Below are 286794 nucleotides of genomic sequence, written 5' to 3'. Positions count from 1 at the left end.
AGGCACGATGGCCCACGCCTGTAATCCTAGCACTTTGGGAGGCTGAGGCAGGCAGATTATGAGGTCAAGAGATCAAGACCATCCTGGCCAACATGGTGAAACCATGTCTCTACTACTAAAAATACAAAAATTATCTGGGCGTGGTGGTGCGTGCCTGTAGTCCCAGCTACTTGGGAGGCTGAGGCAGGAAAATCACTTGAACCCAGGAGGCAGAGGTTGCAGTGAGCCAAGATCGTACTGCTGCACTCCAGCCTGGTGACAGAGTGAGACTCCGTCTCAAAAAAAAAAAAAAAAAAAAAAAAATAGAAAAAGAAAACAATCTCTGCAAGGGACCCACCCAATGAGCAGTTCCTCAGGGTGGGGGGTGCTCTCTGGGGGTCTCTCAGACACTGTGTTCCCCAAGGCCAGTCATTCAGACCTGATGGGCAGAAGCCTTCTGCAGCCTCTGCAGTATGACTGGAGGGAAAACTTCCCCATGGCGAGTAGCCTGATTACGGAACATCCTTCCCTGATATCGCTATTCCTTTCATTTGACTTTCCCTGAATAACATTTCTTGCAAGCCCGCTGACTGCCAGGCACTGTGCTAGAAGCTGATCATTTCCCATGGGGTCCTGCACGCTTGCCCAGGGGGCGGGGAGCGGCAAAGGATGAGTGACAGCTGGCATGGAGGCAGGGGAATAGGCACAATGGCCTCCTAAGTTCCCCTGAGGGCCCAGAGGCATCCCTGCCTAGGCCTCCCCGTCCCAGCTCTCAGGACAGGGGTTGGTGCAAGGCAAACTAGCCTGGGCCAGGCTTTGCCCTGCCTCCACTCCACTGCATGGCCCAGTCCAGGTGAGACTGGAATATCCTGACAGTGCCGAGCCTCATGGAGGGGATGGCTTCTAACCCTGCAGTCTGACTTCCTTCTAAAACATATCAGTGGAACGTCAGGAAGCTTTACCAAAGCAGAACTAACTGATGGCTTTGTCATTCATTTACACATTCATTTATTCACCAGGCCCCTCCTCTGTTCCAGACTGGGACTTCAAACACCGAGAAGGTATACTCCGTGCCACCAACAGATGCTCACAGCCTCAAGGAAAAGCCACACATGAAATAGACACTTGCAATTCAGGCATTCAATCATTCGCCCATTCATTCACCAAAGGTATATCAAGCGTCTGACCCTCTCCAATCCACTAGTGGTGTTATCTGAGGCGGATGATGCAGAGGCCAAGGGCTTTGCAGTCAGACAGTCCTGGGTTCAAATCTTGCCTCTGGCTCCTGGTGAAAACCAGGAGGGCTTTGCCTCACGGACCTGGGACTTCCCCTGGCTTGTCACAGAGCCAGGAGCGGTGTCAATTATGGGTAATTGAGGTAATAGGCATCAGACCGTAGTGAGTGAGTTTCTAATCAGCAATTTCTCCTGCTGCTGCTTCCTCAATCAAAGCACTTAACTCATTGTGTGGGCTCAGTCTCTTGTCCGTCCCTAGATGCATACACAACACATTCATGAGATGTGGGTCTTGGGCCTGGGTGTTCAGCAAGGGTTTGCTGTGTAAATGGGCGCTCAGAGTGCAGAGATAAGCAACAGCCTTGGGAAGGAATTGGGTGCTGCCCTGAAGGCTCTGGCTTTGACTAGATCTACTGGCTGGCTTTTGGTTCAGAATGCAGAGCTCTGTGGATCAGGTGAACCCACAAAGGGTTAAAGCTGACTCCTCTGACCCTTTTAGTCTCAATAAAAGTATTCCATAGAGGAGATGAGTGTGGAGCCATACATACACACACACACACACAGAGTGACCACCACACAGTCTTCAAACCTGACCACAGGGGCCGTGAGTGGAACCGACAAGCAACACCAGAGTCAACTAAGGAGGGCCACCTGGGTCCTCTCTGGTCCCTAAGCTCTACCTTCCACTCCCACTCACCCTCCCCCAGGCATTGCGGAAGCCACAGTCCCCTCCTCCCTTCCCAAAGGAAGCCTTTGTATGTATGTGAGAAGTGCTTTGAAATGTCTAGAAATTTCTAGCTGAGAAGGCTTCATGTACTTTCCAGACATGAAGACCTGGGAGGCAGGAAGTGTCCTGGGACCACCACCCCCAACTCTCAGGAAACACTGGTGCTAATTTTCCAGAGCTTCCTTGGTCCTTTCCAGAATTTTCTCTTTTCTGCAGGAAGCTTCCCACAAGGAGAGGAGAAGAATGCTCCCTTCCCTCCAACACACACACACACACACACACACACACACACACACACACACACACACACGATTCTAAGAGAGCAGCTTTTCCCAGACCACCCAGCCGGCTGAGTGCCACCCCAAAGAAGAGGACCCTGCCCAGGGGATTTGGGAAGGGAACAGCTCAGATTCCATCTGAGGCAACTTGGATCAGACTTGAGAAAGGGCTTCCTGAACAGGTGGACGCTGCCCCCAGGATCACATCACCGGGACAGAAGGGAGGACGCCGTCCTGTAAAGGTGGTGGCAAATGCACAACCCACTGAGCAGCAGCTCTCGGGAGGTTTAATGCACACACACGCTGGCGCAGCTGTTCTGTAGGAGCAGTCCTACAGAAGCACGCTCACAGGAGCACAAAGGTGCTCGTACCAGCATCCTTGTCCCAGAGTTATCTATGACGATGAAAAATCAGAGACTGCCCAGATGCCCCTTGATAAGAAAAGTTAAGCAAGTTAGAGTTCAGCCACACAGAAGACAGATGCTCTGCAGCCCCTGAAAATGAGATCACTCTGTGTGTACAGATGGGCATGATGGAAAAACAAGTTGAAAAACTATTTGTAAACTCCCATTTGTATTTTATTAATAAAAAGGTTTTTTTTTAATGCTTAAAAGGTCTGGAAGGAAGCACACCAATCAATTACCTCTAATGGGGGGATGCACTTATGGAACACTTTGTATTCTATAGACTTCTATATTTGAATTTATTTAATGTATTTATTTTTGAGATGGTGTTTCACTTTTGTCACCCAGGCTGGAGTGCAATGGCATGATCTCGGCTCACTCTGCTTCTTGGGTTCAAGCGATTCTCCTACCTCGTCCTCCCGAGTAGCTGGAATTACAGGCACCCGCCACCACGCTAATTTTCATTGTATTTTTAGTAGAGACATAGAGACAGGGTTTCACCATGTTGCCCAGGCTAGTCTGGAACTCCTGACCTCAGGTGATCCCTCCCTCCCACCTCAGTCTCCCAGAGTGCTGGGATTACAGGCGTGAGCCACTGCGCCTGTCTATATTTGAATTTTACAGCAAGTATGTAGCACTTTTATAACTTCTTAAATGAAACTTTTTTTTAATGAATAAAACTTAAGGAATAGAAGGGAGGGGACAGGGCAGGTAAGGAGGCTTTTGCCCTATCCTCTAGGCAATGAATGGAAGTGATGACTCTGGGGACACCCTTCTCGCCCCAAGGAGAGGTCAACCCCCTTCCACCCACACTCCCATCAGTCTCAACTGAATGTTTACAGAGCACCCGCTCCAGCCTAGGCACAGGATTTAGAGAAGGGGCTTGGTCTTTACCTCAGAGGCTCCCAGTCAGTGGGGGAGACCATGTCTCTGTGGTTCCTGTCCAACCTCAAGCACATCCCCCCACACATATGTGCACACGTTCACACACACATGCGCACCCGCACATACAGGGGCTGAGGAGGGGTGACTGGAGACCAGCTGTCTGTCTCTGGGGAGTGTGTGTTGTGGGTAGGGGGCTTCATAGAGTTTTGGGAATCTACAGTAAAGAAGCCTGGAAAGGACTCCAGCTAGGACAGGACACACACACACACACACACACACACACACACACACACACACACAGCCTCTCTCACATGCTGATGCTGATACCATATTGTATACTCTTAGGCCCACCGTCAAAATTGCTGCTGTCCCCCCAGACCCTGCTGGGAGAATGCTGGGCATAGGGCAAGGCGGGGCAGATGATGAGGGAGGGGAGAAGGGAGGGGGAGGAAGAAGCCCTCCTTCATGATGTGGCCCCCTGCAGAGGAGCCCCTCTGTCGGGCTCCCCTCCTCCATTCCCTCCTAAGGGCTGCCAAGACAGAGGCTCCTCCTCCCCTTTCTTCCTCGCAGAGGCCCAGGACAGGGAGGGGCAGAGTCCATGACACTGGGCATGGAAGGGGAATGAGGGGCGCTCACCCACCTTGCCCTGAACTGCCCCAAATGTCCCTGAATTGCTTTTTCTTTTCTCACCTGCTGAAGATTTTCCCGGCACACCTATGAATGGGAAGTTCTTCTGGAAATCTAATTGATATAGAAGGGAGGGGCTTAGAGGGGTCTTTCTAAGGTTTTTGCCAGGATCCCCACCACCCCCTCTTTCTGTGAGACCTAGACAATCCGCTTGGCCTCGGAGCTCCAGTGTCCCCGTGTGTAAATGGGATTCAGCAATACTAACGCCAAGTAGGATCACTTCGGCCCTTTGAGTGGCTGTTTCCCTTTTAGTAAATGAAGGTGGCCCCTTTGCGGGGAGCGGGAGGGAGCCCTAAGGCCCGGGTGAGGACCTGTCAGGTACAGGGCCGCCTGGGGCGGTGAGCGACCGCAGCTGCCGAGCAGCACCCAGAGGCCTGCGCGGGAACTGCAGCTGCCCCGTCCCGGTCCCTCCGCGGAGAGGAGGCCGTAGAATCGGAGACAAGTCCCGCTGCCCTGTCCTACCGGGCTGGGTCCTCGGCAGCATTCCGGGGGCGGGGTGGGCAAAGGAGAGGCCAAGAGAGGCGGAGACTGGGTCTTCCATCGGCAGGGAGCTCCCGTCTCAAAGTGGTGTCTAGGCCTGGGCTGCCATAGCCGGGGACCCCAGGACGGGGGCAGGATGGGGGGAGGTGCCAGGAGAGGGCTAGGTCCCGGCTGAGGGGTGGCAGGGAGAAGGTTAAGGGGCAAGGGCAGCGGTCTCTGAGGAGGAGACAGGCTGAGGGCTGGAGACAGGACGGCGGTTCAAAGGGAGAAAAGAGCCAGGCGCGATGGCTCACGCCTGTAATTCCAACACTTTGGGAGGCCGAGGCGAGCGGATCGCTTGAGGTCAGGAGTTCGAGACCAGCCTGGCCAACATGGTGAAACCCTGTCTGTACTAAAAATACAAAAATTAGCTGGGCGTGGTGGCGCACGTCTGTAATCCCAGCTACTCAGGAGGCTGAGGCAGGAGAGTCGCTTGAACCCGGGAGGTGGAGGTTGCAGTGCGCCGAGATGGTGCCACTGCACTCCAGCCTGGGCAACAGAGCTACGCTCCATCTCAAACAACAACAACAACAACAACAAAAAGAAAAACAAAGGGAGAAAAGAACCGAGATGCTGGGGAGCCATTTTGGCCAGTCCCCTCCCTCCAAGCCCCTCCCAAATGGGATGCATTGTTTTGTTTTTTTGTTCTGTGAAAATCCACCTGGAACAAAGAGTTTCTATTCTCATCCACTCCCCTCACCCTCGCCCCAAGTTAGGATTCCCCAGGTCCAGAACTTCTTGGGAAGTCACTCGTGGAGGGCCAGCGACCTCAGATATACCCCTCCCCCTGCCCAGCCTTGCGGGAGGGAAACCACTGCTTTAGTCACGCCAGATAATCACCTCTGGTCACTCACTGTCTGGCCTCTTCCTCCAAGTAACTCCAACTATCTCTTAGACATTATCTCACCATGCAGGCTTGGTGGGTGGGTGGGAGAGAGGAAGGGAGGGGGAGGCAGAAGTGAGGAGGCGGCATTTAAGGAAGGAGAAACTGAGGCCAGAAAGGACCAACATGCCCACTGCCCTGATTCCCCACATAAGCTAGAAAGATGACATTGTCATGATCACAGGAGGACTGGAGGGCAAACTGCAGAGAGAATTTCCCAGAGAACTGTGAAAATGACCATTTGAAAGGAGTTTCAGGGGAATCACCAGCGCCCCCTGAACACCACTTATGTGCCAAGTACTGCGTTAAGGGCTTTACCGGAATTACCTCATTCATTCCCCCAATGAGATAGACACTGTAATTATTATTCTTGTTTTACAGATGAGCAAACTGAGGCAGCCACTTGTTCAAGGCCACTGGATAAGCCAGTGGAGATGCCAGGATTCAAGCCTAGGGAGCCTGACTCCAGAGACAGTCTCCTGGTGAAGCAATGGAGCAATCTGGAGATGGGGGCCTGCCTGGGATGGCCTCCTCTGCAGGGTTAACAGAGTGACCTGTAGGTTTCCACTAAGACGACAGGTACAGCTCACCCAGGGCTGGACTGTGCCCCTCTCCCAGTCATCGATGAAGGTTCCAGGCCTTAGCAGACCCCATTGTCAGCCTTTTTTCCCAAATTTATATGTGACCTAAGAATTATGCTGGAAGAGGAAAATAAACAAGAAGAGTTTCAATCATTTTCATTTCTCTTGTGTATATGTTACCCTCAGATTTTTTCTAGAGCTAACTTTTTTTTTTTTTGAGACATGGTCTCGCTCTGTCACCCAGGCTAGAGTGTGGTGGCACTATCTCGGCTCACTGCAACCTCTGTCTCTCGGGTTCAAGCAATTCTACTGCCTCAGCCTCCCCAATAGCTGGGATTACAGGCATGCGCCACTACGCCTGGCTAATTTTTTTTTTTTTTTTTTTTTTTTTAGCAGAGACGGGGTTTTGCCATGTTGGCCAGGATGGTCTCAAACTCCTCAGGTGATCCACCCGCCTCAGTCTCCCAAAGTACTGGGATTACAGGTGTGAGCCACCGCGCCCAACCAACTCCTTTTTTTTTTTTTTTTTTTTTTTTTTTTTGAGACAGGGTCTCGCTCTGTTGCTCAGGCTGGAGTGCAGTGGTGCCGTCATGGCTCACTGCGACCTCTGCCTCCTGGGTTCAAGTGATCCTCCAACCTCAGCCTCAGTAGCTAGGATTTCAGGCACGTGTCACCATGCCCAGCTAATTTTTTGTAGAATCAGGGTCTCGTTATGTTGCGCAGGCTGGTCTCAAACTCCTGGGCTCAAGCGATCCACTCACCTCGACCTCCCAAAGTGCTGGGATTATAAGCATGAGCCACTACGCCCAGCCTCTAGTGCTAACTCTTGAACCTCCCTCTTCCCTCTCCTGTCAACTGCACCTGCCCCCATACCTTGCCCAGTGCCACAGCAGCAGGGTGGCCTTCCAAGGCCTGGAGCAGAGGAATTCCCTAATTCTGCCCCACTCTAGGCTGGGATCCAGCACATTTAATGTCATGCACCCCCCTCTGACCTGGAAAGTTCCTCCTGAGGTCTGACCCAAATCCTTCCTTCTTTTTTTTTTTTTTTAGACAAGGTCTTACTCTGTCGCCCAAGCTGGAGTGCAGTGGCGGGATCTCAGCGCACTACAGCCTCCACCTCCTGGGTTCAAGCCATTCTCCTGTCTTAGCCTCCCTAGTAGCTGGGATTACAGGCACTCGCCACTGTGCCTGGCTAAGTTTTGTATTTTTAGTAGAGACGGGGTTTCACCATGTTGGCCAGGCTGGTCTTGAACTCCTGACCTCAGGTGATCTGCCCGCCTCAGCCTCCCAAAGTGTTGGGATTACAGGCATGAGCCACCTCACCCGGCCCCGGTAAATATTTCTAATGTCCCATCTGTGTCAATGTGTCATTAGGAGCAGTGTCATTTTCAACAGAAAACATGCGATGCAGACGGCCCTGACATCTCTCAGCAGAGGAGCTCTGGCACAGCCATGGTGACAGTGAGGCCGATGAGAACACTGCAGTTATACCCACAGGAAGAGGGTGAGGGGATTCAACCACATAAGGACCTACCTGTGTACAGAGACAGCAGCGGATGGTCCCATGGGCAGTATGGAAGATGATTTTAGGCTTGATAATGGTTAATAGTGTTCTATTTTAATGTGAGAAAATATAACTGGTGCACCAAACCATAATTTCACAGATGTTACTGTTCAGCAGTATTTGTTTACTTATTCCATTTAACAAACAGAGCGGTTTCTATGCACCCAGCACCCTCTGGGCACTTTACAAATACTAACTCCGGTAATTCTCTCAATAACCCTCTGAGTTAAGTACTACTCTTATCACCGTTTCACAGATGAGAAAACAGAGGCACAGAGAGCCCAAGGGACTTGCCCAAGTCACACAGCTATTAACAGATGGAGCTAAGTTTGTTTGTTTGTTTGTTTAAGAGTTAGGGTCTTGGCTAGGCACGGTGGCTCACGCCTATAATCCCAGCACTTTGGGAAGCCAAGGTGGGCGGATCACTTGAGACCAGGAGTTTCCGACCAACCTGGGCAACATGATGAAACCCCATCTCTACTAAAAATACAAAAATTAGCCAGGCGTGGTGGTGCGTGCCTATAATTCCAGCTGCTCGAGAGGCTGAACCATGAGAATTGCTTGAACCTGGGAGGCGGAGGTTGCAGTGAGCGGAGAACGCACCACTGCACTGCAGCTTGGGCGACAGAGCAAGACTCCATCTTAAATTAAAAAAAAAAAAAAAGAGGGTCTTGCTCTGTTGCCTAGGCTGGAGTGCAGTGGCGCCATCACAGCTCACTGCAGCCTCCAACTCCTGGTTCAAGTGATCCTCCTGCCTCAGCCGCCTGAGTAGCTGAGAGCACAGGCATGTGCCACCACACCCAGCTGGAACTAAGTTTTAAAAGTTTCAGGCCAGGTGTGGTGGCTCATGCCTGTAATCCAAGCACTTTGGGAGGCCAAGGCAGGAGGATGGCATGAGACCAGCCTGGGCAACATAATGGGACCCTGTCTCTACAAAAAAAATTTAAAATTAGCTGGGCATAGTGGTACTCACCTGTAGTCCCAGCTACTCAGGAGGCTGAGGTGGGAGGATCCCTTGAGCCCAGGAGGTTGAGGCTACAGTGAGCTGTGATCACACCACTGTACTCCAGCCTGGGTGACAGAGCGAGACCCTAGCTCAAAAATATATATACAAATAAAAAATTAAAAAATCAAAGTTTTCAAAAGCATCATCAGGTCATTAGCAGGAACCATAGAAAATGCATCCTTAGCTCTGCTTATAAAGTCAAAAAAGTATTGGGTGCCTACTGTGAGTCAGGCTCTGTACTCAGTGCTGGAATAAAGGGAAAAGGGAGGAAAAAGGTGAGGAATCAGATTGCTCATCTGTGAATTCTAACTGGGAAACATCCCGCTTTGCCTACAGCTGAGGTCCCGTCTCACCTAGGAGGCCAGTGCTTTGATCTGTGGGCTCTGTCTGCCCCAGCCCACAGCTCATCCCTGGCTGTATCAGGGGTGGAAGTGCACACTCCTGAGAGCTGGGCCAGGGCAGGCCGGAGGAGCATGCCGCTCTGGGGAGAATGCCCCAGCCTCTAGGGGAGCAAGCAGGGATTAGGGACATGGCGCAGGAGCCGCTGCAGCTGCTTTCATCTCCCCCACCCGGCGGGGTGTCTCCCACCATCAGTCGGCCTTGCCTCTCCTGCCTGCAGGCCTGCCTTCCACCTGCCCCACCCCCACCCCGTGGATTTCAATCCTCTCCCACCCATCCACCCCTACCATTCCATTGCCTCCTTGGCACCCCGCCCCTGCTCTTCATAGCCAGCCCCTCCCCTCCTCTCAGCCCAGCTCCTTCTGGCCCTCTTGCTGGAAGCTGGTCCCACCTCCTCCTCACCCAGCACCGGAAGACCCTCTTACCGTGACAGCCATCCCCTTCATGCCTAACATGGGTCCCTCTGGCCATACCCTGAGCCACAGCCAGTCATCAGGAGGGCACAGGAGAAAGTACAGGCCATCCACTCTTTCAGATCACTTTTTCAGACTTTTCCATTTTTGCCTCCCCTCCCCTATCTGACTCAAATGCACATACCTCCTGCCCACCAAGCATGTGCCAGTCATAACAAGAGATGGGCAAGGGCTTGGGCAGCTTGCAAGGCACACTGTGTCTCTGCCCCTGGCCGGCCATAGGCCCATTTCCTTCCTCCAAGCAGCATCACCCATTCCTCAAGGAGAGGATGGTGGATGGGGTTGGAAGTTAGTAAGAAAGGAAGAAGGGAGGGGGTCCGGTTAGGAGCCACCAATGCTAATGCAAACATGTGGCACTTTGTTTGTGCCATGTACTGCTCTCTGTCCAAAGTGCCTTAGGCTCCTGAACTCACCTAATCCTTATAACAAGCCTATTAGTTAGACACTCTTTCCATTCCATTTTTACAGATGAGAACATGAGGCACAGAGAGGTTTGGTAACTTGCCCAAGGTCACACAGCTAGGTGTTCAGGGCAAGACTTGGACCCAGACAGTCTTGCTCTCAACTATCACTGTGTAACTGTCCTGCTTGAAAGCTCCTCACTTACAAAATAAACTGAGGCTCACTCCTCTGAAAGGCATTCAAAGCCCTTCCCAAGTTCCAAGCTCTCTCTGCAGCATCCCCTTTGACTATGCCCTTCTCAGAGCCTGACAGCCTGAATCCCACCTCCACCAGCTTCCTAGCAGTGTTACCTTGAGTAAATCACTCTACCTTCCTGGGCCTCAGCTTCTCATCCCTAAAATGGGGGATAATGATACCTACTCTCAGGCTGATTGAGTTCACCCAGGTAAAGTGCCTATAGGGCCCTGGCACCTCAGGAGGAAGACAGAGGGGAGCCCTGAGGTGGTGAGTTGGGGTGTCTGGGTTGTTAGGTGGGCGTGGAGGGGAGGGGGTCTCTTGCCAGGGGCCATGGTGGGAAGGGGGCTGTCACCCAGAGAGGAGTGTGCTCTGGAGTAGCCTGGCCAATAACTAGCATGGGGGCCACAATGACACTCAAGTACCCAGGGTTAGATGGCACCAGATCAAAGGCTCCCATGCCCACCTCCCACCCATCCACAGAGGGGCAGCCCTGGCTGGGGCCTGACCCAGACCCTGTGCCTCCTATCAGCCCCCTGAGCCCGGGTGCAGCCCACAGGTCACTGGTTGGGGCTACCAGGAGAGAGGGCTGCTACCTTGTAGAACTTCCCCCAAAGGAAGCCTGAGCCCCTAGGCTGGGAAGGGGATCTGGACACAGCCTGAAATGGGCCCATCCATCTTTGCTGGCCCTGCCCCCCTGGGCTGACCAGACACAGCCTACCCACGAGGAATCCAAAGGAACCAAATTAAATTGGGTATTTTTTATTTTTTTGTATTTTTTTTTAGACAGGGTCTCAGTGTCACCAAGGCTGGAATGCAGTGGCGCAACCACAGCTCACTGCAGCCTTGGCCTCCAGGGCTCAAGCAATCCATCCACCTCAGCCTCCTGAGTGGCTGGGACTACAAGCATGCACCCCCATGCCTAGCTAATTTTTTAACTTTTTATGGAGATGGAGGTGGGGGGCGTCTCACTATGTTGCCCAGGCTGGTCTCCAACTCCCAGACTCAAGCAATTCTCCCACCTCAGCCTCCCAAAGTCCTGGGATTACAGGTGTGAGCCACTGCCCAGCCAGGAATCAAATTAGTTTGTGAATGTGAAAAATAAGAAGACAGAGAAGTATAGACAGAGCTGGGGTCCCAGAGCCTAGGCTGGGGTCCAGACCCTTGGTACACTTCCTGAACCACAGGTACAGCTCCTCCTCAATTTCCTCACCTGCAAAACAGGGAAAACACAACCCATCCCCCGCCTTGTCTCATGATTGCTGCCAGGGGACTCCATATGGGAACAGGTGTGTGAAGGTGCAACTGTAAAGTACTCGAAATCTCAAGCAGCTCTTATCTGAGATGTGCCTGCATCCATCCATTTTAAGTGCAGCTGTTAGAGCAATCGCTACACAAGACGGTGTGCGTCGGATGGAGCTTTCAACATGGGGCAGAGGGCCAGCCCACTCACAGCCCTCCAGAACCTTGATCTCCTACCAAGAAGGGAATGGGCTGGGGCAGGGGAGGTTCTGCCATCAGGATGTAATTCGAAGTCCATCTATTTTGGTCATGCCTACCACTTCCCTCTTCTTGAACCAGTCAGATGGGGGGATATATATACATATCCCCTGCCCCCAAGAGCCCCTCAGCTGATGGGGGACAACCAGCCTCAGGTCTCAGGACCCTCCCCCCTCAGCATCCCACCCTCTCAGTTCTGGAGACAGACCCCAGGCACAGGGAGACACAGCAGCCCTATGTTGTGGGGTGAGGGCTGATGAGAGCAGGAAGTGGGCTGGAACCTGCTCTCCACCCACCCACTCACCTCTGGGTTTCTTTGAGCCTCATTTTTGAGGCTGCCGCCCTGCAGGCTACCTGGGAATTGGTGGGTCCCTGACACCCCTGGAGGCCCCATCCTCCTGATCTTGCCCACTACAGCCTTTTAGCCCAGCGTCTGGGGCTGAACGCAGGGATGACGTAGTGGTTCTTCCCACTGTAGTCCTCCCCACCCCCACTTTGCACTCCTCCCTGCCACTGAAGAGGCTGGGATGGTGTCAGAGAGGAGACAAGTGTGGCAGGCCAGGCTGTGATTTCCAGAATTTGGCAGGGAGGAAGTGGGGCCACAGGGGAAGTGATCCAGACATTGAAGAGAGTAGGGGCCCAGCTGGTCCATCTCTCCCTGCCCCTGAACAACGAGGACCCTGCTTCCTCCTCCAAGCTGAGTGATCTCCCTAAGGAGGGGCACAGAGGAGGGAAATCCCTGGACATGCTCTCTGGGCTGCTGATGGGGCAGTCTCCCCAGAATGGGAGTGGAAGATGGAGGCAGAAAGAGAGTGAACTAAGCAGGGAATCTCACGAGGCCTTGGTTCCAGAGTCCTGGAGAGGCCTCAAATACTGGTCAAAGCTGGGCATGGTGGCTCACACCTGTAATCCCAGCACTTTGGGAGGCCGAGGCGGGTGGATCACCTGAGGTCAAGAGTTCAAGACCAGCCTGACCAACATGATGAAACCCTGTCTCTACCAAAAATACAAAATTAGCCGGGAGTGGTGGCACATGCCTGTAATCCCAGCTACTTGGGAGGCTGAGGCAGGAGAATGGCTTGAACTCAGGAGATGGAGGTTGCAGTGAGCCGAGATTGCATCATTGCACTCCAGCCTGGGCAATAAAAGCAAAACTCCATCTTGGGGAAAAAAAACACTAGTCAAAATAGATGTTAGAGGCCTCAAATGTCCTGAGCTTCAGGGAAAAGGCTTCATTGTCCCTACATCCTGGAGCCCTCAGGAAGCTGCCCAGGCTCCTCACTCACTCAGCACCACCTGTCTCCTCCCTCCCCTCTGGCCCTGATATCATTCTTCCCTTCCTTCCTTCTTTCCTTTCTTTTCATTCATTCATTCATTCAAAGAATTAGGCCAGGCAAGGTGGCTCACGCCTGTAATTCCAGCACTTTGGGAGGCCAAGGTGGGAGGATCACTTGAGCCCAAGAGTTGGAGACCAGCCTAGGTAACATAGTGAAACCTCATCTCTACAAAAAATACAAAAATTAGCTGGGCATGGTGGTGTGTATCTGTAGTCCCAGCTACTTAGGAGGCTGAAGTGAGAGGATTGCTTGAGCCAGGGAAGTCAAGGTTGCCGTGAGCCGAGATCGTGCCACTGCACTCCAGCCTGGGCGACAGAGCAAGACCTTGTCTCAAACAAATGATTAAAAAAAAAAAAAAAAAAAAGGAATTGAGTGGCCACTTTCTGCCCGGCCCTTGGTTAAACACTCTGGGGGTTCTGTCTGGCCAAGACTTGCGTCCTTATTCCACTGTGTGTATCCGGCTCTCTGGGTATCCAGCGTGTCTTGTCTCTCTCATCAAACAGAAGGGTCCCCCAGGTCAGGGCTGTGCTTCGCCCCTTGGATGGGGGCTCCCCAGAGCAAGTGTCCCCTTCAGACAGCTCCCTCCCACCCAGGCAGTGGCAGGAGAAAGCAGCGCTGAGTGCCCAAGCCCAGCCCTCCCTGCAGCAGAGGTGTGCTCAGACAAGTCTGTCTGGGGTGAGCAAGCCAACCTCAGCCCAAAGCCCTGATTTCTAAAGGCAAAATAAACTCCCTCACTCCTCTAGGCCTTCTCCCCAGCCAAGAACCTCAGACCGCAGGCCCCGCCAAGTTGGCACAGCCAGGAGAAAATGGGCCAAAGTTCTTGAGGTAGGAGAGGGGGTGAGAGCCAGGGAGCCAGGTGTGAGGACCAGAAGGAGAAGACTTCGAAGGTGAGGCATGGTGGCCCAGAGAGGCAGGGACTTGCCAGGCCACAGGGCAGGGAAGGCAGGACCTGGCACCCAGGGCACTGCCTGGAGCTGCCTCCCTCAGCAACACAGTCCCACACTCAGGTCTCAGATGCTGACACTTAACAACCACTCTCTCTCATGCACATTTTCACCTGGGATGGTGCGGGGAGAGGAGCAGGGAGGAGGCCACTTTCCCCAACTCCTCCTCTGTACCCAGCTCCCAGAGATAGGTGCCATTGTGCCCTGGAGCCTTCAATCCCTACAAGCCCCAGGACCATCCTTCCTGAACCAACCATCCACCCCGGGCTCTGAGGACCCCCTTCTTGCCAGCAAAGGGAGAAAAGGGCATCCCCATTGTGCTTCCTGGAACTCGGTCTTCACAGGATGGCTGAGCAGGAAGGGGAGAGGGAAGGAAAAAGGGAAGGAGTAAGGGAGGCTGGGACGGAGGAAGAAAGTGGCCAATGCTACAAGCCCTAAAGATGAGGAGGAAACCCCAGGTGTGCACACACGCTCATGCATCAGCACACACACTCATGCTCATGAGCACACACTCTCATGCCTGCTCACTCCCGCCCCTTCTCTCACCTTTACGTGGATCCTCTCACCAGCAGACCCCAGCCCATTCATATGCACACTCAGGGCGCAGCCACTGACATGGTCATTCCTCCTCATTCCCATTCACTCACATAACCACACCTTCACACACACGTATGTACATAGTCCCAAACCCTCGCTCTCATGCACACGTGTGCACACACACAGCACACCTGCAGTCACTCGTGTGGTGTATACACGTTCACATCTGTACACACAATCCCACACCGCCTCACAATCGTGCACACACATGTACACACACACCCTTGGGTGGCTGGGAGATCCCTCTGCCCCAGGTCTCGCCAACTCAGAGGGCCCCTCCCCCAGCCTGTCCAGCTCCTGATCCCCTCTGCAGCCCCCAGACATGGCTTCTCCTGGGGCCTATCCAGAAATGCTCAGTAAATATTGGATTTCCTGCTGCAGCCCCTCCACTCCTCAGCTCCCACCTACCTGGTGAGCACCCATTTTTGCCACCTAGAACTGGCCAGAACTACCCGCGCCTGAAGGGCAGTGAAGTTCTGGACAGAGGCCTGTGTCCTGCCTGCCACCCACTGTCTGGGGCCTGGAATCCCATGGGGCCCTGAGCCTGCGGCCCAGCCAGCTTGCCCTCCCCCTCCAGGAGGGACCTTAGAGAAGAGCACCTGAGGCACGCCTGATGCCTCAGTGTCCTCATCTGTACAAAGGATATAGACTTCCTGCTCGTGTTGGGTGTCAGGAGGCTCGTGACCAGGAAAGGGCTATGAACTGGAAAGCAGCATGCGCAGCTGAGGGCTGTGTCATGCCTTTCTTACCATCACAGTGCCCTTGGGAAACTGCAGCCCAGGGATGCCAAGGGCCCAGTCCGGGGCTGCAGTGCCAGTGGGGGCTCCCACCCATCTGGCTCTCAGCCTTGGGAGTCTGTGCACAGCCCGGGCTCTCACCACCCTCCAAGGCCCTTGCCCCTTTAAACTAGTCTCTCCAAGAGGCCTGGATCTGCAGCACCAGAAGTCCTGGGCCCGGGGGTGGGGGGCGGTATAAGCCTCTCCTCAGTGGCCATGGGACCCCTGCTCCTGACTGACAGATACTGCCAGAGGTGCCTGGGCCCTGGCAGGGGCTCAAGGTCCAGCCCAAGCTCCAGTGCTCTGTGGAGGGAGGTTTGTGGGGTTCTTGGCTCCCCTATGTCCATCAGGCCACGGAGAGGCTCCTAGGCAAGACCCCTCTTCTCCTGGGAAAGAGAATGGCCATGGTACCGCCTCCCACAGGGCCACGAAGGGGGCACTCTGGGTGGGAGGCCAGGTGAGTCAGAAAATCCAGACCTGCTAAGGGCCTAAAAGACGCCAAAGGAGGGGTGAGAGGGCCCTGAGGCTGCCCCCTCCTCCAGGCCCAGGAGCCCAGAGGGCCCTGACCAGAAAGGAGGCAGAGGGGCCCTGTGCTGGCTTACTTCCTGCCTGCACCAGGACCCAGCTCAATCAGGGAGCAGAGGGGAGCCCAGAGGCCCAGTTTCTGGGAGGGTAAAGGCACAGAAGAGGGCAGCCATCCATGTGTGGGGGTGAAGATCTCCTGAAAAGGGAGAGAGAAGAAAAATAAAAGGAAAGACAGAGATGGATAGAGGAGAGAAGACAGAGAAAAGATGACAGAGTGAGAAAATACACAGAGGTAGACAGAGAAATGGGGAAGAAGGGAGGGGGAAGGGAGAGAGACAGAGAGAGAGAGAGAAAGAGAGAGAGAGAGAGAGAGCGCATCCTTGGGAAACTGCAGCCTGGGAGAGAGGTCCCTGATCTAGACAGAGGATCAGAGACAGAGAACCAAGAACAGAGGGAAGAGATGGAGAAAAAGAGAAGGGGTGAGAAAATGAAAAGAGAATGGAGGATCGGCGCCTAGAGAGCTGGCAGAGCTTCCCTGGAGAGCTGGGAAGAGAGTGAGGGCAAGAGGCAGGGAGTGAGGCTCTAATTATCGCAGGCAGGCAGGGCGGGCGGCGGGCAGAGCAGAGGGCAGCCTGTTTGAAGTCTGTGGTGAGAGGAGCATCAAAGGGCCAGGAGGCGAGGCCAGAGGGAGAGGAGAGACACAGGAGGGGCCACCCTCTGCTAGGGCCACCTGAACCACACAGTCTCAGCCCCCCAGTCCTCCTCCACCCCTGCCCACAGCTGGCCAGAGGTCAGAGCCACCTGCTCACGGGCAGCATCCCCAGGCGAAGGGCAGGCTGCTGACCTCAGGGACTTCTGAGCAAGGCGAGCATCTCTCATGGTTCCTGCAGCCACCACCTCTCTGTCTCCCAGAAAAAGCAACCTGGCCTCTCTCTGCCCCAGGTTCAGTGTTCTGAAGTGGGCTCCAAACTGCTCCAGCTTCAGCATCTTAGGACCAGTCCCCATGATTTGCCTTTCCTTGGGCCGGGAAAACTCCAGCTCTTGAGGTTCGGAACTTCCAGCCAGGCAGGGATGCCAGCCTCTTGGCTGAAAGGGCAGGTCCTGAAATGACCTCTAGCCACCTCCTGCTCTGGTCAGGAAGTTAGCCTCACTGCAGCTCCCAGAAGATGCTTTCTCCAAAGGATGTTTCTCTATGCCTTCCCTCTTCCGCCCATTCCAGAGTTCTATACCCCTCTAGGCCAGAAAGTCCTTCTGGTGGTCTCACCCAAATCCTTCATGCTGCCTCTTATTTCAGACAGAGGCTGACTGGCCCCTGCACCAGCCCTGGAAGCCTTGAGGATCCCCATGTGGGCCCATCTCTGGTCCTCTAGCCTTTGCATCCTCTGGAGCCCTCTCCTTCACCTCTCTGATGTGTCCCTCCAGTTGATGCTCCTTGGACCCATTCTCTCCAGCTGGGCCTGGGACTGCAGGGAGGGGGGGTGTTCAGAAATTAGGGGTGGCATGAGGCAGAGAAGTCAGGCCAATTTGAATAGGAATCCTGATTTTCCAACATCCTACCTGGGTAATACTGAGCATATCCTTTCACCTTTCTGAGCCTCAGTTTCCTCATTTGTAAAATGGGAGAAGTACTCCCTACCTTGAAGGGATGTTGTGAGAATTAAATGTGACGATGTATGTAAGGCACCTGGCATCCAGCATGTTCTCAATGCATGAGGGCTCCTATAATCATGGGAAACCAGGCCATAGAGTCCCATGAGAGAAGATTTTTCCGAAGAGAAGGGCAGAAGAGACCAAGAAATAGGCCAACACCTTCTAGACTTTTCCATAACATGGTTTCTCTCCATCAGTCTAGATGATTGAGAGCTGACCAAAACTAAGGTAGATGTGAAAAACTCATTCACTATGTATAGTCTGTCTTTTAAAGAATCCTCCAGGCTCCCAAATCTCTGCCACGAATCTACTCTCATGCCTATCCACCCACTATCCCATTCGCCTATGCATCCTTCCATCACCTATTCATCCTTCCTTCCTTCCATCCATCTATCCATTCATCCATCCTATTCTTCCTTTCTTTCTTCTACCCATCTATCCATTCAACCATCCATCCATCCATCCAGCCATCCATCATGCACCCACCTAATAATCTATCCATTCAACCATTCACCCTTATATCCATTTACCTAAACACCCACAAATCCATCCAAACATCAGCTGCTCCTCCATCCACAAACCCCACCTGCCCACTCATCCATCCATCCACTTACCCACTAACTCACACATGCATCCTCCATCCACTCACCTGGACATCACCCACTTCTATATATTTATCCACCCACTCACCACTGTGTGTTCCTCTACATTTATAGGTCATCTCTTATTTCAAGACACTGAGCCAGCTCCCTAACCTTCATGGCCTCCCCCAGTCATTGGGAAATCCCAGCATCCTTCTTGGAAGCACACTCCCATAGAAGGGATGGGGCCAGTGCCTCACCACCTCCACTGAAGACCAAACCAAAGGAGACAGTCCTTTTCTGCAGCAGGAGGGGCCTAAACTATGTAATAACTTTTGGATAAAAAAGAATATGGAGGGCTCTTTAAGAACAAAGTAGACCCCAACCCACATAGCAGAAAGAGGAGGATTTCCATAACTCTCTCAAAAGCATGGGATGGACCATAAGAACTGTCCGTGGAATTGGGACCTGATTGCTCAAGGATTGGGTGTGACTCAGGGAGGAGCCAGGTCATCTCATCCAGCTCCCACTGGCCCAGCTCCATTCTGGAGTTTCCCGAGACAGCAGATTCTTCAGGGGTGGAGGGGACAGGTACTGGGGAGGCAGAGGCCTGGTCACAGGAATTATGAAGGATCCAAAGGGTCTCTCTTGACACTTACAGAGCAAGACCCTGGGTTCTCTCTCGGCTTTCTTGCTCACCAGTTGTGTGAGTTTGGATAAATCCCTCAACTTCTCTGAGCCTTGGTTTAAATACCTCTGAAATGAGAAAAGTAGCAATACTCACCCTTTCTGTTGTGAAAATCCAGTGAAAATAAACATGAAAGAATTTTGAAAACCATTTCTGGTTTTGCACAATGTGAAGAAAAGGGCCAAACTTTGGGCCTTGAAGTCATGAGACACTTACTCTAACCATATACTAGTTGCTCTGCTGATGCAGGGGAAGCCACAGGGGACTCTCCTGAAACACAAGTAATAGCCATGCCCAGTGTCATCCCCAAGTCTCCTCCATCCGGCCTTATCCCTCCTGAGCCCATGGTGAAATGGACAGCTTAGCCTTGAGGGGGTATGCCTAGCTCTCACTGGAGGAAGCCTGCCGCCTTCTCTCCCTCCTGCTCTCAGAGCTCACTGGCCTGGTCATGCCCTCCCCCAGGAATGCAGGGGAAAGAATGGAAGGTCTGAGCTGCAGTCAACAGTGGGGGAGGGGTGAGAGGGCAGGGAATGAGGGATTCAAAGACACAGGGGTGACAACAAAGATGTAGGCCTTCCAAGCACAGACTGGAGTGACAGAGAAGCAGAAACCAAGGTGAGAGCCTGCCCAGGCCAGCAATGGAAGGTGGCGTCCCAAGACCCGCTTCTCAGGGGCCTGTACCTCTGCTTCCACACATACCCCTGCTGAGCAAGACATACACACACACACACACACACACACACACACACACACACTCCCAGGCTAGAGAGGCTGCGGTGAGGGCACCGCCCCTGGGCTTGAGGTGTTGGTGCCAGCCGGGTGGGCTGGCACAAGGTGGGGAGAGGGCGGTGCGGGCAGCTAATCCCCCCAGCGTCTCCCAGACGCCCACAGAGACCAGGGTGAGCTCTTTGTCTGAGCGTGGAGACGACAGAGGGGCGGCGGGCAGGCGGGCAGGCTCCTCTTTCTCTCCCCTGCCTCCCGCCTGGGGCAGGTAGAAGCCTGCAGTCTGTGGGGACGGGTCGGAGGGAGTGGGGGTGAAAGGATTCGGAGAGAGACAGGCGCTTACAACTTGTAGGGTTCCCTCCCTCAGGCCCAGAGGGCCTGTGGCTTTGGGGTGGGGGTCCCCGGAAGGGCAAGAGGCCATGAACCTCAGCAGGGAGCAGGCCTCGTTTGCAGTGGCTGATAGGTCTGTGCACGTTTCACACACCCAGCTACACTCAGAATCACAATCACACGTGGGTATGTGCGCACACACACACATACACACACACGCACACACAGAGTCAGAGCCCCAAACTCTCCATCCACACATGTGTTTACTCACAGTCTCACACACAGAGACCAACATCCAGGGGGATAATTACACACCCCACAAGATCACAGTTGTACAGTTTAAACTCTAGTCCCTCGTCTCCGATCATACTCACAGGCTGCCCCCACGGACAGCATGATGGAGCCACACGATGTCCTAGTCACCCGCAGTGGAGCATGCCACGGTCACCCATGGGTCATCTCACACCCACACACCACCAGATCCCAGCAACACAATCCTCCATACCTCATGGGGTCCCAGCCCACCAGCCCCATCACACCATGTTCAGACTACATAGCCCCAGCACATAGTGCTGAATCAAACATGTGCGCCCCTCCTGTAGACCCCAACACACCACGTGGCATGTTGTTGCTGCTCTGTGCCTGCCTCTTTCTCTCCTGCACGTGTATATCTGCCCCCCCAACCCTCCCACCTTCTCCAAATATGAACACCCAAACATGGCAGGCAGTCTAGGGTACCCCCTCCCTACTCCTTGAACTCTGCCCCTGCTCACTTCTCCTAAGGACAGGCCCCCAGATTCCCAGGCCAGAGCTAAGCACCAGAGAATAAACCTGACGCTGTGGACATACTAGGCCTAGGCTGGGTCTGGGCTGGAGGGGTAGGCAGCAGGTTATCCCTCTCCCCCACCACCAGGCCTGCCCTCCACTACCTACAGGAGCCCTCCAGCTTACAGGGACATATTCTGAGCATGGCAGTCAAGCCTTGCTTGCCCTGCCTGGCATCACCACTTGGCCCTCAACTCTGGCCCCTGAAATGGGTAGGATCACATTTGCCCCTTCTTCTCCCTGACCCCACTCTCTGCCCTGAAGCCTGCAGCCCAGGAGCCCAGCATTGGCAAGCTGAGTCCCACTGCGGCCGGCGCCTCCAAGGATGAAAGACCTCTGGCTCCTCCAGAAACCAGGGCTAAATATACCCCTCGCCCGCTTTCTTGTGCCTAACTGGAACCAGCTGGGAAAGACCCACCCTTCCGCCTGCAGGACAGGTCACGGACCATCGCAGTATGGACAGGCAGAGCGTCAGCAGGCAGCTGCCTGGGAGCCATGCCTGATAGTACTGGACCCTCAGATTGGAGCCTGAAAATATCCGGGAAGAAACGCATGTCTCTCAGCATCTCCTTCCTCCAATACCTAACAAAGACAAGAATAAGCCTGACACAGGATACATCAACTATTTCTTTTATTTTGTTTTTTAAAGACATGGGGTCTCAGCTGGGTGTGATGGCTCACGCCTGTACTCCTAGCACTTTGGGAGGCCGAAGCAGGTGGATCACGAGGTCAGGAGTTTGAGACCAGCCTGGCTAACATGGTGAAACCCCGTCTCTACTAAAAATACAAAAATTAGTCAGGCGTGGTGGCACGCACCTGTAATCCCAGCTACTTGGGAGGCTGAGGCAGGAGAATCGCTTGAACCCAGGAGGCAGAGATTGCAGTGAGCCGAGATCGCACCACTGTACTCCAGCCTGGGCGACAGATGACAGAGCAAGATTCCAAGTCAAAAAAAAAGAGATGGGGTCTCATTCTGTTGCCCAGGCCAGAGTGCAGTCCTGCAATCATAGTTTACTGCAGCCTCGAACTCCTGGGCTTAAGCAATCCTCCTGCTTCAGCCTCCCAAAGTGCCGGGATTACAGGCATGAGCCACTGTGCCCAGCTGTCAAATGGACTATTTTTGAGTCTCAATCTTTCTATCTGAGACATTTATAGAGATAAAATAGCACTGATCTCAACGTGTTGTTGTAAGCAGTGAGTTAATACAGGTAAAGCACTGGAACTGTAACTGGCACAAAGTAAGCACTCAATAAATGCTGGTCATTATTATGAACATTCTGGGCATCCCTCCTAGGGCCAACACTGCCTGAAAGTGCTGGCATTGCACAATCTTTGGATACACACAGAGTTGCAGGCCAAGGACTAACTGCTTCACATCAGTAGGGCTGGGGGCACTGGCAGAGGGATGGGCAGAGGGTGGAATCGATCCATAAGGGGCCCAGGGAGGGGTCTGATGAGCCAAGACACGCCCCCACTCCCAGCCCTGCCCCAGGCCTGGCCACGTCCTGGGATCCCCTCCCCCACCAGGACTCCGCCCGGGCTGTGGTCTCTGCTGTGGCTGCAGCTCCCACGCCGCGGCCCAGTTTAGCGGCTCCAGCCCGCGGCCCCAGGACAGCCCACTCTCCGGCCCAGTCCAGAGGCCTGAAATAGGAAGGAAGAGGGGCCTAAAAATAGCCCTAATTACAGAGGGGCCCAAGGGGGTGGGGGGCGGCGGCTCCTCTCTGGCTCCTGGGCACTGCCACAGCCTGCTCAGGATCCTGCTCCGGCCTTGAGGAAGGGACCCCACCCTGGCCCTCCTGGCCCCAGCCCACAGCCAGCCTCCCAGCAGGACAGGGAGTGAGGGGTGGGGCGGCGGGATGGGCCAGAGGGGAGCTTAGCCCAAGTTAGGGCCAACGTGGTCCCCTCCCCTGAATACAGGGCTGTGACAGCCCCACCTCTGCTCCCCACACATGAAGATCATTGGGCAACTCTTAGCCCCATGGCTGTCACAGAGGGCACTACCCTCACTCAGCCTACCTCCCCTAGTCCTGGCCCACCCCCTCCCTGGCTCCTCCAGGAAGCCTGCCTTGAATATCCTCACCTAGCTCAGGCTCAACACTAGCAGGGGCTCCCAGATGGCCGCACCTCTGTCTCCCCCATTCGATTGGCCCCTGGGGCAGAGTTATGTTTTCGAATCAGCCTGGGGGCTCCCAGAGGGCAGGGACCACCTCTTCTACATTTCAACCTCATTAGAAGAGAAAGAGTGCCAGGATACACAGAACAAAGGGGCAAAAAAAGGGAAAAAAAGAAACTGGTTCATGTACAGATGCCTAAATTTTTTTTTTTTTTTTTTTTTGAGACGGAGTTTCATTCTGTTGCCCAGGCTGGAGTGCAATGGCGCGATCTCGGCTCACTGCAACCTCCGCCACCTGGGTTCAAGCGATTCTCCTGCCTTAGCCTCCCGAGTAGCTGGGATTACAGGCGTGCGCCACCATGCCTGGCTGATTTTGTATTTTTAGTAGAGATGGGGTTTCTCCATGTTGGTCAGGCTGGTCTCGAACTCCCAATCTCAGGTGATCCGCCCACCTCGGCCTCCCAAAGTGCTGGGATTACAGGCATGAGCCACCGCGCCCGGCCCAGATGCCTAAATTCTAAGAGGACCCAAGGGCTGAGGTCATCACGAGCACCTCCCTGGGCAGAGGGTTCTGAGTCAGGTCTGAAAGAAGCGGACCAAGGAGACATGAGAGGGACGGAAGTAGGAACAGGGACTTGGTGTGGGAGAGAGCGCTCTGGCTCTGGAGATCCTTGCCCCAGCCCCTTCCTGCCTCACTTGCCCAGGAAGCCCAGGGTTTTGGAACCTGCGAAGCTTGGGTTTGAGTTCCCTTCCGCTACACACGTGCTGTCCTGCCTTCAGCAAGTGGCTTCACTTCTCTGAATTCTGTTCTCTGGAGATGATCACTAGGACCTCACTGGCTTGCCGGGAGTAAAGGCTATCACACCCTCGGTGGGCGTGGGCGGACACCCTGAAGGGAATGGCAGGTAGAGGCTCTCCCCAGGGAGCTGGATGCTCCTGCCCCTACCCTGGCCCTGCTGGTATTTTGCTGCATGTTTTCCTCTGGGTGTAAAGTCCTGGGAAGGCGTTGGACAGGGTGTGGGTGTTGTGAAAGGTTAATCATCTTGGTGGGTGGGTGGGGGGGGGACCCCCAGCAAGGACCGGGGACACATGATGCGCTGGTGCCATCTGGTGGCTACAAGTAGCAATAACAGTTACCTGGGCTGAGAGGAGAAAAGCGATGGAGAAAGATCAGGACAGGGGATGAAAAAGAAAAGGAGGAAGACAGAGAAAGGCAAGAGGGAGGAAGGGAGGGCAGAAGATGACAGGAGAAGCAAGATGCTTAAGAAGATCGGACCTTCTCAGATGCTACCACGGGCCTAGGTAGGCCAAGAATATTTTTCTGTGGCATCTCTAGGGTCCCAGAAGCCATAAGGGACCCCATAGCACATGGGTCTGAGCCGTGAGGCCTGACGACCAGGGAATCAAACCAGGGGTTACTCCATGGGGACCCCCAGTCCTCAGGCCCAGCCTCATGAGCGTTGGGCTGTTGGCCCTGGACATCACGGAGGGGGTAAAATGGTCCCCATGAACCTGGCCAAGTTGGCCCCTGGAAAGGTTGGCCATGGGCACCCCCATGAGTGTGAGTGAAGGGAAGCATGTACCTGTGCATGTCGCCCGCATGCAGGAGCCCAGCACACACCCCACCAGCCCCTGGGACACCCGTGACATGCACCTGCATTATGTAGAAGGCTTGGGCTGAGCTGCCTGAGGGCCCCCACCTCACCCTCTGCTTCCTCTCAGGGGTGGGAGGCCGAGGGTGAACTTGTTTACCACTTCTGCTCCGGGCAGTGGTGATGAGCTCAGACTGGCCCAGTGCCCTTCAAGGGCAGGGCCAGGCCTGAGTCATGGGGGTCAGATGACTGCGGAGGCCAAATGGGTCCCATCCTGCAGCCCCCGGGAACTTTTGGACACCCCGCCCTTCCCCTGATGGTGGGCCACCCTTCCAAATCATTCAGCATCCCCAGGCCAAACACAGGGTGGAGACAGTTCAGGGTTCAGGCCACTATTGGCCCCTCCCCACAATTCCATCTCTGCCCAGCCAGGCCCACTCTCCTGAGCACCTATCCCAGGGCCATTCACTGCCCTCTGGCGGCACCACCCTAATTCAAGCTAACGCCCTCCCAGAATGGCAAACACTCCTCTAGTCACATGCGAGGCCGCAAACACATCCTAGAAATAAATCAAACATTGAGGCTGTTACTTCTCCCGGGACCTCAGGCTGCGGCACTGTCTAACGAGGTGGCGAACTGATGCTCTCCGGGACACTTCCCCAGTGACCTCTGCCCTTGGCCTGCGGTGCACATTCCTGGGGCTGCAGTTGATGAAAGCTAAGAGAAGGCCCTCAACTCTGTCCCCCAGCAGACCTACGGGGTCAGGATTATCTGCTGATTGGAGGCCCACACACTGGCTCCCTTCAGACAGCATGAGGAACCAAGGTTAGCTTTAGACACCCAACAATAATTCCACCTTGGCCAGGCGCGGTGGCTCACGCCTATAATCTCAGCACTTTGTGGAAGGCTGAGGGGGGCAGATCACTTGGGGTCAGGAGTTCAAGACCAGCCTGGCCAGCATGGTGAAACCCCATCTCTACTAAAAATACAAAAATTAGCCAGGTGTGGTGGTGCATGCCTGTAATCCCAGCTACTTGGGAGGCTGGGGCAGGAGAATGGCTTGAACCCAGAAGGCGGAGGTTGCAGTGAGCCAAGATACTGCCACTGCACTCTAGCCTGGGCAACTGAGCAACACTCTGTCTCAAAAATAATAACAATAATAATAATAATTCCACCTTCATGATGGATTTTTGTCTTTCACATCTTTTCTAGTATGCTGGGATATTTGGGTTCCACTGAAAATAAACTCTTAATGGATTTAAAAGCCTCCCCTTTATTTGGAGCACTGCCCAAGCTACAGCTTCCGTGGCACACCTCCCTCAAAGACACTGGCTCCCGGAGGGCCAGTCCACTGTTGCTCCAGAATATTTCCCCGACGGCGCACACAGAACTTCCATCCATGGCTGGGTTTAGATGTGTTTGAGCCTCGTCTCGTCTCCCTCCCCAATAGGACTGCTGCTCCCTGTGGTCAGGACTGGAGCCCTTCACTCTGGGAACCCCCTTCCCCCCCAGGTCCCCACCCTACAGTCCACAGACATTGGCAGAGACCTGGACATGCAGGCAGGTTCAATCCAGGTCCTGTCACTAGACTCACCGGGTGGCCTTGCATAGGCCAACCTCCCCAACTCTGGGCATTTGCTGTCCCCATCTGTACAAAAACAGGATTGGAAAAGACCCCACAAAGGACCCTCTGAACCCTAAAACTCTGTTTACAACTCACCAACAGGGGCATCTGTTTTTGTTGCAAAACTGAAGGAAGTCTGGGGAGGGAATTAGTGCTAGGGCTCCCTCCTGCTGCCCCAGCTCCCCACCCCCGGCCCTGAGCTGGCACTGACTCCTTCCCACTGCTGCTTTGGCAATGCCTGCTTCCTCCCAGCCTCCCCTGGCTTCACTGATTCCCCAACATGCCACCCCCGGCGGCCTCCTGCTTCAAGCCCTGACAGTGCCCCGGCTCCCCAATCCGCTCCTCTGATCTTCAACCCTGGCAGCCCCTCTCCCCAGTTTGGCACTGCATCTTTCAGCCTGCTGTCTGCCAAGCCTGGGCAGCACTCACTCTCCATGCCTGGGCACCAGGGTTTGGCTTTGGCCTCCCCAAATCTTCAAGCCTCAACATCGTCCTCGCCCACCTGCCCCTGGGCGCCGGAGACTCTCCACTGGAGACTCTCCAACTCTTCCTGAAGTCAGCTTGGTCATCCCCCTGTCTCGGGGCCAACCTACACCTCCGGGAGCACTGGCTGGTGGCACTACTATCACCCCCTCAGGTCTTCCAATGAGTCTCAAGGTGATGACTCCATTTACTCTTTGGTGAGAGAGGAGGACAGCTTCACTCTACCATCATTAACAACATCAAAGAACCAAGGCGCTGCCTCTGAGTCCCAGAGGCAAGTCCCAGAGGCTGCAGGGGCTCTAAGCCACAGGGGAAACCCCCCAGGGGACCACTGGCTGATAATGGGATTTTAGGGCCCTCTGGCCAGGAGGATTCTTCACAGGAAAACTGAAAGCAGGCCCAATACACTGGTGGGCGTGCTCCTGCCCCGGGGCACCCCAATGTCTCTGCCTCCAGCCCCTGCTTCCCTGTGGGACCTTCTGCTGCATTTGACACTGGTGACTCTTCCCTGTTTTTGTTTGTTTGTTTGTTTTAGACAGGGTCTCACTCAGTCGCCCAGGCTGCAGTGCAATGGCACAATCTCTGCTCATTGCAACCTCCACCTCCCAGGCTCAAGTGATCCTCCCACATCAGCCTCCTAACACATGCCACCATGTCCGGCTATTTTTAAATTTGTTTTTGTTTTTTTTTTTTTTTGACACAGAGTTTCGCTTTTGTTGCCCAGGCTAGAATGCAATGGAGTAATCTCGGTTCACTGAAACCTCCGCCTCCCAGGTTCAAGCGATTCTCTTGTCTTAGCCTCCTGAGTAGCTGGGATTACAGGTGCCCGCCACTATGCCCAGCTAATTTTTGGTATTTTTAGTACAGACGGGGTTTCTCCATGTTGGCCAGGCTGGTCTCGAACTCCTGATCTCAGGTGATCCGCCTGCCTCGGCCTCCCGAAGTGCTGGGATTACAGGTGTGAGCCACTGTGCCTGGCCTAATTTTTAAATTTTTTTATAGAGACAAGGTTTCACCATGTTGCCCAGGCTGGTCTCAAACTCTTAGCCTCAAGCAATCCACCCACCTCGGCCTCCCAAGTGCTGGGATTACAGGTGAGAGCCACTGCCACCATGCCCAGCCACCGCCACCATGCCCAGCCACCGCCACCATGCCCAGCCACCTTCCATGGTTTTGTTTTGTTCTTTTTTGAGACAGTCTCTTTTTGTTGCCCCGGCTGGAGTGCAAAGGTGCGATCTCGGCTCACTGCAACCTCTGCCTCCCGGGTTCAAGCGATTCTCCTGTCTCAGCCTCCCGAGTAGCTGGGATTACAGGTGTGTGCCACCAAGACTGACTAAGTTTTGTATTTTATTAGAGACGGGGTTTTGCCATGTTGGCCAGGCCCTGGTTCTTAAAACTCCTCTCCCCATGGGCTTTTCATATTTCTCTTCTAGTCTTTTTTTTTCAAAATGGGTGAATTACATAAAGCACATATAACAGTATGGCAAAACCGAATGCTCACTACCCAGCTTAAGGAATAACTCATTTCCAAGAAGAATTAAAACCACCTGTGTCCTCTCCTGACCCCATCCCCCTCCCTCCTTCCCTCCCCATGGGTGAGCTCCCTCCTAAACCCATCAGTTATTCCCATGAGTATTTCACACTTTCACTACATGTGCATGGATCCCTTCATAACATGGAGATGTGTCTTTCATGTTTGTAAATTCTACCTAGATGGGCTGGCCTTATAGGTATTCTGCTGCACTTTGCTCAACATTTTATGAGTTGTTTTTTTGTTTGTTTGTTTGTTTTGAGATGGAGTCTTGCTCTGTCACCCAGGCTGGAGTGCAGTGGCGCCATCTCGGCTCACTGCAACCTCCGCCTCCCAGGTTCAAGTGATTCTCCTACCTCAGCCTCACGAGTAGCTGAGACTACAGGCGAGTGCCACCACGCCCAGCTGATTTTTTGTATTTTTAGTAGAGACGGGGTTTCACCGTGTTAGCCAGGATGGTCTCGATCTCTTGATCTCGTGATCCACCCGCCTCAGCCTCCCACAGTGCTGGGATTACAGGCATGAGCCACTGCACCCGGTCAACATTTTATGAGTTTATATGTTGATACATGCACTCTAACTCATCTATTTTCACTGCTGTGTAATAGTCCACCACCATAAGTGCTTAATCCATTCTCAGGTTAATGGACATTTTGATTACTTTTTATCTGTTTTCAATTGTGGTTTGTTGTTTTCGTTTGTTTGTTTGGAGACAAGGTCTTGCTTTGTCACCCAGACTGAAGTACAGTGGCACAACCACTGCTCACTGCAGCCTTGACCTCCTGGGCTCAAACAATCCTCCCACCTTACCCTCTGAGTGGCTGGGATTACAGGCACACATCACCACACCTAGCTAATTTTTTATTTTTTATTTTTTATTTTTCGTAGAGATAGGGTCTTGATTTGTGCCCAGGCTGGTCTTAAACTCCTGGACTCAGGCAATCCTTCTGCCTTGGCCTCCCAAAATGCTGGGATTACAGGTATGAGCCACCACACTGGGCCTTCAATTGCTTTTTAATGCTGCAAGTAATACATGCACATATTTTCACTGTAAAATATTCAAATAATACAGCATATCAAATGGATGATGTTACTTCAGCTCATCTCAGAAGTGTATGCTTCCTGCCCTTATCAGGTGTGAACATGTACATGTCTGTACATATGCGTCTGTATCTTTGTAAGTGTCACTCTCCTTGGTGTCCACACCTCTTCTCTCTCCTGATGCACCTGCCCTTCTAATTCTCCTTCTCAGTCTCTCCCATCCCACCCCCTTGCCATAGCCTACCTAGGTCTCCATGTCAGCCTGTTATTGTTGATTTTGCAGGGTTTTCCTGGTCTCCTCTAGCTTCACCAGCCCCAAACACTGAGTTCCTTAAAGCTCCATGGCTTTGCCCCTGGAGCTCCAGCATCTCCAGCATCTCCCATCAAATTGTCCAAACGGACACTCACAGCCCACCCGCCCCCACCCCGAGCCCGCTCTCCTTCCTCTTCCTGCTCCCAATCCTCCTTCCCTCCAGGTCTCAGATCTACTGGTGCCTGATGCCTTCTGCAATGTCACTGGCCCCAGCCCTCTTCTCCCCAGCCCCAGGTCTGCCTTCGAGGCCGACCCATTTCTTCCCTGGACTATCACAATGACTTCCTCCTAAAAGGCTTCCCTGCCTCCAGCCCCTCCCCATCTCCATTCCCTCCTCCTCATCACCTCTTTGAGGAGAGGAGAGTTTAAGAGCCCTTAAGAGAAATAAAAATCCCTAGGGATTTTATCCGCCTGGATAAAATCCAAGCTCCCCAGCATTGCATTCGAGGCTCCCCATTTCCCAGACAGCCTGTACAGGCTCTCATTGAACTTAAACCCAGTGAGAACTGTCTTCTTTCAAGCCTCAGTACCTTTTTGTGCTGTTCCCGCTGCCTAGACACCCTTCGCTATCATCACTCGGCAAACTGGCATCCACCATTCAATATCTCCTCTGAGAACTTTTCCTGACTCTCCCAGCAAAATTTCCCCTCGATGCATCCATGCTCTGTACAAAACTCTGCTATAACTCCTCCAGACTCATGCTCAGGTTGACCAGAAAACTCCTAAAGTCAAAAACCCCTTTTTGTGAGCCCTGTATGTGTGCTCATACAATGTACACTATGTCCTGATTTGACACTCAAATAAATATGATTGCCATGCTTAAAGCAATGGTACTATTGTGCTTTGTCTCCAGTCACATGCCTCTCTCCCCCTGCCCTGTGTAAGCTTTCTGGGGCTGTGACATGTCTTGTTCTTATTTCCCCATGCTTGGCACAGGCATTTTAATTAGGGGTCAAAGGATGCCTATTTGGGGACAAGATAAGTTCCATCATCCCCTTTGGATTTCTGCTCTAATATTTCATCATCTGTCCCCCCAGTCTGGCTTTATCAGGGCCTGTGCTAGCCCATAAGGCACATCTGTGTGAAACGGGAAAAGGCAGCCCTTCCTTGAATGGTGCAGGTGAGGCCCAAGCGGTTGGTTTGGTGAAATGAGCAGGGCTGAATTTCAGCCTCCATGATCTGCCTCAGCCAGGCACCTTTGGGCAGTGCTCAACCTGCACAACTGTATAGGGCATCCCTGTCTATGATGGTTTACTTAACCATAAAGGTGGCACTCAGACTATTCCTCTCCTCTGCCCCCTCCCTCTCTCCCTCTCTGCCCGTCCGAGATATATACTTACTCCAAATGATATCTCCAATCCACCTCACTTAGAATCTCAGATCTTCCTATTCAACAAACTTTCCATTTTACAGATGAGTCTCAAAGAGAAGAAAGGTCATGCCTAGTGTCACTCAGAGCTGAAGGCAAAACAAGGAAATAGTGGAGGGAGAAGAGGAGTCTGCAGACAAGTGGAGGGAAAGTACCAAGACATGAAGATCGTACAGCCCCTAAAGGGAAGTTCTTTAAAGGCCCCACATCTAGTGCGAAGCACAGGGCAACTGTGCCCTAAAACTTTCCAGCTGTTTCCATCTGCAGGGGCAGAACTGCAGGAATGGGGAGCCAGCCCAGCCAAGACCACAGAGCCTAGGGTCCCAACTCCAGACCTGGACACTTCCTGGGAAGTCAACCCTAAGGACTTAGAGAATCATTTACTTGCCTTCTCTAGCCATCTCTGCTCCCTGATTGAGTGCTCACACATGAGGCCAGAAAGGGACCAGGGTTCTTCCCTCCCCACCCCAAGACTAACCCCCGCTCTCCCAGACCACAGACACACTGGGCAGCCTCTCATCCCCCACAGCTGCTGCCCCCAGCTCCATCAGCTCAGGGGTTCTGGTCCAGCCACAGAGAGCAGGATGGAGGGTCAATCCCAAAAGGGCAGCTCCGTGCGCCCCTCATACCAAGTCCCTGCCAGCCAAGTCCCCAACCCATGGGTGCTGTCTCCATGTGGCTGGCTCCAGAGTCCTCCCCGATATGAGAAACAAACCGTTCTGCAGACACTGGGGTCTGGAGGCTCCACGTGGTAGACAGAGGACAGTGCATTATAATTACATTTGCAATTAGCTGTTCACTTTTCTCTCGCACTTGCTAACCAAGATCCAGGAAGAAAAGGTTGATGTTAATCATAAGCTTCTCTTCTCTCACTAATGGGGTCAGACGCTGGTGACTTGATAGCACACAGGCTTCCGGGAGGAATACGCACTCTGGAGGGAGACTTCTTCAGGGCCACATTTGAGGCCAGGGTCAGGAGAAGACCCCACATGCCCCAACAGAGGGGCTTCACCAGCCTCCCTCAGCCTGGCTCCCTCTGCTTCTGAAATCTACCTTTAAGGTCCTTGTATGCTCAACCTTGTCTAAGAAATAGGCCGGGCACGGTGGTTCACACCTGTAATCCCAGCACTTTGGGAGGCCAAGGCGGGCAGATCACTTGAGGTCAGGAGTTCCAGACCAGCCTGGCCGACATGGTGAAACCTGTCTCTATTAAAAATACAAAAAAATTGGCGGGCTTGGTGGCTCACGCCTGTTTTCCCAGCTACTCAGGAAGCCAAGGCAGGAGAATTGCTTGAACCTGGGAGACAGAGGTTGCAGTGAGCCAAGATCGCACCACTGCACTCCAGTTTGGGCAACAGAGCAAGACTCAAAACAGCAAAAACAAAACAGAACTCTGTTCCGCTAGTGGTGAGAATTTCTTTCTGAAACTGGGCAATACCTTCAGGCCCTTTCAGAGACACACGGGGCATAACTGAGGGGCTAGAAATGCCAAGACCAAAGCAGGCTTGGGCCAAACCGCCTGCCACAAATATGGGCAAAGGCATCTGCCCACACAACCTCTGGGCACAGAGGGCAAGGGCTCTGTTTGCTCCATCTACACTGTGGACCTAGAGATCCGCTTTTCCAAACCCTAAGTGTTCTGTCTAGGACAAGTGTCTGAGCACACCCGCATTATCAATGAGGTAAAGGGAGTCCTGGGTTCCTCCTTTTCCCCCAAGTGCCCTGCCATGGCACTTTCCACACTGCGGAAATAGCCGCGGTTTCCAGCCCGTGTCCTGCGTCCCTCCCAGCCTTCCAGACCTTTGGAGTTTTCTCTGCCTTCTTCCTGTCACCCTCTCCTTTCTTCCCCGTGTGCCCCACCTCATCCCCGTGTTAAAATTGTGATGCCTGTCTGTTTCTTTTTTCTTTCTCCCTCCCTCCCTCCCTTCCTTCCTCTCTCTCTCTTTCGAAATGGGGTCTCACTCTGTCACCCAGGCTAGAGTGCAGTGGCACAATTTCTGTTCACTGCAACCTCCACCTCCCAGGTTCAAGTGATCCTCCCACCACAGCTGGGATTACAGACAGTGAGCCACTGTGCCCAGCCCTCTGTTTCTTTCAACTGGGTTCGCATGCAACTCTCATTTAAAGGTGTTCAGTAAATCCAGAATCAGTGAGTGAATGCATGAAAGGAACCTCAAAGACTTGGGGCAAGAGTTGTTTTTTCCGAAGTCTTAAACCATCACAGCGGGAGAGGGCCAAGCGCAGGGTGCAAAGTCCCAGTCAAGCACTCCTGGCTACCTTTACCCACCACCCTCCCCGCCACTAGAAGGGCCGCACTACGTGCCCGAGGACACCCAGGCCCCCTGCCCGTGGCAGCCCTGCCCCTGCTTTATCTCCTGTTCCTCTATCCAGGGACAGGCCTTTCCAAGTCCAGGACCCAGCTCCAGCCCAGCCTGGATCTCGCCACGCCGGCGCTCTGGGAGGGGAAACGAGGTGGTCAGAAGTTTCCACGTGGGGGCGCTGGAGGGGCGCGGGAAAGACTGAAGCAGACCTCCCCCCACCCTTCGTGCGTGGTCGGTGAAGGAACCCAGATCGTCAACCTGCGGCTGCCCCTGTCCCCAGGGTCCCCACCAGGCAGTCATGACCCCCCACCGAGCCCTCTCCCTTTCGCCTCGCCTCCCAGCCCCACGCCCCACTCCCTCGGGTTCGCGCTCCTCAGTCAAGATGAAAGAGCCCGCGAGCAGCAGATAGGTCTAGGTTCGAATCCCGCCTCTGCCCCTTAATGGCTGGAGGCCTTCTCCCAGCGCCGGCCTGTAAAATGGGCCCATCACGCACCGACTTTGGCTGGAGGAGGCGTTCAGGAAATGTCAGCTTCCTGCCCGCATCCGCCCTCATCTCACGTTTCCCTCTGCTTCCCCTCCTTTTAGTTTTGTTTTAAATCCCTCCCTCCTGCGCCCTTTCTCTTCTCGGCTCCGCAATCTTAGCCAAACCGCAGCGTTTAGCAATCCTGCGCCCACCCGGCGCCCTGGGAGCCTCGCCGCGGCCGCGACCCGCCCCCGGCCCGGCTCCCGCGGGGGCGCCACCGCCGCGACATACCCCGCCGGGGGTCGCACGCCGCCCCCAGCCCGGCTCACCTGGGGGTCGCACCCCGACTTGCGCACGGCCCTGCCCCAGCCCACCCCGGATCGGCCGGGTCCCTCCTCTGGCGGCAGCGCCGCAGCCCACCCGCCGCCGGGGCCGCGGGGACCGGGCGGAGCTGGACGCACCGGCCAGGGCCGTGCCCAGGTGGCCGAGGGCACCGGGAGGGGCGGCGGGCTCGGCCGCCAGGACTGCCAGCGCCAGCCTGACCGCAGCCCGAGGGCGACGCTGCAAATAGCCGCGGTTTCCAGCCTGTGCCCTGCCTCCCTCCCAGCCTTCCGGACCTTTTGGGTTTTCTCTGCCTTCTTCCCGTCGCCCTCTCCTTTCTGCCCCGTGCCCCCCGCCTCGTCCCTGCTGTGCGCCCACCACATCCTGCCTCATGCAGGACGGCTCTGGCGCTGACGAGGTCGGGATCATGCAGGATGGCTCTGGCACTGGCGAGGTCGGGAGACTGAGAGGGGGCCAGGAGACCAGCGCTCCTTAGAAGGAATAAAATCATCCTCCTCCTCATCATCACAGCAATTAAGTTAGGGTTAACTGAGCGCGTGCTGTGTGTCAGGGACTCTGCTGAACGCTTTACCGGCAGGAATTCATGAAATCTTTACTACACACTAGGAGGGTCAGCGTCAATTTGCAGATGGAGAAAACTAAGGCTCAGACACTCAGTAGAGACTAAGGTCACCCCATCTGCATCGGGAGAATGGAAGGCCATCTCCCCTGTCTAGAGGCCCAGGCTGTGATTCTGCCTGAAACCCTGTGGGTAAGACCCCACTGGAAGGTGGGAAAGAGCTGGCTGGGGGGTCCAAGCCAGTCGGCCAATGAATTCTCGGTGTATCCTACAGCAAGCCCGGCCTGCCTCAGTTTCCACACCTGTGAAACCAAGAGGATGAAAGGCAACATTTTGTTTCCTCTAAGGAAGAACCTGTTAATGACAATGGAAAACCCCAAATGGAGTGTGAGGCTTTAGGTGTCCTGCGCTTGGGGGAGCTCAGTGGGAGGCTGGGGGACTGCCTCCCTGCAGAGTTGGGAGCAACCCACAAGCCAGGACTGGCTGCCTGGGAATTAGGTTAAGCTGGGGAAGCTGCATTTTAGCAAATTTGGGGATTCTGAAGCCTTCCAGTTTAGAACCCACCAAAAAGATTCCCGAAATTGGGTGGGGGGAGGGGGTAGTCCTCCCTCAAACACTCCATACTTACCCTTAATCATCTCTGACTTGGCTGGCCTGGATTCAGGGTGAGTGCAGGTTTCTTAAGGACCTACCGTATGCCACGCACACATCTGTCACAGCCCTACTCTCAGAGAGCTCATGGCAAAGTCAACAACCACATGGCTGACTAGCAGAGATGCCCTCAGCCCAGCTGTCCCTTTTGGGAGAACTGGAGCCAAGCTGCTTCTTCCAGGGGTGAACACCCCGAGCTAGGCTGCACAGATCAGTGAGCAGAGCTGGGGATGCGTTTCACCTCCACTGGCCCCCTCCGCAGCCAGCCTTGTGCAGGACACAACCTGCACAACTTCACATAAAGGCCCGTGGGAAGCCATAGAGATCCAAGTGGCAGATGTTGGCAAAAGGAGCCAATTACTTCTTGCTAGAGACAGGAATAGAGAGAGAAGAATTCTATGGAAGAGGCGAGTATTAAGCTGGATCTTTAAGAATGAATGGGAATTCACCAGGCGGAAAGGGAGGTCCAGCAGAGGCAACAGCCTGTCCTGGAACAGGGGTAGGGGTGGACTGGGAAGGAGCACGCGCCTTTCCCTTGCTCCCACCGCTACGCTGTCACATGTCAAACCAAACGTAGCTTATCTGCCAACCAGAGGTCTCCATGCCTGAACTGTGATATGCTACAGGATCAATGTCTTACTCATCTTCTACTACCCACTGCCTCACCCAATGCCGATAACAGTAACAGTAATAATGGTCAAGCCAGGTGCGGTGGCACATGCCTGTAATCCCAGCACTTTGGGAGGCCGAGGCAGGCAGATCACCTGAGGTTGGCAGTTGAAGACCAGCCTGACCAACATGATGAAACCCTGTCTCTACTAAAATACAGAAATTAACCAGATGTGGTGGTGGGCGCCTGTAATCCCAACTACTCAGGGGCTGAGGCAGGAGGATTGCTTGAACCCAGGAGGCAGAGGCTGCAGTGAGCTGAGATCGCGCCACTGCACTCCAGCCTGGGCAACAGAGCCAGACTCCGTCTCAAAAAAAAAAAAAAAAAAAAAGTCAGCAGGTGGTAAATATTGACCATCACGCTTTATGCTAAGTGCTCCAGGGCATTCTCTCATTTCATCCTCAAACTTTGGTAACAAGTGCTATTATTAATCCTGTTTTACAGACAAGGATTCTCGAGAAGAGTTAAGTAATGTGCCTAAAGTCACACAACTATTTGGAATCCAGGCCTCTGTGACCACAGAGCCCTTGTTCTAGACCGATGAGTGGATAGATGGATGAATGGATCTGGGTGGATAGGCGAGAGGGAAGAACTAAATGAAGGACCATGAACGCCACACTAGGGAGCTTGAATTCACTCAAGGGCAGTGGGAAGACACTGAAAGGTTGTAAGCAGGACAGACAAGTCAGTTTAGGGATTTAGAAACATCACTTTGACAACAGGGGAAAGATCACTTACAGCCAATGACGCTTGAAACCTGCAGCCATTTTTCTGGCAAATCCCAATTCCCACTCGTGAGGAGCCTCATTTCTTTAAGCAATGTGTTATTTCTCTTAGAGGAAGACATGTGTTCTTTTGCACACACAGGGACTATTGATGGAGGAGAATGCTGGAGAGGAGGGGGCTCAAAGACAGGAAGAGGAGACAGAAAGGGAATACTGCTAATTTCCAGGGAGAGGCCTCTCTGTACAGGGGAGCAGAGCACCAGGTAGGGAGAAGGCATATGGCCCCCTCCCTTATTTCTAAGATGAGAAGGTCCCCTCAGGTTTTCCAGCCTGGAAGCTGCAAGCTCCTGGTCCCACACACTGCCCCACTGTGCACCTGCCACCAGGGAAACAGCCAAAGGTGAGGCAGGTGTTGCATCAGAGTGTTAAGCCCTGGGATCAAATGTTAGGGGGCAGCAGTGGAAGACGTCTGATCCCTCCTCCTGAGCAGCTCCTAATATCATTGGCCTGTCCAGCCAGGGAGGGAGGGGAGTCACAGAAACTGGCCTGGGGATCAGTTAAGCTGAAGGAAGGAATCAGGAACAGCTGGAAGGACCAGAAAACAGGGGGAGTTTCCCCTATCTACACTCAAGCAGCCAAAGAGCAAACCAAAGCCTGCAGGAGGCGTCTTCAAGCTGAGAGGGGCTCCCAGAGGTTCCAGGACAGTGCAGGCTCACCATGCTGCCCTGCCTCGCCCTGCTTCTCCTGATGGAGCTGTCCGTGTGCACTGTGGCAGGTGATGGTGGAGAGGAACAGACACTCAGCACTGAAGCAGAGACCTGGGTAATTGTGGCCTTGGAGGTACTTTTGGGGAGAGGCTCTGACGAGGGCAGGGGATAATCGGCAGTGCAGAGGCAGAAGATCCCCTGCATGGCTGCTGGGAGAGCAGGCAGCCTGCAAGGCAAGTTGTCTGACTCTCTACCGTGGGTAAATTCAAGGCTATGAGCCCTGGCCTGGCAGACCTCCGAAGTGTGTGTGTGTGTGTGTGTGTGTGTGTGTGTGTGTGTGTGTGTGTAAGAAATACTTATTTAACACACGGTATATCTCTGGCACTGTCTGAAATGCTTTATAAATATTAACTCAATCCTCCCATCAACCTCATGGGGAAGGTATCATGACTACCCCTCATTTCACAGATAAGGAAACTGAGGCACAGAGAAGTCAAGTAGTTTGTCCAAGGTTGCACAGCTTCAAAAGCACAACTACACACTTTGCCCAAGGTCTGATTCTGTGTATCTGTGCATCTGAGGAGCTTTTCCAGAATTTTCTTTCAAGGGGATCAACTTAAACAGGACCACTATTTGGTCTCACATGTAGAAATGACCCAGCATCTGCACTACCCCCACTCCTGCCTGACAATCTGATTGGGGAGGCAAAGATCCTGACCTCAGGCGTTCCCTAATCAGACAAGGGACAGAGACCAACAAGCCAGAGACAAAGACGGGTAAATAAGAGGCCAGTGCTCAGGGAAGGCTTCCAGGGAGGCAGACAGGACAAGGCTGGGACTGGCTCCTCCCATTCCCAGGATGGTAAGGACACTGGGGTGGCCTTGGCTTGTGGTCTTGGGCCATGGTGAGGTCCTCGGAGGCGCTTAGAAATGGAGCCACGGGAAGAGCCATCACATGGACAGTCCTGCATGGTGGGTTTCCTTTCCGGTTTGTCTGAACCTGGAAGTGTGTGCAGTGAGGAGAGGGCAGCAGGGCTAGGAGTGTCTCCACTGATGCCTGCTTCTTTCTGGACATCAGTTTCCTCACCTGCAAAATGGAGGAGGGAAGTGACCCCCCAAGGCTTTTCTCCAGCTTTGATATGCTTTATAGAGTCAGTGCCAAACATCAGGGTACCTGGTCTAGAGACAGAAGCCTTGCTGGGTGATGGGGCCTCACTACGCAGCCCCATGGGAAACGTTAAAAACTTCAACTAGTGCTGCTGGACTGTTTCCCAAAAGCACCTCATCCTGCAGCTGGGTCTAATCCTTACTCTCCTTTCACTCTCCTTTAATATCACATCCCTCTGCTTCCCAAAATACAGGGCTTGGAATATGGGAGGAGAGACTGGGTTAGAAGTCAGCAAGAACTTACAAATGCTGTGGGATGCTAAGCATAATATAAGTGACGGCCGGCTGTGGAGTCTCATGCCTGTAATCCCAGCACTTTGGGAGGCAGAAGCAGAAGGACTGCTGGAGGCCAGGAGTTCAAGATCAGCCTGGGCAACATAGAAAGACCCCATCTCTACAAAACATAAACAAAATTTGCCAGGCATGATGATGCACATCTGTGGCCCCAGCTACTCAAAAGGCTAAGGCGGGAGGATCACTGGGGCCCAGGAAGTTGAGGCTGCAGTGAGTCATGCTTGTGCTGCTGCACTCCAACCTGGGCAACAGAGCGAGACCCTGTCTCAAAAAAAAAAAAAAAAAAAATGAGGTAACAGGAATGGGGCATGATTGCATCACTTACCTCCCTTGCTCTCGGGGCTCCCCCAACCTGTAGTCATCCCTGGAGTTGGGGATTTGGGTTAAATGGATATGGAGGGCTCTGGCTGGGGGCAGGAGTCCTGTCGGAGTGAATGGGAAACCAATGTCTCCGAATGCCCCCCCACCAGGCACAGAAATCCAGTGGGGGAGAAAGGTCAGTCCTATTGAATTCATAAGTGGCCATTCTCTCCAGCTTGCACCTGAAGGCTGCCTCTTACCAAGGCAAAGTGGTTTTCATGAGCTTTTCAGAAATGGGTCCAAATCTCCAAAGAGACTTTTCCAGTTCTTGGCCAGGCTGGGTGACTCCAGCTCAAGATAGCTGCCCCAGCCACTGACGTCCTGGTGGGGTGGGAGGGAAGCAGATGGGAAGTGAGTGAATTAGTCCAAGGCTTAGAAAACAATCCATTCCTGATCCTGAAAGGTGCCACAACACAAGTTGTGAGAGACAAGAGGGTTTATGTGGTCCCTAGCCAGGTTCCTGCTGGTCCCAGGAGCTCCAGCGCTACCCCTAGGGAAACTGGGGATGGAAGAAAGAGCCTCTGATCCAAGCCCAGCTCCCAGCTCCTGGCAGGTGGCTCGCATTACTCTAGGGCTCTGTTTGTCTATCTTTAGCTTTCCTGGAAAAGGGGACTCCCCAGCCCCCTCCCTATTCCCAGACTCTCAGAGAAAGGACTCCTCATTCGGCATTCTGTGTCCCATGTGTGCTGGGCTCCTATGTGTGCAAGGCTCAGTGCCAGGAGCTGGGGATACAGACATGTGAAGACAGTCTAATGAATGTTACCCACTGTCACTCTCTCAACTAGGGAGCGACTCTCCCTTTCAGCAGAACTGAGCAAGCCCCAGTTCAGAAGTTCAGGTTAAGGTCAGAGAGGGAGAAGGCTTTGGCCAAGGTCACAGAGGGAGAAGGCTTTGGCCAAGGTCACAGAGGCTAATGGAAGAATGAGAATGTCAATCCACAGTCCTTGGTTGAGGATGCCATCAGCACAACGATTAAAATGTCTTTGCCCAGGGTAATAGCCTCCACCCCCAGACCACATGCCACTTCCTTCCGGGAGGCCCAGGCTCTAAGGCAAGGAAAATCTGGGACAATGGGGGAAGTGCCTGGGGAAGAGAGGTGAGTGGGGATAAGGAGGGGAAGCAGTCCTGCCTTGCCTCCTGGGGACCCACCGTGAGTTCACTGGCTGCCCTCTCCTCATCTATGTTGGAGACACTTCCCAAGATAGAGCAGAACCAGTACTGTGAAGTCAGACTTTGAATCTTGGCTCAGCCTCTTCCTGTGTGACCTTGGACAAGTCACTTAACCTCCTTACATCTCAGTTTCTCCATCTGTAAAATGTGGGGGCCGGGGGAAATCATAGTTTCTACTAGTTATGGTGGTTGTGAAGATTAAATGAGATTATGACTGCAGTGTTTCAGACCAGCCTTTGAGCCTGAGTTCAACTTCTGGTTCCACCTCTCACTTCCCAGCTGGGTGACCTTGGACAATTCTTTCTTTTTGAAATGGAGTCTTGCTCTGTCACCTAGGCTGGAGTGCAGGGGCAGGATCTTGGCTCACTGCAGCCTCTGCCTCCCAGGTTCAAGCAATTCTCCTGCCTCAGCCTCCTGAGTAGCTGGGATTACAGGTGTCTACCACCATGCCCAGCTAATTTTTGTATTTTTATTAGAGACAGGGTTTCACCATGTTGGCCAGGCTGGTCTCGAACTCCTGACCTCAAGTGACCCACCCATCTCGGCCTCCCAGAGTGCTGGGATTACAGGTGTGAGCCACTGCGCCCAGCTGAACAATTCTTTAACCTGTGTCTCGGTGTTTTCATGTGTAAAATGACAGTAACAGTACTTAGGGTACTGTTTTCCTGGTGTTTTGGTGAGGTTTAAATTAGTTACTAGATCAACGTGCTCAGAACATAGTAGGTGAAATGTTAGCTATTATTACGAGGATGTGCAGTACTGTGTAAAATATGCAGAAGTGCCCAGTGCCAGTGCACAGCGAGTCTCTGCTGACCACCAGCTGTCACTCCTGAGATTGCCATTGCCCAGGCTGGCCTCCCCGTCTGCTGGACAACCTCCCAACTCTAACACTAACTCTCTGCTTCTTCAGGAAGGCGCTGGCCCCAGCATTCAGCTCCAGCTGCAGGAGGTGAAGATGGGCAAGGCAAGCCAGTTCTTTGGGCTGATGGGGAAGCGAGTGGGACGTGAGTGACAATGACAATGGAGCCCAGCAAGCAGGGGTTCTGAGTGGGTTCTGCAACATAAAGCAGAGGCCCTAAGTCAAAGCCCAGTAACTGGGGTCAGGTACTCCAGTCCAGTAGGGGTCGCTCATGAGATGGGGTGGCACAGACTGTCCATAGGAATTATCATCCAGGCTGGGGGGCAGTGGCTCATGTCTGTAATCCCAGCACTTTGGCAGGCCGAGGTGGGTACATCACTTAAGGTCAGGAGTTTGAGACCAGCCTGACCAACATGGTGAAACCCCATCTCTATTAAAAATACAAAAATTAGACAGACATGGTGGCACGTGCCTGTAATCCCAGCTACTCAGGAGGCTGAGGCAGTAGAATCGCTTGAACCTGGGAGGCAGAGGTTGCAGTGAGCCAAGATCATGCCACTACACTCCAGCCTGGGCGACAAAGTGAGACTCCATCTCAAAAAAAGAAATTAGCATGCAACCAGGACACTTTGGGGAGTGTTAGTAATTACGCCAGGCAACAAGTGTAAACAAGGCTGTTCCCAACAATGGGGAACACGGTCACCTGAAGGGTGGGGGCACAGGCTCTGCACCCTGAGTGGTGCCTTCCATGCTCTGGGTGACTCTGGGGAGTGGCAGTGAAGCTAGAGACCAGTCTGGATGTGGGCAAAGCCACAAGCCAAGCTTTCTAGTCAATTTTCTTTGGCTGAAACAAAATTACTAACTTAAACCTGTGTTCCCTGAAGGCACTTTCAACTCAGGAGTCCTGTCCTCGGGGGACCAAGAGAAAATACTCTGCACACAGAGCAGTTTTCTCTTATTGTCAATATTATATTTTTTAAGTGGTAATGCTCCGTGTTGGCTTGGTGTGAAAAAACTGGCACTTTTACACTGTCTATTTGGAGGACACCTTCGCAATATCCAGGCAAGTTGGAAATGTGCTTACCTTTCTGACCCAGAGTCTCGCTTCTCAAGCAGACATGCTGTTACTACATGAGCCCTGAGGGTATTCACTGCCAACATGCTTGTAATAGCAAGAATTCGGAAATAACATAAACACCATCAATCAGGGAATGGTCAAAATCTATTACGCATATCCTTAACCCTTGTGGCCATTAAAGAGAATGAGGCAGACCCATAGAAAGATGTGGAAAGATCTCCAAGATACATGGTTAAGTGGGAAAAAGCATGTTACAGATCAATATTCAAGAGGAGCCTACTTGTTTTTAAAAAATGACATACACACAGATATGCAAATGCATGGGGAAAGTTCTAGAAGGATAAATATCAAACTGTAAACAGTGGTTACTTCAAGGACAGGAAGTGGAGATGAGGGGGAGAAAGGGAAGAGAGACTTTAAATTTTACTTGTACAAACCTTTTCAAAATAGTGGATGTATTCAAGGACTGCTTTTGTAATAAAAAAAAAAATACACATATAAAAATAGAGAAAACCAACTTGTGACCAAGCACTTTTGGCCTTAGTTTCCTCTTCTACAAAATGAGTTCTGAACTGAGCCATTTCAAACTTCTTCTTTTTTTTGAGACGGAGTCTCACACTGTCACCCGGGCTGGAGTGCAATGGCGCAATCTCAGCTCACTACAACCTCTGCCTCCTGGGTTCAAGCAATTCTCCTGCCTCAGCCTCCCAAGTAGTTGAGATTACAGGCACCAGCCACCATGCCTGGCTAATTTTTTGTGTTTTTAGTAGAGATGGGGTTTCACTATGTTGGCCGGGCTGGTCTCGAATTCCTGACCTCGTGATCCGCCCACCTCGGACTCCCAAAGTGCTGGGATTACAGGTGTGAGCCAACGCGCCCGGCCCATTTCAAACTTCTTTTCCAAATCCAACAACTCATGAAGAATGGGGGGATGGGAACGTCAGAGAAAATACTTCTTGAGCACCTACTATGAGGCTGAGGTGGGCAGATCATGAGGTCAGGAGATCGAGACCATCCTGGCTAATGCGGTGAAACCCCATCTCTACTAAAAATACAAAAAAATTAGCCGGGCGTGGTGGCGGGCGCCTGTAGTCCCAGCTACTCAGGAGGCTGAGGCAGGAGAATGGCGTGAACCTGGGAGGCGGAGCTTGCAGTGAGCCAAGATCGCACCACTGCACTCCAGCCTGGGCAACAGAGGGAGACTCTCAAAAAAAAAAAAAAAAAGATTAAATCTCCACAATAATATCCCCCTTATCACAAGCGGGGAAACTAAGGCTCAGATAGGTTAAGCACTTTTCCCAAGGATGCCCACCCAGCTGGCACCAGGTGCCAGTGACCCCAAAGTCTGTGCACTTCCAGCCACTCCACACTGCCCCCTACCAGCACACTCCTACTGCCACAGAGGATAACTGGGGATGACTAGAATTCTACTGAAGACCCACCAATGCACCAACCCTCAAAGAACTGGAGCCTTTTCCACCTCACCAAGCCCCCAGGGAAGCAGTGCAGTCCGCAGTCCTCATTCCTTCTCCTTCCCCCAGGAAGACCTCTGATCCAGCCAAGGAGAAAAAAAGGTAAGTATTGCCCAAACCTGCCTTCAACATGCGCCCTAGGGAGGGCTGAGTTGTCCTCAGCACAAACAAACCAGGTGGGTGAGGGGAGATGCTCTGGCCAGGGGCAAGCCAGGCTGGCATTGCTGTGCAGAGGTGGGGCCAGTGTGGTTTGGCCATGCTAGGCTTTCTGGTTGTTTCCTTAAGAGGGGTGGTCCTAAGGAGCGGCTGCAGGGATAGGAATAGACAGTGATGGATCTAGTTCGACCAGCGTTTCAAAATTACCTTAGGTCTAAAGCCTGGAATTAGAAAAAAAAAAAAAAAAGTCAACCACTAGAGATAAGAGTGCTTAAAGATCACCAGATGATCTTAAAAGTGCAAATCTGGGCCAGGCAGTGGCTCATGCCTATAATCTCAGCACTTTGGGAGGCCAAGGCAGCCAGATCACTTGAGGTCAGGAGTTCGAGACCAGCCCGGCCAACATGGCGACTAAAAATACAAAATACAACTAAAAATGCAAACATTAGCCCGGTGTAGTGGCAGGTGCCTGTGGTCCCAGCTACTTCAGAAGCTGAGGCTGGAAAATCACTTGAACCCAGGAGGCGGGGGTTGCAGTGAGCCGAGTCCAGCCCGGGTGACAGAGGGAGACTCTGTCTCAAAAAAAAAAAAAAAAGTACAAATCTAAGAAGCCACTACTCTGCTTAAATCTTTCAGTGAAAAGCGAAAAACAAAATCAAAAGAAAATAAACCAACTGGCCAGGTGGGTGTGGTGGCTCACGCCTATAATCCCAGCATTTTGGGAAGCCGAGGCAGGTGGATCACCTGAGGTCAGGAGTTCGAGACCAGCCTGGCCAACGTGGTGAAACCCTGTCTCTACTAAAAATATAAAAAATAGCCCGGTGTGGTGGCGGGTGCCTGTCATCCCAGCTACTCGGGAGGCTGAGGCAGGAGAATCGCTTGAACCCGGGAGGCAGAGGTTGCAGTGAGCCGAGATCACGCCACTGCATTCCAGGCTGGGCGACAAGAGCGAGACTCCATTCAAAAAAAAAGAAAGAAAAGAAAAGAAAAGAAAAGAAACCAACCTGTACCCTCCACTCCCTCAGCGCTCTCAGGACCAAGTCTAGTCCCCTAATGCGACTCACCGCATCCTTCAGGCCTGCCTCACTGACCTGACTCCTAGCCCCATCCTAACCAGCTCTCCTTCCCTGACTGCCTGCCATACACAGACAGAGCTTGTCTCCAAGGCCTAGTGCGACCCTGTTCCTGGCACACTGCACTACACTCTCTTGCTGGGTCACATAGCTGGCTGGTGTCCCCAGACTGGAAGCCCCCCAACAGGCAGGCATCAGGTCTGCTGTCGCCTCTGTATCTCCAGTTCCCAGCAGTTTCTGCCTGTTAGAAGCACCACCAGGCGTTTGTGAAGGGAGAGCAGAGGGAGAATGGAGGAGGGGGAGGAGGGAATCAATGAATGAACTAGTGAATAAATTAATCAGTCCACGGTGTTTCCTCGCCTCTCGGGATGACAGAGAAATGATTCCATTTGCAAGGCCCCAGCCCTGGCCCTGGCCCTCGCCCTGGCCCTGTCCTTTGTCCTTCCCTGGTTCCCAAGACAGCCTACCTCTGCTGCCTCTCTCCTCTACCACTTCTCTCTCCCACCACCAGCATATCAGCTGGAACACACGTTCCAGGGCCTCCTGGGCAAGAGAAGCCTGTCCACAGAAGGTAGGCAAGAGCCGCTGGTGGTTGCAAGGGCATCATGGGAAAATGGCCAGACACTTTGCTGCCAGTCTGCAAGATGGGGGCTGGGCAGCTAGACAGACAGGCTCCCCACAAGCCATCATGGGGAGGTCCCCAGGGGAGGCAGTCGAGTGCAAGGAGGTGGTCCCAAGACTGAAATTGCTATGGCCCAGAAGCTGCACCCTCCCCACCCATGACACACCCAGGTACACTCTGCCCTGCCCCCACCCCTGCCTCTCAGGGCCAGCTGAAACCACAGGGACTGATGCCTAGTTTTCCAGACCTTGGAACATCCCCCATTCCCTCACTGTTTGCAAAGCTCTAATCGTTGATCGTTATACTAATCATTGATCATTAGAGGGTCATGCCTTTAGTCTTCAGAGATTTTCTGCCTTCAACAACTGCAAATAAGTGCAGATCACTCTGGGAGGAATAACACCATAAGCAGTTATCAGTTCACTTTCTAGCAGAGGCCACGTCCCCAAATGGTTTCAGGGGACCAGGCATGAAAGTAGGTAAATCAATCAGGTTGGGGAAAGGTCACAGCTCAAGTGAGCGGGCAGTGGGCGCCCCGGCAGGTCACAGACACTGAGCTCCAGTCTGCCTTCCCTAGTGCCTAACCTCTTCCACCGGAGCTGCAGACTTCTGGACCCCTCGCCTCCCTAGCACCCCTAAAAGAACACCTGCTCGACTCATTCCATTCAATAGCCATGGAAGTCACCTCAATAACAAATAGAGATGAATGTTCCTCCATGCATGGTGTGGGCAGGAATACTAGGAGTCAGTCATCATTTTTCAGAGATGGAAAGCTACTGGCCCAAAGTCACACAGTGAGCCGATAACAGAGCCAGGACTAAACTGTGTCTCCTGCTTCCTAGTCCATGTCACCTGCCATGTTCCCAGGACTCTTGGATAGCCTTCCCCACCTTTAAAGAGGGTAACTGAGGGTGGGCTCCGTCCATGCTCTGGAGGCATTAGCAATTGAATAATGGAAGATATGACAGATGAGCCTGTAATTCCATTGCCCTAGATATCTCCAGAAAGGAGAGAGGGGTTAGGAAGATGAAGGCCTTCAATGCAACTAGGGAAGACTTCTAAGGGTGGAGGAGCCAGACAAGACCCCCCACTAACCATGGTTCATATACCAAACTCTCCCCAGGCAGACAGGATGAGGCCCAAGGTTCAGAGTAAAAGCCCCCACCACAGACTTCCCAGAGGACACGGTGCCGCTTCTTCCTACCTGGATGTCACAGCTGACAAGCCGGCAGGCCAACTCTCTTCTCTGTGTCTCCTGTCCTCATCGCTGGCACTTCACACAAGGCCCACACTGAACCCACTGGGCTTCTTCCTGGACTCTCGGTGTCAAGCAGCAGTCCTGCATAAATGCACAGCTTCGCTGTAGCAAGCTGCACTGACTCTGCCCTCCCTCACACTCAGAGTTGGCATCTCACTGCACAGCAGTGAGGAGACTCGCACACTCTGTATCCTGTGCCTAGCACACAGTAGGCACTCAATAAATGAGTGACCAGTGAACAGCTCCTTCTCTGGTGCACAGCAGAGGGCAGGAATGGCCTGGGCTCTGTAGTCTGTTCAGTGACCTCACTGGTATGTCAACAGGCCAAGAGCCCTTTTGCAGAATCGCAGAGAAATACTGAACAGCCCTGGTCCTAACCCCAGGTGGGAAAACAGGCTTGGGACACAGGTAAGAATGACAGAAACAGGAAAGAGACCACGACGGGATGGGAAGGTATTGCAGGCATTTTGGAAGGGAAGGGATTTGAAAACAAGGGGTCTTTCTTCCCTTTAGGGTCCTCTGAAGCCCCAGCCTGAAAGAAGACACCCTCTCCCTACTCACAGACATGATCTCAAGGGCTCAAATCCATGTGTCTCCTGACTCAGACAACAGGGTCCCAGGTTATTCAGTTGTCTTGTATAAGGTGACCCTTCAACTAACTGCCTTGTGATTAAGACACAGCCCCATTCTTGAGCACCTTAGAAGAGCAAAACAGCTCCCAACCTCAGGGAGCCCCAGACTGAGGAGGCAACTGTCCCTGCACTAGCAGTTTATAGGCAGGTGGGACACAGAGGACCCCTTAGAAAGCAGCACATGAGCCAGCATGAAATCCTGGAGGCAAACCTAGGTCCTAAATGTGGAGGTGCTGAACCAAGGAATGCACTGGGAATTGTGTGTGGGTCCAGCAGTAAAGGAGGCTCATTAATCCACTAGGCTACAAAGCATTTAGCTTCTGTGTCCCTCTCTCTAAAAAAAAAAGAAAACAGGTTAGGAGTTTTTCTGGGTGTTTGATTCTTTGCAGGCAGGTGGAGGGAGCTGGGAGCTGGGCTATGTTTAAAAGGAAGGGGGCCGGGCACGGTGGCTCATGCCTGTAATCCCAGCACTTTGGGAGGCTGAGGCAGGCAGATCACGAGGTCAGGAGTTCGAGACCTGTCTGGCCAACATAGTGAAACCCCATCACTACTAAGTATATAAAAATTAGCTGGGCATGGTGGCGTGCACCTGTAGTCCCAGCTACTTGGGAGGCTGAGGCAGAAGAATCGCTTGAACCTGGGAGGTGGGTGTTGTAAGCCAAGATCGCACCACTGCACTCCAGCCTGGAGGGGGAAGCAGGCGTGCTGGTACAGAGGGCAGGACCCTCCTGTGGGTGCCAGAAAAGGCTTTAGAGACAACAAAGGTGGCTGCAAGGAGGAGGCCAAATGGCACCAGCATAGGCAGGAAGAGTCCTTGCACTTAACCTGTAGTGAGGTAGTCTCTCTCCCAAGACTGACTATTCACTGTGAGCCCCTAATAAACCCCAGGGCCCCGTTTTCTCCATCTTCACACCTTACCATCATGTCCAGCAATGAATATGGGAGTGGGGACCAGTGCAAGCCTCCTCCTTGGAACTCTGACACTGCTGCAGAATTTTCCAGTTAATGTACTTCCCATCTCACCCACTCCTAACCTCCTAACCCACCAGGCATCCCCGGTGCCTGCCCCACCCCACCCAGCCACCGGCGAGGTGCCAAGAGGTGGTTCACTGCAATAACCCAACTCAAAGCACCAGCAAAGAGGGCTGAAGACCTCATTCTTGTGTTTGAAGTCGGGGACATTTAGGAAAAAAGTGAACTCACCAAACAGTTTCATCTATGTGCCAGCATTTCACTAGGAACTCCGATGGGACTGGGGATATGAATGAAGTGTGAGATTGGAATTTGCCCTTGAAGACCTCACAGTATTATAGGAGAGCCAAGATGTACTAACGGATGCAAATTCCGCCTTCTGCTCCCCAGTCCTATCTTTCTCAAGCTCACCACGTTCACTCCTGCTTCTGGCTTCTGCACATGCCATTCTTTCCATCCTGGTGAGTGAATTCTTTGCCAAGATCCATTTCTCTGTAAAGGTTTTCCAGCCCAAGAAACACTCGTCCATTCCCTCCTTGGCATTCCCGAAATGCCTTACAAGTTCTTTCATTCAGCACTTCCTGTATGTTACAATGTTGATGTTATAATTAATGATTTACCTCCCCTGCAAAACAGGGTTTCGGAATAACACAGACCACATCTTATTATATTTGTGCCCTCAGCGCCAACAATAGTGCTTGGCACATGAGAGGTCCCTGGAGAGCATTGTGATGGACTCACATTTCCTGTCCTCAAGGAGTCTCGTTAGAGAGCCAAACTTAATACAAGTAACTGAAATAAATAGTAGCAGCTGCTACTTACTGAACACGTCCCAAAGTTCTCACTCAACCTGTCCATACACTGAACTGTTGATCCACTGCCCCAAAACTACTCCTCACCATCTTCCGCATCTCTACAAACAGCACCTCCACGCACCCAGCTACAAACCTGGGAGTTCCCCTCAATTCCTCACACCTAACTCATTATCCCCTAGCTGATGAACCTTCCACAATCCGTCTTGAGTCCACCTACTACTTGCCATCTTGTCACTGTTGGTAGCAGCCACCCTCCTCCCTTGTCTTGGAGGGCAGTAGCCTCCTGGCAGACCTCCTTGCTTTCCACCCTCCTGCCAGCCAGCCATCCCCAGCGTTTGTCCACCAGAGAGTGACCTTTTAAAATGGGAAATAGGATCGCGTCCATTCTTTGTCGGCCACAGTCCAACGGTGTCCTAGCATACACTTGACATTCTTGCAGAAACCTCCAGGGCCCCGTGCTCTCTAATCCCTCTCCTCTGTGTTGTCACACTCGCCACCAGGCTCTCTGAGACACACACACCAAATGCTGGCCTGCTCTGGGATCTGGACACTGCCCCAGTCCCTCTACTCCATATTGCCCCCATCCTGCTAACTCATCTTTCAGCTCCCATGATAAAGGCCCTTTTTTAGACAGGGCTTACCACTGGTTCCCCAGACTCAACTAATTCCCACCTTAGATGGTGGGCACAGCAGAACTTGTTTACTGACTACATGAATGAATACATGGCAAGCACTGCAAGAGAATTTTCCACAATTTTATCCCCATTCTGCCAATGTGGATAAGCCATTTGCTTGAAGTTACAAAGGAAATGACAGCCAGGATTTAGGCTACGGTGGCTTGACTTCACATGCATCAAGCCCCACACTTGGTCTATGCCATGATAGTTCAGACAAGTCTCAAGCAGAATTAGGGGCCTATTCGGGTGGGAAAGAAACATTTCCAAAAGCCCTACCCAGGACACCAGTCCAAGAGGCTCCTTCCAGATCAAATCATTTTAGGAAATGTTACATCCTGTGTCTTCTTGGAAAACTCCAACACCCATTAGCCTACTGAAGGTTTTGGGAAATCTTCAAGTCAAGAAACATACTGGTATTATCTTTATTTTTTTATTTTTTGAGACAGGGTCTTGCTCTGTCACCCAGGCTGGAGCACACTGGTGGGATCTCAGCTGACCACAGCCTTGACTTCCTGGGCTCAGGTGATCCTCCTACCTCAGCCTCCCGAGTAGCTGGCACTACGGGTGCACACCACCATGCCCAACTAATTTTTTTGTAGAGATTGGGTCTCCCTATGTTGCCCAGGCTGGTCTCGAACTCCTGGGCTCAAGTGATCCTCCCACCATGCCTGGCCTGATACTAACTTTGGAAACACTCTGTGTTGTCCAAATTTATTTGACCACAGAACTTTTTGCCTATACTTTGGTATTTAATGGAACACACTTCATGGAACGTTGAAGTGGAGGCTTTCTCAGTAAACACAAGAAAGGGAATAATAGACTAATCCTGTTGCACGTTGAGGTTATGTGTAAGGGAATGATGAAAGCTATGTAGGTTGAGTCAGCTTACGGAAAGACTTGAAAGCCAGGATAAACATGAACTTAATCCATTGAGCAATGAGAAGCCACATGAATTCTGGAGCAGGCAGGTGATGAGCAGTATCTCGACAGCAGAAGAAGGTTGGGTGCAGCGGCTCATGCCTGTAATCCCAACACTTTGGGAGGCCGAGGCAGGCTGATTGCTTGAGCTCCGCTTGAACCAGCCTGGGCAACACGGCGAAACCTCATCTCTACTGAAAATACAAAAAGGTAGCTGGGCGTGGTAGTGCACGCCTGTGGTCTCAACTACTCTGGAGGTTGAGGTGGGAGGATAGCTGGAGCCTGGGAAGGCGACGCAGCAGTGAGCCGTGATCGTACCACTGCACTCCAGCCTGGGTGACAGAAGGAGACCCTGTCTCATAAATCAATCAATCAATAAATACATACATACATACAGAAGGATATTCTTCAGTTTTCCTGATCCACTTAAGGAGGTGGCTAAGAATTCCAAGGCCAGCCAGTTATCTCAGAAGCAATTTGACTGACAGCGAAGACACGATAAATAACCAAATGAGGTGAACTGAGGCTGCCATTTACACGGAACATAAAGTGTCCCCTGGAATTGCACAAGGTGGTAGCCTTCCTCTAGGCACATCTGGCTTCCAATCAACCTACAAGGCAAACTGAATTCCAGCCCTTTAGTTTCCGAAGTCCCCTTGTTTCACTTCTCGATTGCCATGTATCAAACCATTCCAAAACGTGTGGTTGAAACAGTATTCTCATAATTCTCTGGGTTAACAGGACTCAGCTAGATGTCTTTAGTGTCATGTGGTATCAGCAAGGGCCACTCATGAGGGTGCATTCAGCTGGGAGTCTGGCGGGGTTGAAACCTTCAAGAGACACAAGTCTGGGCTTTTAGTGCTGTGACTAGAGCACCTTGGTTCTCCTATGCATCGTCTCTCACCATTCAGTAATTTAGCCCAAGCTTCTCGTTTGGAAACATGTCAGCTTATTTTCAAGAGCAAAAGTGGAAGCTGCCAAAATATCACTTCCATATCCTATTAGTCAAAACAAGTCACAAGTTCAGCCCTCACTGAAGAAAATTAGACCTTATTGGAAATAGCACGTGCACAGAGGATGAGAGCAACTGTTGGTGGCCATCTTTGGAGATGATCTACCACACCTCTAAATTTGTGAGATAAGAGTGTAGGTTTCTGATAACTTTGGAATTGAATGTATGGTAAGCTGTTTGCAGAAACAAATGCCCAATTAAGAACAAAGACTGGTTTCTTGGAATGAACATGACTTGTCGAGGATAAAGATGTTTATATCTCACATGGAACATTTGTGAGGAGCCATGGAGCCAGAGCTGTACAATAATACAGGTTATTTTCTCCATTCTTGGGCACAAGTAAACAAATCCGCAAACCCCCAAATGGTAACAACATGACCTGGACTTAAAGGTATTGCACAAGAGGTTAGGGGCAAACTGATGTTTTGGCACCAGGGACATTTCTCATCGCTGGGCAATCCTTTGTTTCCTTCTTGGTGACATTCATTGGAATTTTGTTGCAGATACCACACAGGAAGAAGGCTATTAAACTGCCCCTATCAGCAGGAAACAGTCTGGAGGAGGCAGTCACACATAATTTTGTGAAAGAAAGTGCTGAGGCAAAACCAGCTGAGGTCCGATTCCATGATCCCAATGAACAGCAAAGCAAAGGGTGGCTTCTAGAAGTCCTAGCACACATCACATACTATCATTCAGCAAAGTAGTTTTCATATTTTATTCTCATGACATTCAACACTTTGATATGCTGTACATATGTGCACCTGTGAGACAGAAGAGGTAGAGGAAACTAATGCTGAGAGCCTCAGTGAGCCAGGCCTTCTCCCTGCTGCCATTCTTTTCACTTGATGGGATTGGTTATTTGAGCTTGAGCACACTAAACTAGTTGAGGGTTGTGTGGTAAAAGGATTCCTGCTGTCTCACTGGGGCTTTTTCTCAAACCAGGGTTTCTTAACTCCATGTCCAAGAATGGACTTCAACGGCACAATTTCCTCAACTATAGACAAATGTGTGCATATGTACAAGGGTGATTTTTAAAAATCCAGTGCTTTAATTAGAGTCTCAAGGACAGAAGAAAAAAGTGGTAAAAGGATCATGGCTGAGCTGTGCTGCTTGATCCTGGTACAGCTCAAGACTTTGTTTTGACCCACCCCACCCAGAACTATAGGGACAAATCAGTACAAATCAAAGTTGAGGACAAGTCAAAAGCATCACCTTGTCATTTAAAGGTTATACCACACTGTTAAAAGTTACTTGGCTGGGCGCGGTGGCTCCTGCCTGTAATCCCAGCACTTTGGAAGGCTGAGGTGAGTGGATCACCTGAGGTCAGGAGTTCAAGACCAACCTAGCCAACAGGGCAAAACCTCATCTCTACTAAAAATACAAAAATTAGCCAGGCGAGGTGGTGGGCACCTGTAATCCCAGCTACTTGGGAGGCTGAGGCAGGAAAATCGCTTCAACCCGGGAGGCAGAGGTTGCAATGAGCCGAGATCACGCCACTGCACTCCAGCATAGGTGACAGAGTGAGATGTCGTCTTAAAAAAAAAAAAAAAAAAAAAAGGCTGGGTGCAATGGCTCACGCCTGTAATCCCAGCACTTTGGGAGGCTGAGGCGGGTGGATCACGAGGTCAGGAGATCGAGATCATCCTGGCTAACACGGTGAAACCTCATTCTACTAAAAATACAAAAAATTAGCTGGGCGTGGTGGTGGGCACCTGTAGTCCCAGCTACTCGGGAGACTGAAGCAGAAGAATGGCATGAACCCGGGAGGCAGAGCTTGCAGTGAGCCAAGATCGCACCACTGCACTCCAGCCTGGGTGACAGAACGAAACTCCGTCTCAAAAAAAAAAATTACTTAATATGACTCATTATCCCCAGATAAGAAATGGGAAAATAGCATGGAAGCATCAGGTGACCAGACCTCATAACAATGCCAAAAGCATGGGATCTGGACTCAGGGAAGCAAGGCTCTCTCATTCTATTGCTATGACACAGCAGCAAGACCACTATGAGCCTCAATTTTTCATCTAGAAGAAGACTATAATATCCACCTTACTGTGCTGTGGTGAGGAATGAAGAAAACCATGGAAGTAAAGGGACAGTGTTTACTAAACAGTTTATTCCTAAATCAGAAACAATGCCAGAATGAGGCACATCTTTTGCTTCCTGGTTTAGCTCTGTAGCCCGCTAAACTTGCTGCTTCTAAAGCCAACTAACATCAATCAATTCTGTTTTTTGTTTTTGAGACAGGGTCTCACTCTGTCACCCAGGCTGGAGTGCAGTGGCATCATCTCAGCTCATTGCAACTTCTGCCTCCCAGGTTCAGGCGATTCTCGTGCCTCAGCCTCCCAAGTAGCTGAGACTACAGGCATGTGCCCACGTCTGATTTTTCTATTTTTTGTAGAGCTGGGGTTTCATCATGCTGCCCAGGCTAGTCTCGAATTCCTGGACTCAAGCGATCTGCCCGCCTTGGCCTCCCAAAGTGCTGAGATTACAGACTATTACAGAGCTATCACGGCTGGCTTAAAAATCAGTCCTTTTTACTGTAATGAGTTAATTTGGTTAATAATTTAAAAATAATAAGAAAAAATATAAAAAGAAAATCCTTTTGCCTGAAAGTTTTCACCAGTTTCATTATTATCCTTGTAATGGAAGCCATTAGAAACAAATCCAACTAGAAGGGAGAGGATGATTCATCATTAAGGAATCAAAAACAGTGGAAGCAAACGGTAGAGGGGAGGGTGCAGGCTATCAAGGTAGACAGACAAGAATTGAAGTTTCTGGCTTTGCTGCTTACTTCCACCTTGGATTCCAGGTCTCTTTTGGCAAACCAGTGTACCCATCTACTGTACAGGGCTAATATGAGGGTCAAATGAGGCAGTATGAAGGTACAGTGACAACCACATGGGAAGCAACCAGCCCATGCTACAGCTCTCTTCCTCCAGAAATAGAGTAGGTACTTCCATTGAGCAGGTTTCAGGAATAATTTCAGACTTTTGCTCTTCTAATAAAGGATCTTAAGCAGCTAAGCTTCTGTTATGCAGATAAGAGGGAGTTAAAAGCTGGGTGCAGAGGCTCACGGCTGTAATCCCAGCACTTTGGGAGGATGAGGCGGGTGATCACTTGAGGTCAAGAGTTTGAGACTGGCCTGGCCAACATGGCAAAACCCTGTCTCTACTAAACATACAAAAATTAGCCAGGTGGCCTGCACCTGTAATCCCAGCTACTTGAGAGGCTGAGGCAGGAGAATCACTGGAATCCAGGAGGCGGACGTTGCAGTGAGCTGAGATCATGCCACTGCATTCCGGACTGGATGATAGAGTGAGACTGTCTTTTTTTTTTTAAAAAAAAAAAAAAAAAAAAAAAAAAGGTCGGGTGCAGTGGCTCACGCCTGTAATCCCAGCACTTTGGGAGGCCAAGGTGGGCGGATCACCTGAGGTCAGGAGTTCGAGATCAGCCTGACCAACATGACGAAACCCTGTCTCTACTAAAAATACAAAAATTAGCTGGGCATGGTGACAGGCACCTGTAATCCCAGCTATTTGGAAGGCTGAGACAGAAGAATCACTTGAACCCGGGAGGCAGAGGTTGTGAGCCAAGATTGCGCCACTGCACTCCAACCTGGGCAACAGAGCCAGACTCTGACTCAAAAAAAAAAAAAGGGGGGGAATGAAATGGGATAGTCTCACGCAAAGTTGCCAAGGTAAGTGAAACTCTGTTCCCACACCTGTGGGGGTTTAAATGAGATAATAAATCCTTTTATTTTTAGTGAGTAAAGTGGGATGGCAAAGCGAGTGGAGACCTGGGATCAGGACTGTGCAAAAAACTTCAACTGTATGGGTTCTCACCACTACTGGCCACAGTGAGTGAAACCATTCCAGCACATACAATTCCCAGCCTCCTCCTTTCCACCATACGGAGGTTAGTGCTCAGCCACCCTTTTCCTGTGCTGGGTATATCTTACAGGAAAATGCAGCTATTTTCAAAAAGAATCATTTCAACCTGCGAGAGAGTCAATAATTAGAGGTGACACTGCTCAATACTGGTGAATGAGCTTGGAGATGAGAAGGAATGTCTGTTCCCATCTCCTACAGGCATCAACTGTACCCCCATATATCCTAATTTCCTATTGGTTCCTTTGCCCCTAAAATCAGTGGAAAATGGCACTTAGTGAAAGAATGGGTAATACTGACTAATCATTGCTACGTATACTGATTAGCTGGAACCAAAGTGAGGCAGATCAAATTTGTGCCACCATCTAGAGAAGTTCAGAGTGAGCACTCCCTTGATCTTTATAGACAGCCTGTATCACAGGGAAAAACATTCCATAGCCACAAACCACATCCCTCAACAGTTTACTGCTAGGGAAAGCAAATCCCAAGTGCATTTACTATTAGTAGCAGATCGTGTGCATCATTTTCATATATAAATGAGAGCCCCCAGATGAAACAGACTTGAGCAGAGAACATGCTTTATTGAGGAGTAGATATAGAAGAGCACATTCTACCACATGTGGGGAAGGGTTTAGCTTCTGTAAAAGGCCTTTATCCCTTAAGAAAACCCCTAGTGAAGTTGCTTTTTGATAAATTTTAACAGTGACACTGAAACTGGAGGGGAGCTGCCACTGAACATGCTTAAAATTAGCTCCCCCAACCCACAGTGAATATAAGTAGTGTACAGAGATGACAAGAGAAAGGCACAAATGACCGGAGTCAGGGATTGTGGTGAGGGCTCCACATGAAGACAGCATGTTGGAGGAGACCAAGTTGGGAAGGGTGACATGTCATACATCAAAAGTTGCCCCAAGATAGCAGGTTATAATGGGCTAGAGAGAAATTAGAGGGAACATCTCTTCCTTCACTTGAACAACACCAAAAATAGAAGACCAGAGAATAGAAGGATGGTGACAAATCCCAAAAAGGAAATGGAGGAGGAGTTCGTGGAAGGGCAGAAGCACTTTAATCCTAGAGGGAGGGTGAGGCACTGTTGAAAAGAGAAGCAAACTTTGGCAGGGGTGGCCATTCTGCCTTGCTGAGTCATGGGCTGAGATACGGAAGTCACTTTCAATCATTTTCTACTTCTCCCAGGGCATTCAGACAAAATCAGTGCAAGGTATATGGAAGTACAGATGTACTGTATCAGACTAGTGGAGGTGAAAAGGTTTCTGCAGTATAATTAACCAGTTAATATGCAGCATGAAAGGGAAAAGTGGACATTACTTTGGCACCTGCAAACGTAAAAAGTGGGAGTAAAGAGAGAAGGAAATATTTACTAGTGAGTACTTTACAGTGAGGCAAAAAGTAGTATCCGTTCCCTTTCACCAAGACGCTGCCCACTGCCCACTGCCCACAGGTGAACTCAAATCAAACCCAGAACCATCACCCCTTCATTCTTCTCTCCATCTCATTCAGATCAATTATATGCTATTACCATGACTAGTCCCTGGGAAACTCTTCAAAAGTATTTGGCTCTGGTTAGCCCAATACAGATCAAAAAGAGGTCTCTTAATCAAAATGAAGGCAAGAAATTTAAAGCAAGATGGAACCCAAAGTGAATGGACCCCCTGCCAATCCACACACACTCACAAGTGCCACCTTTTCCCTGCCCCTCCATAGAACACACATATAAGGAGTAACTGGAAAGGTCCTGGTGGTGGCAGCCATATTTGGAGGTCTGGTGACCAGGTGGCAAGCACTAGTACCACGCTTAGAAGACACAACACAACCTCATGGGGCGAGAGGACATGAGGAGAGAACCAGTGACTGGACAGGTACAGTACCATAACAGAACTCCTTGGGTCAGTGCTGAGAGACCTGCACTCAAGTCTAATACAGATCCCATCCAGGCAACCTCACTGAGGCCGAAACAACAGTTCCTCAGAACCAGCGTCTGCAGTGTACACAAAGGTCGGAGCCAGGACAGTCCTGAGGGGGATGGCCTTCCCAAAGGATACTGTACTTGCCAATCACAAGAGCAACAGAAATGACAGACAGATCCCTAGGGTACGGATTCCTACTGCTGGGGTTCGCTGGCTCGGAATGACAGGTCACTTTAAGTGCCCTTGGGAGGGGTCCATTTTAAGCAGCTGGGATCCATGGTTTTATTGGAGTTGGACCTTTTGGCCTCTTTGGCTATCCACTCATCAATCAGGTCCTGAGGGAGAACAATGGGAAAAAGGATTACATACTTTCAACTCAAGTGCCTTTACATAGATTCCAAAATAACTAACCACCAAGAAGGAATTGCCAAAGGTTTAACAACATATTAGGGTATCAAAAAAAATACTATATTTTGACTTATAAACTGCTTTCCTATCTAATCCATTCCTCCTACTTTACCCTCAGTGAGAAATGAAAATCATCGCTCACCGACCTTTATTGTATATATGAAATAATTTAAAAAATTAGAAGTGAGTTTGAGTTGAGACAGCATTTGTGAAGATTCCTCTACAGATGGGCAATTTCCTCCCACCTAAGAAAAACATCAAATGACAGAAATGCTGTACAACATAAAGCTGCTTAACTGGAGCTGCTTAACTTGTGTCATCCAAATTTGAGACAGGAGCTTATCAAAACCTTCTGATAAGGATAAGGCAACACAGGCATCACTGCCAGCTACAGAAATGAGACCCAGTAAAAGTGGCGTGTAGCCCAACTCCTTTAAGGGAAGGTTCTCGAGTCTTAAGGCCCGTACTTTGCTCTGCTAAGTCTTGAAGGACATCCAGCAATGAGCAAGCCCCTGATGAGAACCTTACCTGTCTCTTTAAAACTAGGTGTTTTCCCTTCCAGTACTTGAGCATCTGAAGGGCTTGCAGAGTGCTGACAATGTCCACAGGATTCACAGCCGTCTCCTGACTGATTTCTGAAACAGAAGAGGTACTGACAACCTGGCCAAAGTGCAGGTTCCCACCCCTTTGCCCCCAACCAAGGTCTACTTTCCCTTAAAGGAAATCCAAATGGACAGAATCTTCTATACTCAACCCAATCTGTTCAGAAGGAGTTTACAAAGTATTCATTTGACCAGTCCAAATAACTACAAAAGGATATTACAGCAAGAAGCTACTCTTGGCCCCTTAGAAATCAGGATCAAATATAGATCAAACTAAATTGTTCCACCCTTGCATAAATACACAGGGATGTCTTTCTCAGAAAGATGAACCAAACGATCTGAAGTTTTGCTTCTTGACTTTTATAAGAATTAAAGTGTTGGCAACTCTGGATTTGAGAAGCCAATTAATAACCATTCCCAGGGGCCAAATGCTTTGGATTCCTAGGCAACTTTAGTGAGGGTCTCCGCAGTGGTCCATATTCAGTGGGCCTTCCGTTCTCACATTCAGGGGAAACACAACACCCAGTAGAGTTAACTTCCTGGGTAACAATCAACCATTCCAAGGAGTCAAAAACCAACCTTTGATAGAAATCTCTTTGCCTTGGAAATTATGCAGGTAGCGGAGAAGTACTTCTTTCCAGTAACTGCGATAGCTTATAAGCCCCAGATCTGAGAGTGGACGTTCTGGGGAGCCAACTTTTTCTTCGACTTTGGAAAGCAAATAACCTGCCAGGGAACAAATACAGACTTTTTCTAGCAACACTCGATCTTATCCTAATAGCAAAAAACTGTGTGCCAACATGGAAGAAGGTTTAAGAAGCACAGTCCACTCCATTAGGATTTAGTCATTCAATGGAATACTGTGTGGTTAACTATAGTATACTGCCTTTGTATAAACAAAAGGGGAAGAATGTGTATTTGCATTTACATGACACAGGAGTCCCCTCTTATTCACAGGGAATGTGTTCCAAAACTCCCAGTGGAGGCCCAAAACTGTGGGTAGTACCAAATCCTATATATACTATGTATTTTCCTATCAACACATATCTATGCTACAGTTTAACTTATAAATTAAGAACAGGAAGAGAGTAATAGTAAAACAGAACAATTATAACAATATACTGTAATAAAAGTTATGTGAAGGTTGTCTGTCTCTCAAAATATCTTATTGTACTGTACTCACCTATTTTTGGACCGTAGTTGACTACAGGTAATTGAAACTGCAGAAAGTGAAATGGCAGATAAGGAGGGCACTACTGTAATAGGCACTAAAAGAACTCTGGAAGGCTTCACTATTAATCATTTTGATAATGAATCTCTGTAGGTGTGTGTTGGAAACAAGGGAGATGAGAAACAAAAATGTGAAGCCACTTCACTACCTAGTTTTTAAGTATTTTTTAAATCTTTGAATGGTAAGAACAGATTAGCTCAGTACCACCTATGAGATAGTGCAGGGTGTAAAAAACCCAAATGATGAAGCCTCTAGTTGTAAAGTCTAAACACCTAACATTCAATTTATACAAAATATATAAAACAACACTATGGAGATGCAGTCTGCAAAGTTCATAATCTAGGGAACCCTTTTAGACAACTAACCTGCTTTCTTCAACAAAAACACAGCAAGAAAAAAATGATGGGAGTGGAAAGTTTTAGACTAAAAGTGAATTATGAGCCATATTTCTCAATCCCACTATCAATTCTACCTGGATCTGAGTATTAAAAAAATAAAAATAAAAAAAAGAACAAAATCACACCAGGGAAATTTGAATATCACAATTTATGACATGAAGGACTTTTTTTTTTTAAGGTGTAATAGACCTTATCTTTTAGAGATACCAAAATAATGGCAAGTGAAAATGTAGGTAAAACAAGATTAGCCCCCCAAAAAACGGTAATTACTGAAGCTGGGTGATGGGTATAGAAGCGTTTATTATACTTTTGTTAATGCTTAAAAATTTCTATAAAATCAAGTTTATAAGAACAGTGTTACCTATTCAAAGATATATAGTTCCCCTCTTATGTCACTTCCCAGTTCATCTCTTCTCAGGTGACTTAAAAATGAAAGAAGGTGGCCGGGCAAGGTGGCTCACGCCTGTAATTCCAGCACTCTGGGAGGCTGAGGTGGGCGGATCACCTGAGCTCGGGAGTTCGAGACCAGCCTGAACAACATGGAGAAACTCCGTCTCCACTAAAAAAATACAAAATTAGCTGGGCGTGGTGGCACATGCCTGTAATCCCAGCTACTCGGGAGGCTGAGGCAGTAGAATTGCCTGAACCCGGGAGACGGAGGTTGCAGTGAGCCAACATCGGGCCATTGTGCTCCAGCCTGGGCAACAAGAGCAAAATTCCGTCTCAAAAAAAAGAAAGAAAGAAAGAAGGCTTGGAAGGCTAATTCTAGGAATTCCAATTTTGATTACAATATACCCTGTCCTATAACAGTGGACATCAAATATAGAATAACACACAGTAGAGTCTTGTTATTCACAGCAGTTACGTTTTATAAAGTCACTGAGAACCTGAATTAGTGAATATTGAACCACTACTCCTAGGGGAAATACAGGGAGGGTTAGGTTCCTGCAAGCCTCTGGTCACATATTGGTCAACCATCAATACATAAACTTATTTTATGTTTCTGTTTAAAAATGCCTTATTTAATATACACTGTAGATATCATTAACATTGAACTCACTGCCAGCAACTCTCTAATTCACCTGAAGAAAGCTACCTAACCCCTGTAAGGTACCCCAGGTATTCCTGAGATTAGGAACACCAGACACATCAGTACTACTCATAGGGGCCATTTAAAATCAACAGAAGGCCAAAACCGTGTGGTGGCATTCCCAGACTGAAAATGAACTTGTTTACAGTGTAAGAGCTGAAAACTCTGAAGTCAGCTGGGAATGTGTGCATCCATGACTCTTACTTTTTGCTGCTCTGTGCATGTTCACGAATGACCACAAAAATGTTAAGACTGATTTTGGGGTTACAAATAAAATTTAGTGAGTAAGCAAATTCACAAAGACAGAATCCACAATTAATGACGGCAGAGTATATTATGCACAGGGTCCATTGGGTACATGGATTACCTCTAGACAAGTCCCTACAAAAGTGAAATCCCTAGCATCAAGGACCAGATTTTAAGCCTCATGCATGTATGTGCTGTTTAAAAGTCTCAAACTGGGATAATCCTAAAGAGCTTACTTTATCATCCTCTGTACCTCCTACTCATTAAGGAGGAGTCCTGTACTCCTTCAATGTTCAATGTGTATTAGGCAGAATGACAATGTTCAGGTTTTTCCTACTTGTTCATTCATTTACTAAATATCCATGTACCTTCACTATATTCCAGGAATTGCAGAGACCACAGGACAAAAAGACAAACAATATTCACATGGTCCCTGCCTTGTGGAACTAATGACTTAGCAGTTTCACTTACTGAAATCAATAAGCATCTTGCCATAGCCCTGTCTCATGTACTGAGGCATAGTAAGGATACAGGAGACGTTGTAGTTGAGGAATGAATTCTTTTCCTGAAATCAAGAGCAAACAGATGAACACGTCATGAGGATTTGAAACCAAAGGTTTCAGCACTTCCACAGATGCAAAATAAGGCTGCTTGCAAAACATCTGGCTAACCAGTCCCAAGGAGTGGCTGCCAGGCTCACAGCTGTTATAACCACACCCTTTATCATGGCCAAAGCCATTAATCATCCCAGGATTTCCCTAGTTGAGACCTCCAGTGTCATTTTAAGGAGGCTGACTCTGGGCTCCTGACAGCCACAGAGCAGGGCAAGAAGTTTAAGACTGCTGACTCAATATATAGAAGCCCACTTTAAATGCAATTTTTGAAAAGGAGCTGCCTACTGGAAGAGAAGGGAAGGAAACACCACTGTAAGTCCCCATTCTGCAAAGGGATTTAAAAAAAAAATCACATTGAATCAAATCAAAATGTGTGATTCCACTTGTAGGAAACGTCCAAAATAGGGAAATTTATAGAGAAAGAACTGAGAGGGATTGAGTAGAAATAGGAGTGATTGCTATCAATTTCTTTTCAGGATAATGCAAACTGGGTTGATTGCACAACTCTGTGAATACACTATAAACCACTAAATTGTACCCTTTCAGTGCATGAATTTATGGTATATGAATTATATTTCAATAAAGTTGTTATACTAAAAGTCATAAACTTTTATGACTTGGGCTGGGCGCAATGGCTCACACCTGTAATCCCAGCACTTTAGGAGGCTAAGGCGAGTGGATTACTTGAGGTCAGGAGTTCGAGACCAGCCTGGCCAACATGGTAAAACACCATCTCTACTAAAATCACACAAAAAATTAGCTGGGCGTGGTGGCAGGCGCCTGTTATCCCAGCTACTCAGGAGGCTGAGGCAGGAGGGTCACTTGAACCTGGGAGGCAGAGGGTGCAGTGAGTCAAGATCATACCTCTGTACTCCAGCCTGGGCAACAGAGTGAGACTCTGTCAAAAAAAAAAAAAAAATCTGGCCTTGGGTCTTTAAAAGGCGCAGTAGTGTTATCACTGAAGGCACTGTGCTAGAAGGAGCCCAGCTAAACAATCAGGCAAAAAGAGTATATTCCTGGTTTTAAGCTAATAACATAGAGGCAGGCAAAGCCAGCAGAATTGGTTTGACTACAAGATGTGGGCTTGTGGGTTACTAGGGAGGGCTCTGACCAGTTATTAATAGGCAGCTCCAGTCCACAATTCTAGAAATGAATGAACCAGAAGCTTTTAATTAAAACTGCATTTTCATTAAACAATCTTTGATACATGGGTTTGCCTTTATTTTTTTTTTTAATTTAAGGAAGGGGTGTCATCATTGCCCAGAGTACAGCTTCTTCCTGTCAGTGATTTGAGCCCCCAACTGCGAACATGGATCACCCTGCTCTGGCCATTGGCTTCTTAATCTCCAGATCCTGCTTACCTTGGAAAAATATCCAATCAGGTGACAGCCAGTGTTGTCCGCCTCTGTCATAACATAGAACAGGAAGGGCTCCACATCATAATATAATGTCTTGTGGTCCAGAAAAAGTTTGGCCAACAGGCACAGGTTCTGGCAGTAGATCTGGAAGCAGAGAAACAGAGTTCATGTGTGGGCCACTGATTCCTAAACAGATAAAGGCCTAAAATTCACAAACATACCATAATTATTAATGAAACACATTGTGTATTTTGACAAGAGAAGAGTTCTATGTCCTTCACAAGGTGTGATGGAGAAAAAACACATGCCTTCTGAAACCTGGGAATATACAATATTTCAACTCCTTTCTAAAGTCACCACTTTTTACCTTGTTTTTCTTGCCATCCACTTCAAACACAGAGATTGAACCTTTGCGATATATCTCATCACCAGGTGGGTGTTTCCACACACATTTGGCCTGCAAGACAATGAAATTCACATCAGGGAACCAAAGCCTCCCAACAAGACTGCTCCTCAAAAAGGAAAAGGAATGACAGGTCAAATGTGGTTAACTGAGCTACCGGACAGTTGGACAAGCTGAGAACATACAGCAAAACAGAGATTTTTTTCCATAAAACAAAGGCTTCCAAAGTCATTTGAATATATTTATGACACTTTTATAGCAATCTGGAACAAGTATTCTGGATTACATTCTGGCACTACTTTAGCCCAGGAGATTAAAATCACCCACTACATAAAGGCCAAATAAATAACAATATGCTTGCTTATTACCAAATGCCTCAAGCCAACAGGAAATTCTTAAGCAGCTTATTTCCAGCAGCTTAGGGTGGCTAAGTACTTTACTCTCACCTTTACCCATAACTTCTCATTACCACCTAACCATGATGGCCTTCTTTGTTCAGATTAGAAAACCCACTCACAATGATAAAAACCATGTACCACTACCTGTCTGCCCTTCTCCCCTGCAAGTGCATTCCCTTTGTTATATAAGGAAATTAAGAGAAAGTCCTGTGGCAAAAAAAGGAAAAAAAAAAAAAAAAAAAAAAGGCAAGCAGCCTAGCTGAGCAGCAGGAAGCTAGGGTCACTTGGCCACAAGGGAGCACAAAGTACCCCCTTTTCCTCACCCTCAAGTGCTTACTGTTTTAATGCAGCCAGCCAGCCAGCCATCTGCTGTTAGGTGAATTCTTTAAAAGGTTTACATTTTAAAATGTTTAAGGCCTGATGCGGTGGCTCACGCCTGTAATCCCAGCACTTTGGGAGGCTGAGGTGGGCAGATCACCTGAGGTCAGGAGTTTGACAGCAGCCTGGCCAACATGGTGAAACCCCGTCTCTACTAAAAATACAAATATTAGCCAGGTGTGGTGGCGGGGGCCTGTAATCCCAGCTACTCTGGAGGCTGAGGCAGAAGAATCCGGGAGGTGGAGGCTGCAGTGAGCCGACATTGCACCACTGCACTCCAGCCTAAGTGACAGAGCAAGACTCTGTCTCAAAAAAAAAAAAAAAGAAAAAAGTGTTTAAAAAGTATAGACGTATAAAAAAAATTTTTTTTTTTTTGAGATAGGGTGTCACTCTGTCACCCAGGCTGAAATAGCACGATCATAGCTCACTGCAGCCTCGAACTCCTGGGCTCAAAAGATCCTCCCATGTAGCTAAGATTATAGGCGCATGGCGCCATGCCTGGTTAGTTAATTTTTCAAAAGGGTTTTGAAGCAACAGAGTCTTACTATTTTACCCAGGCTGGTCTCAAATTCCTGGCCTCAAGCAATCCTCCCACTTCAGCCTCCCAAAGTGCTGGGATTACAGGTATGAGCCACTGCACCTGGCCCATGAAACACTTTCTATTAAGCAAATTTACTGCAACTCTTTTTGTCAACTCAAGAAGCATGTTCCAATTTGTCATATGTAAATCCAAATATTTATTAACTGGAATCCATCCAAGAAAATTCCATCTGTAGTTTGTTCCTATCTCTACCCCTTTACTCATGCTGGCTCTTCCCAACAATAACCAAACTCATGTAACAATTATTTGTTTAGAAACAGAAGCCAAGCCAAAGGAAGATCATTTCATTTCAGTGATCACACCTGAAGCAACGGGAATAAGAACAGGCATGGAATAAATTAGGTATTTCCTGAAATCTGATTTTTATATCATATAATATGGAAGATTTTCAAATATTCAGAATGTTTATTTGATTCTCAGTTTTATTCAGACTCTTTGTTTTCTCCTTCTATTACTATTTCTTGCCCTTTTGGCTATTTCATTGGTTTGTGTCACTCAACAACCAGAAACGAAAAGGAAAAAAGGCATAAATGGTAAGCAGTTCACATCAATAAAAATACCCGCTTTCACACAGTAAAACCATTTTACTTTATCTCCACGGCCTGCCGTCTGTATCAGTGCCCCACCTTCTGACCCCATTATTTCCTGTGCACTGATATTTCTACCAATCGCCGCCAATCACCTCCCCTCCATGACTCTAGCCCTATGCAGTCAAGTGTGCCAGGGTCTGGAGAACCTGAGTCAAAGCAACAGTTCTGGGCCCTGAACTTACAGACCACATGCTCCTGAACTGGGAACATAAAAAAGCAGTTATCACCAACCAAACTGGGGAGAAGAGTATAATAACAGAAATCACAGGAAACCTGGGTCATAGATGCTCAACATATGGAAATCCTGGGAAATAAAAAAGGAAGGGGAAGGAAAAAGAGACACCCCAGAGGCCTTAGAGCCAAATTATATTGTGATTATGAGAACAAGGGCTTGGCACAGTGGCTCATGCCTGTAATCCCAGCACTTTGGGAAGCTGAGGTGGGTGGATCATGAGGTCAGGAGATCAAGACCATCCTGGTCAACATGGTGAAACCCTGTCTCTACTAAAAATACAAAAATCAGCCAGGTGTGGTGGTGTGCGACTGTAGTCCCAGGTACTCAGGAGGCTGAGGCAGGAGAATCGTTTGAATCTGGGAGGCGGAGGTTGCAGTGAGCCAAGATCGCGCCACTGCACTCCAGCCTGGTCAACAGAGCAAGACTCCCTCTCAAAAAAAAAAACAAGAAAAAGTCTTCTCTGCCTGAAAGGCTAATCTAATCTCTACTCCTTCCCCTGTTCCGCACCCTTGCTCCATGGCAGAAATTCCCCTTAAGACAAAGCTTATTCCATAACAGAGGGGGGGGAAAATGGCTTTTTTTTTTGAAGCTGCAAAAAATCTAGTAAACCTATTTGTCAACAATAACAGATTCAACTCCTTATACCTGTTTTATTAGGAAAAAGAGGGGAAGGCACCAAAGGACCCATTCTGCTACTTTCATAATCTGTCACAGGCTGATCACTATTAAATATTAATAAGTACCCATTCAACATATACTTCTTGGGCATCAGTTGTCCACACTAGTTGCTAGGGATATGAAGGTGAGCCATGCTGTCTCTGCTGTGCCTAATGAAATCTGTATTTTCATCTAGTTTGGGACACACAAAACCTGTGGGCAGAGGTAATTCATATTCCAAGGAGGAAATGAAGAGCAGTAGGCAGCAAGAACAAAAGACAAGAAGATGTACATGACAGGATATGGGTAAGGGCCCTCAGCTGCTTTGGGTGGCACCCAGCACAAGCCATACCTCAGGCTCTACACCCCGCCTTAAGCTGTGGCCTGTCATTTCCTATGCCTTCATCCCACTGCTGAGGACCACTGAGAAGGTGCCTGAACAGATGCCATCGCTATGGCAAAATCTAGAGATCCTACAGCTTATTGCCATCATGGTCAAGGCAGAGGAACCCAAGACAACTCACCATGTGCCGGCGGAGTATCGTTTGGCTCTTCATATATTTTAAACAGAATTCACACATATAGAGACGTCCCAGCCGTGCATATTCTTCAGGATATGGAGAATGGTACCAGGTATCAAGCTCATAGCGGCCAAAAGCAATTGTTTTAATCATGTTGCTTCCCTCTGTGATTTGGCCTTGCAGCCTTAACTTCTCCTATTGCCAAGAAATCAAAAGTCAAAGGAGGATCAGAATTTATTATCTTTGCTTTTAGACAGGGCACAGTGGCTCCTGTAATCCCACCACTTTGGGAGGCTGAGGCAGGCAGGTCACTTAAGGCCAGGAGTTCGAGACCAGCCTGGCCGAAATGGCAAAACCCCATCTCTACTAAAAATACAACAATTAGCAAGGTGTGGTGGCAAACAATTGTAATCCCAGCTACTTGGGAGGCTGAGGCAGAAGAATCGCTTGAACCCAAGAGGCAGAGGCTGCAGTGAACCGAGATCGCACTACTGCACTCCAGCCTGGGAGACAGAGCGAAACTCCTTTTTAAAAAAATAAATATTATCTTTGTTTTTAAAAGTGTGTGTGCATGCCACCACGCTAGGCTATGAAAAAAATCAGACAGATTTGGCTTCTATCCATGAGAATTTACACTAAAGAGAGCTACATGAAAAATCACACAGGTGTACAGAAAACTTACTACCCATACTGCCCAGAGCACAGGTCTCAAAAGAGAGGTTTCTCTGCTACCTCCCACATTCTGGGCCTCACCAGAATGATACCTTGGAAACTTCATTTTTATCAGCCTAGACCAAACTGAATTATAAAGAAAATCATCACAGATACAAACTCCCCACCCTTATAAAGTATTCTAAAACTAAACAAAAAACTTGATTTAGAATCTGCCTTACTTATCTGCAGAAGCTTTTATAAAGCTATATGAATCTCCGTGAAATATATCCACAATGGTCACTTAGAAAAAAAAATAGGCCCTTTAAAAAATATTTTTGAAATGTGCATGATAATTCTAGAATCTAAACTCTAGAAGGCAGAAAATATTTCTGGGATGGGTGTAGTGGCATGCCTGTAGTCCCAGCTACTCAGGAGGCTGACGTGGGAGAATCGCTTGAGCACTGAAGGTCGAGGCTGCAGTGAGTCATGATGGCACCACTGCACTCCAGTTTGGGCAACAGGGCAAAACCCTGTCTCAGAAAAAAAAAAAAAATTCGGATATCCATCTCCATTCAGTGGCTCTGAGTTGGCTACAAAAGTATTATAATTTGTAAGCATAACCAGGTGTAAAGTTGTAAAAGGCTAGCCCAGGAAATGCTCCATGCCAGAATAGGATAGAGAAAACCAGCAGCAGTAACAGCCCATCCCAGCCAAGGGTAGCCAGCAAACCCTGCCTCTGCCAAGTTTTCAACAAGTCTAGTATTTGACACAATTTTTTTTTTAATACAAGGGGGAAGGGGGTGAAGACGAGATTCACTTTAAAACTGAGCTTCCCTGAACACATTTAATCTGTTATATCAGAGGTAAACTCAATCACCAGAATTTTCTTCAAGCAAAGTTGTTAAAAATTCTGCCTAGGACAGCAACTCAGTATAAACTAGCTCTAAATAAATATCAGAATGGAAAACCAATGTATCAAACTTGGCTGTGTCAAAGATTAATTCTAAAACATCTGACAACAGCCTTTTCCATTATTCCTCTTCACTGTTATTTTCATTCTTAGTGCAGAGGAAACCTAGCAAAAGGGGAGTTCCTGTTGGGATTAAGAAAACAACAGAGATGAGTCTCTCCTAGGCTACAGGTTCTCAGAATTGCAAATTGCCCAGCTGAGACAAAGGGGCGCCTATGGTTTTATCCAGCCTCATCAGCTCTAGCCAAACTGGTACTTCCGGGAGCCGAGGTGGAAAGCAGGGAATAAAAAAAGGAAGGGAGGAGGGGTGATTCATTTTAAATCTGAAAGGGAAGGCTAGTTTCCAAAAAGGGACAGCTGGGAGACAGGGAAAGAGATTCCAGAAGCAAGGTACATTTAATTCCCATCAAACTGATTTGCAATCATTTTTCCTGGCAACTCTAAGCACCTTTCACAAGCGGCCTTCAGTTTGGAGGTTTTAATACTCACCAAATCCTCTGAAGCCCGGGCTTGTGCTCTTCGGAAAAGATCCAAGTCATATTCGCTTGTCAGGTTTTCTAAAAGAGGTTCCCGTGTGTTCCCATAGGTCTGTCTGTGTTCCTAGGAAAATAACCAGAGCGTGATACTCTGATACTCTCTGCTTCTAAGAACTTTTTAATCTATTTCATTTCAATCCATGCAAACCACACAACCATAAGCTATTTATTTAGTGCCTACATACTAGGTGCTAGGGATTGAGCGCAAGACATACTACTTATCAGGTTAATGCCACAAGACTCCCACTACCCACCCCGGTGAATCTGGAGAGGAAATGCTCCCACACCTCCAGAAGGGAGCTTCATTCTTCTATCTCTGAAAAGATACACTTTGTGGATCAGAACGCTGTTCCTTCATGTAAAAATTTACATGACAGTACAAATAAATAAAGTACAACAAACCCAGAGACACTACAAATTCCCAGAATCCTGAGATTTGGAAGGAGCTTTGGTAGATACTCCCCGATTTAAGAACAAAACAAACAAAAACCAGATTTTCTAAGCCTTAGTGTCTAAGATTTTAGACTCAAAAGAAAATCTGCAGGAAGGGAGGGGCAGGGGCAGCTGGATGAAGCAGTCCTTTGTAACTTCTTTCACTTGAATTGCTCCAGCCACCATTATGCTGTCTGCAAAAGGCGTGCTACCCTCAAACTCCAGTCCACATACACAGAAAAATAGGCTGGACTCTCTAAAAATGACTTACTAAATATTAAGCAAGAATAAGACAGGTGAAAGCCATAGAAAATTAAAAGCATGAGAATAATCCAGTCTTAAATAATTCCCTAATCTTACCATGGCAGTCACTACAAGAATCCTTTCCAGGAAAGAGATTCTACAAAGGAAACTTCCCTTTTAAGCCTTTGATTTTAGCCCTTCCCACTCAGTTGTAGGCTCCACCTCCCATCCAGAGAATAGGAGATAATGGTAGTTAAGTGGAGTGGATGGCTTATCTCAGGAAAACATTATAGATTTCACACACATATTACCGTATGAAGAGACAATTCATCAGTATCTTTATCCCTATTAAAATTTCTTCCAGTTAATCTGATTCCATCTGCTGTGAATCTTTTTAAATTTGGACTCTATCATCTAAGATTTGGGTTCTACGCGTTAGTTATTTCTTCTATTTTGAGGAACACTGGAAAAAAAAAAAGCTTGAAAAAAGTCCTAGCCAGCATTTTAATCAAGGAGGTTGGGTCCTAATAACCTATCCCAAATTACTAAAAAGCAGAGCAGATGTTTGTTAAGGTTAAAAATTTCAAGAACTTTTACTTCAGACACTCTTTCTGCCTGTATGATTTTAGGTAACTTACCTCTCTCAGTCTTAGTTTTCCTGTATATAAAATATGGGAAATATCACCAATCATACTGGACTGTTAAAAGATCAAAGGAACGTCACAACCACAGTGCCTAGCACTAATCACTCAATATACGGTATCACTGTCTTATTACCCTTCTAACAAGTTTGCAGATAGAAACAGTGAACAAGACTGGGGCAAGCAAACAATCTGGTACCCTATAGCCCACTACTAAAGCCCTCACTGTACAAACCAACACAGTCTGGTGTAAAGGTCTAACTACAAATTCACCCCACAACCCATCTTACATTGGCCTATGTCCACGTATTCATAAAATTAGCATTTAAGACAGTGATGACTGTCAAAAAAGTAAATACAGGCCAGGTGTGGTGGCTCACACCTGTAATCCTAGCACCTTGGGAGGCCGAAGTGGGCAAATCACTTGAGGTCAGGAGTTTGAGACCAGCCTGGGCAACATGGTAAAACCCTGTCTCTACTAAAATTACGAAAATCAGCTGGGTGTGGTGGCCCGCACCTATTATTCCAGCTACTCGGGAGGCTGAGGCAGGAGAATTGCTTGAACCCAGAACCCAGGAGGCAGAGGTTGCAGTGAGCTGTGATTGCACCACTGCTGCACTCCAGCCTGGGTGACAGAGTGAGACTCTGTCTCAAAAACTCCGCCTCAAAAAAAAAAAAAGTAAATACAGTCATCTCTTGATATCCCTGGGGGACCAGTTCCAGGAACGCCCCCACAACCTCCCTGCATATAACAAAATCCATGGATGCTCAAGTCTCGTATGTAAATGATGTCATATTTGCATATAACCTGGGCACATCCAGCAGTATACTTTAAGTCATCTCTAGATTACTTATAATGTGATGTCAATGCCATGTAAATAGCTGTTAACACTACTATTTCAGAAATAATGACAAGAAAAAGTCTGTACACATTCAGTACAAACCACATTTTTTTCCCGGAATATTTCCGATCCGTGGTTGGTTGAATCCACAGGAACAAAATCCATGGATACGAAGGGTCAACTATGCATAGTCTGGCATATTTTTGTCTTAGTGAAGCCATGCTCTGACTAAGTATTCACATGCCCTATGTTTAAGAATCTATCCCAATGGCTAAATAAGAAAACATTCCAATTCTATGAAAAAAACTAAAATGTCAGAAAAAATCTAAAAGAGCAGCCATAAAAAAGAATGAAATCATGTCCTTTGCAGCGACATGGATGCAACTGGAGGCCATTATCTTAAGCAAATTAACAAAAAAACAGAAAACCAAACACAGCATGTTCTCACTTATAAGTGGGAGCTAACCACTGGGTACAGAGGGACACAAAGAAGGGAACAATAAACACTGAGGATTCCAAGAGTGGGGAGGCGGACAAGGGTCGAAAAACTACCTATCACTATGTTCACCACTTGGGTGACAAGATAAGATCATTAGAAGCCTAAATCTGAGCATCACACAATAGATCTATGTAACAAACCTGCACATGTACACCCTTATCTAAAATTTAAAATAAATAAATTAAAAAAAAAAAAAAAAAAAAGGCCGGGTGCAGTGGCTCATGCCTATAATCCCAGCACTTCGGGAGGCCAAGGCGGGTGGATCACGAGGTCAGGAGTTCAAGACCAGCCTGGCCAACATGGTGAAACCCCATCTCTACTAAAAATACAAAAATTAGCCGGGTGTGGTGGTAGGCGCCTGTAATCCCAGCTACTTGGGAGGCTGAGGCAGAGAACTGCTTGAACCCAGGAGGCAGAGGTTACAGTGAGCCAAGATCGCACCACTGCACTCCAGCCTCCAGCCTTCAGCCTTGGGGACAGAGCAAGACTCTGTCTCAAAAAGAAAGAAAAAGAAAAAGACTGTGAAAGAACACACATCAAAATGTTAAGCAGTGGTTTGTATCTTGAAGGACAATTTTTTTTTATTGGAATGTTTCTTCTCTATATTTTTGGTATTTTCAGTAGTAAGCACATATTAATACATTTATAATAAAATCTTTTCCTAAAAAAAGATGTTTAAGGCCGGGCATGGTGGCTCACGCCTGTAATCCCAACACTTTGGGAGGCCGAGGTGGGCAGATTACCTGAGGTCAGGAGTTCGAGACCAGCCTGGCCAACATGGTAAAACCCCATCTCTACCAAAAATACACAAATTAGCTGGGCGTGGTGGCACATGTCTGTAATCCTAGCTACTTGGGAGGCTGAGGCGGGAGAATTACTTGAGCCCAGGAGGCAGAGGTTGTAGTGAGCCGAGATTGTGCCACTGCACTCCAGCCTGGCCGACTGTCTCAAAAAAAAAAAAAAAAAAAAAGATTTTTAAGCAAAAACACAGAATTCAAAGTGCCACATACAGTAAGAAGGTAATTATGTAAATAAGAGATTGTGAAAAAGCTAGGATATATCCAAAAACACTAACTGTGGCTATTTTTAGGTAGTAGGATTTGTTTTCTTCCATATACTTTGCTTAATCACTCTAAATTCTCTTACAAATATACATTACCTCTAAAGTTAGAAAAAAATGTTAAAATACTACAAGAAGGTCTATTACAGAATATTCACCCAATTAATACCTTTTAATCATGGAGGAAATCTATTTTTCCATTAAAATAAGCAGACTACTATTAAGCTTGAATATTTTTCTTCATACAGACATTTCCAGTGCCATGGCATGTGTTCTAGCGGGTAAATTTAACCCTTTAAGATGAAAGTAAAATTTAAGAACAACCAGAGGATCAAATTTTTTAAAATTTAAATTCTAATTGTATTTCATTTTCCCAAGACCTCCTGTTTCCACTCTCAACAATTCAGTTTTGGGGGATGAAATAAACTCTAAGTGCCATAGAAGAGTCAATTGGTATTCACATGTGGAGAATACTAAACGGCAAATCTGAAAGGCAGAAGCTCAGAAAGCAAAAGGAATCAAATGTGATAGCAGGAGTTCATGCTCATTAAATATTTAACTTTCCCTCACCATATATTTCTCTTTCTGTTCTTTGCTCAGTCCAGAATTTCTTTTCTTCCTGAGTTCAGCCACTTTTTCCTTATATCGAAGCTGCCTCTCCGTTGGTGCCTAAAAGGAAAAAGGAGAAAACTGAGAGAAAACTCCTTATAAAGCTAAGCTTCAAAATGAAAGTGCCAAGGCCCGGCACGGTAGCTCACGCCTGTAATCTCAGCACTTTGGGAGGCCAAGGCAGGCAGACCACCTGAGATCAGGAGTTCAAGACCAGCCTGGACAACATGGTGAATCCTCATCTGTATTAAAAATACAAAAATTAGCCAGGCATGGTGGTGCACGCCTGTAATCTCAGCTACTCGGGAGGCTGAGGTGGGAGAATCACCTGAACCTGGGAGGCAGAGGTTGCAGTGAGCCAGTCATGCCACTGCACTCCAGCCTGGGAGACAGAGAGAGACTCTGGCACAAAAACAAACAAAAAAAAGAAGGTACCAAAACATTTAAAAAATTTTAAAGAGAAAAAAATGCCAGAAATTTTCTAGCCACACTGCAAATCATATGGCAATTTTATTTTATTCATTTGTATTATTTTTGAGGCAGGGTCTCGCTCTGTCGCCTAGGCTGAAATGCAGCGGCACGATCGTGGCTCACTGCAACCTCTACCTCCTGTGCTCAAGCCATCCTCCTGCCTCAGTCTTCCATGTAACTGGGACTACAGGTGTACACCACCACGCCCAGCTAATTTTTTCATAAATATGGCAATTTAAAAATTCCAAATCAGGTTCTCATCACCCACCACCTTTACTGCCAGTTAAATATAGGTTCAGGAATACAAACTTATTTTACTATTAACATAAACTAAGGATAGACGTCTCCACCAAAGCAACAAGAATAAAATTAAGATCATTTCAACTAATCATTTATAGAATGCTTACTGTTTTCCAATTAATGCTTATTGATCTGATCAACAGTGGTACAAAAATTCATTTATATGTATTAATTTAAATAGAAAAACTGAATAAGAATAAAACCCAAGGTTGGGCACAGTGGCTCATGCTTATAATCCCAGCACTTTGGGAGGCCAAGGCAGGTGGATTACTGGAGGTCAGGAGTTTAAGACCAGCCTGGCCAACACGGTGAAACCCTGTCTCTACTAAAAATACAAAAATTAGCTGGGTGTGGTGGCGTGCCCCTGTAATCCCAGCTACTTGGGAGACTGAGGCAAGAGAATCACTTGAACCTGGGAGACGGAGGTTGCAGTGAGCTGAGATCACACCATTGCACTCCAGCCGGGGCAAAAAGAGTGAAACTCTGTCTAAAAAATAAATTAATTAAATTAAATTAAATTAAACCTAAGATAGACAACGAAGAAAAGTGTAGTTACCACTTATGGAGTGCTTTTTACCTGCCAAGCACTGGGTATAGGTACTTTACATACATAATTTAGCTGACTCCCCTGCCAGGTAGGCATTATTCACCTCTTCTTATTAACAAAGAAATAGGTTAGTTGACCTGCCCGGGACAACATAGCTAGAGTTAAATAATCAGTATTCAAATTCACATCTGTTTGGCTCCAAAGTCAAACTTCTTCCTCATCACCATATATCTCTGCTATCCACCTATAATCTAACTGCAAAAACAGACACCTAAATGATGAACAAAATATAATACGTCACAAAGGCTAACATTTTGAGAGCACTACAATGGGAATACATAAGGAAGAAATTCCTTAACGGTGGGAGAGAATTTGGGAAAAATTCCTCCAACAGCTGAGAACTGCACGGGCCTTGAAAGAAAATACCATCTGTTCTTGGTACAGGTATAGCGTTCCAGGCAGGAAAACAGGAAGAGTGAAGACCAAAGGCATTTAGGGAAGAACAAGGAAGTAAGTGAACCAATGTGGCAGGAATGTTCAGAGAGGCAGGAGGAGGATTAGGACCAAGCCAGGATGCTCCCTATAAACCAAGGGAAGAGATAAGTAGAAGACAAATAACACAGTCAGCAAGTGTCAAATGCTGGGGAAAAGTCACCGGTGGCCTTGGAAAGGTGCTAGCAGAGTGGAGAGGTTTGAAAGCTACAATAGTCTTAAAGGATGCGAAGTGAGGAAATGAAGCAGCAAGTGTAATCTTTCAAATAAGAATTATCTACTACTACTACTGCTACTACTATTACTACTACTGTAGATAGCATGATTCCTTCATTCATGAGGTAGAAGTGTTTGTTTTATGAAAATTTACTGTTTGAAAAACAAACATGATTCTAAGTTTACATCTGGAAGACATACCACAGGAAATGAGGCATAGACACGCCTGAAGACAATTATAGAGGAGATCCAAGAACCGGACCTCAAACTATGAATGGCCAGTGCTTTAACAAGGCCCATACCTGGTGCCTGGTTGCATGCCTGTTGTTGTCATCTTGCCTGTGAGACAGCATCCTTTCTTCTATCTGCTTATCCCGGCTCTGTGCTCTCACCTGCAACCATCAACAACGTCAATAAATCCACCTGCTTCTAAGACTACGTTTACTTAAAGCATAAGAATACAATGATAATGCCTTGGATTTATGTTGTACTTTACTTTCAAATGGTCTTCACACTTATTGTCACAATCTCTACAAGAAAGAGATAAGGCAAGCTTCACATTCTGCCTTCTCAGCCAATAACAGGATCAGAGAAGTTGAAATGATCCAGCTAAATGATGGGATCACTAAGGTTTTAATCATGTCTGATGACTCTGAGCCTGGACTCTTCCCAAAGTACAATAAATAAATTAAAAAAGCATGAGGAAGTGCAAGAATAGAGTATGGAAGTACAAAGAAAACATTAGAAAACCTGGGTTTGGGCTGGGTGTGGTGCCTCACGCCTGTAATCCCAGCACTTTGGGAGGCTGAGGCGGGCAGATTAGCTAAGGTCAGGAGTTTGAGACCAGCCTGGCCAACACGGTGAAACCCCGTCTCTATTAAAAATACAAAAAATTAGCCAGGCATGGTGGCAGGCGCCTGTGATCCCCGCTACTCGGGAGGCTGAGGCAGGAGAACTGCTTGAACCCGGGAGGTAGAAGTTGCAGTGAGCCGAGATCGTACCACTGCACTCCAGCCTGGACAACAGAGCGAGACTCTGTCTTAAAAAAAAAAAAAAAAAAAAAAAAAAAAACAAAGAAAGAAAACCTGGGCTTGGCCACATGCAGTGCCTTACATCTGTAATCCCAGCACTTTGGAAAGCCAAGGTGGGCAGATCACTTGAGGCCAGGAGTTCAAGACCAGCCTGGGCAACATGGTGAAACCTCGTCTTTACTAAAAATACAAAAACTAGCCAGGCGTGGTGGCGCACACCTGTAATCCCAGCTACTTGAGGCTGAGGCATGAGAATTGCTTGAATCTAGGAGGCTGAGATTGCAGTGAGCTGAGATTGCACCAATGCACTCCAGCCTGGGTGACAGAGCCAGACTGTCTCAAAACAAAAAAAAAAGAAAACCTGGGTTCAAGTCTCCAGGGAAACTTAATTCTGTAGTTACATGACCTCAGACAAATCACATCAGCTCTCAACAGTTTCTGTTTCATAATCTGGGAATTGGGAACTGATATCCAACTGCTTATTCCACTTCACCACTAAAACTCAGAATGGTCAAAACAGAACGACTGGCATTTCTCCACAAATCTGCTCTACCCCAAATCTTCCCGGTATTAATAAATGGCAATACTGTCTAAATAGCTGATCCAGTCAACAACTTGAATGTTATCCTAGATTCTTCTCTTTTCTCACACCTCACATCAAATCAATCAGCAAGCCTAACGGGTTGCTCCCCTCTAAAACGTATCCTGAATCCAACCTAGTCTTAGAATTGCTGCCGATACAAAGCTAGTCCAGTCCACCAACTACTGCCTGAACTTCCATGCAGTCTCCCAAGCACCCTATACCCTGCATCAACTCTTGCCCCCACACTCCATTCTCCACGTTAACAAGTCTTCAGTTTTCAAAAGCGTGCCTGAAATCCTGTCATGCCTTTGTTAAAGCCCCCCAAATGCTTCTCATTCTATCAGAACAAAAATATACTCCTGTGCCAAGGTCCACAAGGTCCTTTATGATCTGGATCCAGCCATACACGGCCTACTTTCATTCAGCCTCTCAAACCCATCAGTTTAGCCGCGCCTCATGGCCTCTGCACTTGCTGTTGCTTCTACTTAAGATATCTTTTCTTCTAGATCTTTACACAACTGCTTCTTTGCCATCATCCACGTCCCAGATCAAATGCCATCTCCTCAGGAATGTCTTCCAGGACCATCCTGGGAAAAGCAGTGCTATCCCTACCCTCACCCCCGAAACAGACTCTCTCTATATCATTCGTCTTTTTTTCCTCACAATATTTATCACTGCACAAAATTATTTACTTATTAATTTGAAGGTTTATGTTGCCTCCCCCTGTGAGAACATGAGCTCCTTAAATGCAGTCTTTTATTCACTGAATCCTCAGATACCTGTATTTGGCACATGCAGCTACAGAAATATATGACTGCATACAAATGTAACATCACTGATCGCAAGGGTGTCCTGGGAAACTCAAGAGCAATCATGTATATGCAGGTTCTTCAAAAACACTAGAGCTGTTAATAAATGTGGGGAATTTGTCTAATCTTTCCACTTAGGGTTCTAAATGTAATAAAAATATATCATCTCAGAAATTCTCCTGATCCTCCATGCACATGTTCCAGCAGTAAAGATGGATTATTCTGCGCCTAATGCCCCTTGCAAAGAAGAGAGAACAAAGAGGATAAATTCAAGATAGAAATGTTTTCCTTTGGTCAGAATTTTCTTCACCAAACTGAAATTTTTCTTTTTCTAAAATAAACTGCTTAACGTTACATGGTCATATTGCTACAAACTAACAATTTCAAAAGCAAAAGACATCTCAGGAAGATTTTTATGTAAAACCATCCATAGTATCAGATCATTATATTTAGAGACAAGTGGTAGAGAACAACTCTCAAAAAGCAGGGATCGCAGTTATTTTCTGAGAAAGAAGTACCTGAAGCCTTTCCTGCTTCTGACATAGATGTGGGCACAGCTTTTTCTGTTTTGATTTAGTCCCAGAATAATGGGAGGACAATGGGAAGATCTACAACTCACTTTTACACAGAGCAGAAGGAATTGCCACTTATAAAATGATTTGGAATGAAGAAAAATAAGAGTAGGGTCATTGACCTTAAAATCCATATAAGCACGGAAAGTACACTACTTTGCTGAAAGACTAACCACACAAAAGAAACTTTCACCCCTGCGGTCTACCTGTAAATAAGAGAACAAATTCTGAATCAAGGAAAATTAATGTTAGCTAGGGAATCTAATTTTCCTCACAATGAAATTGGCTCAGACAGGAATAAACCTGTGACCCTGGTGTCACTAGCAAAGTAACAACAAAAACAACAATAATACTTTGGTCTAACCAGCTTAGATAACCTGTCCAATACTACTCAAGCAATCCATTTAATTAATAACATTTTCCACTCTTGCTTCCCCATAATTAGATCTTCGGTTCCATCCTTGGGAACAGCAACCCACACAAGAACGCACAAATGGGATCTGAGCTTCTACTTAAATACATTATCTCAAAATCCCAAAGGTTATTTAGGAGCTATGTTTCAAGAATTTAAAAGATGAATTAGCCAAGAGTAGGTATGACTGAGAGTAACAAAAAGTATTTCACAGAAATGGACAGAAAAAGGAACAAGAATTATGAAAGGTTTTTAAAAGCAAAATGACTTCATAGATTTATAAGAAGAGAACCGAATGCATAAATATTAAGATCACATATTTATGCAAGTTATTCCTTAGTGGAATAAGTCCCTAGCAGTCTTCGAAGCCAATTTTCAATAGAAAATATCAATGCACTAGTGGCTGATGTTCCAAATGTTTCATAATCTCCTTGTTAATTTCTCTCAAAGCACTCATTACATATTACAATTCTTTAGTCTGTTTAACTAGTTTTTTCTAAAAAAGCACATTGTTTTTTATGTCTCCTCCACTACAATGTTAAGAACAAGGACCCTACCCATCTTGTTGGCCACTGTATCCCCAGTGTTTAGCAAAGTGCCTGGCAAACGGTAAGCACTCAATAAGCATGTGTTGAATAAATGAGAGCACAATTACCTTGCATTCGTCAGCTGAGAGGTTATGATAGAGTGGGCATCCTGAGATGGAGAAATGTCTCTCATGTTTTCCTGTAAGGTGTCCTGTTAAAGGAGGGAAAACTTAATCTCAAGAAAGAAGACAAGCTTAGAAAGTAGTATGTTTCTCTAAGACAAACCTGTTTTTTTGCTACATCATTTTTATCAAATATATGTCTGATCAGACTGAATCCACCAAACATAAGGCTGGTAGGGCTATAACTTGCACTCATTCTTTTCTTCCACAGGATGGATCTGGCAGTCTTTGAACATGCTTATGTATGATCAATATAAACTATAATTCTTTCTGCTCTTAGACTTCTCAAATCTCAAAATGTCACGAAGTCAACATTTGTAATTAAAGCCCAAGACTATGAACAGGAACACTTTCTTTTGGTGGAATGTAACTCTCCTATACTAAATTAATCAGGTTATATGTAGAATAAGTGTACTTTTCTTTCTACTGTGCAATGTTATCCAACCTGAATTTAACCCCTTTCAATACTCAAATTTATGAAAAATGGAGAAGCGGCCTTTTCTATCATATAAGTAAACATACTTACATAACTTTAAACCAGATTAAATACTTATTTTTTGGAGGGAGAACTGAGTTTTGCTTAAAGATTTAGGTTTCTTCTATAATCAGATTTTTTTACTTTAAAAAAATTTTTTATGTCACCTAGGCTGGAATGCAGTGGTGCAACCATGGCTCAAAGCAGCCTTGAACTCCTGGGCTCAAGTGATCCTCCCACTTCAGCCTCCCAAGTAGCTGGGACTACAGGCTCACAACATCACGCTGGGCCCATTTTAAAATTTTTTGTAGAAACGGGTCTCAGTGTTGCCCAGGCTGGTCTTGAACTCCTGGACTCAAGCAATCTTCCCGCCTCCGCCTCCCAAAGTGCTAGGATTACAGGCATGAGCCACGCCTGAAACAGGCAGTAACACAAGGCCTTCTGAAGACGGAAAAATGTTAGGAATAACAAAACACGAAAGCTTGTTTTATTTAAATGGGTATCTCTTCATTCATGTATTTTTCTTTTTTTTTTTTTTTTTTGAGACGGAGTCTCGCTCTGTTGCCCAGACTGGAGTGCAGTGATGCGATCTCGGCTCACTGCAAGCTCCGCCTCCTGGGTTCACGCCATTCTCCCGCCTCAGCCTCCCGAGTAGCTGGGACTACAGGCGCCTGCCGCCACGCCCGGCTAATTTTTTGTATTTTTAGTAGAGATGGGGTTTCACCATGTTAGCCAGGATGGTCTCGATCTCCTGACCTCGTGATCTGCCCACCTCAGCCTCCCAAAGTGCTGGGATTACAGGCGTGAGCCACCGTGCCCGGCCCATTCATCTATTTTTCATTTGGTTTTTTTGAAAACACACAGGGAATTGAACATTATTTCCTTTCTATATATTTCTCTTCAACCAAAAGGTTTATAAAACACCTAAGATTGAAAGGGGTCATAGGACAATGCTAATGAGATAAAAAGTTAGCTAACCTGAATAGCAAGTCTACAAAAATCTTCATCTTTCATTAAAAAAAAAAAAAAAAAGACATTTAATTTGGGGTAAAGAAGAAAGTGGAGTTTAAAGATTACACAACATAATTTATAGAATAAACTTTAAAAGGAAAAAACAGTCCAAGTACTGGTGAATGGGTGATTTTAGGACATTCAGGCCATCATTTCTCCAGGACTGTATTATTAAAAATGCAATTTTAGGCCAGGCGCAGTGGCTCACACTTGTAATCACAGCACTTTGGGAAGGCGAGGCAGGCGGATCACGAGGTCAGGAGATCGAGACCATTCTGGCTAACACGGTGAAACCCCGTCTCTACTAAAAATACAAAAAATTAGCCGGGCGTGGTGGCAGGTGCCTGTAGTCCCAGCTACTCGGGAGGCTGAGGCAGGAGAATGGTGTGAACCTGGGAGGCGGAGCTTGCGGTGAGCCGAGATTGCACCACTGCACTCCTGCCTGGGTGACAAAGCGAGACTCCATCACAAAAAAATAAAATAAAACAAATAAATTTTAAAAATGCAATTTTAGGGCCAGGCACGGTGGCTCACACCTGTAATCCCAGCACTTTGGGAGGCCGAGGCAGGTAGATCACCTGAGGTCAGCCTGGCCAACATGGTGAGACTCCATCTCTACTTAAAAATATATAAAAATCAGACCAGCATGGTGATGCATGCCTGTAATCCCAGCTACTCAGGAGGCTGAGGCAGGCAAATCGCTTGAACCTGGGAGGCAGAGGCTATAGTGAGCCAAAATCACATCATTGCACTCCAGCCTGGGCAACAGAGCAAGATTCCGTCTCAGAAAAAAAAAAAATGCAATTTTAGAGGTCCGCAAAATTATCTTGAACACGAAAAACCATCCTCATTGATCAAATACCATACATACAATGTAGCATCAGCTGGGCTCAGTGGCTCACACCTGTAATCCCAGCACTTTGGGAGGCCAACACAGGAGGACTATGTGATTCCAAGAGCTTGAGGCCAGCCTGGGTGACATACATAGCGAGACTCCATTTCTACAAAAAGAAAAATAATTAGCCAGGCACGGTAGTCCATGCCCGTAGTCCTGGCTACTCAGAAGGCTGAGGTGGCAGGATCACTTAAGCCCAGGAAGTCAAGGCTGCAGTGAGTCATGGTCACACCACCATACTCCAGCCTAGGTGACAGAGAGACCCTGTCTCAAAAAAAGTAATGTCACTAATACTGCAAGACTTGCTTTTCAGATACTATGTATCCATACGTCTTTTTTTTTTTTTTGAGATGGAGTTTCACTCTTGTTGCCCAGGCTGGAGTGCAATGGCCAATCTCAGCTCACTGCAACCACCACCTCCCAAGGTTCAAGCAATTCTCCTGCCTCAGCCTCCCCAGTAGCTGGGATTACAAGCGCCGCCACCACGCCTGGCTAATTTTGTATTTTTAATAGAGATGGGGTTTCACCATGTTGGCCAGGCTGGTCTCGAATTCCTGACCTCAGGTGATCTGCCCACCTCGGCCTCCCAAAGTACTGGGATTACATGCATGAGCCACCGCACCCAGGCATATCCATACTTCTTAGTAATTTATTCAGGGCATGTTTTCTTTTATATGTTAAATAAAACCAATCTATTATCTACAGTAAAAAAGGAACAGCTGATCTATTGACCTAAAAATTCCACTGCTCTGAATTTATCCTACAGATTTGCTAGAAAGACACCAAAATATGTACATACAAGGCTACCCATTACAATATTGTTCAAAAAAGCTAAAAATGAGAAACAATCTAAATGTCAATGAGACAATTTAAATAATTTATAAACTATCAATATAATGAAATTCTCTGCATCTTTTAAAAAGACAAGCCTCTAAATACAAATATCCAAGATGTACAACGAACAAATGTATCCTATTTTCCGTTTTATGAATAATCACAAAAAGGAAATATGTGTACATATACGTGTGCTTATATATGTAGAAAAACTTCTTGGAAGCATTCATAGAAAACTGCAAACAGAAGTTTTGTATCTGTGGCACAGTTCTGCGGGTATGAGTGAAGGGCAATTTTTACTTAATGCACTTCAAACTTTCCTATAGAGTTTTAATTTTTCACAAGTACATAAAACTCTTAAGGAATAGACTAGGGTCAAGAATATTTTGGGGCCTGGTGCAGTGGCTCACGCCTGTAATCCCAACACTTTGGGAGGCTGAGGTGGGAGGGTCACTTGAGCCCAGGAGTTCAAGACCAGCCTGGGCAACATGGTGAAACCCTGTCTCTACAATAAATACAAATATTAGCTGAGCATGGTGGCATGTGCCTGTAGTCCCAGCTACTTGGGAGGCTGAGGTTGGAGGATCAATTAAGCCTGGGAGGCGGAGGTTGCAGTGAGCTGAGATTGCACCACTGCACTCCAGCCTAGGTGACAGAGTGAGACTCTGCCTCAAAAAAAAAGGATACTTTGGAAGCTCAGGTTCATATTTTTCAAAGTTCCAATACATTAAAACCAAAGTCAAAGTAAACTTTTTCACTTGAGCCCAAGAGTTTGAGACCAGCCTAGCCAACATGGCAAAGCCCTGTCTCTACTAAAAAATACAAAAATTAGCCAGGCGTGGTGGCACATGCCTGTAATCCCCAGCTACTCAGGCGGCTGACGCACGAGAATCACTTGAGCCCGGGAGGCGGAAGTTGCAGTGAGTGACCACGCCACTGTACTCCAGCCTGGTAATTATAGAGTGAGACTCTGTCTCCAAAATAAATAAATAAACAAATACAAGTAAACTTTCCTCTAATACAACATATTTTTTATTTACCCTATGGTCTACCCCATTAAGAGGTTAACTCCTGGGCAAAAATAACACAATCAGGCCCCATTCTGACGTATCTCCTCCTCTCCGTTCTGGTCATTCTGCCCCAGGTATATTGGCCTCTAAGTGTTCCTCAAACTGGTTAACTATTCTCTTGCCCAGAGCACTTGCTGTTCTCCTTACCCATAATGCTTATTCTCAAATATTCCAACAGCAAGTCTCCGCTCAAATGTGACCATATCACAGCAGCTTTTCCTAGCCAACTACATATATATGTCACATATACATACACATATGTATGTATATACACACACAATATCCTACCCTCAGTACTCCCAGTTTCATTTTCCTTCACAGCATTTATCTCCAGTTGATATATTACACGTCTATCTATTTGCCTTTCTCAGCTAGACTATAAGCTCCATGAGGGCAGAGACTTTGACTTGTTCATAGCTACATCCTCATAACTTAAAACAGTATCTGGCACATGACCAATATTCAGTAAATATTTGCTGCATGAATGACCAAATATAGTACATAAAATTAACAATTTAGCAATGCATGGTTAGTAACAAGCAGAAGCAGAGGAAAATTCCTTTTCTTGATGCATGGCAAGCAGATCCCCTTAAACTCTTAAAGCACATTAGCCATCTTATCATCTACTAGTGTAATATATTGTCTTTCTTAGTTTTTCTCATTATTTATTCCAAGGAAATCAATGCAGGCCTGAAACAATTATCTTCGAGTGACAACTGGTATGGAGTTCAAGACAACTTTGCTGTATTTATTCCGATGGTTTGAAATTATGGGAGAAACTGCTATAAGACCAGGAAATGGCCAGGCGCGGTGGCTCATGCCTGTAATCCCAGCACTTTGGGAGGCCAAGGCGGGCGGATCACGAGGTCAGGAGATTGAGACCATCCTGGCTAACACGGTGAATCCCCATCTCTACTAAAAATATAAAAAATTAGCCGGGCATGGTGGCAGGCGCCTGTAGTCCCAGCTACTCGAGAGGCTGAGGCAGGAGAATGGTGTGAACCCGGGAGGCGGAGCTTGCAGTGAGCCGAGATCACGCCACTGCACTCCAGCCTGGGGGACAGAGCGAGACTCAGTCTCAAAAAAAAAAAAAAAAAGCCAGGAAACAATCCAAATTAATTAAACACTACAGAAAACCACTGGGCATGGTGGCTCACGCTTGTAGTCCCAGCTACTCAGCAGGCTGAGTGGGGAGGATTGCTTGAGCCCAGGAGTTGAAGACCAACCTGAACAACACAGCAAAAACCTCATTACTAAAAAATAAGGAAAAAAAAAAAAAAAAAAAAAGCCAAGCTTGAAAGCCACGTGCCTGTAGTCCCAGCTACTTGGGAGGCTGAGATGGGAGGATCACTTAAGCCTAGGAGTTAAGGCTGCAGTGAGCTATGATCATGCCACTGCACCTCTGCCTGGGCAATAAAGTGAGACCCCTGTCTCTCTATAAAAACAAACAAAAGGCTCATGCCTGTAATCCCAGCATTCTGGGAGGCCAAGGCGTGCAGATCATGAGGTCAGGAGTTCGAGACCAGCCTGACCAACATGGCGAAACCCCATCTCTACTAAAAATACAAAAGTTAGGTGTGGTTGTGGGCATCTGTAATCCCAACTACTCAGGAGGTTGAAGCAGGAGAATCACTTGAACCTGGGAGGCGGAGGTTGCAGTGAGCCGAGATCACACCACTGCACTCCAGCCTGGGCAACAGAGCAAGACTCCATCTCAAAAACAAACAAACAAACAAACAAAACACACTACAGGAAGTGTACTGTTGGCCTGCCAAGCAGCAATTTACTCTGTTCTATGGTTTTTCAAACTTGATAGCCACATGCAAAGGGTGAATTTGAGAAGTAGACCCAGTAGTGAAAGGCCCCTTACCTCCCAATCAGCATCTTCCAACTCTAGACAAAACCTTAAGCCCAATATTTGCACCTCAGCTCACTGAAGGTGCACAAATAAGGTTCAAACCACAAGAATCTCTAAAGTAATTCACTAAGGGGTAAAACTCATAAGAAAATAATAAGATACTTATTTATCACAGAAGAAATATTTTATCTTGTTTATGCTTACTAAGTACACAAAGCAAGGGACCTAAAGCTACTAAAGTTACAGAAGGCCAGGGTCTCATGTGTACTCCTAATTTCACAGCCTCTTGACAGGAAATGTTTTTCTCATTTCCTTAACAGCTATGGCCGTGCAACCACTATTCTGCACTACCTTATCCTTAACTAGTCCTCACTGAGTACGAGCTATGTGCCATGCAGTAAGATATCTGCAGATAGTCTTTTTTGCTTTTGCTAGGAAAATGAGGGAATTTTTCACTGGGAAAAGCTCTAGATAAACTGAATGGCTCATCATAGTTAATTTCCTTACAACCAGATCTATTATTATGGACCATTGGCCAAGATGATAAATGCTTTTATTCAAGTGAGCAACTCATTATCACTCAGCACATGACCACTGAAGAGCCTAAGAAGCTAAATCCCAACAGAACACAAAACATTTCTGGATGATCCTGGGAGAGAGAACCACAGAACAAAGGATGTCATGAAGCTAGGGCACACTGACCTAGAGAGTTACAGCCTGGTGTAGGACACTTCATATTGAAGTTGTAGCTTTCATGGAAGCGACGGCGCTTGGGGCGATGAGAGAGATCACTGCCTGAGTCCTTCAGGGACATGTCCTTGGCAATGCTCTCGTCGTGAGACACATTGGGGCTGGAGATGTCTATGTCAGACTCAGAAGAAGGTGCATTTCCAGTTGGAGTTCGAGGCGGTGACTCATCATGATCAGCTGTATTTTTAGTTTCTAAAGCAAAAGCAATTGGTAGAAGTTATGAGTGGAGTTCATTTATTTAGAAGTTTACTATTCAGAAGAGTTTATGGGCTTCCCAGATTCTTTTTCTATGATTTAACCAGTAACTTTCAGCTATTCATCTGCTAGACGGCTAAATGGAAAATGAAGAGGCACTTCTACACCATCCATTTTGTGCAACTTTAAATTCTGATTAAAATTAAATTTGTACTTCATCTATTACACCTATCTGTAAATGAGTTGCTAATCATGGATAATCAAAACTAGATGGAAATACGTTTTTAAAACATTACTATCCCACTTCCCTTCCAGGAGATACACAGGACAGAAGATAAGTGACAGTGATTATCTTTCTGGATGACACTGAACAGGCTTGGTGTAAGATGTGAATGGACTTAGAGTCTTGAGTGAGCCTGTTTGTAGTCTAACAATTCAATCTTGAAATTCCAGACTCTAAATCAGGAATTGCAAACCAAATGCCTACAGGGGCTCAGCAAGGCCAAATAGACAGCTCATTGTCCATCTAAAGGGGACAACTACTATTCAACTCCAGCCAATTATTACTATGGGTGATTGGCCACCCAGTGTTCCCAGATCTTTTCATTGTTTAAAATAAACTATTAATCCAGGTTTTTATATGAAATCATTGTGTTTTCAAATACTAGCAACAAATTTAAAAAATTTTAAACACTGTGCAAGCAAACCAACCAACCATGCGGACAGCTAGAAGTAGTTCAGTCTGTGACCTCTGCATTAAGAAATTTGGAGATAAATGGACTGAGAAGTATGGCTATAAGAAAAGTCTGCTTCAAGCCCTTTTCAAATGTGGTTAAGAAGGGCCCAGTCTCTTTTTCCTATTACAGGTATGATTTAATATACTCCAGCTACTCTGGACCTTGAGAATATTCTGATATCAAACTGTCCTCAGCAATGTATAAGAAAGGAGGCTGGGCGTGGTGGCTCATACCTGTAATCCCAGCACTTTGGGAGGCTGAGGCGGGTGGATCACGAGGTCAGGAGATCGAGACCATCCTGACTAACACAGTGAAACCCCGTCTCTACTAAAAATACAAAAAATTAGCCTGGCGTGGTGGCAGGCGCCTGTAGTCCCAGCTACTCAGGAGGCTGAGGCACGAGAATGGCGTGAACCCGGGAGGCAGAGCTTGCAGTGAGCCAAGATTGCACCACTGCACTCCAGCCTGGGCAACAGAGCGAGACTCCGTCTCAAAAAAAAAAAAAAAAAAAAAAAAAAAAAGACATAAGAAAGGAAGCAAGCAAACAGCATTCATCTAGCTGAAGTATTAGGCATCTACCTGCAGTGGCCCCAAGCCCTCCTTAAAAAGAATTTCACCCAGATGCTCTGTAATAGGTCTAAGTCATACCATACCCACTCACCTCTATCTGAAAAATCAACCACTTGCTCAGTTTCTGAACCAGATGAACGAGTCTGCCGAAGAGGGTATTTTTTCGGTGTCACTGGGGTAGGCTGCTGCTGACTACGGGTCACTCTTCTGGTAGAGTAAGCAGGCTCCTCAGTGCCAAAAGACTGCAGATTTCGAACAGGACTGGAATCTGATCCCAATTTTAAAAGAAAATAAAGAAAAAAGATGGAAATCTGTTTTACTTCCTATCCATATAATTTATCAGAATATCGCTCCTCCTCCTCTTCATATTTCACAAAATCCAACAAATCCTTAAAATATCTATTTAATTAAATAAAATATAAGCAAAAGAGCCTAACTCAGGTATACAGATGTAATGTAGTACAGCATTAATAAGTTTAGGTTCTGGAATTAGGACTGAACTTGATTCAACTCCTCTCCAGCATACCAACTAGCTGTGGCATCTTGGGCAAGTTATTTTCTCCAAGCCTGTTTCCTGACCTATTGAAAAGGAAAATACTAGTAGCACATTCCTCATAACACTGTGGTGAGGAATAGGTGAGATAATGCATGTGAAGCACTTAACATGATCCGTGGTACAGAGTGCTTTATAAATATTAACTGCATCCTCTCATTCTTCCCTTTTTCTAACCCACCATAAAACAGATATTCTATTACCAAAGATATAACAACAAACAAAACGATTTCCTTTCTTAAGGGGCCGATTTTTTTTTCTTTCTTATTACCCTCTCTGGCACTATCATAATAGATTCATAAAGGTAAAGCAGGAATGCAGCATTTTAAGTTTTTTGGATAGAAAAACCTATTCTGAGGCACTCAGCAGCCCTTTTATATCTCCAACCTGAGGACAAAGGAAATGAAGGAAATTCAAAGCTGAAATTAAAGCATTTTTTAAAAATATATGTAGATATGTTTTAGTTTTTTGTGTTTTTTTTTTATAAAGAGACATGTTTAATCATAGCTTGCTCTTCACAGAGATGACTACAGAGACTTTTAATCTATAATCCAGGAGTATATAACCATGCAGTACAGACCAATTAGCCAAATGTAAAATAGACTAGATTCTTACCACAACTACCCTATAAACATTGCAACTATTCTTTGCAAAAGGACCCTACATCTTATGTGAAAACACCTAGTGTAGGGGAACCAGAAACCTAGCTATGTGGCAAAAAGTAAAAACCAAAGGAAAAAATAACAATTCCGTGGTTAATTGGTGAAAGCAGGAAATTTGTGCCCTTTACTGTGCTGCTGCTTTGGTCTTCTTACTTTTGTTCTTTTTGTCCCTTTTCTTCAGCCCATCCATGTTAGCACTCAGTAGGTTTGAATAAGCCATCTGAAACTTATTCACTTGCTTGGAGCTCACCACAGTGCTGACCTTCTTTTTCCCATCGATAGCTCTTAACAGACACTTGTCTGAGGGCTCAAAGCCCTCCACAGAACCTTTCTTTGGAACGGGTTTGGTTCCACCACCATACTTCTTCAAGGTGATATAGATGCTGCCCGATGTCCAGCACTTCTGGAAAAGTCTGGTCAGCTCCGTCAGGAACTGCTCACTCTCCAACAACACCATCGTGGTGATGCTGGCTCAATTCCCTCCGTGTAAGCCCCTAGCAGTCTTAGTTTTGTTTTAATTGACATATAAGTGTACATATTTATAGAGTATACTGTGATGTTCTGATAGACGTATACATTGTGTAATGATGAAATCAAAATAATTAGCATATCCATATCTCAAACACTTGTCATTTCTTTGTGGTGAGAACATTCAAAATCCTCTCTAAAGTATATTTTATTTTAATTAATTTTTTTTCAGAGGGCGGGATGCACAGGCCAGGGCGCGGTGTCAGCCTAACTCTCTCATGGCTGCACCCCCCAACATATATTTAAAAAAAAAAAAAATCTGAAGAAATCTTATAGATTCTCTAAAGAAGAAAACTGAAAATTTCCAAACTTTCGGGTGAGAAAAGTTAGCACAGAGCAAGGTTATCCATTTGTACATCTCCAAGGGGCCTCCTTTCACAATATGATCTACATTGTGCTCTAGGGAGGACCACCTTACATTGCTGACATTGTAAATGGTACCCCTGGAGTTGTGCAACTCTGTGGTCATGAGGTATGATAACTAGAAAGAGACTCAGCGCTTATGCATTTCCTAGCTGTTTTGAATATTTAGTTTTCAGGTGTCTAGGGCATGGTCAATTATACTTTCTACAAACATTATGTCTTTTCCTTAGCATATGCTGTTCCATCTGCCGAGAATAACATATTCCCATCTTTCAACTTGTAAATTCCTATCAGAGCCTTTAAGACATCTCAGTGTGCAGCTGGGCACGGCGGCTCAGGCCTGTAATCCCAGCACTTTGGGAGGCCGAGGCGGGCAGATCACTTGAGATCAGGAGTTTAAGACAAGCCTGGACAACACGGTGAAACCCTGTCTCTACTAAAAATACAAAAAATAGCCAGGTATGGTGGTGCTCGCCTGTAATCCCAGCTACTTGGGAGGCTGGGGCAGGAGAATTCCTGGAACCCAGGAGGCGGAAGCTGCAGTGAACCAAGATCATGCCACTGCACTCCAGCCTGGGCGACAGAGCGAGATTCTGTCTCAACAACAACAAAAAAGACTTCATCATTGTGGGAGTGCTGCCCTAAGTTGGCTGTCCCACCTCTGGGCTTATGTAGTACTCTATGCAAACCCCTCTCACAGCCCTTGCCATAATGTATTCCCATGATCAATTTTCATATCTGTATCTTGCACTGAACTGTAAGATCCTTGAGGACAGGAACTATGATTTTTCTATCATGGTTCCTAGTACATAACATACTGCTTGAGTTATAGTAGCTATTTATCCATAGTCTCATTGTGGTAAAAATTTAAAGCTTAAGAAATCAAGAGACAATAGCAATACTTTAGCTGAAATCCTAAATTCAAAAATAAAGTTAGGAACAGTTGTTAAAGAGGATATTCCCACTTTCTTGCTTGAAAAACTGATGGTTTTTCTCTCATTGTGCAACATACTCATATAAAAGTGACCAAAGCAGCAGGGCGAAGTGGCTCATGCCTATAATCCAAGCACTTTGGGAGGCCAAGGCAGGCAGACCATGAGGTCAAGAGATTGAGACTATCCTGGCCAACATGGTGAAACCCCATCTCTACTAAAAATACAAAAATTAGCTGGGCATGGTGGCGTGCACCTGTAGTCCCAGCTACTTGCAGGCTGAGACAGGAGAATTGCTTGAACCCAGAAGGCGGAAGTTGCAGTGAACCAAGATCATGCCACTGCACTCCGCCTGGCAACAGAGCTAGACTCCATCTCAAAAAAAAAAAAAAAAAAAAAAAAAAAATTAACCAAAGCAACACTGTTGAAGTGCTCAAAACATGTTAAAGTTTTTTTCCCTTCATCTATTATCACCTATTGATCATCGGCTTTCTGTATTAGCTGCAATCTTCTTTCCTCCTCAGGGAATACCAGAGCAGAGCCAGGAGGGTCAAGGGTACCCTCCAAATCTAACCCCAGATGCCTAAATGCACTAGAGATAGTTCAAACTACCTTCCAACCCCAAGATTCTCAATTCCTTATTACCAAAGCAAAATTCCATTATTTCCACACTGATATTTTGGTACAACTATTAATATCTATCAAGTGTTTATTGGATTACATTCCAGAGTTAAACATGGTTTTAGAAGTGGGCCTCTGCCAATAGTAAGTCCAAGAGACTACAGATGCTCCTTGACTTGTAATGGGGTTAAGTCTCAATAAAACTATCATAAGTTGAAAGTATTATAAGTTAAAAATGCATTTACAGGCTGAACATGGTGGCTCACATCTATAACCCCAGTACTTTGGGAGGCCAAGGTGGAAGGACTGCTTGAGTCCAGGAGTTTGAGACCAGCCTAGACAACATAATAAGACCTCATCTCTACAAAAAACAAAGAAAACTAGCTAGGCATGGTGGCGTGCACCTGTAGTCCCAGCTACTCAGGAGGCTGAGGTGGGAGGATCACTTGAGCCAAGGAGGTCAAGGCTGCAGTGAGCCAAGATCACACCACTGCACTCCAACCTGTGCAACAGAGCACAAGACCCTGTCTCCAGAAAATAAAAAAAACCGCTATACACCTAACCTACCGAGCATCATAGCTTAGCCTAGCCTACTTTAAATAGGCTCAAACCACTTACATTAGCCTACAACTGTGCACAATCATCTAACACAAAGCCTATTTTTAATAAAGTGTTGAATATTGCATATAATTTATTAAAGACAGTACACTGAAGAGTACTGGTTTACCCTCATGATCAAATGGCTGACTGGGAGTTACGGCTCACTGACTGGAGTTATGGCTCATTGCCACCACTCAGCAACACGAGAAAATATTTGGCCCACATATCACTGGCCCAGGAAAAGACCGAAATTCAAAATTCTAAAAGTTTCCACTGAATGCATATTGTTTTAGCACCACTGTAAAGTTAAAAAAAAAAAATTAAATCAAGCCACCATAAATCAGATACCATCTGGACTTCAAGTCCCTAAGCCTCAAACATTCAAACAGAAAGTGAAGGGATAACATTCCAATTTTACTGATGGAGACACTGCGATCTAAAAAAACAAACAAACAAATAAATGACTCAAGACATACGTGTGTCTCTATCCATTATACCATCCGCAGTTCCTTTGGGTCTACAGATTGGATAGTAGCCCCCCACAGAAGCATTGTTAAAGACCTGACAACTCTGCATTCACTCTACATTTTACCAATCATCTGGTGCACTGTCATCTACACCAAGCCAAGGGACCAGTTTCCACATTAACTAGGAAAATAATGTGATGGGCCGGTCAGCCAGATGTGAGGAGTGGTAAGGAAAAATGAAGGTTTTTTTACCTTGAGAACTCTGGCTTAGCCTGGCTGAGGAGCGGGTGACTCGAGCAGATCGTCGGGATGTGCCATCACTTTCTGAACTGTCTGTGTGCTCGAGATCTGTAGAAAAATCGGAATCTTCGGTTCCATCTGAACTACTGCCTGCATTCCTCTGTAATACCATAGATCCAGATATTAGCACAGAAGCATTTGGTCTGAGAGTTTGCATTAACATTGAAAATAAAACAAGCTGTGACACTGAAAACCCCAAGTTCAAACCTAAATAAGGATTCCACAAGCATTTCTCATCCTTCCACCCCCTCAGGCAACTTCACTTTATTTAGAACACTTAAATGGAACAACCTACAAATAGGGACTTTTGTTAAATAAATGAAGAGCTTCCGTTTCATTCGTTCTCGTTGCCCAGGCTGGAGTGCAAGGGCACAATCGTGGCTCACTGCAACCTCCGCCTCCCGGGTTCAAGTGATTCTCCTGCCTCAGCCTCCCGAGTAGCTGGGACTACAGGCGCCCGCCACCATGCCCAGCTAATTTTTGTATTTTTAGTAGAGACGGGGTTTCACTATGTTGGCCAGGCTGGTCTTGAACACCTGACCTCAGGTGATCCACCCGCCTTGGCCTCCCAAAGTGCTGGGATTACAGACGTGAGCCACCACACCCGGCCATGAAGAGAATTAATTCTTACTGTATTAGCACTAAGTATTAACCAAGACCATTTGGAGATCAATATCACAAAAAAAGGTCCACTGTAGTGAGAAAATTGTTGGTGCTGGACCTCATTTAACTTAGAGTAACTTTCGTTCAATGTCTCCATGAAAAGCTATCACATTTTTTAAAAGCCATACACTATCTCAAAATATCATGGACCACAACTCTAATCCCAAAAGAATTTAAGCAGAAAAAGATGAAAATTGTTAGTGCGTATGCCATCTATCCTTGACGTTTCTCCACATGAAAGCCATCTATCTTCCAAAAAGGCAGCTTGCACATGAAGACTCATGGGTATTCAAAAACAGTTGTTTTCAAAACCATCTTTTCAATGAGCAAGGATTTGTCAATTATTATCCTCCTGAGGAGTTCTTTCTTAGCCATAAAGATAACTTTTATCAATTAAGCACTAACACTATACCCTTTACAAAACCAGAAAGGAAAAAATATTTACTAAAAACAATACAAAGATTCACACTGTAAGTCCCAATTATTTATTCAAAACCCTGAGGGCCAGTTCTGTTTAGAATTTGTAATTGTTTTGGATTTTTAGAAGGGGAGTACTTTGCATGTATCCTGCAAATACCACCCAATAACAAAACATAATAGTATTTCTGCAGCAAAAAATATAAACAGTCACACTAAATGAGACACACAAAAACCATAAGTAGCCTCAGGACAGATTAAGACAGGTTTGCCGCCAAACAGGTTACTAAAAAAATGTACATTTTCAAGTAACTCCCGGTATTTGGGAAATTAAGAAAGAGGATTGTGGCCCTATTTCAAGGCACCAATATTATTCCTGCATTTGGTGAGCCTTTACATACATACCACCGGCCGGGCGTGGTGGCTCATGCCTGTAATCCCAGTACTTTGGGAGGCCGAGGCGGGTGGATCACCTGAGGTCAGGAGTTCGAAACCACCCTGACCAACATGGTGAAACCCCGTCTCTATTAAACATACAAAAATTAGCTGGGCGTCATGGAATCCGCCTGTAATCCCAGCTACTAGAGAGACTGAGGCAGGAGAATCGCTTGAACCCGGGAGGCGGAGGTTGCAGTGAGCCAACATCACGCCATTGCACTCCGACCTGGGCAACAAGAGCAAAACCTCGTCTCAAAAACAAACAAACAAAAAAAACACATACATACCACCCACCAGCTGAGGTCATTTTAGGAGACATTAAAAAGTGTACATTTTCAACCTGAAAAGCCGCTGTGAAGAGAAAGATTTCTATTGATATGAGCAAGAATACCACCCAGTTTTCCAAGTATCTTAAGGGTAACCTGCCAGGAAATGAGCAAGAATCACAGAAAACGGCTGAAATGAAGGGGGAATCTTAAAAGTCACCATTATAGTCTAATTACCGAGATATTTAAAGCCTTGACGTGAGACTTGTTCCTTCCTGGCTTGATCCTGGAACTCAGCTCTTCTCTGTGGCTTTTACCAATATATCTCCCATTGTACTCCAGGGCAGACTTAACTGCTCCTTCACTTCCTTCCAGCAACACTTTGTATACACCTCCAAGCTGAGAACTTACTAGATCCTTCTAAGGTTATTCATGTCTGTTTTCTCCTATCGGGCTGTGACACCCTTAAGCCAGGGATCACATCTAATTAATTTCTGAATCCACAGCAACCACCGCGCAGAAAGTAGTCAATAGACATTTGTTGAATTGAGTTAGATTTGTTCTATATTCTGGATCTGCCACTGCCTGAGTGGCTTGCGGCACTCCATGGACCTCCGTTAGTTCAGCTGTAAGAAGAAACGAGGGGGCCATTCCTGGGTGATCTTCTAAGTGCCTTCTAATTCTAGAAGTTTTTAGTTTTTACCAACTGCATTTTCTAGGCGCTGTCGAACTAGCAAATAAGGAAAGAGGCAACTGCTTGGAGGCAACTGGCCTGAGAGGGATCCCCTGGGAGTGGGCGCTGGCTTCCCACCACCCAGTCTTCTGCTTTGTTGTGCCCCCCACCTGGAAGGTAACGAGGCCTCCAAAACCCCGCCTCTGCACCTATCAGCGTCCCCGCTCGGAAAGGCGGGGATTCGGGCCACCCAATCGAGGTCCGCCTAAGCCGCGCCCCCACAGGACAGACTGCCAACCTCGACCAATCAGGAGAGGAGGGATCGTTCTCTCCAGCCAGTGGGAGAGCGCTGGGGCCGGGGCCAGACACCGCCCCCGCACGCGGGGAGGTGACCGTTGAGCCCAAACAGGCGGCGTCACCAGCCAATCAATATGCTTCCAGACGTTTCAGCGACCAATTAATAAGAACGCCTCCGATCCAGGCAAGCAGAGGGCGGGAATAGTTGCAAGCATAGGCCGAGGCCAGGGTCGGGCCCACATTTTTCTGTTGGGTATGGACAGAAGAGAGGGTGGCTGAACAAGGTTCGGGGGAGCGGAAAGTTGGGACCCAAGCACTGTGAGGCGTGGCCAACTGCGTCACGGTGCTCAATCGACTGTCCTTAGAAACCCGCCATCCCTCCTCTCCCGTTTCTCACCTTCCTTCGCGGCATTGCCGGCGGCTGCGGCCCGACGGTTCCGATTCGGGCAGCGGCAGCAGCAGCAGGAACGGTGGCTCCGGCGGGCTCCGTGGCGGCCTCTGTATCAGTCCCAATCCTGCGGACGATCCCTAGTGCCTCCTGCCTCTCAGCGTCTGGAGCGTTCTGCGCAGGCGCCGCGGGCTGAAGCGCTTTTTCCTTCACTTCCGGCTGGGTCTCGCGTCACCTGACGTTACGGGCCAGAGAGGGTGCTGGGAAGTTCGATCCTTTTGGTGAAGCTAGTGGGCGCCATTTTGAAGTTGGGCAGAAAGTGACTCCAGTGGTGGAACCCGGAGCCAACCATTTTTAGTTACGTGAGTGGCTCTGTTTGTGGGCGTGGGTAGCCATTGTTGTTTGGGGCAGAAGCCTGACAGTTGATGTAAACGGTTCTCATCTTTACCTTGGGCAAAATTTCCCTTCCCGGTCGTTTTAATTTCTAGAGTCGAGGAAGGAAACCCCCCAGAATCCATCAGGTTGCTGAGATTAGATTTAACCCCTTCGTAGCCTGATTGTTTAAAGGACGTTTCCGTTTATTATATAAACTCAAAGTTGCGGAGGGATGTTTTGTAAAAGAAACTTTGTATTTTAAGAAACATCGTGGTCTCGAAGGGGTGGGAATGGGTAATTGAAAAAGGAACTAACGGATAGCGTCCGCCATCAAGTTTCCTGTCTGGTAGAGGAGACATTGTCCTTGCCCTTAGCTAACAGCAAGTGAGTTAGTTGATGTCGCGGGGAGGAGGCAAAACCATTCTCCAGAAGCTGCAGGTCAAAGAATTCCCAATTTAGCTCTGTGGCGAGCGCCCACTTCCTTCCCGCACTATGTTTGGGTTTGAGACCACTGGGGGCCCTGGGGTGAAAAATGTGATTTGAAAGTGGGGAATGCAGTACCAGAGTCAGAAAAGCTTTGAACCCCATTTAGCTCAAATGACCTCTGGCATCCAGATGCTTGAGCAGAGAGTTACGAGGCGGAGGAAGAGGAAGGAATGTTTTTAGTGAAGTCGAAGCCCCCAAAAGAATGGACATTTAAATAATAATGAGAGGGCCTAGGAAGGAGAAGTTGGTCACAGATACTAGGCTGAAAGAAGAGCCTTAAGAAAAGGCTGGAAAGTGGAGAGCAGGCGTTGAGGATTTAACCTCTCCGGAGGAAAGGCCTTGAGAGGACCAAGTCTTGACCAATTGCGACTGGGTGGAACCCGGGCACGCTCAGTCATTAAGTTAGGATCCCGAACCCCAATTTCAAACTGAGGCCCCGTTAAGATGGAGATTTCCCCCAGGAGCAGGGCTAAAGAACAAAGAAGCAGAAGGTAAACATCTGATTGATGTGCTAAGTAAAGAACTCTAAAGAGTTAAAGTTCCAGACCTTTAGCCAGCACTCTCCTTGGGGATGTCCTGGGCCAGTGTTGACACAGGCAGCTTTTAGTATTTAATACTTAGCTTTTAGTGCTTAGTATAAATACCTTTGATAACCTACTTAGGTTGAACTGCACGTAAGAACTTATTTGAAAATGGTTCACATTACTTCTCACCACTTAAGCATTTAATTTCATGTAGCCCCTCACCACTTAAGCATTTAATTTCATACATTACTCTGTTATTTTGCACTCACGGATATGTTCCTGAGGTTACATTTGAATGTTCTGGCTCCCCAACTGGTGGTAAGGATCTCTTGCATTAAGAGCATATCTCAGTTATTTCATACCATCCTTCTTTTTTTCTGTCTCTTCTTTTTTTTTTCTTTCAAGACAGAGTCTTGCTGTGTTGCCCAGGCTGGAGTGCAATGGCTGGATGTCAGTTCACTGCAAGCTCCACCTCGTGGGCTCAAGGGATTCTCTTGCCTCAGCCTCCCGAGTAGCTGGGACTGCAGGCGTGTGCCACCACACCTGGCTAATTTTTGTATTTTTTGTAGAGACAGAGTTTCACCATGTTGCCCAGGCTGGTCTCGACCTACTGAGCTGAAATACTGTCTCGGCCTTCCAGAGTGCTGGGATTAAGGTGTGAGCCACCACTCCCAGCCATACCAGCCTTTTTTTTTTTTTTTTTTTTTTTTTTTTTTCCTGAGGCAGGGTTTTGCTCTTGTTGCCAGGCTGGAGGGCAATGGCACGAGCTCGGCTCACCGCAGCCTCCGCCTCCCGGGTTCAGGCGATTCTCCTGCCTCAACCTCCCGAGTAGGTGAGATTACAGGCGCCCGCCAGCACATGTGGCTACTTTTTGTATTTTTAGTAGAGACAGTGTTTCTCCATGTTGGTCAGGTTGGTCTTGAACTCCCGACCTCAGGTGAGCCACCCGCCTCAGCCTCCCAAAGTGCTGGGATTACAGGTGTGAGCCACTGCGCCTGGCTCATACCATCCTTTCTAATGGTGCTCAAACCTCGTTCTTCCCACAGTAAATGCTTGCTACTCAGTAAGAATATCATTACTGTTTTACAGTCTCTGAATGTATAGCGCTCAGAGATGGTGAAGTTACCCTCCCTGGAAATTAGTGTTTTAGAATAAGATCTTATACTGACTTGCATCCGTCACACAAATACCAGCATTACAGATGTTCGACGTTAGTTAATTTCTTATGCTAGATTCCCTAAGACTGCAGCTGACACTAAAGAGTTTACAGTTTCATTTAGATATGGTTCTTGTCCTTGGAAAGTGTACACTCTGGCAGAAAGATGAAAAAACTAACACCAGTAGGATAGAAACATGATCATAAGGAAAAAAATGTGTATAGTACTTGAAAGTAGACCAGCCAGGTATATTTAGAATGGGGAAGGGGAGGATCTTAAAAGCTTATTTCTTCTTCTTTTTTTAAAAAACCAAATATAATATTTACTTTGAGGGTCATGTTCATCACAACACAATTAGCTTTCCAAGCAGGAACTGATGTTGATTTCAATGCCTCTGACTGGTTGCCCCCTGGCTATCCTCAATCACCAGACTTCACGTTGACACTCTCGACAGTTCTCCTTGCCTTTCTATTTTCTCAGGCTTTTCTTCCTGCCTGGATGCATCTCCTAACCCTCAATAAAATTTTATTTTTTCAGAAAATCTTTTCCAATTCATTCTTTGTAAGGTAGTAGGGCGTAATGATATGTTATTTTGCACTTAACTGCTGGATTTGTTATTTTCCTTGTACAATTTGGTAGATAATTCTGTTCATTTCCCTTCCCAAACAGATAATAGAAACATAGATAAATCATGTTTATTGTATCATCAGCTGTACTAGTGTCCAGTACAGGGCTTTGATGTCAGATCTGAATTTTAATCTCCGCTCTGCTGCTTCCTACCTGCATTACTCTTGGACAAGTTTTTGTTTTTGTTTTTTGTTTTTTAAGAGACAGTGTCTCACTCTTGTCACCCAGTCTGGAGTGCAGTGACACAATCATAGCTCACTGCAACCTTGATCTCCTGGGCCAAGCGATCCTCCCACGTCAGCCTCCTGAGTAGCTAGGACTACAGGTATACACCACCATGCCTGGCTAATTTTTAAATTATTTGTAGAGATGAGGTCTTGCTACATTGCCCAGACTAGTCTCGAACTCCTGGCCTCAAGCCATCCTCCCATCTCAGCCTCCCAGAGCACTGGGATTACAGGCATGAGCCATGCCCGGCCTTGGACAAGTTTTAAATTTGTTTGTGTCTCAGTTTTCTCACCTGTGATGTGGGGACATTAATAGCCACCTCACAAGGTTGTAAGGAATAAAGAAGATGAGTGTTGTAAAGCTCTTTGCACAGTTCCTGACATGGAGTAATTGCTCAATAAATGGCTATTGTTATTTATATTTCCAGTCACTCTAATCATGGCTATAACATTCTAATGTTAGTGACTATATATTTACATGGTCTCAGTGATTGTTTGCTTTTATCTGTTCAACCTCTTTAACTCTGTTCAACCTCTGTTCAACCACTTTAACTGAAGACATACAGAGTGATTACCCAGGCATTAATCACCCAGGTACCAGGCACTGAATTATACCCCATGGACAAAACACCAACTTTCCCCTAAAGGAGCTTAGAATCCAGTAGGGAAGACAAGCCAGTGAGCACACACTTACAAAACACTGTAGAGTATTACATGGGAAAATAGGGAGATAAGCAAGGTTCAGAAGTGCTACAGAGGAGGAGGTAGAGTGTTTCATCTGGAAAGTTTAGGAAAGGATTCATAAAAGACGTGAAGCAAGAGTGGAATTTCACAGGATGAATGTTTGCCAGTAAACAAGGACAATGTAAGGGTTTTCCATGCAAAGAAAACAGAATGTGCAATAGTAGAGAGGTGTGGAGGAGCATTATCTATGGGTGCCGGGGAGGGTACATAAGAGGCATGGTTTTGGGAACCAGTTCATGCAGAGTGTTCAGCACCCTTCTGTGGAGACTGAACTGGAAGTGGTAGGCAATTTCTGAAAGTCCTTAAGCAGAGGAGGCCGCCAGTCAGACATGCATTTTAGCAATCTCTTTCTGGCAGCTGTGAAGGGCACTGATCAGAGTAGGAGGGAGACCCAAGGCAGGAGACCAGTTAGAAGGCTGCTGAAATAGCCTTAGCCAGAGACAAGGAGAGACTGAAATAGGCACTGGGAGTGGGGGCAATCTTTTGTGTGTATGTGCTTGTGTTATTTCCTTACTTGTATCAGTCTCTTGCCTCCTCTGTTTTGTAAGCTGCCTTAAAGATCCCTTGATGTCCTTTAAAATGTTTCCTTGACAGTAAAATTATAGGTACCATATTTCAAATACAAAATGTAGTTGTTCATTGTTTGCTTCTTCCAGAGGTTAGGAGCCTTGCCTGGATGGCCACAGCATCTCCAGCTTCTCCCTTGCTGACTGGCACCCAAAAGGGCTTAGTAATTGGGGTGGCACCAAATTGAATGTTTCTCACCCCACTGCCAGTTGTTGACTCAGCTAGGAAAGGCTTGCACAGAACCAGCCATGCTCTCTCCTCTAAGCCTCTTTCTGACCAGTGAGGTGGCTAGTAGGGGTTAGGGATAGCCATTTCCTCTGTGTGCAGTCTTGTAAGGTGGGGGAAGCATGCCTTGGCCTTTTAAAGACAATGCTAGTGTAGCCAGGTCAATCTCATAACTTCTGAGGCAAAGTATTGGCTTAGTCTCTATCCTTTTGGGAGAATCTCAGAGGTTGCTGATGTGACCGTAATTCCTATTAAAATATTTTCATTTGCAGCTGCCTTAAAAATGGTCAGCACAGTCACTAATAGGCCCTTCTTCCTTACTCTTGCTGGAGATGGCCTGGAGCTTCTCTTACATTCTGGCCACCTAATTTGGATCTTGTAGCACCCTTAGCCCCCACCCGCAGCCCCACCCTGGGAGAAGTTATTGGACAGATCCCAGCAGGCTTAGGCACAGCTCCCCGCCTCTGCAGCTGGGGATATAAATAACCACCAAAGCTAAACAGTCAAATAACCACATTTTGAAAATCGCTAAAAAAAAAAAATCACTCTGATCTTGATTCAATAGCAGTTCTTCTCCCACCTCTGCCCTTCATCTCCCCCCTTCCTCCACTTATCTACCTCCCTTCCCTGATCCAAGCTCCCTAGGGAAGTCAATCTGAGCACAAAGCTGTCTTATGATGAAGACATCCTTTTCCATATTCTATGGGGCCAAAGCCCTCCAGGGCTGTAGTTATAGTTACAAGATGTTGTTATGGCAGCAGAGGCCTCAGGGCAACATATGTTCCACAATGGTAATTGGGTTTTCTTTAACAGACTGTCTCTCCTGGGTTCTCCATGCCCACATTCACTTACCAAGAAGACCAGGGAATTGCCATTATGGATAAACCTTCATTTTTTTATTCCAGCAAAACCAAATTGCTCTATTTCCCGGGGTGGAAAGTACCCGGTCACCATGGGCTGAGACATTTAGACTGCAGGCATTTTCATTTATACATTCAACAAATGTTTATTTAACACCTGATAGGTGCTAGGCATTGGCCGGAAGCTGAATAAGCAGACATGGTCTTTCCTCTCTGTCAATTTAGGACAAGTATGTACAGGAAGGGGCTAGAGGAGCACTTTCACCTGCCCTCAACCCCCTTCCACCATTTCAAAATGATTAACACAGTGTAATAACACTAAATGAAAATTTGAGGAAAATAAAAGACATCCTTAATCTCACTGCCGCCACAAAAGGTTTTTTTTTTTTTTTTTTTTTGAGACAGAGTCTAGCTCTGTCACCCAGACTGGAGTGCAGTGGCATGATCTCAACTCACTGCAACCTGTGCCTCCCGGGTTCAAGCGATTCTCCTGCCTCAGCCTCCCAAGTAGCTGGGACTACAGGTGCGTGCCACCATGCCCGGCTTATTTTTCTATCTTTAGTAGAGACAGCATTTCACCATGTTGCCCAGGCTGGTCTCAAACTCGTGGTCTCAAGTGATCCACCCGCTTTGGCCTCCCAAAATGCTCGGATTACAGGCATAAGCCACCATGCCTGGCACAAAGCTTTTTTTTTTTTTTTTGAGACGGAGTCTCTCTCTGTCACCCAGGCTGGAGTGCAGTGGCGCAGTCTTGGCTCACTGCAAGCTCCGCCTCCCAGGTTCATGCCATTTTCCTGCCTCAGCCTCCCGAGTAGCTGGGACTACAGGCGCCCACCACCACACTGGCTAATTTTTTTTTGTATTTTTAGTAGAGACGGGGTTTCATTGTGTTAGCCAGGATGGTCTCGATCTCCTGACCTCGTGATCCGCCCACCTCGGCCTTCGAAAGTGCTGGGATTACAGGCGTGAGCCACCACGCCTGGCCCAACTATTTTTATTTTTTGTATATTGCCTTCCATTTTTTCTCCTCATGCATACATTTTATGTGCATATTTTAACATAGATAGACTCATTATTTACATGAAATTTTATTTTTATTTTTTTGAGACAGGATCTTGCTCTGTTACCCAGGCTGGAGTGCAGTGGCACAATCACCTCTCACTGCAACCTTAACCTCCTGGTTTCAAGCGATCCTCCTGCTCAGCCTTCCAAGTAGCTGTGACTACAGGCACATGCCACCATACCCCGCTAATTTTTTATTTTCTGTAGAGATGGGGGTCTCACTATGTTACCTAGGCTGGTCTCAAACTCTTGAGCTCAAGGGATCCTCCTGCCCCAGCCTCCCAAAATGCTAGGATTACAAGCCTGAGCCACTGTGCCTGGCTGAAATTTTATATTTTGTACATCTTCTCAGCATCTTCTGTGTTTCCCTAGAGTCCTCATAATTGTAACTATACTCACTGTGTGACATTGCACTGTGGTGCTATGATGTAATGTGCTCTCATTCTCCTGTTGTGGAGTTATTAAAGCTCTTTTATGTCAGATAATGCTGCAGTGAGTGTCTGCATGCATCCATAGCTCTCTCCTGTTTTTATTTCTGCCACTTATATATTGCTTCTTTCCTTTCCTTAAAGACTTTCACAATTTACAGTGTCATCATCAGTGCAAGGGTGCCAATTTAAGTCATTGTTTCCAGGACTAAGTGTTACCACTTTTTAAAAATCTTGTCATTTTAATAAAAATGAAAATGGCACCCCAAATGTGCTTTCGATTTTATTTCTACTGAGGATATACTTCAGTCTTTCATGTGTTTATTTACTAGGTCTGTTTCCTCTTCTGGGAAACCCTATTCATTACTAATTTATCTTGATGATTTTCTTAAGTTTGAGTGAGAGAAAGAGATGCTTTGTCTGAGCTACATTCAGTTATGGGTCAGTGTTACTGTTACTAAGAAGGCAAAACATGGCCAGGCATGGTGGCTCACGCCTGTAATCCCAGCACTTTGGGAGGCCAAGGTTGGGTAGAGTTCGAGACCAGCATGGCCAATATGGTGAAGCCCCGTCTCTACTAAAAGCACAAAAATTAGCCGGGCATGGTGGTGGGCACCTATATTCTCAGCTACCTGGGAGTCTGAGACAGGAGAATCGCTTGAACCCGGGGGGCGGAGGTTGCAGCGAGCCGAGATTGTGCCATTCCACTCCAGCCTGGGTGACAGAGCGAAACTCCATCTCAAAAAGAAAAGGCAGAACGTTTGCTTCAGAATCATGTCTTTAGTATTTTCTCCTCACCCTTTCCCCCTGGCATCCCAATTACATCTAGTGGTGAATGTTGTCAAGATCACATACTACTGAAAAAGGGTGAGATTGTAAACAGAATGTGTACATGGCATGGATGAAAGTGGTGAGGAGAGGCTGGGCGCGGTAGCTCACGCCTGTAGTCCCAGCACTTTCGGAGGCTGAGACAGGCAGATCACTTGAGGCCAGGAGTTCAAGACCAGCCTGCCCAACATGGGAAAACCCCATCTGTACTAAAAATACAAAAAATTACTGGTGGACCTGTAGTCCCAGTTACTTGGGAGGCTGAGGTGGGAGGATTGCTTGAGCCCAGGAGGCGGCGGTTTCAGTTAGCCAAGATCACGCCACTGCCCTTACCCCAGCATGTGTGGAGGGGCCATTATAAAAGCCCTAGTCAGTCTTGCCCACTATAAGAACCATGAAGATGATTCTGTAGACACTACTTTCCTGGTGACCTGGGAGAAACTAAAAAGTTTCCCAAACTAGTCAACCTCAGGAGGATAAAAAAATGACACTGCATTTTGCCATTTGTAAAATGTGGGTCTTTTTATTTGTTGGGAGATGCTTTCCCAGGCATAGGGGCTAGGAACGGGTTCCTCTGAGTCATTTATACATGTTTGCCCAATCTCCCTTGTGATTAACTGTACCCAAATATGAATCAACTGACCAATGGGAGGGGTATAAGCCACAACTAGGAAACACATTTTCTCTATTTAAGGCAAACCAGCCCATACATAGTTCAGACCCACAACCTTGGACATCTTAGTCTTGCTCTTGCCAACTGAGGTTACTGAGCCCAATCCAATCTCAGAAGTTAAGAACGATTTTCTTGCTAGTCTGGAAATTACATGAGGATGAGTGGACATCCAGTCATTGTATTATGTGCCTAGCCTTGCCAGCAGATGTCACTACACCAAACCACATTTTCCAAAGATATGACTGGAAGGAAAGGACTGGCTTTAGAAAGGCTGAGTCCAACAATTGTGACCCTCTTCTCCAATGGCTTCCATTAATACCCCTGGAAAACTATCAAGGATATGTATATATCCATGGTTCCCAACAGTCCTGAGGCCTAAACTTAGCAGGTCAAGACCCAAGGCTCTGGGCAGAGTCAGAGTTCTTATCCAGGGACCTTCTCCAGATTGGGTGGGGAGCACAGCTGCTGTAGGAAGGGCGGCAGGCCATTTAAATGGGGGGTACACATGATAGAGTTATCTAGGAAAAAGAGCCATAGTCTTGGGGCTGTTCCAAATGTCATGCGGAGCTGATACCTCAGGCAAAGCACTCCACCCACCCTCCACCCTGCCCCTTTGTCCACATGGGTGGGGGCTATCCCTTGCCTGAGGGCTGTAGGCTAGGGCTGATCCATGGGTTCTGGGGGCTCCCCAGTGACAGCCAGGCATAGCCACACCATGTCAGGATGCTGGGAAGTTCCTAGCAGCTTAGACCGTCATGACTGTTCTCCTTCCAGACAACTATAAGTAGCATTAGTAATCTGGGAGAAAGAACCATTGGCAGCTCTTCTTTAAAGACCTTCATTCCATGTGCCTATCCATGGAGGGGTAAAGACAGAAATCCTTCCCTGGCCTTCAGTGTCCTGCATGGTCTGTCTTCTGGCTAACTCTTCAGGCCCATCTCACACAAACCTGCTTCCTTCTCAGTGCCGCAGCTTCACTGGCCTTCCTGCAATACCTTAGGAGTGTGCAGGTTTCTTCCTTCTCAGGACCTTTGCACATGCTCTTTACTCTGCCTGGAATGTTCTTCCCCCATATTCTTCTTTGCCTATTTTCACTAATCCTTCAGATCTCAGCTCAAATACCATTTTCTCAGGAAACCTTTTCCTGAACCCTCCAGGCTAGATCAAGGCCCCCACTGCCATGCTCTTATTGCACACTGTGCTTTTCTTCATAGCACTTGTCTCAGTTTGTAATTATACATTTATGTGTGTGTTATTTGGATTCTTTACTTTCTGTCTCCCCAACACACACCCCAGACTGTAAGTTCCATGAGGGCAGTGTCCATTTTACTTACCATTGCATTCTCAGGACCTGGCAGAGTGCATGGCACTTAGTAGGCATTCAATAACTATTGGATGTATGCATGAATGGCAAGTGGGTAAATGAAGGAAGTTAGAAAACATAGTGTTACTCTTGTATACACATTTATATAGTATTTGCATGTGAAATATAGCGCCTAATTCTGGTCACTCTATCTGCAAAGGAAGATATATCAGAGTCGGGGAAAGTAATCTGAATTGATCTAAATGGAGACTACTATACCAGGCAAAATGTTAAAAGATTGTGAAAAGATAGAGGCTGAAATCATGATCCATGTATATGAAAATATAAAGGAGATACATGCAGATTTGTTTTCAAAATCCCAAAAGTCAACACTAAGGGTCATTTTTTAAAAAACAGACTGTGGATTCTCCAGAGGAGGGACCGTGTGTTATTTATCTGCGTATCTCCAGCACCTAGCATGATGCCTGGCACTTAATAGGGACTCAAGAAATGTGTTCTGAACTATTTTTGTTGTTAGCTTAAAAGAGGTAGACTTGGGTGGAAGGATAAATAAGGTAGTATGCAATTATTCACTTGGGAAACCCCAGAGGCAAAAAAAGAAAAGTATGAATAGGGTCAAGAAGGGTTCCTTTACATGTATAGACAATAGCTACACAATGGACTGTTTCAGGGACATTAGGGCTATTCAAGGCCCATCCGTTGACCTTTTGAGATCACCCTCACGAAGGGCAATTACCATGTGCTCCCACAAAGTGCATCTTCTTCCCGCCAGGAAGGACCAAATTCTAAGCTGTATAAGTCATTGGTCTCACCCTACCCCAGTGCCTCCATGTTATCACCTTCAGTGCCCTCCACTCTTGGGCACAGACCCTGTTGGTCCCTTGGCATATTCTACTCTGTTTCCCACCAGAGAAGGGAAAATCCCAGAAGGTGGTGCCCTTCAATCAGAAGTAAAAATGGCTGCATCTCTCAGGGCAACCAGTGCCTGGGCCTGGTATTCCTGAGCCCACAGCAGGGAGGCCATTAGCCCCGGTCCCAAGAATCCCTGCAACCAGCATCCCTGGCATTTAGCCTTCCATCCCTGGCACTTAACCCCCTGGCCCCATAAGAAGGGACATTTCAAATAGTTTTTCTTGGAGCCATGGAGGGTTCAAAAGAATTCTTGAACATTAAAAAAAAAATCCTCCAAAAACAGCTATTAAGCTGCTTGGCCTCACTTATTTCTTCCCTCTCCCAGCAGTGTGGAGCTTAAAGAAAAGGTTGAGGATTTGGATGTGTGTCCATTAACCTCATTCCAGCCAGTTCCATAGGTCTCATACAAGATAACTACCAGAGTCTCAGGCCCCAGGAGGGATGAAGGCTGCATCCTGTCCCAAAGCTGGGTCTGAAGGAATAGGCATCAAGAAAAGAGATACCTTGACTCTTGTCAGTGGTGCACTGGTGCCTCATGGAAACTAGGCTTGGGGCTTCCCTCTTTGCTTCCCACCCCTCCCCTTCCAGCAGCTTATTAATCACTGAGTATAAAACACTGTCTGGAGGACCCTGTTCCCCCACCCCTACCCTGAGGCTCCCTGCCAGGCAGAAGGCTGCAAGCTAAGCAGGGAGAAAAGAGAGAATGGGCGGCAGGCAGGGGTGCCCATCATTTATCAACCAAACACAGCGGCCAGCCACTCTTTCCAGCAGCATTCTGGCAGGCTGGGCAGGCGATGCAGCCAGTGTTTTCTGGCAATGGAGAGCACAGTCCCACAAGAATTCCCCTTATTTGGCTGCCCCACCCAAGAGGTGGGGAGACAGAGTCAAGGAGTGAGTCTTTTTCTCTTCTGAATTTTTGGTGGTTTGAGAATCCACACACGCTTCTGGTCCTGCATGGATTCTTACCTCCTCTTCCACCCTCTTCCGTCAAGTCTCCCCTAGGGCCTCCTCTTGCAGCTTCCCTTTTGACCCCACAAAGAGCTTTCCTACTTTCCCTGGCACACTATTGAAGTGTCTTAGGAATCCCGGTTCCCTAGCTTTGGCAGGCTTTCTGAAAGGGCAGCGCCAGCCTCCTCCTCCTTTAATCTTCTGGTTTCTCCTTCATGGAAACCCCCCAGCTTTCCCCATCTTGCTCTCCTCCCCCAAAGTAGGAAGCTTGGAGAGAGGGAGTGGATTTGGTCCTAGGCTAGTCCACTGGAGGCAGAGACATAATAGTAAATAATAATCCTTTCGCAGAATGGTTCAACTCCTATACCAGGAGCAGCTAGAAACCTCTAGACGCACCTCCATAATTTCTTAGCATTATAAACAAAATCAGAGCTCTAGAGTCTTTAGGGCTGTGGAAGGTGACAGAGAGGCAGGGGAATGACTGGTCTGGCCTGTATTTCTCACTTGTCTAGGTCTGGGTCTCTCTGACCTAGTCCACTGAGCCCCTCAGTAGTGGTTGTGCACAATCTTTGAAAGCAGTTGGATCTTTCCCTTCTAGCTATATAACCATCAATACATTTTTTAACCTCTCTGTGCTTCAACTTCCTCACCTGTGAAATGGGGATGATTATACCAACTGTATAGGGTAGTCATGAGGATCAAATGAGACCATGTGTGTAAATTGCTTAGCCTGTAATCAGCGCCCAGCAAGTGGAAGCGCCATTCTTCTGTGCTGTGAAGCAGGGGCACATGGCCGGTTACATCATGGCTGTTGGCTGTGTTACTTCCTTCCTGGAGCCTTGATGTTACTATCTCCACAGGCGTATGAAGGGAGGGGGGTGGTGCTTTTTTGGCATTCCGAGGAATGCAAACCCACCATTGGTTCAGGAATCCCCATGGTTTCTCATCAGGAGAAGAATTCAGAATTGGGTGTACAGGGCCAAGAAATTGACAGGATTGGTATCTAAACCCTAACTCAACATTCTGGGCAAATACCCAGGAGGCCAGAGAGTTGGACAGAGCTTTTGGGTGGGACTTCCAGGGAAGGTGCCAACTTGTGTGATATTATCAGAGTGGCAAGGAAGAAGCAAGGCCAAGCTGCTTCCTACCCCAGCAGAATACAGGCTACTTTGTAGACTACCAGGCCTTTGCCAAAGTTGAATGGAAGCAGGGGTCACAGAGGCCACTGGTGGAATGTACTGGAACATTCCAGGCCCTTCCGCTGCACAACACAACTCCTCGAGGCATTGAACCATCAGGGGCTTCCAGAATTGGGTACAAGTTCCTCACCTTCAACCATGCACAGCAGGAGAAACCACCTGCCGAAAGGAGCACTGTTCTAAGAGCCACTAAGTTACTAAGTGGGAGGAGTGTCAGTCAGCCCTTTGGGACTTTTTCATCAGCTAGAGAGACTGCCAAGGCCATTTTGTTGAGCCAGGGCCGTCTTGTGGAATAGATGTGTTGGGTACAGGAAATCCACAGTAAAAACCAGGAATAGACACTAAATTCAGTCAGGGTTGAAGTGTTGGGTGGGATGTAACTGGGCTTCATTCCTTCCGTCAGAAGTAGATTTACAGTGCCGGGCGCAGTGGCTCATGCCTGTAATCCCAGCACTTTGGGAGGCCTAGGCAGGCAGATCACTTGAGGCCAGGGGTTTGAGATCAGTCTGGCCAACATGGCAAAACCCCGTCTCTACTAAAAATACAAAAATTAGCCGGGCATGGTGGCACATGTCTGTAATCCCATCTACTCAGGAGCTGAGGCAGGAGAATTTCTTGAAACTGGGAGGCAGAGGTTGCAGTGAGCTGAGATCGCGCCACTGCACTCCACCCTAGGCAACAGAGGGGGGCCAGAGGGTGGGGTGAGAAGTAAATTTACAGTAATGCTAGTGAAACTTAGGGAGTCAGAGCCCATTACTCGCACAGACCCCTTCCAAGGCACTGTACCTAATTCTATGTGTATAATTTTTTAAACTCTTTTACTTAATGAGGAACCCCCAAAGTGATTTTTTTTTAAGAAGAAACATCAGGCCTCACAAAATCTGGAGCCTTTCCCACTATCAGCCTGCAGGACCGTTAGCATCAACTTTCAGGAGTGGATCAGGAATATTAGTTGGAGAAACAGTTAAATACTTAAATAACCAACAGTGACTCAACATTGCTGGATGCACTAGCTTGTGCTAGTTGCTGACAAGAAATACCAGAGTTGACTGAGCACGGTGGCTAACGCCTGTAATCCCAGCACTTTGGGAGGCTGAGGCGGGCAGATCACAAGGTCAGGAGTTTGAGCCCATCCTGGCCAACATGGTGAAACCCCATCTCTACTAAAAATACAAAAATTAGCTGGGCATGATGGTGCGAGCCTGTAGTCCCAGCTACTCGGGAGGCTGAGACAGGAGAATCGCTTGAACCCAGGAGGCAGAGGTTGCAGTGAGCTGAGATCACGCCATTGCGCTCCAGCCTGCATGACAGAGCGAGACTCCGTCTCAAAAAAAAAAAAAAAAAAGACCAGCCTGGGCAGCGTGACAAAACCATGCCTCTACAAAAAATACAAAAATTAGCCAGGTGTGGCGACTGCCTGTAGTCCCAGCTACTCCGGAGGCTGAGGTGGGAGGAGGATTGCTTGAGCCTGGGAAGTCGAGGCTGCAGTGAGCTATGATTGCACCTCTGCACTTAAGCCTGGGTAACAGAGAGAGAGTGAGACTATCTCAAAAAAGAAAAAGAAATACCAGAGTTAATGAGTTCCTTTGCTTTCAGCTGTGGAGAAAAGACAACCATATTTAAAATGACTTGGAGAAATTATAAAGCTACCTTAAGGCTAGGCGCAGTGGCTCACGCCTGTAATCCCAGCACTTTGGGAGGCCAAGGCGGGCAGATTGCCTGAGGTCGGGAATTTGAGACCAACCTGACCAACATGGAAAAATCCCATCTCTACTAAAAATACAAAAATTAGCTGGGCGTGGTGGCGCATGCCTGTAATCCCAGCTATTCGGGAGGCTGAGGCAGGAGAATCGCTTGAACCAGGGTGGCGGAGGTTACAGTGAGCTGAGATCGTGCCATTACACTCCAGCCTGGGCAACAAGAACGAAACTCAGTCGCCAGAAAAAAAAAAAAAAGCTACCTTAAGCTACTACAAAATTATTATGGGCTACAAACTGAACACCTAAGTCCTGAAAGAATTAGTAGCTGATAAGGGTAGATGAGGAACACTTGGAGAAAGCGAGGTCTAATTTGAAGCTAAAGTAAATGATGGTGAAGATGGAGTTGCAGGGCAGGGTGATATCTCATTGACCAAGGCACAGAAAATAAAATTTAATAAGAATCTGTGGTGATATTTTGTAGTTATGTACAACAATTTATATCTACAATATAAATGATATTTTTCTTTCTTTCTTTTTTTTTTTTTTTTGGTTGGAGTCTCGCTCTGCTGCCCAGGCTGGAGTGCAGTGGTGTGATCTCGGCTCACTACAACTTCCGTCTCCCGGGTTCAAGAGATTCTCCTGCCTCAGCCTCCTGAGTAGCTGGGATTACAGGTGTGTGCCACTACGCCTGGCTCATTTTTTGTTTTGTTTTGAGACAGTCTCACTCTGTCGCCCAGGCTGGAGTGCAGTGGTGTGATCTCGGCTCACTACAACCTCCGCCTCCCAGGTTCAAGCAATTCTCTGCCTCAGCCTCCCAAGTAGCTGGGATTACAGGCGCCCACCACCACACCTGGCTAATTTTTTGTATTTTTAGTACAGACGGGGTTTCACCATGTTGGCCAGGCTGGTCTTGAATTCCTGACCTTGTGATCCACTCGCCTCAGCCTCCCAAAGTGCTGGGATTACAGGTGTGAGCCACCACGCCCGGCCAATTTTTGTATTTTTTAGTAGAGACGGGGTTTCACCATGTTGGTCAGGCTGGTCTTGAACTCTTGACCTCGTGATCCTCCTGCCTTGGCTTCCCAAAGTGCTGGGATGACAGGCATGAGCCACCGCGCCTGGCCATAAATGATATTTTTCAACTCTGAAAATAAGCTCTGGGGCCTATGCCCTGGGTCTAAAGGAAATCAGACCATAGACCACTTTTCAAATTACTCATCTCTTCTGTTATATTTTCATATCTTTGAACTGGATTTTTTTTTTGACAGAGTCTCACTGTATTGTCCAGGCTGGAGTGCAGTGGCATGATCTCGGCTCACTGCAGCCTCTCCCTCCCAGGTTCAGGCGATTCTCCTGCCTCAGCCTCCCAACTAGCTGGGACTACAGGTGCCCACCACCACACCCGGCTAATTTTTTTCTATTTTTAGTAGAGACGGGGTTTCACCGTGTTAGCCAGGATGGTCTCGATCTTCTGACCTCGTGATCCGCCCGCCTCAGCCTCCCAAAGTGCTGAGATTACAGGCGTGAGTCACTGCGCCCGGCCAACACCCGGCTAATTTTTGAATTTTTAGTAGAGACAGGGTTTCACTATATTGGCCAGGCTGGTCTTGAACTCCTGACCTTGTGATCCACCCACCTAGACCTCTCAAAGTGCTAGGATTACAGGCATGAGCCACCGCACCCAGCTTGAACTGGATTTTGATGATACTTTTTTTTTTTTTTTTGAGGTGGAGTTTCCCTCAGTTGCCCAGGCTAGAATGTAGTGACACAAAATTAGCCTGCTGCAGCCTTGATCTCCTGGGTTAAGCAATCCTCCCACCTCAGCCTCCCAAATAACTGGGACTACAGGTATGCCCCACCATACCTGGCTAATTTTTTAAATTTTTACTAGAGACCAGGTCTCACTGTATCATCCAGGCTGGTCTCAAACTCCTGAGCTCAAGTACTCCTCCCACCTCAGCTTCCCAAATTGCTGAGATTACAGGTGTGAGCCACCGTACCTGGCCCTTTTGATGATACTTGTTGCCTGATTTGGTGCATGGTGTGAAGGGAAGGGAGTGGGAGTGGATGTAGAATCAGGTGGAGAGTGTCAAAGATATATTGTAGCTTATTTGCCCCCAGGGACAATAGTAGTTTTGAGGCAGACTTGAAGAAGGTAAGTGGGAACAGTGGAGAAGAAAGAAATCTAAAGTGGGGCATGAAACAGATCTTTTGGTTTATACACAGTCTCCTGGGAATGTACTCAACCAGCATCCCCTCTCCAGAGACTTTCCTCTGGGAGGGGGTGCCTAGGAAAGTCAGGTGTGGAGGATGCAGACTGTTCCTGCTAAGGCACTGCTCTAGAAACCAGCTGGTTTCTCAAGGTACCCACTTGACACAGTGGAACTAGAGTAAACTTTAATTCATTTTTCATGAAGCACCATCTGCATGCCGGTTACAGTGCTAGGTGTTATGGAGAGATGACCAAGACATACCTGCTCTCCTTAGGAAGCTTATATATTTTAGTGCAGGAGGACATTTTTTTTTTTAATGAGAAATACCAGCCTGGATATTCCATAGTCCAAAGAGCGGCATCTTCTGTCTGTCACAGTAACTCTTTAGGGATATCATAAGGGCAGGTATATTTGTTTCCTAAGACATTCCCCTGAAAAGATTAGCAGGGTCTCCCACACATCATCAATCTCTCAGAGATAAATGTATCTAAATCCTTTTTGTTTTTCAAAACAGCTTGATTGAGGTATAATTTATAAACCATAAAATTCACCCATTACTCATGTATAATTCTATTATTTATTTATTTATTTATTGAGACAGAGATCTCGCTCTGTTGCCTGGGCCGGAGTGCAGTGGCACAATCTTGGCTCACTGCAACCTCCACCTCCCAGGTTCAAACGATTCTTCTGCCTCAGCCCCCTAGTAGCTGGGATTACAGGCACCTGCCACCACACCCAGCTAATTTTTGTATTTTTAGTAGAGATGGGGGTGTCTCCATGTTGGCCAGGCTCGTCTCGAACTCCTGACCTCAAGTGATTCACCCACCTTGGCCACCCAAAGTGCTGGGATTACAGTCATGAGCCACCATGCCCAGCCTATTTTTATTTTTATTTTTTTGAGACAGGGTCTCACTCTGTCACCCAGGGTGGAGTGCAGTGGTATGATCATGCCTCACTGCAACCTCCACCTCCCAGGCTCAACAGATCTGCCAGCCGCAGCCTTCCGAGGAGTTGGGACTACAGGCGTGCACCACCACACTCGGCTAATTGTTGTATTTTTTGTAGAGACAGGGTTTCACCATGTTAGCCAGGCTGGTCTTGAACTCCTGGATTCAAGTGATCCTCCCACCTTGGCCTCCCAAAGTGGTGTGATTACAGGCGTGAGCCACCACGCCTGGCCGATTCTATTATTTTTAAGTGTATTTATAGAATTGTGCAACCATCACAACATTCTAGCATAGAAACATTCCCATCACCCCAAAGATTTTGAAAAAGTGTCCATTGGCAGGTAATCCCTGCTCCCACCTCCAGTCCTAGGCAATCACAAATCTGCTTGCTCTCTCTATAAATTTGCGTTTCTGGACATTTCATATACATGGAATCATATAATATGTAGTTCTTTGCGCCTGGCTTCTTTCATTTAGCATAATGTTTTCAAGGTCGATTCATGCTATAGCAAATATCAGTAGCTTGTTCCTTTTTGTTGCTGAAAAGTACTCCATCTAAATCCTTTTTTTTTTTTTTTTGATGCAGAGTCTCGCTCTGTCAACCAGGCTGGAGTGCAGTGGCGCGATCTCAGCTCACGGCAACCTCTGCCTCCTGGATTCAAGCAATTCTCCTGCCTCAGCCTCCTGAGTAATTGGGATTATAGGCACGCACCACCACGCCTGGCTAATTTTTGTATTTTTAGTAGAGACAGGGTTTCACCATGTTGGCCAGGCTGGTCTCGAACTCCTGACCTCGTGATCTGCCCACCTTGGCCTCCCAAAGTAGTGGGATTACAGGTGTGAGCCACCATGCCTGGTCCTAAATTCTTTTAGAAGTTATTTATGTTTTGAGGCAGCACTGAACGGGATCCAGAAGTCCTGGTCCTTTGCTTGTCTCTGATTTGCTGAATGGCCTCTGACAAGTCCTCCCCTTGTCTGGGCATCTGTTTCTAGGTCTGTAATGTGAGAGGCTGAATCACATATAGTTTCTACTGTTTCTTCCAATTGTTTGTTTAAAATCTACCTTGTATTTTTCTTAGAGTACCATTAAGTCCAATATTCTAGAGTTTTATTTATTATTTATTTATTTTTTTTTTGAGACGGAGTTTCGCTCTGTCGCCCAGGCTGGAGTGCAGTGGCGCGATCTCGGCTCACTGCAAGCTCTGCCTCCTGGGTTCACGCCATTCTCCTGCCTCAGCCTCCCGAGTAGAGTAGCTGGGACTACAGGCGCCCGCCACCATGCCCGGCTAATTTTTTTTGTATTTTTAGTAGAGATGGGGTTTCACCATGTTAGCCAAGATGGTCTCGATCTCCTGACCTCGTGATTCACCTGCTTCGGCCTCCCAAAGCATTAGGATTACAGGCGTGAGCCACCGCGCGCGGCCTATTCTAAAGTTTTAATGTCTCTGATCCTACATTTACCCTTTACCTGTTTGAAAACTTCCACCATAGCATATATTGTCAAGGATGAGAATCTTCATTTTATTTTATTTATTTATTTATTTTTGAGATGGAGTCTTATTCTGTCACCCAGGCTGGAGTGCAGTGGCACGATCTCGGCTTACTGCAGCCTCCGCCTCCCGGGTTCAAGGGATTCTTCTATCTCAGCCTCCCAAGCAGCTGGGACTACAGGCGCGTGCCACCATGGCCAGCTAATTTTTGTATTTTAGTAGAGACGGGGTTTCACCATGTTGGCCAGGCCGGTCTTGAACTCCTGATCTCAAGTGATCTGCCCGCCTCAGCCTCCCAAAGTGCTGGGATTACAGGCATGAGCCACCACACCCAGCCAAGAATCTTCATTTTAAAAGGGCTGCCATTTAGCAAGGAAAGTAGATGGCCACTGAGAGCAAAAGGAGACTGAAGGGGTGAATGTCAGCCAGTCTGAATGAAGAAGGAACAAGTGAGAGAACTAAGAAGACAGCATGTCGTGGGCCACAGCAAGGGACAAAATGAGTCAGAGAAAGTACTGAAGGTCAAAATCCAGGCCATCTGGCTACCCTGAGAGTAAGAGGGAAGGGACGCAGGGAGAGGGAGGCACCAGAGTGGGAAGAGATGCTGAGGGCTAGGACCCCCCTCCCTACTCTGTTCCCATAACCTCATTCATTCCCTCAACCCTCCTTCCCAATCCCTCTCAGGCTGCTTTGCTCCTTCAGTTCTGACCCCATTTCCTCAGGATCTTGTTCCCTGAGGAGCCAGTCCTGACATTTCAGACAGAGGCTGAGTAAAGGAGGTAGGTCGGAAAGAGACACAGTGTATCTGCGTCATCTTATTTTCTGTTTTATTATTTTGGAACTTGGAGTGGGGAGCAAAGATGTAAGCACTTAGAATTTACTAGGAAGTTCAGAGACCGTCTTCCAGGTACCAAGGAATACCAAGACTTCTCTAGTCCGCTGAATAATTGCTACTGGGTGTCATATTTTGAAGGGTAAAAATGGTGATTTGAAACTCCCATTCTTGTTGGTTCCTGTGGCATAAATGGAGGCACAGGGTGGAATTCAAGGTGCCCTGGATGTAGGCCCAGCGAGGTCCTTCAGGAGTGGAAAGTTCCTCTTGATTCAGTAGCCAGCAGGGTAAGGCTTCCCTGCTGATCCTCTGATCTGCCAGAAGTCCCCACAGCCTTTTGCCCTCGGTAATCTCTTAGACCCTTGCAGCTTTTAAGACTTGAAACCTCACAGGGACTGCTTGGGGAATGGCTATATCTCTGACTTACACCTGTAGGAAAAATAATGCCAATTCTCATTTATTTCTGACATTTAGCTGTGGACATCCCAAGAGCATGCTGCAGTCAAGGGCCTCAGCATTTGCTGTTGGAAACCCATAAAGCAAATAAGTCTCTTATAGATTAAAAAAAATTATTGATACACTTAGTATCTATAATCCTCTACTTTTTTTTTTTTTTTTTTTTTTTTTTTTAGACAGTCTTGCTCTGTCGCCCAGTCTGGAGCGCAGTGGTGCAATCTTGGTTCACTGCAGCCTCCGCCTCCTGGGTTCAAGCAATTCTCTGCCTCAGCCTCCTGAGTAGCTGGGATTACAGGCACCTGCCACCATTCCCGGCTAATTTTTTGTATTTTTAGCAGAGACAGGATTTCACCATCTTGGCCAGGCTGGTCTTGAACTCCTAACCTGGTGATCCACCCACCTCGGCCTCCTAAAGTGCTGGGATTACAGGCGTGAGCCACCACACCCAGCCAATCCTCTACTTTTGATGTTTTTGAATGTCATCCTCTGACCCAAAGTCTCTGAAAGCAGGAACCAGGTCATGTATCCCAAATGAAATAGCATCTAGCCCAGGGCCACTTCTGCATACAGGCTTCAAGGCCTGCTGGCTTGTGAACTTCAGCATAGGGACAATGTCTCTGAACATTATTGTCATTCAGAGCTCAGTGCCTAGCTCAGTGTCTGGCACATAGTGTTCATTTCAATAAATTTGTGATGAGCTAATTAATTAATGGCGATGATGTTGATAAGCATGACAGTAAGGGCAGTGGCAAAGGTTTTGTTGCAAGTTAGATGCTTTGTAATGAATGCAAGTCATCTCCCCTTAGCAGTGCACAGCCTCCCCAAAGCCAAGGCTTCCTTCATTGGAGGAAGCAGACGGATTAATCTTCAGATGTAGTCCTTATCCTCCCATCATGCCCATGCCAGGAGAAGCTATCAGTGATAGAGAAGAGAATAAGAGACAGCTGGTTGGACATGATACCTAGTAAGGAGAGGACCAAATTGTCCTATGCATGCCTCCCTTCTCACTCCTCCAGCTAGGATCAACTTTAGTGTCTTGCCAGCAACTTATCAGGAAAGACCATGACTTTCTGGACTCAGAAGATCCATTTCTTCAGCTATACCACCTCCACTGCCTCTTTTTCTACCGTCCAGGTTCTTAATTTCTGGTACCTTGGCTTTGGAATAAAGTTTAAACACAGTATCCATGGAACCATGCACATTACTCCTCTCTCTGAGGGAAGAAAGCATCTGTACAATAATGTGTCGCCTTATTTTTAGAACAAGTCTGTGAGGTTGATGGAGCAGGGATGATTCTGGCACAGAGAGAGGAAGCCACTTACCCAAAGTGTTTCAAGATTCTCATCCTAGGGCTTTACTTCTAAACACACATTGTCTGGCTCAGCCAATAAAAACCACTCATCATCTCCTAAGATTGAGAATTTACATGTTGAGGGGTCCTAACATAGTATAAGTTGTCAGACAAGAAAAGCTTTCAAAAGACCAACTAGTCTACCTTTTGCCTCTCAGGCAGGACCAATGGTCTAGAAGTTGAGTGTTGGTTGGGAAAGCATTGAATCTGGAGTCAAAAGACCAAGGATGTAAGTCCTAGGTCTGCCATTTACTAAGATGATCTTGGGCAAGTCACCTAGCCTCTGTAGGACTTAACCTCCTGAAGAATGAGGACAATAATATCTACATTTTCTGCCTTACATGCCTATTGTGATAATTAAATGAGATAATGTATGTGAAAGCTATAAAACACTAGACAGATGTTAATTTTAACATCTTAATCAGATTTGCATCTTTGGAGACCCTTTATGTAAGATGTGAACAGTAATCCTGTGTTCTTAAGAAAATTTTACACTCATAGAGATCAGGAGCTCAGCTCTGGAGTCAGGCTACCTGGGTAATCTTGGGCATGTTACTGTATTTCTCCCTGAAGTCTCAATGAAGAGGAAATAATACCCATTTCACAAGTGTGGTCTTGAGCAATAAATAAGATAAAGTATGCATGGTACTTAACATGTACCTAGCATGGAGAAAGGAATTCAATGAATATTCGTTGCTACCATTACTGATTTTATTAATGAAGATGTGAGGCAGGGTGGTTCAATATGATGTCTTAGAGATCTGAGCTAGGAATCAAAAGGACTCACTTCTTTGGACTTCAGTTTCACTACTTGTAACATGGTAAGAATCCATGTTTTTCCTTTTCCAGGTTGTCATGAGGATTTCTTAAAAGTACATGAAGACTTTGAACTACTTGAAATTGAGGAACAATATAAATGCAAGATATCTTTTTTCAACTGAGTTAATTAATCTTATAAAGACTGAGTTTTTAATCAGTTCATCAATTTTTGTTTATTCTTCTCTGTCTTTGATTAGATTGTCCTCTTCATGGAAAAGAGTACGGCATTTCTTCAATCAATTAAAAAAACAGTTCAAATGTCAGATCTTGAAGTAAATCCTTCAAAACTGCAAGAGTACACTCTTTGCAAAGAAAACCTTTCTTCGGTATGTTCCATTGCCTCAATTCATTCAGTGTATGTAGGCTAATTTTAATATTCAACCCACTCTTGAATTTCCACTTTGGGTATTATCTACTTTCAATATTTAATCCCAGAATGACTTCTCTTTGCCTCACAGCAGGCTCCCAGATTACCTCTTTTTCTCTGATTAGTTAGTATGGCTTCAGGGAATATCTTCTTTTTAACATTAAACTGGGCAAAAACAGAAATAGAAAGAAAAATCTGTAGCAAGATCAAAAATAGAATTCACAGCTAAATATAAATCTGGAGGGAATTATTCAATTATTTGAATGGTCCCCAATCACAGACAATCCAGGGTTGATTGACTTTTGCTTTTTCCATATGTAGAACAAAATGGTTAACAAATACCAAGAGTAATTTTTTTTTCTTTTGAAGCATAATACTTTTTAATAATATCTTAAATGTTATTTTCTTTCCCAAATCCCTTTATATTATTATATCATGTGCTTTTCACAACTGCATGCATTCTCTTTGGGGACCTTCCAGTCTCATTCTGACTTGTAAGTCAGAGAGCATTGATCTTGGAAGACCAGGATTTGTTAACGGAGTCGCGGTGCAAACTTGGGCAAGTTTTTCAGTCGCTTTGTTCCTTTCACTCTGCTGAGCTAGACTTGGAGTGGACGACTCTGAAGGGAAATTCCCTGCTTCTTTTCAGAGTCCCAATTTAATTTACAGGCTAGCAATTGTTTTTTTAAGGTTGGATCAACACCAAGTAGGGACTTGGAAACGTGGAGAAAGACAGATGTAAGTGTCACACGAGGCAAGGTCGCCATTAAATACACAAATATAATGCAAATCACATGCAAATGATATGCAAACCTTGCATTAATTTGTAGGATCTTAGTTTGGAGCTTGTAAGTAGCACTGAGATCCTATAAGGATTTAAAACTAATGTTTTTTAGGTTAAATTAAATGTAATACTTTTTGAAGGTATCGCTTTCTCTGTGATTCAGGGACTCAACTGTGTAAAGTTTGACACTGCTCCCTACTCCCGCCCCCAAAAATTATTTCACTAGTGTTTGATTCCAACCTACACCCAGCGCCGCCCCCACTCTCCAGCTCAGCCTGACGTCACGTGACATTATATTTGCATACTACCTGGGACTGGGTGTGACGCTCCCCTATTCTGCGTCTTCTCATTGGTGGCGCTGGAGAACCAGCCCTCTTCTGTACAGGCCAATCAGCAGCCCCTGGGATGTTGGAAAACCGAAGGGGGCGGTGTGAGGGTGGGGTCTTGGCTTGGATCGCTACGCACATCGACCAATCATCCTCGGGAAAGGGAAGGCTAAGCTGTGGATTGGCTGGGGTGGAAGGTCTGGGTTTCCGCAGTCCAATGACAGCTCTAGGATGAGGGGGCCGGTCCCCGCCCCGTACAGCAGATAAGCAGCGGCCTCGGGGGTTGGGGGGCTGTGTGAGTCTCGCAGTGGGGCTGAGGCAGGCAGCCGGGAGAGCCATGGCGGGGGCCGCAGCGGGCGGCAGAGGCGGAGGTGCCTGGGGGCCAGGGCGCGGAGGGGCCGGGGGGCTCCGGCGGGGCTGCTCTCCCCCAGCCCCCGCCGGCTCCCCCCGGGCTGGGCTGCAGCCGCTCAGGGCCACGATCCCCTTCCAGCTGCAGCAGCCTCACCAGCGCCGGGACGGGGGTGGCCGTGCAGGTGAGCCGGGCCTGGAGCGGGTGCCGTGGGAGGAGCCATTGGGGGAGGGGGGGCGCGTGACCGCGGGAGGGGGACGGGGAGAAGTGTGAGGGGAAAGTGGATGGGGGCGAGGGAAGAGAAAGGGGGCGTTCAGAGTCTATGAGGGCGGAGGGAGCAAGAGCGAGGAGCCGTGAAACGTGGGGAGCACCGCTGGGACGGAGTGTGCGGGGAGTCGGGTCCCGGAGGTGAGGGGAGGGACCTGGCAGATGGAGGCTGGCTTTGGGGGCGTAACCGAAAAGTGGGCAGAGGTGTCGTGTGGGGTGAGTGGAAGATGCAGGGGGTGGGAGCGAGGCGTGAGGAGGAGTGGCGCGTGGTGGGGGCGCCCCGTGCGGCTGGCTGGCGCTGGGAGCAGGAGTCGGTGGGCGCTGGACTACTGCACGGGGAGGGGGAGGGGCATGGAGTAGAGCCCCGTGCAGCCGTGTGTTACTTCTCCAGCTTGAGTTTGGCCCCAGCATCCCTCTCAACTGCGCTGGAGTTCCATTCTCCACCACTTCACGTGCGCTTCCCTTTATGCCACCTCCTGGAACTGATTTCATCTCAGCCCGCTGGACTAAGTTTAACGGCTTTTACCGTGGTGCAAATGCCCCGCTCCCTGCATTCTTCTCCCTGTGTCCCAGAAGTTGTACGTTCCCAGATTCTTGACCTGCTTAATATGGCTGTCTCATTCCAACCATCGTTTGTGTACGAGCGTGTGTGTGTGTGTGTGTGTGTGTGTGTGTGTAGCGGGGGGGAGACCTGGGCAGTTTTGCCCCCTACCTTTCTTTCTACTCCCTCCACCCCTCTACCCACCAAGGCTGTTTTGTCCGGGGCATTGCAGCCAACGTGGCAGTGGGGTGAGGGCTACAGTCAAGTGCATGGTGGCAAGTACCCCACTTTCTGAACAGCACTGAAATGGGTTCTTAATAACAGCTTGATGTGGTGGCTGTGGGGAAACTAGGGAGAAGCAAACTTAACCTTGCTTTGATACTCAAATCTGTGAGGATCCCACAAATGCAAGTACTTAGGAAGGGGAAAAGGAACCTACTTGCATGAGGAGGTTGGCAATAAGTTGAAAGTGAGGCTTGCATTTGATTCACACCAGATGTGAAAAGATCATTGCACACTTCCAAAGCCGGAGCCTCTACCAAATGCACAAAAATCATGATTCCTGCCGTCTTAACGGTTAATGACATTCTCTAAACCAGAGTCTCTTGAGCTTCTGATGATTACCAAGCCTAGTTACTGCACATCTCCTTCCTGCTTCTGCAGGGCTATTACAGAAGTAGTAGCTACTACAGGGCTACTCCTTGCTAGGTAGGAATGGGCTTAAGAGGATCTCTGAGATAGAAAGCCACCAAGTCTTTCTGGACTTTTCACTGTATATGTTAGCATCACATCTTGGAATGCAGAAACTTGGTCAAATCTGGTAGCAAGATGGTGACCAAGTGGTAAAAGTATGTTTAGAATCCGGTGGTGTAGAGTAAGGCAATGCCCAGACTAACTCATGCCTATCATGAGTTATAAAGCACACCACAAGACTACAAACCTGTTGGTTTTGTTTGGGCTTCCTTGAAACCCCGGGAAGTTGGTAGAACAAGAACCAGAACCTTAGTCACTTTTAGTGGAAAACAACAGAAAGCGTACCTGTATAGTAGCTGGAAACTGATTAGCAATCATTTTAAGATCAGTTATTTTGTGTCTATTATAGAACTAATATTAAAAGGACAATTGCTGGTGGATGCTGTGGAAGGGGGAAGAATGTAGGTTTGGATGTCTGGGTTCATTACATGGCCTGCTCCTTTTATAGAGCCAGAGGCCCTGGGATACTGGTAGAAATGTAGGAAGCTAGAGCTCTGCATAATTTGTCAGGTGATTTAAGGCAAGTTGGGTGGACTCTTGCTTATAGATTGGTCTGATCAATAATTTGTCCACCTATTAATATCTTAGAAGTGTTAATAAGGCATTCGCCTAGTTGGTAGTTGGGGGGATTATCTGTAGATTTTCAGTATGGCAGGAGAGGGGAAAAAATAGGAGAAGAAAGTGGCCAGGCATTAGGGGAATGTACCTGGCCTCTGTTTTGGAGGCACATCAGGGCTTTTATATGTTAACTTCAGCCCACATACGTGTTCACGTTATTTCCATTCCTTGGCCTTGGAAAGCACCAGAGGTGGTTTTTTCTAGGACAGTAGAGTATATGGGATAAAAGGAAACCCCTTGTAGTCATAAACCTTTAAGAGATTGGCACTGGGAGCTGGAATGCCTGGGTTTTAAATCCAGGTTCTGCCATTTACTAGTTGTGTGGCTTTGAGGAAGTTCTTTCTGTGTCTTAGTTTCCTCATCTGTGGATAATAATATCTATATCATAAGAATTAAATGAGTTAATAGATAGAAAGTGCTTAAAACGTGCCTGGCACATGAGAAGTGCTATAAAAGTGTTTGCTGCTGCTTATATTATTATTCCCTCTGCTCGCCAAGGTGAGAGCACTGTTGGCCAGAGCCCATTGCCTTTTCAGGCTTCAAAGAGCAAACCCAGATTGATCTGAAACCAGTACTGCAGGTTTCAGAATTTCAGGGCCTCCTCTTGCATTTTTATTCCCTCATCTTTTAAAATGAACTTTCTAAACAGAGCTCTGAAACCCAGCTGTTTAAAAAGGCATGTGAGCTGTGACTGGGCTTCAGGAACAATTAAGTGTCGTCACTGTTTCTCTTGCCCATCTCAAAGTGATGTAACGCTCAAGGCTGTGCAGTTATCTCCCCACCACACATCCTGCTGTGTTCTTGACAAGATATATTAGACCTCGTGAAAAGGGTTATGGTGTAAAGAGCAGGATTTGCCTTCTGCAACCATTCATCCGTAAGGTATGTCTTCGTAAAATGAGGAATGGCTTCATTTTTATGAACCTGGGCTAGGAGCGAGGAAGGCTGAAGAGAGTGGAGAGAAAAATGAAAGATAACTCTAAAAAAGCTAAGAGCCATTATTGGGTAGTAGAAACCTAAGATAAACTTCTCACTGCAATTCTCCCTTAAATTAAATTCTCTTTTGTGTCTTAATGTCAGTTAGAGGCTGCTGACTTTTATACTCTTCCAGGACCACGATGAAGGACAAAATAGGACTAGGAGGTGAATTGTTCTGGGTTCCAGTCTTACCTATCTTGTTTAGCGTGTCTGTCTGTATGTCCCTAAAATGAAGATAATGTTTCATCTAGCTTTGCAAATTATTTCTCCAGTGGACCAGCCCCACTGGGACCAGCTGGGTGCTAGGGAAGCTAAATACTGCCTTGGAACCTCCTCTGACCACCAGAACCTTCTTTAACCAGGGATTGGCAGTTATGGTCTACAGGCCATATCTGGCCCTCGGCCTATTTTTGTAAATAAAGTTTTATTGGAACCAGCCACACTGCTTCATTTAAATATTGTCTAGGGCTGCTTTTTTGCTGTCGGTGGTGGAGTGAAGAGTTGTGATAAAGACTGTAGGGCCCACAAAGCCTAAAATATTTACTATATGTCACTTTGCAGAAAAGTTTGCCAACTCTTGTCTCAAACAGTGTACCTGTTTTTCCTATATAAAGATCAGTTTCAAATGTGTGTAATATAAACCTCAGAAAATTCTAAGGGGGTAAAGAAAACGAACAAGCCTGTAGTCCCACTCATATTTTAAAGCAAAAGAAAAGAAGGTCACCTGCTTCCAGTCAGTTCTCAATCTTTGTAGAACATCATCATGTGTGAATCCAGCCTCTCCATCCCCACCATTGTCAGGTGATGTGTTCAGTAGACATAAGCTAATTTGAATTTACATAAAAGCTTAACTGTTAGGCAAATTTGCCCCCTCTCCTCTCTTAACCCATTTCCCCCAACCTGACAACCCACAACTGCGGTGAACACATTTCAAAATCAGATGGAAATTACTTTAGGCTTATCTCTTGTTTTGAATTTTTCTCATTACCTTTTATTTTTGTGAACAGATTATGAAGAGCTGGCAGTAGTCATGGTTGCCCTAAAATATTGGCTTCCCCATGGGGATATAAGAAGGGTAATTTATATCAAATGTCGATTAGGTTCCCCAGGATGGCTGTTTCGTGAATACGAGGCTGCAGTGCTTATATTATTAAATTGTTAAACTCCTTTCTTTGCAATGCTTTGAAAACTTATTTCTTGGGGGATAGGTGTTTAGATAGGTCTGGAACCATAAAAAGGAGGTTGCATATTAGAGACCCTAAGAGAAAGCCCTCAGCAAACTGGTCCGTGTGGCTACTGGTGCCAGAAACAGCCTGGAGATTAGAAGAGATTTCCAACCTTTCTATGCCAAGGCATCATCTTGCTATAATGAGGCCTGGGGGTGCAGTTAAAACCCTTTAAGAGCTACAATTCCCCTTCTAAAACCTGTGATTGAGGTAGCTTCTGTTTGGGAAGCATTAAAACACCAGACACTTCCTAGCCCAACACTGCTAACTGTTGCTTTTGACAGCTTTGCCAGCACCAGGCACATACATGGTCAGCAAAATGCACTGCTGAAGCATCTGGCTCTTAAATGTTATCACCAGTGATGACATCCTTGAATTTGGGGACTAGCTGCTTAACTGCTTTATCTCTTTGGTACCCAAAGGAGTGTGAGTCCATGTGTTCTTCGGTATTTTGGATAGCAAAGGATTATATAGTACGAGAAGGTCTCACTTATATAACATAGAGCTAAGAGATCTTAAACCATTTGAGGTCAGTGTCAGAGGGGTGAGAACAACAGTGGGCTGTGATGGCAAGAGGACTTTGTTCTCTCACATTCTAGACATAGATAGATCTTTAGAAAGTTGGAAGCAGTAATGCAAAACTTTCATAGTGATGGTGCTAATTTGGGTGTTACCACAGTGGTTGGTGGGCTTTAATAGCCAAGAGAACACTATGCCTTTATTTTCTGCTGAATTCAGTTTATTTTGAATGGTGTGATGGGCATCAGGGCCACACTATTCCTTGATCTTAGAAGAACTGTTAGAGCATCTTCCTCCAGATTCTTAGATGACTCACATAGAGCCTTCCTGCTAAAGGATTCAGACTTTTGGGTGTGGCATGTTCTGAGGGGCAGGTCTGGTTATGGAGTTCTTACTGACACTATCACGTTTGACTCTAGCTCAAGTGTTCTGACTAGACCTGCCTGGGCTTACCCTTACTCCACAGACAGTTTGGAGCCCTTTTATTTTATTTATTTATTTATTTATTTATTTATTTATTTATTTATTATTTTTTTTGAGACAGTCTCGCTCTGTCACCCAGGATGGAGTGCAATGGCACGATCTCGGCTCACTGCAACCTCCGCCTCCCAGGTTCAAGCAGTTCTCCTGCCTCAGCCTCCCAAGTAGCTGGGACCACAGGTGCCCACCACCATACCCGGCTAATTTTTGTATTTTTAGTAGAGACGGGGTTTCACCATATTGGCCAGGCTGGTCTCAAACTCCTGACCTTGTGATCCACCCGCCTCAGCCTCCCAAAGTGCTGGGATTACAGGCGTGAGCCACCGCACCCGGCCTATTTATTTTTTGGAGACGGACTCTCACTCTGTCACCCAGGCTGGAGTGCAATGGCATGATCTCGGCTCACGGCAACCTCCACCTTCAGATTCAAGCGCTTCTCCTGCCTCAGCTTCCCAAGTAGCTGGGATTACAGGCACGCACCACCATGCCCAGCTAATTTTTTTGTATTTTTATTAGAGACGGGGGTTTCACCATGTTGGCCAGGCTGGTCTCCAACATCTGACCTCAGGTGATCCACCTGCCTTGGCCACCCAAAGTGCTGGGATTACAGGCGTGAGCCACCACACCTGGCCCTGGAGCCCTTTTAAAGCAGTGGAAAGGAAAACTTTGGGTGTCGCTCCCAGTTCAGAGCAAAGGTAGATGCTCACCAGAGAGTGAGTGAGTGAGAGTGGACAGTCTCTTCTTGGGTTAGTAAGCTCTGCCATCCTTTGAGATGCATGTTACCCTTCTTTGTCACAGAAGTGGGAACAGGGAAGAGTGGAAGCAAAGAAAGGATGGGTGGGAAATCTGGTCAGTTTCCCCCCTTCGTCTAGGTTCAGTCTTCACAGAGGGCTCCATTATTTGGTTTGCAGGGTATGAATTAACCAAACATTAGCCAAATCTACTCACATTATTAGGTCAAAAACAAATCCTGATCTCAGGGAAGAGTTGTGGATGATATTTGAAATTTCTAAGTTATCTGTGCCCCCGTTTTCTCCAGTCGTGTGGAGCTCATGAAGGGGCCATTGTTGTTGGCAACAGCTGGATGGTGGGAGGTTCTCGTAACAGCTGGCTGCTAGTGTTCGGGCTCAGCTTGTGGTCCCCACCAAACCTCCTGGTTTGGAAAACTCTGCCTGGCACTGTGCTTTCCCCTCAGGGTCACTACAAAGCTGAATGCCAAGCCTTGCAGTCATTTAAATGCTTCCCCTCAGGCCCACATATGCCTCGATCGACCCTTACTGTGTGGGAGCACTGCAGCTAATCAAGGGTGGCTTTAATGAACTTAAAAGAATGCTATCGAAGTATTTCATAATAGAAAAACTTCAAGTCCAGGCCCTGGGGGACCTGGAACTGAAGTCCAGGCCATGTACAGACATTTACCCTGCCCTGCTCAGGCATACAGGTTTGTGGATTTGCTCAGGAGCCCCCGAGAGTTGCTGGGGGGGGGTGGAGGACAGATGGAGTGCCTTTAGCTCAGCTCTGCCTATACATTAGCAGTTTGAGCTCCCAGCTCCCCAATAAAAGGGGTGGAGGCTGGGGGAGGCCTGGGAAGACTCGGAGGGTTTTGGTTGCTCTGAAGCAGCTGGCCTGTGATCAAGGGTTGAGGAGTTTTCTCTCAGAGACTGTCTGAATGTGGCTTCTTAGAGGATGGATGGTATTTGACAGAACAAAGCTGTAGGTTTGGGGTGCCTCCTCTCTCTCTCTCTCTCTTTTTTTTTTTTTTGAGGCAGAGTCTCATTCTATAGCTCAAGCTGGAGTGCAGTGGCGTGATCTCAGCTCACTGAAACCTCCACCTCTCTGGGTTCAAGCAATTCTCCTGACTCAGCCTCACAAATAGCTGGGACTACACAAGTGTGCCACCATGCCCAGATAATTGCTGTATTTTTAGTAGAGATAGGGTTTTACCATGTTGGCCAGTCTGGTCTCGAACTCCTGACCTCAAGTGATCCCCCTGCCTTGGCCTCCCAAAGTGCTGCGATTACAGGTGTGAACCACCACGCCTGGCCTTTGTCTCTTTTTTTTTTTTTTTTGAGAGACGGGGTCTTGCATCATCACCCAGGTTGGAATCCAGTAATGCCATCATACCTCACTATAGTATCCTGGGCTCGAGCCATCCACGGGGTGCCTCTTTTCTGACTCCGAACTCTCTATCTTGTAAATGAAGGATGACTTTTCCAGGGAAGCCATGTTTGTTAGGGGGCAGCCTAGTTCACCCCCAGCTCTGCCACTTGAGTCTCTTATTATCTGATCCTAAATGAAGACATGCAGGAGAGCACCAAGGTATTACCTCCTCAAAGGTCAAAGGAAGGATTAATGTGCAACTCTAAAAGTAGATTGCTAACACATCCATAAGTGAATAAAATATAAATTCAAGCTGGAGGAGGCAAAGAATGAAGAAATACTCAGTGTTTGGTGAGGTTAATTAGAGAAAACTACTGGGATGTTTTGAATAGGCTTTTTAAAAAAAGTGTCAATATATTATTCTCCCTAAGGTTAAATTAAGTTTTTACTCTCTCCTTTCCTTTCCCTTTCAAAAGTGACATTGTTTCGCCTTGTCTAGTCAGCTATATTCCTTATTTTTCTCAAACCTCTTGAGTCCCTTCTGCCGTATACTGGAAATTGTGTGCCTGCCTTTTTAAGAGTAGGCACCTCACGTTTCAAGTTCAAGTGCAATGGAACTCACCCTGCAGCTTGAACAGATTTGAGTGTTTTTGCAGAGGGAGGACCAGGGCAGATGGGGAGTGTCATGCTCAATAAATACTTGTTGGATTGAGTTGCTGGGAAGGCAGCAGAGTGGGGAGAGTAAGCCACACCTCCCCCAGGCTCACTCAGAATGGTCTTTCCCACTTCTGGTCCCCACATACTGTTCCCCCTCTATAATACCTCTCTTCAGCTACTTACAAGGCAAAACCCCCCGAAGTGTTAGTATTCTCTCTTTCTTTAAATCACTGGTCTCCTATTCATCCTGGTCATTGGGCTTGAAGCCCAGTTGGTGGCAAAGACGTGGCATTTCCATAGATGTCATTGCTAGGCCTGTAGGTTCTTTTCCCAACACACTTATAGCTAGAGGGTGAGCTTGGGCAGTTACCAGGTCGATCCATGGAAACAGCCAATGTGTAGGATTTTGTTATGATTTTGTTAAAAAGCCAGACTGCCTGGCTTTAGGCTTTGAAGTGGATATGGTGAGAGGCCAAGGAGACCAAGATGAATGCTAACTGTCTTTTCACTCCAGGTAGATTTTTGCCAACTTCCTAGTAGTGTTCTGTGTAGCAAGAAGATGGAGGAAAACAAAATCTGGATCAGTGGCTTTTCTAGGCCAAGGAGGAGAATTATCTGTTGGCCCTAGGATGGCTTCAGAGGTGTGATCAGGCTGAAAGCGCCCCTCTCCCAAGCCAGCCACCATCCTGTGATAGCAGGCACTGCTATTTCTTCTCCCACCAACCACCAGATAGGGAAGTGCAAGAAAGAGATGCTTGTTACCACTTCGCAGGCCCTGGACACTTACACTGTTGTCCACAGAGTCTGTGTTCCTTGCCTTGAAGGCTGCCAACCATGTGTCTGGTGGCTTAGTGAAAATGGCTTTTTTTTTTTTTTTTTTTTTTTTTTTTGAGACGGAGTTTCACTTTTGTTGCCCAGGCTGGAGTGCAATGGTGCGATCTCGGCTCACCACAACCTCCACCTCCCGGGTTCAAGCGATTCTCCTGCCTCAGCCTCTCGAGTAGCTGGGATTACAGGCATGTACCACCATGCCCAGCTATTTTTGTATTTTTAGTAGAGATGGGGTTTCTGCGTGTTGGTCAGGCTGGTCTCGAACTCCCGACCTCAGGTAATCCACCCGCCTTGGCCTCCCAAAGGGCTGGGATTACAGGTGTGAGCCACTGCACCTGGCCGAAAACGGCTGTTTTAACCTGCCCAGCTGGGTGTAAGTTTGAACAGAGTGAAAATGTGATTGGGAGCATAGGCAGCTTCTCTTACCCCCTCTTCCCTCCCCTTCTTCTCCTCTCTACCCCACACTCCCTTCCCTTTAAGAGTTTGCTGTGCTTGGCCGGGCACGGTGGCTCACGCCTGTAATCCTAGCACTTTGGGAGGCTGAGGCGGGTGGATCATGACGTCAGGAGATCGAGACCATCATGGCTAACACAGTGAAACCCTGTCTCTACTAAAAATACAAAAAATTAGCCGGGCGTGGTGGTGGGCTCCTGTAGTCCCAGCTACTTGGGAGGCTGAGGCAGGAGAATGGTGTGAACCCGGGAGACAGAGCTTGCAGTGCGCCGAGATGGCGCCACTACACTCCAGCCTGGGTGACAGAGCGAGACTCCATCTCGAAAAAAAAAAAAAAGAGTTTGCTGTGCTCTGTGCATGTCTGGTCGCCCACGTGGCTTTGGGAAAACCACTCCTGATAACACGTGCACTCCCTGCCCCACAGCTGCAGGCTGGTGGAAAACTTGCCACACAGCCCCTGTTTGGGGATTGTCTTCTTAACTCCTGCCCATCAGATATGACATAAGCCAGGGGTGGGGTTGGGGTGGGAGTGGATAGCATTTGGCATGATAGAGGGGATGCAGCCAGAGGGCTTTCACAATATGACATAGTCTGGATTTAGCAACTGGGGAGAGAAGGGCTATGTGAACCACATCCATGGGGGGTGTGCACATCTTAATGCTGAGAGCAGCATCTGGACTCTTTCTTATTGGAATCTGGAGTAGTTCCGTGTTCACAGAGGAAGACAAAAACAGTTGCTTCTGTAGAAAGAAAGAGTCTCTGAATCTCAACTCTAAGAGGCCCAAAAATTCACCTGTATTTTTCAGGGAAATGGAGAATATAGATAGCATTAGGTTTTTTGTTTGTTTGTTTGTTTGTTTGTTTTTGAGACAGAGTCTCACTCTGTTACCCAGGCTGGAGTGCAGTGGCACAATCTCTGCTGACTGCAACCTCCACCTCCCAGGTTCAAGTGATTCTCCTGCCTCAGCCTCCCAAGTAGCTAATTTTTTTATTTGTGATAGAAACGGGGTTTCACCATGTTGGCCAGGCTGGTCTCGAACTCCTGACCTCAGGTGGTCCAACCACCCCAGCCTCCCAAAGTGCTGGGATTACAGGCGTGAGCCACCGTGCCTGGCCTTCATTGGTTTTGACAATATGTTCCATTTGTTTAGCTCTGTGGTGCTTCTGATGGGAACTCTCAAATGTTTTCGTGCATCTTCACAACAGTCCTGCAGGTGCAGGTGGCATTTCATTGTTTTTGCAGATAAGGAAACTGAGGCCCAGAAAGGAAGTTCTTGTCCAACACCAAATGACTAATAAACCCCTTTTGCTTAATTAGGCAAAGGGCATTTCCCACATATGCAGAAAAAGTCCGTTGTGAATTTTGTCTCAGGCTGGCATCTACTGCCACCTGCCCAGCACACCTCCAGCATTTGTTTCTTCTCTGTTTATATACCTGTATTCCAGGAGCAAAGATTCATTTGTTAAGCTAAGCAAAAGAGAATTGGGGCCGGGTGTGGTGGCTCACACCTGTAATCCCAGCACTTTGGGAGGCCGAGGCGGGCAGATCACTTGAGGTCAGGAGTTTGAGACTAGCCTGGCCAACATGGTGAAACCCCATCTCTACTAAAACTACAAAAATTAGCAGGGTGTGGTGACACCTTCCTCTAGTCCCAGCTACTCGGAAGGCTAAGGTAGGGGAATCGCTTGAGTCCAGAGGCGAAGGTTGCAGTGAGCCAAGACTGCACCACTGCCCTCCAGCCTGGGTGACATAGTGAGACTCTGTCTCAAAAAAAAAAAAAAAAAAAAAAAAGAATTGGAAACTGGGCTGCAAAGAAGTCCGTTTCTTCCTTTAGCACCCCAAGGTGACTATCCACACCATAAATACTCACTTGGTGTGAGTAGTTGGAAGATGATGGTTACTATTAATACATTATTATGTGTGTGATATGGTGGCGGCTTTTGAGTGTTTCCAGCTGGTTTGAGATATGCCATTTCCATGTAGAATGAGTAGCTAACCAGGGACAGATAGGACATAGGAGGCAGACCAGATTTTTCTGCCTCTGTGGGGTGGTCATGGTTACTGAGCTTGGGGCAAGGCCATGTTAGGGAGACATGCGAAGATGGATCTTACAGGAAAAGGATTCTTATGTGTGATGATGTGAAACCCAGAAAAGCACCTGGGAATACATGTGGGTGATGTGTTCCTATGGCAGGGGTGGGGGTAGATGCAAGTGGCATTGTGCCATAATAGCTTAGTCCTCTCTGTAAGGGACCCCTGGTGTAACCATCCCCCTACTTCTAGTGGGAAAGAAGCCTGGGGGGCGCGGGATCTGTCTGAGCATGTCTCCCTCTCCTAGCTTTAGATTAACTGAAAGTGGAGTCATTGTAATGTATGATAGCGCTCTTCTGAGACAGGCATGTGCCCAGTAAGGGAAATAGCAAGGCCTTGAACTCTGGGAGAAAGCTCCATCTAGGGACTACGTATCACGGAGAATTGACTTCTTGGAGGTTATCTAACCCTCCCAAGTAGATTACAAGCCACTCTTACCTGCAAAGCATACTCTGTATAGAATTTTTTTTTTTAATAGAGATGGGATCTCACTATGTTGCTCAGGCTGGTCTCAAACTCCTGGGCTCAAGTGATCCTCCTGCCTCAGCCTCCCAAAGTGCTGGGATTGCAGGCGTGAGCCATTGCATCTGGCCTAGAAGTCTTTTTTTTTTTTTTTTTTTTTTGAGATGGAGTCTCACTCTGTTTCCCAGACTGGAGTGCAGTGGTGCAATCTTGGCTCACTGCAACCTCCATCTCCCGGGTTCAAGCAATTCTCCTGCCTCAGCCTCCTGAGTAGCTGGGATTACAGACACCCGCCACCATGCCGGCTAATTTTTTTGTATTTTTAGTAGAGACAGGGTTTCACCATTATTGGCCAGGCTGGTCTCAAACTCCTGACCTTGTGATCTGCCCACCTCAGCCTCCCCAAGTGCTGGGATTACAGACGTGAGCCACTGTGCGTGGCCCAGAAGTCTTTAATATTCTAATAACCATGTGCTGTGTGAAACCTTTCTTTCTTGTTTGTTTATTTATTTATTTATTTATTTATTTATTTATTTTTGAGACCGAGTCTTGCTCTGTTGCCAGGCTGGAGTACAGTGGTGCAATCTCGTCTCACTGCAACCTCTGCCTCCCTGGTTCAAGCGATTCTCCTGCCTCAGCCTCCCGAGTAACTGGGACCACAGGCGCATGCCACCATGCCCAGCTAATTTTTGTATTTCTTAGTAGAAATGGGGTTTCACCATGTTGACCAGGATGGTCTCAATCTCTTGACCTCGTGATCCACCTGCCTGGGCCTCCCAAAGTGTTGGGATTACAGGTGTGAGCCAGCGCGCCCAGCTTTTTTTTTTTTTTGGAGACAGAGTTTGCTCTTGTTGCCCAGACTGAGTGCAATGGCGTGGTCTCACCTCACTGCAACTTCCGCCTCCTGAGTTCAAGCGATTCTTCTGCCTCAGCCTCCCAAGTAGCTGGGATTACAGGCACACACCACCACCACACCAGGCTAATTTTTGTGTTTTTAGTAGAGACAGGGTTTCGCCATGTTGGCCAGGCTGGTTTTAAACTCCTGACCTCAGGTGATCCGCCTGCCTCGGCCCCCCAAAGTGCTGGGATTATAGGCGTGCGCCATCGTACCCAGCCGAAACCTTTCTTTCCTAGTTATTTCCCAACTTCACAAGGTAAAATCCCATTACAACAAATATTACAAAAATGCTTCTGTATGATAAAGCTGTTTCCATGGTTCATATAAATGCTTTGTTGTTTTTTGTGGGGTTTGTTGTTTTTAAAAAAGTAGTAACTAATAATCTTATATACCAAGCACTTTTTCTGGTACCTGTTCGTGTAATAGCTCATCTTTTTTTGAGATGGAGTTTTGCTCTTGCTGCCCAGGCTGGAGTGCAGTGGCACAATCTTGGCTCACTGCAACCTCTGCCTCCTGGGTTCAAGCGATGCTCCTGTCTCAGCCTCCCAAGTAGCTGAATTACAGGTGCCTGCCACCATGCCGAGCTAATTTTTGTATTTTTAGTAGAGATGGGGGTTTCACCATGTTGGCCAGGCTGGTCTCGAACTCCTGACCTCAGGTGATCCGCCTGCCTTGGCCTCCCAAAGTGCTGGGATTACAGGCGTGAGCCACCATGCCCGGCCAGTAATAGCTCATCTCTAAAGCAGGAACACCTGAGTGCTTGCTGTTTGCATTGTTGGCAAAGAAAAAGGAACTGAGCTGTGGAACCATCACCAAATAGCATGCCTTCTTCGCTTTCTCTTCATCTTGATCCTCCCCTCCTCCAGTAGTTCCCTGTTCTTTTCAAATAGAACACCACACAAGGAAACTCAATGAAGGAAAGTGTGTGTGTGTGTGTGTCTGCATGTGAGTGTCTGTCTTGTGTGTGGACATGTGGGCGTGTTTGAGCATGTGTAAGAAAAAGTGCATGTGAAGAAAGCAAACAGTAAAGCAAATGGGGCAGCTGTTAATAGGCGAATCTGTGTAAAGATTATATGAGTGTTCTATGTACTGTTCTTATTCTTGCATCTATAAATTTGAAGTTATTTCCAAAGAAGATACTTAACACATGGATATATGTGAGACTAATTTGACTGCACTAGGAGTTCTCTGAAATGGAAATTTTCTTCTACATCCTGATAACATATCTTACTCTCCCCATTTAACAGATGGAACAACTGACACCCAGAGAAGTTAAGTGATCAGTCTGAGTTCACATAGCACATTGGGGTGGAAGCAGGATGTGAGCCCAGGTATTGACCGTTATAGTAGGCCACGTCTTAGGAGACCATAGCTGGTCCTTACTACTCTAGCTGGACCAGGTTGGCATCAGATTCTGAGAGCTGATTGGGTGCCCACTGCTGTGTGTCCCAGCCCAGTCCATGCCTCACATTGACCCAGCAGTGGAGTCAGCAGGGTTGCAGCTATATATATGCTGAAGCACACTGAGCATATTCAGGATGGCCAGGAACTTTCTAGAGAAAGTGCTTCCTTAGACTAAGAAACACTCTCACTGTGTTCTGCCCTCAACTCTCTCCATTTCTTTTTTTTTTTTATTTTTTTTTTGAGATGGAGTCTTGCTCTGTCACCAGGCTAGAGTACAGTGGCGCGATCTCGGCTCACTGCAACTTCTGCCTCCCAGATTCAGGCGATTCTCCTGCCTCAGCCTCTCGAGTAGCTGGGACTACAGGCGCGTGCCACCATGCCCGGCTAATTTTTTGTGTATTTTAGTAGAGATGGGGTTTCACCATGTTGGCCAGGATGGTCTTGATCTCCTGACCTTGTGATCCGCCCACCTTGGCCTCCCAAAGTGCTGGGATTACAGGTGTAAGCCACTGCGCCCAGCCTTCATTTCTTAAAATACATGAAAATGGAAGGCCCTGCTGCGCCAGAGCCATGGGGGACTATTACCTCATATATATATAGTCGAGATCTGAGGGAAAAAGGAGTGGGTTTGGTTTACAAAGTGATGCCAGGTATACGCCTAGGCCAGAGAGCTTTCCTCTGCTACGTACCAGTCGATTGTTTGTACCCACCGCCTTGTGAGTGAGCAGGTTGCGTGGTTCAGTGCAGCACATTGTATCAAGTAGGTCAGGAGTTACAACTTCATGCACAAAGAGATGGCTCATTTTTAGTCACTGAAAACCTTTCATTAACCACAGGGCCCAAGGAGGGGTGGATCTGGTAATCATTGCTAAGCAGACAGAGCTAGAGGTTCAGACACTGCCGCTCGTGTGCCAGCCCCTTTCCTCTCACACCAAACCACATGTTATGCATCTGTTTGTACTCCTTGAAGGCCCTTGAATTATTCTTGTCATTTTTGCTTACTGATGTTTTCCCCCAGCTGTCAGAGTTGGGGGTAGGTGAATGAATGTGTCCCACTCGAATTCTTAACATAGAGAAAACATTTTCCTGAAAATCTTTAGTTTTAGAGTGCATCCTTTATCTGAAATGCCTACCTGTAGGTACCTTAGACTTAATTAATCCTGACCATGGTTAAGTTGTCATCAAAAGATTTTTTTTCAGGGGCCCAGCTAGTTGTATGAAATAGATCCATGAGCACTAACTATATTGTTACCCCAGCTTATATACTTAGATTTTTTGTCCTTAGGCAGTGATGAAGTTATACACACTGCCCCCACCATTCTCTTGATTCCTCAGGCTCTTTCCTCCTCTAACGTAAGTGTCCGGTAGTGGCCAACCAGAATCAGGGCAAGATGCAGGAGGATGCGAAGAGGCTGCCCTCAAATTCCTGTTGGGTTGTCTGAAGCTTAGAGGTGTGTGTTGGAGCTGCTGTGCAAATGGCAATGCTGTCTGCTCAGAGAGGACCATCATAACTGAGCCTGGACCTTCTAGTTCTTGGAGGTTTGGTTAGGACTTATTGGTAATTAATGTACCAGTGTTTCCCTGGATCAATTTTTTGCTTCATGAGGTTAAGCCTTTTTACTTAAGTATAAAAGAAGGTGACATTACTGTTAAGCATCCCTGATTTCAGAACAGATTCAAAGCCCATCATATACAGGGGAAGAGGCTATAACTTACCTTCCAGTGGTGTTGCCACCCACTCCTCTGCATCTGGAAGCACAGGAGAGGCGACCTCATAAGCATCCTTCTGATATGAAGCTGTCAGCATATATTGAGGGTAGGAGGAATCTTTCCAATGTGATATCTTCAACACTCTTTCTGGAAGGACCATCTAATCTTGCTTTTCAGACTAGGTTTACCCTGGAGGCACTACATAACCTTTGAGCTTCCCTTAGGAAATCTGAACAACCAGCAAGACCAGGGCTTCAAAACAGGGTCTGCCCTGGAATGTTGCCCAGTGCACTTTGGGGTTCTTTCACAGCTAGAGCTCAGCATGGGAATTTGCCACTGATTTGAGGTTTGTTCCAAAATATCAGGGCCCGGGCAGGGAACCACTAGATGGGATGTTGTGGTCTCTAAGGTATCTCCCCTTTTTGAAGCTGGGGGCATGAAGTAGATAGAGCTTGACTAAGGAGTTGGAGATGATCAGAGAAGACTTTCTGCAAGTGGGTTGAGATGGTTCACACAGATTTTCAAGGATGCGGGGGGTTGAGAAGAATAACTCTGCTAGGATCTTTGATCCTGAAGGCAGAGCAAATTCTATTACTGTGACCTTTCTAGCCCTGAGGAACTTGAATAATTCCTTATAAGTGCCCCCCAACTTCCTCCCCATAGCCCAGAGCAAAATGAATCAGTCAGGGTTAGGAGCAGAGGGTCCTGACAGAGTCCAACCTAGTGAGCTGTAGCGAGAGAGCAAACCTGCCCTCTGAGTGTTCATGTCTACTTGATGGTTACTCCCAGCTTGCCCAGTCATGTGACCAGACTTCTGCTTGTGGCTAGCCACAGGTAAACTGAGTGCTATTTATATTCTCCTGCTTGGTAGAGGAGGTGGGAGAGATCATCTGGGAGCCCACAACACAGCTGTTTGATCAGCCTAGGTAAGGCAAATCTCCCTTTGACTTTGTGCCTTTTTTTTTTTTCTACTTATCTTGCCCCAAGTAATAGCATGGGTTCTGAGCTTTCAATTTAGTTGATTGATCAGTAGCCATCTCTTATTTACCCTTTAATAGTTGGGGAATTCTAGAACTAGAGGAGGCCCAAACTCATCTGCGTACAGTCTCCTGTCTTCAAGGGTAAATAACTGAGACAGCTGGGGACGTGTAATGATCTCTTCCTGGGGCTGTTCAGAGGCGGATTCTAGCCACCCTCATTCAACCTTTTATCTATCTAGCTAGACTCCCTCTTATTCTAACTAAAGCCTTTTTACTGTCCTTCATGTTTGCACCTGCAAGGAAGACTACCGATAAATTCTAATTCATTTTCCTTCCCCCTTGGGATCAAGCTCCCCTCCGTTTAGCTGTTTTTACCTCTGTCTCTGGGATCTCTCTGGTTTCTGCATTCCTTTTGAAGAGCAATCATGACAAATGGATGCCGAGGGGCCACTTGGCTGTGTATATCTGAGGTTATATCCCACTCCAGCCATGTTTCTGGACTTATAGGAAGCTCTTAATTCTGCCTATAGTCTTGGTCTTGCTCCTGGGATGACATGACACTTCTTAATTTAGTTTAGTGTCTCTTTCACTTAGTATCTTGATTCTACCTTGCATTAACTTACATCTTGTGAGTTTCAGTTCCTTGCCTCAGCCTTATCCATGCTTTTATTCCTTGCCTACCTTCAGTCCCCCAAATTAGAAGTCTAGTGACCCAGTTGAATTTGGCTATAACCTGCCAATGTTGAAATGCTAAAGGGTTTAGGTCCTTTCTGAGGAGTGATTTGAATTTGTCTTCCTAAATGAAGCCGGTATTTTTTTTTTCTTACAACTTTATTTTGGAAAATTTCAAACCTACAGAGAAGTTAGAAGCACAATGTCTACCTATTTATCTTTCACCTAGACTCATTGATAACTTCTGCCGCAATGGTCTTATCTCTCTTTTCTCCTTCTGTTTATGTATATGTGTGTCTAGACATACCCACATATGCACATATATACATCCATATGCACTTTTTTGGGTGCACAATTTGACAGTAAGTTGCAAATATCATGACATTTGTCACTTCATAACAGTGGCATCTCCTGAGAATAAAAACATCCTTCTCCATAATCATAATACCATCATTATACCTAATGAAATGACATCATCTATTAGGTTGGTGCAAAAGTAATTGTGGCTTTGCCAAAGGCAAAAATGGACTAGAGATGTCATTTAGTCCATTTTCAAATTTCCCCTTTGATGGCTCTTTTGTTTTTGATCAGAACCCAGCCAAAGTCCCCTTTTGGTTATGTCTGTTTTAAAAGTCTCTCAATCTGGAACTACTTCCCATTCCTGTTTCTTTGTTTTGTTGTATTTGTTTTTTGTGACTAACATTTTGAAAACATGTCAATTGTCTCTGGTTTTCCCACACTGGATTTTTCTGTTTCCTCATGGTGGTATCTAACTTGCTCCTCTATCCCCTGTATTTCCTGTAAATGGGAAGTTAGATCTGGGGCCTGATTAGATTCAGGTTAAACATTTCTGACAAGAACATCTCATGGATAAAGCTATGTACTTCATAAAATGTCACTTTAGGAGATACATAATGCCAGAATGTCCACTGCTAGTCAGGCTCAGTTGGATCACTTGAGGTCGTATGGTAGCCCCCAGGCTATAAAAGTACATTATTCTCTTTGTAAGTGGTTTCTGGGTAATACTTTGGGATTATATAAATCTTCTGTTCCCTATGACCTTTGGCCCAGTGGTGTTGGCATCTGTTGACAACTCTTCCTGATAGAGATATTACTCTGGGAGTTGCATAAAGCCAGTTCTGAATTAACACTAATAGATGTGAGTGTTGACATGAGCAGTTCAAAAGAAGAATAACCAAAAAATTGTCTTTTGGCCTTTGAAATCACTGGAGGGAAGGCAACAAAATGGGGCCATCAAATTCTGTCAACGTTTGTAGGTTTTTAACTTGAGTATCAGTTGCTAAAACATATACCATCAGCCCTCTGTATCTGTGGGTTCTGTATCTGTGAGTTCTACCAACTGAGTATTAAAAATACTTGGAAAAAATTGTACAGACTTATTTTTTCTTGTGTGTGTGTGGTTTTTTTTTTTTTTTTTTTTTTTTTTTTTTTTTTTTTTTGAGACAGAGTCTCGCTCTGTCTCCCAGGCTGGAGTGCAGTGATGCGATCACAGCTCACTGCAGCTTTGACTTCCTTGGCTCAAGCAATCTTCACACCTCAGCCTCCAGAGTAGCTGGGCCTACAGGCATGTACCACCAAATTTTAAAATTGTTTAAATTTTTTGTAGAGATCTGGTCTCTTTATATTGCACAGGCTGGTCTCAAACTCCTGGGCTCAAGTGATCCTCCTGCCCCAGTCTCCCAAAGTGCTGGGATGACAGGTGTGAGCCACCATGCCTGGTTTCTTGTCTTGTCATTATTTCTTAAATAATACAGTACGACAACTATTTATATAGCATTTACATTATATTAGGTATTATAAGTAATCTAGAGAGAAAGTGTGGGATTGCAGGGAGGCCAGGCAAGGTGACTCACACCTATAATCCTAGCACTTTGGGAGGCCAAGGCAGGAGAATCGCTTGAGCCCAGGAGTTCAAGACCAGCCTAGGCAACATAGGGAGATCCTGTCTTTACAAAAAATTTAGAAATTAGCTAGGCAAAGTAGTTCACACCTGTTGTCCCAGCTACCCGGGAGGCTGTGGTGGGTCATGCCTGTAATCCCAGCACTTTGCAAGGCCAAGGATGGAGAATCACTTGAGCCCAGGAGTTTGAGGTTGCAATGAACTATGATCATGCCACTGTACTCCAGCCTGGGCAACAGAGCAAAAACCCGAATCAAAAGAAAAATAAATAAACAAATAATAAAGTATTCGGGAGGATGTGCATAGGTCATATGCAAATACTACACTATTTTATATGAGGGACTTGAGCATCCATAGCTTTTGGTATCTGCAGGAGGTCCTGAAACCAATCCCCCATGTACCGAGTGATGACTGTATGCTGCTGTCTGGCAGTTTGTTTTAAGTTAGGGAGAAGGCAAACTGAATGGAGCCAAAAATAAGTCATGGTTTGTTCATAAAGCAGAAATTATTTTGATTATCCGAAAGTTATCTCTAATCCTGTTCTGATTTCCTTTTCCTTCTTTCACTTGCTTTCTACCTTCCTCACTGGAAAAGGGACCCCCCCCCAACCTTTTTTTTTTAAGACAGGGTCTCACTGTCACCCAGGCTGGAGTGCAGTGGCACAATCATAGCTCACTGCAGCCTCAACCTCTCGGGCTCAAGCAATCCTCTCAACCTCAGCCTCCCAAGTAGCTGGGACTAACAGGCATGTCGTGCCACCATGCTAGCTAATAAAACATTTTTTCTTTTTTGTTTTTATTTTTTATTTTTTTATTTTTTTGAGACAGAGTCTCACTCTGTTGCCCAGGCTGGAGTGCAGTGGCGCGATCTCGGCTCACTGCAAGCTCCACCTCCCGGGTTCATGCCATTCTCCTGCCTCAGCCTCCCAAGTAGCTGGGACTACAGGCACCCGCCACCATGCCCAGCTAATTTTTTTGTATTTTAGTAGAGACGGGGTTTCACTGTGTTAGCCAGGATGGTCTTCATCTCCTGACCTTGTGATCCACCCGCCTCAGCCTCCCAAAGTGCTGGGATTACAGGCGTGAGCCACTGTGCCTGGCCTTTTTTTTCTTTTTTTTGGAGGTGGAGTCTCGCTATGTTGCCCAGGCCGGTCTCAAGCTCCTGGACTCAAGCGATTCTCCTGCCTTGGCCTCCCAAAGTGCTGGACTTACTGGTAGGAGCCACCACTCCTGGCCAATCCCTGATTTTTAAATTGTTCTCTTCCTACCTTGGCCCACCCAACATGCCCAGTGGGTATACTAGTGTTCCTGAGACCCAGGTGTGATCATCCTGGTTTCTAGCAAGGGAAAGGAATAGACCCTTCCAACCCACGGAGTAGTTCCTGAACCAAGGGTGCCAGGAGGTCATGACATAGTTGAGTCTGATAACAAAACACAGGGTAGGAAATGTACTTTCAGAAATCTTCTGTTTGGGTAATAAAAGGTCTCAGTTTTTTCTATGACCTTGGAGAAATCAGTTCACCTGTCTACATGGGGGTGTGTCATAGGCCCTGCATCACCTTGGAAGCTCAGCCCTCTCTTCCATAAGAGAATTCATGAGCTTGTGCGGGTGCACATACCCATAACAGAAATCAGAGGACAGTTTCAATCATGGTTGTCCTCTTGTAGGATTTTTTGTCTTTGAACTTCCCTAATGTTTGTTTTTCCTTCACCTTACTTAAAACACTACCTAAGAGCTGACTGGGCTTCATGATTTCTTTCCTACTTGATGGGAATCAGATTCCTGTGAGAAGTGAAGATTCAAAGGGTTTATGCCTGTCCTTTGAGTTTAAAACAGCCCTCCAGAAACCCATCACTCCCAAATAACCATGGAGTAAGGTTTTTTTTTTTTAGAGATAGGGGCTAGGCTATGTGCTATTTATGCTATTCTTGCAAAGGCCACGTAGATCCCAAAGGAAAGTATGTTCCAATCAGTAACTGCTAGTGTTTTGTTTTAAGGATGTTGAAATCCTACAGAACTCCTCTTCAGAGAATTCAGATAAAAGGTGAAAAGTTCACACCACTTCCTTTTCTTCTAACTGCAGCTTCTTAAGAATTGAACAAATGTCTAAGTAACTGCTGTCTACTCTTTTTATATACACACATAGACTTTGGGTTCACCCTTTTTCTCCTTACTGTTACAAAGAGCCAATGTATTCCTTATTTTTTTCCCACAATGACATCTCCAGAAGGGTTTCTCTTGGCCTGTCTCTCCAGCTGCCTACAGATGTGGTCTGCATCTTGGGAAGTCGCACACACAGCCAGAAATGCTTTCAGTGGCTCTCACTTAAGCTGTACACTTAAATATGGAGTCAGTAATTAATTGAGAGCCTGGCTGAGAAGTTTTTCATGTGTGTACAAATATCGTCACTCTTTTTTTCATTTGGGGTAGTCTTATTGGTAGGGATAACATGGGATATTATCATTTTTCTTCTTTCTTTCTAATGTAGTTTCTTTAGTTTCTTCTACCTGTTAAGGATAGCTATTGAAAGAAGTGTTGTTTAAAGAAGTGTTTGCAGCTCCAGATTTAATTTTTTCAGCTGGGATGGATGGGGTCTCCTTGGGCTTTCCAAGGAGGGCTTCTAACTCTTGTACAGTCATATTGGAAATTTCAGTTTCGCCACAACTTCCCCACAAAACCCACCCATCCCTAGTTAAGCAGTTAAGCAGCACTGGACCACAGGGAGCTCAGAAGACGGCCTGCCCTGTTTAATCCCAACAAATGTGCTGAAATAGAAAAATAATCCCTGTGAAGCTGCTAGGAGGAACTTCCCGTGCTTACTGCAAACCTGTTATTGGGGAAATGTTTAGAAATTCTGAATTTCTGTTTTACTTTGCTCTTCTAACTCCAGATTAACATTTCCCTCTAACAGAAATGCTGTATCACAACTAGGACAGGACAGGACAGGATCTGTTCCTCCTGTGTCTAACCACACTGCTCTGACCCTGCCTGCTTCTCCTCCTTAAGTGAAGATCACTGACTGAAAAAAAACAGGTTGTAGAAAAGCATGTATAATATGACCTCATTTTACTAAAAATACATATGCAGGCTCGTGCATGGAGAGAGATCAGGATTGGTGAGCAAAGTGGCGATCTCTGAGTGCGGGCATGCATAGTTGGTCATTTTCAGTTTTTGTTTATCTGCATTTTCTTCTAGCATGTGCATAGTTTCTGTTATAAGTTATTTTCTCTTTAAGGGGAGAGGTGAGATCAAAAAATAAAAAATAAAAACAAAAAACAGGGGAAATGAGAAGACTAGTGCTAATAATGCTTCAAGTCTTGATGCCATGAGAAAATGACTCATAACTTGTTTGTTGAACCAGCTAGTTGTTGAGTTTTTGCCATGTGTAAGATCTCGTTGGCTGCCTCTCTCATTTTCCTTCTGTAGTCCTTCTTGGGTATTTTGGGATAACTACGGTGGGTGGAGAGTAGCCTTGTCTTTATTTCACAGGCTTTTCTCTCCTATATCACCCCAAAGATAATGAAATAAGTGGAGCACGTCCCCTAGATGCCCAGAACCCACTGGTCAGGGGCTTGTTTCCCCTTGTAAAGTGCTAAGCCTCTACCCCACAGTCTATCTCTGGTCACGCTGAGAAGAGCAGCCACAATGCCTCTCAGTTCCTGCATTATCTACTGTCTTTCCTCTAATGCCATTCCTGCCCTTCTTCTAAGAGCTGTCACCCTTCTCCTTTAGGTACCTGTTGGGGAGATATGCTGGTGTGGCCAGGCCTGAGCTGATTTTCAGCAAGGGATATTGGGAATAGCAGAGACAAATTGGTGGTCCTTCTGAAAAAGCATTTCCTAGGGGAGTATCCCCTGGGGGTCGTGCCTGGTAGCCTGGCACTTAGAGAGAATTTGCATCAGCCTTGCTCACTTCAATCTCATCAGCAGGTTCTTGTCTTACTCCTCCAGTGTTTATCACAGACAGATGGCTCGTAGTGAGTGCTCAAAATCTGCTTACCAGGCTGGGTGCAGTGGCTCACGCCTGTAATCCCAGCACTTTGGGAGGACAAGGTGGGCGGATCACAAGGTCAGAAGATCAAGACCATCCTGGCTAACACGGTGAAACCCCGTCTCTACTAAAAATACAAAAAATTAGCCGGGCGCGGTGGTGGGCGCCTGTAGTCCCAGCTACTCGGGAGGCTGAGGCAGGAGAATGGCGTGAACCCGGGAGGCGGAGCTTGCAATGAGCGCCGAGATCGCGCCACTGCACTCCAGCCTGAGGGACAGAGTGAGACTCCGTCTCAAAAAAAAAAAAAAAATCTGCTTACCAAAGGCATCAGTCTGCTGCAGTGTGCCAGGCCCATCTTTTGCTCTTGGTTCATTGTCTTATCTGCCGTTTGTGTGCCTTCTGCCATGTTGACTTTCCCCCAACAGGCAGATACTTGACCGCTGGCCCTCTCCACTCATAGCTCCCTCTCTCTAAAGCCATACTAGTGTAGCAGTTGTGAGACAGGACCAAGTGGCTCTGGAAGATAGCACCTAAGGCTTCTTATCTCCTGTGTGTGCTGTTTTGTTTTGTTTTTTCCATTTGCCGTTGCCCAAGAACCAAAGCATCCGCCACTGCTCAGCTGCATGGTGAAATGGCCTGGCCTGGTGCCAGGGTGCTTCACCAGGTGGTTGGGCTGTGGAGGCTGCTGCATGTGATGGGCTGATAATACCCCACGGTGCTGTAAACAGGACACTCCACCCTCCTGCAGCCACCCAGCCGGTGCCCCAACAGCCTGCTGCTTTGTCATGGCCTGTCATGATATGGGCTTCTCTTCTCTGATAGGGAAGCCTATTGTCGTATTTCCCTCCCCTATTTCCTAAATCTGAGAGGGGTACTTTCCAGAAATGAAACCAGTTCATCTTCCAACCACAAGCAACCGTTGTGACTTCTCAATGCTGCTTCTCCTTTAACAATAATCACACAAGTGCAGGGCAGAACCCGATGCCCAGATCTTTCCGGTATGCCCATGGAGGATAAACCCAAGAGCCTCTATCTCAACTAGGCTCACCTGGAAGATTTCTTAGGGGACGTTCTCTATTGAGGTCAATCTCACTGGGCAGCAGAACTTAAGTGTTGACCTGAAGCTGCTGATGCTCCGGTCTGCAAGCAGCTTTGTATTCTACCCTGCATCACTTATTCCTGGGTTAGACTGTCACTAGTAAAGGAAAGGGCTTTGACATTAAAAATGGGCATCTTCCCAGGGGCCCAGGAGAGTGTAGGCCTACGGATAGAGGGGCTAGGGCTTACTCTGCACGTCTTTGGGTAGTCTCCTCTTTCCGGACTCCTTCACCTACACCTTCAATCCTAAAGGACATTAATTGATTTGACATAATCTTTCTAACTAAGGCTTTAAAGTGTATTTGCAACTCTTCATTTCTTTATAACATCCCTCAGAGGTAACTTAGGCCAGAGGGAGAGCCAGCCCAGTGAGGCTGGGTGGCGTTGGCTGTAGTCAGACCTACCCTCCCCACCTCTTAGCTCCTACTAGATATCTGGGGTGGCCACGCTGCACCAGCCTGCAGCCCCTTCAAGGGTGGCACGAGACATGTCATTGTCTCATTTTGGCTTTGGTTTATGTTGCATTTGGGGGAAGTTTGACACCTTGGTTTAGCCCTTAACCAATTTTGATGTCCAAAGAAGCAGGTGCTTACCAAACCACTTGCGATGAGGTTTGTGAAATAAGTGGTAGTTTTTTTTAAGCTATTAAAATCTAATTTAAAAAAAAAGTCCCCTCCCTTATTTCCTAGGCTTAAAGGAAATATGGTATTTTCGTCTCCTCAAAAGAGCTGGGACATGCCAAGAATTTGGAGAGTTGGGAGGGTAGTGGAGCCTTGCTAAGGGTTCTGAGACAGAAGGTAATTCTGTCATCTCATGGCCAGCGAGGCGCTGTGCCAGCACCCTGCGCCAGGATGTGGCCTCTGTGGAAATAAGGCTGAGGCCCAGCTGTCTCTTCATTTAAGGAAAAGAAACTGAGGCAAGTCCTCCTGTTTGATTTAGATGTAGTAAGATCCTTGCATATCTGCCAGGGGAGAGGGAGTCAGGGGCTGCAGATTCTGGATTGGGGGTTCCTTGGTTTCTCCTCAATCCTTTCCCCTCCCTCCTTTTTTCCCCTTTTTATTTCTTTTCTGCTATTTGTGTGACATTTTTTTGTATATGGAGGAACAAGTCAGGACCCACCGAGTCCTGAGTCTTAATGGATAACTGGTCAGAGGGAGCCAGAAAGAATGTAGAGTTTACCAAAATGCGTTGGTTGGATTCTCACATCACATTCCAGGAATTTGGGTGCTCCCCAGCCCTGTGAGTACTGGGAGCAAAGTACCACCTATGATTATTGTCCTAGAGATTGGATTCATTGAATAGGGTAGGATATGAAGAGTGATGGAAACTAATATAAAATGGGTTAAAGTTATCCCTAGGAGATAATAGAGTCCATTACTTCAAGTTTCAAAGGCTTCCTCAAGAAACAAACAAAAGCAAAACAAAAAATAGGTCATTGGAGACAATAGGATTGGGCCTGCCATCTCCTCCGTTAGGTGCTAAAAAGAAGCTATTAATACAAAAGCAATTCATCCTCCAGGTGTCTAGGCAGGTGTCCCAGCAGCCTCAGAGGGTGTCCCTGATAGAAGAGGGATGTGAGCCTCAGTGAGTAGTTGGAAGACTGATTTAGGAGGAAGGAGGCTTGGATTTAGATCTGGGACTGCTGCTGACTTACAGAGTGAAGGAGTCTAATCAGAGACGAAGCTTCTTTGTGCCTTAGTCTTCCTTAACAGTCTTTCCCTATCCCCTTTTACAGCTGACAGGAGAGTAAAAGATTACAGCACACCAAAGTACTTTGTGGGGATGGGGCAAAACTTGAAAGCACAACGTAAACACGAGATAGCTTTAGGGTCCCAGTAAGGAAAGAATCTAAAAGAGATTTTTGCAGGGACTTCAGATGAGGGCATGGGAGAAGCAGCTCCAGGAAACCTTTCTCCTGTCACTTATCCCTCAGCCTTGGAGTCCTACTCCTTTTTCTTCGAAACAGTGATGAAGCAGCCTTTAGGATTATGAGATCCTACCCCTTATGCCAATCACTTGCTCGTCCGTGGCCCATCTGCCTCTTTGGTTATCTGTCATGTAATTTTGTAAATCCGCTTTCCAGAGTCCCTGCCTCGTCACTGGACTCTAATAGACAGTTTTGGAGGCCCGTAGGACAGCATTTTGGCCTGAGCTGGCTGCTGATGTGGTTCAGAAGCTCCCAGAAATATCTGGATTGCTATCTTTTGATTTTAAACCCAGGTTAGGAAAATGAGTCGTTGAAATGCTGGTGTAGAGATAAAGTTGTGCCTTGAACCCAGCGTGCCTGTCACCAACTTACTAGGCAACAAGGTTGCAGGAAGGGTAAGAAAGAGGTTGGGCCTTCCTGAGCCTCAGAGAGAGAAAAAAAGACAAGCAGCTATGGGATCTTTACTCCAAGTGGGTGTGTTGAACACGCATGCAAAGTCAGAACCCCTGGTAAAAGTAGAGCCAGTTGACCCTTCTTGTGAAAGTTTTTCAATTTTATTCAAATATTAGATGCCTGCCAATTGCCAGCCCTATGCTTTAGACATTGTGGGGGATACACAGAGCCTGCCCTTGGCCTCAGGCTGTTTATTATCTAGGAGTTACAAATACCCTATTCCTCAAGAGAAGGTGCTCATTACTAGAAGAGTACAAAGTACTGAGGAAACAGAAAATTCTAAGACATTGCTTCCAGGGGATTCCAGTGGATGCAGAAGGCTTGGTGGAGTGGAGGCAGTAAAGCTGGCCCTGACAGATGAACAGATTTTAACCCTGGGCCCATGCAAAATCTCAGAGGAGGGAAGGCTTGGGACATGGGTGGGAAATGGTATGCAGTATAGTTTGTCTGAGATTTAGTGACCTTAAGGAAGAGTGAGGTATAAAGGACAGGTAAGTGGGACCAGAACATGAAGGCTTTACCTCCATCTTTGAAAGAGAGCCTTTGGGCCGGGTGCAGTGGCTCACATCTGTAATCCCAGCACTTTGGGAGGCTGAGGCGGGCAGATCACGAGGTCAGGAGATCGAGACCATGGTGAAACTCTGTCTCTACTAAAAATACAAAAAAATTAGCCGGGCATGGTGGTGGGTGCCTGTAGTCCCAGTTATTTGGGAGGCTGAGGCAGGAGAATGGTGTGAACCTGGGAGGCGGAGCTTGCAGTAAGCCGAGCTTGTGCCACTGCACTCCAGCCTGGGCGACCAAGCACGACTCCGTCTCAAAAAAAAAAAAGAAAGAAAGAGAGCCTTTGAAGAGGTTTAACCTAGGAATGTTAATATCATTTAAAATGATGTGTTTTACGTCAATATATATTGATTTGGAAAGATGTTTATAAGGTAAAAACATATAACAAAACAATACGTACGGTATAATCCCATTTTAAATTGTAAAGTGTATATATACACACACACATACACACACACAGAAGAGGTAAGACCTGTAAGTTTATATTTCTCATAACATTGGCTATCTCTGGGTGTTGAGAGTTGAGGGTTTTTTTCTGTTTGTTTATATTTATATATTTCCTGACTTTTCTACAGTTCACACTTACTACTGTTGTAGTTATAAATTATTCACTTGTTTTAAATAAGCACATATACGATGGCTGAGTGAGAATGATCTAGAACTATGCCAGGGATTAGATAAAAACACAGAGTAAAAGTTGGCCATATAGTAACATTTTTGATGTCCAAATTGGAGAGGAATCCCTCAAATGTTCAAAAATATAGGAATGGGTCGGGTGTGGTGGCTCATGCCTGTAATCCCAGCACTTTGGGAGGCCAAGGCAGGAAGATCACTTGAGCCCAGGAGTTCAAGACCAGCCTGGGCAACACATTGAGGCCCTGACTCAAAAAATAAAAAGAAAAGACAAAAATATGAGAATGGCTAAGCAAACTAGTGTACATCAACCTGGAGGAATATTATACAGTCTTTTAAAATAACAAATATGTAGATTGTTAATACATGGGAAAAGGTATATGAAATAGGTGGAACCAAGCAGAACATAATATAGCATATTTCCTACTGATTACAACTATGGCAAAATGTATGTAAATGCTTCATTGAATTTGGAGAATGGAGGTAGTATTGTTAGTGTCTTTTTTTTTTTGAGACGGAGTCTTGCTCTGTTGCCCAGGCTGGAGTGCAGTGGCGTGATCTCACCTCACTGCAGCCTCCACTTCCCGGGTTCAAGCAATTCTCCTGTCTCAGCCTCCCAAGTAGCTGGGATTACAGGTGTGCACCACCACGCCCAGCTAATTTTTGCATTTTTAGTAGATGAGGTTTCACCATATTGGTCAGTTAGTGTCCTTTTTTTTATTGTAGTAAAATATATACTCACTATTTTAACCATAAAAGCTTATGTTCACTGGCATTACATACATTTACAATGTTGTGCAACCATAACCAGGGTCCATTTCCAGAACCTGAATTTCATCATCTCAAACAGAGACTGTGTATCCATTAAACAATAACTCCTACTCCCTCTCCTCCTCCTAAGCCCTTGGTAAAGTCTATTCTATTTTTTTGTCCCTATGAATTTGCCTATTCTAGATACCTCAAGAAAAACACAATATTTGTCCTTTTGTCTTGCTTACTTAACTCAGCATCACCTGTATTGGAGTGTGTGTCAGAATTGCCTTCCTTTTGAAGACTGAATAGTATTCCACAGTATGGATGTGCTGCATTTGTTTATCCATTTCTCCATTCGTGGATGCTCAGGTTGCTCCCACCTTTGGGCTATTGTGAAAAATGCTTCAAGTCCCTGCTTTCGGTTCTTTGTTGGTATATACCTAGGAGTGGAACTGCTGGGTCATATGGTAATTCTATGTTTCACTTTTTGAGGAACTGCCAACCTTTTAGTGTCTTTTTATTTTTTTTAATTTTTATTTTTATTTATTTATTTTTTGAGACGGAGTCTCACTCTTTCGCCCAGGCTGGACTGCAGTGGCGCTATCTCGGCTCACTGCAAGGTCTGCCTCCCAGGTTCACACCATTCTCCTGCCTCAGCCTCCTGAGTAGCTGGGACTACAGGCGCTCGCCACCAAGCCCGGGTAATTTTTTTTTGTTTTTAGAGACGGGATTTCACCGTGTTAGCCAGGATGGTCTCGATCTCCTGACCTCATGATCCGCCTGCCTCGGCCTCCCAAAGTGCTGGGATTACAGGTGTGAGCCACTGCGCCCGGCCCTAGTGTCTTTTTAATATAAAGTTCTTCAGGTTTATTTATACCTACAGCTCACAGTTCTTTTTGCTGTGCTAAATACACGTGAATTATTAAGGGATTACTACAGATGTGAAAGCGTTTTATTCTGTTTAAATGAAACAGCCTTTATAGATCTTTTTTTTTTTTTTTTTTTTTTTTGAGACAGAGTCTCGCTCTGTTGTCCAGGCTGGAGTGCAGTGGCGCAATCTCGGCTCACTGCAAGCACTGCCTCCTGGGTTCACACCATTCTCCTGCCTCAGCCTCCCGAGTAGCTGGGACTACAGGCGCCTGCCACCACGCCTGGCTAATTTTTTTGTATTTTTAGTAGAGACGGGGCTTCACCGTGTTAGCTAGGATGGTCTCAATCTCCTGATCTCATGATCCACCTGCCTCGACCTCCCAAAGTGCTGAGGTTACAGGCATGAGCCACCACGCCCGGCCATAGATCTTAAGATAGTAGAGTGTTTTGAATGTGGCCATGGAAAACAGGGTCAACTTAGATGATTGCAACTTCCAAATGATTCCAGTACCCTTACATTTTATCCACAGTTTCAACTTTTACCTCCTTCTAGAAAGCTTTAACCAAAGTAAAAATAAATGAATGGATTTATTTATTTAATTTATTTTTTGAGACAGAGTCTTCCTCTGTTACCCAGGCTGGAGTGCAGTGGTGCGATCTTGGCTCACTGCAGCCTCCACCTCCCAGGTTCAACCAATTCTCATGCCTCAGCCTCCTGAGTAGCTGGGATTACAGGCACCCTCCACCACGCCCGGCTAATTTTTGTATTTTTAGTAGAGACGGGGTTTCACCATGTTAGCCAGGCTGGTCTCAAACTCCTGACCTCAAGTGATCTGCCCACCTCCCAAAGTGCTGGGATTACAAGCATGAGCCACCACCACCCGGCCTATGAATGGATTTATAATGGCTTTATTTTTGTCCCATTTAGACAGAAGTCAGAGACAGAGGAGAGAACCAAAAAACTTGGATGTTTCCATAAACTAGATTCCTCAATCCTCGATAATTGAAAGTAGTTCCAGTATGTCAGCCACCGGGGTTCCCTGGGGAGCCAACCAGTCCTGAAAGAAGTATGAAGAGGAAGAGGAGGCCTTCAGTTAAGGGGATGGATTTGTGCAGTGCCTAAGCCCTGCAAAGGTGCTGCAGGGAGGAAGAAGGGCAGGAGATAAAAGATGGAAGAAAATTTGTTTTTTATCCACTTAGAGTTTTATCTTTAATGATGGGAAACAGTGCTGCTCTCAGGAAACTCAGTGTGGAGATCTAGGAGTTCACGGTTCATAGTCCATTAGGAGCAGGAAAAGGATAGAGGACATTTATAAAGTAACATCCAAGTCCAAAGTAAAATGGTATAAATTGTTTCCCATGATAAAGGCTGGCTGAGTAGGTCAGGAAAGGTCTTGTCAGACCATATGTGCTGTTTCAGGCTGCTTCAAATTCTTTTAGGACAGTGGTGGATATGAGTGAAGACGGGGCAGGCAGGCCACATCTCTTAGAAGAGGAAGGTGATTGCCACGTCTCCTTCCTCCATGCTGATGGCAAGGCGTGTGGGCTGTGTTCTCTTGCAGCCAGCGTCCCATGCTCGGTGGCCCCAGAAAAGTCAGTGTGTAGGCCTCAGCCACTTCAGGTCCGGCGTACATTCTCCCTGGACACCATCCTCAGCTCCTACCTTCTGGGCCAGTGGCCACGAGATGCTGATGGGGCCTTCACCTGCTGCACCAATGACAAGGCCACCCAGGTAATGAAGCTCTCTCCTGATGGGATAAGGGATAAGGATGGGGCGGGAGAGCTGGTTGAGGAGGCCTTTGGTCTTCTTCAAGTCATTGCGATGATTTGTCTTGGGTTTTGGTCGTACATATTATCCATGTAATGTTTTATCTTCTTAAGACAGAGTTTCCTTTTGTCACCCAGGCTGGAGTGCAGTGGTGCGATCTTGGCTCACTGCAACCTCTGCCTCCCGGGTTCAAGTGATTCTCGTGCCTCATCCTCCCAAGTGGCTGGGATTACAGGTGCCTGCCACCACGCCCTGCTAATTTACCACCGTTTTTCTTTGTAAACTTATATGGAAATGAGTTTGCATTCCACCTGCCTGGTGGAAGAGAGAAGTCAATCTGGGTTTTTCAGTTTAGCTTTGAGTATTTGTGTCGGGGTAATCAACAGCTGACTTTAGAGTTTATTCTAGCTTTTTAAAAAATGAGATTTAGGCCGGGCGCAGTGGCTCACGCCTATAATCTCAGCACTTTTGGAGGCCTAGGCAGGCGGATCACCTGAGGTCAAGAGTTTGAAACCAGCCTGGCTAACATGGTGAAACCCCGTCTCTACTAAAAATAAAAAAATTAGCTGGGCGTGGTGGTGGGTGCCTGCAGTCCCAGCTACTCGGGAGGCTGAGGCGGGAGAAACGCTTGAACCTTGGAGGGAGAGGTTGCAGTGAGCTGAGATCACGCCATTGCATTCCATCCTGGGTGACAGAGCAAGACTCCATCTCAAAAAAATAAAAAAAATAAAAAATGAGATTTACCTTGCTAAAATTAAACCAAGGCCAACATTCTATTGAGTTTGTATTTCCCAAAGAAGTGGCCAAAAACTACGCTGAGCCAGAATAGATCCCATTGGAGCCATAGGAATGGGAAGTTCTCAGATAATGGAGAATTCTTCCTTGCCAGCAGCCCCGACTGGGATTTCAGTGTACCCATTCAAGGACTGGGGAGCCAGCTTCCTCTCCTTCAGTATTTTCATTAAGACAGTCTTTTCATTAAGAATCCCAAGCTTGGAAAGAATCTCTGCAGATCATCCAGTTCATTTACCAATTTTTGGATAAGCTAGCATCGGCCTGAGCACGAACGTATCTCATATGTGAAATTATACAGACATTTCTTAATCTGATTCAGGACTTCATTCTTAGCAGCTAAGTTGTTAAGAGTCAAATCTCCCTTTTGATGCAGTTTAAACGCACTCTTGTTCATCTTCAGAGCAAATGAGTTATTTCGAGATAGGCAGAAACAGGGTGGCTAGGACATGAGGGTCCGAGTCAGCCCTTCACCCTGGGGGACATTGGGCAAGTCAGCTCTTCCTTTGCAAACTGGGTGGAGAGTGCGTGGTCTGCCTCTGTGTAGGTGGCATGATGGCCAAATGACACGTGAAAGTGCTTGGTACCTCTTTTGACCACATCATGTCAGTTTCTTTCCTTTATTTATTTTGTTAATGCGATCCATTTTCAAATGTTGTTAGTGAATGTTTGAATGCCCAGTACTGTTCTTGGCATGTTGGAATGAAGAATAAGGAAATGAGGACAAGATTTGGCCTCCATGAGTCTGGATTCCAGTTCTATGAGGGCCAGTAAACAGACAGCCAAGGGATGAGATGGAGCCAAATATCTGGCAAAGTTTAAAGAAGGGGAATTCTCATGGGAATACCCCACCTTGAATCAACAAGAATTTGCTGCAGTTAAAATCATGGCCCTCTTTGGATCTACAAATAGACTGTGAAAGGAGAATACCCTCCAGGAAGGAGAGAGAGTAGGCTTCCTTCCTGGGAGCCCTGGGCACTGCCATTCCCTTTATCCTTTGGAAAAGGCAAGTAGGATAAATTATGCTTCCTCCTCACAGGCCTGGGAGCACACATAACTTTGTCTTTTGATAGGAGTGCTTAGTTCAAATATGTTTGTAGTCAAGGAGGGCTTCCTGGAGGAACAGGACTTGAGATTCCTTTGAGTGTGTAAGCTCATTATTGCATCCCTGTTTGTCAGATGGCAGGCTTCTGTGTAGCCCACCTATTTCTGCCTCTGTCATTTCCTGCTTTCAGCCTTCTAGGAAGTCACCTTCCCACTCCTCAGATAGCTTTCTCTTTGTCAACTGAAGGCAGGGTTGGCCTCAGATGTTCCCTGGCTGAGTTTAGAGGCATGGGCCCTAGGCTGTGTGTTTTTGCTCAGGCTCCAGCTGTAGGCCAGATCTTTTATATAACAAGTCTGGGCTTCTTGCCACAGCAAGACAGAGGTCAGCGATGAGCCTCCGTGGGTCTGGCAAGGCCAAGCCATGCAGCTTTCCTCTTTCCCTGGGATGGGCTCCAGCCCTCGAGGAACTCTTAGCAACCTGTCAATATTGTGGCCGCAGTCAGGAGGTGGAGAATGCTGATCAACCTAGGCATCCAAACCAAAATATGCACTCTACCCATCTTTCATTCCTGGTCTTCTGGGAATTTGCTGCTTCTAGGTTTTGGGCTCCATTCAAATTCCTGCTTAAGCCCCCCGGCCTGGTCCAAGCTACCCTCTTCAACACTGGTATTACACTGTAGAGGTCTGAGGCTCACCTGACATATTCCTAAGTAACTGGTGTTCCTTTCCTATTGAGTACTGGGATATCACCCAGAAAGGACTGGAGAGGAAGGAGAGGTTTGACTGGGAAGACATGAAGGTGTCTGGAGAGGGGAAGAGGGAAGGGAGGGTGGCAGGATCTACCAAAGTCCTTGAAAGCTTTTAAGCTGTTAAAAATGGACTAATACGGCCAGGCATGGTGGCTCACGCCTGTAATCCCAGCACTTTGGGAGGCTGAGGTGGGCAGATCACAAGGTCAGGAGATCGAGACCATCCTGGCCAACATGGTGAAACCCCATCTCTACTAAAAATACAAAAATTAGCTGGGCATGGTGGCTCACATCTGTAGTCCCAGCTACTTGGGAGGCTGAGACAGGAGAATCGCTTGAACCCGGGAGGCAGAGGTTGCAGTAAACCAAGATCATGCCACTGCACTCCAGCCTGGCAACAGAGCGAGACTCTGTGTCAAAAAAAAAAAAAAAGACTGATGCCAGAACCTTTTCCCAATTGCCCTAAGCTGGGGGTGGGGCTGTTCCTACCGCTGCCCTTACCTTTTGCCCTTTCTCTTCTAGTCATACCAATATAGTAGTTATTTTCTGCTTCATCCTCCCTCACTGGTGGGCACTCACTACTACTGTCCTACTTGCCTAACCTCCCTCCACCAAGAGCCAGCAGCCCTGGCATTCCCAGGGCATGCCTTGCAATGAGGTCAGCAGCTGCAGTTATGGTTCAGGCTAAGCAGCTCCTTCCTCTGAATCCCTGAGAGGAGACCAGGGCCCTGCCCATTGCAAGCCAGCTTCAGATCTAGGCAGCAAGCCTGGGACACCTGCTGTCTAGATAGCCGGGCATGCTATCTTGAGGCTTCTTCACAGAGTAGAAGATGGAGCGAAAAGCTCTCAGTTCTTGAATATAGCCCAGTAGTGCCAACAATCTCATCCTAGTATCTCCTTCCTCGTTGTGTTTTAAACTCTTAGGTGGTTACAAAGGATTGTCCTCAGGCCATTTACAGTCAGACATGGAGAACTGGGTTACCCAAATATTTGGGGCAAGGAAAGAGGAAGCGTGCGGATATATGTTATTTGTGATATTGGTTGTTTTGGGAGGAGGATGTGTGAACATGGTAATTGGGGAAGAAGTGCTTTGGAGATGCTGCGTGTTTTGAGCAACGGGAGAGATGACCAGGTCAGTTGGTAAACTAGAGCTGGCCACCGATTGCTTTGTGTTGCCCACTTCTAGTAGCTGGGCCCAGGCCAGGGTGGGTGAGGGCAGTACGTGCCGGTGGCTGCAGTTACCCCTCTCCCTTCTTGCTGTGCACACCTTTGAGTCTTCGTGTACTTTTCTGGAGGGAGGAAGTGGTCTCATCACAGCTGGAATGACTGTTTGAGCAAAGTTCCCCTGTTGGTCTCATCCTGCTGACGGACAGGACTCTGGGTACCTGTCCTGCCTAGCCCAGCCCCCCATTCTACTCATCCCCAGCCCCATTCCGTCTGCATTCCCCAGGTAATATGGGGAAGCTTCTATGATAGGATATTTTTTTCTTTAGCCCCAACTTACCCTTTAGAAAAAAAAAAAAAGCTTAAGTCTTGACAAACCACACAGAGTATGAGGAAGGCCAGAGGTGAAGGTGGGCATGCTCACTGGGAAGACTTCTCTTCCTGTGTCTTTCCCCTACCTGTGTACTATCCTCCCTGTTTTCCCAAGCCAGTGCCCCAACAGTGATGACACACAATTCAGTATGACCATCATGGACCTTTTAAAAATGTTTTTCTTTGTGGGTGTGGGGGCCTGGGCACACTGCCTGTTTTCCAGATTGGCGATCAGGACCAGTTGTTCAGCATAGTTTGACAAAAGTACCGAACATTTGAAAATGGGGCCATGATGGAAAATCTGAGGGTTGCATAGTCACTGTAGGGCCAGAGATGGTGGCCTTGGCCACTTGCAGCCAGTTTTCAGTGCTGACCAGCAGACCACCCTCAGAGCCTTTTCCGGCCTTTTTGTTTGGCCGGAGACCTAAGGGACTGATTCCCTGCAGAATTTCAGTTGAACACGTGGTCCTGACGGTCCACACCAGGCCGGGCACCATGCTGCTTGACAGTCCCGTGCAGGGATAGTGGGTTACGTTCCCAGGGCCTAGCCCAGCTCCACACATGGAGCTTACTCAGGTGCCAAGGTCACTGGAGACAGTGAGGGCCAGGACTTTCCTGCCTGTGGTCATGGAGTCTAGGTAGAAACTTTTGGGCTGGAGGCTGAGAGATTCCAGTTTGGAGGGTTTTCAGCTTCATCCCGCCCCTCCTCCTCATTATATTAGATGGCTCTTTGAGAAACTGTCCTCCACCCCCACGCCCAGCTGTCCTTCCACATGTTGCTCTGGGATCTCAATCCCAGGCAAGGCTTCCTTGGTCTGGCCACGTCCAGTTTTGCATAACCTAAGTATCATCTGCACAGCTGGCCCATGCCACTCATGGTCAGAAGCTACCCTACTTGTCCCTCAGCTGCTCACCCTGGGCCAGGGTGTCAAATCTGTTCCAGTGCATGACTCCCCCTGACAAACAACTTTTTGTTCTTTTTCTTTTTGGAGAACAGAGTCTCGCCCTGTCGCCCAAGCTGGAGTGCAGTGGCTCGATTTTGGCTCACTGCAACCTCCGCCTCCCAGCTTCAAGCAATTCTCCTGCCTCAGCCTCCCAAGTAGCTGGGATTACAGGCATGTGCAACCATGCCCAGCCAATTGTTTTGTATTTTTAGTAGAGACGGAGTTTCACCATGTTGACCAGGCTGGTCTTGAACTCCTGACCTCAAGTGATCTGATCTGCCCACTTCAGCCTCCCAAAGTGCTGGGATTACAGGCATGAGTCACCGTGCCTGGAGACAAACATGACTTTTTGGTCTGCTGAGCTCCAGCTCTACCCTGCTTCCAAAGGGTCATCTAGAATGACTGAGCAGCATGGTGTGACCCCTGTTGTGGCCAGAAGGTTAGTTTTTTCTTTTTCTTTTTTCCTTTTTTTTTTTTTTGAGACAGGGTCTCACTCTGTTGCCCAGGCTGGAGTGCAGTGGTATTATCATGACTCACTGCAGCCTCGAACTCTGGGCGCAAGTGGTCCTCCTGCCTCAGCCTCCCTAGTAGCTGGGACTACAGATACGCACCACCATAACTGGCTAATTTAAAATTATTTCTTTTATAGAGATAGGGTCTCGCTAGTTGACCAGGCTGGTTTTGAACTCCTGGCCTCAAGCAATCCTCCTGCCTTGGCTTCCCAAGGTGCTGGGATTACAGGCATGAGCCACCGCACCTGGCCAGGTTAGCTTTTTGAAGGGGAGCTTTTCTTAGCTGTGACTACATGGTGAGACTCAGAAAAGGAGTCCTATCTAACCTTGGGCACTGGAAACTGGGGACACAGTCCCCACTCTGGGCACTCCCAGTTTAGGAGGGGCTATAGTCCACACCTGTGTACACTCCTGCCTTGAGAATACTCGATGTCGGGTGGGCGCAGTGGCTAATGCCTGTAATCCCAGCACTTTAGGAGGCTGAGGCAGGCAGATCACCTTAGGTCAGGAGTTCGAGACCAGCGTGACCAACATGGTGAAACCCCGTCTCTACTACAAATACAAAATTAGCCAGGTGTGGTGGCACATGCCTGTAATCCCAGCTACTTGGGAGGCTGAGGCAGGATAATCGCTTGAACCCGTGAGACGGAGGTTTCAGTGAGCCAAGATTGCGCCATTGCACTCCAGCCTGGGCAACAAGAGTGAAACTCCCATCTCAAAAAAAAAAAGAATACTCGATGTCAGCATGTCAACAACTTCAAACACAGGATAACCTACTGCATTAGGTTTCTGAGGCTGCTTTAACAAATTACCTCAAACTTAGTGGCTTAACACCACAGAAATGTATTATTTCACAGTTCTGGAGACCAGAAGTCCAAGTTCTGTTTCACTGGCCTGAGATCAAGGTGTTGGTAGGGCCATTCTCTCCCAGGAGGCTCCTGGGGAGAGTCTGTTCCTGCACTTCTAGCTTCTGGTGGCCGCTGGCACTCCTTGGCTTGCAGCCACATCACTCGAGTCTCTGCCTCTGTGGTCATATCGCTTTATCCTCTTCAGTGTGCATACATCTAATCTCCCTCTGCCTCTTTCTTATTTAAGGACATTTGTAATGGTATTTAGGGTCCACCCAGATAATCTTGGATAATCTCAAGATCCTTAATACATCTGCAAAAACGTTACTATACAAGGTAACATTTATAGGTTCCTCATCTTTGAGGAGCCGTTTTTTAACCTGTCACTGCATCTCCTGACACACGCTGCTCCAGCCACACTGGCCTCTTTATCATTCTCAAACATGCCAGGCTCATTGCCGCCACAGGGCCTTTGCACTGGCTGTTCCCTCTGTCTGGATTACTCTTACCTCAGATACGCACATGACTCACTCCCTCACTTCCTTCGTGTTTTTATTCAGATGTTACTTTTTCATTGGGGGCCTCCCTGACATTTCCAATTGTATCCCCCACCCAGCATTCCTATCCCTTTTCTTTGCTGTATTTTTCTCCTTGGCACTTATCACTGTTTAAACTGTCTCCCCAATAAGAACATAAACTCAGACGGGACAAGTATTTGTGTTGTTTTGTACATGGTTGTATGGCCAGTGCCTGAAACAGTACCGGGCACACAGTGTACATTCAGCCACTATTTGTTGATTGCACGAATGCTGTACACTCAGAGCCCATCTGCAAGGAGGAGACACAGAGCAGAAGAGCAGTCAGCCTGAGGCAGACAAGTTAGGAAAGGCTCCCTGACAAGAAGAATGGGAATATTTGGCCGGGCAGGCCGTCTTAGATCAGGAGACCAGGCTTGGAGGTTGGGGGTAAGGTAAGAAAAAGGAGAGGGAGATGGGTTTGCTTGGGAGGACAGAGAGCCAAGGATGGAGAGCCCGTGGGATGAAGGGTCAGATGGTGAATTCTATGGCCAGGGGTTGGGTGTTGACACAAAGAAATGGCCTTAGTAGTATAGTTTACACAGAGAAGGCAGTGGAAGGTTGGTGGAAGACGTTGCTGAGCGGAGAGAGGTGGGGTCACTTGGATTGAGAGAGGAGATGACCCTAGCTGCTATGATTTTCACATCCCTTTCTTTTTCTTTTCTTTTTTTCTTTTTTCTTTCTTCTTTTTTTTTTTTTTTTTTTCTTGAGACAGTCTTGCTCTGTCGCCCAGTCTTGGAGTGCAGTGGTGTAATCTCAGCTCACTGCAACCTCTACCTCTTGAGTTCAAGCAATTCTCGTGCCTCAGCTACCTGAATAGCTGGGATTACAGGCGCCCAGTTAATTTTTCTATTTTTAGTAGAGACGGGGTTTCACCATGTTTGCCAGGCTGGTCTTGAACTCTTGACCTCAAGTGATCCACCCGCCTCAGTCTCCCAAAGTGTTGGGATTACAGGCATGAGCCACCACCCCCAGCCTCACATCCTTTTTAAGTCCTGTGCTAGCCTGCATTTCTCTTTCCATCCTCTCGCATATCCCAGAAGAAAGAGGTACTTGAAGAGTTTCCAAGAGATATTAGTAGTACCCGTGGCGGCCTGAATGTGGCTGTTTTTTCCTCTCTGTTACCACCCACCTGTGAGTACAGTATCTTCCCTGAGGAAGGGAAATGGGCAGAACGGTCCCTTTAGCTTTTGTCATCCCTCTATAGCCTCTGCCACCTTCCAGGGACAACAGGTTTGCGTGGGGGGTGCGGGGCCCAGCTTCGATTAGCAGAGGTAGTCATCTTTAGAGTTGGTCCTGGAGCCTTGAGGAGAGGATCCTTTGTGTGTCTGCTGGGTCGAGGTGGCTGGGAGAGATGGGCTTCCTCCTCACTTTTCAGTGCATGCACCAGCCTTTTCTGAGGCTTTGTCTGGTAGAACTCTGGTTTAGAGAGACACGGGCATTTGGAAGTAGCTTTCCATATACTGACAGAGCCAGTATATGGCTTTAGGGTTTGTGCTGAAGATTTGGGCCGTCTGCCCTTTTCCTAAAGGAGGGAATTGTGGGGAAATGGATCTCTGGATGCTTTATTTAGCATTTGTAGATTCCTCTGTTACCTACTTACTCGTGATGCTCATCAGAACAAGAAAGTTAGGGTAGTTGTCTCACCCTGGCTATGTTGCATGGCCCAGTAAAGGTGCTGATCCATGAGCAGCTGGGAGAAGGAAGAGCCAGGGAGCCCCAATCCCCAGTGGCCCCTCTCCACTACAGCTGTCACATACGGCCGTCTGCTCTCACAAGCTTGCTCAGACTCCCCCGCCGAGCTCCTCTTAGCAGCTGTTGGGTGGCAAGTAGTTGGGTTTTTTTCCCCGTCCTCCCCCTTTTCTGTTTGCAACAACCTCTCGGGGGAGGTCAGCAGATCTCTTGGAGGAGACAGTTCCCAGGCCCTCATGTTTTTGGCAGCCTGTGCTTGTGCACAGAAGTTAGAGAGAAACTGGTTCCACTGGAGCGTTCCCCCTTGGGCCCCTCCCTTGGAATGGAAGTAGGGATACTGGTGGTGGGGAGGGATCTGGGCCTCTTTGGCTTCATGCTTAGAGCCAACAGCTTCCTCCCTTGGGTCGGGGCTCAGGAAGTAGTCCTGCAGCTCTCCCTGCCTCCATCTTAGACACTCTGTCTTCGGTGCAGCAAGGGAGAGAAGATGCAGACTGAGGGCCCTGTTTTTATGAGGGCTGGGCAGGCCCGGGAGGAAAAGGAGTGATAAGGCCAAGAGGGATCAGGAATCAGGGCTGGATTCAGAACTGTGGCTCTCTCCTTTCTGAAAATGTCTCCTTCCTGCTTATTTGCAGTGGGGGCAGGGGTTGGGGGAGTAACACTTATTCCATGGGCAGGGAAAAATGAAGTACTGCACCATACAGGAGTCCCCTGCTTTGGTCAGGGGACCTATGTTGACCTTTTTTCCTGTTTTGCCAGTTAATAATCCCTTAATGCACTCCTATATATTAACTTGTTTTTATTAGGCTCCCAGGATCCTGGGCCTGTGCTACACATGTAGAGGGCGAGAGAATAAAGAGTGCCAGTGATTCCCAGAGCCTGAGCCTATATTCTCTTGGAGCTGGTTGGGATAGGAGTGGCAATACTTGTCCTCACCACTGAGGATCAGCTGGAATAACTGGGATATCATACATGTATAGCACTCAGAAAAGAGTAAAGAGGAGGTTGGCCCTGTTGGGTCATCAGGGAATGTTTGCTGGAGGACATGAACTGGGAAGGAGGGAGTGCAGGTGGAGAAGCCTGAAGAAGAACACCGACTGGGAGTGTTCAGAGGTTGATGAGCAGAGAGAAGGGCTCAAAGGGCCATCACCTCTACCCAGAAAACTGTGTGCCTGTTCCCCAGTGCCTGCCAAAGAAGCTGCTGTGTCTCACTGTGTTTCTCTCCCTGCAGACGCCCCTGTCCTGGCAAGAGCTAGAAGGTGAGCGTGCCAGTTCCTGTGCACACAAGCGCTCAGCATCCTGGGGCAGCACAGACCACCGAAAAGAGGTAGCTACCCACTTTGACTCCCTGCCTAGGGTAGCGGCTTCTTCTCAATCCCCTAGTACCATGCAATGCATCTCCTCCATGGTGGCGTCACACTGCTCACCTCTCCTATCTTGACCTGGCCTTTTCCTGATGAGATGGCTCCTTCCTAGCTGACTCCCACTCTCCAAGTGGCCAGGTCTTAGGAGCCCAGACCCTCCTGCTAGGCAGGGGCTTGGCCAGAGGCTGCTAGTGCCTTTCAGCAGCAAGCACAGGGCTGGAGCCACCATTGTTCTTTGGGATTGGATCCAGATAAGCAGCTCAGAGACTGGAGGAAGACAGGGAGGGAGTTCCTGGGAATTAGGAGCTCCCAGCCTCATTTACTTCTTAACTACTCATCTAGTTTTTTGTTTGTTTGTTTGTTTTTGGAAACAGAGTCTCTACTGGCCAGGCTGGAGTACAGTGGCACGATCTCGGCTCACTGCAACTTCTGCCTCCTGGGTTCAAGCGATTCTCCTGCCTCAGCCTCCTAAGTAGCTTAGATTACAGGCACCCACCACCACACCCACCTAATTTTTGTATTTTTTTTTTTTTAGTAGAGATGGGTTTCACCATGTTGGCCAGGGTGGTCCTGAACTCCTGACCTCAGGTGATCTGCAAGCCTCAGCATCCCAAAGTGCTGGGATTACAGGCGTGAGCCACCACGCCCAGCCCTAGCCTTATTTTCAAAAGAAGAGAAAAATAACAAAATGTTCCCAAACACTTTTTCGTGGCCCTCCCTCTCCCTCAGGAGTGCTCAAGTCATTGAGGTTAAGGGGAGAAAGCCGTAGGCTGGAATATTCCAGGGCTCCCCATCAGCTCCTCCTGACATGCTGTGTGGCAGCTTCTGAGAGGGTCAACTCGATAGGACTCACCCTGCACGCCTTTGCAAGAAGAAGTTGCTTCTGCCCTCTATTGCTGAGAACAATGAGAAAATATGAAGTGAATACGTTGAGAGCTTAAGACAAGGGGGAAATAAAAAATATTTAAACTTTTCAATGGTCAGAGTAAGCAAGTTATTCACACTAAGAATGGGGAGATGTGGTACGAGTGACCCACAATAGCAAATCGGAAAGCTCTTTCTTCTTGGCTCTAGTCATAAATCTTATGGCTGTGGGCAGCAGATCTACTCTCTGAATTCCATTTAATTTAGGCTTATATTTAAATAGCTCTTCATCCCCTGAGCATTTTCCAGTTGAGGGCAAGAAGGTCCAGAATTGCACATGTGATGGGATAATATTCAAAATTGTTGATGATAATCTGTAGTAGTCTCAGGATATGAAAGTCAAGATGAAATCCAATATCCCCTTCTTGAGTGTCTATCCCTGTTCCTAGTGTAGTCTACTTTAAACAAGGGAGAATATCCCCATCCTTCCTGGTCTCAGGGCCTCTAAGATCATTGTGAATGTACTCTGAATGTCCTTAGCATTCAGAAACATCATCTTCCATTGCTATTTATAGAGGGTTAGGGCCAGGCGCAATGCCTCATGCCTGTAATCCCAGGACTTTGGGAGGCTGAGGCGGGTGGATCACGAGGTAAGGAGTTCAAGACCAGCCTGGCCAAGATGGTGAAACCCCATCTCTATTAAAAATACAAAAATTAGCTGGGGGTGATGGTGGGTGCCTGTAATCCCAGCTACTCAGGAGGCTGAGGCAGAGAACTGCTTGAACCTGGTGGAGGTTGCAGTGAGCCGAGATCGCACCATTGCACTCCAGCCTGGGTAAGAGAGCAAGACTCAGTCTCAAAAAAAAAAGAGGGGTAGTCCATGCCTTTGGAATCTGTAAAAGACAAAATGGTTTCCATGTTGTATATTTTTAATTATTTGGAATCCAATCCATCTAGTTAAGTGAGGTATCCAACTCGTCTGAGGAACAGATCATCAGTTTTAACACCATTGAGCTATTTTGAGATGGAAGATTAACTTCCATCCTCCTTGTATATATCTTCATGGGCCTCTGCCAGGAGCCACTCCTTGGAAGAGGGACCCAGTGCACTTTGGCTTTCCTTAATCTGCCTCTGTCATCTTCTCTCTGGGCTGCTAGATTTCCAAGTTGAAGCAACAACTGCAGAGGACAAAGCTGAGCCGCAGTGGGAAAGAGAAGGAGCGAGGTTCACCACTCCCAGGGGACCACGCAGTGCGGGGAGCACTGAGGGTATGTTTTCTCCCCCAGCCCTCTCCCCTCTGTTCTCCTCCATGCAGGCCCCCCTATATGGGCAGAGGTTTCCTGGGTCTTGGAACTGCCGAGCCCCCTACCACACTGCATGCTTTGTGAAGTTTTAGTCCAAACTTGGTCTTGCTGTGTGATATTGGAAGGGCTTCTTGCCGTTCTGAATCTCCCTCTCTTCTACCCCCATCCCCATATAATTGAGGCAGTGACTCTACAGCACACAGTAGACTCTGCAAAGCTCAAACTTTTGGAGAAAACTGCCCTGAGTGGACCTATTGCAATCTGTAACTGTCCCCAAATCACCCTTCATTCACTCAGTTCTGCTGTGTGGACATGACCATTACCCCTGGTCAGAATGAATGACTGTCTAGGCCTGGTGGGGCTGTGTGTGATTTTGTCATTTGCCTCTTCCTCAGGCGTCCCCTCCCAGCTTCCCCTCAGGGTCCCCTGTCTTGCGACTCAGCCCCTGCCTGCACAGGAGCCTGGAAGGGCTCAACCAAGAGCTGGAGGAGGTGTTTGTGAAGGAGCAGGGAGAAGAGGAGCTGCTGAGGGTGAGTGGCGGCCGCACCCTGAGTGCACCCACAGTCCGTGCCTCACTTGGCCTGGGCGAGGGGAACTGGGAGTCCTGCTCTCTGTGGCCTCACAGGCTATGGCTACGCAAACAGCAGCATACAAACACCAGCCTGCAAAAGGAATGCAAATGGAGTTTATTAGTCTCAAATGGCCTTAACCCATGTCACTAGGACAGGCTTTGTGGTGGTGAGTACAAAGACAGGGGGCAAGGATTGGCAGAGAGGAGGCCCCCCCGCTGGGAGGAACAGACAGGGGTCATCTTCAGCCAAACTGCCAGTTCTCACTGTTCCCCGTGTGCTTGGCACCGGCATGGGCGCCTCAGTGCCTGCTGCTCCCTGCCCCTTCTCCATCTCTACCTGGTAACACGCATGCCTCCTTCATGCCAAGCTGCTCCTATGCAGCCTTCTCCCCGACTCCACTCCCAGGCAGAATATGTGCTACCTTTGCTGACGTCTCAGGCACTTTTTTTTTTTTTTGAGATGGAGTTTCACTCTTGTTGCCCAGGCTGGGGTCCAGTGGCGCGATCTCAGCTCACCGCAACCTCCACCTCCCGGGTTCAAGCAGTTCTCTGCCTCAGCCTCCCCAGTAGCTGGGATTACAGGCGCTTGCCACCACGCCTGGCTAATTTTTGTATTTTTAATAGAGATGGGGTTTCACCATCTTTGCCAGGCTGGTCTTGAACTCCTGACCTCATGATCCACCCGCCTCGGCCTCCCTAAGTGCTGGGATTACAGGCGTGAGCCACCGGCCTTTTTTTTTTTTTTTTTGGAGATAGAGTCTCGCTCTGGTCGCCAGGCTGGAGTGCAGTGGCGCCATCTTGGCTCACTGCAATCTCCGCCTCCTGGGTTCAAGCAATTCCCCTGCCATAGCCTCCCCAGTAGCTGGGACTACAGGCATGTGCCACCATGCCCAGGTAATTTTTTGTATTTTAGTAGGGGGTTTCACCATGTTGGCCAGGATGGCCTCGATCTCCTGACCTCATGATCCACCCACCTTGGCCTCCCAAAGTGCTGGGATTACAGGCGTGAGCCACCGTGCTGGTCTCAGGCACATTTTTTTTTTCTTTTTTTTTTTTGAGACAGAATCTCGCTCTGTCGCCCAGGCTGGAGTGCAGTGGCGCAATCTGGGCTTACTGTAAGCTCCGCCTCCTGGGTTCACGCCATTCTCCTGCCTCAGCCTCCCGAGTAGCTGGGACTACAGGTGCCCGCCACAATGCCTGGCTAATTTTTTTTGTATCTTTGAGTAGAGACGGGGTTTCACTTTGTTAGCCAGAATGGTCTCTATATCCTGACCTCGTGATCCGCCCGCCTCAGCCTCCCAAAGTGCTGGGATTACAGGCGTGAGCCACTGCGCCCAGCCGGCCTCAGGCACAATTTTATATTGACACAGTTTAATTGGGGAATGCCAGTTGGCCAATATTAATATGATTCTAATGGGCACACTTCTCAGTTTATGATTTACCTACTAGTTGGTTTTGAATGTGCATGTATGCAGGATTTTACATATACCCAAACACGTGCACATAATTTGGTGAGCTACAGGTTCAAGTACCATTGAGTGTTTTTAGAAGGGGGTGAGGAGGTATGTAACACATGCTAATCATCAGCATACTTGTTCTGCAATGGTTACAGCACTTACAGGCTCCTGGTGGTTTGCCGCTATTGTGCCCTCCAGCATACATTATCATCTTTGTATTCCTAGAGCCCAGGGCACAGAAGGTCCCTGCCCTCATGAGGCTTATAGTCTTATGGGGACAACACATTGATCAAGCCCTACAGGTGAATATGTAATTATACATTGGACTGTGAGTGCTATTAGGGATAAGAGCAAAGTGCTATGGAAGAAACAGGAGGGAGTTTCTTCTAGATTGAAGGGTGGCCAGGGAAATAAATGGCTGGAGGAAATGGTGTTCTGTGGTTGTGTGTCATGGATAGAGAATGACAGCAGCAAGGGAAATACCCTCGGGGTCACTGTGCTGCTGCAGGCCTGAAATACTCAGGGCTGACAGTCTTTACCGTCCTTCCCCATTAGATCCTTGATATCCCTGATGGGCACCGGGCCCCAGCTCCTCCCCAGAGTGGCAGCTGTGATCATCCCCTCCTCCTCCTGGAGCCTGGCAACCTTGCCAGCTCTCCTTCCATGTCCTTGGCATCTCCCCAGCCTTGTGGCCTGGCCAGTCATGAGGAACATCGGGGTGCCGCCGAGGAGCTGGCATCCACCCCCAACGACAAAGGTAAGCTGCGAAGGCTGAGGCAGCAGGGCTGACTCTGGGACACATGAGTGGCTCCACTCCCTTTTCCACCTCTAGTCAATTCAGGCCTAGCATTCTCAGTACCCTACTAGAATATGAGTCATCTTTCTTCTGCACATTATACCAGTGATAATAATGGTCCCATACATCCTGTTCTGCTTGATAATTTATGAAGTCACTGCATTTATACTTCTATTTAATCCTCACTGGGATCCAAAGAAGCAATCCCTGCCATCCCCATTTTTGGGCTGAGGTTCAGCAAGCTGTAGGGGAAAGCAGCAAGTCTTCATTCAGGTGTCCACTGTACTCATTCCCAACAATGGTTTCAAAGTGGTTGTGAGTGATACAAAGTAAGAGAATGTGGTTGCTTGCCCAGGGTTGCATAGTTTGACCCAGACCAAAACCCATTTTTTTTTTTTTTTACTCCAAATCTCTATTTTCTACAATGCCCTAGCTACTTCTCTGAGAAAATGAGATGAAATTTCTACCTCTTAATAATAATCCTTACATTATAAAGCACTGTGCCTATGTTGTCTGATTTGATTGTCACAGCAACCCCATGAGGTAGGCTGGTCAAGGGCATGATCTAACAATACACATGGGTAAACAGAGCGTAGAATAAGGAGGAATAAATGTGAGATAAATACAGATAAAGTCAATATTTGCAACCTAGGCAAAGTACATTCACTGTGTGGAAAGGGAGAGGAATTTTATCCTACAAGTGGGGTTGAGTAAAGATTGCTTCTCTGAGTCGGAGAAGAGTTCTTCTTGGAAGAAAGGATAGATTTTCAAGACTGTGGACAGGAAGAAGCTGTGGTATGTTGGCAGGGAGGGTGTGACAGTCTTGGAAGAAGGCAGAGAGAGACACAGTTAGGATTCCTTCAAGTCTGAGATCTGGAGTTCCGGTCCCAGTCTACCTCCTGGGAATATAGAATTGGTATGAGATCTTAACTTTCCATACATTCAACTCCGTTTTTCTGTTCTGTTATACACTGTGTATTTTTGTAAGCTGCCTCAAAGGTTTTTAAGGTAGAGTATAATCACACTGGATAAGCACACCCGCTACCCTCTTCCTTACCATGTGTCCCCAGCCTTGCCACTTTACACCTCAGTCCTGGACCCAGAAAAGTGGAGGCCTTCCCTTCATCTCCACTAGACTCAGCCTTGCTCTGTTCACAGCCTCCTCTCCAGGACACCCAGCCTTTCTTGAAGATGGCAGCCCATCTCCAGTCCTTGCCTTTGCTGCCTCCCCTCGGCCTAATCATAGCTACGTCTTCAAACGGGAGCCCCCAGAAGGCTGTGAGAAAGTGCGTGTGTTTGAAGAAGCCACGTGAGTACACCAAGTGGACAGGGTGTGGGAGGGGAGGGTGGGCCTACATTCTCCCACCTTCTTCAGTCTTGGACTCTCTCTTGTCATAGAGGTGTTGTCAACTTTAGATGATAAGTATTGCCAGCTTTCCATGATCAAACGTGTTGACATTACCTACTCTGAGCACTTAAATCTTTGCTTATCATTATCTCCATAGAAACCTGCTCTCTGCCCACATGCCAGCCACAAGCGCAGCAGGAGCTGGAAAGAAAATATATCTGAAACCTAAGCCCTTTGTTTCTTCTATTTTTTTCCATCTCCGGGGAAGGTGTGAGAATTTGCTAGACCATAATCAGAGAGAGAGAGAGAGAGCAAGAGATGGGGGGTGTGGGGAGAACATACTAGTATTTCTCTTCAGTCAGAGATTAGAAGTGTTTCAGCCCCACTGGAGTAGAATGGGGGGCCTAAACAGCTTAACAGTTTGAGCTTCGGAGTCAAGTCTTCACCCTGTGGCTGTAGTGGTTCAAGTGTCATGAACTCCCAGACAGAAATTTCCAGTCCTTGCAAGTAAGGACTATGGAAAATTTCCAAACCAGATTGGATCGTTCAGAAGCCATTCTTCTGTTGATTCTTTACACTTTCCTCCCATTAGCCAAAAGAATTGAGAGCCAACCTTTCCAAATGCCCCTGTCCCCGTTAGCAGGCACCAAAGAGCTCATTTCATTTCCTGCTGCCAGCTTAATACTCACCAGGGCAGATTCACACCAACTTGGGGATTCAGTGGCAGTCAGGAAGTTTAGTCATGGTGTGTGAGTGAAGATGTAGCTGGGACTGGATTTGGGTCATTGAGAGCACCATTTGTATCTCAAATAAGGGAGCAATAACCCATGGTGGCAGCCGAAGGTACATACAGAAGCCACAGTAGGAGTTACAGAGAAAACCATTGCCACTAGAGGTTTTGTTACTGTTATTATTGTTGCCTGGGATCCCTTCAAGACTCCTAGGTCCTCTGAGAAGCTGTGGAGGGAAGAGGCCAGATCTCTTAGCTTCAGCAGACTCTAGGCTCTTGTACCCTCCCTCAATCCACATTATGGTGGAGTAATTACAACCTGGAAATGTGGGTGGAAATTAAGCTGTAGCTCATCTTGATTTTTTCATAGACTCAATGCCAGAAGAGGCCTTAAAGTCAGCTCATTTATCTTCCTGCCCCTGCATTAACCCTTTAAGAGAGGTGGTGGGCTGGGTACAGTGGCTCATGCCTCTAATCCCAGCACTTTGGGAGGCTGAGGTGGGCGTTTATCACCTGAGGTCAGGAGTTTGAGACCAGCCTGGTCCAACATGGCAAGACCCCGTCTCTACTAAAAATACAAAATTAGACAGGTGTGGTGGCAGGCACCTGTTATCCCAGCTACTCAGGAGGCTGAGGCAGGAGAATCGCTTGAACCTGGGAGGCAGAGGTTGCAGTGAGCCGAGATCACGCCACCGCACTCCAGCCTGGGCAACAGAGTGAGTCTCCATCTCAAAAAAAAAAAAAAAAAAAGGAAGTGGTGATCAGCTGGGTGCAGTGGCTCACGCCTGTAATGACAGCACTTTGGGAGACTGAGGTGGGCAGATCACTTGAGGCCAGGAGTTCGAGACCAGCCTGGGCAACATGGCAAAACCCTCCCTCTACTAAAAATACAAAAATTAGCCGGGTGTGTTAGTGCATGCCTGTAATCCCAGCTCCTCAGGAGGCTGAGGCACGAGAATTGCTTGAACCCAGGAGGTGGAGATTGCAGTGAGCTGAGATTGCACCACTACACTTCAGTCAGGGCAACAGACTGAGACTCTGTCTCCAAAAAAAAAAAAAAAAAAAAGAGTGGTGGTGATCCATCAGTGATTTTCTAAGATATGCCGGGATTTACATTCTGTAGTTCACTGAGGTTTCTTTATTTAATCAACTTTCCTATTGGGAAGTTTGTGTGTTTAGCCATTCTTCTGCCACATTTCCCCCTTCTTAGCTGTTGTCCCCTCCAAGATCATCTGGATTTTCCAGGCAAGGAGTCAAGGTATTCAGGGTCATGCTGGTTGCCATCATATTCTCTGAGTGTTGCTGGGTCTCCCCTTGGTCACCTTCCCAACACGTACATGCACACACCTAGAACGTTCTCTCTCTTGCCCATTCCCCATCCCTCCATAAATTGGGACTCTTTTAAACCCTTCTCCATCAGGGAAGCCCTTGCCACTGTGGAGTCTCTAGGACACCAGGCCTTCCCAAACACACCCACCACGTGGGCCTTTACCCTCCACCTCTCCTGACTCTGTGCCAGGTCTCTGCTCTTCTCTTCACACCTTGCTCTTCCTGGGCTCTAGAATTATTGGAATTCCGGAATTAAGATGGTAATTGGCTGGGTGCAGTGGCTCATACCTATAATTCCAGCACTTTGGGAAGCCAAGGGAGGATTGCTTGAGTCCAGGAGTTCAAGACCAGCCTGGGCAACATAGGGAGACACCCTCTCTACAAAAAATGTTAAAATATTATCCAGGTATGGTGGAGGGTGCCTGTAATCCTAGCTACTGAGGAGGCTTAGGTGGGAGGATTGCTTGAATCCAGGAGTTCAAGACCAGCCTGGGCAACATAGGGAGACACCCTCTCTACAAAAAATGTTAAAATATTATCCAGGTATGGTGGTGGGTGCCTGTAATCCTAGCTACTGAGGAGGCTTAGGTGGGAGAATTGCTTGAGCCCAGGAGGTGGAGGTTGCAGTGAGCCAAGATTGCACCACTGCACTCCAGCGTGGACAACAGAGTGAGACCCTGTCCAAAAAAAAAGATGGTAACCAATTTATCAGTCTGTATACTGAGTGCATTTTTCTCTGAGTGTATATATTATACTTCAATAAAAAGTAAAAAAGAAAAAGGTGATTGGTGAGAACCATTGGTGGCAGAGCTTCACCGTCTTCTCATACCTTTGTCTTCTCACCTGGGATTTTCAAACCGTCAGCTTCTTAGGGCTGTTTCACCCTCTAGGCTTGGCCATACAGTAAGGAATCAGGGCTATCCCTTACTCAGGAACTCTCTGACCTGACCTTTTATCATTCCATCTTCCTAAACAATCAAAAGAGGAAGGATGATTCCTCTCACATTATAAAGGTGAGACAGGCTGGGTGCGGTGGCTCATGCCTGTCATCCCAGTGCTCTGGGAGGCCAAGGCAGGAGGATCACTTGAGCCCAGGAGTTCAAGACCAGCCTGGTCAACATAGTGAGACTCCCATCTCTACCAAAAAAATAATAATAATAAAATTAGCCTAGAATGGTGGCAGGCGTCTGTAATCCCAGCTCCTTGGGAAGCTGAGCAGGAGGATTACTTGCACCTAGGAGTTTGAGGCTGCAGTGAGCTATGATCACACCACTGTATTCCAGCTTGGGTGAGAGAGCAAGACCCTGTCTCTAAAAACAATTAAAAAATTAAAATTAAAAAGGAGGGTGAGACAGATATGACAAGGACCACATGGTGAGTTAGAACCCAGATCTTCCGATAAGGTCTAGCTGCCTTTCTCACAGTTGTTGCCATCCTTTCCTCTCAAAGTTTTGAAAATCACACCTTTCTGGAGGCCAGCCTGGGTAGCATACAGAGACCCCTTCTCTACAAAATAAAAATAAAGCAATTAGCTGGGCATGGTGGTTCATGCCTGTAGTCCCAGCTACTCAGGAGGATGAGGTGGGAGGATTGCTTGGACCGGGGAGGTCGAGGCTGCAGTAAGCCATGATCCTGCCACACTGCACTCCAGCCTGGGCCACAGAGTGAGACTCTGTCTCAAAAACAAAACAACAACAACAAAGAACCCCATACCTTTCAAATGTGCCCAACAATTAGATTCTTTAGGCCAGTAGATTTCAACTAGGGAACATTTGGCAATATCAAGAGACATTTTTAGTTGTCACAGCTAGAGGGGAGGAGTCGTGGTACTACTGGGATCTAGTAAGTAGAGGCCAGGGACACTGTTAAGCATCTTACAATGCACAGGACAATGCCTCCATCCCCACCCCGCAACAAAGAATCATCCAGCCCAAAATGTCAGTGGTGCCAAGGCTGAGAAACCCCACTTTAGTCACTTGGCTTTGATCTCTGCTTTCAGGCATGTGGTCTGTCCCCAAAACACCATTCACTAAGGAAATATTTCTTTTCTTTTCTTTTTGAGATGGAGTCTTGCTCTGTTGCCCAGGCTGGAGTGCAATAGCACGATCTTGGCTTACTGCAACCTCCGCCTCCCAGGTTCAAGTGATTCTCCTGCCTCAGCCTTCTGAATAGCTGGGATTACAGGAGCATGCTGCCACACCCGGCTAATTTTTTGTATTTTTACTGGAGACAGGGTTTCACCATGTCGGCCAGGCTGGTCTCGAACTCCTGACCTCAAGTGATCCATCCACCTTGGCCTTCCAAAGTGCTGGGATTATAGGCGTGAGCCTCTGTGCCCAGCCACTGATGAAATCTTTCGAATGAAAAGATTTCTTGGTCTCCACTTCTTGAATCACATTGTCAGGAAGTTCTCCTTTCTGTCTAGCTTCAATCCCTCCTCTTTTTAGCTGAAGAGCATTTCCCGTTGTTTAGCCATATTTTTTTAAAAATAGAGAGCTGAGGGGCTTGGTTTTCGGTCAAGTTCCAATTCTGTTTGAACAGAGACCCAGCTCTCCTGCTGCCTTGATGCTGTGACATCTCACCCTCTCTCGCTGTCTGTTTCTCTCTGTGTGTACGTATGTGTCTTGTGTGTCTCTCTTCATCCTCCAGGTCCCCAGGTCCTGACCTGGCCTTCCTGACTTCCTGTCCTGACAAGAACAAAGTCCATTTCAACCCGACCGGCTCAGCCTTCTGCCCCGTCAACCTGATGAAGCCCCTCTTCCCCGGCATGGGCTTCATCTTCCGTAACTGCCCCTCAAACCCGGGATCTCCCCTTCCCCCGGCCAGCCCCAGGCCACCACCTCGGAAGGATCCGGAGGCCTCCAAGGCCTCCCCACTGCCATTCGAGCCATGGCAGCGCACCCCACCATCAGAAGAGCCTGTGCTTTTCCAGAGCTCCCTGATGGTCTGAGGGTCCCACCCCTGCCCCACTTTACCATAGAGACCAGTGCCTTGGTGGCAGGTCCCTCCCCAGGTCCCCTGAGATGGGGTATGGAGGGGCCCTTCCCTCTCGGCCTTCGAGCACTTTCTTTCACTTACTGTGTCAAAGCCCTGGGTCCTCTTTTTGATGGGCACCGGCCCCTCTGAACGTGATGGGACCTGCCTTCTCCACTAGTAGCTGGGCAGCTCACAATTCACACCTGTGTACCTGCCACATCCCTCACTTGGTGGAAAACACCCAGAAGGTCTTGAGTCCCCCACCCCCGGGTGTCAGTCCAAATGACTGTATAGGAGGCCCTTATTTTTGTCACAGAGCAAGCTGGCCATGAACGAAGGAGAGAAGACGCCACAGATTTCCTTCCCTCTCCTCCAGGAGACCATAAGATAGATCCCCCATCCTCTCAGCCCTATCCCCACGCCTCCCTCTCATTGGAGGAGCTGACCAAAGCAGCCCTAACGGGCCATGACACTTGACCAATTCAGCTGCTGGCAGAGGGAGGAAACAAGTGTTTTCCCAAGTGGCATTTTCATCTCGCTTTCACCCTGACTAAAGATTGTCTTAAGTAGCAGCCCAGCCCGCCCAGCCCCAGGTGGGTAGTGGGGAGGAGAGCTGGCATTCCTCCAGGTGGCAAATGGCGACTCTATACTCTCCGCCCACCCCAGGGCTGGATGGATTAGAAAAATGCCTATTTTTCTTGTATCGATGTAGAGACTCTATTTTCTCCCAAAGACACTATTTTTGCAGCTGTTTGAAGTTTGTATATTTTCCGTATTGCAGAGCTTACACAAAATTGAAGAATGTTAATGTTCGAGTTTTCTTATCTTGTGTTTAGAGGTTGTTTTTTTGCAGATCTTGGTGTTAATAGACCAAATAAATAAATAAATATTCCCAGCAGCTTGAAGTTCTGTTAAATATTTGGGGAAGGAGGAGTGGGGTAGAGATTAAGGGTATTATACTGATCATTTCATCTTTGTCTTCAAGAGAAGGAGCCTCAATTCCCACATCTGGGTGTTGTTATGGCTGTACACAGAGTTCCTGTCCTCTGGACACCATGCTTGCATACTTTACATGGACATATAAACAACAGACCCATGAAAAGGCTGTCCAGAATGAAGAGGGTGGTTTGTCCTAGAGGTGGGGTGAGGGAGTCACTGGGGAAGTTACCCATTCTTGTATGAGTCTGAAAAAGCTAAGGAGAATGGATTTCAGAAAGGAAAAGCAGGTGACCAAGGGAAGACAGTTTGACATTGTGGGTGTTCTTTGCACTGGTTGGATCTCTTGACAGTTTTGGGGAAGCTTTGGTTCATCTCAGGGAGTACCCACAACATAGTGTGCAGCCTTGAAGGGAACAAAGAAACTATACAAAGACACTACTCTTATCCTTTCGCAGCCTTTATAATGCTGCACCTGTAAGAGCTCTTAGGCTTTTGGGGAAAATGGGAATAACCATCTCAATATTTCAATGATGCTTTGGAATTTCCGAAGCATTTTCACAAAAGACACATCCCCATTGTATGGGTGAACAGTTGACTACCCCAAGGGCAGTCATAATAAGTACAATTGTATCTGCCTCATAAGACCTGACAACAAACTCCTAAACCAGGCTATCCCAACCACCATTCATTGGGCTGGTAAGAACCAGCTACCATGTTAAGTGCTTTACATAAAGTGTTATTGAAATATGACAACCACCCAGTAAGAGAAATATGGTAAGTCCCACTGTATAATCAGGGAAGGACAAATAGATTGAATAACTTTCCCCAAAAGACACAGATATGAAGTGGGAGAGCTAGGATTGGAAACCTGATCATTTGAATCCAGTGCCCATGTTTCTAACCACAGCGCTCTCCTGCTTGTTATTATATTCCCATTAATTTCACGTGAGGAAACTCGACTCAGGACAAGCGAATTGTTTGAGGTCCCAGCTGGTAAAGAAGTAGAGCTGGCAGGTCTCTCTTCCCAGCTATTTGGTGCCCTGGCATCGCGGGCTGAGCCAGTAGAGTAAGCTACTGAGCAACAGAGCAAATGTATGGGGCTTTCCCATGCCACTAATATCGAGGAGACAGTGGGCTGGGGACACCCTATCTTCTATCCCTTACCCCTCCCTCTAAAAGACTTCTGGCTCCCCCGCAAAGCCTTAGTGAGTCAGGCCCGGAGCGATGGGTGTGGTGCTGCCCAGTATTTCCTTCCTTTGCCTGAGGCTGTGCCAAAAGAGCAGGCTGCTAGAAGAGAAGGAGCCTCGACCTAGAGAGCAGCCCAGAGTCCACCAGGTGGCCGGAGATTTGGGCCAATTAAGTAGGGGGTTGGAGGTAGTAGTAGGAAGACCTGAGGTCAGTCTTGCCCTGGCAATTCGTGCCAGCAAGTGAAGACCCAACACTTGCATGAGGAAGGGATCCAACGAGGAGCTCATTAATGGGAAATATTCAGGAGCGCGGCCGAAGGGTTTGCGCCATTGTTGGTGAGTTGTTAGGACTTGGAAGAAAACTGACTTCAGTAAGCCTCCATTTCCACCCCTCGATGTGAGGAAATAAGATCAGGGCTGAGAAACAGTGATGACTAATAATACCTTAAGCTTGCACAGCATACTTTACAGTTTACAAAACACTCTTATTTGATCCTCACAACAGCCAAGAGGCGACAAGGTGGCTATTACTAATTATCCCTAGTTTCCAGACCTGGAAAACTCCGGCTCAGAACTTGGGTGACACGGGTAGGTTACCCCGCCTTTAAGTGACCAAGCCGAGACTTACTGTGCCGCTCTCCCCCTTGGAAGCCTAGTGATGTGCCTAGGTAATGAGCAGGTAAAGTCGCTGACGCTGGGCAGCAGCTAGACGGCGCTGAGGCTCCAGTAAGGGATTTGGCATTAGGACCCAGCAGAAGCCTGGCCGCCCGCCGCGGAAAAGACTATTGGATTTGCTCTGCCGGCCACACCTCCTCCTGCCCCGCCTACCTGTCCGTCTTCGCACAGCGCAGCCAATTGGTGGCCTCCACATCCTTATACGTCATTATTCTACGCCCAGGTGGCTCTAGGACACCCTGTGGTGCTCTGGGTCGCAGTTGTCCTCAGAGTTGCCTGATTGGAAAAATCTCCAGGGCGAGGGATCAGTCTCGAGGCTGCCGGTTCCCCTGGCCCTCAGGGATGGAGCCAAGGTCCCAGGGCGGGTTTTCTTTCCTAGGAAGTGGTTGCTGGGTTCTGAGGAGTTTCCCCCTTGGCAGCCCTGAGCCGGCAGTTCTGGTAGTGACTGCTGGGCCCTGCTGGACAGCGGTCGCATGCAGCTCCTATGAGGCCCCTGCCGCCGGTCGGCGATGTCCGGCTGGAGCTGTCGCCTCCGCCGCCGCTGCTGCCGGTGCCGGTTGTGAGCGGGTCTCCAGTCGGCTCCTCTGGGCGTCTCATGGCCTCTAGCAGCTCCCTGGTGCCCGACCGGCTGCGCCTGCCGCTCTGCTTCCTGGGTGTCTTTGTCTGCTATTTTTACTATGGGATCCTGCAGGAAAAGATGTGAGCGACCCCGGGGGCGGGCCGACATTCTCTCCCCAGCCTGTGACAGGGATCCCGGGCCTTCTGCCTCTGGACCCGGGCTTTCCTCTTGTCCTCCTGCCCGGCTGTCGCCCTCTTAGCACCCCACTACTTTTGCAGCTATGGCTGAGCCAACCCAGAATTCCAGAACTCCAGGATTATTTTCTGGATTCTTCGGACTTGGTTATTTTCTTTTCTTAGCTGTTTTTCCCCGCTTGGTTCTAAGGGCCTGCGTTTTACAGGCTGAGACTTCTATCCCTCAAACAGGACCCGAGTCGGCCCCCTTTTGGTACTCCCAGATGCTTGCAAACAACCTATTCGTCCTCGGCCTTGGTGCCATAGCCGAAATACCGTCTCCTCCTGCCTGGGGTACCTGATTTCACTATCTCGTTCTGCATGTTTCCTCTCCGTCTTTTTCGGGTATTCTTTTCTTAGGCTTTGGAATCAGTAGGCTGGGATGTCTAGTTTCTAGATCCAGTAAAATCAGCCCCTTTTGCAAATGAGCCTAGTGGTCCTTAACAAACTCTGCCTACATCCAGAGAGGCAAGATAATTTTAAAGTTTTCAGTGGCTCGGGATATATTAGATGACAGTGAGTGAAATACACTAATTTCTCCCTCTTTTCTCATGCATTTCATTTCTAGAACAAGAGGAAAGTATGGGGAAGGAGCCAAGCAGGAGACGTTCACCTTTGCCTTAACTTTGGTCTTCATTCAATGTGTGATTAATGCTGTGTTTGCCAAGATCTGTGAGTACCTAGATAGTAATTTGTTGGGTACCCCACCACCCCAAGTTCCCTCAGTATGCTGGGCATTAAGCATTGATTCAACCTTAAAGGCTAACTCATGATCTCCACCCCATTTTGTACTTACACAGCCTCTCTGTGAAGTCTGTAAAACTAATGACTTTGAAGTGGAGTAAAATATTATTTCCCCAATTTTTATCAGCTTCTGAGTTAGAAATGTTCAGAGAATGGGTCTTCTATATTCCAAATCCCCATTGAAAATACTTAAAACATTTTTTTCTTTCCCTTTGAGTTTCTTTTGTGTGTCAGCTTCAAGCATGCTTTGAGCATTCTCTCTTTGTTCCCTAGGGACTAGCAGCAGGGCTGACTGGTCCCTTGAACTGAATGAGGCCCCCACCTCCACCCTGCATGTGGTCTTTTGTTGGGCTTAGGTAGAATTGGAAAGATGAATAATTTTCAGAGATTTCCCAGTGTAACAGGACAGAAATAGCTTGTGTCTTATTTGACAGACAAGTTCCTTTCATGTGGCTTCAGCTTTGCTTAGTGGTCCATCCTAGCCCCACCAGGTTTCTCTTGTTTTTTTTTTTTTTCTTTTCTTTTCTTTTCTTTTTTTTTTTTTTTTTTTGTCTTCTCCCAGTGATCCAGTTTTTTGACACTGCCAGGGTGGATCGTACCCGGAGCTGGCTCTATGCTGCCTGTTCTATCTCCTATCTGGGTGCCATGGTCTCCAGCAATTCAGCACTACAGTTTGTCAACTACCCAACTCAGGTGAAACCTCAGGGTGGGATGACGGTTGGCTCAGATATCATTTGAAAAGGACTAAGAGTTCTTCCCTCAGGTCTGTGAGTTAAAAAAAAAAAAAAAAAAAAAAAAAAGATAACGGTCCTGTAAGACATTAGGAGTGTATAGAACCATAGAACTTAGGTTTAGTGGTGGTGGGTTGGGCCATGATAGGGCTGCTTTCTGAGGCTGAGGTCTCTGGTGCAGGCCCTGTGCTTACTCATCTTAATCAGTGCGGTACCTAGCATAGTACCTGACACATCACAGATGCTCAGAAATTATTTGCTGGATTTAATTTCAGGTCCTTGGTAAATCCTGCAAGCCAATCCCAGGTAAGCAAAGAAGATGGTCTTCCTCTTCTGTCGTCACTCTTCTATAGTAAGCTCTCTCTCTGCTACAACTGTGTCCCTCTCGGCTTCATCATCCCATCATGGCTGTCTCCAGGGAGTTTCCCCCAGCTCTCCCTGCTGCCCATCCTGTCATCTGTGTCACTTCTTGTGATGTTCATAGGCTGGTAATCCTTAATAGGAGCTAAAGGCTGACCTAGCCTGCTTCACTTGGTCAGCCATTTCTGTGTTGCATGTGTTTATATTGTCATTAGACAACTTAATTCCCATTTTGATCATCAGTTTCTTTATCTCAACTTCTTTTCCTTCTCCACTGTTCCCTACCCTTGTCCTGTCCCTTCCTGGACTTTACACCTTTGTTCTCTACCTCCTCCCTGTCTTATACTTAACCCTGTTGCTCAATCCTTATCTAGGTGCCAGCCTGGCACCCTCCTTTTGTCCTCTCTAAGCCTTCCTTCTCAGTCATTCTTTTCTCCCTGAGTCTTTTCTTGGTTCCTGGGAGGGAGGGCATTGGGGTCATCAATACCTTATGGATGCCTGAATTTTCCACTCTGTTTTTTCCCTGTAGTCATGCTCCTTGGGGTGACCCTCTTGAAGAAGAAGTACCCGTTGGCCAAGTACCTGTGTGTGCTGTTAATTGTGGCTGGAGTGGCCCTTTTCATGTACAAACCCAAGAAAGTTGTTGGGATAGAAGAACACACAGTCGGCTATGGAGAGCTACTCTTGGTATGAGATCCTGTTGGGGAAGGCACCCTTTTCCAGCAAACTTAACCAAAGGATAGTCTCACCTAGGCAGGTAGAAGGCCAGTTCTGTGTCAAGGGAGATTGTGGTGCTCCTTGTCCCCATATCTGCCCTTTGCTGCAGGCCCCTGGCTCTATTAATGCCATAGTGGGAAACCTGGAATATTTAACTACAACTCAGCTCTCATTCTGGAGAAGAGATAACTCTGAGGGTTGTGGCTGAATCCTGGTGTGAGGTCACAGAGACCTGAAAGCAAAGAGGGAAGGAATAATGTCTCTCACTGTGGCTTTCCAAGAAACCTGGAAGCCAGAGTTTAAAATAATATGATAGTAGCTGGTATGTATGCATTAGGCACTGTTCCGAGTGTTTTACATATTAATTGACTAATTTTTACAACAGTAATCTCATATGTAGTATTATCTCCATTTTACAGATGAAGAAACTAGGCACAGAGAAGTTAACTCGCTTGCCCATGGTCACTTGGCTATTTGAAGTGGTAGAGTCAGGATTCCAATCCAGGCAGCCTAAGCACAGGATCCGGTCTCTGGAGCACTATACTCCAAGCTAGGAAGCTAACCTGCTGGGACTACCTTTCCCCTCCCAGTATGTTGGGAAGTGAGCTTCCTGCTCTACTCTGATTACAAAATCACTACGTAGCTCAGTTAGCCTGTCAGTCCAGTGCGTGGGCCGGGGGGCGGGGGTGGGGGGTAGTGAGCATGGTCTCTCCCCACCTTCCACCTGTGACCAAATGGCAACGTTTTGTTCTGAGGACTTTAAAGGCATTGGCTTTCCGAGGAGCCTGAGAGTGAGAATCTTGTGTCCTGGGTTTGGAAAGGGCCCTGTTGGCCACTTCACTGCAGGCTGCACCCTTTCTTTCCCAGCTATTATCGCTGACCCTGGATGGACTGACTGGTGTTTCCCAGGACCACATGCGGGCTCATTACCAAACAGGCTCCAACCACATGATGCTGAACATCAACCTTTGGTCGACATTGCTGCTGGGAATGGGTGAGAGCCAGTTCTGCTGTTCTTCCCATGTATCACCAGAGGGCAGGCTGCCCTCATCCTTTTGATCCCTCTAGCTGTTAGTTGCCCAGACCAAGGGCCTGAATTAGTTCCAAGATGCCCTTTTGTTCAAGCCCTTGAGAAACCTTCCTGGAAAAACCTGCACCAGCAGGATTTGTTTGCTACTTGTTACTGGCACAATGAAGGAGAGTCGTGTGTCAGTTGTCATGGGAAAACACTCAGTAGTAAAACACAGGGAGGTACCTGGGAACTTTCCCTTTCATGAGGGAAATGAGACACACGTAGTGCTCACAGGAAACAAAGTTAGCTGTACACTGAAAACAGTTCAAATGTGAATGATTTGCTTTGAAATCAGTGCTTCCTAACTTTTCAAATTTGGGCACATGTAGAAAGTATTTTTTATACAGCACACTGGGGTTAATGGCGGAGGCTGCTGATGGCTGAAGGTGACTAATGCGAGGGGCTTCCTTGAGCTAAGGATGTGTGGATCAGCATCTCTACAGCATCTGAGGATTTCTGCTTGTAATCACTTTGGTAGAAGTAACTCATTAACTTTCAAGCCTTTCTCACAAAATTCTCTTTAGTTTCTCTAATCAGAGAAAAATATGAGAAGAATCAGTGATGAGACGATGCAAACCCACACCATACACTTTCCCGCGTCCCACCTCCCTTGCAGTTCTTTAACAGGCCATGTGCAGGAGTATGTGTGTGTGTGTGTGCACATTTTGTGTGCACAAAATGCGCCGTACATTTGTTGACATGTCTTCTCAGGAATCCTGTTCACTGGGGAGCTCTGGGAGTTCTTGAGCTTTGCTGAAAGGTACCCTGCCATCATCTATAACATCCTGCTCTTTGGGCTGACCAGTGCCCTGGGTCAGGTGAGTGCTTGAAAGGGGATGGCTTGGCTTCCCTACTCTGGCAGCTGGTTCCCTAAGAAAGACTGGCCTGGCTGGAAGAAGAGGGTGGCGAGATTAGCCCTGAGGTCTGTTTATAGACTTTAGACCAATGGCAGATACCCAGAAGCCCACCGGACCTCACCTTTATCTTTCTCTAGAGCTTCATCTTTATGACGGTTGTGTATTTTGGTCCCCTGACCTGCTCCATCATCACTACAACTCGAAAGTTCTTCACAATTTTGGCCTCTGTGATCCTCTTCGCCAATCCCATCAGCCCCATGCAGTGGGTGGGCACTGTGCTTGTGTTCCTGGGTAAGTGGCCACAGAGAGACACAGTGACAGCTGAATTTTTTCTCCTAAAATGTACTTGTATATTTATGAAATTTATTTAAATATTTTAGAGAAAACTTTTCTCTTTTTTTTTGAGACGGAGTTTCGCTCTTGTTGCCCAGGCTGGAGTGAGTGCAGTGGTACGATCTCAGCTCACCAATCGGGTGAGCCTCCTCCTTCTCCTGGATTCAAGCAATTCTCCTGCCTCAGCCTCCGGAGTAGCTGGGATTACAGGCATGCACCACCATGCCCGGATGATTTTGTATTTTTAGTAGAGATGGGGTTTCTCCGTGTTGGTCAGGCTGGTCTCGAACTCCCAACCTCAGGTGATTCCCCCCGCCTCAGCCTCCCAGAGTGCTGGGATTACAGGCATGAGCCACCGCGCTCAGCCCAGAGAAAACTTTTTTAAAAGAGAAAAGAGGCTGAGTGTGGTGGCTCACGCCTGTAATTCTAACACTTTGGGAGGCTGAGGCAGGAGTATCGCTTGAGTTTAGGAGTTCGAGACCAGCCTGGGCAACATGATGAGACCCTTGTCTCTGCAAAAAAATACAAAAATTAGCTGAGCATGGTGGCAGACGCCTCTGGTCCCAGCTACTCGGGGCTGAGGTGGGAGGATCGTTTGAGCCCAGGAGGTGGAGGCTGAGGTGAGCTGTGATCACACCACTGCACTCCCACCTGGGTGACAGAGTGAAAATCTGTATCAAAAGAAAATAAAAAGAGAAAAGGAAGCTTTATTTCTAATCCAGCCTTCCTAGGGTCTCCCTCTGTTGCTCAGGCTGGAGTGTAGTGGCACGATCATAGTCCACTGCAACCTTGTTCTCCTGGACTCAAGTGATCCTCCCACCACAGCCTCCCGAGTAGTTGCGATTATAGGCATGTACCACAATACCTGACTAATTTTTTTTTTTTTTTGTAGCGATGGGGTCTTGCTGTGTTGCCTAGGCTGGCCTTAAACTCCTGGGCTCAAATGATCCTCCTGCCTCAGTCTCCCAAAATGCTGGGATTGCAGGTGTGAGTCACCACATTCAGCCATAGCCTAGAAGTTTTGACTCTTAAATTTCTTTTAGTCTTGCTGTATTATATGTGTATCTATATCTATCTGTATCTCTATATAGATATATTTATATAGATACAGATATCTGTAATAACTAGTATCCTGGTGCCATTCTCTTGTCTCTGAGGAAGTTACATAAAACCAGTGTTCTGACATGTATTTTATTTAAAGCCCCCATTTTGGAGATACAAGGCCGACTACCCCACCGCACCACAATCATTAGTAAGTTTCATTTCCCCCCATAAGGCTAAGCCCATTTTCTTCCTTTTCATAGGTCTTGGTCTTGATGCCAAGTTTGGGAAAGGAGCTAAGAAGACATCCCACTAGGAAGAGAGAGACTACCTCCACATCAAGAATATTTAAGTTATTATCTCAAACAGTGACATCTCTTGGGAAAATTGACTTAATAGGAATATGGGACTGAGTTCCAGTCTTTTTTAATAAAATAAAATCAAGCAAAATCACATATTCTAAAAAATGCACTTGGATTTTAACAAGACAGAGTTGGTGGTTTTTGTTCTTCATGCCCTGGAGCAGTCTATGGTAAATAAAAGAGGGAGGGAAGAGGCAGAGCTGGATGTTTATTACCCAGGCTGCTCCTCTCACGGGTGTGGTTAGCATGGTTGAGTGGGCGATTCCTCCAAGAACCTGAGCATTATAGGGAGGAACTCTGTGAGATCGCAGAATTGTGCTAATGGCTTCTGTTCTGATGGGTGAGGCTTGTCCCGTTAGAGCTGGTCCCATTAGAGGACGGGTGGCTGTCCATTAGAGCCAGAGAATGTAAAAGTCACTTCCTCTCCTAAAGCTCCTGCGGGCAAATATTTCATTAAAAAAACAAAGTTATGTTCCGTCTTTTTCTTAGGCCTGGTGCAGTGGCTCACACCTGTAATCCCAGCACTCTGGGAGGCTAAGGCAGCAGGATCACTTGAGTTCAGGAGTTTGAGACCAGCCTAGACAACATAGTTAGACCTTGTCTCCACTAAAAATCAAAAACAGAAAAGAAATATTCATTGAGGCTGGGGTAAAATGAACCCAGAGTTTCAGAATCTACTGTTTTGCCATTTCCCCACTGCCTCCCCTTCAGCCACAGCTCTATCAAGACCAGAGTGGAGACCCAGTGCATACATCATGATCAGCTTTGGAAGGTCTGTGATGTACTTTTCCTGATATTCCCCCTCCATCTGTCTGTCTGTTCTCAGTCTACCTGGTCCCCTCCAGGGAGGCTGGGTTAATCCCTCCTATTCCCCTGCCTCCTCCAGCTGCTGAAGCATTGCAGTCCTCTGCCATCCTTTGCTGTGCCAAGGTGTCACCATGCCAGCTTCTGCCTGTTGAAAGGGATGCTGGCGGAAGTCATGGTGGCTGAGTCCTGGCACAGCCACTGTCGAGTTGTCTGAGTGGCAGCAGAGGGAAAAGGCGGAGTATGGAGCAGAGCCACCTGCCCACTGCTGCCTTTAGAGTTGGAAATCGCAATCCTCCAAGGACCAAACTTTACACATGAAAGTGCATTTCCACCAGCTGCAACTTTCTCTCCATCTGTTCAGCAGCCCCAGCCCCTTGGCTCTCCAGATGGGAGCCCGGCCTCCTTCCTGAACGGCTGCCTTGCCACCCCCCGCCCAGCCTTTCAAGCCCTGCCTCACTTGTGCTCATCTCACTCTCTGGGGGCCCAGGTGTCGCTGCAGCCCTGCCCCCAAAAGCCCCCTATCATTTTGAGCTGCTGGAGAGAGAAGATGCTTTAAGTACATCTGGCTGAACTTCCTTCCTTCCTTTCTCCACCCTCTTTCCCCTGTCTTTTTTTCCATCCTGAAAGTTGCATCAATTAGCTTCTTCCCTACTAGATTTATAGGTCTTCGAAACTGTCTTCTCCTGTGGATTGGTTAGGTGGTTAGAGCATGTTACTAGGGCCAGGGACCTGCAAGTGCAAGCAGTTGTCATCTGGGCCTGTTTTAAGAGAAATCTTCCCAGCTACCAGACCAATTCCCTCTACCTCTTCCTTCTACCATTTTCAACCGGTTGTCTCAAAAACGCCTAATACTAGTCATGAGCAAGGCAGGGTTTCAGCAGCTCAGCATGGCTCTCACCTGTTATTAGAGAAATGGCTTGTAGAGCAAGCCTGTCCTACCCAGGGTGGGCTAGGGGCCCAGTTCTAGTGTATTTGTTCAGTCCCCTGTCCATCCATCTTACATTTACTTCCTTTTGGGTGCCATGTATTGTGAACATGCTGGGAGTTCAAAGTTAAGTAGGACTAGAACTTACCCTCTAGGGACTTCACAGTCTAATAGGGAGACAGGAAAACACATTATTGCATCTCAGAAATGCAGGGATAACAACGAAGGAAGGTGTCTGGGCAAGGTGAGGCTTGAGCTGGAGAGTGTAGGAAGATGAAAGGAGGAGGAGGAGCTGGAGCTTGGGCTCCACTGCCAAGCAGGAAAAGGGGTGCCTGACTACCTTTCGCCCCTCGCTCCTGCCTAGGTCAGTTCCATAGGGAACATATAGAAGGAGAGCAGATTTTACAGGAGGCATTGTTTCGCTCAACTTGAAGATACCTGAAAAGGTTCTGTGAGCTGCCAGCTTGCTTGGGGTGTCAACTTACCTGCAGGATCACAGGGACTGGGAGAGTCAAAGTTGACTAAAGTCAGTAACACTGTTAACTTGTAATAGGGCTGATAAATGTGAAATACCAGACAAGTTCAAACAAAAGTGATGGTGATGGCTAACCCTGGGCGGCCTGATGCCTCAGGTTTCTACAGATCAAAGGACTTTCATCTGCAGTTAATTCTCAGCTATGTGTCGAAAGGAGGGAACCGGCACACAAATTTCCCGACACTGTTTTTCGTTTGGGGTGTATGGTGCTTACAGCTATTTTGGTCAAAGCATCTGAGCCATCTCCTTTACTGTTCATGCTCAGATGCACGATAAAATGATTTTTCATTCCCTGTTCACCTTTTCATCTGTGGCAAGGGGAGTAACCCCCTGCCCCCCACTGCCCCGCTGCAGTGTGATTTGGGGTACGATCATGGGGAAAGCTATTCTGGAGTTAAACATTAAAAGAAACTGAAGTCCCATATTGTTTTTAAAAAGACTTAAGGTGGCAGGAATTAAACATGAATGGTAGGGAATCTATCAAGTGAGGTATTTAGGAATGGATTATGTGTTTTCTCACAGCTTCGTACCACCCTTGTGAAAAGGGGACTCAGCAGACATCCACACTTTTTAGAGTTGGGAAAACCTAAATGACGGAGAGTTAGGTGACCTGTGGTGGGTCCCTAGGTATGTCCCTGAGACACAAACTAGAACTCCAGGCTCCCTGAATTCAAGTTGCGTTTTGGACCTGTGCCCTCTGAGGGAGGAAAGTGAAGCCCCCACTGGGAGACCCTTTGCCTCTGTCTGGCCCCGCTTATCAGTGGAACAGTTTGCAGGTTTTATGAGTAGTGCTGGTCATTTTCCCCGGATGCCCTGGCAGAGAAATTGTCCTGAGTCTCTGTGGAATCATTCAGCCCTTCCCACTAAAAACACACCAGCTGTCTTTGGGAACAGTAATCTCATATATTTATAGAGCGCCTTCTTTCCCAAAGCTCTTTAGTACGTGACATTTTATCCTTAGAACACTCCTGGGAAGAGGTTGGGCCAGAAACCAGTCTCCCCATATTTGGAAGAGGGAGCCTGAAACCCACCAAAATGCATCAGCTGAAGGTCGCGTTGCACTGCCCCACAGGAGGGCAGGAGCCTCCCATTTCACTTCCCACTTTCCAGGGTCAGGGAACCCTAACCCTCAGTGGGCTAAACTAGTGGTTTCCAGCTGTTTGGATTTTCTGAAAGTTCCCAGTAGAATTTTCAAATAATTTGGAGGTATGCTGGCTTTTAATTTTTTTCAAGTAAGGACATTTTAAAAAAATCAAATATCACCATTGTGGTTTAAAAAGTTGTTTTTTTTTTTTTCTGAGACAAAGTCTGGCTCTGTTGCCCAGACTGGAGTGCAGTGGTGCGATCATGGCTTGCTGCAACCTCCACTTCCTGGGCTCAAGCCAACCTCCCACCTCAGCCTCTTGAGTAGATGGGTCTACAGGTGCATGCCACAACACCTGGCTAATTTTTGTAATTTTGGAGAGACGGGGTTTTGCTATGTTGCCCAGGCTGGTCTCAAACTCCTGAGCTCAAGGGATCCACCTGCCTCAGCCTCCCAGAGTGCTGGGATTACAGGCATGAGCCACCACTCTTGGCCTAACTCAGAAGATTTTAGGAAAAGCTATCCAACCTCACAATAAAGGACCCTTCTTCCAAAGAAATTATGATTGGAGGCCAGGCATGGTGGCTTATGCCTGTAATCCCAGCGCTTTGGGAGGCCGAGGCGGGAGGATCACCTGAGGTCAGGAGTTCGAGACCAGCCTGACCAGCATGGTGAAACCCCATCTCTACTAAATACAAAAAATTAGCTGGGCATGGTGGAGCACACCTGTAATCCCAGCTACTTGGGAGGCTGAGGCAGGAGAATCGCTTGAACCCAGGAGGCAGAGGTTGCAGTGAGCCAAGATCGCACCATTGCACTCCAGCCTGAGCAACAAGAGTGAAACTCCGTCTCAAAAAAAAAAAAAAAAAGAAATTATGATTGGAAATCATACTACTGTATTCATTAAATTAATTTTTAATTGCAGAAAATGTTCAACATAAAATGTTATTCTACAATCATACATTGTATGGTATATCACTATGCTTGTTTGCTTGATGTACTTGGTAAGTTTGGGCACTGTATTCCACAGTGCAGTCCAGCAGAGCTGAATGTCACATAAACATGCTTGTCTGACAGAGACAGAAGCAACCTGAAATGAGATTTTCTGTAATTTGGATACTTTAAGAGATTCTGGAAGCCACATCCCCTGGTCTTGGCTGCTTCTGCCTTCCCTCTATAAGGCCTGGAGGACAGCAGGCTATGGAGGCTTAGAGAGCTTTCCAGAAAGGGCCGTAAGGAGACTCCAGGCATGCCTGCTGAGATCTGCCCCCAGCATGTTCAGACCAGGGGTTTGATCACCCAGCCCAGAATGTCCAGAATATATTCTGGAGGGTTGCCACCAGCTGGTGAGAGCCAGTTTCTGACAGACATGGTCCTCAGAGTGGGAGCCAGTGGGCTATGCCTGGCATTGGCAGGAAGGGCGGGAAGGGGAGCGAAGAGGGACTTAGGATGAAGTGTGACTTCATTCAGTGCCTTCCACTCTGTGGCAGTATGAGCCTGCGAGGACAGGTGGGTTTTTGGTCTGAATATGCCTGACTCCCCCGTGATTTCTGGGAGAGGTAGAAGAGGGAAGTGGTTCAAGGCATTCACCAAGGGGAGGGATGGTATATGTCTTCCTGCCCACTTCTGTGTTTTGTCATGGTGTGTGGGTGGCCAGAGCTAACAGAAGCACTATGTTTCAGCTGGGGTTACCGACAAGACGCCATTTCCTCCTACTCAGAACCCAAGAACTGCCACAGTCAGACCACAGCCCTAGAGGGAATGTGTTACTCTTACATGAAGGCTGGGGACTCCCCGAAAACATTCTCTCTCTCTCTCTCTCTCTCTCTCTCTCTGTGTGTGTGTGTGTGTGTGTGTGTGTGTGTGTGTGTATGTGTGTGTGTGTGTAGCTAGTAGGTTCATTTTTCTGTAAAAAGGGCCCACAGTTCTCTTCATATTCACGAAGGAGTCCATACACAGGATCACCATAATCACGGGACTCAGTTAAAAGTGATTTCCCAAATAGAACCACACAACTAAGAGCCACTGCAAAATACGAGAAAGCATCATCTCCAGCTCTGCCTGCTTAGATGAGGTTGAGGTTGCAGAGATACCCAAGGAGAGTAACTTGTCCAATTTCATTTCCAGTTTTCTCCTGACCCCACTACACACTACCTAGAATTGTCAGATTTAACAAATAAGAATATAGGATGCTTGGCTGCAGTTGAATTTCAAGCAAACAACGCAAATTTTTGGTGTAAGTATGTCCCTGGATTCAAATTTAGCTGGTGTTCTGTATTTTATCTGGCAACACTATTGTGGCATTACTCATGATCACAAGTGTTCTTATGGGCCCCTCTCTTCCTAGGAAAAGGAAGGCACTCTCAGATACATCACGACTTGCAGTTCTGTGCACAAGCCTTCCAGGTGCTTTTTTGTTCAGGGCCAAAAATTTTTTAATTTCCCTGATGGCCCGGGGAGGTGCAAGCCCAGGCTTAGTCAGCAGGGGGCACCATTCTCTTAAAATAGATTCCCAGGCCAGTTTCAGGGGGTTCAAAAAGGGGAAGGTGGAGGTGAGGAGGGGAGTTTGAATGGAAGGTTCTGTTTGCTGCTTGTCTCTCCTCTGGAGCCCACATCTCCCACACTCCCACCCAGCCAGAGCTATTTCTGTGCAACAAGAATCTACCTGATCCTGTCCCTCCACTTCTCAAATCTCTTCCAAGGTTCCACAGTTACCTTCTTAGCGCAGCACAAAAAGCCCTTCAGGATCCCACCGGAGTCGATTTTCCCTGCTTCAATTCCTGCTACTTCCACCCTGCTTGATCCCACCCACCTCGCACTCCCGGCACTTCCACTCACCAGGAACTATTTGCAGTTCCCTGTATGCTATTTACTGTCATGCTTTGGTGCCCAACGTTCCCTCTGCTTGGAATTCCCTTTTCCATTTGGCGCTTCTAGCAACTCTGTTCATTCAACACATTTCACGAATAGGTATTGAGACCGACCCTGTACCAGGCTATGCACCGGAGACCCTGTGGAGAAGGCAGCTGACTGAAGCCCTTCTCTTATGAGTCTCACAATGAGGGCGGTGGGGTAGGGGGACAATAAACAAGTAAACAAATAAACAAGGAACTTGGACTTAGTTCAAAGGCTAACTGATCTGCCCTCCTCACGCAGAGTCAACTGTTCCCTCCTTTGGGTCCTGTGATGGCTTTTCATTTTAAGGGTCCTAAATTCTGACACCTGCACAATCATTGCAGGGAACATGGATGAATGAGGCAAGCCAGTTTAGGTCAGTAGGAAAAGGGGTGGGACACAGCCTGTGAAAAACAGAATGCGTGTTCCATCTAAAAGATGCTGTGTTCTAAATGGCGAGTTTTAGGAGAGAAAAACAAAATAAAAAAATAAATTTTTAAAACGTGCAGTGTTCTAGAAGAGCCCACTATGCTAAGTAAAAAAATAAAAAATAAAAATAAAGTGCTGTGGCTTTTCACCTCCTTCCCATTGTTATAAAAAAAAAAAAAGGTTTTTTTTGAGACAGAGTCCTGCTCTGTTGTCCAGGCTAGAGTGCAGTGGTGTGATCTTGGCTCACTGCAACCTCCGTCTCCTGGGTCCAAGCAATTCTCCTGCCTCAGCCTCCCGAGTAGCTGAATTACATGTGCCTGCCACCACGCCCAGCTACTTTTTGCATTTGTAGTAGAGATGGGGTTTCACCACGTTGGCCAGGCTGGTCTCAAACTTCTGACCTCAGGCAATCCCCCTGCCTCGCCCTCCGAAAGTGCTGGGATTACAGACGTGAGCCACGTGCCTGGCCCTTTTTTTTCTTTTTTTTTTTTTTTAGACAGAGTTTTGCTCTGTCACCCAGGCTGGAGTGCAGTGGCACTATCTCGGCTCACTGCAACTTCCACCTCCCGGATTCAAGCGATTCTTCTGCCTCAGTCTCCAAAGTAGCTGGGATTATAGGCACCCGCCACCACGCCCAGCTAATTTTTTAAAAAATATTTTTAGTAGAGACAGGGTTTCACCATGTTGACCAGGCTGGTCTCAAACTCCTGACTTCAGGTGATCCACCCACCTCAGACTCCCAAAGTGCTGAGATTACAGGCGTGAGCCACCACACCTGGCCCACCAATTTTTTTTTTTAAGAGAAGGTGGAAATCCCAATTTTTACATAAACTCACCCGAATTTTTGAATTCCTTGTCAGTTTATTTAATTTAATTTATTTATTTCTTGAGAGGGAGTATCGCTCTGTTGCCCAGGCTGAAGTGCAGTGGCAGGATCTCACCTCACTATAACCCCTGCCTCCTGGGTTCAAGTAATTCTCTTGCCTCAGCCTCTCGAGTAGCTGGAACTAAGGCGCCTACCACCACGCCAGGCTGATTTTTGTATTTTTGATAGAGACAGGGTTTTACCATGTTGGCCAGGCTGGTCTCGAACTTCTGACCTCAAGTGATCCACTGGCCTTGGCCTACCAAAGTGCTGGGATTACAGGTGTGAGCCACCATGCCTGACCTAAATTCTTTGTTAGTTTAAATAAAACGTGCCTGCAGGTGAGATTTGGCCTAGGGTCACTAGTTTGCCACCTACCCTATTGAAGTACTTATATCATTGCCTTGGATCTGATTAGTATTTATATGTATTTCTCCCCCAGCGCTGTATCTTTGTATCTTTAGCCCCTAACATGGCGGATGGCACATGGTAGGTGTTCTGTAACTGTCTGTGGAAGGAAGGAAAGGAGGGAGGAGGAAGGAGACAACCTGGGAACAACAATTTGTTTTTGTTTTTGTTTTTTGTTTTGAGACGGAATCTTGTTCTGCTGCCCAGGCTGGACTGCAGTGGCGCAATCTCGGCTCACTGCAAGCTCTGCCTCCCGGGTTCACGCCATTCTCCTGCCTCAGCCTCCCGAGTAGCTGGGACTACAGGCACTCACAACCACGCCCCGCTAATTTTTTTTTTTTTTTGTATTTTTTAGTAGAGATGGGGTTTCACCTGTCTCTACTAAAGAGGCGGGTGAAATCCAGGTGAGCCACCACGCCTGGCCTAGACTATGGAAACTTCTATCCCATGATTCTGTCTCTAGTGAGAGGTACTTTGAAAGTCAAAGCCACCCCCAGCCTCCATGGTACCTCGTGCTTGGCCAGTCAGAAGCTTTGAAGCCAGACTTCCCAGGAAGCCATCTCTCCCACAGACAGTGTTGACTCAGCCCAGACTCCAAGTTCTAACTCTGGTTCCTGTCCCAGAGTGGCCAACAGAGGCAGAGGCATATAAGGGACTGTGGTATGGGCTGTGTCTGTTCTCAGAAGGGGGAATGTGGGGTTGGAGAGACAGTGGGGCATGGACCTTCAATTGTTTAGGGCCTCTTTTGCTAAAGGAAAGGAGAGAGTGAATTAACAGTGTCTTGAGTCCTCTGGGCTCCAGCACTCTTTGACAAAACCTATCTTTTTTTTTTTTTTTTTTTTTTAGATGGTGTCTTGCTCTGTTGCCAGGCTGGGGTGCAGTGGCACCATCTTGGATCACTGCAACCTCCGACTCCCTGGTTCAAGCGATTCTCCTGCCTCAGCCTCCTGAGTTGCTGGGATTACAGCCATTCGTCACCACGCCCAGCTAATTTTTGTATTTTTAGTAGAGACAGGGTTTCACCACGTGGGCCAGGATGGTCTTGATCTCCTGACCTCCTGATTCACCTGCCTCGGCATCCCAAAGTGCTGGGATTATAGGCATGAGCCACCATGCCCAGCCGACAAAACCTATCTTTAGCCAGGCGTGGTGGCACATGCCTGTAGTCCTATCTACTTAGGAGGCTGAAGTGGGAGGATCACTTGAAAGGGGGGTCCAGGTGCTATGCTCTTGCCACCACACTGCAGCCTGGGTGACAGAGCGAGAGCCTTCCTCTAAAACAGCAAAACAAAACAAAACAAAAACCCTATCTTTCCTAAATCCCCAGGAACAGGGATGATGGCAAAGTCTGTGCCTGGAATTTGGGAGTGAGAACTTTCCTTCCTATCTTCCCCGACTCTCATTTCTAACACCGACATCCGGATTTCTAGTCACATCTGAGGGTGTGACTGACCATCTCTCTGGGGCTTCCGTCTGACTCTCTAACGCCCTCTCTCCCCAATTTACCCGACTTGGATTAAGGGGAAGATGCATGCTCCCTCTCCGTAAACTACCAGTGATCCTTACATCCTGCAGCTTCCCGCTTTCCTCCCACCATCCTCCCTTCCTCTGGTCTTTCACTGTCTTTTTCCTCTCTTCACACTCCTCCCTTTGGCGCTCTCTCTCTCCCGCTCTTGCTGTCTGCAGTGCTGACAGTGAATCCTTTCCCTGGCAAAGGCTCTCAACTTGCTCACCAGCCCTGCTGTGTTACGCTCCTCAGCCTTGTAGCTTCTGTCCAATTATCTCCCTGACCAGGCTCCTTGGGAGCCCTCCCCTCTGACCACCCTGCCTCCTTCCTTCCATCATCCAAGATGAATTTCCATTTGGAGATGGGGGTGGGAAGCCAGTTTCAATAAACTGGGAGATGTTTGGCAATCCACTCTGCTCTGCCCTGCCCGGCAGAGTTAAGAAATCATAGGGAAGGTGACACCATTGCACAGACCATTAAGAGCTGCAAGATCTAGTTTTCACGAATGTGAGATCAAAAGCTTTTCAGAGTCAGCCAGTCCTTAAAAACAAGGGCCCAGTTATGGGGAGGAACTGAGGCCCTTGCCACAGAAAACAAAGCTGTGACTCAAAGGCATCGCAGAGATGCTTCCTTGCTCGTCGGCGTTGCTGAGTGTAATGTCTTTGGCTTGGGAATTGACTTTGAGGCTTTCCAACATGGATAAAAATAGAGCTCATAAATGCCTTCACAGGCACTTTCCGATAAGGTGGCCTTTTAAGGGAAGACTGGGCTCCCAACGGAAGGTCTGAGTCAAGGAACCTCTTGGATGGGTATTCAGGGTTGTCACGGGCCTCTGACCAGCCAGCCCACCGACCAGCCTGAGGCCAAATAATGGATGCAAGAAGAGGAAGGCTCTGGAGGCTTCTGTGCCTAATGCTCCTGGAACCAAGTTCCTGAGAGGAATGTTTATTTCACTCATTCATTCATGTATTCATTCCACAAGTACTTATCTGAATACCTGTGATGTGCTAGGAATGCTGCTTGGTGCCAGAAATACAACAGAGAAAAAGAGGCCGGGCGTGGTGGCTCACACCTGTAATCCCAGCACTATGGGAGGCCAAGGCGGGTGGATCACCTGAGGTCAGGAGTTCAAGACCAGCCTCGCCAACATGGTGAAACCCTGTCTCCACTAAAAATACAACAATTAGCCAGGCGTGGTGGTGGGCGCCTGTAATCCCGGCTTCTCAGGAGGCTGAGGCAGGAGAATCGCTTGAACCCAGGAGGCGGAGGTTGCAGTGAGCCGAGTTCGTGCCACTGCACTCCAGCCTGGGCAACAGAGAGAGACTCCATCTCAAAAAAAAAATAAATAAAAAATAAAATAAAAAGAATAAGTCCCCAAAGAGCTTACAATTTAGTAATGAGCAGAGGGAAGGACTCAGGCACCCACAATCCAGGGTGACATGCAGTGGAAGAAGAATTTTAGGAAAACCCGGCTCAGGGCTGTGAGACACTTGCACAGCTTCCTGGAGGAACAGATGGATAAGCCGAAGCCTGAAGAATCAGCAGGAAATTAACAGGGGGAAGGGGGTGGGGGCAGGGAAAGACACAAAGAAGACTGTTCTGGGAAGAGGGAACAGCATGTGCAAAAACAGAGAACTTGGTTCACTCAGGGAATTGAAAGTAGATCTGTGTACGACTGGAAATATATTGCTAAGTGGGGTGGGGAGGGTAAGAGGGCACCTAGAGTTAAAAGCACAGGTCACTTTTAGAGAGCCTTTCACCCCTGTTAAGGAGTTTGGATTTTATTTTCCTGATGGCAGTGGGAGCCAATGAAGGGTTATATGCAAAGTGACTTTATCAGATTGGCATTTTATTTTATTTATTTTTATTTATTTGTTTATTTTGAGACGGAGTTTTGCTCCTGTTGCCCAGGCTGGAGGGCAGTGGCTCGGTCTTGGCTTACTGCAACCTCCGCCTCCCCAGTTCAAGTGGTTTTCCTGCCTCAGCCTCCTGAGTAGCTGGGAATACAGACATGCGCCACCATGCCCAGCTAATTTTTGTATTTTTAGTAGAGACCGGATTTCTCCATGTTAGTCAGGCTGGTCGCGAACTCCCGACCTCAGGTGATCTACCCACTTCAGCCTCCCAAAGTATTGGGGTTACAGGCATGAGCCACCGCGCCCAGCCTATTTATTTATTTTGAGACAGAGTCTCGCTCCGTCACCCAGGCTGGAGTGCAGTGATGCAATCTTGGCTCACTGCAATCTCCGCCTCCCGGGTTCAAGTGATTCTTGTGCCTCAGCCTCCCGAGTACCTGGGATTACAGGCCGCGCCACCACGCCCAGCTAATTTTTGTATTTTTAGTGGAGACGGGGTTTCACCATGTTGGCCAGGCTGGTCTCGAACTCCTGACCTCAGGTGATCTGCTGCTTCGGCCTCCCAAAGTGCTGGGATTACAGGCTTGAACCACCGCGCCCAGCCAGATTGTTATTTTAGAGAGCTCACTCTGGCTGCAGGGTGGAGAATGAACTGGAGGGGGGAAGATCAGAGGCTGGGAGGCTGCTGAGGAGGCCGTTGTGATCCAGGAAAGAATTGGGGAAATGTCAGTGGAGATGGAAGGAAGTAGGCAGAATTGAGAGATTAACTAAACTATGAAATGTCAGAATTTGGTTATTAATTGGATGAGGGCTGGAGGAATCAAGGCTACTCCCCAGTTTTCAGGCATGAGCAGCTTGGTGAGATACTAGAGGAAAGCCAGGTGTTAGATCTGCTGGATATTAGGTGCCTATGGGACATCTGACCGAAGCTATCAGGTTGGTAGTTGGGTAGGTAAGTCTGGGGCTCAAGAGGAAAGCCTGGCTCAAGACGGACTGGGAATATTCTCTGGCAGATGGATGGCAGGGGAGCTGTGAGAGTGAATGAGAGATCTCAAGGAAAGTGAAGACAGTGTGAAGAGGAGAGGAAGTGAATGGAATCCGAGGAAAGCAGATTTTCAAAGGATTGCTAAAAAAAGAGCTTGTAAAGGACACAGAGAAGGAGCAGCCGGAGAAGGCAGAGGAAAACCAAGAGTAGTGGTCTTGCATTGTTGTCCCCTGCATTCATTTCCCTCTTTCCCCACCCAGAGCACCCTGACTGTGCTTTGGGGAAATTCATTCCTCCCCTACTCTCAGGTCCTGTGGTTTGGATTCCAGGGGAGAAAGGCTGGCTCTGCCTTGCCCTCCTGACCCACCTCACACGGCCCTCTTGCTCGCTCTCTATCCTCCAACCACATTAATTAATTAGTTAATTAATTATTATTATTATTTGAGACAGGCTCTCACTCTGAGGCCCAGGCTGGAGTGCAGTGGTGTAATCACAGTTCACTGCAGCCTCAATCTCCCAGGCTCAAGCAATCCTCCCACCTCAGCCTCCCAAGTAGCTAGGACTACAGGCACGTGCCAACACACCCTGCTAATTTTTAATTTTTTTTGTAGAGTGGAGTCTCACTATGTTGCCCAGGCTGATCTTGAACTTCTGGTCTCAAGAAACCCTCCCGCTCCAGCCTCCAGAAGCGCTTGTATTACAGGATTGAGCCACTGCACCTGGCCCAACCACACTAATCTTCGTGGAGTTTCTAAAAAACTTCAAGCCCTCCCTGGCCTTAGATTCTCTGCCTGCCTGGACAGTTTTTCCCCAATTCCCCTTCACCCACATTACCTATCAGCCTTCCATTTATGCTTCCAACTTTTGCTTGCGTCTTCTGTGACATTCCAGGCAAGGCTAAGGCTTCCTGTTATATGTTTATTCAGTAAGTAAGTAAGTACAGAGCACTTCCTGTCCACATGTCAGCATGTGCTGCATGCCATTTCCTTTCCTTTCTTTTTTGCTATTGCTTCTTCTTTGCCTGGAGTGCCACCCTATAGATACCGTGTATCCCAGCCATTCCCCAGGTTAAGACCTCAGAACTTCTATGTCTGTAAACATATTGATCAAGTCCTCAGATAAGTACTCCATTCCATGCCTTTTTTTTTTTTTTTTTTTTTGAGACAGAGTTTCGTTCTTGTTGCCCAGGCTCTGGAGTGCAATGGCGCAATCTCAGCTCACTGCAACCTCTGCCTCCCGGGTTCAAGTGATTCTCCAGCCTCAGCCTCCCAAGTAAAGCTGGGACTACAGGAATGCACCACCATGCCCGGCTAATTTTTTATATTAAGTAGAGACGGGGTTTCACCATGTTGGTCAGGCTGGTCTCTTACTCCTGACCTCAGGTGATCCACCCACCTCGGCCTCCCAAAATGCTAGGATTACAGGCGTGAGCCACTGCATCTGGCCGCAAGCCTTTTTTTTTTTTTTTTTTTTTTGAGACAGAGTCTGGCTCTGTTGCCCCAGTGGCAGGATCTCAGCTCACTGCAGCCTCAACTTCCCAGTCTCAAATGATCCTCCCACCTCAGCCTCCCAAGTAACTGGGACTACAGGTGCCCACCCACGCCCAGCTAATTTTTGTCTTTTTCTGTAGAGACAGGATTTTGCTATGTTGCCCAGGCTGGTCTCAAACTATGCTGGATGCTGGGACATAACGGAGAGCCAGCCAGCCAGGTCACTGTCCCCATGGAGCTGACAATCCAGTAGGGGAGACAGATAATGAAAGAGTAAATTCACAAAAACAATTACAAATTGTTGGCGGTGTTGTAAAGGAAGTAAACAAAGTACCATGATAGAAAATAACAGAAAGTTCTTATTTTGGATATGGTGGGAGGTCAGAGAAGGATATAACAATTAAGCTGAAACCTGAAGAAGAGACAGAACCAGGCAAAAAGTATTCTAGGCAGAGACAATGGTAGCCACAAAGGCCTGGGGAGGGAAAGAGCTTGATGGGTTCTAGGAATCTGTAGATGGCCAGGGTTGCTGGAGCAAGGACAGGAAAACATGCAACATGAGATGTGATTGAAGATGAGGCTCTGTTAGTTGGTGATACAAAGTTTTGGATTTTATTCTTGGTACAACAAAAAGCCATTCAAAGGTTTTAAGCCAGATTGCAATGTGGTCTGACTTAAATTTTAATTAGATTGCCCTGATTGCTGAGTGAAGCATGGATTGAGAGACAAGCAGAGAATTAGGAAGACTATTCAGGACCCTCTTTCTATGGTCCAGGCAAAAGAGGATGGTGGCTAGAACTTCGGTGGGACAGAAGAGAAGTAGACAAGTGGATGGATTCAGGAGACACTTTGAAACTAGAACTTAACAGGAATTCCTGATGGATTAGGTGTGAGACTTCGGGACTAGAGGAGCCAAGGCCAAGGATACTGGCTAATTTCTTTCTTTCTTTTTTTTTTTTTGAGATGGATTCTCACTCTGTCGCCCAGGCTGGAGTGCAGTGGTGAGATCTCGGCTTGCTGCAAGCTCCACCTCCCAGGTTCACGCCTTTCTCCTGCCTCAGCCTGCCAAGTAGCTGGGACTACAGGCGCCCGCCACCACGCCCAGCTAATTTTTAATTTTTTGTATTTTTAGTAGAGACGAGGTTTCACTGTGTTAGCCAGGATGGTCTCGATCTTCTGACCTTGGGATCTGCCTGCCTTGGCCTCCCAAAGTGCTGGAATTACAGGCGTGAGCCACTATGCCGGGCCTCTTTTTTCCTTTTTCTTTCTTTCTTTTTTTTTTTTTTTGAGATGGAGCCTTACTCTGTTGCCCAGACTGGAGTGCAGTGGCGCAATCTTGGCTCACTTCAACCTTCACCTCCCTGGTTCAAATGATTCTCCTGCCTCATCCTCCCTAGTAGCTGCGATTACAGGCATGCGCCACCACGCCCCCCTAATTTTTTTGTACCTTTTTAAATAGAGATGGGGTTACGCCATCTTGGCCAGGCTGGTCTCGAACTCCTGGCCTCAAGTGACCAGACTGCCTCAGCCTTCCAAAATGCTAGGATTACAGGTGTGAGACACTGTACCTGGTCAATGATGGCTACTTTCTGAACTGAATGGGTGAAAAAGACAACCAGGTTTGCTTGGCTTGGCCTGTCCTGGCCCCATTAGGTCCCTCCCTCCCACACTTCCTTGGAGCCCCTGAGGCAAGTCTTCAGAAGCCCGGAGCTTGGGAAGCAAGCACAATTTGAAAACCACTGGGTTGGAGAAGCTTTAAGGTCCCTTTAAGTTATAAAATTCTTTTATTCTAACTTGAAAAGTCTGTGAATAGGGACAATATTTCTATTTCTTTTGACTCACCCTGTAGTACCCTGGTAGAGCTCTGTACCTGGGGAGCATTCAGCTGACTTTTCACTTTGGCACAGATCTTCCATAATTGAATTTTAGATTAAATTCTTTTTTTAAAAATAAGATTCTAATGTAGAGTAAACTTTCAATTGAAATCAATTCACCTTGATAAAGTAGAGCCATGGCAAGGATAATCTAAAACAGTAAAATCCAAAGTAATTCTTATTTGAGTTGATGTAGAAAAAAATTTGTTTTTGCTAAACTAATTATCTACATTTAGGTAAATGTTATTTTCGGGCAAATGCCAACAGATGGTAGATCAATCCCATTCAGAATAGGATTGGGAAATCCTTAAAAACCCACAGGAAATAATTCATGACAGTGAATAAAATCTACTTTTGATAATATATTCTTTGTTGAAAACAAATATTAACCTTCTAAAACTTATTTTGAAGTAATGACTTCAGATAACTTTTAGACCCGTTTTAAAGATGAATGAGATGGAGATGGAGTTGTGTTGCTAGTCCAAGACAAAAATAAAAGAAAAACAGGCTCAAACCTGCCATTTCCTTTTCTTTCTTTTTTCTTATTGTTTCTTCTTTGCCTGGAGTGCCACCCTATAGATATCATGTATTCCTGCCATTTCCCAGGTTAAAACCTCAGAACTTCTATGTCTGTAAACATATATTGATCAAATCCTCAGATAAGTACACCATTCCAAGCTGTTTTTTGTTTGTTTGTTTGTTTTTTGGGTTTTTTTTTTTGAGACAGTGTCTGGCTCCGTCGCCACAGTAGCACAATCTCAACTCACTGCAGCCTCGACTTCCCAGTCTCAAGTGATCCTCCCACCTCAGCCTCCTGAGTAGCTGGGATTACAGGTACCCACCATGCCCGGCTAATTTTTGTATTTTTCTGTAGAGACAGCGTTTTGCTATGTTTCCCAGGCTGGTCTCAAACTGCTGGGCTCAAGTAAACCTCCTGCCTTGGCCTCCCAAGGTGCTGGAATTACAGGCATGAGACACTGTGCCCAGCTGTTTTGTCATTTTATTTTACTTTATTTTATGAGTTGGAGTCTCAGTCTGTCAACCAGGCTAGAGTGCAGTGTTGCAGTCACAGCTTATTGCAGCGTCCAACTCCTGGGCTCAAGCAATCCTCCTGTGCCTCAACCTTCCAAGTAGCTGAAACTACAGGCACAAACCACAGCCCAGCTCCCTTTTGTTTTATTAAAGAGGGAAGTAAAGTAAAGGAATCCTTTTGTATGTCAAGCCCTTTTGAACAAATATGTCATCCAATGCTGTTTATTACCCTATGATGGAATGCCCCATTTCACTGATGGGTTGGGGGCCTAGAGGTCCAGCATCTGATCTGCTTCCTGTTTGGGATGTGTCCTCTGCTGTGGATCGCATCAGTGAGGAGGGTCACATATCACACCATGGACACCATGGCAGGGAGACCTTTCCTTGTTACCCGCCATGGTAGTTAGGGCCCAAGAGGCGGACTAGGATTGGCCAACCGGATACTTCCACCTGGAGCTGTGGGTTTGCAGCATGAGACACAGATGAAGAGAAGATTAGACATCCTTTGCAGCAGCAGCAGCAGCAGCAGCAGCAGTGGTGATGTGTCTGCTGGTGGCACATTGTGGCAGTGCCCAGCAGCTGGGCCTCCTCTCCAGACTGTCCTGCTGAAGAAGGTGGTTGTCCTTCCTCCACCAGCCATTGGTTTCCAGCTGAATTTCCAAGTTGGACTCTTTAGCTCCTGTTAATTCTCGGAGCCAGCAATATTTCTTCAGTCAATTCCAGTTCTGATTGATGTAGCCCGAGTTGATGCAGTTCTTGCAACTGGGAACTCTGGCTGATGTTTGAGGAAACAGGTTCTGAGGTCAAAGAGCTTGTGCAGGGGCCACAGCTAGCAAGTAACGGTGTTCTGGCTGAGAAATCTGTGCTGTTTTCTTGATTCCACACTCCCCAGAGAATTCTGAAGAAGGGCACGGAGGCAAGGAGTGACACAGTGCACAGATGAGAGTGGGACTTGAAGACTAGCAGGTATGTGAACACTTACTCCAAAACATCCACATTCAGTGACACATTCATAAATAAGTTGAGTCTACTGTATGCCAGAGACTGTGGTGTGTTCAAATACTATTTCAACCAGGCACAGTGGTTCACGCCTGTAATCCCAGCACTCTGGGAGGCCAAGGCAGGCAGATCACCTGAGGTCAGGAGTTCGAGACCAGCCTGACTGACATGGTGAAACCCCATCTCTACTAAAAAAAAAAAAAGGCCGGGCACGGTGGCTCACGCCTGTAATCCCAGCACTTTGGGAGGCCGGGGCAGGTGGATCACGAGGTCAGGAGATCGAGACCATCCTGGCTAACATGGTGAAACCCCGTCTCTACTAAAAATACAAAAAATTAGCCGGGCGTGGTGGCGGGCAACTGTAGTCCCAGCTACTCCGGAGGCTGAGGCAGGAGAATGGCATGCACCCGGGAGGCGGAGCTTGCAGTGAGCTGAGATTGTGCCACTCCACTCCAGCCTGGGTACTCGGTCTCAAAAAAAAAAAAAAAAACTAGCCAGGTATGGCAGCGGGTGCCTTTAGTCCCAGCTACTCGGCAGGCTGAGGCAGGAGAAATGCTGGAACCTGGGAGCCCGAGGTGGCAGTGAGCCGAGATTGCACCACTGCACTCCAGCCTGGGCAACAGAGCAAGACTCAAAACAACAACAAAATATTATTTCAGTTCATCCTTACATAGTATATGATAAGGTGGGCATTATTTTGCTTATTGTTCCAATGGAAAAACTGAGCCTTAGAGAGGTTTGTCCAACTTTATATTGTAGTAAGTGTTAGTGCTGGGTTTGAACTTGAGTCTCCAGACAAGGGGGCTGGAGCCCTTTCATTAAGCCACAGATGCCTCACTATGCAATTTCATGAATCAATGAAAATGTCTCCACTGCTAATATTTGTGAGCCCCATAGAGGCCCCAGTGCAACATCATAAATGTGTTATTCTTGTTTCTTTGTGCATGTTCTTACACCTGTGTCCTGGGGTATGACATTTGTCTCTTTTCCTTTAGGCGGGTACCTCTGGAACACAGGACTCTGCCCCTACTAAAGGTCTTCCTTCCTGTATATTCATCTCCAATGTCCATGAAGGGCTCCACCAAAGGAGACGCTGGGCCCAGGGACCAACTGCCCAACTGAAAAGTTGATCATTGACCACTCAACGGAAGAGCTGTCCAGTGAGGAGAGAAAGACTTCAGCTTCTTACAGCACTTACAACCAAAATGGGAGTCTGTACTCATTTTCTATTCAGTCCTGCCTGCCTCCACCTCCCCTAGAGCTTCAAGGGAAACCACACCTTTGCTTGCTGGACTGTAAAATGGAGCCGAAGATCCTCGTTGGCATCTCAGAGCCTTTGGGGAAGATCCCGCACCCAGACCTGGCTCATAACAGCCAATGAACACTTTGTTGTTTGTGTTTCGGATTAAGAAAATGAGTTCTGCATGTTGCTTACCATCACAAGGAGCAGTGAACTGAATTGGTGCCATTGTAAGCTTGATTGTTGTTGCATAGATAAAAGCCTCATTAAGTCCCTCAGGAGGAGACAAGAATTTTATTTTGAGGAAAGAAGAACAAGAAGCGCTTCTTGCTTGTTGTCATTACAGCAACAAAACATTTAATGGAGGAAAAAATTAAATAACTGCACTTTTTTTTTCTTTACCCAAACCTCGTCAAGAGGCTGGGTGAGTTTTTAATTAGTGCTGCATTTTCAATAAATCCGTATCTGTATGTGGTGCGGATTCTTTCCTGGATAAGGGAAAGATAATAATGAGAATCCTATTTTTCAGTCCCACACTAAAGGGATGCCTGGTATATTTAATCATGCTGTAGAAATCCTGGCAGCTTTCTCTGAGCCCAGCCTCTGCTCTAATTACATTTCTAGATTTTAGTAAATTGAAAGGGAAAATGTAGGAACAAAATAATTAAAACCGAAGAGGAAGTGCATATTAAAAAGGAGAAGCTGTTTAAAATTCTTCCACACAGTGCTTCCAAGGACATCTACAATCATTTAATCAGCTCCACACCAAATCAAAGTCCTTTGTACAGAGGCTGATAGGATCACATCTCAGGTGGGCGGTATGGTCCCCACAGTATAATAGGAGCTTCATTGCACCAGGCTACAGATGGGGATAAGACCTCTCATACCCTTCCACATCACTGGGGATTCGGGCCCAGCCTGGACAAGCTGTTGGCACAGACTCACTTTCCCCAAGGAGTCCCCTTCCAGGTCCTGGGTAGAGTCTGGCGAAGCTGTTACAATTAGCTCCAAATGTGAGGGAGCTACAGTAGGTTGTCCATGCATCCAGTTTCCTTTTCCTGCACCCTGTTCCCGACTTTCATGCTCCTTCCTGCAAAGAGTACCCCTTTTCTTTTTTCCCTGCTTTTGTGTGAACTCTGAAGTCAAGAGAATAGGTAATTGAGCAACCTCAGTGACACCAGGAACCAGTTACTTGTTACTGGTTACTGGATTATTTCTGGGGCATTCCGAATTTTCAGAAGGACCAAAAACCTTGCTGGCTTCAGCTAAAGGAATCATGTTTGTTGATAACAATGATAAGTTAAATCTCTTTTTTTTTTTGAGACAGAGTCTCGCTATGTCGTCCAGGCTGGAGTGCAGTGGCTTGATCTTGGCTTACTGCAACCTCTGCCTCCCAGGTTCAAGCGATTCTCCTATCTCAGCCTCCTGAGTAGCTGGGATTACAGGTGTGTGCCACCATGTCAGGCTAATTTTTGTATTTTTAGTAGAGACGGGGATTTTACCATGTTGGCCAGCCTGGTCTCGAACTCCTGACCGCAAGTGATTCGCCCGCCTTGGCCTCCCAAAGTGCTGGGATTACAAGTGTGAGCCACCTGATAAGTGAAATCTAATTGGAAAGTTTCAAGCCTCTGCCTAATAGGTGACAAAGGCTCTTTTTGTTTTGCAGTGGGGCAGGTACAGTCACCACATCATTGTAGAATTTAGGATCTACATTTCTTGATCATTCTGGCTGAAAAATCGGTTGTGTAAACTCTAGGAGTCTGGAGTGTTTTGTCCGTGATTCCTAGGAAATTTTAAACTGTGAGATTATAGGACTTGCTTCTGTATTTGAAAGTGGAAGACAGCCTGGCACTGTCAGGGGCTTTTTTTTTTTTTTTCAAACCCCTGGGGTTTTGCTCATGGGCTCCCAGCCTTCCTGGCTGAACAGACTCACCAGCCACCTGGCACCAGGACGCGTGTGGCAGGAGACACTGAGCACTGTCTCCTAGAGACAGTCACATAGGCCTGGGAGACAGCAGGGCTCCCAGAAGCTGTTCCCAAAGCAGGGCCCACACTGTGTCACCTCCCAATCTACAGGTTCATTGGGTTGCTCTCGTGTCCAATGCTATGTGCGTGTGTGTGTGTATGTGTAATGATACCATTCCAGCACGAAAGAGGCATTCAGTAAGAACATATATTAAAAACTTTTTTCTTTCTTTCTTTTTTTTTTTTTTTTAGAGACAGGATGTCACTTTGTTGCTCAGGCTGGAGCACAGTGGCGTGATCATGGCTGACTGCAGTCTTGAACTCCTGAGCTCAAGTGATGTGATCCTCCTACCCTAGCCTCCCAAAGTACTGGGATTACAGACACAATGTCATAATAATTTTTTTTTTAAGACAAGGTATTACTCTGTCGCCCACTTTGGAGTGCAGTGGCACAATCAGTTCACTGTAACCTTAAAGTCCTGGGCTCAAGGGATCCTCCTGCTTCAGCCTCCTGAGTAGCTGGGACTACAGGCAGGTACCACCACACTTGGCTAATTTTTTTGTAGAACGGAGTCTTGCTTTGTTGCCCAGGCTGGTTTCCAACTCCTGGGCTCAAGCGATCCTCCCACCTCAGCCTCCCAAAGTGTTGGGATTACAGGCATGAGCCACTGTGCCCAGCCCAAGAATAATTTTTAAAAATTTTTAAAATTTGAGCTAAAGGAAAGAATCATAACAACTAATACCCAACACTAACATTATTACTGTAACACCGAGACAACTTTTTTTCTCTAAGGGCCAAGGTGATCCAAGGCCTTTTCTTTCACTCAACTCAGGAATCACTTATGGCCCATTGGAGCTAAAATGTGAAGCTGACAGGGAACTCAGGTGTCCAAGATAACAAATTGTCACTGAATTAGCTTCCTTCCTTCCTTTATTTATTTATTTATTTATTTTTATTGAGATGGAGTCTCCCTCTGTCGCCCAGGCTGGAGTGCAGTGGTGTGATCTTGGCTCATTGTAAGCTCAGCCTCCCGGGTCCACGCCATTCTCCTGCCTCAGCCTCCTGAGTAGCTGGGACTACAGGCGCCCGCCACCACACCCAGCTAATTTTTTGTATTTTTAGTAGAGACAGGGTTTCACCGTGTTAGCCAGGATGGTCTCGATCTCCTGACCTCGTGACCCACCCGCCTCGGCCTCCCAAAGTGCTGAGATTACAGGCGTGAGCCACCGCACCAGCCCCTTTTATTTTTATTTATTTTATTTTATTATTTTTTTTGAGACATAGTCTTGCTCTGCCATCCAGGCTGGAGTGCAGTGGCGCGATCTCTGCTCACCTCCGTCTCCCAGGTTCAAGCAATTTTCCTGCCTCAGTCTCCGGAGTAGCTGGGATTACAGACGCGTGCCACCACGCCTGGCTAATTTTTTTTTTTTTTTGAGACGGAGTCTCTCTCTGTCGCCTAGGCTGGAGTGCAGTGGCGCGATCTCGGCTCACTGCAAGCTCCGCCTCCCGGGTTCACGCCATTCTTCTGCCTCAGCCTCCGGAGTAGCTGGGACTACAGGCGCCCGCCACTGCGCCCGGCTAATTTTTTGTATTTTTAGTAGAGACAGGGTTTCACCGTGGTCTCGATCTCCTGACCTCGTGATCCACCCGCCTTGGCCTCCCAAAGTGCTGGGATTACAGGCGTGAGTCACCGCACCCAGCCACGCCCAGCTAATTTTTATATTTTTAGTAGAGATGGGGTTTCGCCATGTTGGCCAGGCTGGTCTCGAACTCCTGACCTCAGGTGATCCGCCCACCCCAGCCTCCCAAAGTGCTGGGATTACAGGCGTCAGCCACCATGCGTGGTCAGCTTCCTTTTAGTTAGATCACCTATATCTCCTGCCTTCCCCTGAAAGGATAGTCCTTGTTTTTGTTTACAAGTGCTAAATTTTAAAAGTTACCTAAAAGGGTCTCTAGCATCATCATAAAGTCCAAAAAATATTTTACTGACAGGGCTGGCTTTTAAAAAATGAGTTAATACATATAAGAGTCGTTGGTACTCCATAAACTGCTTGCAGACCTAAATCGCTGTTGTGAAATGCCTTTAACTGTTCCGTTGCCCACTCCGACCCTTGGCTTGTTACGCCTCTATTTGGTCCTCGCACCTCGCAGCGGGCTCCCGCGCCCTGCACGCGACCCCCTCCAAGTTCCCGCCTCTTTTTACTCAGGCCCCTCCTTCCTCTCAAATCCCCGGGCCCTGACTTGGCCCCGAGACGCATGCGCACTAGGGAAGGTAGGCGGAGTCTTGAGGGAGGAGGAGCAGGGAAACCCAGGGAGGGGAGGGGAGGAGAAGGGAGTAATGGGGAGGAGGCCGCGCGGGGTGGGGTCTGGCGGTACGCGCTGGCTGCGTCGACGTGCTGACGCCATGACGCCCCGGCCGGTGTGTGTCGGTGTGTGTGTGTGTGTGTGTGAGTGTGCGCGCTCCGAGTGTGTGTGTATTTGTGTATCGGCGGTCCCGCAGGTCCCGGATGTTGCGGACAGTATGAGGCAAGCGCAGGGGGACGGGGACCAGCAGCTGTCGCCGCCGCTCTCAGGTGAGTGGGGGGAGGAGAGTCGAGGGAGGGGGTTGTCCTGTCGGAGTGTGGGGGGGGCACCTCCCTGAAGAGGTGACTGACCCCCACTGTCCCCCCACCCCCCGCCACACACATATACTCTCCTCAGTCCCATTTCCTACACCCGGATTACGTGGCCTGCGAATGCCAGAGCCGAATCAGCCGTCCCTTCTCCCTATCTCAAGCATTCAGAAGACACAAACGCGCCCCCTGCCTTCAGCCCCCCCATCATTTCCCAGCCCCATCCCCCTTGCCAAATAGTGAGCTGTCGCCTGCGGCGAGATGGGTGACTGCGCATGCGCGAGTGTGAACGCGCTCGGGCTGCTTCTTCGCTGCCCCGGGGGCGCATGCGCATCGCGGTGTTGCAGGGACCTGCGGGATAAAGAGCCGGTGGAGCACGAGTCCGCCTTCTTCCCAGGCTGTGGGCTAGACTTGCTGCCAGATAATGAGCCTGTTGCTCCTGTCCAAAGGGGAGAATTTAAATTATGTGAAAGACTTAACGGACAAAGCACTATTCTCATCTGGTGTTGCCCTAGAGACTCCCAGGCTACAAAAGCCTCGCAGAGCCAGCGTGTCCCACACTGACCCTTCTTTTGAAACTGTCACTGTATCTTCTAGTTCTAGGATTACTTTTCCATTCCTATACTCCCATCGTTGTGCTTGTACCTTTTAGTACCAACTTACCCTAAATTTAGGAGTGGGTGCTCCATCCCATCACTTATTCTGGCAGGGGATTTTGGAAGCCTTGCTAAAGAAGACTAAGGGTCATAAATGGAACTAAGTGAGGCATTTCATTTTAGTAAAATTCTTAATTCGCAGAACTAGATAAGAGAGATGAAGGGCACCGGCCTTCTTACTTTGTGTGACCTATTTGCCTTTTTTTTTGGTCAAAGATCTTCCTTAGCACTTTTCATTTTATCTGTACCTTATTGGTGCTCTGTGACATGAAAACAAATCGGAAAGCAATCTGAAACTGTTGGTGGACAATAACTTATTCAGTGGAGGTTTTAAGTAATGTGATGTTTCTTTCACGTTGGCAGATAACAAAAAGAAATGTAAATAACGAACTTTGAAGTACAATAGTATTTCAGTGATCTAGGACCTGGGTTTTCAGTTAGCGATTATATGTGGCCCTTTTTTTGGATACTTTGCTGCTGCTTACCTCTGCCATCAAAACAGAGTGAAGAAAAGATAAAATCTTAATAGCAAAAGGTTTTCTAGATAACATTGAAATGAATAGCTAAATTGTTGTGGGGAAGGGAGTGCGAGAGGAGGGGCATTTTTTGTGTTTTTCAGTTCTCCTTGCCAATCCCGTCTCCTAGCTGGATAACTGGGAAGGGACCTATTAGTAAGCCTTACTTTCAATTCTCTTTAGTTTGTATTCTTTGTTGTTCTTCTCTCACGGCTTTTTTGGCTGCCACTGTTAACTCCAAAACCGCATGTTCTTGGGCCTTAAAGTATATGTATTTTTCACTTCCCCTTTTAACCCTGACCCTTACAGGGTTCTGCTGTCTTTTGTGCTGTTTCCTGTTGCCATGGTTACAGTTAGAACCAAGAGATGACACACAGGGAACAGAGGAATTTGGGGTGCATATATCTTCCTGCGAAAGAGCTGGAAACTCACCTTTTTTTCCTTAGAGGTAGAAGTTATTGTAAGACTACCCCACCCTTAGGTTTGGGGTAGTTGCTATCCATTTGGTACTTTATTGATTTCTCGTTTTAGAGCTCTTCATAGTAGCTAGTTTGGTATTTGGAGATGTTTACTGTTTCCTATGTCCATACTTAGATATTACTTAGGTAGTATCTAGAAGTGAAACTATTGTAGTAAGTGTCCATCTTCTCAGTAGGTTTCGGCCATTGGGATGCTTAGATTTTTTCTTTTCCTTTTTTTTTTTTTTTTTGAGATCGAGTCTTGCTCTGTCACCCAGGCTGGAGTGCAGTGGCGCGATCTCAGCTCACTGCCACCTTTGCCTCCTGGGTTCAAGCGATTCTTCTGCCTCAGCCTCCCGAGTAGCTGGGATTACAGGTGAGTGCCACCATGCCTGGCTAATTTGTATTTTTTGTAGAGTTGAGGTTTTGCCATGTTGGCCAAGCTGGTCTCGAACTCCTGACCTCAAGTGATCCAGCCCCGCCTTGGCCTCCCAAAGTGCTGGGATTACAGGTGTGAGCCACTGTGCCCGGCCTGATTTTTTCTAGAAACATTTTGTCTAGTTGAATTCACTGAAGCCTCATTTAAAATTTTGATGGCGTGCGATGCTTTTAGATTAAGACAAATATTGTTAAATAATTCGTACTGGTGCAGAGCCTTTTTTAAAAAATCATTGTTTAAAATGGGTTAACACATGTACATACATATGAAACAAAATTCAAAAGGTACACAGAGAGTGAAGTCTTTCTTTTCTTACCATCCTCTTTTTATCCATGAGTTCCCCTTCCCAAAGGCAACAGTCTTGTTTATTCATCCCGAGACAGTATATCCTTTTACAAGCATATACACCTATATATTCTTCACATTTTTTGTTTTTGTTTGTTTTACACAATAAGACACTATGCTCATTCTGTACTTTGCTTTTCTCACTTTATTTATCTTGGTGATCATTCCATGTAGTAAATACAGTCCCTCTTCCTTTTTGAAAGATGGCAGATAATTCCATTGTGTAGATGTACCATCATTCAGCCAACACTTATTGGACATTTAGGTTGTTTCCAGTGATACAATTAATTCCTTGTATGTACTTATTCTGTGTACATGGGTGTCTGTTGGTTTAAATTCCTAGTGGAAGCGCTGGATCAATGGATGTGCATTTGTAATGTTGTTAGGTATTACTAAATGCTTTCCACAGAGGTTGTATGAATTTATATTCCTGCCAGCAGTGTGAGTCTGCCTGTTTTCTCACCAACACTATTATCAAAATTTTTGATCATTTGTGCAGTCTTTTATCTAAGATTTTAAAGCTCATTATGTAGTTTGTTAAGCTTCATTTCACTGAAGAGTTGTGTATAAATACCTCACTGTTTTGCAGATTGGGGAGGGGTCATGGAGGATTTTGTTTGAAAAATAATGTCATGAGAATAAAGTCATATGTCTGGATAATAGCAAATCCATGACAATGCTAGGAAGACATAAAAAACCTATATTCCAATTTCTTCCTTTAACTCTTAGATGCTAGTTTCTCTGTTAGTATTCTGTAAACCTGTAAATGATTTATGATCTCCTTTTGATAGCTCTGACTTTAAATTGTTTATCCAAGTAAACTGCTGTTATTCTGGTGAGAAATTGAAAAGCTAATCTAGTTAGTTGAGGTCTGCTCTCTTGGTACAGAATACTGGTACTAGCATTTTTTAAGTCTGCTGATAGCAGAATACTTCACTATGAGCTTCAAATAAATAGAAAATAATTAAATATGACTGTGCCTGAAGAGAGCTTACAGTCTTGTTGGAAAACCTAGAAGAAATGGATAACTTTCTGGACACATGTAGTCTACCAAGATTGAACCATGAAGAAATAGAAAACCTGAACAGATCAATAATAGTGAGTAACGAGATTGAAGCAATAATAAAAAGTCTCCCATCAAAGAAAAAGCCCAGGACCTGATAGCTTCATTGCTGATTTCTACCAAACATTTAAAGAAGAACTAATAGCAATTCTACTCAAACTATTCTAAAAAGTTGAAGAGAAGGGACTACTTCTTAAACTCATTCTATGAGGCCAGCCTTACCCTGATACCAAAACCAAAGATGTAATCTTTTTATTTATTTATTTATTTATTTATTTTGAGACCAAGTTTCACTGCTGTTGCCCAGGCTGGAGTGCAGTGGTGCAATCTCGACTCACCGCAACCTCTGCCTCCCTGGTTCAAGCTATTCTCCTGCCTCAGCCTTCCTGAGTAGCTGGGATTACAGGCATGCAACACCACGCCCGGCTTTGTATTTTTAGTAGAGACGGGGTTTCTCCATGTTGGTTAGGCTGGTCTCGAATTCCCGACCTCAGATGATCTGCCTGCCTTGGCCTCCCAAAGTGCTGGGATTACAGGCCTGAGCCACCACGCCCGGCCCAAAGATGTAATCCTGTTGTAAAGCCACACCTATTGAATATAGGAAATAATAAGAGAACAATTAGAAAACAGAACTAGAACAGTAATACACTGTGTTCCATGCTGAGAGGACCTTGTGAAGACATGATTAAGGGTTAGAGGAGAGTTCATTTGGGAGGCCTTCCTGGAGGAAGTGCATTTGGAGCCTTTTTCTTTTTTCGTATAATGGTTTAAGTGAAAAATTTTAAACATACAGAAAAATGGAAAAAATAGTACAATTATCACCTTTATATCCATCACTTAGATTCAACAGTTGTTCACATTTTGCTATATTTACTTTATGTATATGCATATTTATTTTATTTTATTTTATTTTTTCTGAGACAGAGTCTTGCTCTGTCACCCAGGCTGGAGTGCAGTGGCGCGATCTTGGCTCACTGCAAGCTCCGCCTCCTGGGTTCATGCCATTCTCCTGCCTCAGCCTCCCAAGTAGCTGGGACTACAGGCGCCCGCCACCACGCCCGGCTAATTTTTTGTATTTTTTAGTAGAGATGGTGTTTCACCATGTTAGCCAGGATGGTCTTGATCTCCTGACCTCGTGATCCACCCACCTTGGCCTCCCAAAGTGCTGGGATTACAGGCGTGAGCCACCGTGCCCAGCCGTGCACATATATTTAAATATATAAATTTTTGTATTGCAAACATCATGACACTTTACCCTTAAATACTTCAGCTGTATCTCCTTAAAGCTTATAATATTGTCACAGTTAAGGCAATTAACAGTAATTCTCTAATACCATCTAATATCCAGTTCGTGTTCAGATTTTCCCAGTTGTCTTGAAGATGACACTTCTTTTTTTCCTCCAAACATATCTCTTTAGTCTCTTCAAATCTAGAACAATTTAGAAGCCACATGATACTGTTTTTTGTTTTTTTTTCGAGATGGAGTTTCACTCTGTCGCCTAGGCTGGAGTGCAGTGGCATGATCTTGGCTCACTGCAACCTTTGCCTCCAGGGTTCAAGCCATTCTCCTGCCTTAGCCTTCGAGGAGCTGGGATTGTAGGTGCCCACCACCACACCTGGCTAATTTTTGCATTTTTAGTAGAGACGGGGTTTCACCATGTTGGCCAGGCCAGTCTCGAACTCCTGAACTCAAGTGATCCGCCTGCGTCGGCCTCCCAAAGTGCTGGGATTACAAGCGTGAGCCACCATACCTGGCCTCATGATACTGGTTTTTAAAGAGCCCGAGCTGTTTGTCTTGTAGAATATATCACTTATGGAATTTTCTGGTTATTTCTTCATAGTTTCATAAACAGATATTGAGCTCTAAAGGTCTGATTAGATTATCGTTAAACATTTTTGATGAGACTACTTTGTACGTGTTTCTTTGCTCGTCGCTGCATCATAGTAGGAGAAACACAATGTCATAATGTCCCACTATTAATGATGCTGAGTTTGTTTGATCATTTAAGGTGGTAAATACCAGACTCATTTGTTGTAAAGACAATTTTCCCCCTTTGTAATTAGTAAGTTATCTGTGGAGTGGTGCTACTTTGGCATTGTACTGTTACACTTCTCCAGCAACATTTCACCTCATGATAATGATCTTTGCCTGAATCAGTTAATTCATTGGTTTTTGGAAATAGTGATTTTTCTGATTCTGTCATTTCTTTTTACACTGATTAGCTTTCAATCTTCTGTAAGGATTTTCCTCATCGGTTAGGAATAAATTATAATTTTTTTTTTGAGATGGAGTCTTGCTCTGTCTCCCAGGCTGGAGTGCAGTGGAGCGATCTTGGCTCACTGCAACCTCTGCCTCCTGGATTCAAGTGATTCTTGTGCCTCAACCTTCCAATTAGCTGGGATTACAGGTGCCCACCACAACGCTTGGCTAATTTTTTGTATTTTTAGTAGAGGTGGGGTTTCACCGTGTTAGCCAGGATGGTCTCGATCTCCTGACCTTGTGATCCACCTGCCTCGGCCTCCCAAAGTGCTGCGATTACAGGCGTGAGCCACCCCGCCCAGCCAATTTTTGTGTTTTGAATAGAAATGGGGTTTCACCATATTGGCCAGGCTGGCCTCAAACTCCTGACCTCAAGTGATCCTCCCGCCTCTGCTTCCCAAAGTCCTGGGATTACAGGCATGAGCCACTGTGCCTGGCCTACATTATAATTTCTACTAAAAAATTGAGGTAAATTCTTAATTTTTTTTCTTTAACACTTTTCTGAGCAAGGAAATGGTACAATATCATCTCTAATGGTGGTAAATGAGTTTTTTTTCACTCTCATTGTTTTAGTGTCATGGATTTTAGTTTATTCTGTTTTACCAACATTACCTTCTTTTTGATGCTCACACTGTCCTGTATTTGGCCTGTGGGAGCCCTTTAAGCTTGAGCTATGAGTGCTTCCTTGCTTTCTGTCACAAGAAGTTCCTAGCTCACTTTGTATTTTTCCTGTCCTAGATGCAGAACCCTTACCCTTAACCTTTATGTATATGACATTTTCTTCCCTTTCAGTAAATTATGAGGTTGGTGCAAAAGTAATTGCGGTTTTGTCATTTAATGGTAAAAACCTCAATTACTTTTGCACCAACCTCTAACAGGTTATTTGTCTACCATATGGAGCTTCTGGAACCAAATTCTAAAAACTAAAGGTGCTTTAATTTTAACTTGATGTACCTAGTGTTTTACTCGCTTCTGTGTCACTGGCATTGCTGGATTCTGGATGTTAGAACTCACAGCTTCCTTGTCTTGAATATTCTTCGTGAAAGGCAGTATCTCTGAAGAGAGCATTGACCACCCCGTTGTCCCCACCTCTCATGAGCAAACTTGTTTTTTTCTAAGATGAAAGGCACACAGAATAAAATTTAGAAGTTGAAATTGTGTGTTTCTAAGCTTTGGGATGTGGCGGTTTTATTATTATATAAAAACATCTGTGCGTCTGTGCACAAGTATGTCTTCCCTTTTCCTCATCTCTACACAGTGTTATGTAAGATTATGCTGTAATTGCATATTTTTTTATTACTAGATTTTCATCATCTTTGAGGCAAATTGTTCTTAATTAGGGAAAAATTTCAGATAGGCCGTAAACTCTGATATCTAGCTGTCTTAACTCAGGGTCTGGAACAGTGCTGAATCCTGTGGCTTTCTGTCATGTACTGTAGACTCAGGAGAAAAGTCAGGGCAGCCACAGTGTTTTCTGAAAATTCATCACACTAATAAAGGTTAATACAAATGAAAGATACAGCAGAACTGCATTCTAAAGTGGGTTTCGGAGTGGACTAATTCCTGTCTTAGCAAAAAATGTTTTGTTAGACTCCTACAATGTAGTGGTATTTGAGTAATCTTACTACTGATTTCAGGTTACTCAAAGCCAGATAATAACAGTATTCTGATATTTATCTGAAATTCATATTTCAGTTTCTTTTTACCATTTTGTCATATTTACAAGGTTATTCTCAACCTGGTTTCATAACAATACTGGTCCCAAATTAAATCCTGGTTGTATATTCAGGGAAGCACGCCTGTTTCTTGTGTTTGTTTTCAGGCATAGTGAATCTCTCCGAAAGGCTATTCTGACACATTTGCCAATAAGACCTAGTAGCTGCTTTTATTTTTGTTTTTGAAAAGCTCCCATTACAGGAAAAAGAAATTATAAAGTACACATTCTTGAGGAAATGCTTGGGCTGTCATTCTTCCAATTATGATCATGTTTTAATAGAACTGGCAAGGAGTTGCCTAGGTACTCTATGACAGAGCTGGTCATGCAGCTTTGGGAGAGCTGGATATAGACCTTAGGGAATTAACCATTCAGACAGCAACACCTTCTTGACCATGGAGACCTTTATTCTTGACTTTTGATTTTCTAAAAAGCTGTTAGTGTAAATCTCCTTGCCATGTCAGTAGTTCTTTGAAAGCCTCTAATCTCCCCATCTATATATCTATTTATTTGTAAGAGGAAAAATGTATGTGTGATCATTCATCTCCTCAAATTGAGATTTATATATTCCTTTACTTGATATTTGGAAACAGATAACCATGTAGAAATTTTCTGTAAATAAAAATGACAGTTTTTCAGTGAACATCTTTTATGCTGTCTTAATTTTTTTTTTTTTTTTTTTTTTTTTTTGAGGCGGAGTCTTGCTCTGTCATCAGGCTGGAGTACAGTGGTGCGATCTCGGCTCACTGCAACCTCCGCCTCCCGGGTCCAAGCCATTCTCTTACCTAAGCCTCCCGAGTAGCTGGGACTACAGGCGCACATCACCACGCCCAGCTAATTTTTGTATTTTTAGTAGAGACGGGATTTCACCATGTTGGCCAGGATGGTCTCGAGCTCCTGACCTTGTGATCCGCCCACCTCAGCCTCCCAAAGTCCTGGGATTACAGGCATGAGCCACCACGCCTGGTCTTAATTTTTTTTATTTTTTATTTTTATATTCCATACTACAACTTGCTTTTTTTTTATTATTTATTTTTTATTGATCATTCTTGGGTGTTTCTTTAATTTTTTAATTATAAAAATATCTTAGGCTGGGCGTGGTGGCTCACGCCTGTAATCCCAGGACTTTGGGAGGCTGAGATGGGTGGATCACCTGAGGTCGGGAGTTCAAGACCAGCCCGGCCAACATAGTGAAACCCTGTCTCCACTAAAAATGCAAAAATTATCCGGGCATGGTGGTGGGCGCCTGTATTCCCAGCTACTTGAGAGGCTGAGGCAGGAGAATCACTTGAACCTGGGAGGCGGAGGTTGCAGTGAGCTGAGATCGCACCACTGCACTCCCGCCTGGGCGACAGAGCAAGACTCATCTCAAAAAAAAAGGCCGGGCGCGGTGGCTCGCGCCTGTAATCCCAGCACTTTGGGAGGCCGAGATGGGCGGATCACGAGGTCAGGAGATCGATACCACCCTGGCTAACGCGGTGAAACCCCGTCTCTACTAAAAATACAAAAAATTAGCCGGGCATGGTGGCGGGCGCCTGTAGTCCCAGCTACTCGGGAGGCTGAGGCAGGAGAATGGCGGGAACCTGGGAGGTGGAGCTTGCAGTGAGCCGAGATCGTGCCGTTGCACTCCAGTCTGGGTGACAAGAGTGAGAGACTCCATCTCAAAAAAAAAAAAAAAAAGATATGTATATATATGTCTATATATATATGTATATATATGTCTATATATGTGTATATATGTCTATATATATGTGTATGTATATGTCTATATATGTGTATATATGTCTATATATGTCAATATATATGTGTGTATATATGTATATCTTAAACATATAGAAAAATATAAAGAATAATACCATGCATATACTTATCACCCAGCTTTATAAAATCTTAACATTTTATTATATTTGCCCCCAGATACTTTTTCTAGTGAATAAAACATTACTGAAATAGCAAAGCCTTAGTGTACTCCTATTTTCTTCTTCCCTCCCTCCTTAGAGGTAACACCTATCTTGAATTTGGTGTTTATTATGTTCTAACTGTGCTATAATCCAATATGTACTATATACTCCAGTCAATACCATTCTTTACCTTAATATTTTTGCTTAGTATGTTTTTTTGAGATATATTTATGTTGATACATGTAACTTGAGTTCATTTTAACTGCTGTTTAGTATTTGGTTGTATGAATATGCTGTACCACAGTTTATCCATTTTCTGTTTAATACACATAAGGTATTTAGAGTTTTTTATTATTACACATAATAAACAATCTTTTTATTGTGGTAAAAAACTTAATATTAAATTTACCACCTTAACCATTTTTAAGGATACAGTTAGTGGTGTTTAGTATATTCACATTGTTATGCAACAGATCTCTAGAACTTTTTCATCTTGCAATACGGAAACTCTGTACTCACTAAACACCTTCTTGTTTCCTCCCACCCCCAGGCTCTGGAAACCACCCTTCTACTTTCTGTCTCTAGGAATTTCACTACTCTAGGTGACTGGTGTAAGTGGAATTATACAGAGTTTGTCTATTTTGTGACTGGCTTGTTTTGCGTAGCCCAGTGTCCTTAAGGTTCATCCATGTTGTGGCATGTGCTAGGATTTCCTTTCTTTTAAGGCTGAATAATATTCCATTGCATATTTTGTTTATCCCTTTATCTGTTGATAGACACTTGTGTTGTTTTTACCTTTCGGCTATTGGGAGTAATGCTGATATGAACATGAGTGTACAAACATCTTTTCGAGACCCTGCTTTCAGTTCTTTTGGGTATATGCCCAGAAGTGGAATTGTGGATCATGTAATTCTATTTCTAATTTTTTGAGGAAACTCCATACTGTTTTCCATAGTGGCTGAACCATTTTATATTGCCACCAACAGTTCACAAAGGTGCTAACCTCTCTGCAGCCTAATACTTTTTCTTTTTTTCCTGTTGAGATGGAGTCTTACTCTATTGCCTAGGCTGGTAGGCAGTGGTGCGATCTTGGTGCACTACAGCCTCTGCCTCCCAGGTTCAAGCGATTCTCCTGCCTCAGCCTCCCAAGTGGCTGAGATGACAGGCGCATGCCACCATGCCCAGCTAATTTTCGTATTTTAGTAGAGACGGGGTTTCGCCATGTTGACCGGGCTGGTCTCAAACTCCTTACTTCAAGTGATCCGCCCGCCTTGGCCTACCAAAGTGCTGAGATTATAGGCGTGAGCCACCGTACCCGGCCTTTTTTTTTTTTTTAAGGCTCTGGATATCCCTTAGGGCAATACTTATTTTGTTAAAAAAAATTTTTTTTTTTGTAATAGTAGCCATCCTAATGGGTGTGTTTTAATTTTTTTTTTTTTTTAAAGACAGCGTTTCATTCTTGTCGCCTAGGCTGAAATGCAATGGCATGATCTCGGCTCACTGCAACCTCTGCCTCCCAGGATCAAGTGATTCTCCTGCCTCTGCCTCCCGAGTAGCTGGGATTATAGGCTTGCGCCACCATGCCCAGCTAATTTTTGTGATTTTACTAGGATGGTGTTTCACCATGTTGGCCAGGCTAGTCTCGAACTCCTGACCTCAGGTGATCCACCCACCTTGGCCTCCCAAAGTACTGGGATTGCAGGCGTGAGCCACCACGCCCAGCCCTTTAATTTGTTTTTAAACTTAATTTTATCTTTTATCAAACTGAGTTTTAGATTTGTTTTGTTTTTTTGAGATGGAGTCTTATTCTGTTGCCCAGGCTGGAGTTGCAGTGGTGCGATCTTGGCTCACTGCCACCTCTGCCTGCCAGGTTCAAGTGATTCTCCTGCCTCAGCCTCTCGAGTAGCTGGGATTACAGGTGCCCACCACCACACCAGGCTAGTTTTTGTATTTTTGGTAGAGATGTGGTTTTACATTGTTGGCCAGACTGGACTCAAACTCCTGACCTCAAGTGACCTGCCTGCCTCAGCCTTTCAAAGTACTGGGATTACAGACATGAGCCACTGCGCCCGGTCTTGAGTTTTAGATTTTCATGCAATCAGATTTATTATATTGTTCCTATATGGGGGTGTGTGTGTGTGTGTGTGTGTGTCTGTGTCTGTCTGTCTTCATGAAGGAATCCTCCCCTATATGGAGGTAATGGTTTCATCTTATATTTTCTTCTAAAAGTTGTAAAAGTTTGCTTTTCACCTTTAGGTCTCTAATCCACCTGGAGTTTATTTCGATGTTTCGTGTGAAGTAGAGATCACTTTTTTTTTTTCATAAAGATAACCCTGAAATATGGATCCAATTTTCTTTCCATAAGGATAATCTAGTGACCAAGCATCCTTTATTGAATAGTCCATCTGTTCCCTACAACTTTTCTAATGCCACTTAAATGTTTCCATATATATGAGAGTTTGTATCTGTATTTTCTCTATTCCATACCATTGGTCTGTTTGCCTATCTTGTACTACACTGCCTTAATTCTCATAGCTTTATAATAATTATTTATATTTGATAGGGCAAGTCTCACTCCCTTGTTCTTTATTTTTCAGACTTTCTGTCATACTGGTATTTTTTTTTTTTTTTTTTTTTGAGATGGAGTCTCGCCCTGTTGCCTAGGCTGGAGTGCAGTGGCGCTATCTCACTGCAACCTCCGCCTCCTGGGTTCAGGCAATTCTCCTGCCTCAGCCTCCTGAGTAGCTGGGACTACAGGTGTGCACCACCACACCAGGCTAATTTTTGTATTTTTATTAGAGATGGGGTTTCAGCATGTTGGCCAGGCTGGTCTTGAACTCCTAACCTCAGGTGATCCACCCGCCTCAGCCTCCCAAAGTGCTGAGATTACAGGCATGAGCCATCGCACCTGGCCAGATTGTTGTGTGTGTGTGTGTGTGTGTGTGTGTCTGTATATATATATAATCTTTTTTTGCTTTTTTTGTGAGACAGAGTCTTGTTCTGTCACCAGGCTGGAGTACAGTGGCGCGATCTCGGCTCACTGCAAGCTCCGCCTCCTGGGTTCACGCCATTCTCCTGCCTCAGCCTCCTGAGTAGCTGGGACTACAGGCGCCTGCCACCACGCCTGGCTAATTTTTTTGTATTTTTAGTAGAGACGGGGTTTCACTATGTTAGCCAGGATGATCTTGATCTCCTGACCTCATGATCCGCCCGCCTTGGCCTCCCAAAGTGCTGGGATTACAGGTGTGTGCCACTGCGCCAGGCCCCAAATTGGTATATTTTAATGAAGCTATTTGTTGTCCAAAATATATTCACATGATATATAATGGACTTTTCCTAAAGAAAAGAAAAATTACACCTTCCTTATCTAGTAACTGATCACTTGTTTTGAATGAGCCTACAATTTCCATTCAACTTTTAGTTTTGTTGGAGTGATTTTATATAGGGATATCTTCAAATGGAAGGGAACCTTATTATAATTTGGTGTCTTGTATAAGGATACCAAATAAAACAGTTTGGGTAAAAGCATCGAAGTTTTATGGTGTCAAGACTTCCTTGATCATAAGGAAATGAAACCTATTCAAACCAGTTCATATAAAAGAGTTTCTGATGCCACATGCAGGGTTAAAAAAAACATAAGCCAGGGGAGATTTATCTAAAGGAAAAAGGAAATAGCTGTTGCAGAATCTAAGGAAAAGCTGAACAACCAAACCTCAGAAAAGGCTGGAACCAAAACAGTAGCAGGGTCTTCCGCAAGAGTTTATGGACTCTAGTGTTCTGCTGTAAATAGGCTTTAGTCTCCATGAGGCGTAATTCAGATTCCTGGGGGAGATCTGATATGGTCAGTTGAAAGGTTGATTTTCCTCCGGGCCAGATACCTGCCCCAGGTTCAACTTCAGTTGCGGGTGAGGAAGGGGGAGATTTTGGTACAAACAGAGCAGTTTTGGGAGTGGCTGGAATCAGGCGTATTTTTCTTAGAACAGTGATTCTCACTGTCATCTCAGGAGTTTTTACACTGCTAAAAACTTTTGAGGACCCTAAAGAGCTTTTGTTTATGTGGGTTATATAAATTGATATTTACCAAATTAGATATTAAAATGGAAGACATTTAAAAATATTTATTACTATAAAATAATAAACCTTTCTCGTTAACATAATATATTTTTATGAAAAAATGTTTTAGAAAAATTCATGAGAAGAGTTGCATTTTTTACATTTCTGCAAGTCTCTTAAATATCCAGCTTAATGGAAGGCAGCTAGATTTTCATATCTGCTTCTATTCAGTCTGATGTGACAATTTGTTTTGATTGAAGTACCCAAAGAAAATATGGCCTGAAAGAACATGTAGTTGGAAAAGGGAGAAGTATTTTATAGCCTTTTCAGACAATTGTGCATATTCTTCTCTGATACTACACCAAAACTTGACAAGTGTTAGTTTCTTATAAATTAAGTTGCAGTATGAAATCTGAAATCATATTGATGTTACTGTTACATTAAAATCCATTAACCTGACTTGCACTTGAATGGATCTTTTACCCATATGTGATTTTAGAATATCATGCTGCAGTCTTTTGGGAAATACTTGTTAATTGAGTTAAGCAGATCTTCTAAATGTTTAAACATTTTATAATACAATAACAAAAACCCACATTAGTTATATCACCACCCATTTCATCAGCAAAGTCTATAAGTATTGGGAAGCTGTCAAGTAGCTACAAATTTTCCAGAATTCTAGTTTTTCTCTAGAAGCCTGGTTTTTATCATTGGCAACAAATACTGTCACTTGTTTTCCTCAGAGTGACAGACTCCATTTTCAAGAAAATGTCTGCTAAATATTCATGTCTAAATAACCAGTTTGTTCTTTGTTCCAAGTAAAAGTAGGGTTCCATGGAAAAAGCAGCTAGTTCAACTCACAACTCAGAGTCACAAGTGCTTTTCCTGGAGACAGCCCATTGTACTTGAGTATCTTGCAGAAGTGCTTTATGCATACTTCCCAGTTTTTTTACAGACTATTTAAAAGACCTACACTCAAGGGTTTAGGTTTAATTAATAATTTTTATTGCTTCATCAAGAACATTCTTAAGTGCAAGCAATTGTTTTTTAAAAAGTCACCTGTGTGATGGCAAAAGACAATGACTGTAGTACAGTTCGATGTCATTACTTATGCTGATGAGTAATAGCTCATGCTAGCAGTGGTCCCCAACCTTTTTGGCCCCATGGACTGGTTTTGTGGAGGACAGTTTTTCCACTACCTGGTAGTTGGGATGGTTTTGGGATGAAACTGCTGCACCTCAGATCATCAGGTATTAGATTCTCATAAGGAGCGTGCAACCTAGATCCCTCCCATTTGCATTTCACAGTAGGGTTGAGGCTCCTTTGAGAATCTCATGCCATGGCTGATCTCACAGGAGGCACAGCTCAAGCAGTAATGCTTGCTCGCCCGTCCACCACTCACCTCCTGCGCGCCTGGTTCCTAACAGGCCATGGGTCGGTAAGGTCTGCAGCCCTGGGGCTGGGGACCCCTGTGCTAAGGCACCAGCAGTTTTACCCATTATTGCTTTTGTACTATCAGCACAAATATCAACATAATGAAAAAGGCAAACAATTTCTTGGTATTGTTATGAAAATAGTGTTGCCTTCACAGACCACTTGAAAGGGACCTCCAGGAATCTACTGGGACCACACTTTGAGAACCACAACCTTAAGAGAGGGTGTGGGTGGGGAAACAAAGGTCAATACTTGAAGTACAGGTGTTTCCTGATGGAATTTTACTGGATCGTTAGTGCAGTCACTTCACTGAACATAATGTCAACACGAATGGGATATTTTTAAAGATCATAAAAAGTTTCAAATTTCTTTTGAACAGAAATGTTTTTCTAGGAATTATCATTTACTTTTTTTTTTTTTTGAGATGGAGTCTCGCCCTGTCGCCCAGGCTGGAGTGCAGTGGCGCAATCTTGGCTCACTGCAACCTCCGCCTCCCAGGTTCAAGCGACTGTCCTGCCTCAACCTCCCGAGTAGCTGGGATTACAGGCGCCCGCCATGTGGTGGTGCCCGGCTAATTTTTGTATTTTTAGTAGAGATGGGGTTTCACCATGTCAGCCAGGCTGGTCTCAAACTCCTGACCTCAGGTGATCTGCCCGCCTGGGCCTCCCAAAGTGCTGGGATTACAGGCGTGAGCCACTGCGCCTGGCCCGGAATTACCATTTTCTAACAGCAGAGTTTATGGTGTTTGGATTTTCAGCCAGATAGTCTTTCAAGTATATAATAATCTTAGGGGAAACCATTTTAATGAAGCTTATGGAATTTGTCTCATGTGGTAGTACATACAGCTTAACATTTTTTTCAAGCACTTGAATATATTTTGAAAATCTGTCACAATCTGAGGGGGGCAAAAATCTGAGCTTTAAAAATTGCATTTGGGCAGGTCCTGCCTTTCTAGAAAAGGCATAGAAGAGAAAGTTCATACTGAGAATTCTCCATTCTAGCTTTGTATCTTTTGGTCATTAAAGGGTCTCTCTAAAGAGGAAGAGACCTCCCTACCCCCAAAAATTTTAATTTTTTTTTTTTTTTTTGAGACGGAGTTTCACTCTTGTTGCCCAGGCTGGAGTGCACTGGCATGATTTCGGCTCACCGCAACCTCCGCCTTCCCAGTTCAAGTGATTCTCCTGCCTCAGCCTCCAAAGTAGCTGGGATTACAGGCATGCACCACAATGCCCGGCTAATTTTGTACTTTTAGTAGAGGCGGGGTTTCTCAATGTTGGTCAGGCTGGTCTTGAACTCCCGACTTCAGGTGATTTGCCTGCCTCAGCCTCCCAAACTGCTGGGATTACAGGCATGAGCCACCGCACCCGGCCTTAAATATGTTTTATGGTAGAGAAGGGAAGGGAATAGTGTTAACTGACTTTTCTTTTTAACAAATACCTGCTGAGTGACTATAAGCAAAAGCATAGTAGAAAGACAGGGAGGGGTATGTTCCAAAATGAGTGGGGGATTAAAGCAGTATTATATGTTTGGTGCTTAGAAGAGGAAGAGATCTTTGGGGAAGCTGGGGTGAGATTCAGGACTGTCTTCGTGAAGGTTACCTTTGAGCTGGGCTTTGAAGGGTGGGTATTTTGAAGGTTGGATTTCCATTGGCAGAGATGGGGAAGGGAATTGAGGCAGAAGGAATGTCATGAGTGAAAATGTGGAGGTGGGGAAGCTCAGTGTTAGTATAGGGTGTGTACTGAAAATGATGAAGAGCATAGCATGGCTGAAGCAGAAGATGGGATAATGGATGATAAGACTGGAAAATAAATGGGCTCAGAGCTTGGAAGGTTTTCGACCATGGCCAAGCAGTTTGGGTTTAATGTGGTAAAGCATGAGAGATTGAAAACTTTTGATTGAAGAAATAACATGATTAGGGTGTGCTTTCACAAATTTTGTTACTGATTTATTAACTATTTTTTTAGTAGGTACTCTGTGCCATATAAGTGAGGCAAAGTTTATATAATGGTGAGCCTCATAGAAAATCCCCACTCTCATGGAATTTGCAGTCTAGAAAAGGAACTTCAGCAAGCTAATGTAGTTATAAATTATTGTAAATGTAATGAAGGAAAGGAATAAATTATTTTTTATTTTTTATTTTTTTGAGATGGAGTCTTGCTCTGTCACACAGGCTGGAGTGCAGTGGCACAATCTCAGCTCACTGCAAGCTCCGCCTCCCGGGTTCACACCATTCTCCTGCCTCAGCCTCCCGAGTAGCTGGGACTACAGGCACCCACCACCACACCCGGCTAATTTTTTTGTATTTTTTAGTAGAGCTGGGGTTTCACCCTGTTAGCCAGGATGGTTTCGATCTCCTGACCTCGTGATCCGCCTGTCTCGGCCTCCCAAAGTGCTGGGATTATAGGCGTGAGCCACTGCGCCTGGCCAGAATAAATTATTAAGGAAAATAATGGGGAGATTAAATTTAGTTGGAGGAGTCAGGGAAGGCCTTTCTGGGGCATTAAATATTAATTGGGTACCAATTATGTGCCAGATGCTATTCTAGATGCTGGAGACAAAAACAGACAAAAATCCCTACTCTCATGGAGCTTATATTCAGGCAGCAAACAAGATAAATAAAATATATGGTTTATTGGAAAGTGATAAGTTTCAAGGAGAAAAATACAACCCGAAAAAGGGATAGATAGAGAATGTTGGGGTGGGAGTAGGTGTTGTGATTTTAGATAGAATGGCCAGGGAAGGCCTCACTAACTCACATCAAAGGTAATGCTTGAGTAAATATCTGTAGAAGATGCAGGAGAGAACTAGCACTCTAGACAAAAGAAATAGCAAAAACCATGAGGTATGTATGTGCCTGCCATACTCAAGGAACCAGCAAGGAGGCCAGCATGACTGGAGTTAAGTGAACAAGAGAGAAAGTAGTAGAAATGAGGTCAGAGAGGTTGGTGGAAGTCCAAATATTGTAGAGCAGTGGTTCTCACTCTTAGCTGTTTGTTAGAGTCACCTGGGGGAACTTTTTCTACTCCTGGTGCCTGGGCTGCACCCATACCACTTAAGTAAGAATCTCTGCAGGTGGGACTTAGTGGCAGAAGAGATGGAGAGAAGTGGATGGATTTGAGAAGTATGTTAAAGAAAGAATTCATTTAATTATAGATTGAGTGTGGGGGTTGAGGAAGAGGAAAGTGTCAAGAATGACTCCCAGGTTTCTGGCTGAAGCAACTGGATGGGTAGACGTGTCACTTACTGAGATGAGGGTGGGAGATAGGAATGGGAGGAGTAGGTGTGGAATTTGGAGGGAAGATCAGAACTCAGGAGTTCAATTTTAGACATGTTAAATTTGAGATGCGAATGAGGCTAAGTATAAATATGTTAAGTAGGCAGATATATGAGTGGAGCTTGAAATGAAATCAGAGCTTGAGGTAATACAATTTTATATCATCCGCTTGTTGATGGTCTTGAAAGTATCTAAATAACATCATGTAGGACAAACTTAATGGTGAAAGAACTGGAGATATGGAAACTAGCCTACTCTACTAATCTGAACAAGAATTGGTGCTAATTTGAATCAGGATAGTGTCAGTGGCTCTAGAAAAATATAAGTAGGTTGGAGGTTTAAGGACTGAGGAGCCTGTGTGTAACGGAGGTGGACAATAGGCAAGGAATGAAAGATAACTTTGAGATATAAAGCCTAGGTGAATGATCCGTCCATTAGCAGATACGAAGCTGTCGGAGGAGCTGGTTTGGGAAAACAGGTAGTGATTGGCTTTGGTTGTATTGATGTTTAGGAGAGGCTGCCTAGCAGGCAGGCAGTTGGGTCTATTGCACTGAGTTTTGGAAGAGTAGATGAGGTTCAAAACGTAGATCAAGAAATAGATTTTCGTACATTGAAAATGAAACACTTTCATTTGCATAAAATTGATTCACCATGGGAGCAGCAGCATTTATGAAAATAGCAACATCCCCAGATTTATTCTGACCTGTTAGGATCTCTGTGATGTGGTCCTTACCTGTTTCTTTTAGTGTTTTCCTTTGATGACCATGTTCAAGCTATACTGCCTTTCTTTCTATTCTTCCAGCATACCCAGCTAGGTCCTCCTTTGGGCTTTTGCACTTTTTATTTTCTCATTTTAACTCTTCTCTCCTTCTTAGTAGAGGGATAAGAGGGCTGAGAAAAATTCAGAAGTTGGTGTCTGGGAAGTGGAGAAAGTTGCAAGCAGATCTTTGCTAAGGTGTGGGAGCATGGATGAGCACATGAAGTAGAATGGCTGTGGGAGCCCTTGACGTTGACATTTGGTCAACACAAAGACACAGAGTACCATGTTGGTCTCAGTGTATCCCAGTACTCAAATCTGTTGACCAGAGATGCTACAGCAGTGGTAGTTCTTCTCCGCTTGGTTGTCTGATGATGGTGGTGGTGATGGTCCACCTTTGAAATATGACTTGACTCATTGCTATCTGTCCTGCCACCGCCGATGGAAACATCTTCTGCATAGGTGAGAAACTCCCTTCAGTGAAAGCTATGGGTGAATTATTTCAGAAACTTGCTGGCTTGAAGAAACAACATGAAAACAGCAGGGAAGTTCCTTGCAGTCCGCTTTGACATATTGTTAGGAATTACTTCTCATTAGGAGCACCTATGTGGCTCTTTATTGGTGGTGTTAGTAGTAAAAGGGAGTAATGCACTCCACATGAATCCTTAAAAAGACTTGAGATTTAAAAATCAACATGGTATTTTTTCAGAATAAAAGTATTTGCTTTTGCTGATTATGAAATAATTTGTGGAAAAAAATAGAAAAGTATAAAGAAAAAAGTAAAAAATTACCCCAAATCCCACCATACAGAGTTAACTACAGTTAACATTTTCTGAACATCTTATTGGGCATTTCTCTAAATGTGTATGTGCATGTAGATATTTATATCTATAAAAAATTGATTGTGTGTTTTTAAAATTGCTTTAAAAATTCAGCATATTGTAGACCTCTTTTATGCCAGTAAAAAAATAACTTCTCAAAGTAACTACATAGAATTCTGTTTTATGGATTAATCATACTTTATTTGGCCAATTTCCCAATAATGAATTTTTTTCCTCCAGTTTTTCCTTATAAATTGTGCTGTGATGGCCAGGCGAAGTGGCTCATGCCTGTAATCCCAGCACTTTGGGAGGCTGAGGTGGGCGGATCATGAGGTCAGGAGATTGAGACCATCCTGGCTAACATGGTAAAACCCTGTCTCTACTAAAAATACAAAAAATTAGCTGGGTGTGGTGACACGCTGCTGTAGTCCCAGCTACTCAGGAGGCTGAGGCAGGAGAATTGCTTGAACCCGGGGAGGTGGAGGTTGCAGTGAGCCGCGATCACGCCACTGCACTCTAGCCTGGGTGACAGAGCAAGACTCTGTTTCAAAAAAAAAAAAAAAAAAAGGCCGGGTGCGGTGGCTCATGCCTGTAATCCCAGCACTTTGGGAGGCCGAGGCGAGTGGATCATAGGGTCAGGAGTTCGAGACCAGCCTGGCCAACATGGTGAAACCCCGTCCCTATTAAAAATACAAAAATTAGCTGGGCGTGGTGGCGGGTGCATGTAATCCCAGCTACTCGAGAGGCCGAGGCAGGAGAATCGTTAGAACCCAGGAGGCAGAGGTTGCAGTGAGCCGAGATCACGCCATTGTACTCCAGTCTGGGTGACAGTGCAAGACTACATCTCAAGAAAGAAAAAATTTGCTGTGATGAACATCGTTGTACATAAATCTTTATACATCAATCATGTTGATTCCTTAGGATTTATTCCTGAAGTAGAATTGCTGTACAATATTAGATTTTTCCTAATTATTCCTTAAATATTCTTATAATTGAAAAAATATGTAAACAGCATTAAAGGACATTTTGATAAAGGTAAAAAAATCAACTTTATTCTTTTTTTTTTTTTGAGACAGAGTCTTGCTCTGTCGCCCAGGCTGGAGTGCAGTGGCGCAATCTCGGCGCAATCTCGGCTCACTGCAAGCTCCGCCTCCCAGGTTCACCACATTCTCCTGCCTCAGCCTCCCAAGTAGCTGGGACTACAGGCACCCGCCACCATGTCCAGCTAATTTTTTGTATGTTTTTTTAGTAGAGACGGGATTTCACTGTGTTAGCCAGGATGGTCTCGATCTCCTGACCTCGTGATCCGCCCATCTCGGCCTCCCAAAGTGCTGGGATTACAGGCATGAGCCACTGCGCCTGGCCTAAATCAGTTTTATTCGTATAGCAACTGTTTTCTTCTTTCCATCTGATAAGTTGTTTTTTAAGTACCAATTCCTAGATCTCACTAGACCTATAAAAGAGAATTTTGGAATAGGGAAAAACATACAGAGAATTAAAATTCTGGGCATCCTACGTTAATTGGCAGCTAATGGGTTCTTAGTAACATTTGTTAACTGCCAAGAAAGTGACACTAGGAATTTAGAGTATACTGGGGCAGTTAGGAAATGCTTCAGAACAAGGTAGGACTTGACTTGGACCTGGAAGGGTAGTATTCAGATAGGAGGTAGAACATTTCTGGCTTTCAGGGTGGTATGAATAAATTTGAGAAAGGCATATGGTTGTATGTATGAGCTGACAAACAGGCTAGAGTCAACTAATTGGAGAGGAGGGTTTGTGTTGTGGTGTAGTGGAGAGGTTTTTATGGGAGTTATGTCCCAGAGGACTGATTTTATTTTTAGTACATCTGAAGTTGTATAGTATGCAAGTGTAAGATAAAGCAGTATCTAGATGTGGCCTAATTTTAAGCAAACTGGGTACATTGAAGTCTCTTTTTACAAGAAATACCGGAGAAAGGTTCTTTATACGTGGATTATTTAAATAATGATCTTCCCAATACTTAAATATTTATTTTACTTTGTAGTTCTCTATAGATAGACTAGTTGCAACTTTTGTGGATCTCAGATTCTTTTGTAATATCAAAGAGTTCAGACAAGGTGGTTTCTGAAGTTCTTTCTGGCACAGAGATTATTACATAACTTTTAAGAATACCTGGCTGGGCACGGTGGCTCACACCTGTGGTCACAGCACTTTGGGAGGCTGAGGCAGGTGGATCACCTAAGGTCAGGAGTTCGAGACCAGCCTGACCAACATGGAGAAACCCCGTCTCTACTAAAAATACAAAAAATTAGCCGGGCATGGTGGCGCATGCCTGTAATCCTAGCTACTCAGGAGGCTGAGGCAGGAGAATCACTTGAACCCGGGAGGCGGAGGTTGCGGTGAGCCAAGATTGCGCTATTATACTCCAGCCTGGGCAACAAGAGCGAAACTCTGTCTCAAAAAAAAAATTTTTCATTCGAAAATTATTTTATGGCTAAGACTGAGCTGTTAGAAGATGCTGTGAGATCGAGAGAAATTATTATATAGTAGTTTTAAGTTATCCTCATATACATTATCCATCAACATTTATCTCATGCTGAGTTCCTATTTTATCTTGAATTCACTCCCATGATGTCTTTTAATCTATGTCCAGGCTACGTAAATAATTACTGTTATTTCAGCCAAGATAGAATTTTGGATGTAAATCTATAGGAAAAATTACATCATGCATTCCAAACTAAAATGTTAAGAATTTCCTTTCTTTTTTTTTTTTTGGAGACGGAGTCTCGCTCTGTCGCCCAGGTTGGAGTGCAGTGACGCGATCTCGGCCCACTGCAAGCTCCGCCTCCCAGGTTCACGCCATTCTCCTGCCTCAGCCTCCCGAGTAGCTGGGACTACAGGTGCCTGCCACCACGCCAGGCTAATTTTTTGTGTTTTCAGTCGAGACGGGGTTTCACCGTGTTAGCCAGGATGGTCTCGATCTCCTGACCTCGTGATACACCCGTCTCGGCCTCCCAAAGTGCTGGGATTACAGGAGTAAGCCACTGCGCCCGGCAAGAATTTCTTTTTTAATACCTGTTTTGGAATATTTATATCACTTTTTACATCCTTTAATATGGAAAATTGAAAACTGACTAGTACTTTTTTAAACTCAGTAACTTTCTTTTTAAAGTATATAACCATGTTCAGAGCTTATCAGGGGTGTACGTTAAGTATCTCCTTCCTAGTGTTACATTCTTTTCACTAAATTATACAAGTTTTGACCAAGGTAAGGCACCATAAGGTGACTGACTGGCTCTTCTGACAGGCCCTCTTAGGATGCTGTTAACTTGGTGGAGTCTTAAAGATTCAGGATCTGTTCCTCAGTTTTGCTAGTAAACTCAGTTTCTTCATTGTTACCAGAGTTAATTGGTCTTGGGAAAAGTAGTTAGCAAAACTCACTAACAGTTGACAAAATAAACCAGAATGCCATTTTATTTTATTTTATTTATTTTTTTTTTTTTGAGACAGAGTCTCACTCTGTCACTCAGGCTAGAGTGCATTGATGCGATCTCAGCCCACTGCAACCTCCGCCTCCCAGGTTAAGGCGATTCTTCTGCCTCAGCCTCCTGAGTAGCTGGGACTACAGGCATGCACCACCACGCCCAGCTAATTTTTTGTATTTTAGTAGAGACGGGGTTTTGCCATGTTGCCCAGGGTGGTCTGGAGCTCCTGAGCTCAGGCAATCCGCTGGCCTCGGCCTCACAAAGTGCTACTGTCTCTTTAAAAAAAAGAAAGAAAGGAAAAAAGAAACTAACATAATTTCCAAAGTGGATGCCATGAATTAATTTAATAATTACTTATTCAGTATCTACTACATGCCAGACATTGTAACAGTTATTTAATTAAACATTTAGTTGGCTGTGGTGGCAGCATACCTGTAGTCTCAGCTCCTGGGGAGGTCAGGGTAGGAGGATCACTTGAGTCCCTGAGTTTGAGAACAGCCTGGGCAACATAGAGAGACACTGTCACTAGTAAAAAACAAACAGTTTTAAAAATGCCTGAAGAATTGTTGTCTATGTGTTTTACTAACATGTTTATCACCTCTGGAATTGTGCACTGTCCTATTTAATTGGGGGATAATGGCTGCATTAATAGGTATCCTTTGTCAATGACAAAGACAAAGAACTAAATTCACTTTCACTGTGCTAATAACCATTTCTGGGTGAAAGAGGCCAGATTATATGTAGAGGAATTTAGTTGTACATTTAAATTCACATCCTGATCTAAGACAGAATTAGGCCTTCTTGGGATTCATAGGATTTGCAATACAAGTTGCTCACCTACTCTCCTTGAATAGAAAAAACTTTTTTTCTGTCTGTATCTTCTTTCAGAGCTCTGCAAGGAAGCATCAACACTTAAATCTTGTAAACAAACAAAGTACCACATATCATATCTATTATATACTTATATATTGTGTATATTATATTTATATTATATATTTATATTATTTTTGTATTTATAAAAGGCATTTCTGACTTTCTCTTTTTTTGGTCTAAATCTCACTGGCTCTTCTACTGAAAGGTTTTTTTTGTACCCACTCTTCTGTGACTATCTCTGACCATCCTGAATGTATCAAAGAGGGTAGATGCTCAAGTGGGAGTCACATTGGAAGTACATATTGATATATTTTGGAGGGCAATTTGACAATATCAAAATAAACAGCATGCAGGCTATTGGGCCTACTTGTGCTTATGTTTAGATACACTTGTTTGCTACATTGTTTGCAGTAGCAAAAACATGGAAACCATTCGGCAGGGTAACAGTGGAATTCTCTGCAACCATTAGAAAGAATAAAGTGTGTCTACAGGGAAAATATTATTTGTATTTTATATATATATATGCCGGTAGATGCCTGTTGTGTTCATTTTTTGTTTGTTTGTTTTGAGGATATAAAAAATCCCTCTCTAAAGGCTTTAGAGAGGGATTTGAAATCTAGAAGGAAACTTACTTTTCAATTGTAGCTTCCTGTAACTTTTGAATTACTTAGGTTATGTATATATATTGCTTTTCTTTAAAATAAAATGCATATATGAAGAAAGGTAGATACAATTTTAACAGTGTTTCCAAAGGGGCATAGAACTTTAGCACTGAAGGGACCTTAGAGATTCTTACACAGTCACCCTCAATTAAAGATGAGGGGGAAAAAAAATGAGGAAATTCAGATTCAGGAAAGTATCTTCAAGCCTGCACTAGAATTCAGGCCCTGAGGATAGCAATAGCTTATGAATATATTGACTTGTTCTTATTCTAACAGTTTATTTAACTGACGTCCATTTCTCATTGTGAAGGATTGATTTTTGGAAGACCCAATAAAATGCTGACCTTTGTAAGACAGTTCTTAAAGCAACTACCTCTGGCAATAATGATAAAGTGGTAGTTTTAACTCTTCCCCATGTTTTGTAACTTTGAGGGGCCCAATCCCTTAGAAATATATTTATAAGTTCCTTAAGTATTATTTGAAGCGAATTTGGGTCTAGAGTCCAAAGTTTCCCTTCCTGATTTGAATTCCTAGCTGACTATTCTAGATGTTTAAAATTGGTTTTACTGTGTTTTTGTTCCATTTGGTATGCAGGGATGAAAGGGTCAGGGTATAGTTTTGGTGACTTCTAAATGGCTTGCTATTTAAAGGAAGAATTTACTGTAAGAGATGGTAGGAAATTGTCTAGAGGAGGAAATTTTATGTACTGAAGAGAAACTCAGTTCTTGAACATATGAGTTACTCTTTTAAGTTGAGTCTTTTCCTGGCTCTTCAAGGCCAGAAACACTTTCTCCTTATTAAAACCACACAAAGACATTGGTAATGGTGAGATTGGCAGTTCAGCATGGGACTGGACATTCAAACTACATTCAATGAATATTTTTTATGGTTGATTGACTTCAGTTAGGCACAAGCAATAGAAACACATTTACTAATGTTAAGATTAGTTGTTAGCTTTAAGATTAAAATCTGTCTCTCTGGTGACTCTACTACAGGTTGAACATCCCTTATCCAAAATGCTTGGGACTAGAAGTGTTTCAGATTTTTTTTTTTTTTTCTGGTTTTGAAATATTTACACCCCTAATCCAAATACTCAGAATCCAAAATGCTCTAATGAACATTTCCTTTGAGCATCATACCCGTGCTTAAAAAGTTTTGGATTTTGGAGCATTTCAGATTTTCAGGTTAGGGATGATCAACCTGTAGTAGTATAGGTGGGGAAAACTTATTCTTCCAATTTTTTTTTTTTTTGAGAGTGTCACTCTGTCACCCAGGCTGGAGTGCAATGGCACGATTTCGGCTCATTGCAACCTTCGCCTCCTGGGTTCAGGCAATTTTCATGCCTCAGCCTCCCGAGTAGCTGAGATTACAGGTGCCCGCCACCACGCCTGGCTAATTTTTGTATTTTTAGTGGAGACAGGGTTTCACCATGTTGGCCAGGCTGGTCTGGAACTCCTGACCTCAAGTGATCCGCCTGCCTTGGCCTCCCAAAGTGTTGGGATTACAGGCGTGAGCCATCGTGTTGGGCCTATTCTTCCAAAATTTAATGATCCATAGGCCTATCACAAAATGGGTACTCTAAATATTTGGTAATAATTTGATTAAGATGATAGGATGAATCTTTGCTTTGAAAGAGGAAATAAAGGAAGCCTTTTATTCCGGAAATAAAGACACCTTTCACATCTTAAGAATCAGAGTCAAATTATGTCTGTGCTGTTTTAATCAGTAAAGATTTGGTTGAATTGAAAATAAAAGGTTATGGGAGCCAAGAACAAATAGAGTTGCAAATTTATCTTTGTAACTCCATATCCTTAGGAGGAATCCAGTTTGTATAGCCACTTTAATTTTGTTGTGAATATAGACTGAGCAGTGGAATTGAGTAGCTTGACAGTTGACTTAATTTGAACAGTCACGTTAGATAAGACTGGAAAGCTAGGTTGAGGGAAGTCAATTTTGTGTGTGTTTTCTGGTTTTGTTTCTAGTATCGTTTCTGATAATGAGAATTTGGTGGCCCATTTGGACCCTACTTAATGGGTAACTATAGTGCCTCACCAATATCTTTCTTGTGCTATTCCAATTTATCAATCATTATTGGACCCAATATCCTGAATTACAGTCTGATTATTTTTCACCAATCTTTTATCTTTCATTTACCCACACTGAAATTCTTGAGCCCAACATCTCTTTTTTTCCTCACATAACTGTGGGGAGATAGTATGATAGCTAGGTACTGTTCTAAACTCTGCTGCTGGCTTCCTGTGTGTATTATTAACACATTGGGCAAGCCACTAAGCTGCTTTGGGGTTCAGTTCCTTGATCTGTAAAATGAAATAATTTGACTGGATATTATTAAGTCCTTTTATATCTCCAGAGATATTTTATTCCTTTATTCACCAGACTTTTGTTGTGAAGCACCTTCTCTGTGCTAGGCACAATACAGGATGTTCTGGGTACAAACTTCTTGCCCACAAAGAGTATTTAGAACTTCCATCACTTTATTCAAATCAGCTTAGTCTTTTACTCTGGAAAAATTTAGTATTAGCAAGTTTTGTCAATTTTTACTATCACTGTATAAGGTATTTGTTAAAATTGCTGGTATTACTTAGATCTTCATCTCCAAAAATACTCATATCTCTACTTTTTGTTTTTCTACTTATTTATTTATTATTGTTATTATTATTTTTGAAACGGAGTCTTGCTCTGTTGCCCAGGCTGGAGTGCAGTGGCACGAGCTTGGCTCACTGTAACCTCCACCTCCCGGTTTCAAGGGATTCTCCTGCCTCAGCCTCCCGAGTAGCTGGGACTATAGGCGTGCACCATCATGCCCGGCTAATTTTTGTATTTTTAGTAGAGACAGGGTTTCACCATGTTGGCTAGGCTGGTCTCAAACTCCTGACCTCAAGTGATCTGCCCGCCTCAGCCTCCCAAAGTGCTGGGATTACAGGCATAAGCCACTGCACCCAGCCTGTTTTTCTATTTATAAGCCAATTTCTCATCCTGGAAAACAAATCTCATCTTCCTGGTCCCATTATGACTAGTTGTTGTTTTCTAAATTGATAGAAAGTAAACTATGGGCTGGGTGCGGTAGCTCACGCCTGTAATCCAAGCACTTTGGGAGGCCAAGGCGGGCGAATCACCTGAGGTTGGGAGTTCGAGACCAGTCTGACCAAGATGGAGAAACTCTGTCTCTACTAAAAATACAAAATTAGCCGGGCGTGGTGGCGCATGCCTGTAATCCCAGCTGCTGGGGAGGCTGAGGCAGGAGAATCGCTTGAACCTGGGAGGTGGAGGTTGAGGTGAGCCGAGATCGTGCCATTGCACTCCAGCCTGAGCAACAAGAAGTGAAACTCCGTCTCAATAAATAAATAAATGAAAGTAAACTATGTACTGTGGAGTAAGAAACTAGTGGTTTCTTTTTCTTTTTTCTTTTTTTTTTGAGATAGAGTCTCTCTCTGTCGCCCAGGCTGGAGTGCAGTGGCTCAATGTCGGCTCACTGCAAGCTCCGCCTCCCGGGTTCACGCTATTCTCCTGCCTCAGCCTCCCGAGTAGCTGGTACTACAGGCGCCTGCCACCACGCCCGGCTAATTTTTTGTATTTTTAGTGGAGACGGGGTTTCACTGTGTAAGTCAGGATGGTCTCGATCTGACCTCTTGATCCGCCCGCCTCGGCCTCCCAAAGTGCTGGGATTACAGGCGTGAGCCACCGCGCCCGGCCTCTTCTTTTTTTCTGAGACCGAGTTCCACTCTTGTTGCCCAGGCTGAAGTGGAATGGCACAATCTTAGCTCACTGCAACCTCCCCCTCCCGGTTTAAGCGATTCTCCTGCCTCAGTCTCCCTAGTAGCTGGGATTACAGGCATGCGCCGCCACGCCCAGCTAATTTTTGTGTTTTTAGTAGAGATGGGGTTTCACCATGTCGGCCAGGCTGGTCTCAAACTCCTGACCTCAAGTGGTCCGCTCTCCTTGGTTCCCAACGTGCTGGGATTACAGGCGTGAGCCACAGCTCCCGGCCCATAGTTTACTTTCTATCAATTAAAGAAAACAAAAACTAGTCATAATGGGACACCACCGCTTCTGGCTGATTTCTTTAAGGCAAAAAAAAATACAGAATCTAGAGGTGTGATGTAACTTTTAAAAAGAGAGACCTAAACAACATCATAGGAAAATTTTCTAAGATTAAGTATGGCTTTGTTTAAAAATTTTACACCCAGGCTGGGCGCGGTGGCTCACGCCTGTAATCCCAGCACTTTGGGAGGCCAAGGCGGGCGGATCATGGGGTCAGGAGATCAAGACCACCCTGGCTAACATGGTGAAACCCTGTCTCTACTAAAAATACAAAAGACTGGCCAGGCGTGGTGGCGGGCGCCTGTAGTCCCAGCTACTCGGGAGGCTGAGGCAGGAGAATGGCGTGAACCCGGGAGGCGGAGCTTGCAGTGAGTCGAGATCTGCCACTGCACTCCAGTCTGGGCAACACAGTGAGACTCCGTCCCAAAAAAAAAAAAAAAAATTTACATCCAAAGTAAAAAGAGTTTAGTAGGTACTCTGTTGGGCACTGAAAAGAAAAAGACCAGGGAGCTGCTTCTGATGTAGAAATGGGCATTCTTTGAGGAGAGCCCCCATTGTCTAGGTTCTGAGGCTCAGCCCGGCAGGACCACATGTGATTATTCTAAGTGCACCCACAGTGTAGAGGATTAAGTCACATGAAACATTCATAGCAGGTGTAGGAGTAGAGCTACTACTTTTGGCTGTGGTCAGAGAAGACCTAAGTAACAAGAAGCAATGTGAATATCTGGAAGAAGCGTCTTCCAGCCTGAGGGAAGAATGCAAAGGCCCTAAGGTGGAAACAATCTTGGCTTGTTTGTAGAAAGAAAACCCAGTGTTTTGGAGTAAAGTTAGTGATAAGGGAGAGTGGTAGGTGATGAATTTGGTATAATGGGCCAGCTCTTATAGGACTCTGTAGGTTCAGATAAAGAGCTGGAATTCTAAGTGTGGTTAAGTGAAGGAGCAATATCTGGATTTACATTTTAAAAGCTCACTGTGGCTGCTATGTGAAGAATACATAAATTGGGCTACAGAGGAAGCTGGGAGATCAATTAGAAACCAGTAACTATTCAGGTGAGAAAACTCTGGCTTGGACGAAAATGGATAAATATGGAATACATTGAGAAGCAGGACAGCTGACAGGACTTCCTGATAAAGAGGATAGGAAAAGATAGGGTTTTTAGCTTAAGCAATTGAGTTGAAGAGGTGCCAGTTAGTATGGACACCTGAAATGAATATAATTAAAGAATGGTAAAAATTGTGCTTTTCTGTAAGCTTGTGGCAAAGGAGAGGAAGGTAACTGTGGAGAAAGACACTGGTTTCTTGAAAACTTAGACTAGAAAAATTACTCTGGCAGTTAGAACAATAGATATTTTATTTGAAAAAATTAATGATGATTAGGTGCTAAAGCATGAAAAGTCATTCTAAAATAATTACAACATAGGAGGGCCAGGCGCAGTGGCTCACACCTATAATCCTAGCACTTTGGGAGGCCAAGGTGGGCAAATCACTTGAGGTCAGGAGTTTGAGACCAGCCTGGCCAACATTGTGAAACCCCGTCTCTGCTAAAAATACAGAAATTATCTGGGCATGGTGGCACACCCCTGTAATCCCAGCTACTCGGGAGGCTGAGGCAGGAGAATCGCTTGAACCTGGGAGGTGGAGGTTGCAATGAGCCGAGATTGCGCTACTGCATTCTAGACTGAGTGACAGAGCAAGACTCTGTCTCTATCTCAAGAAATAAAAAAATTAAAAAAAAATAAAAATAATTACAACATAAGATTCGTTCCCAGGATCCAGTCATGGAAGTAGACACGAACCCATTAATGATTTGCTGAGGTCTCCGTTAATAATGGTGCTCCAAATTCATTAGAACAAAAGAACTTTTTTTTTTTTTTTTTAAGACGGCATCTCACTCACTCTGTAGCCCAAGCTGGAGTGCAGTGGCGTGATCTCGGCTGTCTGCAACCTCTCTGCCTCCTGGGCTGAAGCGATTCTCCAGCCTCAGCCTCCCGCTCAGCCTTCCGATTAGCTGGGACTACAGGCATGCACCACCACACCTGGCTAATTTTTTTTTTTGTATTTTTTAGTAGAGACAGGGTTCTACCATGTTGGCCAGGATGGTCTGCAACTGCTGAGCTCAGGCGATGTGCCTGCCTTGGCCTCCCAAAGTGCTGGAATTACAGGCATGAGTCACCTTGCCCGGCCAAAAGAACATACTTTCATACTGAGTTGCCACTTGAAAATGAAATTGGAACTGAAAGCTAGGGAATATAAGTATCTTTCTCAGGTATTTTTCCCATTCCTACATGTTGAATAAAAGACCATACCTGATCTAAGAGTCACCCCAAAGGAATTGCAAAGTGTTGGTTTAGGAGTTAAAAGACTTTGTGTTCTGAACTCAAGCCCATTAATAGCCATGTGACCACAGCAAATTGGAACTCTGAGCTTCTGTTCCCTTATTTGTAAAATACTTGCTTGCTCTGTGTGCCTCACAGAGCTGTTGAAAATCCCAAATAAGATCATAAATGTCAGAGTACTTTGAAGACTGTGAAACATTGAATACTGCTTATGAGGGAGTGGTTATATAGCTTAAAGCATTTAACTGGAAAGGACCTTGGAAATCCTTTTAAAGGAGGATGGGGGTGGAAATGCACAGGTTGCTTCTCTCTCTCTCTTTTTTTTTTTTTTTTTTTGAGACTGTCACCCAGGCTGGAGTGCAGTGGCGTGATCTCGGCTCACTGTGGCCTCCACCTCCCAAGTAGCTGGGATTACAGGCTTGCGCCATCATGCAGGGCTAATTTTTGTATTTTTAGTAGAGATGAGGTTTCATCATGTTGGCCAGGCTGGTCTGGAACTCCTGACCTCAAGTGATCTGCCCACCTTGGCCTCCCAAAGTGCTGGGATTAAAGGCATGAGCCACCACGCCTGGCCTAGGTTGTTCCTCTACTGTGAATCTTGAGGTTATGGTTTCCACTAGACTATAGTGCTCAACTATAGTGGCCTATTTTAAGTGGCCTTATAATTCCTAACCAAAGTGACTTGTGAAACAGAGGACCCTGGATAAATTTAAATGTTATAAAGATGATAAAATGTACAGGTAAGTTTGATTTTGCTCTCTTATTTGGCAATTAGAGCTTTATTCCTAGCCATAATACAGAAAGGAAAGGCAGCAAAATATGGTTAGTACTTTTTATGTGTTTTTTCCCCTTTATTTGACCTTTGGGCTGTGGAGTGGGAGCATCTTTTCCTTTAAGAAGTGAAAAATATAAATATGCCAGGGGCTTGCTAGCAGTTGAAAGCAACTGTTGGTCAGTGAGATAATGGAAGGAAAAAAAAACAACAACAGGTTGGAGATGGGAAACATCAAGGAAGAAGGAGGAAAAACATGTTTGAAAGAAGGGGAAAAAAAGCTTAAGTGAATTCAAGAAGGCAAAAAAGCCTTAAGTGTTCTTTTTATAATCTGTCTTTGAGTTTCAGGTACTAAAATTTGAGATGATTAAAAGAGAGATTGGTTCTTAGAGGAATAAATAAAATTAAGACAAAGTATAAGGATTTATGGTCTTTATGAAGATATGTCGGATTACTGTGGACATTATTTTTATTTAAGATGTGCTTTCTGGCTGGGCGCGGTGACTCATGCCTGTAATCCCAGCACTTTGGGAGGCCGAGGTGGGCAGATCACAAGGTCAGGAGTTCGAGACCCGCCTCACCAACATGCCCCATCTCTACTAAAAACAAACAAAAAAATTAGTTGGGTGTGGTGGCACGTGCCTGTAATCCCAGCTACTTAGGAGGCTGAGGCAGGAGAATTACTTGAATCTGGGAGGCAGAGGTTGCAGTGAGCAGAGATCGAATCACTGTACTCCAGCCTGGGTGACAGAAGGAGACCCCGTCTCAAAAAAAAAAAGAAGGAAAGAAAGAAGATGTGCTTTCTTATGGACATATATGAAGTCAGTCCCTATACTTTCTCTGCTTAAGGAACCCCAGTGCTGTATAATTTCCATCAGCTATAGGAAAAATATTTACCAACACAGGATTTTCCTTAGTGAGATGATCTGGACTGAATTCATTGGCTCTTTTTGGTTTGATTTAGGCTGCATTAGTATCTATTTAAAATATTGCTTTGAGCTATTTAGCTTTTTTTTCTATATCACAAGTCATTAAGCAATCTTTAGCTTTTCTAATTTACCATTTTTCCTGAATTCATCGATTTGAAAAGCTTAAAAAAAGAAAAAGCCAAACAAAAAGAGACTGTGACACTGTCAGCTAAAGTTTTATTTATTTATACTTTCAGTTCTGTTTCCATCCTTCACTACCAGAGACAACCTATTGCCATGAATTTAGTGTGTATCATTCCAGTGCAATATAGATGTGTATGTATGTATGTGTGTATGTATGAAAATGTATTGCTTTACGTGTTTAATTTTTAGACAATAAATTATATACATGTGTGAGTATATATGTGCATATGTATATATATTTATATGTATATAAGTTCTGCAGCAGTCTTATTTTCATTCTTTTTTTCCAAAATCTGTACATGTTGGTAGATTCAGATCTAGGTCTTCCATTTTAGCTGTTTTGTTTTTATTATACAGTATGAATATTTCACAGTTTTTCCACAATCCCTTTGATGGATATTTAAATTGTTTTCCTTTTTACCCCCCATTACATTACAGACAACTAGTGAACAACCTTGTACATATCTTTTCTGGTCTTTGTCCTCATCATCATCATCTTCTTCTTCCTTCTCCTCTTCTTTTGTTTCAGTGGTTTGATTTTGTCCTAAACTATCTCATTATTTGAGTTCTCCCACTGGGTCCAACACTTTGGTATTTATAGTCATTATTTGAGGGAGGGAGAGGGATGAGGAAAACCTTCTATACTTTGGAATGATACTCTTCTTTTATCAGAGAATGAGAGGCTCTGAAATTTTCTTTCCTTATGGATTCTTTTTGGAATCTGATAAATTTGGCAACTTTGCATTTTATTTTAATTTAGTTAATTTTTTAGAGACAGGGTCTCACTATGTTGCCTAGGCTGGTCTTGAACTCCTGAGCTCATGTGATCCTCCTGCCTTGGCCTCCCAAAGTGTTGGGATTACAGGTGTGAGCCACAGCACCTGGCCAGCTTTGTATTTTAATATTTTGCATTTCTGTTGTCTCGTGTTATTAACTGTTTTTTAATAAATTTCAGTTACTGCTCACCTTTTATTCTTCTTGTAAGCTTTCTTTTACTACTTTTTAACTCCTAGAATACTTTCTTTTTTTTTTTTTTTTTTTCCTTGAGACGGAGTCTCACTCTATCGCTCAGGCTGGAGTGCAGTGGCACGATCTCAGCTCACTACAACCTCTGCCTCCTGGGTTCAAGCGATTCTCCTTCCTCAGCCTCCCAAGTAGCTGGGATTACAGGCACCTGCCATTATGCCTGGCTAATTTTTGTGTTTTTGTTGAGATGCGGTTTCACCATGTTGGCCAGGCTAGTCTTGAACTCCTGACCCCAAGTGATCCGCCCGCCTGGGCCTCCCAAAGTGCTGGGATTACAGGTGTGAGCCACCACACCCGGCCTTCTTCTAGAATATTTTCTCCCTACTGTGTGGGACTATTTAGTGATCTCCAATCCAGTTCATGTTCTTCTTATGTTACTTTATAAGTTCAGTGTGATCCAGACATAGTTGATATTTATAGAAGGGTTTCTTGAAGCATTCTTAGCCAAAGGAAGCATTTAAAAAATATGTCTTCACCTCGATATTTGATTAGAATTATTACATTTAAATTTTGTTCAAGGACCATATGTTTCAATTACCAGTGGTTTTCATTTATAAATTTTTTCTGGAGTCTTTAATCCACTGTGCCTTATTCATTATTGTGAGGTTGAGTATATTTTTAATTTTTATGCTCCATGTTTTTTCACCCTTTAAACCTGGCTCCTATTCAGAGCTTTGAGCGCTTGGAATCCTGAAGTGTTACAAATGAAAACTGTTACTCTTCTCTAATAACACACTCTGCCTGCTGCAAGCGTTTGAGTAGGACTTCCTTTCTTAACAACTAGTTTGGGCAGCCACCTGTCTCATGAATATATCAACTATCTTTAAGAATTTGAGAATTTATGTGCTGAATTTTTTTTAAGACAACCAATAAGACCTTCAAATAGAAATCAGAGTAATAAATAGAACTAGTATATCAGATGCCTGTGTATTTTATCTCAGATCTGTTCTTGTCTTAGGGTTTGGTTCAGGTAATAAGTATTGTGGTTGGAAAGTAACCTTTGGATCTAGGCTTACGCCAACTTTAACATAGATGACGTATTCCATCAAAACTACAAGCACTATATGTATACTCGGAAGTATCTGTCATGTCACCCAATAGGCAATTTCATTCAGTGAATTATCTTCCCTATGCCATCGTAGTCACCAAGTTTGAATGGAATTGTTTACCTGCTCTTTGTCACATCAGTCCCACATTTTATGCTACAGAGAAATGTTCCTATCTTAAATCTTTCTTTAGAAGAAAATGATGCTCTTATATGGAACACTAACACTGTAGAGTTCGTTTTCCCTTCCACTGTGGAAACTGCTATAAAACTTTTTTTAGTTCTTAAGTAAAAAACCATTATTTTTCTAACTGTAGTTACCCTCTTGAGATATTTCATCTGGATATGTAACAGAAGCCTTTATTGCTTTTGTTGGAGTCAAAATACAATATAAAGAACTTTCTCTTTTTTTGAGACAGAGTCTCACTCTGTCACCCAGGCTGGAGTGCAGTGGCATGATCTCGGCTCACTGCAACCTCTGCGCATGCCAGCATGCTCAGCTAATTTTTGTATTTTTTGGTAGAGATGGGTTTTTACCATGTTGGCCAGGCTGGTCTCAAACTCCTGACCTCAAGTGATCTGCCTGCCTTGGCCTCCCAAGGTACTGAAGAACTTTTTTATTGAAATTATATATTTTTTTGCATGATTCTTTCTTTTAAAAATCTTTTTTTCTGACTATAAAAGTAAAATGTGCTCACTTTTTACAAACTTAAATAGTATATATAGTAAGTACTCAATCTTTATCCTACATATTGTCAAGTAGTTCCCATAATAGTTATGCTGATTTCCACCGCACCAGCAGTACATGAGAGTTCTTGTCTCTTTGTGCTCTCAATGGCATTGTTATTAAAAACAGGTATTACACTTTTTTTTTTTTTGAGGCGGAGTCTCACTCTGTCACCCAGGCTGGAGTGCAGTGGCGCCATCTTGGCTCACTGCAACCTCTGCCTCCCAGGTTCAAGCGATTCTCCTGCCTCAGCTTCTTGACTAGTAGCTGGGAGTACAGGTGCCAACTACCACACCCGGCTAATTTTTGTATTTTTTGGTAGAGACAGGGTTTCACCATTTTGGCCAGGCTGGTCTCAAACTCCTGACCTCAGGTGATCCACCCACCTCGGCCTCCCAAAGTGCTGGGATTTTAGGCGTGAGCCACCGTGCCTGGCCAATATTACACATTTGTTAAGGGAAAATATGTTTGTATCAACTTTTTAGAAGTCTTAACTCTGACTCATTAATATTAATAAGTGCATAAACCTGAAACGTTAGTAAAATAAACTTTGTTAATTTGACATACAAGGGGAGAAACATTCTGGGTTGTTTTTTTTTTTTTTCTTTTTTTTTTTGTGCTATAGAGTTACTGTCTAATCTTTCAAGCACGGGAATCTAAAAGAAAACATTAATTCAGTCATTTATTAAATAAGTATTTGTAGCCTTCCATGTGCCAGACACTGTCTGGGTGCAGCAGCAAAACAGACAAGAACCTGTCTTGGTAGAGTTTATTTTCCAGTTAGAGAAGACAGATTGTAAAAAGATACAGGATGGTAGATGACTTTATGCACTATAGAAAAAAAAAATGATGAAGCAGGAATAGGATTGTGGTTGTTAACGGAGGGAATTGCTTTTTTTTTTTTTTTTTGAGACAGAGTCTTGCTCTGTCATCCAGGCTGGAGTGCAGTAATGCAATCTCTGCTCACTGCAACCTCCACCTCCCAGGTTCAAGCGATTCTCCTGCCTCAGCCTCCTGAGTAGCTGGGACTACAGGTGTGTGCCACCACGCCCAGCTGATTTTTGTGTTTTTAGTAGAGACGGGGTTTCACCATATTGGCCAGGCTGGTCTTGAACTCCTGACCTCAAGTGATCCACCCGCCTCGGCATATCAAAGTGCTGGTATTACAGGCGTGAGCCACCACGCCCAGCCAGGAATTCATTTTTAAGGGTATCAGGGAAGACCTCACAGAGATGGTGACAAGGAAAGTCTTAGCAATGGTGAAGGAGTGTGCCCTGAGAACATCTAGGGGAAGACTTATTCAGACAGAAAATGACACGTACAATGCTCCAAGGCAGGAATGGGCCTATTCTGAGGAATCACAACAAAGAACGGCAGTGTAGCTGGTACATAGTGAGATCAGGAAAACGTAGTTGGAAATGAGGCCAGAGAGGTAATCAAGTCCAGATTGTGCAGGACCCTTTTGGCCATTGTAAGGCTTTCACTCAGAGGGAGTTGGGATTTTACTGGAGGTTCCATCAGAGGCCATGATTAAACTAGTAAAACCAAAAAATACTTGTGTCTTGGCTTTGCTTTTTCAGAAGATTTTGTCTCAAAATAATTTGGGGATTAACTCATGGTTCCTGGTGGTAGTCATATGTAGATTTAAACCTTTATATTAGTACAGAAAATTTCCCTGAAATATAGATCTTAGGTATGGCATTTAAATTCAAAGAACGTAATAGAAAATCCTGCCTATAGGTATTTATTCCTGGGTGGCCCTGCTTTATTACTGACTTCTCATCCTAAATTGTCTTTTTTTTAAAAAAAAAAAAAAACTGTATTATTTGCAAGATGTACTCACACTTATATATTATTGGAGGCTAGATAGACATCTACTCTATTAGGTTATTTTAATAATGTATGCTTTGAACTTTTTTTTTTTTTGAGATGGAGTCTCACTCTGTCATCCAGGCTGGAGTGCAATGGCACCATCTTGGCTCACTGCAACCTCTGCCTCCTGGGTTCAAGTGATCCTCCCACCTCAGCCTTCCAAGTAGCTGGGATTACAGGTGTGCGCCACCACATCTGGCTGATTTTTTTTGTATTTTTAGTAGAGATGGTGTTTCACCATGTTGGCCAGGCTGGTCTTGAACTCCTGATCTCAAGTGATCCTCCCTCCTCAGCCTCCCAAAGTGTTCGAATTACAGGCGTGAGCCACCATGCCTGGCTTGAACATTTTTATTATGAAATATAACAGAAAAATACACAAAGCATGACTGTATAATGTAAGGATTAATTACAAAAGGCAAATACCTAGGTAACCACCAGTTAGACCTAGAAATATATCATTGCCAGCACCTGGAAGAAGCCTGCTGCGTCTCCCTTCTAGATCATAACCTATACCATTGCTCAGAATAACCACTGTTCTGACATGTGTGATAATCATATCCTTATTTTTCTTTATGATTTTACCACCTAGGATTCATTCTAAACCAATATAATTTAGTTTTGTCTGTTTTTAAACTTTGTATAAATTGGAATAATACATTATGTGATTTTTACATTTTTATGTCTTCTTTCAGGAAGAACCTAACAATATATATGTTCATAACTTTCATCCATGTTACTATATAGAACTGTAGTTTGATTTCATTGCCATATAGCATTCTGTTATATGAATATACCACAATTTATGTATTCATTCTGTTGATGGACACTTTGATTGTTTCTAGTTTTTGGCTGTTAATGAACAATGCTGCTGTGAACATGTACAGAAGTTTCTCTAGGCCATATACTTGGAGTGGAATTGCAGAATCTTTAGTCTTATTAGATAATAATAAACTATTTTCCAAACTGGTGGTACCAGTTTGTTCTCCTACCAACAGTATGATAGTCTCCGTGTTCAGCCCTTACCAGTTTTGTCAGATGCTTTAAATTTTGAGAAACCTAAACCTTAAGCTTAAAAAAAAAAGTGGAGAGTAAGGGACTAAAGGTATTGGTTTCTGCTTTAAGAATCACAGCTATTTATTTTCATTTGTTAGAGTTGGTTGATATCTTCTGCCTTAAAGGCATTCTATCTTTCTATCCTCAGAGGGTCGGGAACCTTGTCTGTCTCTTTTACCACTGTGTCTCAAAGAATGCCCTGCAGTTGGTACTCAGTAAATATTTGTTGCATGAATTCAGCCTGACTCCTGCTATTATTAACTGAACTACGTGGGATTGTTGGCTCAGTCTCTGCTCACTACAACCGCCACCTCCCAGGTTCAAGCGATTCTCCAGTCTCAGCCTCCCAAGTAGCTGGGATTATAAACGCCCGTCACCACGCCTGGCTAACTTTTGTTATTTTTAGTAGAGACAGGGTTTTACCACATTGGCCAGGCTAGTCTCGAACTCCTGACCTCAGGTGAATTTATTTTATGGTATCTGATTAAGACTGCCCTGTTTTAGCATCAGTCATTTAGCACAGTTTTTGGTGATGGCTCATTTGATCACTGATAGTAACTGGACTTGGTTTACCAAAACCTATTATAGTCTAAGAGAAGCTTATTTGTACCATGTACTAGTTAAAGTTGGTGCTTACATTTTCAGGAAGAGATTCTATTTTTTTTTTTTTTGAGACGGAGTCTCACTCTGTCACCAGGTTGGAGTGCAGTGGTGCAATCTCTGTTCACGGCAACCACTGTGGGGTTCAAGTGATTTTCCTGCCTCAGCCTCCTGAGTAGCTGGGACTACAGGCGTGCACCACCATGCCCAGTTAATTTTTGTATTTTTAGTAGAGACGGGGTTTCACCATGTTGGTCAAGCTGGTCTCAATCTCCTGACCTCGTGATCCGCCTGCCTCGGCCTCCCACAAGTGCTGGGATTACAGGTGTAAGCCACTGTGCCCAGCCGAGATTCTATTTTTAAGGAATCATTTGCCCATGATTTATGCAATACTTTATTTTCTCACAAAAGGGAATATAGCAGTGGAATTTTCTGCCTATGTTAGACTCCTAGAAGCATTGCTACTTCTCTTATCCCAGTTTCTGTTTTGAGCTACTTTGTAGGATATGGTAGATTATCAGAGGTTGGTGTTGCTTGGCTATCTCTCCAGTCTTCAACAGGAACCTCTTTCTCTCCCTTGTATAATCACTATTAATCCAGTCCATTCTGCATCTCATTGTCACAGTTATTTATTAAAACCATAGGGCCAGGCATGGTGGCGTGTGCCTGTATAGTGCCAGCTACTCAGGAGGCTGAGATAGTGCACTATGATCAGTCCTGTGAGTAGCCACTGTACTCCAGCTGGGGCAGCATAGTGAGACCCTGTCTCTAAAGAGAAAACCATAGGATACATGGCTTTGTTTAAATGCATCTTGCTTTGGTGTAATTTACCCATAGAGCACTTTTTTAAAAGGTGTTTTACATAAAAACTTATAATAATTCTTTAAGCATTTTGTGAAAGAGCTGGCAACAGTGATCTCTCTTTTCTTGTAAATATTGACACAGGACAAGTCACCTCATTTTTGCTGCACTCATAGGTCAGTTTATTAGAAGAACTAGCTTGGGGCTGGGCGCGGTGGCTCACACCTATAATCCCAGCACTTTGGGAGGTCGAGGTGGGCAGATCACTTGAGGTCAGGAGTTTGAGACCAGTCTGGCCAACATGACAAAATCCCGTCTCTATTAAAAATACAAAAATTAGCCAGGCGTGGTGGCAGGCACCTGTAATCCCACCTACTTGGGAGGCTGAGGCAGGAGAATTGCTTGAACGTGGGAGGTGGAGGTTGCAGTGGGCTGAGATCGCTCCACTGCACTCCAGCCTGGCTAACAGAGCTGAGATTTCATCTCAAAAAAAAGGAGAACCAGCTTGGATTTTTCTGACTTCCATTTCTAAGTATAATATTTTTTTGAGAGATGACTAAGAAATAGAGCATTCAGAGCTAGTGATGAGATAAAGGAATGGTAATTTTTTTGTTTGTTTTTTTTGAGAGAGTATCACTCTGTCACCCAGACTGGAGTGCAGTGGCATGATTTTGAGGTCACCGGAATCTCTGCCCTGCCCTGCCCTGCGTGTCCCTCCTCCACCGGGTTCAAGCAATTTTTGTGCCTCAGCCTCCTAAGTAACTGGGACTACAGTCGTGCACCACCGTGCCTGGCTAATTTTTTGTATTTTTGGTTGAGGCAGGATTTCACCATGATGCCAGGCTGGTCTTGAACTTCTGGCCTCAAGTGATCCACCCGCCTTGGCCTAAGAATGGTAATTTTGACTAGTAAATTTTTACTAGTCATTTCTTCTTTCATATATCACCTGCTTTTGTGAGATTTTTCCTTTTTAGGAATAGACAAAGTAAGTAAAGACTTGTATGAGATTCAGAATCTAGTTAAGTCTGATTCATATTCTCTATTTCCAACAGAGATTTCCTGTTAGACAAGACAAATTAGATTTTTCCTACTGACTTAACTTGGTGAGTTTTTACATAGTTTTATTTTAAATATAGTTTAATCATGAGGGAAAAAGCAGAATGAAATGCATAAAAACATTTACCATGACTTTTAAAAATACACCTCTTGAGTACAATCTACTGTTTCATTTTAGTGCAAATGATAGGTAAAGTTAAAAAGTTAAAGTCATATAAGGTAAGCATGTAAGATTTTCTTTTAAAATAAGAATTATTACAGTGTTAAATAAACATTTTCTATAAGTGTCTTCAAAAAAAGTTTTATTCTAAATATTCTTACCTGGAGTAAGCCAGAACTATTTATTCTGATCTTCTCTGGTGATTTCTAGATATAGGATAAGACTTTACAGTAATGGTGGAGGGGAGAAATGATATTTGAATTTAAATTTTTAATCAATGGTTGATAATATATGATACGGAAACCTTAGAGTCAGATTATTTTTCTTCCTAGAAAAGTTCTTCAGGAAGGTCGGGCATGGTGACTCATGCCTGTAATCCCAGCACTTTGGGAGGCTGAGGCAGGAAGATTGCTTGAGCTCAGGAGTTCGAGACCATCCTGGTCAACATGGTAAAAACCCATCTCTACAAAAAATACAAAAATTAGCCAGGTGTGGTGGCACATGCCTGTAGTTCCAACTACTCAAGAGACTGAGGTGGCGGATAATTTGAGCTCAGGAGGTCTAGGCTGCAGTGAGCCATAATTGTGCCACTGCATTCCAGCCTGGGTGACAGAGCAAGACCTTGTCTAAAACAAAAACAAAAACAAACAAACAGAAAAAACATAAAAGACCTTCAGGGAAATTAGAATTACAGTTTATGAAAAAGAGATACTTGGGACCAGGTGCGGTGGCTCACACCTATAATCCCAGCACTTTGAGAGGCCGAGGCAGGTGGATCACTTGAGGCCAGGAGTTTGAGACCAGCCTGGCCAACATGGAGAAACCCCATCTCTACTAAAAATACAAAAATTAGCCAGGCATGGTGGCACATGCCTGAATCCCAGCTACTCGGGAGGCTGAGGTGGGAGAATTGCTTGAACCCAGGAGGCAGAAGTTGCAGTGAGCTGAAATCGCACCACTGCACTCCAGCCTGGGCGACAGAACAAGACTCCGTCTCAAAAAAAAAAAAAAAAAGAGAGATACCTTAAAGAAATTTGTAGGCTTCATTTTACTTTATAAAAGGAGTTTGATTTTGAACAAATTGCCTTTGTGTATTTTACCTTGGAGCTCATATCTCTCTGGGTAACTTACAGAAAAAAAACTCTTCACCATTTTGTATAACATCTTAAAACTTGTTACTTTGTAGTATGAGATTTTTAGCTTCCAAAGCTTGTGTATGTTTTGTCAGAGTCATGTTGGGTTAAATAGGTGTTATTGCATTTTAATCTTTTAAATTCTGACACAAATCATCAGGAGCCAGGAAATTCTGTTAAGACAGACGTTCTGTCTAACTTTCCCTATTTTGTCTGCCTGTGTGGTTTTACTTTTTCCTTGAGTCATGAATTTTGGAATGAACATTTAAAACTGAGAAATTCCTGCCTATCCTTTGTTCCATTTCGTTTACTTAGAACTGTAACATTAACATAGAATTTTGCTTATTTTTAATAATGTTAGAAGAGGGAATTTATTTTCTGCAGATTGTTTCTAGGCAAGGCACGTGGTCCATGTAAATAGTAGTTAGGCTTTTTAAGTTAAGACTGTAAAGGAGAAGATTAAAAACATACATATACCTCTCTTCTCTTTTAAAGTTGGAAGGAGGTTTAGGTGCCTTTCAGGAAGAAAAGTATCTCGTGGGAATACTGAATTCTTTACTGCTGGATAGTAATAGTTAATGCTGAACATAATCAGTTGCCCTTGTAGGAGACCAAATCCCCTGGAGCAGGTGGGCCTTTTCAGTTTCCAAGTTAATGAACTTATTTCAAATTGTATGCCCTAAGACTAATTAGACTTTCTCCTTTGAAATTCATTCCTTGGGTCCCTTCCATAGCCGAATCATGTTAGCAAGAAATATTTTTAAATGGCTTGGCTGAAGTATAGATGGCCAAAGAGAACTGCCTGTTGAATTTGGCTTCTATAAAAGCCAGGGGACTCTGTGGGGTTATATAAGCTCTATTTGTTTCATGAAATGACTCTTCTGTTTTTGAATTCCTTGCAGATTGGACATGCTTAAATAGTATTAGGGCCAGCCTTTTCATCTGTTTACTGTTTAGATTTTATAAGGTTCTTCATAGTCATCATTGAGGGGAGTGGGTCAAAGACCATAACCTCTCAAATTGGAAAAGAGCTGTGAGAATATTAACTTATGTAATAAATGGAATCTTCTTACCATAGGGCTTTTCCCTGCTTCCTCCTTTTCTGATCCTTTTTCAGCTCTTCTTTAGAAAAAGTAAATTTTCTCAGCCTAGAGGAGGCATCTTTTATAACATGTGGGACGTGTTAAAATCTTCATCTTTCCCAAGTTCACTCTTTGTGGCCCTAGAGATTTGTGCCCAAGCCATTTAGTGGAATCGACACATGATTCTAATTTGTGAGAATGGAGAAGTTGTTGATTGCTTGCGTTTGCCTTTCTGACTTCATTTCTAAAGATGTTCTCTTTTGGAACTGAGACCCACTCTGAAGTGAAATAGCCCCTTTGTAATCAGGTTTGTTTCCTGATTCGGATTCCTGTCCTTCCATTTCAGGTATTTCCCAGTGTGGAAAAGTCTAATCTGAGGAACTCTATTTTCTTTTTTTCTGTTTTTTTTTTTTTTTTTTTTTTAAGCAGCTGGAGGAGTTTTTCTTCCTAGCAGGGGTTCTGTAATTAACAACAGCAGCATGTCACCTGATGGTATTAACCCAGATCTTGTGAAACCTGTGCTTGTTGCAGCCATTATTCTGCTGGATCCTCCATCCAAATGGAGACAGAGGAATTTTTTCCTCTGATGTTGTTATGTGGATGTGTTTAGCTCAGTAATCCTTTGTGCCTAAATTAAAAGCAAAACAAAAATTCAAGAAGTCTTTTTAAGGTCCAGGGAGTTGCAGTCCTGCAAGGTGTTTGAGTGGCATCTGCCCCTTTCTAGGACAAACTTCGGCATTTGGAGCAGAGATGCATTGCATTCTTCCTGGACATATTTTTGGGGTAAATAATTTTGCTAACATGTTTATATCAATAACTGTTACATAGTGGATAGTTTCTAGGGCAAGGGAATGATCCCCCTGCCCTAACTTAACTTGGCATTACATTTTCTGCTTTTTTGATTTTTTTTGCTGACTGGAAAAGTTGCATCCAAAGTGAGAATTATTCCAGATTTTAACCTTTGAGCTGGCTGCTAAGGTCTCCTTGGGGACAAGGACAGTTTGTAGTTATTTATAGCCTGAAAGAAGAGCAGTAAGCCTGTAAACTGCCAGCACACACCAAGGCTTGATAGTCAGAGCATTCTGTTGTTATCCTGTTGGGTTTAGTGACTTGAGAGTCATGTACCTTCTTGTTCATCTTCAGCTTGCCTTGATCTATCTAGATGAACCTTACTAGCTAGGCATTTCTATAAAATTATAACACAGATTGAGGAGAGGAAGGAGAAGTAGGCTTTTTATGTACAAGTGCATATCTAATCCTCACAATCATTTTAGAATCTATACTTACCTAAGAAATACCTGTAAACTGGGAAAATCTTAAAAGTACTGACTTGAACACATAATACTATGCTTGTTTCTAGGTTTTCCTTATATACAACAGTTACAAAGTAGTTCAGCTCTTAATTAGAGAAATATTTGGCTATGCCAGAAATGTGTTCTACATCTTAGCCTGGTATAGAAAAAATTTAGTTATATGCCTAGTCATGTTTTTACATATGTACATATTTACACTGGTCTGTATTTAATAAATGTTAGTTATCTTTTCTCCATACATCCAGAATCCAACCCAGTGTCAGATACAAAAACAATAGATCAAATATAAGTAGATGCTAAGGATTTCCCTCACTTAATATATTGGAATTTTATTATAATATATAGTATTTAACTTGAGGCAAGGCACAGTGGCTCACGCCTGTAATTTGGGAGGCCGAGGTGGGTGAGGAGTTCGAGACCAGCCTGACCAACACAGTGAAACCCCGTCTCTACTAAAAATACAAAAATTACCTGGGCATGTTGGTGGGCGCCTGTAATCCCAGCTACTTGGGAGGCTAAGGCAGGAGAATTGCTTGAACCCAGGAGGTGGAGGTTGCAGTGAGCCAAGACCATGCCATTGCACTCCAGCGTGGGCAACAAGAATGAAACTCTGTCTGGAAAAAAAAAAAAGAAGAATTTAACTTGAAATAACTTAAGAGTTTAGCTTGGGTTCCTGACAGCTGCTGTAATGGTACTTCTATAACCAGGATTGACTTATTCTGGGAAATGTACTTTTCTCACTATTGTCTTGTGGATTCAGGAACTCCCCCCATAGCTCTGTACGTTTCCCTTTTCTTCCGTTTTCTTGGATTTGAAAAGATTTTTAATCAGGGAAGGGTATAAATAGTTTTGTAATGTACTCAATAAATTCTTAAAGTTGGAGTGACTTGATAGTTTTCTTTTTAAAATGTTTTATTGTTTTAAAAGTATGCCTGGATTCCTATAGCTACATTCATTCAACAACTCCTAAACTTTAATTTATTAACTAGAACTCATTAGGGAAAAATGATCCCAAAAGAGAAGGAGTCTAATTGCTCAACCAAAATTTCATTGAACAAATATTTACTGAGTGCCTGTTATGCCATTCTAGGCACAGGGGGATACTATTCTCGTTGAGCTTAACTTCTAGTAGGGAACACAATAGACAAGTGAAAAAATAAAAACAAGATAATTTCAGGTAGTGGTAATAAAGAAGAAAATAAAATAGGGTAATGTGATGAGAGGAACAGGCTAGAAGTGGAAGCGGCTTCAGATTGGGTGGTCAGGGAAGACTCCTCTGAAGATACTTCATTTGCTAGGAGACCTAAATGACAAGAAGGACCCACCTGTAAAAAGACCTGAGGGAAGAAAGAGCTTTCTAGGCTGAGGAAAGAGCCCAATGTGTTTGTGGATTAGAGTTAAAGGCCTGAGTGACTAAAACATCAGGATTGAGAAGATTGTTAGAGAAGGTCAGGGAGGTATGCTGAGGCCATGGTGGTCATGACGAAAAGGTTGATTTTACTCAGATAGCAATGGAGGCCACTGAAGAATTCCTTTCTTGTCTCTCATGTGGGTCTCGATGTATAAGCCTCTTCACAACTTGGAAAAATTAATTGTAAAGGCTGCTAATTCCTTTTTAAATTTTGTAATTTACTATTTGAATAGGTAATATATTTACATGGTTCAAAATTCAGAAAGTATTAAGAGGAATACAGTGGGACTTCTTCCCACTCAGGTGTACCCAGTTTCCTTCCATGGGAGTAACCAGCATCCCTAGAGCCTTGTGTCTTTTGGGAGATATTCTGTATGTTAAAACAAATGTATATTTTCTATTAAAAAATGGAGCTTCCTTATTTTTTAAGAGATGCATATTATTACATTATCTGTATCATAGTTTATTTAATCCACTGTTGATGAACTTTTAGGTTATTTCCATTTTCACGTGTTTTATAAATAGTCCCCACAGTGAAAAACCTTTTATATTTGTCATTTAAAACATATCAGTAGGGATACATTTCTAGAAGTGAAATTGCTGGATTAAAGGGGATGCACATTTTTTACTTTGATAGACATTGCCCTTCACAGAGATTGTAACAATTTATACACCAACCAGAAATGTTTTCTTTACCCTGGGTAAGTGTTATCAAACATTTTGATCTTTGCCAATTCAGTGGGTGAATCAATGTGTGATTTAATTTGCATTTTTATCTTGAATGAGAGTTGAACATCTTTTCATATATTTAAGAACCATTGGGTATTTCCATTTCTGTACACCGTTGGTTGTTCTTTGCCCATTTTTCTGTAAGGCTGTGGACTTTTTTCTTGATCTCTAGATTCACTTGGTATCGGTAATCCCCTTATAGGTGCAGTGTAAGAATTTAAAAAATGAAAACAGGCTGGGCACAGTGGTTCATGCCTATATTCCCAGTGCTTTGAGAAGCCAAGGCAGGAGGATTGCCTGGGGCCAAGAGTTTGAGACCAGCCTAGGCAACATAGCAAGACTCTGTCTATACAAATTTTTTTAAAAAAAAATTTAAAAGAAAGAAAACAAACAAAAAAACAGGCATCTTTAATTTGTAAAGTTTTACAAAGCATGAACCTGATAAAAGACATAAGAGAACCTCAGTCTTTCCTTTGCTGATTGAGGTCTGTCTGAAGCCCTGAGTTTCATTTTAAGCAGTGTCTCTAAAAATTTTTTAAGTATATTTAGTATTTTGTTGGACTAGATTGAACTGCAGAAAGTTTACTCATAACAAATATTCAAAAGTCATTTAAACCTTGCAACAGTAGAAGTCAGTATGACCTGTAATAACTACCCTTGGGGTAATGAGAAAGAAAAGATTACCTCCTGGGCTGTGTATGATTGAGCACACTGTAACAGAAGAAACAAAAGGCTCCTTTTGGTCACATTAGTTTCTCAAAAATTAGTATACAAAAGTCTTACAGTTTTTTTGTTTGTTTGTTTGTTTTTGCAATTGTCATCAATCTTTTTGGCATCTTCTGTTTTGGAAAACGCAAACATCTCGGGTTGAAAATAGTTATGACACTGGGGCTTTTCTTTACTTGGAAACTGTACAAAGCTTTAAACCAGAAGAAAGCAGAGAGAGAGGCTTTTAAAAAGTCCCTAACAGACCATTCTCTGGTCTGTTCCCAGCCATCTAGCTTGTACATGCTGTGTATTATGTTGAACCACATGAAATTGCTGATATTCAACTATTTTTGTCATATAAAACAACAGTTTCATGATTCAATCTAATATCTTCACAATCTTGTTCCTGTCATCTTAAAACTGATGGATATAAGTAAGGCTAGTTCATAGATATCATGTATGAGATTCATGCCTCTCTCTCTGTTAACTGGTTGATTTTATTTTAATTCTCTGGATAAGTAGATTAGACTGATGATGGAGAAATGCTCATGGGAAATAAGGGAAAGATTTAAAAAGTGACTGCACAAGCTGTCTGTGTAACACTTTTCAGAGGGTGTTCTAGCCTAGTTCTGTAAATACTGCAAAATAAACTATTGGGACATTTTCCTTTATTGTACAGGGAATTTGTCTTCTATCTTGAAAGAATTCTGATTATGCAAGAGTTTAGTTCAGATTAGTTACTGATTTTTGTTTTCAAAATGAAATTATAACAAGGCTTTCTCCTCTTGTAGAATAAATATATACTTGATACTGGATGAAAAACTCAGTTTTACCAGGACCGGGATTAGAGGTACCGGGCTGGGAGTTTTGGGCTTTGTAATATAATTTATCTGAAATAACAAATTATTCTCATTACATTGCAAATCTGATATACTCAGCATTGTTCAAAGGGCTGTTTTAGAGATACGTGAAAAAAAACCAGAAAACTTAATGAACTTGAATGCAACTGGATGAGTGTTTCAGTCATCAGAGTATTTTTTTTTTTTTTTTTTTTTTGAGATAGAGTCTTGCTGTGTTGCAGGCTGGAGTGCAGTGGCACCACCTCGGCTCTCTGCAACCTCTGCCTCCCAGGTTCAAGCGATTCTCCTGCTTCAGCCTCTTGAGTAGCTGGGATTATAGGCACGTGCCACCACGCACGGCTAATTTTTGTGTTTTCAGTAGAGACGGGGTTTCGCTATGTTGGTCAGGCTGGTCTTGAATTCCTGACCTCATGATCCGCCCACCTCGGGCTCCCAAAGTACTGGGATTACAGGTGTGAGCCACCACGCCTGGCCTTCATCAGAGTATTTGTACTGAATTCCTTGAGTTCCAGGCAGGCTGTGCTAGGTGATAAGGGATAGATAGAATAGTTGCAGGTTCTGTTTAAGGAGCTTAAAGTCTACAGGAGTCAGCAGAAGTGTTCATAAGTATAAAAGAAGGCAGGAAAGAAGTGCACCGTAGGTTCAGTTGAAAGCATTATCTGTGCATCACGACAGCATTACAGGTTGAATATCCACTTATCGGAAATGGTTGGGACCAGAGTGTTTTGGATTTCAGATTTTTCCAGATTTTTTGGAATAGTTTTGTTACGTACTTACTGGTTCAACATTCCTAATCTGAAATCCAAAGTGTTCCAACGAGCATGTCATGTCAGTGCTCAAAAACTTTTGGATTTTGGAACTTTTCAGAGCAGGGATACTCATCTGTAATTCGTTTTTTTCTTTTTGTCCTTCTGTCCTCCAAAGTTTAATATTCTAGTTAGAAATTATATTGTTGGCTTGAATCACATCAAAACTGGTTAATGACTTCATAGTCTTATAATACCCACTAGAAAGCATTCCATTAGAGATTTTTATTAGTTGCTAGCTGATACTACCTTCGTTGGAAATTAAGCAGTATTACAGTTGACAGAGATATTTTAAAGTGCATTTTTAAATGTAACTCGAAGAGGTCTGTTCTCACAGGTCAGAATTTAATAGAGTAAGCAGGAAAATAAATGGTGGTATATGTTCAGCCTCAGAGTTTGAGCGTACTAGAAAGTTTGGTAAGCTTTGGAAAATAAATTTCTCAATAGAGAATGCAGACAGACTGTCTTAACTTGTTTGAAGGCAGGAGCAATATATTTTGGCTTTAGCTGTCTGCTGCAGAGGTTCTTGAACTCTAACCCTCAGGTAGGTCTCCTCTTTTCTAAAATTTTTTTCTGCTGGTCATCTGCAGCAGTTGGCATGAAGTGCTAGAGAGTTCATGTAGCACTAGGCTACTTTGCTGATGAATACTTTGCCCATAGTTCCTGCTACGAGTGAAATTAATTAGACTTGTGCTGTCCTAGTCAATTTCCTTTCCAGCAGGTTGTTTGGTTAGAGCTCCTCAGAGTCTGAGACAGATTCTCCAGTTCTGCTGGCTGTGAGGTTAGAGATTTTTAAAAATTAGAAGAAGGGAAAAGATGTAGCTACAAAATAAGTCAGAAGCAAAAAAAGGTGGGAAAAAATGGTCAAGATCAAAGTAGTAGTTTCTTTTTTCTGGTTATAATAATGAACCAAGGATGAGTAACAACAATTAAGGCATTAAAATAAACCAGTTATTAAAATTTGGCCTTTTCCTGGGCTTAGATAATTCATAAATTGTTCATTGTTAGATCAGTTTGAAGTTTTTTTAACCTCAAAATAAGTTCAAATTGGTATTTTAGGATTACTCAGTGTAGAGCTGTGCCTATAATCCACCTCTCCAGAGCCAAATTTTTTGTTCTTAACTAACGCATAAAATCAAACCTTCATTGCCACCCTGTCCCAAAGTAGGAATTTTGAAATTTCATTCTGGCCATTAATGATAATTGGGATTTGTAAAACTAGCTCATTTATACTTACTTGTTAATGGAAAAATAAAACAGTTCTTTAAGAATGTGTTTTCCATCAAATGCAAGCCTATCTTGGAGGTGACCACAGTAGCATTTGGCTTCTTTTCTTCATGTTATCATGGAATCATAAATTGCACAAGCCAGGGAGGCCCAAATGCCACTGCAGTGCTTAGGTTGCTAGCTTAAGTGAGACAGCACACCATGTTAGCTTCATTTGTGATTTCACAGATTCTTTAATTGTAAATTCCTGGCCGGGCGTGGTGGCTCATGCCTTTAATCCCAGCACTTTGGGAGGCCGAGGTGGGCAAATCACGAGGTCAGGAGATCGAGACCATCCTGGCTAACATGGTGAAACCCTGTCTCTACTAAAAATACAAAAAATTAGCTGGGCATGGTGGCGGGTGCCTGTAGTCCCAGCAACTCAGGAGGCTGAGGCAGGAGAATGGCATGAACCCGGGAGGCGGAGCTTGCAGTGAGCCAAGATCGCCACTGCGCTCCAGCCTGGGCGACAGAGAAAGATTCCGTCTCAAAAAAAAGGAAATTCCTGTAAGATAGTGTTTATGACCATGGGAATAACATCTCATTCCATTTATGAGTATTACTCTGTGAAAGTGCAACTGTAGGTTATTAATCTCCTTGTTTATTATTTAAGTAGTCAGTGAATATTTGTGAGTTGAGTTATTGTGTGATTTGTTGTTACTTTTTTTTTTTCCTCTGTCTCCCAGGCTAGAGTGCAATGGTGACATCTTGGCTCACTGCAACCTCCACCTCCACCTCCTGGGTTCAAGCTACTCTCTGTCTCAACCTCCCAAGTAGCTGGGATTACAGGCACGCATTATCACACCCGGCTAATTTTTGTATTTTTAGTAGAGATGGGGTTTCGCCATGTTGGCCAGGCTGATCTCGAACTCCTGACCTCAGGTGACCCGCCTGCCTTGGCTTCCCAAAGTGCTGGGATTACAGGCATAAGCCACCATGCCCAGCCTGTTGTTACTTGTTATACCTCTTTCTGCAGAGGATTTGAGGCAGATTCCAAAAATACTTAACATATAAAAGATTAAAAGTTGAGAGAATTATAGCAAAGGGAATAATTAAGAAAATAAAACTATTATAGAATGAACTATAATAAAACTATTATAGAATGATCCTGTATAAAATATAGCATCTAAAGCAGGCATATGGGCTTATAGTTTTAAAAGATGAGTCACAAACTTGTCTCAGGATTTCTTAGTAGCCAAGCAAGGAGGGCAACATGATCAGTTATAAGATTCATATTGTTTGGCCTTTGAAAACAAACTAGGTGTTCAGGAAATTTCTCCCTTGTATATTATAAACCAGAGATGTGTGATATAATGGAATATATCCTTACACAATTGCTCCAATATCAAAACGATAAAAATAAAGCAGAACACTACAAAAAGTAGTTTATACCCAAGTACCTGTCATCCCTAATTAACAGATATTTGTATTATCATATTTTCTTTGTATCCTTATTTTAAAAGAATCGCAAGAGATAAACTTGAAGCATCTTATATTATTTTCCCAGTCTCCTTCTCCTTCCTTCCCTCTCCCAGTATGAAACTGATATATAGGCTGTCAAGGCTGTTTGTTGTTGTTGTTGTTGTTGTTGTTGTTTACTTTTACTGTATCGTATATCTGTAAATAATATATAAACCTTAAATATGCATAAATAATATACTGTACATGTCATTCCTAAACTTGCTTTTTTTAATTAGCTCCATGTTTGATGTCCATGGTGCTGTAGATCTAGTTCTTTTATTTTATTTTATTTTTTGAGATGGAGCTTTGCTCTTGTTGCCCAGGCTGGAGTGCAATGGTGCGATCTCGGCTCACCACAACCTCCACCTCCCAGGTTCGAGCGATTCTCCTGCCTCAGCCTCCGGGGTAGCTGGGATGACAGGCGCATGCCACCACAGCCAGCTAATTTTGTGTTTTTAGTAGAGACAGGGTTTCTCCATGTTGGTCAGGCTGGTCTCGAACTCCCAACCCCAGGTAATCCTCCCACCTCAGCCTCCCAAAGTGCTGGGATTACAGGCGTGAGCCACCGTGTCCAGCCTAGTTCATTAATTTTAAATTCTGAAGTATAGTTTTCTATTATATGGAAATAATACAAATTAGTTACTATTCCCCTACTAAAGATTTTCAGTGTGTTTCTAGTTTTCACTGTTATTAATGGTGCCGCATTGAAAACCCTTGTCTGTATCTTGTGCCCACGTGTAGCGTTTCTCTAGGACAGCAGTTCTCAAAGGATCATCTGGGAACTTGTTAGAAATGCAAACTTGGGCCCATCCCAAATCTCTGAATCAGAAACTCTGGGGGTGGGGCCAGCAATCTGTTTAAAAGGAGATTGTGGTGCACTCTACACTTCAGAATCACAGCTCTAGCACATGTATCGTTAAAAGTGGAGTTACTAAGTTTTAGGGTACATGTATTTTCCACTGTACTAGATAACACCCAATTGATTTCACAGAAATAATTTATATATCAATTTTTTATTAAGTCCCTTTGTCATGTGTTACAAGCTTTTTTTTTTTTTTTTTTTTAGTTTGTCTTTTGGCTTTGTTTATGGTGCTTAAAAATTGTAACCAAATTCACCAATTAAAAAAAATTGTGGCCAGGTGTAGTGGCTCATCCCTGTAATCCTAGCACTTTGGGAGGCCAAGGTGGGCATACTGCTTGAGTCCAGGAGTTCAAGACCAGCCTGGGCAACATGGCAAAACCCTGTCTCCACAAAAAAATACAAAAAATTAGCAAGGTGGTATGGTGGTGCACGCCTGTAGTCCTAGCTACTCAGGAGGCTGAGGTGGGAGGATTGCTTGAGCCTGGGAGGCAGAGGTTGTAGTGAGCCAAGATTGCGCCACTGTGCTGCAGCCTGGGTTACAAAGTGAGACCCTGTCTCAAAAAAAATAGTAAAAATTGTATATATTTGAGGTATGCAGCATAATGTTTTGATTTGCATATGCATAGTGAAATGATTACTATAATCAAACCAATTAACATATCCATTATCTGACAGTTACCGTGTGTGTGCGCGCGCGCGCGCGCATGCGCACGTGTTCCCGCGTAGGTGGTAAAAGCACCTAAAATCTCTTCTGGCAAACTTCCATTATACAATACAATATTATTAAGTATAGCCCTCATGTTGTACAGTAGATCTCTAGATGAATTCATCCTACCCATCTGCAACTTTGTACCCCTTGACCTACATCTCCCCAGTCCCACTCCCTCATCCCCAAGTTCACCAGTTTTTTTAATGGCTTTGGTATTTAGAAAGGCTTTTGGAGGGAAGAATTTTGAGTTGGATTTGATTTGCTACTGAGACACCCCATTGAGATATATAACAGTTATTGGAGAATGGTCTGAGGCTTATGAGAGAGGTGAGAGTTGTAGAGATTTGGAAAACTTGTATAAAGGTAGAAATTTGACATTGTTGGGATGGATGAAATTGCCATAAAGATATGTCTGACTGGTGAAAAAACAAAAAATTGACACAGAGAATGTAGATTGAGAAAATGATTGAGGATTAAATGATGGGGAGCAACAGTGGACGAAGATAATCTAGTAAAGGAGACTGAGGAATGATCACAAAACAGAGCAAGGAGAAGAATCTGAAATATCGAGTGATGACAGGAATGTAAGCAGGGAGAGATCACGAATGCTGCAGAGAAAGGAATACATCTAAGAAAGGTGTAAAAATATTCCCCTTCAAGAGAGCAGCTAGCAATGGGTTGAGGAATAGAAGATTCCTTAAGTTTGCAGTGAAGCATAGGAGAAGATGAAGCAAACTTAGAGAGGGTAACAAGGTCATTTTGCTTTAGGAGTAGAGTATTTTTACCCCAAAGGAAGGAGCCCATGGCAAGTTATGTCTGGTGTTAATGATGCTGTCTCCTCTTCAGGCAGCCTTTTCGTAGATATACTTTAAATACCCTTTGAATAAATTCATTCAGCAATAGAGTTATTGAGTATTGTGCAGAGGTATAGGGTGATATAATTGTGACTAGGTGACTACTTTACATTAGATAGTCTTCTCTGATGTTAACATTTAAATTTAGGACCTCGGCTGGGTGCGGTGGCTCACGCCTGTAATCCCAGCACTTTGGGAGGCCAAGGAGGGTGGATCACCTGAGGTCGAGAGTTCAAGACCAGCCTGACTAACATGGAGAAACCCCGTCTCTGCTAAAAATACACAATTAGTCAGGTGTGGTGGTGCATGCCTATAATCCCAGCTACTCGGGAGGCTTAGGCAGGAGAATCACTTGAACCCAGGAAAGGCGGAGGTTGCGGTGAGCCGAGATCGCACCACTGCACTCCCGTCTGGGCAACAAGAGCGAAACTCTTATCAGGAAAAAAAAAAAAAAATGTTAGGACCTCAGTGGTAAGGAGCCACTCAAACAATGTGGAGACAAAATTTCCAGCCTCTATCAGGTCAAACAATAGTTAGGATCGTATCTTAATAATCTAATAAAGTTTTCTTGCTTCTTGGATCTGACCAGGGTGAAGAGGGAACAGAAATCTTTGCCCCCTGACTTTGGAAATCTCGTTTAACCTTCAAACTGGCGATGTCAAGGGTTCCAAGTCCTCCACCTCCGGCAGAAATGTCGAGTGGCCCCGTAGCTGAGAGTTGGTGCTACACACAGGTAAGTTGAAGTTTTCAGCCTGTGAATCTTGCATCTGGGGAGGATTTGGTGGACGAAAGGAGTAGGATTGCTTTTCTACATTGGGCTTCTTGCTTTCTCTGGAACATAACTGCCAAAGAGCAGATAGATAAGATACTTGTTAGCCTCAGGTTCCTTAGTTTTCCATGTGGAATCTAAATTCCCTAGGCTAGTGTTTTTCAGTGGAGGTTGAAAGGGGGAATCTTTGAAACTAGATCTGCTTACATTGCCCTTGATGAAAGTGTGTTCTGAGTTTCCTCTGCTGGGGAAACAAGTTTGAGATGTGCAACCCCAGGCAGTGACATCAACATTTTAATAACAGAGACCCATTTTAAGTACGGTTTTATCATATGCTTTCCCAGCCCTGTCCATGGTGGTGGTGGGTTTTTTGTTTTTTGTTTTTCCTATATGTTTCTCTCACTTTCCATCCAGTGTTCTCAGCAGCTGAAAAAAGTTATAAAAGCTATTGGTCAGTGTGAGATTTCTTAAAATGTGGATGAGGAACATAAGGTGAGAAAAACCTGAAAACTGCTATCTTCCTATCAGGATCATGCAGAGGGAGGGAGGGGAAATGATAATCTGCCCTTCATCCTGTTTTTCCAGGTTGTCCACTTCCTATTTAATTGCTTCCTGTTTTTCTATCAACAGATCAAGGTAGTGAAATTCTCCTACATGTGGACCATCAATAACTTTAGCTTTTGCCGGGAGGAAATGGGTGAAGTCATTAAAAGTTCTACATTTTCATCAGGAGCAAATGATAAACTGAAATGGTGAGGAAGAATACATCTAACTGTAAAAATTTTTCTGAAGTTGTCTGTTTTGTTTGGTTTTATGGGACACTGACAAGAATGTAATTTCCATGAAGGCCAGGACTTTTGTTTTGTTCTTACTGTATTTCCCAGTGCCTAGCACAGTGCCTGGCACATAATAGGTACTCACTAAATGTTTGTTGAACTAATTCAATGAGTATATCAGAAATCAGCAAACTCAAGCTATAGGGTAATGTAAATAAATAAAGAAAGCCAGTGTTATAAATGATATCCATAAATGGAATGACTGGTGACTGCTTGGCAAACTAGTGAGTGTTCTTCTAAAAGAGGTGCTGGCTACTCAGCTCCAGCTAACTATAGCTATGCATGAGTAAGGGCTGACCCTTGCCAGATTTTCTGATTTTTCAAGAAAAGCAAGAAATCTAGATTTTAACATAAAAATCTCTTTACTTTTAAATTGCCTGCTTTTAAACAAGAAAGGGGATTTATTTGCTTATGTAACTGTATTGACAGGGTATAGGATGGGTTTGAAGGTAGCTTGATCCAGCAAGCCAGTGGTTAGAGTAAGAACACCATCTCTGCCCCGGCCCTGTTCTCCACGCTCTTGGACATCTCAGGTCTGGCTTCTCTTGTGCTTAAGGGATAACTGGCAGTACCAATTGGTATAATCTACTACATGCTAGCAAAAGTCTTTGAGCTTTCTCTGAACTGTGTGGCCAGGAATATGTCGTACATGCACCAATTGTTTTACGTTTGCATTCCCTGAACCAATCCCTGGAGCAGGGAAAATATGATCCAGGAGTGAGGATCAGTCTCATTCAGACTATGTGTCATCTTGCCTGAGGAGCAGGCAGTTGAGGATACAACCATATACCCACTGCAAAGACCAAAACGCATGTCTCTGAACCACCAGTTTTGACCTCTGATAACCCACCAAAACTTATTTTTTCATTCATTTAGTATTTTTTGGCTATATATTGTGCATTTTACTACTAAGTGTTGAGAGAGATGTTTATTCTTAGACATTGTATTTAAATCCTCATCATTAGCAAGGTGTATAGTAATGTATGTAGTATATGCACTCCCTAGAGAGACACTGGATTGGGCCACCTGTTTGAGAGAGGTGCAATAATACAGATAAGGCTTAAGGATACATATGACCTGTGTATTGCATGTGGTAGAAGCAGTGCCTGAAACCCATGCATTTGACTAATGACATTTACAACTTAGTTGAACCTATTCTGTCTGAATTTTGTTTTGATCTCTCCGTAACAGATTGGCATCTCTAACACTATTTAGAAGTCTGGCCTGGAATTCTGTGCTGCATAATGATAATTTACTTTTGTCTGTGCTTCCTTCATATTGCCTCTTTTATTTTAGTCTTAGAATATTGTTGCCAGATTGGTAAAATATCTATAAAAGATTATGTATATTATTATCTATAAAAGATTGTTCACACTTTTTTTTTTTTTTTGAGACAGAGTCTCACTCTATCGCCCAGGCTGGAGTGCAGTGGCACAATCTCGGCTCACTGCAACCTCTGCCTCCTGGGTTAAAGTGATTCTCCTGCCTCAGCCTCCAGAGAAGCAGGGATTACAGGTGCCCGCCAGCACGCCTGGTATTTTTAGTAGAGACAGGATTACACCATGTTGGTCAGGCCATTCTCGAACTTAAGTGATCTGCCTGCCTTGGCCTCCCAAAGTGCTGGGATTACAGGCATGAGCCACCGTGCCTGGTCCACACATTTCTTTTTTTTTTCTTTTTCTTTTTTGAGATGGAGTTTCGTTCTTGTTACCCAGGCTGGAGTGCAGTGGTGTGATCTCAGCTCACTGCAACCTCTGCCTCCCAGGTTCAAGCAATTCTCCTGCCTCAGCCTCCTGAGTAGCTGGGATTACAGGCGCCTGCCACCACGCCCAACTAGTTTTTTTCTTTATTTTTTATTTTTAGTAGAGACGGGGTTTCACCACGTTGGCCAGGCTGGCCTCGAAGTCCTGACCTCAAGTGATGCGCCCGCTTTGGCCTCCCAAAGTGCTGAGATTACAGGGGTGAGCCACCGCACCCAGCCTGTTGTTTACTTTTTAAAAGGTGACCCATTTTGCTTTACGAAAGTGGTTCCCAGCCAGGTGTGGTTGCTTATTCCTGTAATCCCAGCACTCTGGGAGGCTGAGGCAGACGGATCGCTTGAGCTCAAGCATTCAAGACCAGCCTGGGCAATATGGCGAAACCCCATCTCTACAAAAATTAGCTGGCCATGGTGGTGCACATCTGTAGTCCCCGCTACTCAGGAGGCTGGGGTGGGAGGATCACCTGAGCCCAGGGAGATCGAGGTTGCAGTAAGCCATGATCATACCACTGCACTCCAGCCTGGACGATAGAGTAAGACCATGTCTCAAAAAAAAAGAGAAAAAAGTTGTTCCCAACTAGTCATTCTACTGAATTATATTCTTCTATGGGGCCTGCATTTGTTTTTTAAACATCTCCCTCTCTTGAGTCTGATTTCCAGTTCTATCAAAATGGATGCTTTTGACATTTTTTTTTTTTTCTATCTGTTTTGGACAGGTGTTTGCGAGTAAACCCCAAAGGGTTAGATGAAGAAAGCAAAGATTACCTGTCACTTTACCTGTTACTGGTCAGCTGTCCAAAGAGTGAAGTTCGGGCAAAATTCAAATTCTCCATCCTGAATGCCAAGGGAGAAGAAACCAAAGCTATGGGTAAATGTTCTCCTCTTTGTTCAACTCTTAAGTTTCACATCCAGAAGTTTCCTACACTGACAAGTTGTGGCTTTGATCTGGTTTTTGCGTAACCTTAAATATGACTTTTTTTTTTCCCACCCCAGAGAGTCAACGGGCATATAGGTTTGTGCAAGGCAAAGACTGGGGATTCAAGAAATTCATCCGTAGAGATTTTCTTTTGGATGAGGCCAACGGGCTTCTCCCTGATGACAAGCTTACCCTCTTCTGCGAGGTGAGTCCTTGTATTCTGCTGAGACTAGCAGTTCCCAGATCTGATGAGTATTGGTAGACTTAATTATATTGTATCAGGGATGTAGAGTAAGAAAAAAACCCCAAGTGGAGTAGTGCTGCACAAATGTTATTTATGTGACTGATTGAGCTACCTGATGATTTCAAGGTTGTTGGGCATCTCAGCTTTCCACTTGTTACTGTTCTTAAAAACAAAGGTTGTATGTATGCTACCTTGGTATGTGTCAGTTTTAAGTTGCTTGGGTCAGGAGTTTTCACTGTGGGATTTTTTTCAGATAGCATTTGAAAGGACTGTCACATCAAGCTAAATATGTGTATCTGTTGTTTATACTTTCTGGCTCCTTAAGTGTGAGGGCCATGTGTGTTTGCAGATTACTTACCTTTTCTGCTCTTTGAACTAGATTCTTATCAAGAGTTGAGGCCTATGGTTTGTCTTGCTGGAGTAATTGTGAAATAAGAAGGTGAGAACCATTTTTTTTCTAGGGTGAAGGCTATGTAAAGCTCTCTAACTCACAGTTAGCTCAGAGAGTTACCTGTAGTCAGTTAGGGAAGTCCTCTCACCAGTGACCTAAGAGCTTTTCCCAGGTTTACAGGAGAAGCCTTGAAATAAAATTCCCAAACCAAGAATGAGTTGGAAAGTGGTTTCTTTAATGAGTATATACTGATTAGTCATTTCATGCTGTTATGAATACATTTAGAAATACTGACAAGCTCACAGTGTAATAAATTAATAAAATCTCCAGTCAACTGGGGCATTAGTGTTCCCTGCACATAGGTTGAGGAACCACTTCCTGAGCAGCACCGCTTGATAATAATAAACAGTGTATCATCATGGGGGATGGTACAGTTGTTCCCCAATTGCCAACTCGCTCTGTCAAATAATAGGCTCACACTGTGAGTTAATGACAGTTTCAAAGGCATATCACCACCTGAGTAGCAGGGAAGGGAGTCCCTTAGGAATCTTGCCCTTTTGCAGAAAAGGCCTAGCGGTCGGTAGCAGGCTTATGTATTGCTTTCTTTCTTTCTTTTTTTTTTTTTTTTTGAGACGGAGTCTTGCTCTGTCACCCAGGCTAGAGTGCAGTGGCGCAACCTTGGCTCACTGCAACCTCTGCCTCCCAGATTCAAGTGATTCTCCTGCCTTAGCCTCCCAAGTAGCTGGGATTATAGGTGTATGCCACCAGGCCTGGCTAATTCTTGTATTTTTAGTAGGGATGGGGTTTCACCATGTTGGCCAGGCTGGTCTCGAACTCCTGACCTCAAGTGATCCGCCTGCCTCAGCCTGCCAAAGTGTTGGGATTACAGATGTGAGCCACCACGCCCAGCCAGCCTTCTGTATTGCAACAGAGTAGTTGCAAATGATTAGAAAACTTTGGAGGCAGTTTCTTATAATACCACACTAAATATGTAAAATATAGTTTGCATAATTTGGTATCCCCTCTCCTTTTTAATTACCAAGTAAAAGAAGGAAATACTAGAGTGATAGCATCTATAATAAATACATAAAATGTGGCAGTTCTTTTATGTCTGATAAACGTGGAGTGTGAATTCTGTGTAAATCTAACGTCACAGATTATACTCAGTTGCCTGAATGAAGAAATGAGAATTTAGTTGGTTTTACATGAGGTTAGATGTTATGTAAACAGATCACAGTTTGAATCTTCACCTATCTTAGAGTCTTGCATTTCAGAAAAACTTAAAAATAGTAGAAAATTCTAGTTTCTATTGGAAATGAAAGCCAATCTTTAAACTGTTCTCTGAAGAAAATCTCCCCTAAATACTGCATCTGGAAGTGTTAGGCAATACCATAACCTTTACTGCAGCTTTTTTGAGTCCACAGTGGGTCCAGCCTTTTTTCATATGCCTCCCCCTCTCTTCCCAATCCATTCCAGCTGCTCCAACCCCTGTCTTCACAGTCTTGATTTGGAAGCCAGTTGGCCTGCCCTCACTTGGCAGTCTCTTATCTTGTGGTTAAATCCGAGGCCAAGTTCCAGCTCGCTCGCTCTCTCCCTTCACTTCCCCATATGAAATTCTCTTAGGAGAAATCCTGTGGTTAAGTTTAGATGTGACTTGACTTAGATGGGAAGTGAGATGACACTTTAGAAACGAGGAGATGTTGAACAGGGAAACGTCTGCTGGGTTCTGCTGATGCCATCGGTTTCTTACCATCGAACCAGGTGTGCCATCTGTTCCTCTCACACTTCTCTGTTGGCCACAGGTGCCGAGTGTTGCTTCTCATACTTGGGCTTATGCCTAGTGAGACTTGTTTCTGTTCCAAGGCTCTCTGTGGACTTAGTAGCATTCAGCATTGCAAGACGGTTGCGTGGGGGTGTGTATTGGATGTGTGGGTTTTAAGGATGTCTGCAGCTCATCTAAGTTCTTAGCACTTTTCATAGCTAGATCATTTTTGGTGCACATTTTATCCCTTTGACCTGTTGTTTCCCTTCTATCAGTGGAATATTTATAAACACATTTGTTTTAATTCATATTTACATTTTGTTTGTTATTGGTTTGATTAGTATTTTCATATTGTTTAGAGGCTTTTATGAAGTTGATGTCCAGATAGAAATCTAGGTTCTAGTACCCCAGTGCCCCATTCGTCACTCAGCCTTTGACTCAGGCACTTCTCATTCTCATCCTGATACAATAAATACAGTTGTTTCATAGGGATTCTGGTGCTCCGAGAGGCCACAAGAGGGACTCCTATGGTGGAAGACCGAGAAGCACCCTTTTATGTTTGGCCTTTATTTCAGTGGTATTCCTGTTGTTGAATGTTTAAATGAAATTAGATTGTGGACTCTGAAAATGATGAATGGGTGGTCTTGTTTATAATGTGCCCTACATTGAGTTCACTTTCAGACAAAATCAGGCGTGTTCAGGGTGATATGACTGTAGACACTGAGATCACTTTCAGTTCTCAGTGATGTTTTACCTATTAGGAAATGTGGCAGTTCTTCCAAGTTGTTATTGCTTAGTTAACTTATTTGGAAGCATTTCCAAAGCATTTCCTGAATTGTCCCTTATTACAATCCTTTGAGCTAGGTTTAGTTCTGTTTTCTTCATTTCATGTTACAAGGGGAGAGAAGCAGTGCCTAGGGAGTCAGGAAATTTTTCCTAACATTGTGCAGCAAACTAGTGCGAGGGTCATGTTAGCTCCCTATTTTCTATCTCTAGTCTGCTGCACTACACTAAGTGGAGCTGAATGCCATTCACCCAAGGAAGCACAAACTCGGGTCCCAAGTTTTCTTGACAGAGCATTTACTTTGGTAATGAAAGAGAGAGACATAAGAGTCAGGAGTGGTGGCGCACCCCTGTGGTTCCCAGCTACTCCTGAGGCTGATGCAAGAGGATCACTTGAGCCCAGGAGATCGAGGTTGTGGTGTGCTATGATCGTGCTTGTGAATAGCCATTGCACTCCTACCTGGACAACATAATTAGTCCCTGTCTGTTAAAAAATAAATAAATAAATAAATAGAGACGTGAAGGCATGTTTAAATTCCATTTTAAATTTTCTCTTTAATAATTTGGTCCACAGAAAATCTTCATGAAATAGTTCAGCTTCTATTGACCCTTTTCTCCAGTTATTTATATTGAAAACAAATAGCCATTAGCAATAAAGAAGCATTGTATTCCAACTTTACCATATATGCCTTTGACAGGTAGATAATCCCAGAACCTCTTTGTCATGTTGTAACTAAAGATGAAATATGAAATAACATATAAATGTGAAATATCCAGACACTAATTGACTTTATTTTAATTTTTTAAGAGATGGGATCTTGATCTTGCCCAGGCTGGAGTGCAGTTGCTTAATCATAGCTCACTATAACCTGTAATCCCAGCACTTTCGGAAGCCAAGGTAGGAGGATCATTCAAGCCCAGAAGTTCGAGACCAGCCTGGGCAACATAGTGAGACCCTGTCTCTACAAAAAATTTAAAAATTAGCCAGGTATGATGGCACATGCCTGTAGTCCTAGCTACTTGGGAGGGTGAAGCAGGAGGATTGCTTAAGCCCAGGAGTTGGAGGCTACAGTGAGCTGTGATCACACCGCTACCACTGCACTCCAGCCTGGGCAACAGAGGGAGACCCTGTCTCTAAATTTTTTAAACTAATAGTTTTATACACACACACACACACACACACACACACACACACACACACACACACACTTCATAGCCTGGGAATAGGTATTTTTGCTAAATTTTAAATAAATGAATCTATTCATTTTTACCTTTTTATCCTTTATTGGATTATTTGAATATATTATTTGTACTGGATGAAAATACCAATATTTGCTTGTTCTTGACCTACACAAATGGTGATTCAATAGGTAACATCATTGTAGGTTATAAAGCATGAGAATATACTAAACCCACCACTCAACCTAAAAATATGACCAATAACTTGGAACTAACCTGTAATGCTTCTCCCCAATCCCTAAGATTTGTTTCCCCACTCAGAGGATGATAAATAGCTATTTTGAATTTTATGTTATCATGCACTTGTTTATTATTTGTATGTCTGAATAATATATTGTTTAGGTTACTTGTTTTGGAGCTTTATAAAAATGGTGTCAGACTGTATGTAGTCATCTAAGATTTGCTTTTTCACATTATGTTTCTAAAATTTATATAACTATACTTCATCCATATTTAGTGCTGTATATAATAGTCTTGTGTGAATGTATAATTTATTCATTCTTTTGTTGATGGACATTTAGGTTGTTGCTAATCTTTTGCTAGTAGAAATAGTGCTCCTGTTGTAAATAATTTGTAGGCAGTGTCTGTTTTTCCTAGATTGTTTTAATTATATAGAAGTTAAAAAATGTATTTCCCTGGGTTTTACTTTATGTATAGATGAAATGTACAAGAATTGGCACAATCTTTAGTTTTTTATGAAATTTGTTTTTTTAAGAAAAGGATTGACTTTAAAAGTGAGACCCTTTTACAACTTGAAGTTAAGGAGATTATACAGCCTTCCTGAGACATTTTCATGCAGTCATTTATAAGATGACATAAATGTCACAGTCACGTCATCTTCACAGCTGCAGTTCTGAATGAGTCTCCCCAGTCAACTTCATAGGCATTAAAAAAAATCTTTAGTTTTTCTCAGAATGGTCTCATTTTAGCATCATCATTTGCAGAGGAAAACAATCCCTTTCTAAGTTAAAAGTTTGGGCTCTGAAGACTCATTTGTGAATGCCATTTAGAATTTATTTTTAATTAAGCGTATTTAATGTTGGTGAGAGGTGCCAGACATTCAGAGCTCTGGAGACTCCAGGCATCTATATATCTACAGAACAAGCCTGGCTCAGACAATAAAGGTACATTCTCTTTTCTGCTGTGTTCCTGTCTGTGTCCAGAGAGAGGAATTGCCCCAGTGAGAGATGTCACAGCCTTTGGGCCCCACTCATTACCACATGTGCATCTAACCAGCAGAAGGCCCACTGGTAACTATGGTTTGATTATGTGAAATTCAGTTTAGCTCTTCTTGCCAATTCATTTCACCCAGTCTACTAAATTGCCATCAAGTGTTAATGACTTTGGGCTCCTGTCAACCTGGTTTAATTCAAGCTAGGAACCCAGTGCCAAAAGCATTCTCCATTCCCTTCATTGGCCATCCCAGGAGATTCCTGCCTTTCCCTGTGAGAAAGTTGGATTTAATTGGTCTTTTCCTTTTTTTTTTTTTTTTTAATTAGTATTTTAGAGCTATAACTGAGAACAGGCAACTTCTACTTTCGGTGTTAATGTTATGTCAAAGAAGTGAGGGTATTAATATGAGAAAGTGGCAGAAGCAAATTAGAGGTCTTATAAAGGACAAGAGAGAATCTCTATGGGATGGTTTGTACTGTGTCCTAGGCTATTAAAATAATGTTATAATCTGGCTCTGATAAATGTGATACTAATGCCAAGTATATTCATAATTGATTAACTTGGCTGTTTCATTGCCCAAGACCATAACAGCTAGTTTTAAACAAATGAATAAATTTCTTGACCTGATAGTAAATGTCTCACTCCTGCACAGAAGGAACTACAGGTCATTAACTTTGCCTCTGGGCTTATGACTGCGTTTAAGGGATGACTTGCATCTTGAAGGTTAAAAGAAATCTGGGTCATTAAGGATGTTCCTAAGCTGTCTTTCTCATCTTACTGTTAGGAATAGCAAGAGTGGGGAGCTAATTCTCAAGGTTTGTGAGTTCTGCTTTGAATTTAACTTTTCCAACAGAATGTGATGTAGGAGATGAAGCATAACAACGATTGTTAGGCAGATCACTGATCTGCAGTGTCCTATCTACAGTTGGGCAACTGACATTTATTTTATGATGTTGTATGATTTATAAATCCTTGTATTTGGTACCCTAACAGATTTATCTGAGTTTTACTGACTCACCTAGAAGTTAACTTGGTTTTTTATCTAGGCTGAACTGGTTAAAACATGCTTCTGCTGAAGCCATAGTGGGAAGTTGGGATTCCTTTATAAACCTATTGTCATCATTATCTTCCAAAGCTATAAGTGCATGTGTAGCTACAGCCAAGCATCTTGTATGTCATTATCACGACTGACTAAAGGTATAAAAGTGTGGGATACTCACCCAGTTTTCACTACTAGAAAGATCTTCCAAGTCTGGTCCTTACTGACAGTGGGTCAATAATGTCATGTTCATTAAACTAATATTTTTGAAGAAGTGCCAGTTATTTACCAGGCTCTGTAGAAGATGCGTTTTATGTGCATGTTCTCGACCTAACTAAAATAACGTCTTTTAGGCTTCAGTTATTAGATTTGGCGAGGTGCAGTGGCTCATGCCTATAATCTTAGCACTTTGGGAGGCCAAGGATGGAGGATCACTTTGAGCCCAGGAGTTCAAGATCATCCTGGGCAACATAGTGAGACCTTGTCTCTGTAAACAAATAAAAAATTAGTCAGATGTAGTGGCATGCACCTGTAGTCCCAGCTACTCCAGAGGCTAGAGTAGAAGGATCACTTGAGCCTGGGAGGTCAACGCTGCAGTGAGCCATGATCATGCTACTGGACTCCATCCTGGGTGACATAGTGAGACTCTGTCTCAAAAAAAAAAAAAAAAAAGTGATCAGATTCTTGTCTCTAGAGTTTAATTTAAATGGTAGTATTTATAGGAGTTCTTTGTATTGAACTTAAGGCAGAATAAGGTAAATACTTGAGGTTTAACATTTGTTTCTGTTAGTTTTGTCTCTCTGGCACCTTTGCCCAGGTTTGTAGTCCAAGGGAGGTGAAGCTTATTAGAAACTGGGGGAAAAAGAGATTTGTGGGGCTCTCTTCCTATTGTCCTGAGATGGTATAGAATAAGTCTGATTGTGACAGAAAAGGAGTTACTTGATCCAGGGATAAAGCCTTGATTTGTGGAGGTGGTTTCAAGATAATATGATTAATATTAGTATCTGAATGTACTACAGCAGTTAGGTAAAAGTCGTCTCTCTATCTGCTGGCAAAAAAATTCCTGGTAACAAAAGCTTGGCTTGTGTTTCCTTGTCTTTCACAGGTGAGTGTTGTGCAAGATTCTGTCAACATTTCTGGCCAGAATACCATGAACATGGTAAAGGTTCCTGAGTGCCGGCTGGCAGATGAGTTAGGAGGACTGTGGGAGAATTCCCGGTTCACAGACTGCTGCTTGTGTGTTGCCGGCCAGGAATTCCAGGCTCACAAAGCTATCTTAGCAGGTTGGTATTTATTCATGAGGAATTTTATAGTTTTGGTGAAATAAGGAAAAACAAGTGATTGCATAATCACCTTTTGAACAACTTCAACTTTTTGAACTCAACTACAAAACAAACTGCAGCTAAATATATCTTTGTATTCCGGTAACAATGCTCAGAACCAAAAAAGCTGCTCTCTAAAATGACATTTCTGTTTTTCCTCTCTGTAGTGGACCTAGGCCATCATTTTCAAGGCATGGATGATGATGTACAAAGGTATTGAATGCCTTTGCCCCTAGAGAGTAGATGTCAGAGCACCAGTTAAGAGCAGGTATCAACCCCTAGATAAGGGTTTAGGATGTAATGGAGAGGATTCTATACTCAGGACTAAATGCCATCTAGCTAGTCCTCAGCCCTGGAGGGGTTAGCCCTCTTTTCAATTTAAACATACTAGAAGAATGAAACTCTTGCCCCTGACGTGGAGGATCAGGTCTTGCTTTAATAGGCCCATGGTTTTCAAGACCAGGGAGATTGACACCAAGGAGGAACTGATGAGGAAGGACTGACTTCACCACCCAGGGAAGGGTAACAATCACCGTATACTTCTCTTAAGACCATAAGACCTAACAGGAAATTGCGTGAACCTTCAAGTAACACACTTCTTACTAAGACCCTCCGCTCTGTCATTCTAAAGTACACACCTGGTAAAACCTCAGACTGCCTCAGTCTAAACATTTTCCTGTTCCCTCTCACAACTGGCTGTTACTGTGTAATACTCAAGGAAGTCACAGGCGCGGTGGCTCATGCCTGTCATCCCAGCACTTTGGGAGGCTGAGGCGGGTGGATCACCTGAAGTCAGGAGTTCGAGACCAGCCTGGTCAACATGGTGAAACCCCATCTCTACTAAAAATACAAAAATTAGCTGGGCATCGTGGCACGCGCCTGTAATACCAGCTACTCCAGAGGCTGAGACAGGAGAATCGCTTGAACCCCGGAGGCGGAGGTTGCAGTGAGCCGAGATCATGCCACTGCACTCCAGCCTGGGCAACAGAGCAAGACTCTGTCTCGGGGGAAAAAAAAACAAAACTCAAGGAAGTCTATAACTCTTTGGTTAGTGTCTCCATACTTAGCTAGGCCCTCAACACCACCAATAGTTTTTCTACAGATGTTTAGGCAACTCCCTTTCTTAACGATAGCTGTCTCAAACCTTAACCACTCTTTAACTCCTTCCAAACTCCTAAAAGATTACCTTGCCTACTTCCTCCAAGAGAAAAGGAGCCCCTTTTGTAGAAACTTCCTCAACTCTTGCTTCTCACCTCACCTGCATTCTCAGTGGAGGTGTTCTTCCTCGTGGACAAAGCAGACTTTTCTTCTACCTCTGCTCTGTTTTATATCCCATCTTGCCTTCTCAGAAACCTTACTCTACCGGTTATACCCTTGCTATCTATCTAGTATCTTCACTATCTCTCTGTTATTGCCTCTTCACCTTCAGCCTGTACAGGCTCCAAGCTTCTCCCTCTAGTTATTCTCTCTCTCTTTTCCCCAGAACTGAGTTTCTTGAGTTAGCATATTCACTTTCTACTTCCTTTCCTCCCACTTATCCTCAGTTCACCTCCATGCTATGAAAGCAGTTTTTCAAAATTACATGATCTACTAGTTCCTAAATTTGAAGGACTTTAGTTCATATACTAGGACTCCTCTCTCCTGATTCTCTGGTTGCTTCTGATGTGTGGTCTCCTTACTTCTTCCTCACCCATCCCTTTATACATTGGTGAGCCCTGAGGATCTGCTTCAGTTCCGTTTTCATTCCACTTCTTCTCCCTGAGTGATTTCATTTATTCCCGCTGCATCAGCTGCTGCCTATTTACCGAGGACCCTCAAGACCTGGCTGCTTTGGACCCTTCCTTCTTTATGAAAAGCACCAGGCCTTTAGTCTTTAATTTCTGAAGTATATTTATTTAGTTCTCTATGGTCTGTAACCCTTCTGAAATAAGAACAATGAGAATTGATATCCTTTTGGTAGAAATTAAAATACTGAAGTTCAGAGGGTTAAATGATTTGCCCAAGAATATGTGGTTAGATAATGGCAGAGCTAGGCCGGGTGCAGTGGCTCATGCCTATAATCCCAGCACTTTGGGAGGCATAGGTGTGCAGATGACTTGAGGTCAGGAGTTCGACACCAGCCTGGCCAACATGGTAAAACCCCATCTCTACTAAAAATACAAAAATTAGCCAGGCGTGGTGGTGGGTACCTGTAATCCCAGCTACTTGGGAGGCTGAGGCAGGAGAATTGCTTGAACTCAGGAGGCAGACATTGCAATGAGCCGAGATCACGCCACTGCACTCCACTCTAGCCTAGGCAACAGAGCAAGACTTTTGTCTCAGAAAGAAAAAAAAAATGGCAGAGCTAAAATTAGTGCTTTCTGACATAAACTATAGGCCAAAATTTCCAGTTCTCTGTTAGCTCAAAACCCTTTTACTATATATTTTGTCCATTCTTTCACTCTTAGGTAATCGTTGGATCTCAGCTTTCACCAGAACCCCTGATTTATTTGACAACATGAACAAATTTGAGTTCTTAGCCATTCTATTACTTTTCATGGTTGAGATTATTATTTTTCATGGTGTTCATTGGACTAGAATGAGCATGAGTTGGAGCACTGTTTCTCAACCTTCATTATCCCTGCCTCTAAGGAGAAAAACTAAATTTAAATTCTCCCTGATGAGAGAAATAAAATACTAAGGAAGAAGATTTTATCAGGTAGGGTTGTGCTTTAAAGGGACACAAATCATTATAATATCTAAAGTTTCTTTCCCCCTCCCCACCTCTTTGGGGCAATATCATCTTTGTTAGGAATGCATAGCTTAGAAAAACAGACAGTTTGCCATAGGTGAGCATGCGCTTCATCTGGTTAGTGGATGCCATTGAGCCCAGTTCTTGACCTTCTTCCTGTGCGGTCCCTGGAGGTGCAGAAAGTATGGTGTCAGTTCCAACAAAAACATAGGTATTAGAACACCCTGCTTGATCATAAGGGACCTTCCATTTGAACCCCAAATCTATACAGAGAACATAGCATTATCATCCAACATAGATAAGTAATTTTCTTGAAATGTGAATGGTTGGAGTAGAGCCGATAAGTTATTTTTGAAGTAGTGGTTTCTTATTTTCCTTTATGTATTATAATTAGTTACTTATTGTTATAATATATGAAGAAAGGAATTTTGTAATTCTGATGTAAATTGAGGTGGAGACCTTTCCTATAGCAGTAGGATAGGTTAGAAAATGCTATCTCCCTCATGACTGGCAACAACCAAGAGATTTCACTGTGATAGCCTTATCTGCTTGTTTCTCTTTGACTTTGTAGCTCGTTCTCCGGTTTTTAGTGCCATGTTTGAACATGAAATGGAGGAGAGCAAAAAGGTATGTAACAAGATGAAGACATGTCTGTTTAGCCAGGTATCTAGAGTCAGATGATTTCCCACTTTAGCTGCAGATTCATTTTCCTAATTACTTTTTTCTTACTAAAATGGAGTATGAGTCCCTAAACTCCTTCTGAGAGCAGAGAGAAGTGGTGTAGAAGTATTATGGGTAAAGCAGATTGACTTATTAAATGAGGCTGATCATCCACACAGTTTTGGGTGAGGGTATTTAGACATATATGTTTTTACTCAGAAAACTGAGGAAAAGAAAGGTGAAAAAATCGAAGAGTTGTTTTGCTGTTATGTTTGAGAAAACAAAGATGGAACATGTGATGGACGAAAAGGCTATTATAATCAAGCCGGGCAAAGAAATTTTCCATTAATGTTAGGTTTTAAATGATACAAAGTTCTCTCCTCACTAGAGCTTAAAATCATGAAAATAGTTTAGTTTAGGGATTTTGTTCTGTTGGAATGTTTCTCATATTCAGTTTTTCTGGCATAGAATCGAGTTGAAATCAATGATGTGGAGCCTGAAGTTTTTAAGGAAATGATGTGCTTCATTTACACGGGGAAGGCTCCAAACCTTGACAAAATGGCTGATGATTTGCTGGCAGCTGCTGACAAGGTAAGATAAGAATAGAAAAATAATCAGGACTAGGAGTTATTGTGACTTCTTGTGTTTCATGAACAGGATTCTATGTTGCATTGTGGGTAAAATGAGCATATATCTTGGTTTGGCCATGACAGTCCTGGTTTACACATATTATTCCAACACAATTATTAATAGCACACTTTTTATTCTCAAAAGTGTCCTGTTTTGAATAGTAAACTATATGATCACCTAACTATGGGAAAGAAGGATAAGTTTGACTTCTACCTCTCTTCTTTTTTCCATCTCAAATTTAACCACAGTGATAGTAAAGATTCAAATAATACTAACATTTGGATTGTGCTTTATAATTTACAAAATGTTTTTGAGTTTATTAATGTATTTAAACTTTATCAGTAAAACAGCCCTTTGTATCCATGTGGACTCAACCAATCTCAGATCACAAATATTTGAGAAAAAAGAAACAAGAGGCCAGGCACAGTGGCTCATGCCTGTAATCCCAGCACTTATCGGAGGCCGAGGCAGGTGGATCACCTGAGCTCAGGAGTTTGAGACCAGCCTGGGCAATGTGGCGAAACCCCATCTCTACTAAAAAATACAAGAATTAGCTAGGCATGATGGTGCACGCTTGTAGTCCCAGCTACTCAGGAGGCTGAGGCAAGAGGATCGCTTGAACCCGGGAGGCAGAGGTTGCAATGAGCTGAGATCGTGCCACTCCAGCCTGGGCAACAGAGCAAGACTCTGTCTCCAAAAAAAAAAAAAAAAAAAAAAAAAGAAACAAGAAAAAACAGGCTGGGCGCAGTGGTGCTGGGTGTGCGGTGCCTCCAGCCTATAATCCCAGCACTTGGGGAGGCCAAGGAGGAAGGATCGCTTGAGCCCAGGAGTTCAAGACCAGCCTGGGCAACATAGACTCCATCCCTACAAAAATAAAAATAAAAAAATTTAGCCAGGTGTGATGGTGCACGCCCATAGTCCCAGCTACTTGAGAAGCTGAGGTGGGCGGATCACTTGAGCCCAGGAGGTTGAGGCCACAGTGAGCCATGATTGCACCATTGCATTCCAGCCTGGGTGACAGAACGAGACCTTGTTTCAAAAAAATAAATTAAAAAAATACAAATAAAAAACCAAAATAGTATAACAACTATTTACATAGCATTTATATTGTATTAATTAGTATAGATAATATAGGGCTAATTTAAAGTATACAGGAGGATATACATAAAGATACAGAGAAATACTGTCTATTTATTTGTTTGTTTTTTTTTTTTTTTTTGAGAAGGGAGTCTTGCTTTTGTCACCCAGGCTGGAGTGCAATGGCACGATCTCGGCTCACTGCAACCTCCACCTCCCAGGTTCAAGTGATTCTCATGCCTCAGCCTCCTGAATAGCTGGGATTACAGGCGCCCGCCACCATCCCTGGCTAATTTTTGTATTTTAAGTAGAGATGGGGTTTTGCCATGTTGGTCAGGCTGGTCTCAAACTCCTGGCCTCAAGTGATCTGCCCACCTCTGCCTCCCAAAGTGCTGGGATTACAGGTGTGAGCCACTGCATCTGGTCTATTTATTTACTTTTTGAGACAGAGTCTCACTCTGTTGCCCAGGCTGGAGTGCAGTGGCACAATCTCGGCTCACTGCAACCTCCGCCTCCCAGGTTCAAGCAGTTCTCCTGCCTCAGCCTCCCGAGGAGCTGAGATTACAGGCATGCACCACCACACCCAGCTAATTGTTGTATATGTAGTAGAGACAGGGTTTCACCATGTTGGCCAGGCTGCTCTCGAACTCCTGACCTCAAGTGGTCCGCCCACCTCAGCCTCCCAAAGTGCTGAGATTATGGGTGTGAGCCACCATGGCTGGCCAATACTGTCAATTTATATAAGTGACTTGAGCATTCACAGATTTTGGTATTTGTGGGGCCCTGGACCCAGTCCCCCAAGGATAGTGAGGCATGGCCGTAATCTTTTACCTAGTGTCCTGGTTAGCATTTTCAACTTTTACCTAAGTAGTTATTGAAATAAACAGTATTTCTTCAAAATTATGAGAGAATTAATAGCTTAATAGTAGAATAAATTGTACTTCATGACACATTTCAATTTGAGAAGTGTTCAAGTGTGGAAATAAAAATGCAGATCTTAGAATCAAAGACATATGATGATTACCTAAAATAATTCGGTCAGTGATTCCCAAAATAAGGTGAAATATCAACAGATATTAGGTTGGTGGGAAAGTCTTATGAAAAATACTGAGTTTAACCAAGACAAATAGTTGCTATCTTACTGCAGGATTTCTCAGAACCTGTAGCGTATTAATGTTACTGTGAATTTTCTAACAGGAATTATGATAGACAGCATTTCTCCAATTTAGTTAACCCTGGAATCCTTTTTCTCAAGGATCACCTGCAAGATTAGTGGTCCCCAAAACGCACATTGGGAAACGGACTTTCATTGTTTAGGTACATCAGAGAGAGAACTCAATGGTCTGCCCTTCTAGGCCCTGCGGTCTGTGGAAACATGACCTGTGGGGAAGGGTGAAAGAATTGGTGTTTACCCTTTGGGAGCTTTTCCTGTGTTGGCGGACAAGTGGAGTTGGCGTGAGGGTGGGAGAAGGGCGTAGATCCTGCCAGCAGTAGACCCTGTGAGAAAGAGGGTTATCTGCCAAAAGCACCTCCTTTTCCTGCCGTGATGCTGCAATACCCATTGGAGGGAAAAGTGGGCTCTTGTCTAAGGACACAAGAGCCTTCCAGGGTTTGCTCATGGGATAGTCTCCTACCTTCCTTTGTGCCTGAGGACAGAGGAAAGTGCCTGTGTTTATAGTGGAGGTTTTATCTTTATTGATCAGCTTTTGGAGTGTATGTGGAGGATGGGGCAAGTAAATGCAATCAGTGCTCCTGATGAAGAAGATTGGAATAATAACCGTATCTTTCTTGTCACTTTTCAAGACTTTATGAGTACAATGAAGCAATGTGAAAATTCCATACCCTTCCAGTCTACCTCAATTCTGACTAGGGGAAACTTGCTTTTAATGGAGACAGTAAGAAAATATTCACTGCAAGCTCTGGGAAAGTAGAAGACACAATCCAATAACTGCCTTTTATAAAGTTAATTATGATTCTGCCTGATCTGTGCTCTGATTTTTAAGGAAGTGGTCACTTGTACTTATACACATCATGTGTTTATCCTCTCATCTTCTAGATTCCATAAGGATAAGTATTGCAAGGCCCACTTTTTAGACAGAAATACTAAGGCTCAGAGTTGTATATCCGCAGAGCCAAGATTAAACTTCTGCCATGTCCCTTAGTTTTCATTCTTGCTCCCTAGCCAGAAAACCTACTGGTAACCTACTGTAAGTACACAGGGCATGGTGATCAGCCTGAACTGCCATTTCAAGGATAGCATTTCAGCACAATGTGTTAACTTGTGGTTTTAAAAGATAAAGCTGTTGAATCACGGCAGTGCTTTAAATTTATGAATGAGAAGTAATTGAAGGGTGTATTTTCAAATTCCATTCAGAATTTCCAACTAGACAGTTTTTGCTTCAAGCCTATTTGAAAACGTTTTTACCTTTACACCTCTTCGTGAGTTTTAGGAAAACAGAATAAGAAATCTTTCATGGAATGATCTAAACATCTAGAATTTACCCAAGAGGCTGAAACAGCTTCTCCTAAGCTTTTCCAGTCTCCTGGGGACATGTGTAATTAGACCAAAAACAACAAAACTCGTTGGGCTAGGCCTGGGAGACACAATTTCCATCTCTTGGGTAAGTACTGCCATTAGGCAGGTTTTTCAGAAGCATAATTAAGAAAAAACTTTGTCCCCAAGGGACAAGAATGGCTACTTTTGTCTAATTATGCAATAGGGATCAGAGCTATTCACAGTAAAAGTCCTTTTAAAAGAATGTATTGAGAAAGGATAAGAGGAATCGTCTGGGCAGCACTGTATAAAAACTGAACATTTCAGCCTTTTAAAACAAAAACGGCAACTTCATTTCTTGCTTATCTAATGTTATTCCTGTTTTCCATGGAAACTGTTTTCCAGTTACTCAAATGTAAAAAATTAAAGCTGCACCAAAACCAATAAAACCTCTCTTTTTGCTGCAGGAGATCACAGTGCCAGCAGATATGCCTCCTCACCCAGAATTCATAACAATTAAATTGTCCTGGTTTGATTGCCATGATTCACCCTGAAGGGGCATTGTGTCATTGAGTTCTGGGGCCTTCAAGCTGGGGCCTATAAGGAGACTGTGCATAGCCTCAAAGCAAACTGTTTTCCTGTGAACTGATGAATGACATTTTATTTTGTGCCTCCTTGTATTTCCTTCCTCTTTCCTATCCCTCAAGTTCCTAGTAAGTTCATAATCTCACATTAGAGAACAAGTGGTAGAGTTGTATCTGAACCAATCAAGTAGATCAGATGTGCCCAGCATTAACCTAGGCTTTCCATTTCAAGAACATTTATGCCCTTTTCTTAGAAAATACAAGTTTTTAAGCTGAAGTTTTTAAACTGAAACTGCATTTAGGCTCTCTGCCACTTTGTCCTTTTACCCTGAGAAGCTTAACCTCAACCCCAGTAAAATAAGACTCTATTTATCCTTCTCTATTTAAAAGGAGGCCTTTAGTTGACCCTCATTCAGAAACAACTAGTGGCAGAGGTGTTGGTAAAAGTCACCACAGGGCTCCTTTTCACAGCCTGATGGGCCAGTTGGGATATCTTGCTGGGCTAGTGACAATGCTTAAGTCAAAAGGACTGTGCTTCACCCTCTTCTGGCTCTAACTAAGGGGATTGCAGTAAATAAGGGATTTCACAGGGTAAACACCAATTCTTTCACCCTTCCCCACAGATCATGTTTCCACAGACCGCAGGGCCTAGAAGGGCAGACCATTGAGTTGCCCTGTTGACGTGAAGCAGACTGATGCCTCACTGTAATTGTAAGTGGTGAAGGTTTAAGAACAACTTTCATCACAGTCAGGAGGAGAGTAAACTTCAGGATGCAGATCTACCCTGTAATTGCCATTTTTCTAATAGGTAGACTTTAGAACTCTAATGGCAGCTTTCCAAGTTACTTTAGCTGTTTACATTTCAAGCTTAAACATCTAACCTTCAGAAATGGTTATGTTTTATCATTGCAGTAGTAGCTTTTCATGGTCTGTGCAGTTCTGTTCAAGTATCTAGTTAATATGATGGTACAGCTAAAGAAAACAGCTTCAGTAGTGGTCAGCCCAGAACTATTGCTGCTCTGATGACAGCAGTGCTTGTGTTTTACAGTATGCCCTGGAGCGCTTAAAGGTCATGTGTGAGGATGCCCTCTGCAGTAACCTGTCCGTGGAGAATGCTGCAGAAATTCTCATCCTGGCTGACCTCCACAGTGCAGATCAGTTGAAAACTCAGGCAGTGGATTTCATCAACTAGTGAGTTGGCATCTTCAAAGTTCTTCTTTCAAAATAGTTGGATAGCTGAAGAAATGAGAAAGGCTTTGAATTAGTGGGTAAAGCAGGCAAGTAGCTTCATTAACCTTTTGGCAGTAAGAATAGAGTTTTCATCTTTTCCTTCAATTGACCGTATGGAATTGACTTCATGGGTTGAATCCTATTGGTGAGTAAAGTGTTTTACTTCCTCATAGTGAATCGAAGTGATGAAAATAACTTGCTGGCCTGAAAAAGCTGTATGCCCCAAATGATAGTATCTTTACTTCACACTCAGTGACTTAATAAAAGACATGTAGATTTCTAGGAGGATAGACATATGTTTATGTGTTAGTAAAATGTACCTCATGTTTGGTTGTAGAATAAGGAAAAAAGAAGGGATCATCAGTAGCTGGTTTCACTGTTTTGAGAAAGAAATGTTCATTCCACTAGGTCTGTTCCTTCATCTTAAGTGACAAATGACCTGGAAATACTACTTTCTGAAATAATAATATGGAATAATAATAATATGAAATAATAAGAATAATAATATGAAAGATGAGTTGTAACTACAACCCATCTTCTCAGTGGGACATGTTCTACTCCCTTGCCCCATGGAGAGAGCAAAAGCTGGAAAAAACCCAAAGAAGAAAAGCCCTCACAACAGCAGTTCTGGGGCAGGACAGGTCTGAGACATTCCAGGTGGATGAGTGAACAATATTCAACATAGAAAATTCCCAAAGACAGGAAATAACATCCTCTAGGTCTAGTTGTAGAATTATTTTCTAAGGAGTGATCAAGTGAGGCAGAAGAGGGAGGGGAGAGACCCATCAGTGTGAGTTCCTTTGAGTGCTTACTGTGTGCTGGACACTTGCTTGGTGCTTTTGAGATATTAACCATTGAATGAAGTATGGTTATCCTCCCCTCTTTTTTGATAATCAAGTAGGCCCCAGGCTCTGATCTGCCCTGTGGTTAAAGGCTGGTAAGTGGCAAAGCCAGGCAGAAGCTCAGGGCTTCTGGCCGAGGGAGCCCATGCTCCTTTTTATGACTGGCATCACCGGTGAATATAAGGAACATAGGCAGTGTTGGGGGCCTGGGGAACATTCTGCTTTTTGTTTTTGAGAATATAGTGGCTCAAAGTCTTGGTTTTCAGATGACGACAGCCACAGGCAAGTCACCAGTCTGCTCATTGTCTAACAAGCAAATTCGTATGCATATTAAGGGTTCTTCTGTTTCTTGCATTGACACCCTTTATACCTAACAGTGGAAAATTAGGCTATCTAGGTGGCTGTTGAATTCATCCCTTGCTCACTCCCTTTGGTAACCCATTTCTCCACATTTCTCCTAGTCATGCTTCGGATGTCTTGGAGACCTCTGGGTGGAAGTCAATGGTGGTGTCACATCCCCACTTGGTGGCTGAGGCATACCGCTCTCTGGCTTCAGCACAGTGCCCTTTTCTGGGACCCCCACGCAAACGCCTGAAGCAATCCTAAGATCCTGCTTGTTGTAAGACTCCGTTTAATTTCCAGAAGCAGCAGCCACTGTTGCTGCCACTGACCACCAGGTAGACAGCGCAATCTGTGGAGCTTTTACTCTGTTGTGAGGGGAAGAGACTGCATTGTGGCCCCAGACTTTTAAAACAGCACTAAATAACTTGGGGGAAACGGGGGGAGGGAAAATGAAATGAAAACCCTGTTGCTGCGTCACTGTGTTCCCTTTGGCCTGGCTGAGTTTGATACTGTGGGGATTCAGTTTAGGCGCTGGCCCGAGGATATCCCAGCGGTGGTACTTCGGAGACACCTGTCTGCATCTGACTGAGCAGAACAAATCGTCAGGTGCCTGGAGCAAAAAGGAAAAAAAAAAAAGAAAGGACATTGAGTTTTAACAGAAGGGAAAAGGAAAGAAGAAAAGATTTTTGCAGAATTTCTCAAAAATCAGTTTGTGGATTCCAGTAGTATTTATATTGAGAGAAACAAATTTTAGTCCTTCTAACTGTGCTAAAACTTGGATATTTGTGAAAACTCCTTACCACCATACAAGCATCAGAAGAGCTCTCTTGTTGTTAGCACTTATTGTTTGCAAGAACAGAATACATCCTTTTATCCTTTTATGAAAAATGACAAGTGAAGGCAAAAGGGGAAGGTTATTTGATCTGGAAGATGAGTGTTCTGATGTGGTGGCTTTTGCAAAAATCTTTATTGGTGTTGAAAACTGGAAAAAATAACTCATCCAGAATTCATACTGTCTTGACAAGAACTATGGTTCTCTGTTTTTAGATATTGTGGAAAATGTTTTTGGGCATTTTTCTCTGATTTTATTTCTTCTCCCCCACCCCTTTTTCTAAAAAACAAACAAACAAAAAACACACACAAAACAAAAACAGAACAAAAGAAGAGAGAAGGAAATTTTATCAATTAAAAATGCTGTGTGATAAAATCCCAGCCCAGATTGCTCAGCTGTTTGTACCTGACTTGCCGCCTGCATAGGAGCCCCTTTTCCTCCAGGGGAGAACTTCCAAATGTTAAATTTTTTTTTTGAAAATATAAATAATTACTATTTTGTACTGTGTGGTATCTCTGGTCTTTTGTTTCACTCACCTGCCTTGTCTCTTGGGTCTGAGTCCCTTGCTTAAGGGATTTTGAAGTCCTAGTTTTCAGCTTGCAGAGATTATGTCTGAAATGCCTAATGAGTTGCAGGGATTTGTTGAGACTCCGTAATCTCAAGTTTTCTTCGTGAGCTATCGACATCTGCCAGTCTCTTGTCCTCCCTGAGTATCTCACAGTCCATATCCTGATGAGGGATCAGGCCCCTACCTCTGCCAAGGCAAGTAATGGTAGTGGGCTTTTAAACTGCCCCCCGTATGTTTTAAGACCTAATCCCCACCTCCCTTCTTCTAACTAAATATAAAAAGATCCAGGGGACATAAATGTGGAGATTAAATAAAGGGAAATTATTGTCTCTAACTGGTTCTGTCATTGACTTGATGTGTTTCCAGAAAAGCTAATACTGGAGCTCACAAGAATGTTC

At 45.4% G+C, this 286794-nt stretch overlaps 5 protein-coding genes across 21 annotated transcripts; 4 read left to right on the top strand and 1 right to left on the bottom strand.

Annotated features, from left to right (window-relative positions):
* The first annotated feature begins 37176 nt into the window (after nt 1–37176).
* TAC4 (tachykinin precursor 4) lies at nt 37177–41325 on the top strand. Its single transcript, XM_024350510.3, has 2 exons — nt 37177–37369; nt 41137–41325. Exons 1-2 carry the CDS (start codon nt 37247–37249, stop codon nt 41236–41238), a joined length of 225 nt encoding a protein of 74 aa, XP_024206278.1. The 5' UTR covers nt 37177–37246; the 3' UTR covers nt 41239–41325.
* Nucleotides 41326–56221: 14896 nt separating this feature from the next.
* Nucleotides 56222–96746, bottom strand: KAT7 (lysine acetyltransferase 7). 4 transcript variants are annotated; one of them, XM_511869.5, is made up of 15 exons: nt 96516–96746; nt 93317–93464; nt 88430–88606; nt 86789–87028; nt 79890–79972; nt 76130–76219; nt 73763–73861; nt 69429–69539; nt 67319–67510; nt 63900–63989; nt 63536–63676; nt 62032–62125; nt 59175–59321; nt 58522–58628; nt 56222–57920 (listed from the first exon to the last, which is right to left on the bottom strand). In XM_511869.5, the coding sequence occupies exons 1-15, from the start codon at nt 96528–96530 to the stop codon at nt 57819–57821; spliced, it is 1836 nt and encodes a 611-aa protein (XP_511869.3). In that variant the 5' UTR covers nt 96531–96746; the 3' UTR covers nt 56222–57818. The 4 variants fall into 4 exon arrangements, with proteins under 4 accessions (XP_511869.3, XP_063655879.1, XP_003315655.1 ...); XM_063799809.1 differs by lacking the exon at nt 96516–96746 and adding an exon at nt 95386–96316; XM_003315607.5 differs by lacking the exon at nt 76130–76219 and having other exon boundaries at nt 96516–96699.
* Nucleotides 96185–175247, top strand: FAM117A (family with sequence similarity 117 member A). 8 transcript variants are annotated; one of them, XM_054671118.2, is made up of 10 exons: nt 96787–96868; nt 111929–112044; nt 119678–119806; nt 152716–152885; nt 162842–162937; nt 164996–165106; nt 165538–165672; nt 167726–167927; nt 169125–169275; nt 174023–175247. In XM_054671118.2, the coding sequence occupies exons 8-10, from the start codon at nt 167834–167836 to the stop codon at nt 174321–174323; spliced, it is 546 nt and encodes a 181-aa protein (XP_054527093.1). In that variant the 5' UTR covers nt 96787–96868; nt 111929–112044; nt 119678–119806; nt 152716–152885; nt 162842–162937; nt 164996–165106; nt 165538–165672; nt 167726–167833; the 3' UTR covers nt 174324–175247. The 8 variants fall into 8 exon arrangements, with proteins under 8 accessions (XP_054527092.1, XP_054527094.1, XP_063655885.1 ...); XM_063799814.1 differs by lacking the exons at nt 96787–96868; nt 111929–112044 and adding exons at nt 116242–116575; nt 116707–116801; XM_054671117.2 differs by lacking the exons at nt 96787–96868; nt 111929–112044 and adding an exon at nt 96185–96302.
* A 2222-nt stretch (nt 175248–177469) lies between these two features.
* Nucleotides 177470–184250, top strand: SLC35B1 (solute carrier family 35 member B1). 3 transcript variants are annotated; one of them, XR_010153290.1, is made up of 10 exons: nt 177595–177849; nt 178511–178614; nt 179249–179379; nt 179693–179723; nt 180307–180464; nt 181362–181488; nt 182278–182384; nt 182561–182714; nt 183649–183741; nt 184061–184250. XR_010153290.1 is itself a non-coding variant. In XM_063799812.1 (10 exons), the coding sequence occupies exons 1-9, from the start codon at nt 177635–177637 to the stop codon at nt 182862–182864; spliced, it is 1062 nt and encodes a 353-aa protein (XP_063655882.1). In that variant the 5' UTR covers nt 177595–177634; the 3' UTR covers nt 182865–182896; nt 184061–184250. The 3 variants fall into 3 exon arrangements, 2 of the variants coding, with proteins under 2 accessions (XP_001156965.2, XP_063655882.1); XM_063799812.1 differs by lacking the exon at nt 183649–183741 and adding an exon at nt 182830–182896; XM_001156965.7 differs by lacking the exon at nt 183649–183741 and having other exon boundaries at nt 177470–177849.
* A 23071-nt stretch (nt 184251–207321) lies between these two features.
* Nucleotides 207322–286330, top strand: SPOP (speckle type BTB/POZ protein). Of its 5 annotated transcripts, none has more exons than XM_001168235.5 (11): nt 207322–207629; nt 248816–248866; nt 262763–262906; nt 263573–263694; nt 266254–266405; nt 266531–266658; nt 274190–274367; nt 277709–277764; nt 278266–278388; nt 283631–283773; nt 285116–286330. In XM_001168235.5, the coding sequence occupies exons 3-11, from the start codon at nt 262829–262831 to the stop codon at nt 285258–285260; spliced, it is 1125 nt and encodes a 374-aa protein (XP_001168235.1). In that variant the 5' UTR covers nt 207322–207629; nt 248816–248866; nt 262763–262828; the 3' UTR covers nt 285261–286330. The 5 variants fall into 5 exon arrangements, with proteins under 5 accessions (XP_001168235.1, XP_001168317.1, XP_054527095.1 ...); XM_054671120.2 differs by lacking the exon at nt 207322–207629 and adding an exon at nt 209189–209287; XM_001168317.5 differs by lacking the exon at nt 248816–248866 and having other exon boundaries at nt 207324–207629.
* Nucleotides 286331–286794: the final 464 nt, after the last annotated feature.

The sequence above is a fragment of the Pan troglodytes genome, chromosome 19 (assembly GCF_028858775.2).
Source record: "Pan troglodytes isolate AG18354 chromosome 19, NHGRI_mPanTro3-v2.0_pri, whole genome shotgun sequence".
Taxonomy (NCBI): domain Eukaryota; kingdom Metazoa; phylum Chordata; class Mammalia; order Primates; family Hominidae; genus Pan; species Pan troglodytes.
This window is presented reverse-complemented; position numbering and strand designations above follow the sequence as displayed.

Bases quoted from the DNA above. Each gene is read 5' to 3' on its own strand.
- FAM117A (XM_016932481.4), top strand. From the start codon at position 121,295: ATGGCGGGGGCCGCAGCGGGCGGCAGAGGCGGAGGTGCCTGGGGGCCA. The intron at 121,491-152,715 runs GTGAGCCGGGCC...GTTCTCTTGCAG, and splicing joins GGACGGGGGTGGCCGTGCAG to CCAGCGTCCCATGCTCGGTG. The intron at 165,107-165,537 runs GTATGTTTTCTC...CCTCTTCCTCAG, and splicing joins CAGTGCGGGGAGCACTGAGG to GCGTCCCCTCCCAGCTTCCC.
- KAT7 (XM_511869.5), bottom strand. The intron at 79,973-86,788 runs GTCAGTGTGCCC...CTCCTTTAACAG, and splicing joins ACCAGGCTGTAACTCTCTAG to GACACCTTACAGGAAAACAT. The intron at 63,677-63,899 runs GTAAAAAGTGGT...CTCTGCTTCCAG, and splicing joins TGGATGGCAAGAAAAACAAG to ATCTACTGCCAGAACCTGTG.
- TAC4 (XM_024350510.3), top strand. From the start codon at position 37,247: ATGCTGCCCTGCCTCGCCCTGCTTCTCCTGATGGAGCTGTCCGTGTGC. The intron at 37,370-41,136 runs GTACTTTTGGGG...CTGCTTCTTCAG, and splicing joins GGGTAATTGTGGCCTTGGAG to GAAGGCGCTGGCCCCAGCAT.
- SPOP (XM_001168235.5), top strand. From the start codon at position 262,829: ATGTCAAGGGTTCCAAGTCCTCCACCTCCGGCAGAAATGTCGAGTGGC. The intron at 263,695-266,253 runs GTGAGGAAGAAT...TGTTTTGGACAG, and splicing joins GCAAATGATAAACTGAAATG to GTGTTTGCGAGTAAACCCCA. The intron at 278,389-283,630 runs GTAAGATAAGAA...TGTGTTTTACAG, and splicing joins TGCTGGCAGCTGCTGACAAG to TATGCCCTGGAGCGCTTAAA.
- SLC35B1 (XM_001156965.7), top strand. From the start codon at position 177,635: ATGAGGCCCCTGCCGCCGGTCGGCGATGTCCGGCTGGAGCTGTCGCCT. The intron at 179,380-179,692 runs GTGAAACCTCAG...ATTTAATTTCAG, and splicing joins TTGTCAACTACCCAACTCAG to GTCCTTGGTAAATCCTGCAA. The intron at 180,465-181,361 runs GTATGAGATCCT...TTTCTTTCCCAG, and splicing joins GCTATGGAGAGCTACTCTTG to CTATTATCGCTGACCCTGGA.